A 288,358-nucleotide genomic window follows, 5' to 3' on the forward strand; every position below is an offset into this window, starting at 1 on the left:
TGGCATTATTTCATTCTTTTTTATGGCTGAATGATATTCTATTGTATATATGTAACACATCTTCTTTATCCCTTTGTTGATGGACATTAAGGTTGCTTTCATGTCTTGGCAATTGTAAACAGTGCTGCAATGAACATTGGGATACATGTATCCTTTTGAACCATGGTTTTCTCTGGATATATGCCCAGGACTGGGATTGTTGGATCATATGGTAGCTCTATTTTTAATATTTTAAGGAACCTCCATAATGTTCTCCACAGTGGCTGTACCAGTTTACATTCTCACCAACAGCGTAGGAGGGTTCCATTTTCTCCACACCCTCTCCAGCATTTATTGTTTGTTTGTAGACTTTCTGATGCTGTCCATTCTGACTGGTGTGAACTGATACCTCATTATAGTTTTGATTTGCATTTCTCTAATAATTAGCAGTGTTGAGCATATTTTCACGTGTGTCTTGGCCATCTGTATGTCTTCTTTGGAGAAATGTTTATTTAGGTCCTCTACCCATCTTTTGATTTGTTTGTTTGTTTGTTTTAAGTATTGAGCTCACGTGCTGTTTGTAAATTTTGGATATTAATCCTTTGTCGATCACATCGTTTACAAATACTTTCTTCCATTCTGTGGGTTGTCTTTTCATTTTATTTATGGTTTCCTTTGCTCTGAAAAAGCTTTTGAGTTTAATTAGTTCCCATTTGTTTCTTTTTGTTTTTATTTCCATTACTGTAGGAGATGGCTTGAAAAAGATATTGCTGCAATTTATGTTAGAGTGTTCTGCCTATGTTTTCCTGTAAGAGATACATAGTATCCGGTCTTATATTTAGGTCTTTAATCCATTTTGAGTTTATTTTTGTGTATGGTGTGAGAGAATGTTCTAATTTCACTCTTTTACAGTAGCTGTCCAGTTTTCCCAGCACCAGTCATCGAAGAGACTGTCTTTTTAACATTGTATAGTCTTGACTCCTTTGTCATAGGTTAACTGACCACAGGTGTGTGGGTTTCTCTCTGGGATTTCTAGCCTGTTCCATTGATCTATATTTCTGGTTCTGTGCCCGTACAATACTGTTTTGATTACTGTAGCTTTGTAGTACAGTCTGAAGTCAGGGAGTCTGATTCCACCAGCTCTGTTTTTCTTTCTCAGGATTGCTTTGGCTATTCAGGGTCTTCTGTATCTCCATACAAATTAAAAAAATTTTTTGTTCTAGTTCTGTGAAAATTGCTGTTGGCAATTTGATAGGGATTGCATTGAATCTGTAGATTGTCTTGGGTAGGATAGTCATTTTGACAGTGTTAATTATTCCAATCCAAGAACATGGTATATCTTTCCATCTGTGTCATCTTCAGTTTCTTTCACCAGTGTTTTATAGTTTTTGGAGTACAGGTCTTTTGCCTCCTTAGATAGGTTTATCTCTAGGTATTTTATTCTTTTTGTTTCAGTGGTGAATGGGATTGTTTCCTTAATTTCTCTTTCTGATCTTTTGTTGTTAGTGTATAGAAATGCAAGAGATTTCTGTGTATTAATTATGTATCCTGCAACTTTGCTGACTTCATTGATGAGCTCTATTAGTTCTCTAGTAGCATCTTTAGGATTTTTTATGTATAGTATCATGCCATCTGCAAGCAGTGACAGTTTTATTTCTTTTTCTTCTCTGATTGCTGTGGCTAGGACTTCCAAAACTATGTTGAATGAAAGTGTCGAGAGTGGACATCCTTGTCTTCTTCCTGATCTTAGAGGAAATGCTTTCAGCTTTTCACCATTGAGTATGATGTTGGCTATAGATTTGTCATATATGGCCTTTATTATGTTGAAGTATGTTCCTCTGTTCCCACTTTCTGGAGCATTTTCATCATAAATAGGTGTTGAATTTTGTCAAAAACTTTTTCTGCATCTACTGAGATGATCTACTGAGATGATGGTTTTTATTCTTCAGTTTGTTAATGTGGTGTATCACACTGACTGACTTGCATATACTGAAAAATCCTTGTATCCCTGGGATAAATCCCACTTGATCGTTGTGTATGACTCTTTTAATGCATTGTTGGATTCAGTTTGCTAGTATTTTGTTGAGAATTTTTGCATCTGTATTCATCAGTGATATTGGCCTGTAATTTTCTTTTTTTGTAGTATCTTTGTCTGGTTTTGGTATCAGGGTGTTGGTGGCCTCACAGAATGAGATTAGCAGTGTTTCTTTCTCTGCAATTTTTTGGAAGAGTTTCAGAAGGATAGGTGGTAACTCATCTCTAAATGTTTGATAGAATTCACCTGTGAAGTCATCTTGTCCTGAACTTTTGTTTGGGAGTTTTTTAATCAGTTTCAATTTCAGTACTTGTGATTCGTCTATTCATATTTTCTATTTCTTCCTGATTCAGTTTTTGGAGATTTTATCTAAGAACTTGTCCATTTCTTCTAGGTTCCCATTTTATTGGAATATAGTTTCTAGTAACAGTCTCTTATGATTCTTTGTATTTCTGTGGTGTCTGTTGTAACTTCTCCTCTTTCATTTTTAATTTTATTGATTTGAGCCCTCTCCCTTTTTTTGTTAATGAGTCTGGCTTAAGGTTTATCAATTTTGTTTATCTTTTCAAAGAATCACCTTTTAGTTTCATTGACTTTTTCTATTGTTTTATTCATCACTGTTGCATTTATTTCTGCTCTGATCTTTATGATTTCTTTCCTTCTACTAACTTTGGGTTTTGTTTGTTCTTCTTTCTCTAGTTGCTTTACATGTAAGGTTAGCTTGTTTGAGATTTTTCTTGTTTCCTGAGGTAAGATTCTATTGCTATAAACTTCCCTGTTAGAATTGCCTTTGCTGCATCCCATAGGTTTTGGATTGTTGTGCTTTTGTTTTCATTTGTGTCTAGGTATTTTTTTATTTCCTCTTTGATTCCTTCAGTGACCCATTGGTTGTTCAGTAGCATATTGTTTAGCCTCCACGTGTTTGTGTTTTTTATAGTTTTTTTCTTGTAGTTGATTTCTAATCTCATAGCATTGTGGTCGGAAAAGATGCCTGATATGATTTCAACTTTCTTAAATTTACCAAGGCTTGTTTTGTGGCCCAGCGTGTGATCAATCCTGGGGAATGTTCCATGTGCACTTGAGAAGAAAGTGTATTCTGCTGCTTTTGGATGGAATTGCTCTATAAACACAAATTATATCCACCTGACCTAATGTGTCATTTAAGGCCTGTGTTTCCCTATTGATTTTTTGTCTGGATGATCTGTCCATTGATGCAAGTGGGGTGTTAAAGTCCCCCAGTATTATTGTGTTACTGTCAATCTCTCCTTTCATGGATTTTAGCATTTGCCTTATTTATTGAGGTGCTCCTATGTTGAGTGCATATATATTTAAAATTGTTATATCTTCATCTTGGAGTTGTCCCTTGATTATTATGTACTGTCCTTCTTTGTCTCTTAACAGTCTTTATTTTAAAGTCAATTTTGTCTGATACAAGTATTGCTACTCCAGCTTTCTTTTGATTTCCATTTGCATGGAATATCTTTTTCCATCCCCTCACTTTCAGTCTGTATGTGTCCTTAGATCTGAAGTGCATCCCTTGTAGACAGCATATATATGGGTCTTGTTTTCATATCCATTCAGCCAGTCTATGTCTTTTGGTTGGAGCATTTAATCCATTTACTTTTAAGGTAATTATTGATTTGTATGTTCTTATTGCCATTTTGTTAATTGTTTTGGATTTTTTCTTGTAAGTCTAGTCCCTTCCTCTTTTGTTCTCTTCTCTTGTGATTTGATGACTAGCTTTACTCTTGTGTTTGGATTCTTTATTCTTTTTTTGTGTGTGTGTCTGTTGAAGATTTTTGGTTTGCAGTTACCATGAGGTTTTGATATAGCAGTCTATATATAAACAAGATTGTTTTAAGTTGATGGCCTTTTCATTTGAAATACATTTCCAATATCCTTCATTTGTGCTCTCCTTACAATTGCTAGTTTTGATATCATATTTGTGTGTGGATGATTTACTACCTTTACTGTATATTTGCCTTTACCGGTGATTTCTTCCATTTGTAATTTTCTTGTTTCTAGTTGTGGCCTTTTCCGCCTAGAGAAGTTCCTTTAGCATCTGTTGTAAAGTTGGTCTGGTGGTGCTGAATTCTCTTAGCTTTTGCTTATCTGTAAAGCTTTTGATTTCTCTGTCAAATCTGAATGAGAGTCTTGCCGGGTAGAGTATTCTTGGTTGTAGGTTTTTCCCTTTCATCACTTTAAATATATCATGCCACTCCTTCTGGCCTGTAGAGTTTCTGCTGAAAAAACTAGCTGATAACCTTTTGGGAATTTCCTTGTATGTCATTTCTTGCTTATCCCATGTTGCTTTTAATATTTTTTCTTTGTCTTTAATTTTTTCAATTTGATTACTCTGTGTCTCAGCATGTTCCTCCTTGGGTTTATCCTGCCTGGGACTCTGCACTTCCTGGACTTGAGTCACTGCTTCCTTTCTCATATTAGGGAAGTTTTCAGCTATTATCTCTTCAAATATTTTCTCAGGTCCTTTCTCTCTCTTCTCCTTCTGGGATGCCTATAATGCAAATGTTGTTGCATTTAATGTTGTCCCAGAGGTCTCTTAGACTGTCCTTATTTCTTTTCATTCTTTTTTCTTTATTCTGTTCCAATGCAGTGATTCCCACCATGAAATTTTTAGTTCAGTTATTGTATTCTTCAGTTCTGTGAATTCTGTTTGGTACTTTCTTATATTTTCTTATACTTTCTCTTTGTTGAAATTCTCACTTTGTTCATACGTTGTCCTCCTGACCTTAATGTGCATCTTTATTACCATTATTTTTAACTCCTTATCAGGTAAATCACTTATCTCCATTTCATTAAGGTCTTTTTCTGGGTTTTTATCTTGTTCTTTTGTTTTGAGCATATTCCTGTGTTTTTCATTTCTCTTGACTCTCCATGTTGGTTTCTGTGCATTAGATAAAAGAGCTAGCTCTCAGTCTGGAAGTGGCCTTGTGTAGGAGATGAAACTTACTGTTCAACCCTGCCCTAGCTCTTGCTTTTCTCTCAAACATTTGTGATTGTCCAAGCAGCCATCTTTAATCTTGGTGACTCCCAGTCAGTGAGGGGTGTGCCAAGACCTGTCAGTGTCACAAATGGGGGATCTCAGTCAACCCCAGATGTAGGCTGATAGGAAACCAAACCCACAGGAAGCAGTATTTAAAATATGCAAATATGCCTCTTTCAGGGGGAACACTGGATATGGGCATTTCTGTCTGTTCCCTTTGTACTGAGCCCTAGGGGATAGCCAGTTAAGAACTGTTTATTTTTGGCTACCGTCCCATTGAACCTCTTAACACAAGCCCCACTGGTCACCAGACTCTCAGGGATGTATCATTTGGGTGACAGCCACAAAACCCAGGGTACCAGATGTATGCACAAGCTTCATTATCAGAGACACTGGTTACCTGGGGTGGGACAGAGGGAGACTGCAAAGATGGCACCCACTGGCCTCCCTGGTCACTGGAGAGGATAGCAGTTAGCCCCTAGAGATGTGTTAAGTTAGAAGCCCGACCTTCAGGCTGCAGCTTTTAAGATACGTAGATAGGCCTCTTTCATGGGAAGACTGGGCATTTCAGTCTGTTGCCTCTGTGCTGTGCCTTGGGTGGATAGCTAGTTAAGAACTGTTTTTCCATCTGTTACAGTGCTGTTGCACCCACAAATATAAGCTCTGCTGGCCACCGGAGTCAGGTTATCAAGGGTTTCATCCCCTTGGTGGCAGCTGGTAATGCTAGGGTGCCAGATGTAGGCACAAGCTCCTTTCTGCGAGGTACCTGTGACCTGGAGTGAGACACAAGCAGAGTGTGAAAATGGCATTGGCCAGCCACCCCAGTCTCTGGAGATGACTGTATTTGACCCCTAGATGCCTTAGAAGTCTACCCCTCAGGCCATAGCTTTTAAGGTAAGCAAATAGGCCTCTTTCCCAGAAAACCTGGGCATTTAGTTCTGCTGCCTGGGGTCATAGTCATGATGAATCCATGGGAATAAGTTAAGAACTGTTTCTTAGTTTGTTATAGCCTTGTGGGTCTCATGGACACAAGCCCAATTGCCTTTCAGAGCTAGATATTTTGGGGGCTCATCGCTCAGGTTGAAGTCTTAAAAGTTGTTACACCAGATATGAAGACTAAACCCTTCATTCCTCAGAGAGAAGTTGAGCGTTGTGAGTTCCCTCCTGGTTGTGTGTTACTGAGCTGGGGGTGGGGTTTATGGTGAGATTGTCTCAGCCTCTCCTATCTGTTTTGATGTGGGTTTTTTTTCTCATTTGCCCAATGTGTACAAGTTACTCGGCTAGTGTCTGGATTTCTTTCAGAGGAAGTTGTTCCATATGTAGCTATAGATTTGGTGTGTCTGTAGGAGGAGGGGAGTTCAGGAGCCTCTTATGATGCCATTTTGAACCAAAACTGCAAAAACTTTCTTAACCTTCTCCCTCCCACACCTTATTTTCTCAAATCTTAATCTAAGACTTCATTTCTGTTTTCAAACAGTTGAGTGTCTTGACTCTAAGAAAAACCATTTCTTAATGCCTCTGGTTTTCCCCACTGAACTCTTTGCCCCTGAAAGGTCCAGTAGCTAGGAATGCAGACGGGGACCAATACTGCTGGTTACCTGATACACAGCCTCCTTTATCCCTTTCACACTCCTAGAACCCCGATTGTGTCCTCCATCCTTGCCCTCCAGGAGGAAATGAATCCCTCTCCAGGCCCAGTGGGCTAAGTCATAATTTGTCCAAGACTTAGCCTCTAAGCCACTGGTTTTATATTCTAAATGCACATTGAAACCATGTGGGGAGCTTTAAAAATCCCACCAATCCCACCTGGGACTCCTGGGCACACTCAGGAGCTGTAGTTCGGCTTCTATTACCCTTGTCAAGTATTGTTTTAGGTATAATCATGTGTGATGGTAAACTGGCTGATGGGATATGAGGATGTAAGGCTGGGACACTTCTGGGACTGTTTTACACTTTAAAAAAAAGAAGTCATGATTCAGAGGTGTTCTTTTTCTGTCTTTGGAGGTTGTTGTCTGTATGTGCCCCGAGGTGAAGGAGCGTTGTTTAGTTTAGTAAGGGATATGTGGACATTATCACATTTGATCCTCATACTACCCAATGAGGTACATAATAGCTTGATTTTCATTATATACCCATTTTAGACAAGGAAAGTAAGGTTCACAGAAATTTTAGTACTTTCTCCCTAGTGATAACAAGTAGAGCAGAGCCAGAATGAACCAGATCATCCTGGTTCTGAAGACCATGATTTTCTTGTTATTTCTTACCAGGGGGTGTGCTGGTAAGTGGTCAAAATAGTGCTGCAAAACAAAACAGAATGCTGATTTGTACCACTTACCAGTTTTCGTGGTGTAAATATTCCCACCAGGCCCAATTTTAAGCTGACATTGTGAGCTCACTCAACACTGACTGGGGAAGAGATGTGTTTGATTGGTTCCCGTGAGCCAGTACGAGCCAGCTCCAGCAGAGCACAAGAAGATGGGACAAGTGCTCAAAGGCAGCCTTTTTTTTTTTTTAATTGGGGTATCGTTGTTTTACAATGTTGTATTAGTTTCTACTGTACAGCAAAATGAAGTAGAGTTCCCTGTACTATACAGCAGGTTCTCATTAGTTATCTGTTTTATACATATTAGTGTATATATGTTAATCCCAATCTCCCAATTCATCCCACCTCCCCTTTACCCCCTTGGTATCCATACGTTTGTTCTCTACATCTGGGTCTCTATTTCTGCCTTGCAAACCGGTTCATCTGTACCATTTTTTCTAGATTCCATAAATATGTGTTAATATATATTTGTTTTTCTCTTTCTGACATACTTCACTCTGTATGACAGTCTCTAGGACCATCCACGTCTATACAAATGACCCAATTTCATTCCTCTTTATGGCTGAGTAATATTCCATTGTATATATGTACTACACCTTCTTTATCCATTAGTCTGTCGATGGACATTTAGGTTGTTTCCATGACCTGGCTATTGTAAATGGTGCTGCAATGAACATTGAGGGGCATGTGTCTTTTTGAATTATGGTTTTCTCAGGGTATATGCCCAGTAGTGGGATTGCTGGGTCATATGGTAATTCTATTTTTATTTTTTTAAGGAACCTCCATACTGTTCTCCATAATGGCTGTATCAATTTACATTCCCCCCAAGAGTGCAAGAGGGTTCCCTATTCTCCACATCCTCTCCAGCATTTATTGTCTGTAGATTTTCTGATGATGCCCATCCTAACCGGTGTGAGGTAATACCTCATTGTAGTTTTGATTTGCATTTCTCTAATAATTAGTGATGTTGAACAGCTTTTCATGTGCCTCTTGGCCATCTGTATGTCTTCTTTGGAGAAATGTCTATTTAGGTCTTCCATCCATTTTTGATTCGGCTGTTTGTTTTTTTGATATTGAGCTGCATGAGCTGCTTGTAAATTTTGTGGATTAATCCTTTGTCCATTGATTCATTTGCAAATATTTTCTCCCATTCTGAGGGTTGTCTTTTCATCTCGTTTATGGTTTCCTTTGCTGTGTAAAAGTTTTAAGTTTAATTAGGTCCCATATGTTTATTTTTGTTTTTATTTCCATTACTCTAGTAGGTGGGTCAAAAGAGATCTTGCTGTGATTTATGTCCAAGAGTGTTCTTCCTATGTTTTCCTCTAAGTGTTTTATAGTGTCCAGTCTTACATTTAGGTCTTTAATCCATTTTGAGCTTATTTTTGTGTATGGTGTGCAAGTGTTCTAATTTCATTCTTTTACACGTAGCTGTCCAGTTTTCCCAGCACCACTTATTGAAGAGACTGTCTTTTCTCCATTGTATATCCTTGCCTCCTTTGTCATAGATTAGTTGACCATAGGTGCATGGGTTTATCTCTGGGCTTTCTATCTTGTTCCATTGATCTATATTTCTGTTTTTGTGCCAGTACCATATTGTCTTGATTACTGTAGCTTTGTAGTATAGTCTGAAGTCAGGGAGTCCGATTCGTCCAGCTCCGTTTTTTTTTCTCAAAATTGCTTTGGCTATTTGGAGTCTTTTGTGTCTCCATACAAATTTTAAGGTTATTTTTTCTAGTTCTGTATAAAATGCCATTAGTAGTTTGATAGGGATTGCGTTGAATCTGTAGATTGTTTTGGGTAGTATAGTCATTTTCACAATATTGATTCTTCCAATCCAAGAACATGGTATGTCTCTCCAACTGTTTGTGTCATCTTTGATTTCTTTCATCAGTGTCTTATAGTTTTCTGAGCCCAGGTATTTTACCTCCTTATGTAGGTTTGTTCCTAGGTATTTTATTCTTTTTGTTGCAATGGTGAATGGGAGTGTTTCCTTAATTTCTCTTTCTGATCTTTCCTTGTTAGTGTATAGGAATGCAAGAGATTTCTGTTGCAGGTTGTATCCTGCAACCTTACCAAATTCATTGATTAGCTCTATAGGTTTCTGGTGGCATCTTTAGGATTTTCTATGTATAGTATCATGTCATCTGCAAACAGTGACAGTTTTACTTCTTCTTTTCCAGTTTGGATTCCTTTTATTTCTTTTTCTTCTCTGATTGCTGTGGCTAGGACTTCCAAAACTATGTTGTATAATAGTGGTGAGAGTGGACAGCTTGTCTTGTTCCTGATCTTAGAGGAAACGCTTTCAGTTTTTCACCATTGAGAATGATGTTTGCTGTGGGTTTGTCATATATGGCCTATATTATGTTGAGGTAGGTTCCCTCTATGCCCACTTTCTGGAGAGTTTTCATCATAAATAGATGTTGAATTTTGTCAAAAGCTTTTTCTGCATCCATTGAGATGATCATATGGTTTTAATTCTTCAATTTGTTAATACAGTGTATCGCATTGATTGATTTGTGTATATTGAAGAATCCTTGCATCCCTGGGGTAATTCCCACTTGATTATGGTGTATGATCCTTTTAATGTGTTGTTGGATTCTGTTTGCTAGTATTTTGTGGAGGATTTTTGCATCTATATTCATCAGTGATACTGGTCTGTAATTTTCTTTTTTTTGTAGTATGGTTGTCTGGTTTTGGTATCAGGGTGATGGCTTCATAGAATGAGTTTGGGAATGTTCCTTCCTCTGAAATTTTTTGGAAGAGTTTGAGGAGGATGGGTGTTAGGTCTTCTGTAAATGTTTGATAGAATTCACCTGTGAAGCCATCTGGTCCTGGACTTTTGTTTGTTGGAAGATTTTTAATCACAGTTTCAATTTCATTACTTGTGATTGGTCTGTTCATATTTCCTGTTTCTTCCTGGTTCAGTCTTGGAAGGTTATACCTTTCCAAGAATTTGTCCATTTCTTCCAGGTTGTCCATTTTATTGGCATATAGTTGCTTGTAGCATTCTCTTATGATTCTTTGTATTTCTGTGGTGTCCATTGTAACTTCTTTTTCATTTCTAATTTTATTGGTTTGAGTCCTTTCCCTCCTTGATGAGTCTGGCTAAAGGTTTATCAGTTTTGTTTATCTTCTCAAAAAACCAGCTTTTAGTTTTATTCATCTTTGCTACTGTTTTGTTTCTATTTCATTTATTTCTGCTCTGATCTTTATGATTTCTTTCCTTCTACTAACTTTGGGTTTTCTTTGTTCTTCTTTCTCTAGTTCCTTTAGGTGTAAGGTTAGATTGTTCATTTGAGATTTTTCTTGTTTCTTGAGGTATGATTGTATTGCTATAAACTTTCCTCTTAGAACTGTTTTTGCTGCGTCCCATAGGTTTTGAGTCATTGTGTTTTCATTGTCATTTGTCCTGGTATTTTTTGATTTCCTCTTTGATTTCTTTAGTGATCTCTTGGTTGTTTAGCTTCCATGTGTTTGTGTTTTCTACAGTTTTATTTTCCTGTAATTGATATCTAGTCTCATAGTGTTGTGGTCGGAAAAGATGCTTGATACTATTTCAATTTTCTTAAATTTACTGAGGCTTGATTTGTGACCCAAGATGTGATCTATCCTGGAGAATGTTCTGTGTGCACTTGTCAAACCCAGCCTTTGGTGGTAAGATCCATATTTCTCCCTAGCCTTACTCTCAACACATATATCTCCAGAGCAGATCTCTGTGCTGGAGGTCTGCCTGGTTAGGGAGGATGTTTAGCTCTTCTTCCTAGAAAGCAGATAAGCATGATGAGGGACAAATCAATAGGGGTGAATTCAGAGGTTTCCTAATGCCCCTAGGATGCTAATGGTGCAGACAGTAGTCCGAGAGGACTATTTATCACTCTGCATGATGGTGAGTCAAGAGAGCCTTTATCACTTGTTTTACCTCTTTGTCATCTGAGCTGCTGTGCAGTTTGTACACACTTCCTGAGCCCATCAGCAATGCTGAGCACAGGTGCAGGACTGTGTGGTATAGTGAAAGCAGCAGGGGCCAGGGCATGTGGCCAGTGGAGACATTATGGTGAGCCAGCCCCAGGCCTCCCCCGGTGGACCCAGAGAAGCAGCACAGTTACAGTGTGCTCGCTAAGCCCATTCAGTGTGTGTCATTATGGTCTCCCAGGGTTGAAAGGAGCCTCTCTGAGATGGTCCATTCTGACCTCCTGTCCACCATCTCACCAAAGATTGTAGAGTCCTTGAAGATGTCCAGTGATGGTGAACTCTTTCTTTCCCAAGGAAGCTGATTACACGTTTGAGTACCTTTGTGAAACAAAGTTCACTTTTATGCTAAAACAAATTCTTTAACCCTTGTTGCAGCCTGACATGATCCTAGTTTTAACCCTGGGGGCTCTAAATTACCAGACTCTCTCCATATAGCAAGCATTAGGATGGACTAGGTTATGCCACAATGACAAACAACCACCACAATCTTAGCAGTAATGAAAATATGAGTAATTATTGCTGATCTTGTAAAATGTCCATCAAGGGTTGGTCAAGGGCTTGGCTGGAGGGGAAAGAGAGTCCGTCCCAGCACTGAATGTTCAAGGTTACACACATTATACATCATTCTGCTCTTAACTTGTTGGCTAAAACTCTTCATGTGGTCTCACCTGTCCACAATGGGGCCAAAATGGGGCTCTTACTCAATGTCCAGGAGGCAGAGAGCTGGAAACACTTGAAGAGCAGCCTTAATGATCACCACAGTAGTTGTTGTATACTTGAAGGTAGTTACCATGTCATCCCTCATTTTCTTCTTGGGCTTACACCCAGTTTACCCTCTCATTGCTGTGTTACACACTTTTTCTCCCTTCATCACCCAGTTCACTCTTCTCTGAATATGATCGAGCTTTGTATCTCTGTACTGGTGTCTGCAACTGAGTGCAGTTTTCCAGGCATAGTCTAATCATGGCCAGCTCAGTGGGGATCATCATCCCCCTCATCTGACAGTGGGAACTCTGGGGACTCGGTTGCATTTTTATTTTTTGGTGTAGCCACAGCACCCTGTGGTTGTCTACTGGACCATAAGCTCCAGTGGGGAGTGTGGGGACTGTGACTGTCTTGCTTGTCATAGTGTCCCATAACTTAGCAAAAGGTCTGATAAATCCTAATAAACATTCATTGGATGAATACATACATTGAATTTATTCTCTTTGCCTCTGCCTACTTTTTTGCCCCTGCTATCATCTCCATCTTGCCCTGATATAATCAGTTTTTTCAGACCCAAGTACAAGTTTCATTTATTTCTTAAATTTGTTCCAGGTAGAGCTGAGAAAGTGTATTATCTTTGTAGTCAAAAAGTGGGTGTTTGACCCCCAGCTCTGATGGTGTCATTCAAGAGCACATATTTCTGAAGCACCTGTAATGGCTCAGGTGCCACAGGACCACAAGCCTGCCTTACCATTGAGTGGGTTCATTTGGGTAAACACTATCACATCTCTAGATTAGAGTGCAGGAATCTTTGGGTGTGTTTTTATTTTTGTTTTTTTGCTTTAGTGTTTTCCAGCCACAAAAGCATGCCCGGCATATAGTCCGTGCTTAATAAATATTAGCTTCATGAGTGAATGGATCTCTAAGCTTCACTTTGCTTTTATGTATCAGAATCTCCTGGGAGGGCATGTGTAGTTTGAAAACAAAGTAGCACTTTGTCTCATTATCAGATTGTTGTGATTGGTCATGATGTTTGAAATCTAAAATAAGACTCATGGAAGATGTGAAATTTGTCTGTTACTCTCCAGGAAGCAAGGGTTACCCAAGGTTGCAGAACACTGTTTCAGATTGATACTAATCTATTAATCACCATACTTTGGGTACCATTGTTCATTGAATCCTGCTGGGCCACATTGAAGTAAGACTTTGTCATGTATGTTGTTGAAGCTCAGCTATGTGAAACTGATCTTACAAACCTGATCCACCAGTCTAGTAAACATCAAAGAAGAAAACAAGATTAGACTTTCAAGAGTTGTTTTTTATGAGCCCCGGTAAGGATCAATAACCCTTCTGGTGCTCATGCATTACTGCTTAAATAATTCTGCAATTTTGCCTGTACTTACCTAAATAATTGATATCATCTCTTCATACACCTTGGCCTATGATTCATTTTCTCAATAACTATTGTATCCTTGAAAATCATTTTCTTTGAGAAAATAGAAAGGGAGCTGAGTTGAGGAATATTGCTTTCTCTTTCATTCTTAAGTGCTTGATTATCAGTTGCTAAAAGGGGGCTTATCCTTCTTGTGATCTTGGGCTGATCATGATTTTAGAGAGCCTTTTTCCTTTCCATGTATGGACAATCATGAGAAATATGAAGGCCAACCACGTATAACGTGGATATGTGATTTTGGGGACAAGCGATCTGTGTGAGACTCAGGGGGATTCGGATGGAGAGAGCTAGCAGAGAGGGTGTGTGCGTGTGCCAGGGTGTGAAGTTTGCAGAGATGGACAGGGAGGAAATCTGAGTGATGGAGGTTTTGTGTGTGGTGAGAGTAGTGTGGAGTTGATGTCTACTGGTGGAGGCTGATGAACCATGTCCCTCTGTTCATCTCTACTCTTGAGAGCACAAGCCTGTTAGAACTTCAGAGATCATCCTGGTAATTCCTGACACTGTCAGATCAACTGTGACTACTAGACTAACCCTGGTTTCTAATTTGAAATGTTTCCAAAGAAGATTCCTCTTTCAACCTTTACAACCACTTGAATGTTGGACTGTACTCAGTGCCTGCACAATCTTCACTTTGTCTAGCCCAAATTCTCCCAGCTGTGGCCCGAGCCCTTAGAAGAATGAAACCTCTGTGAGGTAAGAACTGCCTTGGTGGCATGAGAAAAGCAGCTCTGGGTGGTCTTTGAGTGTTACATGAGGACAGGGGTGCTACGGCCCAGGTTCTAGTGAGAACACATAGGACTACGCGCTCTCTGGTTTTACCAGAAACCTTCATAGGTATCTTAATCCAGGAAGAACAGGCTCTGTACGCTACGGTTGGCTTCCAATCCTTAGGCATGCTAGGATGCAGTGGACATCTTGAGCACACGTGTTCTCTTTTCCGAACTGGTCCACAGGCGTGCTGAGGGTCCAGAGGGTACCGGCAGGTATTGGTGTTGAGGCGTGGTTCTTGTGTTATTTGGTCAGAAGTCAGTTGAATGTACCTTCAGATTAAATCCAGCAGAACGAAAGAATTCCTGAAAGGCTTGAGAGAAGAGCCATTTTAGGGGAAAACCATGGGTACTTCTTAGTCTCTTTTTTTAGGGTGAGCAGCACAGTTTCAAGCTTAATGCTGACTCTGCATGTCAATCAGGGCAGCATGGACTCAAAACATCCTAGGAGAAGTTTTTAAAAGAGTCTCCTGAGAAATCTCAGCGGCCAACTAGTTAGCAAAGTACAAAGCCCTCCAACATGGAGCTGGCAGGCATCCCCATAGGTGAGATGGGCAGGATGGAGGACATGGGGGTCCCACTCTGCCCATTTTCTGGGGGGCGTCACATGCAACCTTCCCTTGGTCCTCTGGAATAGCTCACAGTAATCATTGTTACCACTGACTGAGCATTTTCTATGTCCCACCCTGTAGTATGGGTTTCACGTAGAGTATCACATCTAAGCCCTGCAGTAATAGGATGGGCCAGGCAGATGTCATTCTCACTCCCACTTCACAGATGAGCCCTGTGGTCACAGGTTCTTCTGAACTGATTTGCGGATTGGACCGAGCAGGCCAGAGTGCAGCGTGTGGGCCAGAAAATGGGAGGCTGGGGAACTGACCCCCTTTCTCCAAGCACACATGTTAAGAGGCAGAGTTAACACACAGACCTACGCTCTGCCCAGCTCACTCCTGTGACGGCTTACCTCCAAGAACCATGGGCGGCACAGGCAGGGCTGCACTCAGAGGCTGTCTATGCCAGGGCAGTAGCTGACACGGGGTTGGGGTGCGGTGGGGGTGATGCTGGAGATGCAGAAACACAAGGGAAGGACGGCTGCCATTTCCGGGCTCTAAAAGAGCCTATAACGTAGGCAAATCAGGATTTTATGTCATCTTGGTGGTTGGAAAACTGGCTGTATGACCGGCTGGGCTGTAAAAATCAAATGAGAGAGGGAGAGAGAGAGTACAGAACTGACTTATTACACCAGGGAATAAAGAGTGTGGAAGGGGAGGGGGAGGAGAGAAAGCACTGACAAGGGAGTGGAGGTGATGGGGAGAGGGGCAGCTGGGACAGGAAGAAGCCAACGGTGGCATTCAGCTTTGGTTCTAATTCAACACAGGAAGGAAGGGAGACGACAAATCCTCATTTATAGCCGCACTTGGACCCGTTCTGTCCAACCCACACCTCAGTTCAGAGCAACTATGACCACAGGGCTCATTTCCACTGCAAATGTCTCCAGCTGTATCTGAGTCTTATCCCCAGGTGACATAAAATGAGAAGTTGTAGGACACTGAGCCAGGGGCAATCACAGTGGGCTGCCTAGTCATTTTAAGTCAACACAGCCAGATTAAGCCATGAGGATGACCAAATCCGGGAATAAAGAGGACCTAAAGCTTTATGACGTTGGCCTGTGGTGTGGTCAAGGCCAGATCTGTGGCTGGAATATGTTTATGGCAATGTGAACCTAATTAAGATCAACAAATGATAAACGGGGCATTTTTATTTCACTCTTTTCTTTACTGCCAAGTTACATCAGCTCTGTAGCTGGAAACATGCAGCTGCCCGGGTAGGACTTGGGCTATATGCCTCTTTCCTGATGATGCTGTACTACCAGCAGGGTGGATCACAAGGGTGGGTTACCAAAACACAAAGAAGCTCCTCCGGGAGGGGAGAGGAAGCGAACGGAACCCCTCACCCTGCACCCTTACCCTCAAGGCTCAGAGGTTACTGCAGGGGTTCAGACAGGGTTTACAGCATCCAGTCGGGGTTTATGACCCAGACTACCAGACTGTTTCCTCTTCCTTGGGGCGGCCCAAGTCCTGATTACGTCATTCTGACCTGCCCCAGTTCCTTTAAGGGGGTGCATGAGCAGCTCCAGGCCCTTGACATGCAAATCACACGGTTTCACTGCTGGTAAATGGTTCTGCAGACCGGCTGAGTAATACCATCCTGCCCAGCAGGCAGCTTATCTAGTGCTTTCTGCTAAATCCAGTTTACACCCTTTTTTTTTTTTTTTTTTTTTTGTGGTGCGCGGGCCTCTCACTGTTGTGGTCTCTCCCGTTGCGGAGCACAGGCTCCGGACGCGCAGGCTCCGCGGCCATGGCTCACGGGCCCAGCCGCTCCGCGGCATGTGGGATCCTCCCGGACCGGGGCACGAACCCGTGTCCCCTGCATCGGCAGGCGGACTCTCAACCACTGCGCCACCAGGGAAGCCCTACACCCTTTTTATTGTTCTCAATACCTTACAAAAGTGGGAAAAATAAAATTGGCCTTAATAGAGGAATTTCAACAAATTGGGCTAAAACTAGGGACTCAGGCGCCTTGTCCCAATCCTGACCCTACTGCTTTACTTGTGTGACTTTCAGCAGGTTACTTAATCTCTCTTAATACCTCAGTTTCCCCAGTTGTACAATGAAGATGAGAGTACCCACCCCTTGGGGCACTGAATGAGTAAATACATTGAAAGTGTTTGCATCAGGGCTTCATACATAGTAAATGTGCAATGAATGTTAGCCATTAGTAAGTGAAAACCCCTTCTGCAGTCAAAGGATAATCAACACGTCAGAGCAAATGCTTTACGGTTTATTCTCTCAAATACTCAAGGCTGCATGTCTAACTTAGGTTGGCGTGGAATAGTTTGGGAGAGTAGGGACAAATGGGTGTCGGGAAGAGGGAGTAGGGTGATAAGGCCTGAGCATTTCTCAAGATTCCTGTTGCAAGAGGCGAGATGGTCTTGAGGGAGGGACGTGTCAGTGTGACCTCGTTTTGACCTCCGTGGTACCTGCTGAGCTCAGGGAACGGGGCAGCCCCAGCAGACTCAGCACCTGCTGATTAAATGGCCTGTGGCCAGCCCACCTCAGGAAGTGTGGGCCTGTGACCTTGTGATTCTCAGAAGGGATGCGAGGTTTAGGAGAACTGATGAAAGATGTGAAACAGAGCTCTAACCCTGGAGTCGGAGACTGAGCTTTAGGTCAATATCACGTACCTCCTCTCTCTCCTCACATATAAAAGAGCGATGGGGATGAAGCGCTGGAAATCCCATCATTGCAGGCTTTGGCTGTTGGATAATCTGTCTGATAGGTCTGGAGTGATCTTAGAAGAATGGACTGAACCTGAACTGGGGGACCCAGGTAGCAGGCTTGAGAATAGATTGTGACGAGGGAAGCTGCTGAGTCTGGAAGATATTTGGGTCCTCTGCAGGCCTGTGATAATGGATTTTGTAAATGAACTCAGGGGGCCTGCTTTATTCTTTGTGGTTCTTTACACTGTGGAGTAAACCATATCCAGTAGCTCATCAGCCCCACTGCTCTTCAGAGCTGCGAAGTCGCTACAAAGGCCAAAAAAAGTCCTCAAGTCAGAATGAGCCTCCCTTTCCAGAAGTCTGTTGGATCAGAACATCAAAGATTTAGACTCTAGACTGGATCCACTCTTTACCAAGTCTGAAACCTTTGGGTAATCAACTAACTCAGCTTCTCAGAGCCTCTCTTGTTCTCGTGTGTAAGATGTACCATGGTATTCACACCGGAAATAGTGGTAGAATGAGCTGCTCGCCTCACAGGGATACTGGGAAGATCTAGTAAAACTGCGTGGGGGAGAGTATCTATGCACTGCTAAGAGCTAAACATAAAGGGCGGCTCCTAGCTACTCTCTTCATTCGAGAGTCATTTTTCACGTTGGGATGCAACAAAGAATCCCCAACAGAGACCGTCACTTCTGCCCAGATACCCCTTGGCTGCTCTATAATTCCCAGTCCTGCTTGTAGTTAGAGGGAGGCCGTGTTCTGGCCAATCTGGTGTGAGCAGAGGTGATGTGTGTCCCTTCTAGGAGATGTAGTTAAATAGTAAGCACCGCCTCCATCTCTCCCTTCCCTTGCTATGGCAATCTTGGAAGCTGCGTTATCAGAGGGCACAGTTATGAGTTGGAAGAGGGCCGTTGAACTTGCTCTCACTGGATGAGAAATAAGCAATTACTATGTCTAGCTACTAGGAGTTTGAGGGTTACTCTGTGGCAGTGATACTTAGCAGTCATTACCCTGACTCAGAATGAAAGTTGTGGTTAGGAAGAGACAGGCCACGTTCATTTAAGTGCCTTACACAATGTGATGCCAACCTTTGCTCTCAGGACATTGCTTTGAGTCAAGAGTTCTAGCCATTCTGCTCAAAGCTTATTTTAATTACATATCTCCTCTCCTAGTGGGGATGGGACAAATCCTTCTGGACAAGAAAAATCCCTTTTGTTACAAAATGCATTTATTTCAGCCAGATAAAATTCTCCAACTGCATACATGGGTACATATTATAAGGTCCTTCTTTGATACATGTCCTGCTTACAAGAGCCATTTCTAATTATTAAAATGCATACCAAACAAACATCTTTGTCTCTTAAAATATAATTTAAATAAATTGCTAAGGTATAAGCCATAAGTCTGGTCATGGATGCGAGTGGAGTGCGATTCTTCAGTGATGAGTCCAGAGCAATATTGGCACATTGCTCCCATGATGAGATTCCACAGGTCAGCGAGCACCTGAGCTCACCTGCTGATTAACCTGCCGATTATGTGGATAGTTGCTGTTGGGGCATTGAGCTGCCTTCTGTGAAAAACGTTATGTGCAAAGTATGACGTAGGCAACGTGGAGAGGCCTTTCACAGAACGCAAATGCCATTCACGTAACTTAAGGATGAAAGCTTGGTGAAAGCAAGTCTGTTGTTTACACTGCTGGGTATTGCGGCCCCGTCTCACTGGGCACTCAATAAATATCTATTAAATGAAAGTAAGGATAAAAGAATAAGCTGTGGCCGTTGCCTTGGTGCCCATCTGTTGTCAGGAGGGGGCTTTAAGTTATGAGCTTTATGGACACACTTTTTTGTTCAGAGTAAATTGTTCTATTTGGAAGCCATCCCTTTCCTTCTCTTCAAGTTCTTCCTTAGCATTTACAGACTTCTTGCAGAAGTCTGCCAGTATTCGGGGCTCAGTGGCTTACAGAAGAGCCCGGCACTCCATACAAAGTCTAGGTTTGTCCCTTGAAGTAAAACGCCTGATTGATTGGCTCAGAAGTTCTAGGATCTGATTTATTCTTCACACCTTTTCTCCTTTTGGCTCCTGTTAATCTCCCGAACCCCAAGTAGCTATGGAAACTCAGAGGCTGAGCAGTGTATTTCTTCATGAAATCTCATTTCAGTATCAACTGTTTCCAGGACCGTGGCTCCCTCAGGACTTGAAATACTGTAGTTGATCTCTTGACGTTCCGTCCTTCACAGAGTTCTCCACCTGCTCCCTGAAGGTAAGGTTCTTGTTCTAAGGCTGATGCTGAGGAGGTCCCCACAAAGGAAATTCCTGGAAAATCTCTATCCCCTTTTGATTCTCATGCCATCTCTCCCATTCCCCATACGGCTATGGATGCAATTCTGGAGAGACAAAGGAAAAGTTTCTAAACTCATCCTGGTTAATCATAGGAAGATGTCCCTCATCAATTGGAGTTAAAGCTGGTTCTTCCTTTATGAAGTCGGGGTCAAAATTACTGACGTCTTCTCGGGATTTCTGTCAAAAAGGAAACAAGGGAAATTTCAGATTCTATGCACTTGAGGTTTAGTCATCTTCCACGGGACTTAGCCCATTTCAATGAGTTCGGAGGCCTGCCCTGCAGCTCTCTCGGTAGTGTTATTCACAGTTATGACGATCGGTTAAACAGTGCTTTATACTACTTCTGCTGCATTGTGTATTACTAGGGCATTTGGTAACCGTCAAGTCACTAACCCCACAAAAATCTTGCTGAGCAGGCCAGCCTTAGGTTGGGAAACTGAAAAATTAATGTGCTCACCTGACCCAGCCAGCTGGTTCACCCTCCCCATTTCACTGAGGTACCACTTCTCAGCAGGCCTAATGGAGAGGCACATAAACCAACAGAGGTAGAGCAAAGTCACGCTTGCCCCACCTCCTGTCTTACAAAGGTCTAGATGCTTGAAGAGATTTTCTTGAAAGACTTCTTGGAAATGCTGAGTTTAGGGAACAAATGCCTCTCACTTTACTCAATAGTCAGATTCATTCTGCCCTGCTGGCAAAGCTTTCCCTCCTCCCAGAGGGGCTGGCAGGGGGATGTCCATTAAAGGAAGTGGCTTTGTCTCTGTGTCACAACCTAGCAGGCTGTTACAGATGAAGCTAATGACGCTTGGAAATGTGTATTTTACATCTTCATAAACTAACGCTGGAGAAATCATTTTTACCATTGTGAGACCTCCTACTTCTCTTCCTTGAGTCAATGATAGTTTTCTCTCTGCCTTTGAGCACCCCTCGTCCCCCTAACTCTTGAAGTACTGCCAGCCCAGCTTCTCTGCCTTCCCGTTGTGGTTCTCTTGACCCACCCATGAGAAGGAGCTTAGCTCTCAGACCGAGAGCTGGACCACCCTCAGGAACGCCACCCCACTCAGCTGCCTCACTTCCTAGTGAGGTGCTCCCAGTATTTCCTAGTCAAAGAGGACTCGGCCTGTTCTGCCCTGAGCCCTGTGCTGCAGTAGCTGTTACAGACCTGAGCTCTCCAAGCCAGGGAGCCAGGCTTAGGGCTTTGAGGAGCATTCCATGGCCTCTCTACTTTCTTGGGGGCTTGGGAAAGGCACCCTGACTAAGGAGCGTAAGGAAAGCAGCTAGGAACAATGTTGGGGAAACCTGGAAAGCTTCAAGGCCTCTTAGACCCCAGGAAATTTTAAATTAAGAGAGGATGGGGCCAGGGCAAGCAAGAGGTAAAAACTTTTGGAGAAGTAACCCTGGCACACACACACACACACACAGAGATGTTGCCTCAGGGGCAAGGAGCCCAGCCTTCTCCTGGGTGAAGTACCTTGCAGAGCGACAGGCTGAGCTTCCGGTCTGATCATTCCCCAGGGGACCACCGGGCTGCTCAGTGAAACACTGAGACGTTTTAAGAAAGAAGAAGGTCTACTAAGGTGGTCTCGGACAACTTACAATTCTGGGTCTGAAAGGCGGTTCTACTTGGCGATGGTTCAGCTGGGTCCAGTCGATTTCCTTAAAGAAAGGATGTCGCAAGATGGCATGCTCGCCACCCAGACTCGGGCTGCCCAAGCGCATAGTGGGGTTCTTGGTCATGAACTGAGAGGGAGAGAAAGAGAGTCGATCATTCAATCCTAGACAATAAGTATGTCACAAGACGGTAGGCATTCGCTCTGGCAGAAGAGCCGATGGGAGGCTTTCCGGCTGATCTGGCTTAACCGGCTGAATTTTCCCAGCGGCACAGCCACCATGAATCATCCCGTAAAGGCGCAATTTTCCTTTACACATGACGCGCAAATTGCTCATGTGTATTTATGGCCTTCCCCACTTCCATTTCAGACGTGGCACCGAAAATAAAACCGAGGGGCCCGGTTTTCTTTCCTGTAAATACCATGTATATTTTTCTTCCTCTTTAAAGAAAAGAAACGCTTTATAAAATAGTGTGCTTTTCTCTAGCACTGCAGTTGTGGACAGCCGGCATCTTATGAATGGGGCTACTTTTCAGAACAGCTGTGCCATTCTTCTGAGAGACCCAACCAGCCGGCCAGGATTCCCACTCTCTGACAAGACCACAGAGAGAAGAATGAGAGTCATTTTTCTGAAGAGCTGTGTGAAGAAGCCGCAAGGGTGAAAAACTTAAAAGTTCTGTGTTCGGGCTCCAGGAAAAACAAAGTTGGCCGCTTTTATTATGCAACAAAGATATCACAGTTTTGAGTGAAAAGTTTTTTCCTTTGAGATGCTCCCTTCTCTCCTGCCCCTCCATTTTGAAATGTCTCATGACTGGGACTCTTGCCACATAGTCCAAAATTTAAAAGCACTGCCATACATTCAAGGAATGTGTGTATATAAATCCTCTGTATTTATATCAATTGGGCACTTCCTCGCAGCTGAGCTCCTATCAAGATGTTTTGCGCTAACCCTCCTTTCCCAGAGTGGTCAATAAAGGCATTCTGATCGTATCCTGACCAAAGACCCGTATAGGATAATTCCCTTTTCATGGCCAGAATGTCATTTTCAATTTTAAAGACACATAAGCTAATTTCCCATTATCAAAAGAAAATTGCCTTGGATAACAACTTTTTAAACACTTTCAATCAAGTTATCTTTAAATGAATTTATAACAGTCCCCAAGCACCCCTTTCCAAGTCTGATTTATGAACACAAGAGTAATGGTGTGTTCATAGAAATGGCTTTGGAGTGGAATTTACACAGTATTTTGGAAAAAATCTTGAAGGTGCACACAAGAAAGGGTAGGGTTGGGAGGTGAGCAGCCCTGCCATGTCAGGTGTCCAAAGCTGCAAAACCTCGTGGATTGCTTCAGGTGAACGGGATCAGGTGGAGGGAGGAGGCTGCCGAAGTCCCCAAGCAAATCTGACAGGACAGACCTCATAAAGTGCTAAAAACGCTTCCAAGGGGAGCTAGTAAAAACTGAAGACACGGATGGGGTTTAATGGTTTCTCCTCTCTCCTAGAGACAAGGAATGAAAGGCCTGGTGGTGCTGAATTTGGACGTGGAGCTCAACAGTAAAAGCAGCTTTCAGAGCTCCACAGCAGTTAGCACTCTGGGCACGCACGGTGATCAGCGTAGACTTAGGAAATATAGCTCATCAACAACTCCGTTCTGAAAGAGCTAGGAGCTCATGCTGTGTGGGCTCTCCCCAGATAAGTCTGTGCAACTCAGAAAGGCAGGGGAAAATAAATATACAAAAGAAATGAGTAGATTCTCTCCTTAGGAAAGTCAATGGGATACAATCCCTGATGGAATAGCCATGTCTATTCTAAGAGCTAATTAACAAAAAACAAACAATGCTGCAAAAAACTCAAGCTACAAGGACAGCAGAACAGACCCAGATGGCTTGTGGGAAACTCCCAGGCCTGCCAACGGTGCGAGCAGAGGACACCTTGTGAATGTGTGAGTACAACTTGTTCTTCTGGGCAAGAGGAACAGTGTGGGGCTCTTGATGCCAGGGTGGCAGAAGCCCTGGTGTCTGAACAACTTTGCCCATTTTTCCCTGCCCCGGCACGCAAGCCAGCCTCCCAAGGGGCACCGTGGAAAAGCACTGCCCAAGGAACAGGAGACCAAATCGTGGCTGCTCTCCTCTATAAACTTCATCCCTGGGAATGGAGTCAGGCAGAATAGCCCTTTCACTAGCTTATGCTTAGAATTCTGATAAATCCTTTCAAATAACCAAGCAGTTTTGTTTTTGTTTTTTTTTGCGGTACGTGGGCCTCTTACCGTTGTGGCCTCTCCTGTTGCGGAGCACAGGCTCCGGACGCGCAGGCTCAGCGGCCATGGCTCACGGGCCCAGCCGCTCCGCGACATGTGGGATCTTCCCGGACTGGGGCACGAACCCGCGTCCCCTGCATCGGCAGGCGGACTCTCAACCACTGCGCCACCAGGGAAGCCCAGCAGTATTAACTCTGGCTGTATCTAAAGGGCTCAAGATATTCATTCTCCACATGAAAAAATTCAATTTACAAAGGTTTGTAGGTGTCTATGCAAGGCAGTGCACTAGGCCTCATAGGGGGTGGGTACATGGATGACAAGGACAGTGTCTCCCCCCAAGAAGGAGCTGATCAAGAGAAGGGGCCGAGGCAAGCACACTTTATCTGTAACGCAGCTGGACGAAAGGAAGAGAGACACTGCCAAGTGCAGCGGGAGCTTCGGAGAGAGACTGGGAAAATCGCATTGGGGGCTGGTGGTGAGAGGGCAGGCGATGGCCTCCCAGAAGAGATGACAGTTGCTGACATGAGGCAGATACATAGAATTAACAGAGCCAGGAAGGAAGAGGGCAGTCACGCCTGAGAACGCAGTTGGCACAGCGGTAGGCAACCACCGGCCACGTTGGTGAGGGAGCCTATAGGGTGGTAGGGCTGCTGTGAAAGGACGGCCGAGGAACCGTGGGGCAGCCAGTAGAACCCGACGAAAGCGTACGAAGAGGTGAATGACGAGAGCTGCCCTGTGACTGAGGGATGACTCTAGCCACGATGGGATGGAAAAATCCCTCATGGAGGGGTAAGAGATTTGTGGGTAGGGGGCTGACTAGTTAGGAGGCTGAGACGACAGCCGAGAAGACACGACAAGTCTGGAAACTAGATTTTCTGGTTAGTGGAAAGGAAAAGAGGGGCGCAGGTCCTGGGGAGCTTGTGGAAGAAAAATGAGCACATTCCACACTGCCTGGAGCTGGGGGGAAGGGGCAGGAGGACAGCCAGGTCCCAGGGTCCTCTCCGGCTGTTGAGGGACAGAAGAGGATAACAAAAGAGAGACTGATTATTGTTGGGAGTATTAGTGTTAACAGAAGTATAGTAGTAGTAGCGGTAGTAACTTTGGTCAAAGGGATGAAAACAAAAACATCTACCATTTCTCAAGGTCTTGCAGATCTGGGAGGTTGGTGAGCTCAGCTTTGCATCTGAGATGCGCAAACATCCCCCAGGAGCTGACTAGCCCTGTAAGCCTGGGGTGCAGGCCAGGGTGAGAGGTCTGACACCTAGGGCCATCACCGTTTGGTGAGAAAGAGCTGATGCTGGGAGGGCAGAGGTGGAGGGAGAGAGAATAGAACTGAGAGCAGCTCCAGGCCACAGACATTTTATTTGGCCCACATAGAGTGTTTCTAAAATAATTTTAACTACTTGTCAAACATTTAAAAAGTAGCAAATGTCACATCACACACATGAAAGTCAAGTTTTCCAAATTCCCTTGGAAGATGGAATATTCTGGAACATTGGACCTGCACTTCTTCTTGGTGAAAATGACCTGGAGTTGAGCAGTGGCTGCCTCATTAGCTGGGGCGGGTGACCCCCTGTTCCCACCACTCCCCTCGGCCTCATACCTGGCTGGCTCCCCGCATGCCTGAGCCCTGGCTCCGAGCCCTGGCATAGGGTGGAAAGAAGGCCGGGGTGGCAGCAGGAGCTCATGAGAAAGCCAGAGCAGGATGAAGACCACGGAACAGAAACCAGCACAGGGACCATTCCGGGCAGGAGGAGGGGTGATGGGTGGTGCTGAGGGCGTGGAAGGCTGGGCGGGGAGGGTTATAGCTCCTCTGTGACTAACCCCTCCCTCCTACAAAGATGCAGAGGTGGGAAGTTCAGGGAACACTGAACATCGGTCCCAGGCCTGGAATCTTTCACAGTACATGTCGGTGGAGGGGTATGGGGTTGGGGACAGGAGGGGTTCACTGCCCTAGGCCAGGCCCAGGACTCACCTTAAACACGGTGTTCCTGCTGCTGTGATGGTGACGGCACGATCCCGTTGCAGAAAACTTCCTCTGTTTGCTTATGCCCCTACTGGGACCCGAATGCCAAACAAGTTAACAACCGTGGCGTTTACAGCCATCACTCAGCTGTGTCTAAGGTCATACTGAAAGCTTGCCTCACCTCAACTGACCTTCTCCCCGACTGTGGTCCCAATGGGGAAGTCAGCCAAAGAGGAAAATAAAGTGACTCCATGGAAGATTCTGGACACATTTACTAAAGGAAGCAGAATGGCTGCTAGGGTCAATGAAAGCACGTTATAAGCCGCAAAGAGGGAGGAGGCCAGGGTGGAAAATCTGATTCCACCCCGAATGTAAGTCTCCAGCTAACTGGAGAGCAGGGGCAAGAATGTGTGGACTCGTTTCATATTCCCCTTCCTCCTGTGGCCCTCGTGAAAGTGGAATTTCTCTAGAGGATCCAGAAGGAATCAGAAGCACACCTGCCCAGAGAATGAGAAACAACAGTTCCTTCAAGGCCGCAGAGAAGGCATGACCACAGGGGAAAGCAGTCATCCAGGCACCTTCCTGAAGAAACATAAGCAATGCAGGCCAGGTCTGTACAGGAATGTCCTGCCAAGCCTCCTGCCAGCCAGGGACGGATCATAAAAGATATAAGAGCTCCTCTGATAGGGCCCAGAGGGGAACTGGTGAGGCCCTGCAGCTTCACTGCTGTGTCTGGATGCCAGTTCTCCCATTGATGAGCTGTGTGACTTTGGACAAATGTATTAACTTCCCTGGACCTCAGATTCCTCAACTATAAAATGGAGACTTTTCTGTATATCCTAATATGATAATGAGTAAATGAGATAATCAGTGTGAAATACCTGGCACAAGAGCAAGCCTTCAGCCAAAGCTAGTGAGTTTCAGCAAGCATCTTGTTAAACCACTTGGAGGGCCATCCTGTCCGACCTAAAGGCAGGGGCATGGACTGAAAAGCCTCTGAGAGATGAACATCTGAGGTGAGCCTTGGCCCCGAGGCTTATCTGGCTCTGTCTCTCTCTCTCTCATACTTTGCAGCCAGGAAAAGGGACCAAGGTCTGTTTCTACCTTCACAGCCCCAGACTCCAACAGGGGGGTGGTAGTGATGGTCTCAGTGAAAAACAATTTTTCTGACAGCAAAGATTTCTAAAGACAATTGAAAGTAAGAATACAGATGATACGCAGGTTTTAACGTGCAGTTGTATCTGCTTTCACAACAGAAGGGAAGTGCTGAATGCAGGGTGAAGGGTGCAGTGCAACACTTTCCTATAATTCTGAGGTCAGCTATAGCCCTTGTCATGTCTTGTGGGCTCTGCTACACCTGAGGCGGCTTTGGTTTTGAGTTTTCAGATGTTCCAGAGGATAGAGTTCAAACTCACCCCATGTTAACAATGTGTCTAGAGATAACAGGGTCCAAATGTACTCTGAAACCCATTCAAACATAGGCAATGACTACAAGTATATTTCCTTCCAAAATCTGATTTCATAGGAAGAGGACTAGTTATATAAATAGGGCCATTAATCTAATGAGATTTTCTTCCAGGAGAGAGAGAACACTGTATTTTCTACTTAACAGATGGATTTGGCTGTTGGGCAAACAAAAGGACCTTTTCCTTTCATTCAACTTCGGACCAAAGGGCAGAGAGTTAGCAGATAGTGCTGGTAAGCATGCCATAGGACATCCCCATCAGTATTCCAGGGAGATGCTCCTAGTCAGGAAGAAGGAATTTTATGACTCTACAGAGAGTCCTGAGGAGGGAGTGCAGAGAAGGAACACAGGACACAGAACAGAGTATGGTTCACGGCCATGAAGGCCACCCTGGGGTGGATAAAATGCATGCTTGTGTATGTTGCAGCCTCCTGTGTCTCTGTGTTTTGCCACTATCACAGGTAGAGTCTGACCTCGTTATGAAGACTAGTCAGCAACCTTCTCCTCTCATACCCCTTCCTGCCAGCTGCGGTGGTGGGCATACAGCTGGCAACCACCAGTGCCAGCCACATTTCTCCAAAGAAGACATAAAAATAGCCAAGAGGCACATGGAACGATACTCAACACTGCTAATTATTAGAGAAATGCAAATCAAAACTACAATGAGGTATCACCTCGCACCAGTCAGAATGGCCACCATCAGAAAATCTACAAACAATAAATGCTGGAGAGGGTGTGGAGAAGAGGGAACCCTCTTGCACTGTTGGTGGGAATGTAAATTCATACAGCCACTATGGAGAACAGTAGGGAGGTTCCTTAAAAAACTAAAAATAGAGCTACCATATGACCCAATTCCACTACTGGGCATCTACCCTGAGAAAACCATAATTTGAGAAGATACATGCACCCTAATGTTCGTTAAAGCACTGTTCACAATGGCCAGCTCATGGAAGCAACCTAAATACCCATCGACAGAGGAATGGATAAAGAGATGGAATATTACTCAGCCATAAAAAAGAACAAAAGAATGCCATTAGTAGCAACATGGATGGACCTAGAGATTGTCATACTGAGTAAAGTAAGCCAGACAAAGATCATATGCTATTGCTTATATGTGGAATCTAAAAAAATGGTAGAAATGAACTTATCTACAAAACAGAAATCGACTCACAGATGTAAAAAACTAACTTCTGGCTACCAGGGGGGAAAGGGAGGGAGGGATAAATTGGGAGATTGGGATTGTCATATACACACTATTATATATAAAATAGATAACAAATAAGGACCTACTGTATAGCACAGGGAACTCTACTCAGTATTCTGTAATGACCTATATGGGAAAAGAATCTAAAAAAGAGTGGATATATGTATATGTATAACTGATGAACTTTGCTGTACACCTAAAACTAACACAACACTGTAAATCAACTATACTCCAATAAAAATTAAAAAAAAAATAGGGAAACTGAGGAACAGACCCACCTGGAACCTGCCCCAGGCCACACAGTTTGGGAGCAGTAGAGCTGAGATTTGAAGCCAGGCCTATCTAACAGTAAAAGCCTTTGCCCTCAGTCACTATGCTAAACCTCCTTTTGAGGTTTACAAATCTTCTCATTTGGATTGTGGATGAAAGAGCAGTGACAGGTCAGGAGCAATCCTGGGATGATGCCCAGGTAAGAATGCACAGCACTGTGTGTGTTTACCTATGTTGTACTTCCTTTGCTGGCCCACAAGCTGTTCTTCTTTCTCTGACTCTATGGAGGGAGAAGGGATGGAGATGTACACCCAGAGCAGGTGCTAAGAGAAGGGAGAGAAAAGGAATAGGCTTGAACCCAAGGAATCCTTCATTCTGACCACCTGGTTTTATTTCCAACAACTGGGGTCTTTATATTGGAGAAGAAAAGACAGATGCCACTGTTGATAGTTTCAAATAATGGAAGTGCTGTTGGCCAGAAGAGACGGTTCTAAATGGGAGAAATAAGTATGGGGAGTGGAAGTTAAAGGAGTGTATGCAAGGATGTCATAAGGAAAATTAAAACAAAAATTTCTAATACTCAATGCCATTCAGTGAGAGAAGGCGCTTCCCCGGGAGGAGCGGGACTGTCTTATTGGAGACACTGAAAGAACCACCTGAATGACCCATCTGTCGTCAGGTGGGAGGGGAGAGCAATGTCCTCCAGGCTCTGTGCCTACATCAACAGTCTACAGTCTTATCCTTTCTTCTCTATTTGGAATTAGAAAAATTTTGAAGACAACTGTACCTCCCTCAGCTGAAGATGCCATGTTTTCCTTGGGTCTGAAGTGGACTTGCTTTATAAAAATGAAATAAAACATGTTTAAGCTGATCTCCAGAGCTAGTTACTGAAGGAGTGGGCAGGTGAGTATGTAAGTATATTTGAACACACCAATGGATCAATGTCTTACTTGAGCCACATCAGAATATTCTGTGAGATATCTCCAGAGACAGTCTACAGTGCACTTCATTCCCTCCTAATGGAAACAAGTACAAAAATGCCCTGTACTGTTTCTCTTTCTGCACTGGGGCAGGAATAGTGCTAAAATCTGTTGCAGGTTTGTTGGCTATATTTTCCATCCTGTCTCTGATTAGAATCCAGCAGCCTTTACATGGGCATATACTTATTCCTTATCAATGCTCTTAACACTCTGCCTTGCCTGTGTTTTATACTCATTATAGCTTCCCCTGAAACCCAAGCCATCTCAGTAGCTTCACTAAGGTCATGTGATAACACTGGTTAAAAAAAGTTTAAGATCAGAGATGAGTCTCAGAGACAGAAGCCCAAGGTCGGGCCCTTGTGCCAATGCCCGTGTTGTTGGCCAAGAAGGTTTTATTCCTGGCAAACCAGACCCGAGCATCTCTGACTAATGGTGAGGGTTTCACTGCTCTCCAATAACTCCCAAGTGTTGAAGGAAAAGGAAGCTCACCTGATAGCTGTGATCCCCCAAAGTGCAGCTATTGAAAGGAAGCAAGTGCTAAAGAAGGATCCTCCAGAGGCGTACTACACAAGGTCTTTATTTCCTCCCGATGAAACCCAGGCCAACACCCTTCTTTATCCTGGATACACATTATCTTGGGTGTCCAAACCAAACCTAAGCACCACCTGCTAAAAGTTAATGCTCTTTGATCACTGGAAGGGACAAATGAAAGAAAACAAAGTGCACTACTTAGAGTTTTTAAGTGTGTTCCTTAGAGTTTTTCCAACTTAAAACAAAAAGCTCTTCTGACCCGCAGACATCAGTTAGCAAAACCCTACATAGAAAAGATTTCCACGCTCATTTTACAAAACCTGATATCTTTATGCTCCTATCTGAGATATGAAGATTAAAGAGTCATGTGGTATTAATACTTCATTAAAAAAAAAATCCTTCACGCTGCTGGCCACAGATAAAATGTAAGTTTCCTAAGAATAGAGGTCCTAAACAATCTAAAATGGGGGAAGGAAGTTGAGAATAGTAACTTTAATAAAATGATAAAGAATGCCAAAAATGAAGCCTCTAGGAAGATCAGTATTTTTCTGTTTTCTGCCAACACTAGCCTGGCCTATCTGTGAATAACTGGTCCATTTCTGAAGGTGTTAGTTTCAGTAAGAAGCCTGAAGCTCCATTTCCTCATATGGGAACTCCAGTCCCGGCAAAGGGCAGGGGCTGCCAGGCTTCATGTTAACCATCCTCTTTTTAAAGGACCTTTTAGTAACTTACTTTTGGATTTTCCCTGTAACGCTATTTCAAAAATTGGCTCTAACGATGGAGAGCTGGATCCTCTGCATGACCCTGGTCCCAGTTTTCCCTCCACTTCCTCAGCCCCCTCCTGGCTGACCACCTTTGGCTGCTGCCTTGACCATTCCAATCTTTGCCAGGAGGGGAGGAGGAAATGCAGAGGATCAAGCCCAGTGCCGCTCTGGTCAATTGCCTGGTAACAGATGTGAGACACACTCAGGGCTAAAAGAGGATCCCAAATTACTTGTGGTTCCTTCTCTGTACACAGAGGCAGACGAGACTCCTGCAGGCAACGCACAGAGGATGAAATCTGATAGGCGTGATGACAGATAAGCCCACATGCAAACACACAGCTTAATTTCTGTAAAGCTTAGGAGCGAAAGCATGCTATAATCTCCTTCTGAGGCCAAGTTTACAATGCCTCCCGAACTGACAAAGGTGACTCAGGAGAAAGCACCAAACTCCTTTCAGCACTTATTTAACCTGGCCACCTGTGTGAGCCCGGAGAAAAGGGCGTTGACCTCACCCAAGTCAGCACTGGCGCCTTGTGATCTCTCACCGGAGATGATTTAGCACAAAGGAATGCTCACCTCAGAGACAGAGGGCATCACCTTCCTAAGCTCTGGGGACTCACGAGGACTCCCTCAAGTCTTTCTGGAGCTGAAGAGGCCAAAGCTCAGCGCAACTGCAGAACCTCTAAGCAAACCATACATTTTCGTCTGTGTCATGATTATTCACATTTTGGGATAATTCAGTGCCAGTTTAGGAAACTCGGTAACATGGTGGCCAACAGAAAACGTGTATTTATACCAAAACCAAGTAAAAAAAAAAATAACAATTAAAAAATCATCTTTAAGGTCAGCAATCTAGAAAGTCTAGGTCTGTTTTTCACACACGAGTGTGTATCTTTATGTATCTTTCCTGTGCTACCTTCTGTGGGTGTTGCCAGTTTTTACAACCTGTTCTCTGAGGGGGGAGGGGAGGATGGTCTTGCTTTTGGGACATGCATGTGTGAGCAGTTAACACACACACCCCTTCACAGCGAAGATGAGACATGAGAGACAAAAGGGCAAGCAAGAAAAAGTCTTCCGCTGTACATTTTGGGGTGAATACTATGGTTATTTTCAGTTGTCAGGATCACTGGTTAATGACTTGGGAATTTTTTTCAAGTAGAAAACTGGGCTAAAAGCTGTGTGCCCCCCTCGCCTCCTCCCGCGACTCTGTGCTCCGTGGGGAGTGTTCTCACACGCAAGTTCTCAGCTCTCTATCCAAGCTCATGTGAAATTTGGGAGGACTTTTGAGTTTTGGGTGTATGGCTACCCAATCTTGGGGGTGGGGGTAAAGATGATGATGGGAAGGGTGAGGGGAAGGAAAGTAATACTGGGTTAGGAGTTACACTGGGTAAGATGTTGGTGCCCATCCTGTTCAACCCCTCACTCTCCTTGAACGACAGACAAGAACACCCCTCACCCCGAATTCAGAGGACGCACTGACGTTATTATACCATACGAAGCCCCCAGGTCTTGAACATCTATGACTCTCTAGTGTTATATAAATGGGCATCCAAACAGCTTCTACAGACAAGGAATGATAATAATACCTTCTCCTTAAAAAGGTAAGAAGGCATTCAGAAAGCATTTCCTTCTGAAGGGAAGAAACAAAAGGGCAAGTAAACTATCCAGCAGACACCAGTTCCAGGAACAGTGCTGACCTTACGTTCCAAAGAGAGGATCATCAGGAAATCTCAGGAAGCCAAGGAGAGATGACCCACCATGCTGATTCGGTGGTGAGAACGGATGTGCTGGCTCGGGGATCTTGGCTTTCCTGCCTCTCTGGTGGGGAAGGATCGCACACAGAGGCGAGGGCAGCAGCATGGGCAGAGCTCACCAATGGGTGCTTGCTCCTTCTCTGTTTATTTGTTAAAAATCTCTCTTTGGGGTGCACTCAGGTACTCAACTTGGGGGTTGGGGAGTGGGGAGAGGTAAATTAGGAGTTTGGGATTAACAGATACACACTACTGTATATAAAATAGAAAAATAGGGGCTTCCCTGGTGGCGCAGTGGTTGAGAATCTACCTGCTAATGCAGGGGACATGGGTTCGTGCCCTGGTCCGGGAAGATCCCACATGCCGTGGAGCGGCTGGACCCGTGAGCCACAACTACTGAGCCTGTGCGTCTGGAGCCTGTGCTCCGCAACAAGAGAGGCCATGATAGTAAGAGGCCTGCGCACCGCGATGAAGAACCGCGATGAAGAGTGGCTCCCGCTTGCCACAACTAGAGAAAGCCCTCGCACAGAAACGAAGACGCAGCACAGCAAAAATAAATAAATAAATTAATAAACTCCTACCCCCAACATCTTTAAAAATAAAAAATAGAAAAATAACAGGACCTACTGTATAGCACAAGGAATTATAGTCAATATCTTGTAATAACCTATAATGGAAAAGAATCTGAAAAAGAATATATATATATTATATATATATATAATATATATATGTGAATCACTTTGCTGTACACCTGAAACTAACATAACATTGTAAATCAACTACAATTTTAAAAAGGTATAAGAAAAAAAATGCTTAATTGGAAAAAAAGGCTCCTGGGAAAACAGAAATACGACTCTCTCCAAAATAAAAAGCTAACACAGCCTCATGTACAATTAAGTGCTTAATAATCTGATGATGTTGGTGGATTGTTCAAAGGGAGGATGAAGATAATGACACCTCTCAGCGTGCTGTAAAATTACTACTCATAACGTAACAATACTCATAACTACTCCTGTATTGTGCATACCACTTTGAAAATGCTTTCATGGGTGCTACCTCATTTGAAGTGGGTACTGTAGGTGTTAACATCATTGCGTTACAGAGGTACAGACTGGAAGGCAGTGGCAGGAGTAGAATGAGGTCTCGCGATCCTCAGACCAGTGTGTGCTCCTTCCATTCTACTGTGTGAGGTTGGTTCACCTCTCAGCCTCAGCTTCACCTACCAACCAGGGAGTTAGACAAAGTGTGCTTTTTGTTTTGTTTTGTTTCCGGTACGCGGGCCTCTCACTGTTGCGGCCTCTCCCGTTGCAGAGCACAGGCTCCGGACGCGCAGGCTCAGTGGCCATGGCTCACGGGCCCAGCCGCTCCGCGGCATGTGGGATCTTCCTGGACCGGGACACGAACCCGTGTCCCCTGCATCGGCAGGCGGACTCTCAACCACTGCGCCACCAGGGAAGCCCTAGACAAAGTGTTTTTAGAGATCCTCCATCTCTGAAATTCTGTGTTTATGTTTCTAATAGTCACCAAGCTCCATGACAAATGATTACAATCCAAAACAGTACGCACGACTTCCTCACAGTTTTGGGGACTATGTAAGACACTACCCAGTGGAGTCAACATTAGGAACTTTTTTTTTCAGTTGAAATATCCTTGATTTACAATGTTATATCAGTTTCAGGTATACAACATAGTGATTCAAAATTTTTATAGATTATACTCCATTTATAGTTATTATAAAATATTGGCTATATTCCCCATGTTGTATAATATATTCTTGTAGCTTGCTTATTTTATACATAGTAGTTTATACCTCTTAATCCTCTACCCCTTTCTTGCCCCCTTCCCTCTCCCCACTGGTAACCACTAGTTTGTTCTCTATATCTGAGTCTGTTTCTTTTTTGTTATATTCACTAGTTTGTTTTATTTTTTAGATTCCACATATAGGTGATATCATACAATATTTGTCTTTCTCTAACTTATTTCCCTAAGCATGATACCCTCTAGGTTCATAACATTAGGAACTCTTGAAGTCACTAAGCTCCCAGAATCACAGGTGGTCACAAAATCCTTGGCAAAGGCCTGAAGTCTGTATTTTTAAAGAAAGCAGTGTACCTTACCTTGATCTGGAATTACACAACAAAATGAAAGCTTGTTCAGGGTCCTTAAAAACATTTCAACTTACCTACCTCCTAATAGATACTTCCCCAAGCTCTCGGTTTTCTGGCCAAGGACCATTTTCTCCTGAACCTGGCTAGCACTACTCAAAAGTTATTGCAAGCATCAGTTTCTGGGGAAATCACACTGTAAAACCACTGGCCTATTTCACAAGTAAAACTAGCAGATGAGCTGCAGATTGAGATGTTTACACAACCTGAAGTCATTCCTTCCTGACCTCCTCTTCCACTGTCACCCTTTCAATACTGGTGTCCCCAGGCCTTGTCCTCCTTTTACTCTTCACCCTCTCCCCCAGGCCATGCCTTCTCCCCTGTTCTCACTACCATGCTACAGTGGTCACCTCCTACCTCTCTCCTGAGTTCCAGACCTATGTGACCAACTGCAAGGAACACACCACTTTCTGAATGTCTCCCCAACCCCTCAGAGGTCCCATTTCCTAAACTCATCTTTCCCAGCCCCTACCCTGCACCTAACACACCCACGGCGGAACTGGTGACTGGAGTTCGTTGAACACGCAGGCTGCCTCTCCCCTCCGAGGCTTTGCACAAGTTGTTTCCTCTGTCTAGAATACCCTTCTCCCCCTTGTCAACCCTACTGAACCCTTATTTGTTCCTCAGCACCCAGCCTACATGCCGCTTCCTCTGCCTTGTCCTTATGTCATTTCCCTGTCCCTGACCCCAGAGAGAGTTTTGATCATTCCTCCTCGGCAGCCAGCTAAGTATCCGTTTACGTGTCCTCATTCCTACGAGGCTGTGAGCAACAGAAGACACCGTGTCTTTTCAGCTTTGCTTCCCGGCACTTAGCGCAGGCCAAGCCAAGGGAAGGCATCTGACAAGTATTTGCCGAATGGAACTAGACAGGGATCCTAATTCCCTAAAGTATCAGTTTCTCCTTCTACCGTCACAGGCTCAACTCAGGTCAGAAGAGAAAGATTCAAATGCACAATCTTTAAATAACACTGACATTGTTATCACAAACGTTATATCTTACTTTACGGAAAGTTAAAGAGGTGGCAGATCCTTGCTCTGTGGGTATTAAGTACACAGGACCCTGGTAACTTCCTCCAGTGGCTCATGCTTCTAGGACAAGTGGAAATCACATCAGGGAGTAATCTGGGTGCTAACACGTGGTGCTCTAAGGGTACAGGACACTTATTAATGAGACGTAGAAGAAAAATGGGGAAAGGCCAGGTGTAGCTAGCTTAGGACCCTGGACTGGGAGTCAGGAAAAGCTGGATTTCTGATCCCAGGGTTTTTTCCTTACTGTGGTGTAATATACAGAACATAGTATTTACCGTCTTAACCATTTTTAAGTGTACAGTTCAGTGGGATTAAGTCTATTCACATTGTGGTACAACCATCACCACCATCCACCTACAGAACTTCTTTCATCTTCCCAAGCTGAAATTCTACGTCCCTTAAACCCTAGCTCTCCACCCACCCACGCCGCCAGCCCTCGGCACCACCATTCTGCTTCTGTCTCTATGAATGACTATTCTAGGTACCTCCTGTTAGTGGAATCATACATTTGTCCCTTTGTATTTGGCTTATTTCATTAAGCATAATTCATTCAAGGTTCATCCAGGTTATAACGTGCATCAGAATTTCCTTCCTTTGTAAGGCTGACTAACACATTTTGTTTATCCATTCATCTATTGATGGACACTTAGGTTGCTTCCACCTTTTAGATGTTGTGAATAGTGCTATGAACATCGATGTACAAATGTGTTCGAGCCCCTGCTTTCAATTCTTTGGGATATACAAGCAGAAATGGAATTGCTAGGTCATATGGTACTTCTATGTTTAATTTTCTGAGGAACTGCCTGCTAGATTACTTTCCGCAGTGCCTGCATCATTTTATATTCCCATGCGAGTTGCGCAAGGGTTCTAATTTATTTGTTTGTTTTAAGTAATGTGCTGAATGGTCTTTGGTGAGTCACAATTTCTCTGGACCTCAGTTTCCTCATCTATTAAATGAAGGAATGTTAATGGATAATCTCTTAGGTTTCTAGTAGCAATTAAAAAAAAACTGTAATGGTCTAATTGAATCAAGTTGCAATTACAGCCAGAAAGCAGTTTAAATCGTTTCCTAATACAATAAATATAGTCATAATTTTTCAGAGAAAAGGGCAAAGGATCTAAAAATACACCCAGGGCTTCCCTGGTGGCACAGCGGTTAAGAGTCCGCTTGCCAATGCAGGGGACAGGGGTTCGAGCCCTGGTCTAGGAAGATCCCACATGCCACTGAACAACTAAGCCCGTGCGCCACAACTACTGAGCCTGCGCTCTAGAGCCGGTGAGCCTCAACCATCGAAGCCCGCATGCCTAGAGCCCGTGCTCCGCAACAAGAGAAGCCACCGCAATGAGAAGCCCGTGCACCGCAACTAAGACTAGTCCCCGCTCGCCGCAACTAGAGAAAGCCCACGCGCAGCAACGAAGACTCAACGCAGCCAAAAAATAAATTAATTAATTAAAAAATAATAAAAATGCACCCAGCTCTCACTGATGACAGTGGTGGCTGCTTCCTGAGCACCTACTCTGTGCTCAGCACTGTTCCAACTGTCCTCCACGCATTATCTCAGAGCCTGAGGGTACACATGTGGAAACCGAGGAGCGGCAAAATTGTGCCATCTTCCCGAGGTCCCACAGCCAGCAGGTGAAAGAGTCAATATCTGCCCTCGGACAGCGCTGCTCTGGAGGCAGGTTCCTCCCCACCACGCCCTGACCCTTCGCTCCTGGGTGCTTCGCCCCGAGTCTTCAGTGCTCTTCCCTGTTTTCTGTCTTGTCTTTGATCACACTTCTGTTTAGATGTCTCAGTCCTCTGCCAAGAACAGCTGAATTTCCTCAGCTACAGCATTTATTTTTAGGTCTGGAGGCTGAAATGTACAAAACTGTCTCAGAAATCCTCTCGGTGACTGTTTTTTAGTAATTTTCTCTGACACCTTTTCCAGTGTTTTCCAGAAAATCACTTTTAAGGTACACTCCTTGAAGGAGGAAGAAACAGAATGCTTACTATGTTCCTGTGTGGTTTACATATGCATTCACTGCATCTGGGCAGTAACCCTATGACATGGATTTTATTACCTCAATTTTATAAGATTTTATGAGCAAGGACACGGAGATTCAGAGAGGTGTGTTAGCTCATCAAGGTCACTCAGCCAGAATGTAACAGAGCTGGGAGATAAGACCGCCACGGGGTGAAACCCAAGCTCCTTCCTAGGGGGGAGACTCCCGGCAGAACACAGAGAGCCACTTAGGAAAATCAGTGCTCGGCCAGTGACACACCATGACCCGCTACCATGACCCGCTGAGCTGCTAGCATTAGAAAGGGGCCAAAATAAAGGGAAGTGAAGAGGTTCACAGCTTCGCAGAAGAAAGTAGAGGGAACAACTCAGTCCACACTGAAGAGTAGATTCTCTTTAGGCACCAGAGGCTCTGTTTTCTCCCAGAACAAAGATTGTGGAGGGAGGATATTCCTGGATAACATATATTCTAGTTACCAAAAATATTTCTATATACATCAAAGATATAGTTTAAAGTAATTGGGGGAGGGATAAATTAGGAGCTTGGGATTAACATACACACACTACTACATATAAAATAGATAAACAACAAGAACCTACTGGATGGCACAGGGAACTCTACTCAGTACCCTGTAATAACCTATATGGGAAAAGAATCTGAAAAAGAATGAATACATGTATATATATATAACTGAATTACTCCGCTGTACACCTGAAACTAATACAACATTTTAAATCAACTATACTTGAATAAAAGTAAAAAAAAAAAAAAGTAATTGGATTTATCTGGGTAAGAAGAAACCATCTTAATAGTTCCATATGATCTTAACATTGCTTAGTGCCTGTTCTAGGTTTTACAGGGATTGAGTTAAAAGGGATGAAATTTAGGTCCCAGATTTAGTCAGAAAGAATTCTCTTAAGAGGATTCTAAATGCCAGAAAGAGGTTGAGGACTCCTAAAAACTGGAAATAAAAAAATTGAGAGAAGCAGATGTGGGTTAATGTTCAACTCAAACGATGATGTGGTCTCTAAAGACCACCGTAGAGGATTCTCAGGGACAATCATCCCATCAGCCCCAGGACACAGTGATCTGTATACAAAGTGTCCTTAAAATGACACTAATTATATGACTGGAGATTTCTTTTTCTTTTTTTTTTAAGATTTTTTATTTTTTGATGTGGACCATTTTTAAACCATTCAATAAGACTTTACTGAATTTGTTACAATGTTGTTTCTGTTTTATGCTTTGGGTTTTTGGCCATGAGACATGTGGGATCTTAGCTCCCTGAGGAGGGATCAAACACATACCCCCTGCATTGAAGGTGAAGTCTTAACCACTGGACCACCAGGGAAGTCCCTGTGACTGGCAATTTCTAAAGAGAGACAAGTCTTTCACCAGCATGGCTAATTAGTTTTTTTGTCTCAAATCACTGGAAAGGATATGATTTGAGCAAAGTAATTCTTATCCCATAGATACTATCCAGGAGAGAATGGATTGTTCTGAGTTTTCCCTATTTGAAGAATATTCATCTTTATTCCTCCTATGCATTTAGTGGGAAATAAATAATACCTGATTTTCTAATACAGAACTGACCCAAATGATATGTTATTCTCTCATTACATGTTACTTTCTGATTTTCAACATAAAGCATCAGATCCACTTTCTTCCACACTTGAAAATAAGGCTTCCAGCACAATGCCTTAAATGCACGAATGAAAGACTTTTTCAGTGTGATATTCTACACTGCACCTGAATCCTGGGCCTGGCACCTGACTTGCACAAGGATAACATGGAAGCAAATGAGATCTTGCACAACTTTGGAAAACCTCTCTTCTCCTCTCCCAGCACTACGGGAAAGGCCCCTTCATCCTTCGATGTTGCCGACAGAAACACAATCCGTATCGAAACAACCGGGAGTGCTGTTCACATGACCCAACGGCCTTAGGTGTCCCGACTGGATGAAGCGGGAGCATCACTTCACCTACACTGAAGCCACAAGTGCTAGAAATACTTGATAGATGGCAAACAATGCTATCAACTGCTCATGCATCGGCTCCAAAATAACTATTGCGTAAGAGAAAAAAAACAGCCTGAGAAAACCCTGCTTCTTTGATTCTACAGATTAAAACACAGATTTCAGTTAGAGCTGGTAGCTTCCTGGCGGGTGGTATTCAAAAACAAACAAACCAACCTGAAGCCCAAGAAGCACACTCGTCAAGCTGGTTTGCAGTAGTTCAAAAGCTGGCCGAGCGCACCAGACTTACAGATTTCAGGATCCCTGTGGCATCTTCATGCAGCCACGTCGGGTAGACCACTTCATCGTTCAGTATGGCTTCAAAGAGGTCATCTTCGTTCTCTGCTTCGAAGGGCGCGTGGCCACACAGCATCTCGTAGAGCAGCACGCCCATTGCCCACCAATCCACTGCGGGCCCGTAGAGCATCTCCTGGAGGATCTGTGCACAGGGGTAATGTGAGAAGAATTTCGTGCATCTGATGAACAAATGCATCATTAATGACGAAGGAAAATGATGGATTAGGAGATGAAGTAAAACAAGGGAGTTTCCTGCATTGGCATACGTGTTTCATTCCGTCTCTAGAGGGTGGTCTGTTCTCCCTGGGGTCAATTCAGAGGCCTTGTCATCCAGGTGATCAAACATCTATGGCCTGCTTAGGCCAAAGGAATAGTATATGCAGATCCAAACCAGAAAGCGTTTTGGAACTGTATCTGTGGGCTCACTCACTCCTATGGGAAAGATTCAAGAGCTTGTCTTTATTTCTGCTAAATGGGGCTGGGATCAAAGCAACTGAGTAGAGGCAAAGAAAAAAATTAAATAGCTGTGCCTGGAACGTACTTTGTCCTCATTCAGGGCTAAACCCTAAAGCAACTGCAAAGTTTACAAAACTTTTTGACTCACATTTGTATCGGGAGGAACCAAGGACATTTTCAGCCATCATTCACCCAATGAGCCACAAAGGAGTCTGGAGGCGTCAACTTTCAATGCTGCCCACCAGGCTGCAGCACATCAATGCAGCCTGTGTGGCTTTTCTGACGGGGCTGCTAGAGAGCCTGGATTTCCAAAGCTGCTCAAGGAGCAAGCACACTCACCTCTGGAGCAATGTAGTCGGGTGTGCCGCAGAAGGTGGCCGTGGTGACCCCGTTACAGATCCCCTCCTTGCACATTCCAAAGTCTGCCAGTTTACAGTGACCCTCATGGTCCAAAAGTACGTTGTCCAGTTTCAGATCTCTGCAAGAAACAAAAAGCAGCATGTGGTGGGGCAGCCAGGCCCCACGCCATCCACCTGGCTGAGCTGGGTCACGGGATAGGAGATCACGCAGCTGGGAGAGCTTTCTGCACACACCCTTCAAAGGGAACACACTTCCTTGTGTTATCTGGAGAACAAATTTGGATCTGCTCTTGACGTTTGCCTCGTGGTCCCTAGACGATGGTTCCATCTGAATGGGCTAACCACATATCAAAACACAGGTTGCCCATTAGAAACTGAGAACGTGACTTCCAGGCTTCCCACTTACCTTAAGCCCATGAGACATCCACCCACCCGCCCCCTGTTCTCTGGCATCTATCTCTGCCCACTGGACTTCACTCGGTGAACATTCCGGAGCAAGTGGCCACTGTGTGGCACGGACTGTGATAGGCATGAAGAGTACAGACGATCCTTCTTCCTAAGGAACTCACAGTATAATGGGGAGACAAATATTTGCTAGACTGTAAGCTCCATGGAGGAGGGACCAGGTGGGTTTTGTTCACCATTGTGCCTAGCATAGTGCACTCAATAAATATTTGTTCAAAATGTATACATATAGATGTGTGTGTATAGAGATACATGCATACACACACACACACACACACACGGGGGAGGGAGGAGAGGAGCATGAGAAGGGGGTTGGGGAGGGAGACAGAACCAACTGTTGTATAATACAAGCGGCACAAAGGAAGTATGAACTGAGCGCTGTGAGAAACACAAGAAGGAACAATTCATTCCTTCTAGTGGGAGGGGAGAGGGACATTTCCACAGTAGAAACAGACATTGAGCTGGGTCTTAAAACATGAGTCAGCATCTTCCAGACAGGGAAGGGGTGTGAGAAGGTCGCTGTAGGCAGGTGGTCAAGGCTATTACATGGAGCAGACGCAGAGGTGTGAGGTGCAGGTGGGCTCAGGAACCCCACGTGGTGTAGGAAGGATGGAGAGGGGGCTCGCATGGGAACACGGGGGCCATCAAAATGCCAGGGCTAGAAGGCAAAGTTAGGTCCAAACTGTGAAGTATCCTGAATGCCACACTAAGGAATTCTGATATTTAGATACTAGGCGAAAGTGACCCACTGAAGCTCTCTAATTAAGATTTCCAGCTGATGAGAAGAGATCAGCTGGAGGCAGCTGAAGCAGTCCAGGGAAGAGATGACCTGAACGAGGACAGTGACAGATGGAATGAAAACTAGGGGGTCAGTCAGCAGTGCTTTGGTGAAAACACAGTTAGTATTAAGGCTCGATGACCATTTAGAGGGAGATGAGAAGAAGCGGCAAAATTGATGACCCCTGAGTTTCTGTCTTAGATTCAGTGGGTCAGTGGGGACGTGAAGAACCAGGGAAAAGCAAAACAGGGTAAGAAGAGGGTTTGTTCAGGTGTACCCCAGATACACAGAAGCCTCAGATATTATGGTGAGTGCATGACAAAAAGGCACTTACCGTCCCTCGCCCAACCCCTAGGAGCAGCATCCACTTAAGGGAAGTGCGTTTCCAGAAGCAGAACTGTCTGGTAAAAGGCCTCAGTGGAGGCAGGAACATGGGTTGGATGCTAATAAAACTGTCTGCAAGTGAAAGGCAGTGCTCCCCGAACACCCCCTCCCCAACACAGGCTTCTGGCGCCACCTCTGCCATCGCCATGCATATCCGGGCATCATTAAAGACGGAGGTCTGGCACCATGGCAAACTGGGAAAGAGTCCTACACACCGACGCCATTGCCAGCCTCTAAGCTCAGCCTCGGGAGAGGTCCAGAGAAGCAGCTTTGCCTGTGGGGCGACACCTTTCTGCTTTTGGTTTTTGAAGGAATGACGTGCTCAGAGGCAGCCACGCGGACTTATCAGTAAGGAAAAGCTGCCCAGCCAGAAGGCGATGCTAGGTGCCTACCCTTCCCTGGAGGTTTGCAGTCGCCTGCCAGGTGGGAGGCTGCCACGGCCGCGGCCTCCTGGGGCTGTGCTGTTAGGAGTGCTGGCGGCCCCTCACTGGGCATCTTCACGTCCCCAGTGGGCTGTGTCGAGGCACTCATAGCTCTGTTCTCCCATCCCTGCTCTGACAATAAAGGTCTGTTGGGCTGCTTGGCCCAGTGGGAAAGGCTGGTCTCTGTCCAGCCCAGAATCACGCTGTGGCTCAGAGGAAGCAGGTGATGACAGAACTGGCGAGACTGGTTTCCACACTGGGTGCTGTGAGTTGATCCAGCTGGACCATGCAGGTCTTACAGACAGTGGTCACTGGAAGACACCCAGGAATGAAAACCAAGTCCTGTTTTCCAGGAATCCCCGATAAGCGAGGTGAGAGCAGCAGAGCTTTCTCAGACCAGCCTCCTCTCTGTGCTTGCGCTCCAGGCGTCTCCCGGGTGTCAGGCAAAGATGTGCTGGGGACTTGTGCAGCCACCGCAGGAAAGCGAGGCTCCTCTGCCTCTAACCCAAACCCGGCCTCCGTCCTCCAATCAGGCTCCCGCCCCTTTCCCTGAGCAGAATCCCACTTCCCTCACAAGCAATGCTTTCAGTGGGCTGTGGTCTGTGGAAACCATACCCTCCTCCACTGACCCCTAGACACACACACCCAGCGTGAGCAAGATTTGTTTAGCCAGCGTGAAGGCGGAATCCCAAAAGCACAGGTTGGGGGTGAGGATGACACTGGTCACGGCCACTGCCAAGAGCACGGTCTCACGCAGTTGTTCTTCCAGAAGTGGTTTCAGACCCGAGGCCCTATTAGCGCCCGGTTGTCTGGCTCCTCTGGGGACTGATGCAAACATTATAATCTCTAACCTCGGCCAGCCACCTCTAGTCTGTGGCTTCAGGAGAGACCAAGGCCGTGGGGACCCGAGCCTGGGGACTGGCTTTACCAGCACCATGTTCCAGCCCAGCGGTCCAGGCTCGTGTGGTCCTGCTCCCAGAGCGCTCTGACTCTCTCACAGTGCCAAACAGGGTGACTGCATTTCTGAACTCTCCTGAAGGGCTGATAAAGGCTGATACAGTGCCTGATAAGGGCTCGGAAAGGATTTCCTTGGGTAGCAGAAACAAGTGCTAACAGAAACCCACAACGGTCTAAAGAGCTGGCCTGAGATTACACAGGAGAGCTTGTCACTAACGACCCAGGTAAAGGGGTTTGGTTGTTTACTGCTCAGCAGCTGTCACAGGTAGCAGGAATTGCTCGGGGAGAGAAAAGTGCTTTGTCATCAGTTTTCTAAGCTGCCCGTCACGATGCCCTCTGCACACGGCAGTCTTGGAACACAGCCCCGACACTCAGGACACAGACCCGAGCAGCGCTGGGGATGAGCCTCAGCCTGGTCATAGGATGCCCCAGGACACAGAGGCAGGTTATATACCTCAGTCCTGAGTTTGCAGTCTCATTTTAGGTATTCTCAGAACCGGACCAGCCCTGAGGGAAATGCCGTTGCTCGTTTCACACCAGATGCTACCTAATAGGACAAAACTCTCAAATTGGGATGCTAAGGGGGTTCGATTAAGAGCATAACAGAATCCCAGGCTATCAGTTCTGCTCTCAGCCCAGATATCTCCAACCTCCACTGTGGGGTCTGTTCTAATGTCCCCAGCTAGTCAACTCTGTCCCCGGAGCACGCAGCTCGGAGCCCTACGAAAGCACACCTTTCACTGCACTCCAGAAGACTCTGTCTATGCACCTGTCTCCCCCCGTGGCTGGGGCTGAACCTTATTCCTCCTTAGTCTCAGCTCGGGGCTGGCAGAAGATGCTGACCAAAGACATAAGCAGAAGAATGTCAGATGGATAACAGTGAGTCGTGCTGGTCAGTTCAGAGCCTGTTTTATTTTTAGGGGAAGGAAGGAAGTTCCATAAACTTCACTGGGACTTTTGTTCCAAAGTAATTAAACCCATAAAAATCCATGCGCTTTACCCCTTAGAGAGAGATTCCAGGGGAAAAGAAGAGCCCTGAAATATAAGTTCAAATTCTTTGCTTTAGTGAAGCTGGAGGAAAGAAACTGCTTTGAGAGGGGCAATTATAAAGCAGAGAGGACCCAAGCATAATCCTTTCCCCTGGTTTACACGCAGACGGAAGAGGGTTTTCAAACAGATGCAAAGGTTACAGAACCATTTATGGCCACGGTCAGCTTCCGCTCTAAGGGTAAATAGATATCTTCACTTCAACAACAACAACAAAAAAAGCAAAAAAGTCACCCTCTGACTCCCGAATTGAATATGAAATATGCAGAGGTCCGTTTTTGGCTTTGGAGCTCCTCAGCCTCCTCTGCCCACATGTAACTCGGCAGCCAAAGTTAACAAGGCTACACAATGAAGACTACAAGTTCATACAGGGCAGAGGCTCAGATCCTAAACTGCTGAATACACAGTTACGGGCTCATCACGCATTAGCTTATTGAGCGCTTGTATTTAATAGCTATACCTTTGTTATGCAAGCACAGAAGGGTAGAAAGAGTTATTTTACCCTCCCTGATGGTCTGAAAGGTACATTGTTCTTGCTGGGTAATCAGGGTTACTTAAAATGCCCACAGTGGTTTCAGAGAGGATTCTCAAGTGGTTGAAGACAAAGGAAATTCAGAAATTGTATTTATTTTGTTTCCACCATGAGCTATTCTGAGAGTCATAAAACATAATGACAAGAGACTTACTGCTTAGATCACTAGAATCAGTTACTCTTCCAAAAGAAATAAAGGACAGTGAGCTGAGAGCTGGCTCCCTGAACAAGAATGCATCTAAGAGGCTATTCAGTAGCTATTTTTAATGTATTTACAAAAATTTTTATCTTGGAAAACTTCAAACTTATACAAAAGTATAGTGAATAACACAACGACTCCCGCAGTGATCTCACAGCAAAAGCCGCTATCGATGCCCAATCCTGTTTCAGCTGTGCATTTTCTCCCTTGTTGACCCACCTGTTCCAGATCTGGAAGCAAATCCAAAACATGAAATCATCTCATTTATCCATACTTTACTATCTAAATCTAAATGACAACAATTTTTTAATGAAGTACAACTTTGCTATTAGTTTTCCTAAAATATACAGTCAATACACTATTGTAAGTATATTGCTTTTTGTCTGTTTGCTCATTTGGGGGTATGTGTGTGTCCAGAGAACCTGAAAAAACCTTCTGTGGATGACGATGATGATGATAATAACAACAACAATCAGTGTCATTAGCAGCTGACATACATTGAATGTTCACTAAATGCTAAGTGCTTTATCCATATTCTTATTTTACCTTCAAAACAACCCTATGAAGTAGGCTCTACACCAACATCATTTAGTGAGCCAGGGATAGAGTCAGGATTTGAACTCAGCTCTGCTCACCTCCCTCCAAGGCCTGGGCTCCAAACCCACTACAACAGGCACACTCTCTTCCATGCAGTACTATTGTGTCACTGGCTAATCCTCCTAGTAGACTGCTTCCTGAGAGGACTACATCAATTGAGAAACAAGAACCATCTGAAAATCAACAAATATCCTGACCCTGAATTATGCCCAAAGGCCATTTTTGTGCACATTATTAAAGGCATGATCAAAATTCTGGAAAAACACTTTTTTTGCTTTGGTTCTTAGCTTGTGCATGGAGGAGCTGACTGGATTTCACACAATCCTTGAAGGTACAGGAGTAAGGGAATGCATAGCAAATCCCTCTCTAGTTGTCAAATATTGAGAAGGTAACTTGCTGCCCTCTTCTAAGGAAGAGAGGCTGGCATGTGGGCAAGAGTTAAGAGGTGGCATTTGCCAAGGGAGTGAATTTGGATTATGATCTTAGTTTCAAAACAAAACCATTTAGGGCTGGCTTGGGTTTTGAATACGTGGGTTTATATAAACTTGACATGTTTTCAAAGCAAGACGGACTGTATTAAATTGGTAAAAGAATTTTGAAAAGTCACTGAAATAACAAAAGCCTAAAATTTGGTTTTATCACAAGTTAGATATGGTAATGCCATTCATGTCACCTCAGAGAAGACATTCAGACATTCATCCACCCAGCAAAGCTTTGGGTGCCATCTGTGAGCCAGGCAATATGCAAGGGACTCAGAATATTGAAGGGGGCAGGAAATGGCAGGAGCCTGATATACCAGGGTCCAGGGAAGATTTCAGTCTTCAGCCCACGAGTTAAAAGAAACCACTGAAAGGTCTTCCACAGGAGAAGGATAGCATTAATCTGATTTCACAACAAGCCTCCAGCCACAGGAAGGAGAATAGGTCAGAGGGGATGAGAACAAACATGAAGAGACCAGCTGGGAAGCTAATGGAGTATTCAGAAAAGAACTGATGGTGGCCTGGATCAGGGTGGGGCAGTAAGGTAAAGAGAACTCGATCGATGGAGAACTACTAGGGGAAAAAAAGCAATGGGATTTAGTAATGCAAGGACGTAGAAGGTAAAAGGAAAGAAGGTGTGAGCATGTTCTGGCTCAAAGAATTTATTTTGGACATACTGAGGTATTTTTTAGACATCTGAGTGGAGATGTTTAATGGGCAGCTGAATATACATGGCTAGAACTCAGATGAAAGGCCAGGCAAAGGATAGAAATTTGCAAGTCATTAGCTGGGTGTGGATGAGTTCACCTGGGGAGGGAGAATGGAATAAAAAGGAGAGGGCTTGGTACTAAGCTTTGGGAAGTGTATCCTGAGGATAACATCCCTGGTCTTTTTCACACTGAGACCACAAACACTACAGAGAAATGATAGTCAGAGTGGGTAGCATAGCTGAGTGCCGGGAAGCAGGGATCCAACTCTTTTGCTTCCAGTGGATCATATGTGGTCCTGTTAAGATTTAAAAGGATTAGAAAACATTACCCTTTTACATTCAAAACCATCTTATGGATTCTTTCTAGGTTAAACTGTCAACCTCTGCTACATGAAGTGATGATTTGGAGAGTGTAAACGTAAGTCTTATTTTACAAAGATGTTTGTTGCTGTATTGTGCATAACAGCAAATTTTGGAAGCAAGCTAATTTATTTATTAATAGGGGAACAGCTAAATAAATTATGGTATATCCATGACAGAATTTTATGAAAGCTCTTAAAATCGTATGAAGGGCAAAAAATGCAGGGAAATATTTATGACAGAATTTTTGTCTTTTGAAAGTTATTTCTTTGGGGATTATACAAGTACTATTTTCATTACCTAAAATTTGGTCATTCCTGAAAAAATTATGGCGAAAATGACAGGTTCCTAGTCGTCCAATCTTTTCTTCTTAATGCTACACTACCATAAATCAGGAATTAACTTGCTTTTCTCACTTAATGAACTTTTGGACACATTTCTATATCCTGTAGATCTGCCTCATTCTTTGTAATGGTTACAAAAAATTCCATTATAAAGATGTTTCATAATTTAACTAGTCCCCTCTCTATGAACATTTAGATTGTTTCTAATTGTTTGCATCTTCAAACAATGGAGTAATGAACATTATTTGCACTCTTGTAGGAGGGTTAAATTTTTAGAAGTGGAAATGCTGTGTCAAAGGGTATGACTATTTAAAATTTAAATAGATGTTGAGCAACGGCCCTCCAAAAAGCTAGTACCAATTTATACTCCCACCAATAGTGTACGAGAGCATCCGTTTAGCTTCCTTATTCAGGTTAGATGTAATCATCCTTGTATCCTTGCCAATTTGCTAGGGGAAAATGATCTCATTGCTTTAACTTCATTTCCTGATAATTGAGATTAATCTTTAAAATATATATATGGTTAATGGCCATTTGTATTTCTTCTGTTGCCTACTCACAAGTTTTACTATTTTAAAATTTGAGTTATTTTTTAGATTCTTTTTTAGAGGCTCCTTATACATTATGGATAGAAGTAATTTGTTATATGGGTTGCAAATATTATTGTTCAGCTTGTTTTTGTTTTGTTTATGGTAACTTTCATATTTTTATATAGTCAAATCTATCAATCTTTTTATAGCTGCTGGGTTTCACAACTTATTTACAGACTGATACGATTCTAAATAAAAAAGCAGAACACGAAATTGTATTTTCAATATTCTCTTATGTTACAGTTGTTGGAGTGGGGGACAGAGGGAAGAAAGAAAGACAGGAGGGAAAAGGGAGAGGTGGGAAAAGCTAAAAGAAAACGATTACAAGTTTATTTCTAGGTTATATGTTTATGAATGATTTTTCCTTTTTTGTATTTTCTAAATTTTATAGGAATTACGTATTACTTTGATAGCCAGCAAACAGTCATAAAATATGTATTTACATCTTTTGGCTTTAATCCTTTTCTTTGGTCTCTCTACTGTTTAAGGTTGTAATTCCCAAGGAAGATGTGGAGGGAAAGTGATCTACTGGTAGGAATGGAAAGGATTTATTCTGGAACCCGGGCCGTAAGGGAACGTTGAAAAAAATCACCTTACTCGCTTAGGGAATGTGAACATTTGTGGACTCAGAATTCTGACCTGTTGTCATAAGCTCATTTTTTGAGCCACTGAAATTACCAATGCTTGTGGATAGCACTGGTATTTTCCATAGCCCTGCGACATGTCCCTGTAGTCTTAACCAACTTAAGTACGAAAATGAGGCCCTGCTAAAAGAAGCAACGTTCCCAATTATTAAATGAGGTCCCCATGCCATTTGTCCTCATGAAGTGACAATCTATCTGGTGTTTGTGAGGCTGATCTATTGCAACATCAGCTTAAGAACAAATACATGAGGCATGAACATTCATTATTATGAAGGTAAATGCGAAATAACTTAACTTTCCGGTAAATGAAAGTCGGTAAAACAATTTCCAACCCAGGAAGTGTTAGAGGCTCCTTTGTGGCTCTTTTCCCCCTACCTTTTCATACTTCTTCCCAACAGCTATTTGAGATGGGAAATGATCACAAAAATGACTCCGTGGCGAGTCTGGCTATTATACTCCCTTTAAAACGGGGCCAGGGACTCACGAACTAACCCCCCACAGACCAGGTGCTGGGCTCTAACCAGTGCTGGTGTTTGGTGCACTTGATATGCAGGTCGCCTGTTTCCACCTTCACTCCTGTGTACACACAGGACCAACTTAACTTGAGCAAAGGGACTGAAAGATTGCCCCTTGCCTTGTCTTATGGTAGGAAAAATAAGTGCAAAGAAAACATTCGTTGACTCTCTGGACAAATGCAAGAGGCAATGAGTTTGGTTAATGTCCACACTGCAGGTCACACACCTCCTTAGGACCATCCAATGAATGAGCCATCAAACCAGCAGTTGAGCCTTCGATATGTATCTTTTCCTTCCACACCCCCCCACTCCCAGGAGGGCTGAAATTCCCTGGCTGAAGCGGCACAAATTTATTTAGCACTCCTTACAGTACTCTTATTTTATAGTTGCCAAGAAAACCTCTCTCAGCGACACTTCTTGCCAAAACGCTTCCTACGTGATACCTGACAGCATTCGCTGAGAGAGCCGGAGGCAGGGTGGAGGGCTTCAGACAAAGACACCAGGGAGATGACAGCCCCTTGGTGGTCAGGGAACTCCTGGCCATTGGGCCTAGCTCCGACCACACAGAAAAGATGCCAGGCCCAACGGCATACCTGGACTTGATGGTCCAGGGGGCACAAAGTGATCAACATGCTGAATCCCGCTTTAACTCCGCAGGCCCCCCGACTGCAGAGAGCCGAGTGCAGCTGCTCCATGGAAAACTACCTGCCGGGGCAGCGTGGCTTTCCAACCACAGAAATCCAACAAGGAAATGGAGGTTCTCAGCTAGCAAGACCGCAAATAGCATCAGTGAGTCACAGGGATACTGAGAGCCTGCAAGCTGGGGTCACGGTAGGCGGGGAGGAGACCCTCCCTGGCTGGCCGTCTGCAGGGCACGTGCATGAAGATGAAGGATGGAAAGATTTCCAATAAGGAGGAATCAGAGCGTGGCTCCCTCCTAAGCAGAAAGATTTTAATGACAATCAGGGCAGCTGTGGAGGAGGGGGGGCGATGGGCAGGGGCAGACGGATCCAACCAGGTTTATGTCGGACACACAGTGCCAATACCAACAAACGGGTTCACAGAGTGAAACTCTGTTAACGTTACCGGGCACACAGCACTAGGGAAATGCTAGCCATGGTTTCTGGAGACGCTGGAGACAGTGTAAGGGACAATGAGACATCTTAACTTGTCTAGCTGCGGCTGGTTCCCTCTAAGGAAACCCAAGACTCTTCTGACTAATGAGACTAGATCCTGTCACTGGGGCTGGTTCCCTGAAGCCAGTCCACTGCGAAGAAACAGTAATGTCCCTCCTCTGCCAGGGGTACAGCTTGGGGCAAACAAGCAGCAGAAGCTGGTGCAGCCATTTGCTGAAGGAACATGCAGCCTTGCAGACCACGTGAAGGGGGACGTGGGTACTGCTGGGAGGGAGTGAGGAGGAATGTTTTATGACAGGAAGGAGATTTTATAGCCCCAACCCCCCCCAAAAGCAGGCTGTTTTTGGCAAATGGCTAAACACAAATCTTTGCCAGCATTAGTAATACCTTATGCAATAGCAATCTCAGAGGGGAGGGGCTGGAAGAGCAGGGGAGGGGTGGGGAGGGAGGGAGCCCTCGGACGACCTGAACAGGAACTTTTGGCCACAATCAACAGGTCTCATCTGGTTACCTGCTCTCCCTATCCGAGCAGAAACCTGAGCCATCTAAACGGAAGTCTGAAAAAACCCAAGGACATCTATTCAGAACCACTCCCAGGCCCTCAGAATTGAATGTGAAGCTCACATCTTAGTCCTGGATTACAGTCAGTACTGCTTTGTTTTCTAATTATGTTTTGCATAATTGGGAAAAGTCTTGCTTTTCCCAATCAGATTACAAACTCCAAGGGTAGGCCTGGAATATTCCACAGCTCATTCCCAGACTACTGATCACAGGCTGGACTCAGGACAGCAACACACATCTGAGTTCCTTTCCAAGAAGGAACTTTACTGATTTCCTCCTAACGCTGCGCATGTCAGAGAAAATGTGCAAAGCATCACATTTTCCCCTAAGATATCTCCCTTTGGGAGAAGTCATTGCTACTTCCTGAACACCTACCTAGTCTGTTCCCGGTACTTGGTCTTGTAACCAAAGAGCCCAGGTTTTTCAAAACAGACATTTAAGTTGTTCACTTTGAAATATGTGAGTACTTGTCTGCGGAGACACTGTCCAAAGACTCGCCAATTTTATGTAGTAGTATTCTTCTTAATAAAGGTAATCTGTTAAATGCGTAAGAGTCATCATAACTTCCTAAGACCTTAAAAGTCAACAGAATTCACAAATCAGGGGGAAAAGTATTTTTAGCTCATGCATCTTATTTTTACTTTAGAAAGTATCACCAAACTTGTAAGCAGAAGTAGAAGATGAACATACTTTTTGAGAGGAGACTAACATTCTTCTTGCCTAAATGCTGGACTAATCTTGATCCAGTAAATAAAGTCTATTTCAGTTTGGTCACTTTCCCCAGCTCCTCAGTTTCTCTGTTAAAACACTGTTAAGGTCACAAGGTGATTGACCTTAGTCTAAACAGTTACTGACCCCGGATTTCATTCCATAAATAATCCATGCCACAACATTATACATATTCCCATATGTATATTACAGAGGCAATTAAAGACCTTTTGCAAATATAAGGTTTCATGCAGCAATGATAGTGGGGCATATTTTCCATTTCCTAGGGAACCATAGTCCATGCTGATGATCTGGTAACAAATCCAGAGTGATCAATTCTGAGGACAGAGCAAATCTGGACCTGTGGCCAAGAATGACGGATGGGCAAATACGCGATTATGCCCTTATGGAGCAATACAGCCCCCATTTGCCTCTTTCAATTTGCTTCCTTCCCCCTCCCCCGGGCACCCTTAAGGAGGTTATTTGACTGACTTTTGTCTGCCTGTTCCTAGGAAGTGGTGTAGTGTGAGGTTGAGGGACTCTGGAGCCAGGCATCCTGGGTTTGAGTCTTGGCTCAATTCTTTACTAGCTGTGTGATCTTGGGCCATTTACTTAATCACTCTGCGTATATTTCCTTATCATGAACACAGATAACGAGAGTTCCTGCCTCATGGGGAATTATGAGTGTTTCAAATATGAATTGCTTAAAACAGTGCCCACAATGCACTGAAGTGCCATGGAAGCATTAGCTATTATTTCCTCGTCAACAACAACAACAAAGAACCACATGACAGATAACAGCATGGCCGGTTACTTAAGATTTTTATGAGAATCAAAACCAATAGAGAGGATACACGGACTTTATAAATTCTAAGTAACTACGGTAAGCTTTTGAGTTTGAGGCAGGGAGGTCTATTAGGTTATTAAGTGACACATCTGGCTTATAAAGGGCTCTGCGGGGAAGAGAGCAAGAAGCCAAAGCAGCGTGCCACGCAGTGCCCCAGGCTGACGCCAACAACGAGCAAAACGTCTCAAGAACTGGTGCAACCCCATCATCCAACACCTTCGTCTCCTCTGCACGTCTTTGCTGAGACCACTTTCTGAAGCACTAAGATGTAGGAACAAAGATCTCTGTTCAGCCTCAGCAGCCCTGCCCAGCGCAACGAGAAAAGGTGGGCTTACGTTGAACTGCCAGGCAGTTCACTACAGGTGATCCATTCTTTCAATCAGACTAAGCTGGAGGAGGAGAGGGAAGTCACTAAATCCTGTTGTTGGCTATCAATACCATCGCTGTGGCTGGGGACATTTATTTCCATTCTGAAGAACCGACATGGGATCCACATCTCACAATGCAATCAGATAAAATTCCACTGGTACACCCAGTCCTCGTTTTCTACTACCCTCTCCCTGCCTAATTATCTAGGACATAAACCCAGTTATGGAGATGGGCCTCGTACATTCAACGATGTGATAAAACCCAGGTCCTGCAAGGCCACTTTTGGGAGATGTTTTTTCTAATTGTTCACTGTTTAAACAATATGGTGATAAATGAAGGTATGTTTTCAGTGTGTCTAAATCGATTAATATTTTTTAGCACGTGTTTTCACAGATGAGCAGTCAACTCCGGGTACCATTTAAGAATTTCTATCAAGGCCACTGCACTGGTGTTCACCTTCCTTTACCACAGGAAGCCAACAACGGTCACAGGTATTCAAAGGGAGGGGCAGGCAGAGAGCACAAGTTCCAAAATCCTGCCTCGGGCTGCTATTTTATGATTCTCATTTTCCCAACTAAAATGTGATCTCCAAGGCGGTGCCTCCTTGTTTCCATTTTTCTATCTTTGTATTTTTGAGTTCCCTTTGGTGCCTAACACCATGCTTTGCACCTACTGAGCCCCTAATAAATGGCTGATATTCTTTTTTTAAATAAATCTATTTATTTATTTATTTTTGGCTGCGTTGGGTCTTCATTGCTGCGCAAGGGGTTTCTCTAGTTGCGGCGAGCGGGGGCTACACTTCGTTGCGGTGCCCGGTCTTCTCATTGCGGTGGCTTCTCTTGTTGCGGAGCATGGGCTCTAGGCGCGCGGGCTTCAGTAGTTGTGGCACGCGGGCTCAGTAGTTGTGGCTCACGGGCTTGGTTGCTCTGCGGCATGTGGGATCTTCCCAGACCAGGGATTCAACCCGTGTCCCCTGCATCGGCAGGCGGATTCTTAACCACTGCACCACCAGGGAAGTCCCAATGGCTGACATTCTGAAGAGCACGCTCCCTCTGCCATCTGGTGTTGGTTTGGTCCTGAGACCCCAAAGAAGCTGGATTAAGGGAGGACGTGGGGGACTCTTAGGAAGCTGGTTGATTCTGGTTTGTGCTGGAACCCTGGCACCCATCTGGGACCTCCGGAGCAGACATGAAGCTGCCATTGCCTACTGGGGTCCTGTCTTAGAGGTGACCTAGGACCAGTACAGTACCCCAGGAACCTTTGTGGCTCTGAACACACTTTCAAGTCCACCCCGCTCCAGACATGAATCCTTCCTGTCCCATCTAGAACCAAACCAATTCCATCCAAGAGAGAAAGGTAAACTGGCCCTGCTTGGTGACTGCCTGTTCATGTTGGGCTGATAGGTGAGAGCAACCTGTGTTCCTGTAAAAGGAGGATATTAAAAATTCTGTTGCCTTCCTAAACAGGATGTATGTGAATTCAACTGACTACTACAGGACACAGTGAACCTGGGAGTGGATTCTGTCATTAAGACGGTGGCCATGAGCGGAGAGCACAGGCAGTCAGGCCGGCTGGCTGAGTGCTGCTGGGCAGTGGGCAGGCTGGCATCTTGGTGCACCAGAACCTTCTGAGGGACACACATCCTACCCTCTCCTCAGAGGCAGCACAGGGGGTCAGGTGGTCAAGTTGGAATGCAGGTACTATCTGGTGCACTGTCTAGTCAAGGGACAAGGACACTCGTTCCAAGCAAGAAAGCAAGGTTTCTTGCCTCAGCTCTGCCACCTCTCTGGGCCTCAGTTTCCTCATCTGTAAAATGATGGGATGGGACTCAGTGACATCCCCTCTCTACTGCTCACATCCAGTCAATCACTAAGAACCGACAATTTCGCCTCGTGATTATAGTTAGAATTGGATGCCTTCTCTGCACCACACTGCCATGGTCTCTGTTCAGCCCATCTCTTCCCAGGTGGATCACTGCACTGCCTAACTGGTCTCGCTTCCCCTTTTCTCCTCCATTCTCCATGCTCTACCAGTTACTTTTCAGAACTACAATTTTGATCTTGTCCCTTGAACGTCTGAAACTTTAAGAGGCTCCTGTCTGGTTGTAGCATCCGTAATGCTCCACCACTGGGCCTCCGCCGGCCCTGCCTACACTACTTCCTCCCTACACTGTCCTCGCCTGCCTCACATTCCCAGATGAGCACCGTGCTCTCTGGTGGACAAAGGCTCTCTGCGCCTAGAGCAGCGCTACTCAAAGTGTGGTCCGCGGACTGGTACTCACCTGCAAACTGCTACTGGCCCACAAGGACGTAGAAAATGAATGAAGTAGCAATGAGGTAAATAGAAAACTTGAGAATCAGCATGTAGAAACTTTTATAACTCTTCAACAGTAATTTTATGTCTGTTGAATCTAATAAAAATGTGGGTTTCTATTTATGTCTTTTTAAAAGTTCATTTTTCTAGTAATTTACTTTTATTACATTTTATACAAGTATTGGTCCTAAATGGATTGGAAAGGAAGAAAAATCCACTGGTTTACCACTGCAGATAGTTTGAGGAGCTGTGGCTAGCATCTTTCTTCCTTCTTCTCTACTGGGCTTGTCTGACCACTTCAGTCTCACTGAAGCCTCTGTGCCTCAGAAACTTCCTGCGTCCCTTCCTTGGACAAGCATGATGTCTCTCCTCTGTGCTCCAGGGGAATTCGCTGCATACTTCTAATTACAGCATTGATTGCACTGACTGTAATTGTTGTTTTCCCTGCAGGTCTCTCCCATGCTTAATTCAGCCCTCTAACCTCAGAGCAAGGTGCCTGGGCTGAGTGGGCAACTAAGTGCTGATTAAACTGAACAAGCCCTAGTTTTTTACCCTAAACTCTGGTGACATGCCCTTTACCCATACACCCCTTGAGTATAAAATTCTTCTGGCCAGTGTATCTCCCTCAAATACCTAGTTGGTGTTCTGTACATAACGGGTGCTTAGGAAATGAGGAAGAAATAATGGGAGCGCTTTCTGCATTCGGTGGTGACTTCTTCGTGCCACGCAGCCAGTTGTACTCAATACTCTGGCTCTCAATCTCGTCCTAGAGTTAATACAAGAAAGCTGGGCTTGTAGGTTACAACAGCGCATGACTAATGTGTATGCCTGGTGATTAAGCATCCTCACAACAGTGTAGTATTATAACCGGCCAAGACAAATTACCCCTGTACATTTTGCATAAAATTAAAAGGTTAGTCCGGGAAGAAAAGGAATAATAAGATTCCTGAAGTCCTTCATCATTCTGAAAAGCTCATCTGATGTTTTTTGTAAAAGGCATCTCATGGAAAACTCCAAAACCAGAAGGGACAGAATATTACAGAAGAATCGACTTAAAATCTCAGAAAGTCCTTTAAGCCAAAACTAAAGAACACAATTCCGATCATACGGGACCACTTTCTTTTTGAAAGTTGATAAATCCAAAATCGTCACTGGGAGCCAGTGGTTCTCTGCATTTTCCAGAGAAGGCAGTCTGAGAACACATTTCCTGAACCTCAGCCTCTTGGGTTCTACTCCTAGATTTTCCCTTTGAAGCCATGGAAAAATTCTCTCCCCTCCTCTCTGCTTCAGAGACCTTTCTTTTAAAATGGTTATGTAATCGCCCACGTTTTCAGGATGTAGTGTATGAAATTATCCCAAGACTTCATGAGGGCTTCTGAAGCCAGGGCTCCTAGGTTCACTTATGGTTAAGAACCAAACAAGCAAGCCCCAGAGACAGAACAAGTGATTTTTTTTTTTCCCTGTTGGAGAAGGGAGTCTTCCTCACTCAAATTAAAAATAAAGGATCAGCTGATGAAAGAAAAATCACCAACATTTAAGATCTGAAAAAAGTGATTATTTTGAAACAGAACATTCTGACTGACTGATGTAGGTAATGTACAAGCCATGGAGTTCCACCCACTCTGATGAACCCCAGTTTCACTCTGAGTTTTACGGCCGTTCTGAACAATGTGTTATCTGCCTATAGGGCCGGGGTCCCGTTGACACAGAGGTGAACTCGGAATGTTTGGTCTGGGTTACGTGACACATTCCTGGCCAGGAAGGTGGTGCTCTCTCTCCTCCTGTAACTTTCCATCAATGCAAACGAGGTCACAGAGGCCGGGAGGCAGCAGCGACAGGTCTACATGGGAGAGACTCATCAGCCGAGGCGGGGCTCGTGCTTTCTCTTCTGCAAAAAGCGTTCACACCATCCTGCTGGCACACGTCGGGGAGGCCACAGATGAGTCGAGACACCCTCCAAGCCATTGCTCTGGGGATGCCTTTTCTTCCTTGCATGGCTCAGGAGGCAAGAAGCTTCCTCTGCCCTTCCAGGCCCTCAGAGGTCAGGACTCAGGGCCATCAGAGAGGTTCTGCCTGTTCTGGGCTGGGAGTGGCCCCAGCAGCTCCTGACTTCTGGCTGGAGCCGAATGTGACAGGGGTGAGTGGCCTGAGGGCGTGTCCTTTCCTAGGGACAGCGAACATGGCCCGCCCTCTTGGAGCCACCGGGGGACGCTCTGGAGTGGGCATTCCAGAGACATCTATTCACTCTGCCTGTTGCTCACCTGCCCAGTATTGGCTCTCAGGGAGCAGAGCGACAGAATTGATCATTCTAGGTCCTAACCGGATGGAGACTGTTAACTCTCCCATTGGCTGGGGTGGGGAGAAACCCGTGGGATAGGTGAAAAGGGGAAACTCAGGGATACTATTTGCAGGGGCTCCACCTGAATCCTTAAACCGAAGTAAGACGGGAGTTCACTGAGTGGGACTACGTTGTCAGGTAAATTCCAAAGCAGCTAATAAACACAGTCTTCCTCACGTCTCTAACCACTCCTAAGTGTCTCCTTTCTGGGCCCCTCCTCCACCCTCCCTTGAAGGGTAGGCGGCTCCCTGAGGTTCTGTTCTTGGCCCTTGCCTGGGTTTATTTCCAGCACAGCTGCTAGACCATATGGCACCTTTGTGCAAATTAGAGAAAGGCACCCTTTTCTCAAGACGTGTTACCACCATTGCCTAGGAAATTCATAGTCATCACACACATTATCACAGACTCTGACGAAGGGGCATTCCCTGGAGTTGCTCAGCACACGGTCTGGCCAGTTGTGCAGTAGAAGCCCATGGATTCAAATATCACCCTGGACAGATGGCTCCCAAGTTGAAACCTCTACCCTGACACCTCTCTCTGGAGATCCAGAGATGCCTGAGAAGTCAGCCATTAACTGATTTGGGGGCAAAGCTACCAGGGATGTGTCAACCCTTCAAACCCAAAAGGATGAAACTGGACATTACCCACTGCTGTCTTCACTCAGTTAAAACTTATAAAGCAGAAACTAACACACCACTGCAGAGCAATTATACTCCAATAAAGATGTTAAAAAAAAAAAAAAGCTTTAGAGTTCTCTGCGGGAAATCTCGGAGTCATCTTGAATGCCTACTCCTTGGTCTCCATATGCAATTCACCAGGGTCCTCTCAGCTTTCCCCCCACTCCATCTCCCATCCCTCTTCTCTCTCCAACACTGGCACTGGCTTGCTTCAAGTCATGACTAGGTCTTGCCTGACTTACTCCAAGGACTCCTACCTGAACTCCTGGCTTCTGGACTCGCTCCTCTGCACTCTATTTCACACAGCACACTTATTTCCTATTAGTCTCTTTTCTCCAAAGCTTCTGATGGTTTCAACTGACAGGCCAATAAAACCCAAACCTCCTAGCCCACATCCAAAACCTTCCACGTTCTCACCCCAACTTACCTCAACTGCCACCCGCCCCCTGCTCTGGTCCCTCAATCACATTGAGTCCTCATGATTCCCCAGCACAGGACACTTCCTGCCCCCAGGCCTCTGCCCCTACTGTTCCAATTACCTGGAAAGTATTTCCGTATTTTGCTGCTAACTAAAAACCTATGGCTCAAGTGCCATCTCTTCTCCAAAGCCTCTGCATCAGAATTAACAGCTTCCTTTCCTGTGTTCTCATCGCATTCTGTTTTCGTTTCACTTTGACCATTTATGGTACCATGCCTTAAGCTGTCAACTTATGTATGTATTTGGAGCCCCCAGTAGACTAAAGCCTTGAGGGCAAGGACCCTGTTTTATGTATCTTCTGGTTTTCAGAGCCAAACCCAGTACCAAGCAGATGTGCAGGACATACTGAATGAGTAACTGAATGAGTAACTGAATGGTGGAGACGGCTCCTTCATGGTCAAACAAAGGCCACGGAAAGACTTAACGATGGTCTACTCTGAGCCTGCATGTTGCAAACCCCAGCCAAACAAGGGAAAATGAGTGCACCACAGTATGTCAGGCGGGGCGAAGGGTACTTTCCAAACCCAAAGGTCCATTTAAGACAAACATGCATTGATGCCATAACTCACAACCTGCATCAAATGTGATTCCTGGAAACCAAAAGCTCTTGGCAGGGGGCTGAGGCTTGGCACCTTGGAAGAGAGTTGGCAGGGCTTGGGGTTCTTTCTGAAGTTCCCTTCTGCCTCTGCACAGCTCTCCAGACCCTGGACTGACGCAGCCCTACCGCCCATGTTAATAACACATTACAGGAATCTGGGCATGACTCAGAATAATGCTCACCTTGGGAAGGTGAGAACGTGGATGGGAAAGAAGTACCGCCAAATGGGATGCTTACGAATCTAATTAGTAGCACCGTCTTGAGAGCAGAGCAAAAAAACTGACTATACGTTCTGAGTGCAGTAATACCCTCAAGCTCCACTCTTTGAGACACATTTACAGACATGAGAAATCCATCTAAGAAAGACCATTTACAACATAGGGTCTCACGTGTGAGACAAACCCAACCACCTGACCAGCATTTTTTCACCTTTATCCTATGTAATGCCAAACCTCCTCTTATCTGAGATTGGGTTCCCCCATTTGGGTGAAAGAAGTGACCAGGAGCACAAATCTACCAAGACAGAAACTGGGGAGGGGTAGACTGACTTTGCTTTTCTGACACAGTGGAAAATGTGGGTGTCTGCACATACCACTGCCCTTATATTCTGTCCTCACGCAGAAGCCTGACTAGCACAGAAAAAAAAAAGGAAGAGCTTTCAAAGTCAGCTGATCATACGCTTTTCTGGCCATCTAGATTCTTGCTTCCTGGATAGATGTCACTAGGATGGCCTTAATAATATCATTAACCAAGCCATCCTCCATCACTGTGCCTAGAGAGTGGGAAAAAAACCACACCCCTATCAATACCTAGAGAAGAACAAGACTCCAACCTCTGTATTACCTTGATGCTAAGATCTGTGCCCACTCCATCCCCTTTAATGATTTTGCAACAGGGGAGTTTCTTGAAACTAACGACAAAAAAACTTGCCAGTTGCCAGTATCCTCATTTTCATCATATCAGATACCATCAGCATCTTGTGATCTCTGGTTACTTGGAATCAAGGATATACAGTAATTTTCAGTAGGCATTCCCCTTGTCAATAGCTGTGTTAAAGGCTGGGGGAACCAAAGGGAAGGAGCTACTAACAGGGAAATTACGACTTATGCATATTGATTCACCTTCAAAGAAAACAGAGTCTAGGTAATTCCATTTGAAGACACCAGTGCCTTAAAAGAGGCTTTGTGGAAGGCCACTGGCTGCAGGAACTTTCCTACTGCATTAAATGTCTGTTCAGGAGGAGTCACTGTGTGGCCAAAGGGAATAAGAGGCAGTCAGGTTCCTTCTTAGGGGTTGTCTTTTTTCTTTCTTTCTTGGTCTGAGAAAGAGCCCCATGGAGCCATAAGGCAGGTGACTGATAGCCTCTCCCATCCTGCATGAAAGTCTCGGTTAAGGATAGTGTCTGGTTTTCTAGGAGACTCACTCTTGGCACTGAAGAGAAATTTTCTGGGAGAGTGGCAGGGGGTGGGTGATGGCTAAAGAAGAAGGGAAGATGAGCTTTCCAGAAGACAGCCCACTCAAGAAGCCAAGGCGTTCAGACTTGGCTTGGGAGGGTCATCATCGCCCACTCGAAGGAGCCTGCAGTCCAGGGCTGGCATGTATGGTAACACCACGTACCCCCCCGACAACCCCCAGCTGGGGCTGGGAAACTTCCACAGCCCCTCTGATTGGAGGCCCGGGGCCACAGCGTGGTGGAGTTCCTCCTGCTGACTCACGGGAGCTCCACAGAAGTGTGTAGAAATTCCATGATGAAAGATGATCTTTGTGACACTTCTGCCAGTGCTGGGATATTCCATCAGATTTCCTAGAGCAGAGTCTGGCCGCCATCCAAACTCTGGAGGGATGGCTCAGTGTTTCCAAAGTGAGGTGGAAAAGCTCCCTGTGGTTGTAACATTCTAATACATACTGCCCTCGTTTCCTCTGAGGACCCACAAGGGGACCTACTGCAATGGAAGACTGAACCAGGCCTGTGGGCACTGATGTGGAGCTAAAGGACATCTGGGAGTTTTGGAGGAAGTGAATGAGTGGCCAGGGCCCGATGTGGTCTGGCCTTGGGTTCCTTGTTTTTCTTTTTTAAACTGAACTTTAGTTGTACAGACACATGAGTTCTATTTGGTTAGAACTGTGGGACTGTAGTGTCCCCTTTGGTCCCTATTCTGAAGCTATTTGAGTCTGAGACCCCGTTCAGCAACAAAAGAAGTGGACAGAGAGGTAGCTGTCTGTCTCTCTCATCTCCCCTTTCTTTAGCTCTATCGAGTAAAACTAAACATGAAAAATGCACTTATTTCCTTCCATGTCATTTTCAAGAGCAATTACTTTTACTTTTTTATATGCTTACACTAGAATACATGCTTCCTGTAGGCAGGGTCCTGGCCTATCTTGGTCACTATGATATCCTTAGACACAAAGTAGGTCTCAATGAATATCTGCTGCATGAATAAATGACTTAACAGATGCATAAATAAATAGATGAATGTGGACCTGTAAAGTTATGACTACTGACAAATTTATCTCTCATGCAAATATATTAAAGTATCATGCAAAGGACATAACACATGGGACTCAGGGGAAAAGCAATTTTCTTCCATGTGTCTTTCAAATGAAGATAGTGACCAATGCTAAAAAGATACTTTTAAACGGTTAATAACTAAATTTCCAATTCATGGCCTGGGAGAGAATAGTCCATGAAAAGAAAATGCTGGGGGAATTCCTTTCCTACAGAAGAGGGACCCTCTAAACTTCTAAAACATATCCTCTTTTCTTTGGTTCTGCCATCTCACAGAAAAAAAAGAAAAAGTTGTAGAATGTGGACACCTCTTTGTAGGGTGACTGTGCAATGTATTGTCCAAAATGGGCCTCTGAGTAAAAGGGGGGCGCTATTCAGGGGGAATCACAGGAGCAGACTGGGGCTTCCCTGGGAAAACTAAGATACGGGGCTGACCTACCTCTTCACCATGTAAGCTACCCACTCAGAGTTAAAGCAATTTCTTGAAATTCTTCTCTTGAAAGTGCTTGTCCTTTCCTGAATTCTTCTCATCTTAACTCTTTGCTGAGTTGTTATCTTGAGAACTCATTCTTAGGAAGTACAGTATCTTGAGCTTCTCTGGGAAGTTATCAGTTCTAGAGTTAACTCTTTACACAGCAGGTGTGACCCAGGCCACCCTTCCTGGATCACGTATCAAGTGAGATACTATGAAAATGCTCTGCAGAGTAAGCCCTCGATGCTTCCTCTTTCTTTTCATGCAAACAGAACATAAAAATATACCATAGCTGCAGCAAACTGAACAAAGCCCAGCGGCCCCTCAGACAGGCTTCGGAGGGAACGTGCTTTTTAACATACTCACTTCCTTTGGTAGTGCCACAGCACAAAGATTACACTCAGCCTTCCCAGCCATAAAAGCTTCAGTTTTTCCCATTCTTGCTGCCAAAGCTGAAATGCCAAGAAATGCTGGGAACTGTGATTATACACACTTCATATTTTACACTCTGAAACTCCAAGGAATAAGCTGTGGAGAACAGAGTCTTATTTCTTAAATGGCAGCTGAACAGATAGGGCACTCAAGCTTTGCGGAGCGCGGCTGAGTATTTGCATGGGGAGAAACAAACAGAGACCTCACAGATTTTTCCCGTCTGTGTGGACCTTCCTGGCATGTGGGGCAGACGTTGGCTAGCTTTTCTCATTTCTTTCTTTTTTGCTATTTTCTAACTTTCTGAATGACTCATCCAGATTCTTACGGGGAAAAAAAAAAAATCAATGCCACACATATAAGTCAGTCATAAGGAAACTCAGCAACTGCCTCTGACAGGTTTGAACCTGTCTCTTTACAGACAAGAAAACAAAGGCCCAAACTGAATCCTCCTTTTTTTAGAGTAGCAATAAAGCGGCCAGCCTGACGGCATTTAGATCTCAGGTTTGCTTTGTCAAAATTTTCCTCCCAAGCTGTAAGTTAAGTCTTAAGTTAATTTCTCCGCTACAGAGTATTTTTCTGAATTCCAGCATCCAGTGTAGGAATTAGAACAAACACACACTAACCAAAAAAACTGGTCTTCCTTCCTCCCTCCCTCCCTCCCTTCCTTCAAGAATTAACACAAGAGCCCTGGGTACCTCACTCAGGAAGGGCTCATGATGGCAAGAGCTGTTCTTCTAAAGGGTGAATTTCATGACTCACTTATCACCTGCTTTCCTCTATTGCCCCCTCCCATTTCTTTGTCAAAGGAGTGTTAAAATCCTCACTCAGGGCAAACTTGGGAGGGGCCGGCTTCTCACTGCTTGGATTAAACGAAGATTTAACACCCGCTCTTGCTTAATTCACAAGATCTGGAAGGCTTCCACATGTTTACAGAGCATAAGAGCTCACGTCTGATTTTTTTTCCTCCCTTTGCCAGTGCCTGCTCCAGTGCTTTGCAGAGAAAGGGGTTTGAGAAGCTGCTGGTAAATGACCACTGTGCACCAAAGCAAAGCGAGCACCACGCAGGCAGCGTGGACATGAGTGCCGCTGCTCCTTAATCCCGTGATAAACATAACCACTGATGCAGCTGCACGACGTGTAGGGCTGGAAATAAATTTCTCTTTGTAGCTATATAACTGCAATAAACTTTTATAAGCCTGTTGCATGATCTCCACAGACCTGCACAGTTTCTCCAACAAGAGCAGAATTCTTTGCAGGTTTGAATCCTCACCCACAGACCCTGCTTGGAAAAGAGGAGGAGTCTCAAAACTGCTAGCTTTTTTACAGGAGTTTAGAGCTGGTCTTTCAAAAGGCTTAGGAAATCTTCAAGTGTATCCTATAGCACCATTTGTTTTTCGATAGGAAACATAGAGCTTGTGTATATGTAAACCATTTCTGGCAGGACATACAAGAAATGGGTAACTGGTTGCCTTGAGAAAGAGAAATCAGGAAGCTGGACTTAGCTTTCACTGTAATCTTTTTAGAATAGCTCAATATTTCTTTTTTTTATCATATGTATGCATTAACTCATCTAATTAAGTTACATCGACACTGCTCTTTAGTCAATAACTAATACCCTGTTGATACCCATCTTCATATCATTTATCTCTCCCAATGTGTTCCTCTGGACAAGCTCAGTAGCTAGAAATAAAACAGAAATGAAGAGAAGAAAGAAGAAATATTGCTATACCATGTGCCAGAAATGGAGGGATACCAAATGAAAATGAACAAGGAAACCAAAGCTCTGGATGCCAAGCCCTGATAGAGCCATGACAAATGAGAGAAAGAGCCTGAGGATCTTGGCTCTTCATCCTGCACCCCCTGGAAAACATCCCTTCCCTTGCTGACAATTCCCTTTCACTCCCTACTGACTGATTTCTCCTCTTCCTCTGCCCATCCCCCACTCCTTTTGCTTATTTCATTTAAAAATATTGGTTCTCAAAAATCACAAAGGTAACACATTCTCACTACAATCAGTGTGATACAATATGAAGATACCTATCGAAAAATTAATAACTGTCCACCCCATCCCAAACTTGTTTTGTATCTGCTCTCCCACAACTTCTTCCATGCACATATCTATGTACAGTTGGGTTTTGCTACCTTTTTTATTTTTAAGCAAAAAATGGGACTTAAATGAGCATATGAACCATTTAACTTATTTTTCTCACTGATTTATCTATCAGGAAAAAACCACCCAGGTGAATAAATGTAAATCTAACTCATTCACTCTTTCAATAGTTGTATAATATTCTGCAGGGTATACTGTAATTTATTTAACCTTTCCTTATGAAATCTGTCCACCTCTTAAATGGGTTCACTATTCAAGTTTCTTCCCTGGGTCATTTTCTTCTTTATAACTGATAACATGTATGGAGAATTAACTGATACCAGATATGGGGATAAACAAGCAGCATGAATTGAATTCTCAAAATAACCTCATGGGATAAGCAGAACTGTCATCCCCATGTTATAGATTAGGAAACTGAGACTTAGAGGAATTAAAGAGTTTACCCAGTATCACAGAGCTAGTACACTGTGGAGGTAAGTTTCAAATCCAAGTTTGATTCCAAAGCCTTGCTCTTAACTGTAAGTCAATACTGCCTCATTTGCACACTGTTGCCACGCAATCAACCTGGAGCCTATGGCCACTGTCTTCAGCGTTAGCCTGGTATTTACAACTTTGAGATGGGTCAGTTGACTAGGCGTTCCACAGGTACCTCTAACTCGAGGTGTTCAGGTCTTCATCTCCCCCATCCCCACACCTGTGCTCATCCTCTGCCTCATCTTTGCAAAAGGAAACTCTGAAGAGCCTATTTTTTTTTTTCCTTTGCGGTACGTGGGCCTCTCACTGTTGCGGCCTCTCCCGTTGCGGAGCGCAGGCTCTGGACGCGCAGGCTCAGCGGCCATGGCTCACGGGCCCAGCCGCTCCACGGCATGTGGGATCTTCCCGGACTGGGGCACGAACCCGTGTCCCCTGCATCGGCACGCGGACTCTCAACCACTGCGCCACCAGGGAAGCCCTGAAGAGCCTATTCTAAAGTCACATCAACAATCAACTTCCCACCATGCCTGCTGCCCCTATAATCAGCATCAACAAAATTCAGTTAAAGCCCAAGTCTTATTTAAGAGGAATAACGTGAGCTATTAACATCACAACTCACTTTAGTTAACCAATTACTAGTTATGATGCTGCTGATCTTACTAGAGAAGAATGCAACACATCAAACAGATACTGAATCAAGAATGAAAAATTACATGGATGGCTTATGATTGCTCAGAAATCAGTGATTGCAAAAAGATAACCAGAATGAACAATATCACACTAATCACATTTCCTTCTTTGGCAGGTAAACTACGTTGGAAGAACCAGATTGCCTCCAAATATCTAAAAGGCTTTCTTGTAGAAGATTTGTGTTTTTTCAGTTTCCTCCTTATAGGTGGTTCAGAACCAGTGAATGGAAGATACTGAGAGATACTGTTTGGGTCAATACAAAGGTGAAATTTCCAAGTCATTGATGCCTAAAAGTGGAGGGAACAAGTTCCTTTTTGTTTGGAGGTGTTTAAATATAGACAAAATGACCACTCAGCAGGCTATTAGGTATTCATGCTTTGAAAAAGAAGGGTATATAACTGTGAACTCCCTTCCAATCCCAAGGTTCAAAAATCGTGTCAGTGGGACATGGATCAGGGAAGTATCAAGAATGTACCACAGAGATTCTATATGTGAAAAAGCAGGTTTGGAGGGATATTCTGAAGGTTGGAGGAGCAGTGCCAAGGGAGGAAAGAGAAATGAAAGGTCATACAGTCAAACTGCCACCTTCCCATTTTGAGCACCATGCACGCACTTTGGGAACCGGATCCCTCAGTGACGTCATTCTCCAAGGTGTGGGGCAGTTTGCCTGTCAGTTTCACTCCCTTTTCTTTGCAGCTGAACCCAGAAATTCATCAGTGTCTGGGCATTTTGGCCAAATGGTAACAGGGTGCTTGCACCAAGTTATATTTCTTCTTAGGAAGTTTGCTGATAAGTAAAATTTGACATTTGCAAGACAATGGAAAAAATTCCACCTTCAGGCAGACTATTTATCAAAAGGCAAACAGTAATAATACCACGTTCCGCTTAGCTATTTCTCCTGCCAGGCTTAAGTACTGGGATCCAGGAGGAGGATTTGGTCTCAACACAACTGGAAAACATACCCTCCAAGACTAACATACACGGCTCAGTGAGCCAAAAGAATGACAATGCCCTCATCTAATCCACAGCTGTTCTCTCGCGTCAGTCCATGGTGTGTTCAACTCCAGCAGGTACTATTCTCCTCAGGGCTGAAATTATTTCCAGGTAGATTTTGTACTATCAAGTAGTTGCAAAGCACCTTGCTTCACATAATAGGAAATGTTGAAAATTGAATAAACGTATGAATGAACCACTGCGATGGACTGAATGGCTGCATACCTCCCAAATTCATATGTTGAAGCCCTGACCACCCCATATTTGGAGATGGGGCCTCTGGGAAGTAATTCAGGTTAGATACGGTCATGAGGGTGGGTCCCCCATGATGGGATTTGTGCCAGAGACGTTAGAGAGCTTGCTTCTCGTCTCTTCTCCACCAGGCATGTGAAGATACAGCAGGAAGGTGGCTGTCTGCAAACCAGGAAGACAGGCCACACCAGACACCAAAATGGCCAGCATCTTGCTCTTGGACTTCCCAGATTCTACAAGTATAGACATAAATTTCTGTTGTTTAAGTCATCCAGTCTATGGTGATCATTATGGAAGCCTGAGTAGACTAGGATGATGACTCACAGACAAGGAGTGATCACAGCCTGAAGGCCAAGGCTTGACAGAACTTAACTGGTACAGCAGCAGCAAGGTACCTATTTTTGATATAATCACGTTGCAAAACTCGTATTGGGGTATATTCAATATCATATTTGAGATTCCCTTTTGAAAATAATATTTTTAATGATTAAAAAGACAATGTTTGTTCAATGTAGAACATTTGAAAAGCATTAAAAGGGAAATAAAAACCACCTACATTCCCTCAGATACTCAGACAACCACTGTTGATGTGCTGATAAACATCCTCTTGAATTATTTTCTCTACAGAGAATAAAGCTGACAAGGAATGAGGTCTTCTGGGGGGCTTCTTCTGAACCATGACCATCACTGCACTCACAAAGTCACCCTAAAGAACCCCATCCTCTTATACTCACAAGGACATTGCTGAGAAGTGGTTTTGTTTTCAGGATCCTAATATGGATATGCACATCCTATACTATCTATATAGAATCAACACTGGTTGCCTATAGGGGTGATTAGGGATTAACTGAAAGGAGCACAAGGAAACTTTCTGGGATGATGGAAACGTTCTATCTGTTATTTAGAGAATTGATTACATATTGTATACACTCATCAAAACCTATCAAATTGTACACTTAAGATCTACAGGGGTGGGGGTGGCGTGAAGTGGAAAGACAAATACAACCCACTGGGTAACACCAATACTCATCATTAAAACATGTGCTTTGATGCATTTTTCCAAAGAATGTTCAAAAGGTGAACATTACTGAGCATGTACTACATACCAGGCTCTGGGCTAAAGGCCTCACATGCACCACTCAGGTGTGCATTTCTAGGATCTGCATTTTATCAATGAAGAAACTGAGGCTTATAGCGGTTACGTAACTTGCTCAAAATTCCACAGCTCGGAAGTGGCAAGGCAGAACTGGAACCCAGGTCCCTCAAACCCCAGGAAAAAAAGTTATAATAACACGCATGCCTTTTGACTCAGCAGTAATACCTCCAGGAATCCGTTCCAAGAAAAGAATCAAAGACTGATCCAAACAGATGTGTACAAGGATATAATAAATTCACCATTATTAATAAATCAACTTAAAGGTACTATAAATTAAGTAGGTCCATATGGTAGACCACTCTGTATCATGTAATATTAGGTTTAAAAGAGAATGTAAATGACTTTCATGATAGGGGAAAATGGTCATGACAAATTAAGTGAAAAAAAAATCAGGTTAAAAATGTATATACAGTATGACCTCAATTTTGTTTCTTTTTTTTTTAAAGTAAATACATTTTAAAACTCTAAGGAAATATATCTGAAGAAAATGATTATCTTTCAGTGGTAGGGTTATAGGTTATTTAATTTTAAATTTTCAACAGTTACTATATGTTACTTTTGTAATTAGAGAAGAATCAATTTTATTTTAAAAATAAAAAACACGGGGAAAATCATTGCTCTCACTAACGAATGTATACCCGTATACCCAAGACTGTATATACACATCTTTATGAGAAAAATATCTTTGTACAGCCCCTTAATAATTTTAGGGTATTGATGATATTCGATAACTTACACATAACTGTAAAAAAAGTGAAATCACCAGGATTTCTAACATAGTCATATAGGTAAAATATACATGATAGGTTTAAGGAACTTACAAAACAATGTCTGATTTGTAAAAATGATCTTGAAGAAGATTTTACCTTTCCTTTTAGCAGAAAGGCATAAAAAAATGGAACAGATTACTGTTGAAGTCCTCTGAACATAGCAGACAGACCTGATGTAAATCTCAGAGGAATTAGAATCACCTAAAGCAGAAAAGTATACAACTTAAGTTTTCTACAAATTCTATGGATCTAAGTCATCCAGTGTAGAAGGGTCGTGGCAGAGACCACCACTGTTTCTCAAACCCAAGTACCGTACAGCTCCTTTTGAAAGAACATGTGAAGAAACACTGATAGACATGTCTTTTCCTATGAAATATCTTTCACTTGAGAATTACAATTACAAGGAAGAAATTTTTTCTTTATAGTGAGTGAAAGATGTATGTTATCATCAAAATGAAAATCCAAAATTTTTAAATCCGTAAGAATTAAAACGATCATTTGAAAAATACTATTATGGATGCTCAAACATTCTTCTCAGTAGGTCAAATTCTCAAAAGGCATTCATTTATAAAAAAAAAAAAAAAACGACCTTGATTTCTCAGCAAATCATGGGTTTGGACCAGTATAATAGTGGTGATAGATACTGAGTTAAAGAGGCATGGTTCCTGCTCTCACGAGGCAGCCCATACGCAGAGAGGCATAGGCCAGGAAGGATGCTGAGGGAAGGGTATTACAGGACACGGTGCAAGCAGAGAGGGTGGGCATCCAACCCAGACGGAGATGGGGGGCAAGGGGGTCCAGGAGAATTTCCCATTAGAGGTGGCAATCTAAGCAGAGACTGCAGGGATCAGCAGGCATTCCCTTGGCAGAGAGAGGGAGAAGCGTTCCAGGCAAAGGGAAATGCATGTCCCAAGGCCTGGAGGATGGAGGAACTGGCACCTTCCTGGATTCAAACCTGAGGTGGGATGATAGAGTTCCACCACAGGCTGCATGACCTTGAGAGAGTTACTTCCCAGAGCCTCAAGTTTCCTTATCTGTAAAAGAAGGTTGACACCATTTCCTTGGAGAGATGTCATAAGAAGGCAATATTAAATAGGTACAACTCCTTTACAGAGGTGTTTGTCCTCATGAGATAAATGCTCAGCACACATGGCTATTATTCTGTGTGGCAGAATCAGGGAGAGAGCTCGGATCATCTCCTCCGCTCTGCCCCATACCTCTCTGTCCAGCCATCCTTGACCTCGAAGAGCACATGCCCCTCCCACAGTGTCCCTGCCGTTCCTTCCACCCAGAATGCTTTTCCCCCCGTTATTCATAGAGAGCCTGTTTCCTCGCATCCTTAGGTCTCTGCTCATCTGCTCAAAGAGCCCTTACAAGAGAAGCCTTTCTTAATCCTCTGTGTAAACAGTAAAACCATTGTCCTCAAACTTTATCTTCCCTGACATAGCTTTTTCTCCACGGAGTTTATCACCCCGACACTCAACATACTTGTTGCTTGTCTGACTACCTGTGCTAGAATTTAAGCTCCTGGAGGGTGGCGTAGCTTTATTTCCAGAGCTTTGAACAGTGCCTGGCCCACAATGTGTACTCAACACCTAAGTGTGAAAGGAATGAGTAAGTAACCCAAGCTAGAGGGCGAGGCCTTCCTTTATTCTTCTTTTAGTCTCTGAAGGTGTGACATAAAGCTTTGCATTAAGTAGGCATTTGTTTAACTGTACAACTGAATCACTTTTTACAAATGGCAGTGTTCATCTGGTACCTAAAGATCAACGATTATATTTTTAGAGCTTAGCAAATGAATCCAAGATTGTGTTTAATTATAATGAAGCAGTAGATTGCTGGATCAATTTGGTGGGGAATACAGCAAGACTGGTGGTCTGATTTCATTAGCCAGTGGAATCAATTAACACATGTATCAATTAGTCCCAAATAACCACAGCCTTTGTTCATGCAAAGGTCAAACACGGATGATGTATGCCAGGATCAGTATTCTGATCTAATAAGTGAAGTGCAGAAACAAAGTGTTTCAGGGCTGAAATTTCTTTCTGTCATTAATCTGGATCCTTGGAGAAACTGTACCAGGATATTTACTCCAGTGATGGTCCAAAAATGTTCTTGAATCGCCCCTCAAATGAACAAAAGAAAATTTTGCTTCAATACCAGAAAAAGTAAACTCAAAATGAGTTCGACTGTTTCCCCTATACATTAGAGAGGCAGCTGACATTTAAACAAGATGCAACAGTATAGTCTTCAAGTTTTACAATATGTCCCCAGCGCTCCAGGGCTTCCTAAGGCAACTATCTTAAGGACTTATGATAACTACATGGTAACTATATTAACTATACATGATATCAAAATATGGCTAAAATGCAAAGAAAATTATTTGGCTTGAAAGGAAAGCATAATCAGATTTAGTTTACTGTAAAAAGATTGGTCCCCTTTCAGCTTTTGGCTCAGAGGAGGCCAGGGCGCAACTTTCTTCATTCATCCTGAATCCCGGTTCATCTGACACCAGCTGCCTCCACCATGCTGCCTAAGTTCGACCCCAATGAGATCAAAGTCGTATACCTGAGGTGCATTGATGGGGAATTTGGTGCCACACCTGCTCTGGTCCCCAAGATCGGCCCCCTGGGTCTGTCTCCAGAAAAGGTTGGTAATGGGCTTCCCTGGTGGTGCAGTGGTTGAGAATCTGCCTGCTAATGCAGGGGACATGGGTTCGAGCCCGGGCCTGGGAGGATCCCACATGCCGCGGAGCAACTAAGCCCATGAGCCACAACTACTGAGCCTGCGCGTCTGGAGCCTGTGCTCCGCAACAAGAGAGGCCGCGATAGTGAGAGGCCTGCGCACTGCGATGAAGAGTGGCCCCCGCTTGCCACAACTAGAGAAAGCCCTCACACAGAAACGAAGATGCAACACAGCAAAAATAAATTAATTAATTAATAAACTCCTACCCCCAACATCAAAAAAAAAATGTTTGGCATTTAAAACAAAAAACAACAACAACAAAAAAAGATTGGTAATGACGTCACCAAGGCAACTGGTGATTGGAAGGGTCTGAGGATTACAGTGAAACTGACCATTCAGAACAGACAGGCCCAGATTAAGATGGTACCTTCTGCCTCTGCCTCTGGTCATCAAAGCCCTCAAGGAATCACCAAGAGACAGAAAGAAGCAGAAAAACATCAAACAGAGTGGCAGCATCACTTTTGATGAGACTGTCAACATTGCATGACAGATGTGGCATCTATCTTTAGCTAGAGAACTCTTTGGAAGCATTAAAGAGATCCTGGGGACTGCCCATCTGTGGGCTGCAATGTTGACGGCTGCCCCCTCACAACATCATAGATGACATCAACAGTGGTGTGGTGAAATTCCCAGCTACAAGAACTACAAAGAAAAATAATTTAATAAAGGATTATTTGACGATCCCCATGCCTCCAAAAAAGATTGGTCTTCAGAGGGTTGATTTTTACAAGCCACAACTCCAATTTCTGTGAAGAATTCTCTATTTTTGAGGACGCATCACGAGCAAAGTTTCAGCTCAAGCCTATGCTACAGAGAAAGTGCAAATCTGCTGATAGCATGTATGCAAAGAATAATCTCTATCGACGTGGCATGTTTCAAGGAGCTTTCACATTTCCACCTGACTGGAGCTTCATCAACACCCTACAGGAAAGCTATGTCAATGGTACCCCATTGGACAGAAGGGCAAACGGGCTCAGAGTGTTCAGCCACCCACCCACATCCTCAGGACCAGTATGAAGCAGGGCTGGGACTAGCACCTAGGTCCTTCTGAAAACCAGGCCCAGCATTCTTTCAGTTCAAAGAATATATGCTGCCTCTCAAACTTACTTTAAAATAAGTGATGCTTTTCTATTTTTTTTGTAGCATTATATTTTAAATGGAATTTTACTTTGGGGACACGTACTCTAAATGATGCAGTATATCAGTATTTTGTGTAACCACACAGCCAAATTTAGGCGGCTTCCCAATGGGGCCTGATTCCCTAGGGTTCTGTCTTTAGCTCAGTGTTCCATTTAAGACACTGTTGTTGGATGATCTCATCCAGTCCTATGATCTGAACTAACAGCTATGTCCTGATGACTTCCAAATATTTAGTTCCGGCCCCCCTTCACTGGGCTTCAGACTCAAACCCATCTGCCCATTTAGCATTTCCACTGGAATGTGTCTCAAGTACCTGACATCTTATGTTTCTAGTTCTCATCTTCATCTTCTGCTGAGATCTCTTCCAAGGCTCATGGTCTCTCCTAGCTAACGGTACCATCCATCATCTATTCAAACTTCTAACTAAATACCTAGCAATGACCCCAGGTTTCTCATTCATGCCCTGGGTCCACCTAGTCACTAAGCCCTGTCTGTTCTACTTGCTGGTATCTCATAAACGTATGCCTTTCTCCTCAGCCCTACCGTCAATATCTTAGTTCAGAGCCTCCTTATCTTCTTACCCAGAGCACCGTAACAGCCACAAACTGAACCTTCCCCTGCTGCCCACATGCACATGTCCACACACTCCCCCCACCCCTGCCAAATACATGTAAAACATAAATCCACTCACTCATGTCATGCAACTTGCTGAAAATTCTTCAAAGACTCTCCTTTACCTGCTACATAAAGCCAAATCTCCTGGTATGAAATCTGTACCTGACAGTGCAGGTTTTCTATCAAATAACTATTCTCCTTCTTTTTCCTTAATAAGAGAAACTCAATTTTTAGTTAGAACATAGCCATGCAGTAATTTCCTAGCCTTCACTGAAGCTAGGTACAGCCATGTGACCAAGTTCTGGACAATTCCATGGTAAGTATTGTGTGGAAGTTCAGGAAGGATCCTTAAAGAAAGCTGACTCAGCTGGAAGGAGTGCCCTTTGCCCTTCTTACTGCCTGGAACTGGAATACAGAGACGACTTCTGGAGCTGCAGCAACCATCTTAGACCATGAGGTGACCTTGGAGACGGCAGAATAGAAAAGATAGAAATCTGCGTCCCTGAGGACTCCATGGAGCTTTAATGGTAGAGCTGGACACCCTACCTCCAGATTCCTTACAGGGAAGAGAAATACATTTCTGTTTAGTTTAAGCCACTGTCATTTTATATTTCCTGTGACAGGCAATGGTGCCAAATCCTAAGTGATACAGAATTCATACTTCTCAAGAATGTTAAGCCTTGCATAACTTCATTTCTGTCAAGCCCTCTGGCCTTATTCTTCCACCATACTTCAACCTTTAGGCTCTAGTACTACCAAAATTCTAGTAGTTTTCCACTCCACCCACAGATTCACCAGGGACTTTCACACTTCTCAGATTTTGTTCAAGTCTGCGCCCTACCTAAACACCCTACTTAATTTTATTCAGCTTTTAACTTTCCACACTCAGCTCAGGCATCCCCTCCCATAGGAAGTTTGCCTAAATCTCCGTCTTAAGCTAAGTGGCCATGCTCTGTGCTCCCATAATGCCCTGGGCATACTCCAGTTTTGGAGCCCATTTGCTATTATTTACGGGCCATCTCTCCCACCCCACAGAAAGCACCTCAGAGGGCAGACAACACATCTACTCATTTTGTATCTATATCTCCTAACACAAGCGGGAGCTCAGTAATTAATGTTCTGAGCTCAACTGCATTTTCCTCACTGAAATGGAGCGAACAATATCACATGCTTCTGAATGTCTTGCTTAGCCCTTCAGGCCAGCAGTATGTGGAAGATTGAAACAAAATTTTCTAATGGCAATATTTTTTTTCTGGAGATGAAAAAACAAGCTGCAAGTGAGCCATCCTAAGAAAACATCCATTCTGAGAAGCAATTTATTGTTTGGATGTTTCAGACTTGAATTCTTTCATCTGTTAACCGGGAACTCGGCACTAAGTAATCTTGTAGGTCTCACCTGGTTCTGACACTTTATAATTCCATTTTTGAAAACAAACACATAGATTTGGACACAAGAAACTCACTGTGAGTGAATGGCTCCTCCAGGGACTGACAACATGACTAGCCTTACCCAATTTTTAAATAAATTATTTATAAGGAGTGCCTAAAAAATCTCAAAGTCATCAGAGGACAGTGACCACATTAGGATATTGAAACGTCAGTTGTGGGAAGATATGCCTCCTAAATTCCAACCACACTGGACTTCTCTAAAAGCCCTTGAGCTTGCCATGCTCCCTCCTGACACTGGGCACTTGCATTTGCTATTCCTTCTGTCTTGAACGCTCTTTCCTTCACTCTTTACTAGTTACCTCAGCTCATGAGTCACTTCCTTAGGAAAATCTTCCACCTTCCCCTGACCAGATTGAATCACCCGATGAGAGGTTCTCATTCATTGCAATGCATTCCTCTTCTTCACAGCACTGGTCACAGTTGTGATTTTCTATTAGTATGATTATGTGATTGATGTCTTTCTCCCTCACTAGACCATACTCTCCACAAGGGAGCACTTTTGTTTTTGCTTATCACAGTAACCATATCCTTGGCACAGAGTCAATGCTCAATAAATTCTTGTCAAACGTCCCCAAAGGCTGTGCAAGGGAGGAGAATAGGGGCTGATGAGTTTCATTTGGGGGACATGTCAAGCTATTTTAGTAAGCTGGAAATCCTCAGAGCTCCCCAGCACACCTTTGAAAAAAGATCTCAGGAGTTAGGGATTGAAGTCACTTTCTGGTGACGGACGAGCAGGCACTGAATGAGCCCATCATCTGGCAGAACATGCATAACAAGCTAAGAAGAGAGAAGGCAGGAATAGGACTAAAATGTTTGGAGCTCCAGTAATAACCCTGAGTAAGAGCTCACAGCCAAAATCCGAAGTGAAAGTTACTAATGTATTGAAAATCCCACGGCTAGCACTTCCTGAAAAAACAAGGACTATATGAAGATAAAAACACGACAATTTGTGGCTGTCTTTGTAGCACACAGATCAAGAAAGAGTAGACCTACCTCTTGGAGCAGAAAGAATGATGTTATCACATGGCAAAGGGAAAACAGAGCTCCTAAATTTGACTTTCAACTTTATCTAAAAAGACCACCTTTCTCACTAGAGTGAGTAGAATAAATACAAGTATAGAATCGAATTCCACTGTAGATAGGAGTCCAGAATTCCAGGCTCAAATGAAAGACATCTGGGGACTCTGAAACTCTGATAAATACTTAGGAGTAAGAAAGGTCCCCGGAAATGGGAATCAGACAGGTGTTGCCACAATTTTCAAGAGGGGGAAGAGCTAGATATCAGAGAACAATGACTCAAGCATATGATATTCACCATGGACCCAACACATAAGTTGATCTGGAAACAGATGACTTGTGAATTCTTTTTTTTTTTTAATTTTATTTTGATGTGGACCATTTTTAAAGTCTTTATTGAATTTGTTACAATATTGCTTCTGTTTTATGTTTTGGTTTTCTGGCTGTGAGGCACCTGGGATCTTTGCTCCCTGACCAGGGGTCAAACCCTCACCCCCTGCATTGGAAAGCAAAGTCTTAACCACTGGACCACCAGGGAAGTCCTGACCTGTGAATTCTTAAACATGAAAGCAATACTCACAGAGGTGGCCTCTCTCAGCATGGCCTCTCTAAGCAAAATGGTACTCAGCTAACTTCAGATCACACAGGTATGTGGAGTCAGCAAGGAACCTGATGGTCCCTTATGGTATCTTTGAGAAACAAGAGTCAGATGATATAGAGGTTGGTGTATTCATGCAGATACAATGTCTCACAGCTGTGCTCAGAGACTGGCTTGATAGATCTCATCTGGCAGGGAGATTGCTAATCTTTCCAAATTCTGAATTTATGGGGAAAAAAAGTCAAATTAGGTAGTGATTGTTCTCTAATTTGAGGAGAAATCAAAAGTGATTTTCTTTAAAAGTTAATGTACTGTATAAGTATATGAGTACAAAACAATATGTCAGGTCTGGCAGTCAGCCTCTGTGGCCAGTTCCACATCTGGACGATGGGAGGGCAAATTACCATTGATATCCATGCAGCCCGCATGATGAGAACTGCACAGGGCACAAAGCAGTCAGACGCATGAGTTGAAAAGTATATGTTGAAATGTGCTGTGTTCAAGTATAACCTGGGAAGGAGGAATCAAAACTTCAGCTGGGCTCTTCTATAAATTCTTCTTCACTCAACCTATTTTATTTTATTTTTTAAAAAAATTTTTAAATTTTATTTTATTTTTGCGGTACGCGGGCCTCTCACTGTTGTGGCCTCTCCCGTTGCGGAGCACAGGCTCTGGACGCGCAGTCTCAGCGGCCATGGCTCACGGGCCCAGCCGCTCCACGGCATGTGGGATCTTCGAGGCACGAACCCATGTCCCCTGCATTGGCAGGCGGACTCTCAACCACTGCGCCACCAGGGAAGCCCTCAACCTATTTTAGATACATTCCATGCTTTGTCAGAAACAGCAAATCCGACGTGTGCTGGCTGGCTTTGGGAGTTAGGGGTTGACACGTCAAATGATGTCTGAGTTCTCCCCTAACGCAGTTTATGAAACACATAGAGAACGGTGCCCATAATGCTGGCAGGCAGGTAAATGGGATGCGTGCCTCTTTGTTTTCCCCATTTCTGTAGGGCTTGACTCTGGAAAAAAGTCAGTGCCCATGTAAATTATTCATGAGCACTGTCTGGGATTCCAGTCAGCCAATAAGCCCCAGACAAAGGACTGAATAGTCTTGTTTTCCCTTAGCAAAGTGACTGACTGCTTATTTCGCAGCCCTCTCTTTTCTTGGTCTGTGGGCCACAGCAAGGCTCCAGACCTTCCAACCAAAGGCAAAGGGGCAGACTCTTTTCTTGCTGTAACTCCCAAGAGCTGGGCTTCTGCTCCTCCATGGAACGCAAGTGAACACATCTGAGAATCAGGGTCAGAACACAAGCAGAAAAGCGCTTGAATGTAACTGGCCTGTCTCCTCTCACACAAGGCACAGTCCGCTGAGAGAGAGAAGAAAGGCATAAGGCACTACTTTCTAAAGTCCCATTTGATGATGACTTGCAAATGGTACCATCTTTGTAACTTGCTGCAAAAGAAACACCTCCCCCAGAAAAAAACAAAAACATAAAACAGCCAAACAACAACAGCTCTATTTGGAGAGATCAGAGGCATCATTCAGGCATCATTCAACTTTTTAGCTCTGATAAAGGCCATCCCAGGACATGTATGATAAACAAGGCTGTCCTGTGCTCCCACATTTCTCACTGTGCTCTCTGGATCAAATTCACACCCTCTGTGACCCAAATGTACCCTTTGCTCTCTGTGAATTACAAGGACTTGGTTTTCAAAGGCTTATCCTTAAGACTCTGCTCTCAGGCCAGTACCCTGAATGGAATTAAATTATCCCATGAAATAAATCCACAGGATAAAAATAGCTTTGGAATCTATCCTAATTAAATGTGTTCCCTTCAAAGTCAACCATATCAGTTAGAGCCTGAACATGGAATTCAAGTCAAAGAGTGAATTAAATTCTCAGATTTGAACCACAATATCAAGAACTGAAATAAAATTTCTCAAGATGTGGGCTGATAACTGCTTCACCAGAAACCACATCAGGCTACAACGTCCATCCTCTATATTTCAAGACAAATGAAACAGGGAGATGGAGAGGCAGTCTCCATCTGACATCCCACACAGGTCATCTAGTATGTGCCTTGCATCAAGGTAATACAGTGCTTATGAAAAGCCTGAGTATTCAAGAAAATGATTTAGGCCTTACTGCTTTTCCCCACTGCTAGTCTGAATGTTTGTGTCCTCCCTCCCCCACATTATGTTGAAATCCTAACCTCAAAGGGTGATGGTATTAGTAGGTAGGGCCTTTGAGGGGTGCTTAGGTAATGAGGGTGGGGCCCTGATGAATAGGGTTAGTGCCTTATAAAAGGGGTTCCAAAGAGATCCCTGGCCCCTTCCACCACGTGAGGTCACAGTGAGAAGGTACCAGCTAGGAGCCAGGAAGAGGGCCCTCACCAAACATGACCATGCTGGTTCTTTGATCTTGGACTTCTAGTCTCCAGAACTATGAGAAATAAATTTCTGTGGTTTATAAGCCACCTAATCTGTGCTATTTTGTTACAGCAGCCTGAATGGACTAAGACACCCATTCTGTCTCATTTTCACAAATCAAAGTCGCCCTATCACCAAAAGGGGAGTAAGAAACCCACTCTTCACGTGACAGTTTACTTTAAGGTTGTACTCTAAGCCTTCAAGTCTCTCCTGAGGAGACAGTATAGCCCAGTGGTTAAAAACATAATTTGAATTCTGGCTTCACTACCAGTTAATAGTCTGGTTATTAACTCATTTGAAGATTAGTAATTCATCTAAGTAACACAAGTAATATTATTGTTGTATAATACCATTGTTGGGAGGATTAAGGGAGAAATTCAGGTCAAGTACTAGGCCTGTAACAAGTACTCTGTTTAGCTCTTGTTGCCATTGTTAATCTTTTTAAATTTACAACACAAGTTCCTGTCCAATAGGGAAGTGATTACTCTTAAAAATTAAATGTGGGGAAGGCTCTCCCTGGGCTAAACAGAGCAGAGATGGGTAGCTAAAGCAAGGAGAGGAGAACAAATGTGGAACACACAGCCCAGAGTCCGATACCACCACCAGGAAGGACCTAGAACTCCCTCCAGCACCAGAGATCATGTCAGCAACCACCACCAATCATGCGCTGGGCGGAGGGCTGAGACAGGAGAAACGCCCTGCTGGAGCCGCCAGGAGAACATCAAGTCCTGGTTGAGAAAGCTCAAAGCACAGGCCATCCAAAGTGACCTGGGGCCGCCTCAGGACCTAGGAATGAGCGGAGATTCCTTAGGACCTTCAAGGGACGACCCCACTGCTGGCTATCCAGCCTGGCTCCCCGTGCTGTCCCCCCTCTTCTACTTCACAGCGGGGGCTGTGACAGAAGAGCTGTGTCTACTTGAGGTTTCATGTTCTCCAGTGTGAATTCACTAGAAGACATTTCTGCGCAGTGCCTGCTCTACCTTCTTGTTTTCCCACTTCTTTCTGGTACCATTGACCAGTCCTACTGCATTCTTTACTGTCTCACTTCTCTTTTCCTACTTTTTTCTCCCAGGGTACTTAGGAATATTCAGTTTTTAAAGCTCTCTCACACTTTAATAATGATGTTCATGCTGTCACGAGCTCACGAAAGGAAGAGCCTTTAGCAAGCTAATAAACAGTCAGGAAATTCTTTCCTTCAACATTCATGTGCCTAACATGAGACAGAATTTTTCTCAAGGGAAAGAAACAATTGCTTCTCAAGAGGGGGAAAAAAAAGGAGTATGTGTGGCAACTAAGTCATAATGTGATGTAAAGAGCAGGATGACATTTTCAACAGAGGAAAAAAGGGAAATTTAAGAATAAAAATGATCTAACACTCACTATTACATTTTCCACTTTACTCAGCTTTGTGTCTGACTAAAGTTTAATTTGATCTCCCCTGAGCTCTGAGATCTAACAACATCAACCAGATTTCAAGCCCATTTAACGTATGATATATTACGATCAAAAGACTGTGTGTCATGAAATGGAATCAAACAATATTTGGGAGGGGGCTTCAAGTGATAGGTATCATCAAGCAGGAGGACACTGCCATCAGCAGGTCACCTCTTGGCTCCTGGACTGGTAAGCCGCAAGCTCATTGGACTGTGATTCCTAATCACAGCAATTTAGGGCAAGAGGCATCCATGCTCTGCAGTTCAGGCATGGATTCTGAACATGGAACGAATCACTCTCAAGGTTAAAACAGAAAAAAGAGAGCAGCCACGTGTTCAGCCCTTTGCAGGGTTTGGCCTTAGAAAACTCCAGCCGAACAAGTTCTTGAACAGTCTCTTCTGAGACTCTCAAGCCTATTTTACGAATACCACACGGGGGCAGGTTTTAGTTTGCAGGCATTGTTAATCGCTGTGTTATTCATTCATTCTAATGGACACACAAAGCTCGGTGAATTTAATTCCAAAACCATTTCAATTGTTCATCATGAGAAATGGAAGGACAGGTTGAACAGGGGAATGAACCAGGGATGAATCATGAGAGGGGTTACCAGCAACCAAAACTCACCTATAGATGATTCCTTTGTCGTGTAGGAACATAAGCGCCGAAATGATTTCTGCAGCATAGAAACGAGCTCGTGCCTCATCAAAACGACGTGACTTCTGAATATGAAACATCAAGTCGCCCCCGTTCACAAACTCCATCACAAAAAACAGACGATCCTGGGTACAAACACAAAAGAGACAAAAGAGGATCCAACGTGGTGTAGCCATTAGCCTAGAATTCAGTCAGCATCACATGACCCTGGGCTCCGGCGTGGGGAGAAGAGGTTGTTAAATGGAGGTACTCAATGGAACATCCTGACAGCGGGTCAGGGCAAAGCAGGAGGGTCTGGTGGATTAAATCCTTGGGATGGTGGGGATGGGGGCTAGGTGGTGCTAGTAACGTCTGGATCTCCTTTAAGTAATTCCACACAACCTTGAATTTCTGCATTAAATAAAAAGTAGAGAAGGCTTTGGTTCTAGTTTTAGTTCTGCACTTTAAACACTATGTACCCTTGAATTTAACTTTTTTTGGATGTTCAACATTAATAAGGTGAGGATGATGATGTTATCTCTACCAGAATCGTTGAGTTTTATAAACTGGAAGAGAGAAGCATAAATCGAAAAGTGCATGCCTTTTTGTCTGGAACATGTAGGGTTAATCACAGCAAGTAAGGGACATCTGATAGGTCCTCACACCTGGGCGGAGAATGATCACAGAGAAAGGAAAACACTTTTGACAAATCAGCCAGACAACAGTCTAATGACAGCCTCAGAGTTGCCTCAATGTTAGAAATTCTATTTGGCCCCTCAGAAGGTTCCTGAATCAGAAAAGGCAACTTAAAGTCAAGTGAGATGCTGTCTCCATCTGGAAGGAACTCTAACCTAGCAGGTGAAATGGGCTCTTAGAAGTCACTGTTGCAGTCAATGTACTAAGTACTGTGCAAGTGTTATGAATAAAGCGCTATGGAAAGTAACACTGCTTAATGGAAGAAGTGTACAAGTCTCCATTAAAAAGTGATTCTCCAAGATGGACAGCATAAAACGCTTTGCTTCAGGAACCTCTGAGACCAATGGACTTCCTCATTCCCTCTCATTAGCATTTATGGAGTCCCAAGTTAGCCAGTGCTGAATTAGGTGATGGGGACCCAACAGAGAGTAAAAAAAGGCACAAAACAGACACAGTCTCTATCCATAGAGAGTCTAGTGTGGGAGATACACATTACTTTAAAAAAGCCACAGAGTCACATAAACAGGCAAATGTACAAATTCTGGTCAATGCTGTGAAGGAAAAGTGGAGGAAGCAATGATATTGTGTCATCCGCTTGGGGGGTCAGGGGAGGTCTCTCTGAGCAAGTGATGTGGGAGCTGAGACCTTCCAAATGAGTGCAATCAGGGCCAGTGGTCATCCTTTTGGAGGGTGGGAGGGTGGGAGGTCATTTTGTAAGGAAACTGGTATCTTACCAATTCACGAAGGATGTGTATACGCACATAGAAGCCATCCTTATTAGTGGTTTCAGGTGCTGCCAGCTCTGTTTGGCATTGCCATGCATTCACAGCTGAATGGTGGACAGAGATTGTGTCTGCTGTTGTTCATCTCCTGATCCAGCACTGGTTTAATCAGGCCCTTCCCAATCAGAAGACACTACAACTTATGACCTCCTATGCCCAATTTTAAGACAAACCTAATTAGAAGGAAAAAAAAAATCCTCTGGGTCTATGAAACGTCTCTTTCTGCTAATGAGAAGCAAGAATTTAAGAGTGAAGATGGAATGGCAAGACTCACGCACACAAAACCCCAAACCAAACGTCAATAAAACAACTCTTCAGGTTGACCAATATAAGCCAACAGAATACTAGATATATCAAGCCGTCTGACTAAGCTAATGGCCTTCACCGTGAGCGTGACTGACCAGGGGGAGAGGCCGAGTTGGGTGGGACGAGCTTGGATGAGCAATGGGGTTCCCTATTTTCTGTACGGGGAGGGCTCGGGTGGAAGGAGCAGGTTAGCAGTGGGCGGCGCAGAGGGTAAGCATGTGATAGAGACGGGTCTAAGAGCTGCATCCGCATGAGAAATTGTTATGCCGACGCTGTGTTCATTTGGAGGGGCCTCAGGGGGCCCGGATGAACCCCCAGGCGGTAAAGCTGCCTCAATCCATCCCTCAGCAAGAAGGTCCATCTGATACATTTCTGTCATCTGGCCTGTTCACCTTTGCATGGCTGGGACTGGCAGTCACATGAATTCCAACAGCTTGAAATACCTGGTTGCTAGAACTGGGTCAGTAGGTAAGTGGCTACCCCTTAGGCTGCTGGAAGTCAGCGGGGGTTAGCAAGAACGTCTAAGACAGTAGGCATCAAGATGAGGGCATTCCAAGGGAAATTGCATCCATTCCTAGTTCCCTCCTAAAATAATTCTCATAATCTCAAGTCTGAAAAGCCAGACCCTGGGCTAAATTCCAGATCTGGGGAAGGACATAACTGCCTTCCCTCCCCAGTCATGCTTCTCTGTCTCGGCCCCACCACCTGCCCTGGCGGCAGATTTCTCAACTAATGCACGGGTTCCTGGGAGGCGTGCACGCCTGGCACGCAGAGCAAGAGGTCATAAGCTTTAGAACTGCGAAAATATGCGTTATTTTTCACCCAGAGTCTCATTTCTAACTTCCTGTCTGGCACCACCTAGAACAGAGGGTACAGCTCCCAGCCCTCGGGCTACACGCAACTCTTTAAGCAAGCAGGAAGGGAGAACGAGCCAGGAGATACCAGGACACTTTAATGAAAAGTAATAGTCCATCTTACCAAAGACCTACAATAATGTCACAAGGTAGAAAACTAAAAGCATGTTTATCAGCTAGCAAAATGCGTTTGCTGTGAAGAGACCTTCTGTTTACATACAGTTCTGTTCACTCTATTTTAGAATGTCTGCTGCCAAGGCAGTTCAAATTAGGTAGCAATTTCTCCATGATTTCTTTTGTAGAGGCGGAGCTAAATGACAGAAACATCCAGCTTTCAGCAAAGATTCACTCATAGTGGGGGTGAGTGAGAAGCCATCCTCAGCAATGAACTTTCATTAAACCTGTCCTCAGGTGGGGCTTCTAGAAAGTGCACAATAAACAGTAGCGGCTGCTGGTGGTGGCTGTAATGGTGAAGATGTTTTCAGTTAGAAAAAAAAAAAGATCATACCCATGAATGTGCAGAATTATTTCAGTTACAGCCAAAGATGCAGATATGCACAGAAAAGACCAAAAAATACCTATGTATGACAAGTCAGCTTTCAGTTGTGAGATCTTGTATGTCATTTATCTCTTCTTTATACTTTTCAGTATCTCTGAAGGTTTCTTTTTAAAAAAAATTTTTTTATTAAAAAAACTTTTTTTGGCCACACGGTGCAGCTTGTAGGATCTTAGTTCCCCGACCAGAGACTGAACCCGGGCCCTCGGCAGTGAAAGCGTGGAGTCCTAACCATTGGACCTCCAGGAAATTCCATCTGAAGGTTTCTATGATGAGTGTGCATTATTCTTATAATTAGAAACAAAGCAAAGTCACCTATGGCTTCCTCCATATTTCCCTAATTTTCATCTGAAAGATGAGAGATTGGGAAAGTGCAATTTTGAGACTGTCTTAGAGCAGGTACTTAGGCAGTGGGAGGTGGGATTAGGAAAGCAGTTGCAGAAAGAGGGGTCTTCACATCCCTGGCTGCCCATTATTCAGGGCCCCTCATAACGACCCTCTCCCTTCATAGCCATTCTGATGCCTGATATAACCAGGCCATCAGGCTTGTTGGAATCACATCCAAAATGAGACTCGGCAGGCTCTGGTTTGGGTCCCAGGGCTCCACTGAGAGGAGAGGGTCTGAGTTCTGGCACACAGGCTTCATAGAGTCTACTGAGTCCTTCAAAGACTTTTTTTTTTTCTTTTTTAATACTACTCTATTTATTTATTTTTGGCTGCACGTGGCCTCCTCATCGTGGTGGCTTCTCTTGTTGCCGGGCACGGGCTCTAGAGCGCAGGCTCAGTAGTTGCGGCGCACGGGCCTAGTTGCTCCACAGCATGTGGGATCTTCCCGGACCAGGACTCGAACCCGTGACCTAACCACTGCACCACCAGGGAAGTCCCCTCAGAGACCTTTTATGCTTGCTTTAAGGGTCTCAACAAGGAGGAATACACGTTTACTGAGCACACAGTATGCCAGGCCCTGGGTGGGGGCCAAGTATCATAAAATGAACGAGAGCCCAGGCCTGCTCTCAGGAAGCTCTGGTAGCTGGAGCACATCAGCCCAGTGTGCTAAGCACAGTAGAGGGGCACAGGGGGCATCATGCAGAAACAGAGCAGGGACACCGGAGCAGCCTGGAGGCTGGGGTGGGGTTGGGGGAAAGCTTCGAAGAGGAGCCGATTCACCAGCCTTGAAGGATGAGGAAGCACGAGTCAGGATGGAGTGGGATGGAGGGGGCAGGAATCAAGGTGAATGAACAGCTGAAGCGTCAGGTGTGAGGCACGGTGTCGGGAGTGCAAAGGGGGATGTTCCCCAGGTGCTGAGGCTGCTTTTAGGGTCAAGTGCTGGTACAAAAAGCCAAGGCTGGGCTTCCCTGGTGGCGCAGTGGTTGAGAGTCCGCCTGCCGATGCAGGGGGTTCGTGCCCCGGTCCGGGAAGATCCCACATGCCGTGGAGCGGCTAGGCCCGTGAGCCATGGCCGCTGAGCCTGCGCGTCCGGAGCCTGTGCTCCTCAACGGGAGAGGCCACAGCAGTGAGAGGCCCGCGTACACCCCCCCCCCCAAAAAAAAAAAAAAAAGCCAAGGCTAGTTAGGAAGCTTCCCTTCACCCTATCCGCAGGTCACCCACAGCTGAGAACGGGGCGTTGGTCCTATGAATACACACGGTCATTCACTATCGGCCTCTGTCATAATTACAGGCCCAGTGTCTGGGCTAAAGCAGGTGGCAGCTATGCTTTCTAAGGGCTAGGCTTGAAAAAGACTGCCGTAGTGTTGGAGGCTGCCACAAATAATAAACATCGGCTACAAAACCCGATGACTCCAGCTCCTACGGCATTTTACTCCTATGGCGTGAATGCCATCACGCTGGAAACCTTTCACATTGAACAAATGCCCTTTGCAAAGCAGCAATGAAGCAACGAGGCAGAAGATCACCTCCTGCCTACAGCTCCACTATCTGTGCTGCTTAAGACCTAGTCTCACTGATGACTTGACAAACACTAAGTCCTGCTGAAGAAACCCAACTGGGAAGCAACCAGAGGAAGCATCTGCTGGGATCACTGCACGGTGGATTAAGGCTGCCATGAGTCATTTCTGGGGCAGGGAAGAGTTTCCAAATCCCACCTTGGGCAGTGAGGGCAGACGGTTGTTTCTGTATTTAAGCCTGTGTAGATAGCATTCCAGTTTTTCTAAAATCCAATTTCCTAGATGCTGAGCCTGGACACCTGCACGGCATTCCCCGAGGCCTCTGGCTCCTCGATGGGAAATCTTGCCCTGATCTGCACAGTAGAGAATCTAAGGTCCCCCAGGCTGGCTTAACCTCAGTTCTAAAGCCAAGTGGCCCAGCCCTTTGTCTGTCCCTTGCTCCTCTCTTTTGTTCCTGATTCAACTAACCACAAATGCAAGTCTTTAACATGGGGTGAGGAACACCTGGGGGAATAAAAGCAACTCAGAAATCCCTTTGTCCCACTCAGCCCAGCCCAGCCCAGCCCAGCGTGAGTTACAGGAGGCCAAGGAGCTGGTGCCTGGTTAATAATAGAATTCCTGTCATCACATGCCTGGTTCCATTGACCGGCTGCAGCCTGGGCCAAGTCTGCCCTGGCTACTGTCAGTTCAGGGATGTTACTTCCCCAGGCCAAAGGGGATAAAAATACCTTCTGCCCTGAAAGTGGCTGTCAGTATAAGCAGTGTGCATTCCCTAAAGCCCCTCCTAAGGACTCTTTTTTAGGAGGTAAAACTGTTGGACAATTGCATGAGGAAACGTTAGAGAGAAAACACCAGTATAGATAGAAGTGCTATGGTACCTGTGGCAAGGTGACGTCGCCTAAGGAGGGTGAGTGCAGAGTGAGCACGGGCCAGGGATGAGACCCCTTAGGGTCCGTGTGCCAGACACCTTCAGAGGGGTCTGCTCAGCCCATTGAGCCCTTCCTTTCTCAGAGACCTGCCCTGGCACCGTCACATGGGTAAGTGCTGGACATCCTGCACACAGCAAGTTGGACCAAGTTGCTCCCCGCCTCCCGCCCCAGTCCCCTTCCCAGAAAATTGGAACTGAGATAGACAGGTGTTCATGTAGGCTGTGCTGTGTGCAAGAACTGAGGAAACATGAATTAGGGAGCTGAGGCTGCCGCCTCTGTGGTGTCAACACATGAGATGTCTCGGTATATCAGAGCAGTAGAAGCCTGGATGGACAGATGGGGGAGAAGAATGGGGCAAAGATAAGAAAGTGTGAATGGGCCGAGAAGGAAACTACCTGGGTCCCTCACACCCTTCCAGTTTCAGGTCCCCAGAGAGACGTGGCCCTTGTGTGCCCTTGGGTTCCACGAGACACCACTGTACCTCTGATTCTTTATTTTCACTTCTCCCTTTTTGCATGACTCTAGTTAAGTGTTTTTCCATTATTTGCTACCAGGAGAATTGTAACTGAAACATTCACCGATTTTTAAGGGGCATGAGTTTTCCTGATTTATAAATCTAGGGTAATAACACCTCTAGCTACACCGATCGTGTGAGGATTAAACCGAAGCCGAGTGCCTGGCACAGCCCCAGACCCAGACAGGGATCTCAACAAACAGACTCTATTGTTATTATTACATCACACAAAGAGGACCAGAGCTACATCTGGGAGACCTTGTGCCCAGCACTGAAGTCCCTGGTGTAGCCAAGAGAAAGCACAGTGTAGGGGTCAGGAGTCAGGAAGCCCGAGATGCCGAGGCAGCTCCTGCTGTGCGCTCTTTATTTTTTCGCTCTCAAAACTCTCGTCGGCAAAATGGGGATAATCAGGTGATTGAACTCACAGGTGTTCGAGGATGAAATGATTTAAGCTTAGAATTTCAAACAGTTACGTGGTGGATGCGGAGATGGTGCCCCACTAGTGGAGTACTCGGCCTGGCGAGTACACAGGAGCGAAACGGCAGCCGCAACCGCTACAGCAGCAGCTCCCCGACCCTCGGTTCAGGACAGGAATCTCGAGGGATCAGGGAGTCAGGAGGACCCCAGGGCAGCTGCTGGGTTGCAGGAGCTCTTCCTGATACTGCATAGTCATGGCCCTGACCTGAGAAAGTGAACTTACCTTTCTTGGACGTGACTATGTAACAAGGGGTCACGAAACTAGATTTGATAAGCCAAGACACATTGACCAAATAAGTTTTCTCATTTTCCTAATATTAGATAATAATTCATATTCTCTATTTTAAGAGATTTATAATAACCATAATCATTATTGCAAGGCAAATGTGCTCCCCTATGAACTGCAAACACTATGGTAAACGAGACTGTTTATAGTAGCTATTCTCCCCTTCTACAAAGTCGATTTTTTCTTATAAACAGACTGAGAAAGATGTTTCTGTTTAAACCAAGGATCCATGGTCACTGCCACTGACACATGTAAATCTCATTTAAAGATGTATTTACAGTGAGGATGCAGGTTACCTTTTGGAAATAAGACAAAGAATAGAAACAACATTTAAAGTTAATGACTAATTTAGTTACTGCTTTAAGGCAATGTTAAGCTGGGAGCCACATCAATACTTACTTAGCCAAGTTCTAAGAATTGCTTTGGAATTACTTCTAAATGAGTAACACATCAACCCTGTATCAAAAGCTGTGGAGTGCTGTTGACCGGCTGTGGACAAGGAAAAGGAAATCTCCAGTAATAGACAATAGATTTCTCATAAGTGCCTCTGTTTTATAATTCTTCTCTGACAAAGTCATCTAGAGGGTGAATAGGGAGTTCAAACCAACAGGAAACCGTTACTGACGTCAAAGAGGTGACAGCAGAAAAGCACCCCTGTGAGGAAATCTGATTGCACCATGCCTGAACTGGAAACAACTTGAACTTAACCACATTAAGAATGATTACAAAGTCTTCAAGGAAGAAACAAGGAGAGGGAATCGAATGGCTTTTTGTTTGTTTGTTTTGTTTTTAATTTATCATTTCGTGCAGCCCAGAAGATATGCGAAGTTAATTCAATTACCCAGCAACTCTTCTGTCAAGCCCACAGGCATGGTACATCCTATCTGAGCTCAGAAACTAGTCTTTGGGAAGGTGAAATATGTCTCCAATATAACAAGCCCTTAGGAGCTTGCATTTTAAACCTGGAGGGACACACAGTTCTTTCCAAAGACCAAGTGTTCTCCTGGCAAACTGGATACGTTACGGTCCTCTCTTATAATGAAACTCGACAAGGCTCATTGGCATATGTACCAGATGAGGGAAACGAGGCAATCGAACCTGCAGGTCAACATCCTGTGAAACATCTGGGCCAGGATGGTTTTTTTTAAGCATAAATAAGCAGCATACGATCAGGGATATAGCAAAGTTGGGGCACAAGTCCTCCCTTCCTGCTGGAGCCTCCTTTGGCGTCTCCGGTCCACACACATCCTGCCCAGTATCACAGGGCTGGCTGTGCTCACTTTGTGCACTTGGTCGTGTTTTCTCTGGAGGACCCGAAACCTTTTAAGGCAGAGCCCAGATGCCAAATGATGTATCTCTAGTACCACCGCCCCCGGTGCCCGGACTATGGTAAGGTTTAATAAACCCTTGAGGAACTACCATAGCAGGAGACCATTTTTGTTTCCTGATAAAATTTAAACGAGATTAGAAAAGTTGGAACAAACCGCCAAGACTAGTTTTACCCGGCCAGTTTGTGGAAGTCAAGTGCAAAGAAGTGAAGTGTCTCGTCCACAGTTAAAACCGTTCGTGAAAGAGTTCAAGAGAGGCAGGTCTGCTTGACGCCACTCCACTTCCCTTTATTTATAAAGCTCTGGTTTTTCTGTTTATAAAAGTAATTACATGTTCTTCGTTCAAATGTAACTACAAAGTAAATACATGGAAAATTGAGAAAATAAAATCACCTGTAATCCTGACACCCAGAGAGAGAAGTCTAAGTACAAGGAGAAACAAAACTATTTATGGCTTTTAGCATCTGAAGAACTGCCGATTTTAGAGCACCTAAGATATTTACAAAGTAATTTTAACTACATTCGATTTTCCCCTTCTGTCCGAATTATACTTAACACTTTATAGCATGTTTAAAGAACAGAAAAAGAGAAAACAAAAAAACATACCCTTCCTTTTTCACTTACATTACATAATATTTCCTGATGTACTTAGTCATCAAAACCATGATTTTTTTTAACAGTTGCATACTATTCCGCATGCCATTTCTATGAAGTCCTACAATTAGCTGGATTTCTGCTTACGTTAATGAGAATAAGAGACATGGTATTAACAGTCTAGTCACTGTCCTATGATAAAGATCATTTTTATTAGCCTGGAAAAACAGGCATCCCTGAAAGCAGATTATTACGAACTGGACATGGTTTTTAAATTCTGAATGTAGATTCCCAAAGAAGATACCTTAGGTGATTATTCACTTAAAAAAAAAAAGGTTTGGTCACTTAAAGGTATGCAGGATAGGATTCCTTTAAATCATTATTTCACATAGTACATTCTTTTTATAAAGATTTTGGTTTCAGCATCAAATAGGAACAAGTCTATTGAAGATATTTATGGATTTAGTTTGTATAGGGCTACAGAATAAAGAGTAAAATAAAGAGTAAAAATTCCGTTATGCCATTTCACTTTAGATTCTTTTTCATGACAGAGGTTCCTAAACTTCGCAACTTGTTAAAGAAGATTTCATGTCTCCCTTTGATCTGTGGATCAACTAGACATTTCTTCCTCATGGGAGGAGATTCTGGGTTATAGCTTTCTGATTAAACATTTTGCCAATTAGGTAAGTATCAAATCTGGCCAAGAATATTCCACATCTGCCTCAAGATGATGCCTGGCAGTCCACTGGCTGAGAGTCTGTTCCTTCCTCTGCTCTATGGTGCTGCATGCTTGCTGAAGTTTCTGTCTGGAATGTGCCTTCCATGTGCTATTTTGAGTTTGAGACTTCCAGTGTAGCCACAACATCATTCTTCTCTGGCCCTCTGGCTGGGGAATGAGATCCCCTACAATCTCTTCCCAGATCCTTTTTGCAACGTGGGCAAAACATGGATCTCCACTGTCCACTGAGGAAGAAAGATGCAGACTTTCCTGTAAAGGTAGGGAGACCCAAGTAAAAGAGACACAGCTCTAATAAGATGAGGGGCAAAGCGATCAGAAATAGATGAAAAAGTTTACCCAGGGGAGAGGACACTCTGCTACTTTCGTCGAGAAGCTTTAGCTGGTGAAATGAAGTGTGATGGGCCCTTCAAACCCCAAGGATGAGAATGGTGACTAAGGTGGCCACACAAACAACCACATCCCCAATCCAGTGGATAGCTTTGAATCCCTTGGTGAACGGACTTCGTCTCGGCACTTGATGGCTCCTCCTAAGAAACCACTTCCTCCTGATTCTTCTTTTTTCCCCCTACCTTTAACCTCCCTTACTTAGAAATCCCTCTTCAGCCTTCCTCTCTTCTCCTTCTATAAACACCTACTGACATATTTTAAATGACAGTTTCTACTATGCCAAGTGGATACTGACACTAAAATCCACGCCCCATCTGAACAGTGTTTCTGAGCAACATCTTACCGCTGGGTTTTCTGCAAAACAAAAACACAACAAAAAAACCCAAAACATTTATTCCGTTCCCCCAGGCTCCCAGCTGGTCAGAACTCTCGCTACTCCTCTCACTCTTTTACTCTAAAAAGTCCTATCAATTCCACCTCCTATGTGTTTCCTTGACTCCATCCCTGTGGCTGCTGCCTTGGAGTAGGAAGGTTCAGCAGGCCAGTGGTTCAACAGCCTTACCAGGGCTGCCCCCCCAGTCTCCTCTCTCTGCAGACAGCCACCTGCAGCCCTCCCAAAATGCAAAGCTTCGGTTGCTCCCTGCCAGTTCCTTTCACCTCATGATTGAGTCTAAACTCTTCAGCAAAGGATGTCATCTTTCCTCCCCGTATTTCCTCTCCTGCAATCCTGCTACATCAAGTTATTTGGGGGTTCCTGGGCACATCGTACAATTTTAAGCCTCTGTGTCTTTGCACTGCTATTACCTCTGTCTGGGAGGCCCATCCCCCTTCTGTCTCTGTAGGGCTCCTATTCATCCTTAAAACACAGCTCAGACAGCCCCTCCCATGGAAGGCCTTTCCAACCTCCCCAGGGACCAAGCTACGGCTGTCTTCTATCACACAGTGATAAGACTTATCTGTGTTTAGGAAGACCCTTGCCTGAAAGCAACAAAAGGGCAGGTCCACATTTTGTTCTTCCTTATGCCTTCAGTCCCTGGCACATAATGTCCCTGGCTCAGGAAACATTCACTGAATTGAATTAAAAATGCAACGTAGACACAATATTACCATTCGACGTATTAACAGGTAATGTCTCTGGTGGCTAGGATCCACTTTTAATATGTAGAGACCACTCAGTTTTGCAGATAGCCTCTAAGGTATCTGTCTTAAGCTGAAATGGCATTCCCATACATGGGAGCAAAAGAAAGAAAACAGCAAGTCCGCTTTCCCCAAAGCGCACTTGTATTGCTACCAGCCCATTTTTGTACACTGGTTGGGAAATATTTCTTAAAGCTTTATCTCTGCTTGTAAATTCCAGTCATATGTACCACACACAGGATAAGAATCTGACTCACAGAGAGGCACCCCTTTAAGACCAGAGTGGTGACGATGATTTTCATAAAATGTCACTCATTCAATGCTTTGTTGGTAAAGTGGACATATAATCATTAAATGCCAAAACACGAGAAGCTGCACTATTTGTATTGCTTGCTTTCTAACATAACCCATTTTAACTATATGCTCACTGAGCTTATCTTTTGTTCCTTAGATGCCCCAGGCTCTGACACTCAGCGTGTTTATTTATTTATTTATTTTTTATTAGAGTATAATTGCTTTACAATGGTGTGTTAGTTTCTGCTTTATAACAAAGTGAATCAGTTATACATATACATATGTTCCCATATCTCTTCCCTCTTGCATCTCCCTCTCTCCCACCCTCCCTACCCCACCCCTCTAGGTGGTCACAAAGCACCGAGCTGATCTCCCTGTGCTATGTGGCTGCTTCCCACTAGCTATCTACCTTACGTTTGGTAGTGTATATATGTCCATGCCTCTCTCTCGCCCTGTCACAGCTCACTCTTCCCCCTCCCCATATCCTCAAGTCCGTTCTCTAGTAGGTCTGTGTCTTTATTCCTGTCTTACCCCTAGGTTCTTCATGACATTTTTTTTTCTTAAATTCCATATATATGTGTTAGCATACGGTATTTGTCTTTCTCTTTCTGACTTACTTCACTCTGTATGACAGACTCTAGGTCTATCCACCTCATTACAAATAGCTCAATTTTGTTTCTTTTTATGGCTGAGTAATATTCCATTGTATATATGTGCAACATCTTCTTTAACAGGACAGCTGTTAGGAGTCCCCAAACAGGAGCTCTGTCTGTCTACAAACTCAGAAAAAAACAGAGATAATGCTTATGTCTTTACAAAGAAGATCTGTCACATTTTCTTTGGCCTCTGTGAAAAGGCTAGTGATCTAGCCTACTTGATTTCCCATATCTAGGCTGGACCACCAGACACTCATGTAAGGCACTGGTTTTCAGCTGGAGAGATTCTTCCCCCAGGGAGCATCTGGTCATGTCTGGAGACTTTTTTGGTTGTCGTAACTAGGGAAGTGCCGCCGGCACCTGGTGAGCAGAGGCCGGGACGTTGCTAATCCTACAACGCACAGGGCAGCTCCCTCCCCTCCTGTGACAAAGGGTTATCCTGCCCTCAATATTAGTAGTGGGCAAATGATATCACATTGTACAAATACGTGATTTAAATTTTTTTAACTTATTTTTTTAAAACCTTTTTTACTGGAAAGGTTGAACATTTGCCAGTCATTCAATTCCTTAAACTATTGACCTGCTGGTGAAGGTCAAGGTCTTGGAGGTAAAGTTCTGAGCAATGTGGAGGGAACGTCCTGCTACGGATCTGCCCTGAAGCCAAAGTAAGGAGGGGCAAACCGAGTTTCTGAGCAGGCTCTCACTTCTGCAGGTTTGCAGAAGAGGAACCTGAACCAGTCTCTAAGTCCAGTTCTCTACCTTGTTGGTTGTGGCTCACTTATCTTGAACCGCCTTCCACCACTGGTGAGACACACGCTAGTGCAGAAGGTCTGGGCTTGTCGTGGGCACAGGCTAGTTCCCACTTCACAAGCAGACTATGGGTCAGTGCTCCCTGGGGGTGAGGAGAGGAAGGAAAAGGACAAAGGCACTTCCCACGCGGCCACCGCACAGGAGCAGGAAAACACGTATGGGTGGGAGGGGAGCAGTTTTGCAGGAAGGGTTCTCCTCTTTTGTTTTGGTTGGGAATTATACATTATATCATTTTAACGTTGAAAATATCATACACAATGAGAATGGAATTGAGACTCTGGGAGGAGTTCCAAGACTCGCTTTGTGAGACCTAAGCAATACATCATTACAGACCATCCTAAAGAAATGGGTAGGAGTGAGCTCCAAATACAGCCGGCTCTTTTGCTGTGCAAATATACTAAAAGCTGGACGCCTGCACTGAAAGGAAACAGGAACTCCCTGGGTGGTCCCAAAGGGGCTTGCCAGAGCCCGCCAGTGGAGCGGGAAGGTCTGCTGGTGAGACAGCCAAGGTGCTCTCTGACAGTGGAAGGCTGGACGAGGAACCCTGCACAAGTCAGTCTCGACAGCACTGATAGGGGGGTGGGGGCAGGGAATGAGACCAGTCTTTCCAGAGGGATGAAGAACACTGTGCCAGTTACAATGGTGAGCATGGGAAGTAAGCCTGCTCTTCCATGACGCCTCCTGCTTTGGGCCCCAAGCCCAGTGGTGCTACAGAACCCATCGCCGTCCCTGCCCCCAGGAATCTCCATCAGGTCTTCAATTCACTGCACCACACAGGCATCCACATGCAAATGCAACTTCAATACAAGCCCCGCAGACTCTCTTCTAAGCGGACGGCTGCTCTGAGCCTGTCCTAAATGGCAATCCCAGAACTGCTACCATGACCAGCCCGCCGTGGAGGGTCAGCAGCTGACTCTATGTTACGAACAGGCTGCTCAGGCCCCCGAACTCCCCGGGAGGACACCGGTTCCGTGAGGGAAGGGGCCCCTCCTTGCTCCGTCCACTGCTGCATCCTCAGGGCTCACCCGAGCCTTCACCCTGAAGGAACTCTGTGCACATTTGCCAAATGAATGAACACCCTTGATCTTCACCTACTGCTGGACAAGCCTCTGTCACTACAAGTCGGCTAAGCTGATAGTGACTGACGGGGCTGATTCTGTCCTGAGGGGCCCCGGATTGTTCTGGGGCCTAGTGGAGATGGGTGCAGCTGGGTTCTAACCAGTGATGAAGCAATTATGGAAAATGCAAGTATTTCAAAACTAGGAGACATTATGGTCTGTGGTTTTCACCCAGACCAGCTGGGCTTCTAGACTGCACGATTCTGGGTTCAGGGTAAGGGGGACCCACTCCAGCCACCCACAGGTGTCGTGTCAGGCCCTGGCCTCAAGGTCCCAGTTGGTCCTGGCAGAGGCCAACCCAGCTTCCCAGAGAAACACCCGCAGGCCACCCTCAGGTGCTGCTGGTTAGACTGTTAGTTTGATAGTCATTCTGGTTGCCCTTCTGAGGAGAGACTGGCCCGTAGGTAAAATTTTCCCCCAGAGGCCAGTCCTCGCTTTCAGCTACCTTTCCTTTGGTAGCATGGAGTAAACACAGCCATTATACTGTCTATGCCATGCGTGTGACTCTCCTCTTCCCAGCTAGACTGAGGATTAAAAGCACTGCTTCTCCCCCTAGCCCTCCATCAGTGTGATCCCGGACTGGCTGACTTCTCACTCAACTATTTGGTAGAAAGCCCATCCCCTTCTCATGCCTGGAGCCACTCCTGGCACCTCAAGCCCAGTGCTTTAAAACAGGGCCCTGCTGAGGCGGGAGTATCTATAGTTTGGCAGGTTCCCAGGCACAATCAGGGAAAACCATAACCAAAACTCACTGCCACAAAGCCTCGCCAGTCATCGGGAAGCACAAGGGCCGCGTCTGACCCTGGCCACTCTCAGATAAGTCGACGGAAGTGACACACAATTCGTGAACCGCCTTACAACCACGGAGCTGGGGAGTCCAGGCCATCTCTGGGTCATCGGTGTGGATGACAGCTAGTGACGAGGCCAGTTACAGCTGAACAACCTCAAAGGGAAACACATGGCAACCCTTTCAAGCCCTTTGGTCACACCAAGTGTTCTGGCAGTCCTCCCTGAGCAGAGACAGCCAAAGGAACAGCAAGGACTTCGCGTCCTCCTATTTCTCATTCATTTTCCCGGCCCTACTGAGTCACAGATAGTCGGGGAGCCGGGAAGCCTCCGAGGACAGAAGCAAAGGTCCTAAATCAGCCTCCCAGAAATGCAGAGCCCAGAGATGGCCTACGTGCATTCTCTTCCCAGCTGGAACACGATTAATAAGTTGGGAACATGCCCAACTGGGAAACACCATGTTCTGGTTCATTTTCTATTTTGATCTGAGCCAAAGGCAAACTATACCAAATGACCCATAAGCGGCCCATAAGCAGACCAAATGGTGTTTATGGCACTCACTGCTCAGGGAAAGGAGGAAACCCAGTTCCAAACAGGGGCGAGGAAATGGCCTCTCCTTAGGTATTTTATAAAAGGCCACAAAACTGTATGTTGTGAAAAACTGCCTTCACTCCTGCCTGATGACACTCTCCTCAGCTGTACACACTGCAGAGAGAGGATACTTCTCTTTGTGCCATATTAGTAGATTATTAAAACTGGACGACCTGGTTAAGAATCCACAGACTGACTCCTGCTTGCTGTGTGATCTGGGGCAAGTTCTTTAACCTCTCTGGACCTCAGTTTCCAGATCTTTAAAATGAGGATAATAGTATCTCTACCCCCATGGACTGTTTTGAGTATTAAATGAGATATTTCATTCAACAGCTATTTATGGAAATACCGAATTGTACACTTGTCTAGACACTGGTAGTGAATACGAGCACCCAGAATATGCTAGGGTCTCGGTGAACAGTACCTGCTGCTGCTACTTCATCCTTCACCCACCCCTTCTGCAAAGCTGGTGCAGTGAGGTGCCAAGAATCGACCAGCTATGTGACGTGTTAACAGAGGGCTCTTCCCCTTGCCCGGGATGTCGCTGTGATTTAGAGCGTAGCGGGTAAAGCTGTACCAGGGGCCAAGTGGCCCAGCTGCCGCTGCCAGATGCTCCCTGCACACCGGGAAAGGGAATGAGAACTGGAGGGGCTGCAGGGCGGTGGGGTGTGCAGGGCTGACTGCACCTCCCACCCCCACCGGAACGAAGTCCGTGGGGGGTCCCTATTGGGAGGCATTTCTGCCAACAGGTCTGTGACAGAAGGGCACAGGAGGTGCTTATCTGGAAAAAAAAAAAATCCAAGGCAGGGGACCTTCCTCAAGACAAGGGGACTATTAGCTAAGTCAAGATGAGAACTCAGGGCTCTCCTGTTGAAGGCTACAGTGTAGCGACCTCCTGATGAGATTCTGAAAGATGCATTCCAGGGCCACACGACCATCCTGCTGCCTAACTCTTCTGTCTGTCTATCTGTCTGTGCGTCTCTCTCTCACATGTACACCCCTTTGCTAATATTTAATATGACGATGGAGACAATAACCCAGAGAAAAGACTGTTTCCCTGCACCCATGCTGGCAGGCGATTTTCAGACATATTTTAAGTGTGATTTAAGTGCACCAAAATCAGTTTGCACCGGTTGTGTAAGCTGACAGCACTTAGGTCACAAGATTCCTAGCCGCCCTACCCTTCAAAGGCTGGATTTCTGCTTTGTTGACCGACACTGAGTGGCAGCTTCTTAGGGAAAGCAATGCCCCTGCCAGGAGTCCCAGGCGCACTGCTTCGCGGACGACCCCTGCAGGTGACACCCGAGGACACCCCGTCAGTAGGGAGGTGAGAGCACTGGGCTTCTGTCCCTGTAAAAGGAGGTTTTGTGTAATCTGTCCCCCGCCCCTCGCAGGGCAGCAGCTCACAAATGCAAACAAGTTCTCTCCCAAAAACCGGGCTCGTGGACCTGACGCGGCCGGGGTCGTGCCGACGAGAGGCAGCTCTCGGGCACCAAGCACAGTGTGTCTTATGTTTTCCAAATGGAAGCCTTTGCTCTAACAAACTGGGTCTCTGAACAAAGGCTAAAGCATCTGACCAGTGTTTACTCTGCCACTCCCCCTCCTGCTGCTGCTGCCTCTTTGTTCTTCCTGGTCTTGGCCCTCAGCACTCAGCCAGGGCTCCAGGAGAGCCAAGGAGAGCCCCTGGGAGCTGGGGGTGGGGAGACCCGGAGCCTAGGCCATAAATGCCAGCAGGCTCGGCTGCCGGCACAACAGTCACTGATTAAGATGAAAGGCGTGTGAAGTGAATTGAACCTGAAAGAGCGGGGAAGGTGGCCTACACCAGGCCGGCAGCCCAGACCCTGGGCCCTGCTCCTTTCATAAGGCCTCACTCCTCCCACCCTCATCCACAAAGAAACAGAAACACATTGCAGAAACTGACAAACGAGCAAAGAAGAAAAAGATCATCCCTAATTCCACAACCTTCATAACAGTCCCTGGTAGTTTACTGGCATCATCTCCTTTCAGGCTTTTTTTGGAGGAGGGGCCAGGTTTGCCACATTGCAGTCCTGGGTGAAACCTGATATAGATTCACGCCCCTAATCATCATAAATTCTGTACTATTTCCCGGCTTCCCATCTCCGAGTTCCACCATTTACTCTGTTAGATTTAGGGCAAGTAACTTAACTCCTCCTTCACTTTACCACTCGGCAAAATAAGGATAATTAATTGTACCCATCTTCTACGGCTGATGTAAGAATTATATGCAATAAATATTACACGTTAGATGCTTCTGACAGTAACACACGATGATCTAACTACTTAATATTCAATTATTTTTCTACTGGCTGAAAATCTTCATCAAATAGTACATTGTTTAAGTAGACTCTTATTGCTGAAGGCCTAAGTTGTTTCCGATATTTTCCTCTTATAAATAATGCACCGAAAGTTAAACATCTTTATGCATAACATTTATTTTATTCTTTACGTTGTTTTCTTTGGCTAGATTATCAGCAATAAAATCAACAGATCCAAGAGTATATGCATTCTTATAAGTCTGGATCCAGATTCTCAAATTATTCACAAACTATTAGGATTGACAGTGCTTTCAGAAATTTATGAGGACGCCAGTGGAATGATATACATGCAAGTAACAAGCATTATATTGAAAAAATCGGGGCAGTAATTCATGGGCTCATAATTCTATGCAGCAAACGACAAATTATCTAATATTTGAAATTTGCTTATCTTTTTGTTCTGGCCAAGAACAAAAGGAGTTTCAAAATGCCTACTTTGTGGGTGTTTACTGTCACCTCCATGTGGGGGTCTGTGCTGGCCCCTGGGAAGGCACAGGACATCTTTCTGGTGTGGGGAAGGAGGTGGTCATCACAACACCGAGTTGCCGCGCGTGTAGCAACAGCGTGTCTGCATTCTCGCTTTTGGTCCTCACAGCAATCCTGCTTTCATCTCAACCATGAGAACTTGAAGGCTCAAAGGAATTTTAAGGTGGTTGCAAGCCATTCAGACAGAGGAAAACAGAGCTGGAAGAACTTAGGTCTTCCGTTTCCAAAGGGAGAGCTGTTTCCATATCAGCAGGTTGGAGGTGAGTCAGGGCAGACAGGAGGGGCTTTAAGCAGATGCTGAACCAACAACCTCAATGCTGTATAAGACACCAAGTGGACGGAGCCAGGCTGCAGAGTCAGCCTGACCCAGAGACAAACATTGTCTCCACCACTCCCAGCCTAAGGGATCCTCAGCAAGTTGCTCCCTTTCTCCTGGGCCTCAGAGACACGCATTCTGCAGGGCTGGACGGCAAGTGGACTGCCGTCTCTGCCAGCGTCTTCACAGTGAAGTGACACACTGCAGACTAGCATCTCACTTTAGAGGCCAGGGCCTGCCAAACCCAGTTTTTAGCTAAAAGTACTTTTTAGCTAAAAGTAGTCATTTACCTGCTTTAATTTCTCATGGTAACTAACATTTTCTGTTCTTTATAGTTAGTTTTTCAGTAGCAAATGGGGATAGTGACTGAGGATTTCTGACAGATGGACAGATGCAGAGAGCAAATGCTATGCATACGTGGAGTCTGATACCTTGCAAATCCGAGAGAAGGCTTAAACTACAGCAAAATGGAAACTGTATATCTCTCTCTCAGCATGAGAAAAATGCACTTGGTTCTTTTAAGTTGGTTCTTACCACTTTATCATTTAGACTTAGGGCAAGGGAAAATTCCCATTATCCTTTGCTTTGGAAACATCTACTGTAACACACAAATTTTAACCCCAAAGTCAGCTCCTGTCTCTCTGGTGCAGAAATAAAAATCACCTTGCGGTAACGACTGCCACCTTGTGGCCATATATGAAACTGTCACTAGGAAAAATAGATGGCCCATGTTAAAATAAAGGCTTCACCGGCTGAACACTGTGGAAATAACATGTGGACACTAATATTTGGCGATACTGTAGAGTTTATATTTTCCTGGAAAATTTTGCATTGTATATTCTATATTTATTGGTCTCCCAATCTGGTCCAGGTTAAGTTCTTTTCTACTACAACACCCTGTAATTGTTGGTAAGACCTCAGACTGCTTCCATAGAATCACGGGGATTTCCTTCAGTAGGTAAAAGTCCCCTGGAGTTGGGTAGGTGACGCTTCTTTATTTGTTCATTAGAGTAACTTGAAGCAGCCACTGCACAACCATGTCCGTCAACTGTTAATATCATCTAACCCAATGTCATAGAAAACCATCTGCACTTTGGCGCAGCCCTGGAAAGACGACCTGAGCATAGCCCTGTCCGGCTCATGGAATGAGGAGAAGGTGAGCCTGAAGCTCAGGCGGGTAACCAGTACCACCCGTCAGTCTTGCCTTCTTCACAAGGGTGTTCTCAAGCTCAGGGCTGTCACCCCACTCTTCTCTGGGAAAACAGCTGGATGAGGGCGGATGAAGGGCTTCAGGTGGACAGAGCACAGAGCATGGGAAATAGTGTTTTGGGGATACTCTGGGTAGCAGTGGAGAATGGGCAGAACCGGAGCTCTGAAGGAACCATGGACCCGGAGATGGGAAGCAAGAATCGGGCAAGGTGGTAGGGGCGGCATGGACTCCAGGGACTCCAGGGCTCCTGGAGCCACCGAGGACTCTGATGAGGGTGTGGCCTCAAAGAGCCTAGACCACGAGGGGCGGGAAGGAGTGAAGAGGAAACCGAAGCCCAAGAAGCTATTACTTGAACCCCAGCTCCTTCCAACATACTCAGACAGCATGGGAGTGCACGCTGTGCATCCCCTTTCACACACCCTCCTGTCTCCCGACTTGCAGTGTTCCCCGCTCCGTCCATTCCCTGAGCTGCACATGTGTCTTTGCCAACACAAGGGACCCTTAAACACACGTGAACGCTCAGCCTCACTCACCGTCAGAGAAATGCCGGTTAGAACTCCAAAGACACCTTTTTAAAAATCTCTCCAACCATCAAAATGATAAGTAGCATGCCATGACAGGAGGGTGGGGGAAATAAGCCTTCTCACACATGGTTTGGGAGTAGGAATTTAGAAATACAGCCAGCAATTGGTAAGAGCTTGGGCTCAGCAGTCAGACTGAAAACGTCTGCCACTTGGAAGCTAAATTTCTTCCTGCCTCAGTTTGTTCATCTGTAAAATGGGAGTGATGTTAACAGAACTTACTTCATGGGATTACTGTAAGGATTACTGAGATAATACACATAAAGCACTTAGAACAGTGCCTGGTATTCAAATGATAAAGTGTTAGCTATCTTTAACCACGATGGGGAGAGAGGGCCAACGAGATAAAATTATAAATGCATCTACTTCTGACAAAGCAATATCACTTCTAAGAGTGTATCATATAGAAATCATAGCACAAGTACCTAAAGATAAAAGTACAAAGAGACTCACTGCAACTTTGAAATAAAAGTCTAAGTACAGCCTAAATATATAGCAATAGGAAACAAGTTAAATAAATTGCATCATGTTCTTAAAATGGAATAGTATGTAGCCATTAAAAATGAGGCAGCCAGGTATATACAAATATAAGACAATCTCAAGATACATTATTACATTTTTTCAAAAAAATAAGGAGAATGGGGATGCAACTTACAATATGGTGACTACAGTTAATAACATAGTATTGCATATATGAAAGTTGCTAAGAAAGTAGCTCTTAAAGGTTCTCACCACAAGAAAAAAATTCTGTAACTGTGTGATGATGGATGTTAGCTAGACTAATTGTGGTGATCATTTTACCACATATACAAATATCAAATCATTATTTTGTACGCTCAAAACTAATATAATGTTACATGTCAATTATACCTCAATTTTTTTTAAATGTGTAAATTTTGCGAGATGCATTACAGAGATTTACTTCCTTAATAAAACCATTTTGGATTTTTTTTTCCTTAAAAAAAGGATACAGAATGGTGGACAAATACATACTATCATTTGTGCTTTTTAGAAAAATAAATATGGATGCATATATGTGGTGTGTGTGTATACTTTTGGGTGCAAAAAAACTCTCTGAAAGGCTACACTTGAAACCAGTAATAATTGTTCCTTTCAAAGAGAGGGTATGGACACTTGGAGGATGCTTATACTACCCATTGCAAAAAAAAGAAAATAAAATGGTTTTTAATAGTTAAAAAATGCAATCTGATATGTCATTCCTCTGCTTAAATGTCTTCCATTTGTTCTTAGCACTAAAACCCTAGCTCCTTTAACAGCGCCTACAGCGGCCTGGGCTACTTCTGCAGCCTTAGTTCTCACCAGGCCCCTCCTCAACTTCACATTTTATGCTCGTGAGCTTTATTTACACCTCCTCTTCCCGTTTACTAGTAGATCCATGCCTGAGCTGTTTAAACTTTATTCCATATGCGCTTTCATTCTCTTTGCCTGACGAATTCTGACTGGCCCTTCTGGTTCCGGCATAGCTGTGACTTTCCCTAGAAGTGCATCGCAGCATCACTGGACCAGGTGGGACGCCCCCATCCTGCTCCCATCACACCCTTTACACCCCTGATGGTAGCAGAGGCAAGGGACATGTCCTGAATTCTCTTTCAGAATGCCTTTGACAGCAAGAAGATTAAGAAATATCTGTGCCAGACCCTCTTGCTGCCTTCACAGGAGCCCTCTTCCCTCTCCACTGACAACAGGAGCCCAGTTCTGAGCCCAACGCTAAATGGGCTACAGAGTGTCCTGCCCCAGGGGATACGTCAAGGTTGATGTGAGCCAATCATGATAAAGCAGCTTATCTTGACTCGATATTTGCTCTTCCAGCCTCCTTTGCAGCTCAGGGTGAGCCTGTAACTCAGGTCTAGGAAAGATTTTTCTCTCCTTGATAAAAGGAGAGTGGTCCATGAAGCCCTTCTGCCTCTGTCCCCCGAGCTTCCTGCTTCGGATGCTGTCATATGAGGTGTGATGTTTAGGGCTGTGGCAAATACCTTGAGACCCACGGGGAAGAGATGTCTGAGGTCACTGAGCAACTAATCCAACCCTAACATCGCTACTGTCAGACTTCCCAAGAAAAAAGTCTGTACTGATGAACTAAACTCATCCTTCCTGTCTGTTGTATAAACCACTGTCAGTCACATGTTCTGTTAACTGCAACCCAAAGCATTCTTAATTGCGCAACATGATGGGATAGACAGAATCCCACAATCAGTCCACAGGATCAAGCAAAGGGTCCTTGACTGAGGCCAGGAGCAATGCCCTGGGACATTACAAGTCAAGGTGCCCCCTTCAGGCCTATCCTGGTCTGAACTCTTTTCCCCGGGCCAGAACCAGTTCAGCATTTCGCAACAGAGCTGAGGTTAAAGTCACCAAAATAAGCAGTCCCTGAGGTTTACTGTATTCTTAGACTTCTGCAACCTTCACTCTGCTAGAGAAGACTTAGGTATGAAGACGTTTTCAATCTTAGGACACACAACCCTCAAAGTGATCCCTCTCCAGGACAGCATGAAAGGAAGGAAGCAGTTAGCTCATTGGTTCTTGTCATCAGAAGTCACTGGATATTTCAAATGACCCTACCTTAGGAGTCCATCCCCCCAAAGTTTCTAATACTCTATGAAATCTTCAACATCTGTGAGCTCAGCTTTTGAAGAAAGGAGGCCACTGAGGCAGTGAAGGTGGGTCATACTTACAGGGGTCTGAAAGCAGCAAAACAACTGAGTGAGGAAGGGGTGATTGCGGGCCAAAGACAGGATCCTCTTCTCTGTCATGGTGCACTCCACATCGTCATCTTGCAGGATCACGTCCTTCTTTAGCACCTTCACGGCATAGAGGTCTCCTGTTTCTTTTATTCTTGCAAGCATCACCTATGGCAAAGCAGGAGGAGGGAGCGTGAGAACTCATGCAGCTCCTAGGGTGTGGCCTCGTCTGGGGCAGAAGACAGATGGCACGTGGGAAATGGGCATGTGTATACATACACGCACAGGCAAACAACATACATGGAGCAGGCATCCTTTAACCACCCAACCACTTGGCGCCAAGACTCACTTTCCCAAAGCTGCCCTTCCCCAGTACTCGGATGAACTCAAAGTTGCTGATCCCAAGTCGGTTGGAAGAATTAAGCCCAATGCCATTTCCTTCTTTGATGCTCTCCTTTCCTTGTCGTCTTAGGGTTGATCTGGAAAGAAGATTCTGCAAAGGACAGTAGGAATACATCGAGTCAGAAATCACAGTGGAGCATGAAGCATTTATGGATGAAGAAGACCTTACTTGCAGCTTCAACCCTCAATATAACACATGGGGAAAGATCAATACAGCTTGACATGTGATCAGGTTCTGCCACTCAGAACTGCTTCGGCACCAACTCCTGATCTGTGCTTACTGTATTTGGGTCAGAATCATTTAAAATATATCTAAGCCACCGAGTTTCAGTTTGTGCTCAAATGGGAGTATATAGAAAATGTCTCAGTCTGGTCCACCTGCTTTCTTGTGGTGGCTTTCTACAGGGTGGTCAAAGTTCCAAGAGCGCCACCTGGTGTCCATGTCCTGCAAATAGCAGCTTTCACAACTGCTCAGAGAATTGAGCACCACTCCACACCAAGAATGGAGGAAGCAACACTTCTATATATAATATTTTAAATTATAAAAGAGAAACAAAAGTTAATGGAAATATATGAAGGGTAAGACTGACAATACCTATAATCTCATCAGCCCTCCTCAAAAAACAAAAACATACATATACACACGTCTATCTTTACACTTAATTTAAAAAAATACAATAAAATTGTTTCATAACACAAGTTTTAATTTAACATTTTTCCATGCATATTATCCATATCTCTAAATTTCCTTCAAGAACATGAGTTTCAAAAAGCTGTCCAAAAAAAAAAAAAAAACCAAAAACAAACAAACAAAAAAAAGCTGTCCAATATTCCATTTTATGGCTATCTCACAACTGATTCACTAATTCCTGGTATTGGAAATATAGATTATCTCCCAGTTTTCACTAGTATAGCTAACACACAGTGACCATACTTGCACGCAAATCTTCAAATCAGGGTGATTAGGAGTCTAAGCTCTCAAGCAGGCGGCCTGGGTTCAAATCACAGCTCTACAACCTAACCCTGTGGCCATGGACAAGTCACCTACCTCTCTGAGCCTCAGTTTCCTCTTCTAACAAAGGGGATGTTATAGTACCTGCAACATGGGTGTTATGAGAAGCAAATGAATAACTGCACTTAAAGCACTTAGACCAGTGCCTGGCACATTCCATAAACCTAAGCTGTGTTGTCATCTTTATCAACACGATCATCCTCATCAACATCGCCTATTTTCTTAAGATAACTTTCTGCAAAGGGAATTCTTTGGGCCAATGTGTTAATTTTGAAGACTTCTGATACATGGTCAACTTGCCCTCCAGAAAGGTTAACCACCAACACAATGAGAGCTCCCGGTTCACCACAGAGAACCAGAAGTAGGTGTGGCCTCTTTGGGGAGTTCTCTAGCCCCATCCCACTAGTACAAGACTCATCCCAGGGAGGGTGCTACCTAAAGACAAGGTGACGTGCAGGTGTCTACCTTGGGATATTTATAAGACAGGCTACCACCAGATAAGAGACCAAAAGTCTGACATCCTGGAGCATTTGACCTATTTAGCTAAAAAAAAAAGCTTATCTGGGGTAACTTCTAAGCAATGTTTGTAATAAACAGCTGGGCAATATCCTGAAACTACAAGGATTTTTCTTACTCAACCCAGTGAAACAGTGATTGAAGATATAAAATGGATCACCTTTAAAATCCAATTATTTTAATAGTTTCTCCTCTAGATTTCTGATCATAAATTTTTCAGAGATGGAAAAATTTTACCAGCTTGAATCTCACTTCCTCCACTTAAATACTTCCCCTGCCAGAAAACTCTAAATCCAGCGTCTCAATCTTTTGTTTGTTTGTTTGTTTAACCCATTCTTCTCTTTTGATAGACTGAAGATGTCTCTCTTCAATGCTGTACTGTCAGCTAACAGGTAATTTGGGTTTTCTCACTATTAAGTATCAGAACATGAAAGATACTTGGTTCAAGTGACAAGTGGCGCTGCCCATTCCTAGAGGTTGTGCCACATGGCTCAGCTTATTTCCACGGTATTTCAGAAGCCCTGGGCCAGGCCGAAATCCCTAACCTACACTCTTCAGGCACAGCTGTCCCATGCACTGGAAATCCCCCTCACGGTATAGCATCCTGCCTGTCTGTCCACAAGAACGACACACAGACTTGAAGGACTTTGCCAACGCCTTCCTGAAATCAAGAAATGCAATGTCAATCCAAGCCCCTGCTGTACCAGGCAGGGCCCTTCAGTGAAAAGGAAATGGGGTGGTTAGTGATGACACTGTTTGGATAACCAAGAACCTGACAGTGATTGCACTTCCCTTCCTAAGTGCCCAGAGAGATTTGACAGTTAAGTCTAGAATTTTCCTGAACCCGGCGTCAAGCTACACATTTCAGAAGCCTCAGCCATAACCATGGCTCTTGCCCAATTCCCAGCATACCACAGCCAGGAAGGCGGCAATAGGATGTGGGCCTGGGATGTGGCTGAAGCTCTAATGGACAACAGCAGGTGGGGGAGGGTCACTCAGGGCGGTGGCAGGACACAGCCACTGACATGCTCCACCCACTCCCGCCTAGAGGAAGGAACTCCTGTCTGTGGCTGGACTTGAGATAAATTCACGATCCATAAACAAATACTACACAACTGCTGGATTCCAGGCCTGTGGAGAACATCAGCTCTTTAAGTTCAACCCCTTCCGAGAGAAGGAAGCAAAGGCCCATAGTTACTGGTCAACTGCAGTGCCGGGGGCCCCGACAAGAGCAGAACCGAGGACCCTGGATTCCAGGCTTTTCACCAGACCACAATGACAGGAAGCTGTTTAAAAAAAAAAAAAAAAAAAATCCCTTTTCTGCTTCTTGCTATATCTGCACGCTCATTATTTCTTGTTATATAATTGTATACAGAACCTTATTTGTGGAACAAAATGCTCTTTAAAAATGCAATAAATCTGTTTATTGTATTTGCTGAGACTAGGAACTTTGATTATGCCACACACAATACTAGGGCTCGCCACATCTGAACAACTTCTAAATTACAAAATATGAAAATAGCAAAGTCTCACCGAGGTGGGAGAAATACTTCCGGGTTGGAGGCCCATGCCTGCCAGAGTCTTGGCCAGCTCCGCTGCATTCACTCCACAGTTTGGGGCCACGTTCGCCTGACATCGAATGTGTACATTCATTTTACATACTGGATGGAAGAGGAAAAGGGAATCCACGTTCAGAAAGGAGCCACGTCAACATGTGCTGTGAAAGAGAGCTGAGATAACCTGAAAGACCGTGACTGAGGAATTGCACAGGCTGAATAATGATATCTTCTCATCAAATTCAACTGACACTCACAACGATCTCTGAGTGTAAGTAAATCCCTGATTTTTTCTCTATTTCTGTTCTGTGCAGAAGCAGTAAGCCTGGCATACGGAAGAATAATACATTTCAAATTTCTTTTTGTTTTCACTGTGACTTGATGCAAGACATTCACTTAAATCATATTTTAAAAGTCATCACTGATTTCCCAGCATGATTCAATACAGAGATCAAAACATTCATCACGGCAACAGCTCACTCGATTAAATAACAAGGAAACGCGTCAACCGACTTTATGCCATTCCTTGTAACTCTCAATAAAAGGTAGCAATCTAACAGCCACGTGTAGATGGCTGTTCAGACAGGATGGAACTGGTGTTTCTGAGAGAAACGCCTCTAAGTAAAGCTTTCTCTCTGAGCACTGTCTTTGGGTGGCCCTCACAGCACAGAATGCGGCATCCTGTGCAGCAGCTGTATTTCTCAGTGCTTGCAGCCTGTGGCTTCATGGGTGACAGAAAGCAACTTTTTTAAAGGTCAAGGCAAGTGGCAGTTGGAAGAGGAGAGCGAAGCAAGCTAAGCTCCTGGTGCACAGGAAGCTGACTTGGGGTGATGAAAGACCCGAGGTTTAATCAGCACAGAGTTCTGACATGGTTTCTTGACACGGGCCCTGCTGATCGGAGGCAGGGATAAAGCAGTGTAAGATGCGTTGAGGTGTGTCAGCCCATCTTTGGAAGCATACACAGAGCCAGGTTTCGTGGTGCCTGAAGTGATGCAATTGTAGGGTTGCACTCTTTAAGAAAAAGAGCACTTCATCAAGTAGAGAACTTGGAAGGTACCTTGCAAGGGAGGAGCTCCAAGGCTTAAGCTTCATTAGATTCATAGGAAATCCACCTCTCTCAGCAAGGCTGGTACGGAGACATACAAGCCTGCAGTGGCCTTTCTAAAGCTCCACATGACAATAAAAGCAAAAATGATAGGAGCTGGAGCACTGCAGGCATGCTATCCTCAGCACCACCAGGGACAAGTGCAATGCAGATGAATCCCACCCATGGCTCTGCCTGTCAGCAACAACCATACGAAAGCAGAAAGCGACTTTCACGCTAGAAACCCACACCTGGGTGACACCATCCAGCTAACGATCAAGCAGTGCCTGAAACAAAGCTACATGTGAGTTGGCTGCTGTTTTAGTTGAAAAAGAATTATTTCAGGTATCTATGAAGAAAGAATAATTAAATGGTGCTCTGAAGAAATGAAAGAATTTGCCTTTCTTAAAGACAAGTGACTAGCCCCTTCTTGTTAATAGAAGCAGGTCTGGTTAAGTCCAGGCAGCCAGTGGAAGCTGTCCAGTTGTACTGACATGAACTCTGCCTCCCCTGGTGACACAGAATGTGTCTCAGGCTTCAGGCTGAAACTCACATGTATTTCAGCACAGGACAGTGCACCCCACGACAGCCAACACTCAATGAGAGATGACTCCAGGCCAACAGCCCCTCAACTCCTAACAGGACAGGGACCAGCCCCCATATCCTTATCCTCTGCTGAGGCAAAAGCTCCAAACTCAGGCTCCACTGGACACTGTTGTTGAAGTGCATGCCCTCGCACGGCCACCTACGCTCTGATCTCTATCAAGCTCTTTGAGAAGACACAGGGCGGACTGAGTTATGCTTTCTTTCTTTTTTTTTTTTTTTTGCGCGTTACGCAGGCCTCTCACTGTTGTGGCCTCTCCCGTTGCGGAGCACAGGCTCCGGACACGCAGGCTCAGTGGCCATGGCTCACGGGTCCAGCTGCTCCGCGGCATGTGGGATCCTCCCGGACCGGGGCACGAACCCGTGTCCCCTGCATCGGCAGGCGGACTCCCAGCCACTGCGCCACCAGGGAAGCCCTCGGTTATGCTTTTATAACCCAATTCCTGCTTATTTTTGGTGAGGTGATCAAACCAACTCTCCTGCTAGCTCTTACTCACAACTCAACCTTCTCTGCTGGCCACCTCACCTCCTACCATCTTCCCTTTCTGACCAGATCCCATCTTTTCCTCTTTCAAATACCTATGGAAATACACAATGACTAGCCTGTACTCAGTACTAAATAGAGGATAGCCAACGGGTTAGTTAACCAGACAGGACATTTCATTTAGCAAGTGAGTAAACATTCCATGGTTAGGAAATCTGTGGCTCACATGTAGCTCAAGGGACACATACACATAGAGAGAGCCACTAAGATGTTCATTTACAAGGTATCTAAAACCATCCGTCCTAGGTCAGATTCTGAACTGCAGAATTCTGAAAGCTCGCAGCAAGGTGTTCTCACGAGGAAGTGGGTCCCAAGCCCTCGAGAATCTCACTTTTACACTGAAGTCCTTGTCGCATTATCCCCCAGAGCAGGGAGCCACAGTGATCACAGAACGTTGGCACCTTGTAGTTGTGGACGCTGAACTTGTGTGGGATGTTGATTCCGAACCTCTGCTCAGCAATCTGTAGCAAGGAAACAGGAGGACGAGAGCTGAAATTCCATACCCACACCTTTTGTGAAAACTGTAACAGGAGCCCACCAAACGCAAAGTGTTACTATGACACCCGAGATGAGTATAGTATTACTGCTCAGCCACGATGAATTACCCAGGCCTCACCACGCAGACGAAACACATTTTCTAGCGAACAAGACTGGCTGGACAGAAATGTGTGGTATAAATTAACCTGTCCACCAGCTTGGGAGATTAATAGAAACTTAAATATTCATTTCACAATTTACATTCACTTGGCCGTGTTTCTCTCCTGGCCAATTCCTCACACCCATGTCTATTTCTAGAACCTTTTAACTTCAGGAGTCAACACGTCTTTTATAGGCAACATACACTTGCTATCACCACAAGTTCTTCCAGAAATTGCGTCATGAGGATGGGGTGACCCCCAGAGGACAGGGAACCACAGAAGGAATTTATTCCAAAGTGACATTCAACTGGTGATCTTATTCAGCCCTTCCAGCCTCTGCCTGTCTTTGTGTTTTGATATCTGAGTGCAAAGATTCTGCTTTTATCTCACAGACGATCACTTCTCAGGATCAGGTGAAATCTCACATACTGTTCCCAGCAAATAGTTAAATTAGGCATATGCTCTATAGTCTATATCACAGTTGGAAGCAATAACCACAGAGCCACACATAACAAGTCGTGGGGCAATATTACTCCTCTTGAAACGTTTCTGGCCTCTTTCTCATAAAGAAAGTACACATGCCTCTGTGTGTACCCTACAGCCATCCTGGGTGTATACTGTAAAGAACCATCGAGTTCCAGAGTCGGACTCTTCAGTGCATCTGTAAATCCACTGCTAACTGTTGGTAATACTTCAACTGCCTTCTACCTCCAGCATTTAGAATGTACGCCCACCTCAGCTGGATGCAATGCTAATGGCAAGAGTGATGTTCAAGCCTTTATGTATAGATATAGATCCTCCTTGAAATTCCTCGAGAGGCTGGAGGGGGCCGAAGGTCACTTTATTTAGGAAGTGCAATTTACAGTTAACAACATACTTACCATTATCAATTCTATCTTGTAGTATTGATACTATTTTAGGTCTGAGGCCGAGAGAGAAGCTAGCTAGCAGAGGCTGGGTTCTACATTCAAATCCCAGTCATCTGATGCCAAACTCAGGGAAATCTCTCTTCAAATTAGTAGAACGGATCCCTAGAGCTTTTACCCAGCTGATCACTAATGGAGTCATTTCCAGGACAGGTCAAGCTATGCAAGTATAGAAATACAAATGCCATAATATAAAAAGGAGAGAAATTTCAATTCTGATACCACCATTGGCTTCCAGGAGTGTGGAAGGGAATTGGGAATGAGAGGGAGGAAGGAAAAGCAGAGGGAAGAAGGGAGAGAGAGACAGAGGCAGAGAGAGGGGGAGAGAGAGCGAGCAAGAGAGACAGGGAGCGAGAGAGCGAGATAGAGAGAATGTGCTCGCATGAGCTCATGCAGACACTTAATCAGCAAACTGCTATCTCACCTTTGAATCCACTTTGTTAATATTGTTTTGGCAGGTGCAGGCTGTAACAATTAGATGATGGCAGCGCTTGTGGACGACACAGGTGCACACTAGGAAAGTAAATCCAGCATTATACATTTATTGGAGGCACCAGGCCATGGTGGCTTGATTTAGATGGTGGGCCCACATGATGGCAGCCAATGCTCCCGTTCTTCCTATATTCCTCACCACCACCCCAACTCAGGCCTTTGCTCATGCCTGAACTATTCACACTCAGGTCCGGAACTAATGTCATCCTTCCTGGCTTTCCTCCTTCCTGCCCCAACCTCCAGAGGAATCATCTCGCAGTATATGATTCTGGTCACCTCAGGCCCATAATCTAAAGCATTCAATCGTGGCTCACAGTCAGTCAAACTAGAGTTGAAATTTCCCAGATGGGTTTCAGGCTCTCCCAAGCCGACCCCAGGCTCACCTGTCACCTTTCTTCTCTGGGGGCTCTTTGTTCCACTAATAACTAGACTAGGTGCTCTTCCTGGAGCAAGTCTTCACTCTCCCCAACACACTGTCCATGTCCCTCTCAATCCCTGGGGTATCTTCCTTTCCTATCACTTCACTAAACCTTAAATGTATAACAAGACACAACTTTAAAAAATGTCTCTTTTATGAAAATATACTCCCCATGGCTCCCCTTCTAGACTGAAACTCTCTCCCTCCTCTAGTCTCCTACAACCTCTAGCTGGCCTCCCTCATTTCAGATCTTCCACATACAGCCTCTAATGTCCTCAGGATTCCCAGCCAGCATGATGACTTGAACAAAGTAGGCATTCATTAAGTATTTGCAGAATGACCCAATCAATTGCTTGAATAGTTAGAACTTTCTAAATAACATTTTTTTAATTTTCATTCAGACAACTGATAGAGTGCAGAGTCCAGTTTCCATTAAAGGATGAACATGTGCAATGAAGCAATATGAAAATACACATCATTTTTAAGCTCTTTCAAGACATTTCTCTCCTTTTTAAGATGGAAACTTGGATTATTGATTTTAGACCTTTATTCTTTTCTAATATATGCATTTAATACTCTAAATTTTCCTCTGAGCACTGCTTTCACTGCCTCCCACAAATTTTGATAAATTGTATTTTCATTTGATTTAAAATATTTTTTATTTCCTCTTGAGTCTTCTTTGACCCATGTGCTATTTAGAATATGTAGCTTAATCTTCAAATATTTGGAGGTGTTTGAGCTATCTTTTGGTTATTGATTTCTAGTTTAATTCCACTGTGGTCTGAGAAGATACTTTTTATGATTTCTATTCTTTTATATTTGTTATGGTTTGTTTCAATGTCCCAGAATGTGGTCTATGTTGGTAAATGTTCCTAGTAAGCTTGAGAAGAATGTGTGTTCTGCTGCTCTTAGATGGAGAATTCTATAAATGTCAATTTGATCAAGTTGTGATAGTTCTGTTTAGGTCAACTATATTCTTACTGATTTTCTGCCTGCTGGATCAGGCAGAAATGCTGATCAATCAGAATCAGAAACTGCTGAGATAGTAAATAAAATTAAATCCAACTATAATAGTGGATTTGTTTATATCTCCTTGCAGTTCTATCAGTTTTTGCCTTCAGTATTTTGATGCCCTGTTATTAGGCGCATATACGTTAAAGATTTTTATGTCTTCTTGGAAAACTGACTCCTTTTATCATTCCATAATGCCCTCCCTTATCCTTTATAAATTTCCTTGTTCTGAAGACTGCTTTAATCTGTGTGCTTTTTTTAGCATGATTGGTATATCCTTCCAACTAGGCATGTGGTTTTATATCCCTTTGCAAGATGTGAACAAATTAGTGTCCTCATGTCTCCTGACCAGTGTTCTCTCCTGGTCCTTCAACAGGTGGCCCACTGAAAATCAGCTCTTCAAATATCCTGGCACTATGGGCCATGGTAGAAGAAATAAACTAAAAACACAACAGATACGTCACAAATCATGTATTTTTAAACTCAAAAATGTAATCTTGTTTACCAAGAGGTTCTCAAGTTATCTTTGTATGCATGAGATGGACAGAGCATACCCCTGTGCTGGAGAGGTCCAAGCCAAAAAGTGAACTATGTTGAACTAAGTGAACTATGTGAACTGACCTGTCAACTATGCTCTCATTTGAGGCTGAAATTAATAGCAGAAGGTCAATTATTGTTGTCATATCAATTCAGTTTTTCCTAAATTTGAGAACTCAGTAGAATTGTTCATACATATTAAAGTCAAAATTACATCCAAATGTATATCTTATTCCATTCTTCTAAGGGAAATAGTATTTTACTTCCCCTCCTTCAGAAGAGAAGGTGGGATTTCTTTATTTACCTAGTTTACCATAGGTTACCACTCTAGGATAGGTAGTATTATTTTACCAATGATCTGTAGGGTGTAAATTAAGATAATAGGTACCATATGGATAAACCATGAGATGATGCTCAAGTTAATGATGAGGGAGGCCCAAATAAAAGAAAAGTCCAATCCAGCCTGGCTAAACCTCCAGATTAAGGAGCCTTCTTTTCCTCTTTCCTTTTTTATTTCATTCCAATTCTTCCGGAACACTAATCGAGGTTATCTCAGAATTGTGAAAATCAAAATAAATTGAATGGATAATAACTTACAAGACCTTTAACAGCCTAACTTTGAACATTCTCACATTTAACTAAATTCAGAAAATCCAAAAAGCAACTTGGATAATAGCTTCTATTTCCAATGCAGGTAAAGAGAAATCAGCATTGTGCTACTTCTCACTCCTACGGACAAGGGGATTGTAAAACACCAAAAATTTATCTTCAAGACTCAAGGGTCCTGCTCACAAAATCGCATTACCTTTTAGTATGTTCATGATCCTGCAGAGACAAAACTTTAAACAACTACACGTATATAGGTATCCTGGATTCAGAAATAAAAACATCCCCTCTACTTTGTCTACAAAAAGACATGGCTAAAATTTAAACAAAACTAAAGGGTTGTAATTCTACGGGGGTCTCATTTGACCTACAGAGAGTTATTTATCAAAATATTAATGGAATGTATCCTGTTTCCTCTTGGTATAATCACTTTTTAACACAGGAACAAGATTAAACATAGTTTTAAAATGTTTTCTTACCTTGGCATTGATAACCCTGTTTCCCAAATACACCCCTGTTCAAGACAATAGAGAAAAAAGAAACCATTAGTCAAATATTTCAGCAACAATGTTCCTATAATTACAGTACTTAAGGAAAACAAATTTCATCCTCTGGTCCTTTATAAAACACACAATTTCAGAGAAGCAGCAGAAATAATGTCCTTTTTAAGCCCTTTTTTGTTACCACAGGACAAGGAGGAAATTGATGAGTTAGAATGCTCCGAATAACAAACAGGTGAGTTTGGCAGTTCTCATTCTACCCATCGCTGCGGCAATCCCCCAAGTCCTCAGTGAAAATAAACCTCCTCTGTGTGTATGACTGAGCCTCTTCCTGAAGTTTCACTTTACTGCCTTACTGATCATTCTCTCTCACATACACATAAAGACATGCAGAGGGTGAAGTAAACAGATGCAGATATACATATGGATGTAAACAGGTGAGTCCACTCCAGCTGCCTGACCTGAGGCATCTTCCATCTTCCGTGTGCCCACATCACCCAGAGTCCACTGGGGAGCAGAAGTGCGGTCACAATATGCCCATCATACCCACAGCTTCCATCTCTGTCTCTCCCTAATACAGTCTCTGGGTGATGGTGATATGATTCTCATTCTTATTAACAAAAACCACATTTTACTAAGCCAGTAGGATATGCCAGGCCATGAGCCAAGCAGCTGACCTCTACCATCTCATTTAATCCTCATAAAAGCCACGTGAGGTAGCACATATAATAGGATGGCCTAGAGCACAGATCCTGAAGCTGGATGGCCTGGATGTGATTTGGGGCAAGTTGTTAACTACTTTGAGCCACTGTTTCTAAATATATAAAAAGGTATAATAATAACAGTACCTACTTTATAAGGTTATCATGAAGATAAAAAGTGTTGATAATGTAAAATACTTAGAACAGTGCCTGGCACTCTAGTGCATATAAAAGTTTACTATGTAAATAAAATAAAATTATTGTCTCTGTTTTGCAAATGAGGAGACATTGCTGGGTTATATAGCTTGTCTAGGTTCACACATCTAGTTGGTGATGGGATTGAATGACAGAGTCCATGTGCTTAATCATATATGTGTGTGTGTGTGTGTGTGTGTGTGTATGTGTGTGTGTGTGTGTGTGTGTATATATATAAAACACATAACCACTATTTTAAGTGTGTGTGCATGTGTGTGTGTGTGTGTGTGTGTGTGTGTGTGCGTGTGCGTGTGTTTCACAAAGCCAGTTAGGTGGGAGTTAAAGTTTCCTTGGTAGAAAAAAAATTGGTGAAATTATCAAGTAAGTTTCCATTAAGAACGTTAGTTGAGATCACAGGTTGTCACCACAAATGCCTACAGGGGCAGACAGGTCACGTAAAGGAGGGAAGCCAAATGGTGTGACATGAAATAAAAGAGCAACAGACAATTACCCTTCTGGTCAGGCAAATCCAGGGAGAGGTGGGTCTAACTGGAACATGCAAAGAAGAAAAATGGGCTCGAAGTTGCCAGAGATGCTAATTTTTTCATCAAAAAATGGAATAGGAACGTCTTCCTAAAGACTACAGTTTTAGGCTTCATACATATCGACAGCCAGTTTAGGGCCTTTGGTTTAGACAAGACTCTATACTTTTTCTTTCTTTTATATTTTATTTATTTTTTTATTGTGTACAAATTTAATGTCTTATTTCTTTTTAAAATTTATTTTATTGAAGTATAGTTGATTTACAATGTTGCGTTAGTTTCTGGTGCATAGCAAAGTGATTCATTTTATATATATATATATACATATCTATGTATACATATATGTTCTTTTTCAGATTCTTTTCCATTATACGTTATTACAAGATATTGAATATAGTTGCCTGTGTTATACAGTAGGTCCTTGTTGTTCATCTGTTTTATATATAGTAGTATGTATCTGTTAACCCCAAACCCCTAATTTATCCCTGCCCCCTCCTTCTGCCTTTGGTAAGCATAAATTTGTTTTCTATGTCTGTGAGTCTATTTCTGTTTTGTAAATAAGTTCCTTTGTACCATTTTTTTAGATTCCACATGGTATCATATGATATTTGTGAGGAGATGGAAAAAGGTATTCCACGCAAATGGAAATCAAAAGAAAGCTGGAGCAGCAATACTTGTATCAGATAAAATAGACTTTAAAATAAACACTGTTTCAAGAGACAAAGAAGGACACTACATAATGATCAAGGATCAATCCAAGAAGATATAACAATTGTAAATATATATGCACCCAACATAGGAGCACCTTAATACGTAAGGCAAATATTAACAGATGTAAAAGGAGATATCAACAGTAACACAATAATAGTGGGGGACTTTAACACCCCACTTACATCAATGGACAGATCATCCAGACAGAAAATCAATAAGGAAACACTGGCCTTACATGACACATTAGACCAAATGATATTTATTGATATTATCTATAGAGCATTTCACCCAAAAAGCAGCAGAATACACATTCTTTTCAAGTGCACATGGAACATTCTTGATAGCTCACATGCTAGGCCACAAAAAAAGCCTCAGTAAATTTAAGAATAGTGAAATATCAACCATATATTTCAACCACATCACTATAATATTAGAAGTCAACTATAAGAAAAAAAAACCTGCAAAAAACACAAACAGATGGAGGCTAAACAGTATGCTACTAAACAACCAATGGGTCACTGAAGAGATCAAAGAGGAAATAAAAAAAATACCTGGAGACAAATGAAAATGAAAACGTGACAATCCAAAACCTATGGGACATGGGACTTCGCTGGTGGCACAGTGGTTGAGAATCCGCCTGCCAATGCAGGGGACACAGGTTCAATCCCTGCCAGGAAGATCCCACATGCCATGGAACAGCTAAGCCCGTGCGCCACAACTACTGAGCCTGCGCTCTAGAGCCCACGAGCCACAACTACTGAAGCCTGCGTGCCTAGAGCCCATGCTCCACAACAAGAGAAGCCACCACAATGAGAAGCCCGCGCACCGCAACGAAGAGTAGCACCCGCTTGCCGCAACTAAAAGAAAGCCCGTGCACAGCAACGAAGACCCAACACAGCCAAAAATAAATAAATATTAAAAAAAAAACCACAACACCTATGGGACACAGCCAAAGCAGTTCTAAGAAGTAAGTTTATAGTGATACAAGCTTACCTCAGGAAACAAGAAAAATCTCAATAAACAACCTAAACTTACACCTAAAACAACTAGAGAAAGAAGAACAAACAAAACCCAAAGTTAGTAGAAGGAAGGAAATCATAAAGATCAGAACAGAAATAAGTGAAATAGAGACTTAAAAAGCAATAGAAAAGATAAATGAAACTAAAATCTGGTTCTTCAAAAAGATAAAAAAAAATTGATAAACCTTTAGCCAGACTCATCCAGGAAAAATAGAGAGAGGGCCCAAATCAATAAAATCAGAAATGAAAAACGAGAAGTTACCACAGACACCACAGAAATACAAACGATCGTAAGAGATTACTATGAGCAACTATAATGCCAATAAAACGGACAACCTAGAAGAAATGGACAAATTCTTAGAAAGGTACAGTCTCCCAAGATGGAACCAGGAAGAAATAGAAAATATGAACAGACCAATTACCGGTACTGAAATTGAATCAGTAATTTAAAAGCTCTCAACAAACAAAAGTTCAGGATCAGATGGCTTCACAGGTGAATTCTACCAAACATTTAGACAAGAGTTAACACCTACCCTTCTGAAACTATTCCAAAAAATTGCAGAGGAAGAAAGACTTCCAAATTCATTCTGTGAGGCCACCATCACCCTGATACCAAAACTAGACAAAGATATCACAAAAAAAAGAAAATTACAGGCCAATATCACTGATGAACATAGATGCAAAAATCCTCAATAAAATACTAGCAAACGGATTCCAATAGTACTTTAAAAGGTTCATAGACAAGACCATATTCTTGATTAAAAAGGCCAGAAACACAAACTAAGCCTGCATTCTGACTGTTAAAAGGTATAAAATCCAAAGTAATCACAAAACCCCCCACAAAACACTAATTGATCAATACTCAGAAATGAATCTGAATCAAGTGTTTCTGCTTTAAACAAAATGACTAAAATTTGCAACAAAAACAAAGATCTCCTTTTATGCTGCAGATGTGAAAGTGTGTTTCTTCCTCCTGAGAAGGGTGTGTATGTGTGTGTTTTGTGCATGTGAGGGTATTTCTTCCTTCTCTCTGCAAATAAATATGTTTAATGTTGCCTCTGATTGAAGATAACTATTACTTAAATTTATTTTACATTATAGATTTGCCACTTGAGTAACATGTATAGTAAGATATTGCCCCAAACCATCTAGAATTTCTCAACTATTAATTATCTTGATTCTTAAATGCCAGGGATTATAGTATGTGATCACTGAAAGCTATTACCTTTGTCTACATACTATAAGGCTGAAGACTACTGTATGTTTAGTTTACTTGCAACAATTAATTCCATAAGTCATCATGTGATTCATGCCTTCTTAGAGAAATACTGTTGATATTTCTTTCCTCCTTAGGGATAGATCATTTATTAACTGATTAGCCTCTCTCTCTAATTAGTGCTTTTTAACCAGTTCATGATTCATTAGCACTTTTACCAACATGATTGGCAAAAGAAATAACATATAAAACTTAATCTGTAAATTGTGTAATTTTTTTGTTGGGGATTAAAATTTCTAGGTCAACATATTAGAGTAAGAGAAAAAAATCAGATTCTAAAACAATTCTTAATAATCATGCTTTCTCCTGAAATCACACACAACCAGAGGAAGTCTCAGCTCTTGGGAGGAGAGAAGACAGGGGACCTCTTACCAGATAAACTCCCTGCAGTGAGAGCAGTAGGTGGGCTGCCTCAGGTATGTGGCCATGAACTTATGTCCGTTGATCTGGTGGACTCGCCTTCGCATAGCCCTTTGGCGCTTCCTGGTAAAATGTTTGAAGATTCGGTCTCTCTGGAGAGTAGCTATATATTAAAAGAAGGGAAAAAAGAATAATGTGTAATGAACCTACCAGCACCTAATGTATGAGAAAGTTTGGTAGTTCAAATACTCCCCAAATTACTTTTTTCTTTCTTCAAGATGTAAAACACCCCAGAAAATCATCATGCTTTGTTAGACATACGTGAACCCTGGGATTCCCAACTGCCTAGTTATAATCGGCTATCTTGGGCCAGTCTCCCCCGGAACAGAGCGTGGGCTCCCCAGAGTTTCGACGCGCCAGTATGTGACAGCAGCATGGTCTCGCAGTCCCTGTCCAGCTGTCTGGGACCTCAGGTTCACCGACTGGCTGCAGTGACCGGCTGGCAAACAGGGCTCCTCATTACTCCCCTTTCATTCTGCTGTCCTCACAAACTTAGTGAAGGAACTGCCCCCAACACAGTGAGAGCCCTGCCCAAAAGCATCAGTTCCAGCACCACCTCTGTTAACTTGGAAGAGGCAGAAATTAACTGGGAATACACTCAAGAGTTCCCTTTCTAATTTCATATTTTAAAAGTAGTGGCTCCTAATCTGAAGACTCTAAAAACTGTGCACCATTTAAAGATCATAAATGATATCTTCCACCTAACTGTTCTAGAACTTTTCCAATGTATGCAGAGACTTGTGATTATAAAATAAAGATTCCTTCTTCAATAATGCTTTTAAATGAATCACTGCTCCAAAGGAAACTAAAGGAATCATGCAAGAATAATCTGCTAATAAATTTTAAAACCTGGAAGAAATAGAAGATTTCCATGTAAATACATGGTCAAAATTAGTCACATAAACCAAAAAGTCTAATTTTTTAGAAGGAATTGATAAAGTTTTTAAAGGACTACCTCTAATTCTGAAGGATTCATTTTATGTAGACTTTTCCCAGTAGCAATATACTCAAATAACCAGAAACTTCTATACTATCCAGAATTATCTTAAAAAGAAAAACTCACTATGACCAAGTGGGAATTTTCTCAGGAGCATAACAATGGGCATATTATTACAAAATCTATTATAGCTTATTCTATTAATAGGTGAAAGAATAAGTATGACAGTTTCAATAGATGTTTAAAAGGCACTTGATAAAATTTAACTTGTAATCCAATAAAAAATTCTTTCGAAAAGACTAAAAGATTGTCTCTTTAACATGACTAACACACATTTTCACAGGTCAGAAGTATCAAACTGAATGGTAAATGTTAACAAAATTCCTGTGACAGTTAAGAACGAATAAGACTAATTATCACCACTATTATTTAATATTATTCTGAAAGTACTCACCAAAGTTGTTAGAAATGAAACAAAAGATCAAACTATTAGGAAAAGGTGGCAAAGATACCATTATTTGAAGTTGTTTAATGTATGACTAAAAAACTCAGGAGAATTCAGCCTAATCTATTAAAAAAATGAGTTTGGTGTGATGGACAATAATAAATCATTAAAAGTCAAGGTATTTAGTATATCAAAAGAGCCAACTAGAATAAGTTAAAAAATCCCATTCATACAACCAAAAAAACCAAATTATCTAGGAAATAATTTATCAGAAGTGCAAGATTTATATGAAAAAAAGACTATAAAACCAACTGAAGGGTATGAAAAGATAAGTAAAAATGAAGTTCTTAAATTGGAACACTCAATACTACAAAGTTGTCAATTCTATCTAATGTCTAAATTCAACGAAATTTCAATCAACATTCCCAAAGGATGTTTCTAAACTTGACAATTTTTCTCAAGGTTTATTTGGTACTATAAATATTTTAAAACTGTCCCAAAATTTCAATGAGGGAGGACCTGCTCTACATGTTAAAACATATTATAAAATTACGATAATTTAAACAGTGCTCTACCCCCTCAAGAAAAGTCCAAAACTAGAAATCAATTTGGCTGAAAGAGAATATGGTTCAAATCAGTGGGAAAAGATGGATTATTCAATAAGTGGTGTTTAGACAACTAGGTAGCCTTTTGGGAAATATCTTTACCTCACTCCTTACACCCAAATAATCTCAGATAAATGTTGAGGTGGAAATTATAGAAAGAAAGAAAACATGGGAAAAAAATACACTCCTAGGAATGGGATAAGGATAACAAATTTCTACAGCCATAAAAGATCCACAGATTTGCAATCTATGAAATTTAAAGTCCTACTTGTCAACAGACACAAAACAAAGTTAAAACAAACTGGGGAGAAAAGGATTTGCAACATGTGACAAAGTGTTACTATTTATAACATGTATAAATCATTAAGAAAAGAGAATAAACAATCTAGTAAAAAAGGGGCAGAGGAAGTGAACAGGGAATTCATAAAATTATAAATGCAAATAGACAATAAACATGCCAAGATGTCCAATCCTATCCAAGACAGACATATAAGAACTGCAAGGTAAATGACATTTTACCTCTTAAGTCGGCAAATACTTATAAAGGTAGTTAACATGCCTACTCTTACTACAGTGTAGGGAAATCTGCACCTCCAGCCTCTGCTGGTAGGAGCATAAACTGGTCTCTTGTCCTCGCCCCACCATCCTCTGCCTGTATTTACCCTGCTAAGCCTCAGTGTTCCCATCTAAACCAGGTAGTGCCTTCCTCCTAGGTTTTTTCCAAGCACTGAATGAGATAACGCGTTAGAAACGTTTTGCCCAGAGCTAGGCACATGGTCACATTCAACACGTAGCTATTTCAAGAATGATTTCTTTCGGTGACCAATTTGACAAATACTTGTCGAAGTATTTATTTCAGTTTTATTGGGAAATAATTGACCTAACTTCACTGTGTAAGTTCAAGGTGTACAAGCATGACGGTCTGATTTACAAATACTGTGAAATGATTACCACAATAGGTTCAGCTAACATTCACCTTCTCATATAAATACAATAAAAAGAAAGAAGAAAAGGAAATACATATTTTCTCCTTGTGATGAGAACTCTTAGGATTTATTCTCGACTTTCCTATATATCATACATCAATGTTAGCTGTGGTTATCATGTTGTATACATTACATCCCTAGTACTTACTTATCTTATAACCAGAAGTTTATACCTTTTGACCACCTTCCTCCAATTCTTCCTCCCCCTACACCCGGCCTCTGGTAACCACAAATCTGATCTGTTTTTCTGTGAATTGGTTGTTTTGTTTTTCCTGTTTGTTTTTTAGATCATACAGTATTTGTTTTTCTCTGACTTATTTCACTTAGCATAATGCCTTCAAGGTCCATCCATGTTGACGTAAATGGTAAGATATCCTCATTTTTTTATAGCTAATATTCCATTGTGTATATATATCACAACTTCTTTATCCATTCATCCATCGATAGACACAGGTTGTTTCTATATCTTGGCTATTGTAAACAATGCTGCTATGAACATGGGGGTGCAGATATCTTTTCGAGCGAGTGTTTTTGTGACCTTGTCCAAGTGTTATGTGCATTTCCTTTCATGCAACAATTCAACTTCTAGGATTTGTTTTCTATAAAAAAAATCAGAAAGCAGGAATATATGTTATATAGATATTAATCATTATATTCTTTTTAACAGTAAAAATTAGGGTCAATACAAGAAATCTCAAAGAATAAAATGTAGAAATAGTCCAAATAAACGTTGCTAAGATACCAATTCTTCAGAGGCTCTAGCATGGTTAAAATTGTACCTGCTTCAGGTTTTGTTTTGGGGTGTGTGTGTGTAACATCTCTGGCAAGCAGCCCAATTACTATCATTCTCAGGTTTCCCAGCTATCTAAAGAAGATGAAAATATACCTTTGTCCTCAGCGCTACGGGGATAGTGTCATAATCAATATTCCTGAGAGGTTCTTACAATTTTGGATAAGGGTCACATAAGAACAGAAGTCACTGTACTGTACTGCTCTCTTCCACAATACTTCTAGAAGCCATTTAGTAACCACAAAATAAACAGATTTTAATGTTCATTTGTTGACAGATGATGAAGGTTAGCCTAATGATAAGACCCTATACCTGACCTACATTTTCACCAACCTAAGACCCAGCTCAGTACTGGCCAAAGTAAAACTTGTATTGAATTACTAAACACTTATCACATCTAAATGCAAATTAAATTCTCCCTGGGGGTCCAATTACCAATAATTTACTCATTTAATCCCTTAATACTATAAAGATTGGTTAAAAGGTCAGCTCACTTGCAGTTTTAATATTTCATGAATTGGGTCTTTTTTTACCCCCCTCAACAGCTATTACCATTGCAGTAATGTGACCTATCAATTTTCCAGGTGATTTGTTATAGCTGGAAGGACATAGGAAGAAACTGCTTGTAGTTGTTCACCAAGTCAGTCATCCCCTAATGCCTTCGCTCCTGCCTTTCACCCCCCCTGGAATGTTCTTCCTTCCTTTTTTTTTTTTTTTTTGTTTTAAACTAGTTAACTTAGACTTTCCTGTGTGCCTCAGAGCCTAAGGCAAATCCTGAAGCAGAGTGAAATGCTTCTCCCCTCTGTTTCCACAGCAACCTGGGAGCACACCTCCATCTTTTCCCTTATCCCAGAAAACTAGGGGTTATGTCTCTTTCACCTCCTATACCCAGGTGCCTCATAAGACCTCATACATGGTCATTTTAACGAAACTTCACTCTTCCCTTTTCTCTATTCTTTTGCACATGTGCCTCTTTTTGTTTAGAAAGCAAACACACACTCACCCACACCTCAGCATTTGCAAGAAATTTAAGTCATGTAAGTAAACCGGGGCCCCCATGGCTTCATATGGCTTTCCCTATCACCATTCTTTTGCTGGCTGCCCTGACCAGGAAGAAACAACTCTGGGACTTAACTGTGTTCCCCAGAGCACAGACTCAACCCCCATTTGACAATCAGAGTGCAGAGGGAGCTTCCTCATTGTTCACACGGCCTCCTGTTGACTTAGGACTGAGTTAGAAGGGCTAAAAAAGACGATGTAATCCTGTGTACCCTGGGCTTTGAGAAATCTTTCAGATCACGTGTTAGGTGAACACATCAAGCCATCCTAACATGCTCTGCAGCCAAAACTTGCATCACAACCTCTGTTTTGCTCCTGAGGTGCTCAATGCCTCTAAGTAAATAGGAAGCTGGCTCAGTGCCCCAGAGTGGAAACTCACATTCCAGTCTCAGGAGGTGGGCAGGTCTGGAGCCCTGATCTGTCTTATCCAGGAGTTGGTGTTGCCAAGCCCTTCCAACCACAGGGTGGAGAATAATTATGTCAAATGTAACGAAGCTTAACTAGTTTGAAATAAAATTATATTTCATAAAATCTGATTGCCAGCCCACACACTCTTTCAGAACTTCAGGAGGCACAAGTGAGTAGGAGCCACCCCAGGGTAAGCTTCCAGCGCAGAAAGCTGTGCTGGTCTGAAACTTGCGCTGCTGATGTGAGGCTCTGCCAGGGAGGAGTGGCTCTCCGAAGTCTCTGTCATACGGTCTAAACCTGATCTCAAAAATAGTAAATATTTCATCCTTTTTAGTCTTCTGGTCTCCCTACCTGAATTTAAGGCTTTATATACCAGATATAGACATCTGTATTTGAAAGTACTTCTGAAACATTCTGATGTGAGTCAAAACAGCATAGTTCCAAGTTTCCAAATGACTGTAAGCATATTAAATCAGAAAGAGAAATCTACGGCACTTTTTAATTTTTAGAATTACTGATATAAAGCATACAAAGGAAATACCTCTGATGTAGTGTAGAATGCAATTTAAGTTGAACTTGCTCAGCAGCAAAAGCACTTAGTTTACTAAAATCTGTCACTGGTCTTCAAGGGGGCGGTGCAGAGGAGGTCGTGCAGCCTTTATATATGGCAGGCAGGAGAGTGTGGTGGGTGAGCGCTTCGAATCTGGAGCCCAGCTGTGAATCCTGCTTCTTCCCCTTAGAAACTGGGTGACCTTGGGCAACTTGTTTTATCTCCTATGCCTCAGTTTCCTCATTTGTAGAACATGAAGGGCTAGAGAACTCTCCTCAAACGGCCATTTTGAGGACTTGCTGAGATAATAAGTGTAACATAATTAGAAAAATACCTAGCAGGTGGCAACTAAGTGCTACCTATTATACTTGTTGTTAAAACTCCTACTTCAGAGTTCAAGAAATAGAAGGGATTTTTAATCCAATCACCTAATTGCCTAGAAGAAGAATCAATACCTAGGAAACCATTACCTAGAAGTTCAACAACGTGCTCAAGGCTCATCTAGTAGCTAGCTAGCACCAGAACTACCCCCGGAATCCTCCACTCTTGATCTTATCCCAGAACCATACGGTTAACACCATCCTGCACTTTGTCCTTTATTAACATTATTAACATTGGGTCTCCTAGAATCTTCTAGAATCAACTGGGTCTCTCCCCTGGAAAGTAATAAATTTTCTGGTGAGGAAACAGAAACTAACAGGAAGGTTAAGTGAGGTCAGGCAGCCAATGATAGAAGTGGGGACGCCAGACCCTGTTTACTATGTTGAACTACTGAGCAATGCTATCAGATGTCTTTTTTCTTCTTCCTGAGACATTCATTTTCTCATGTGTGCACTTGGGAGGTGATGACTATGGGAAAAACAAACAGGAAAACCTTAGTGTTGACCAAAAGTTACTAGTCAAGAAAGAACCAGAGTGTCCTATGTTGTTAATGTTTCTAAAATACAAAATATCCTTGAAAGGTAATGCAATAAGGTAGTGAGAGAATTTTGCTTAGTATTATCCAACATACTGAATAAGCAACCACATGATCACAGAACTGTGTGATAAAGAATGATGCTTAAGAACTTAAACTTAGATGATTCCTGTCTGAGACAATAGTGATAATAACAGAACAATTAGCACACGTATTAAGCAAATACATAATTTAAATGAGTCTTTACAACAGGTACACACAACCAGTGGGTGACAGCATTTATTGGGTGTTGAGTGAAGAGAGAATCGCAGGAGTTGTGTACCTAGTCGTCTGATTAATTAAGGAAGACTTCATAAATGGGTTGAGATTAGCTGTTGTTTGGAAGAGGAAGGAGAACCTGGTGAAGCAGGATAGGGAGAGGATTCCAGGAATTTATGCCAGCACCAGTCCCAATGGCTGTGACAGTGTTGGTATTAAAAATGGCAAGCAAAAGCCCCCAAATGGCACTGAGCAGAACAGAATCTTCTGTTTTTTGAAAAGAGCTGAATCACATGACTCATAGGTATTCCTAAATTCAGACAGAATGATTCAACTCAACGTAGTATGAGACCTGACTCTACAGGAGCTATACACAGGTGTTTCTCAGGGACTTGGCTTCCTCTGAGGAAGCACAGTCTACAAAAGCATCTACCATCGTGCAAACTCATGGGGATGACTATCACTGGAAAGAGGAGGGAAAAACAATTTGTTACTAGATCGACCCTCTCGCAGAGGACTCATGGCTCATAGCATCATGAAAGCTGAGCCCATTCTCACCCAACCCCACCTAACCCTCCAGTCTCCTCTGTCAGCAGAAAGAGGAGCAGAACAGAGGTCATGGATGCGGCCATCAGAAATGGTACCCAAGTTCCATCAGGAGCCTTGGGAAAGGCCTCTCACCCCACTGTTATAAGAGCCCTGATCTCCCATCGTCCAATCACCTCCTTCTTAATTTCACCCCTTGTATCTACGGGTATTGTCCAAAGTACAAACTCTCTCCTCAGCCCTGAAGAAAGGGACCTTGGCTCCAATAACATCTGGTTCCTCTCACTCCACAATTTCTTCTTAGTCTCCCTCACCAGCTATTCTCTTCCACCCAACGTTTTAAATATGTGTGTGTCCCAATGTTCTTTGTACACCATTCTTCTGGTCTTTAGGGGCACTCATCTCCTCCAAGACTTCAAAAGATCTCTTGACTTCCAACAATTGCCTATGTACTGAGGACTCGCAAATCTGCAGCTGTAGCTCTGGCTTCTAACTACTAAACTTGTTTCTAAGTAGCTTCTCAGTATCTCTTCAAGACATCCCCAAAGTACCTAAAACTTGACATTTGTAGGCTGAACCCTCTTCCCCAACCTCTTGAACCCATGTTTCTTCCTAGATAATAGTACCACTATGCTTGGAGTAATCCAGAAAAAGAAGAAAAAAAACCAAAAAACAGTGCAGAGATGTCTTCAGGTCCTCCTTCTCCATCCACAACAAACTGATCGTCAAGTTCTACTAAGTCTTCTATGATCTGACTGGGTCTCTCCCTCCCATGCTCACTGGGTATAGTTAGTTCATGCCTTTTTCCTCTCATCTGGACTGTGAAATAGTTTCCTAACTAGTCTCCCTGCACAAGTTTGCTCCCCTCTGAAATCCATCCTTCATCCAACCAGTTATGTGCAGGAAATACACATAATTCACAGTGTATGTGAATATCCTGCATGGAAATCAGGCTTACTGTAGTTGTCCTATTTGAACCATAGTAAGGTAGTAGGGCGTATATTTTCCCCAAAGGGTGGTGCTTCCACTGTCCAACATCTGAGAGAAAGTTGGGTCCTCAGACAGCAAAAAGACTTTCAAGTGGGCCTTAGTCAGGTGGGAGACTAGTCTTTCCCCCGGTCCTCAATTTCTGGGGTCTGGACCTGAGGTACCAGGAATGGGGCATCCACAAGGCTCTGCAGAGAAAGACAGTGGTAGGCTAGGAGTAAGTCCAGTAGTAATGGGCTTGGAGGACCAGGATTCCTTTCATTACGAACCCAGAAGATCTTAAACTCCTCCACTAAGTCTGTTTAGTAGATACCAATGTTGACTTCCCTAACCCCACACCCATAGTTCTCAGGAACCCATCAAATCTTCTCCTCCCTTTCATCCTGCCACCTGGGTTCCTTCAAGGATTTCTAAGAGTGGGCAGAACATCCTCAAGGGGCAAGGAAACTGGGATATTTATCTTCCAGCTCCCATCTGACATTGGTTAATGGCTGCTTCAAGGAAAGGGGACATTAATTCTCCAGCATTTCCAGCCCTTCTTTGTGGGCTGAGAGGAAATATGGGCAGGTCATTCATAGCATCTACCATAGAATGAATTCATACTTAGCCTGGTCCTGATTTCTTATTTATATTTTGCTGCCATATATATTTCCTAACAAGCTGCTGTGGAATGACATGGAGTATAACTAGAAAATTCTTACAATAATAATCTTTGACTATCATTGTGCCTACTCTTTTCTGCACAAACAATTTAATGACAGAAATTTCTTCTTGTTCCCTATGACAAATGCAAGGATCCTACAATGACTCACTGTGAAAAATGGGAAGGATTTCTACTCTGTGATTCTACAAATATTTTATTTCCCCCACTGATTTCATCCGTAAATAGACTTCCAGCAGCCACTTCTTCATTCTTCAGTTTTTTAAAATGAAAATTAAACATTGCTTAGTGGATCATTAACCATCAGCTTTCAGGATGAGCAGGAAATATGTTTCTGTTCCATCAAATTTGTATTGGATCCTTGGAGGTATGTCCCTATCATCACTCTGTCATCCTAACTATCTGGAAATTATCTCAAAATGGCATTATCCACAACTCCAAGCTTAAGTTAGATAAAGTATCTTGGTTTTATATGCTTAAAAATTGAAGCATTTTCCAGTTATCTGGCAATTTTTCTTTTACCTGGAGAGAAAATTTAACTGGAGAGAAAATGTCCCACTCATGGTATCTCCTGTCCCTTTGATAACCTTCTGAACTTAAGAGGATAATGAAACCATGATGTGGTTTCACTTATCAGAGCAGAGGCAGCATATAAAAATGTCTTCTTGCTCTTTCATTACAGTTGTTTATAAAGATAATATATGGTCACTAGAGAAAATGCAAATGATACAGAAAATAAAGAAAAATTTTTTTCTTTTAAAAAGTCATCTTCACGGGGCTTCCCTGGTGGCGCAGTGGTTGAGAGTCCGCCTGCCGATGCAGGGGACACAGGTTCGTGCCCCGGTCCAGGAAGATCCCACATGCTGCGGAGCGCCTGGGCCCGTGAGCCATGGCCGCAGAGCCTGCGCGTCCAGAGCCTGTTGCTCCGCAACAGGAGAGGCCACAACGGTGAGAGGACCGCGTACGGCAAAAAAAAAAAAAAAAAAAAAGTCATCTTCAATCTTACTATACAAATAATCACTGAAAATTTTGGTGAACATGCCAAATATATACACTGTATAGACATGCAATCTTATGTAAGTGGTGTCATATTCTTTGTGCTACTTTGCCAACCACTTTCCAATTAAAACGTCTTTCCACATTTTTTTTAAATTTTTTTAAAAATTTTATTTATTTATTTATTTTTAAATTTTTGGTTCTGTTGGGTCTTTGCTGCTGCCCGCGAGCTTTCTCTAGTTGCGGCGAGCGGGGGCTACTCTTCATTGTGGTGCACGGGCTTCTCACTGCGGTGGCTTCTCTTGTTGTGGAGGACGGGCTCTAGGCACGCAAGCTCAGTAGCTGTGGCTCGCAGGCTCTAGAGCGCAGGCTCAGTAGCTGTGGTGCACGGGCTTAGCGGCTCCGCGGCATGCGGGATCTTCCCAGACCAGGGCTCAAACCCATGTCCCCTGCATTGGCAGGCGGATTCTTAGCCACTGCACCACCAGGGAAGCTCCCTTTCCATATATATGTGTATATATATATATATATATATATATATATATTTTTTTTTTTTTTTTTTTTTTTTTTGCTGTACGCGGGCCTCTCACCGTTGTGGCCTCTCCCGTTGCGGAGCACAGGCTCCGTACGCGCAGGCTCTGCGGCCATGGCTCACGGGCCCAGCCGCTCCGCGGCATGTGGGATCTTCCCAGACCGGGGCACGAACCCGTGTCCTCTGCATCGGCAGGCGGACTCTCAACCACTGCGCCACCAGGGAAGCCCCCTTTCCATATATCTTTGAAGAGTATATATTTTTAGAGCAGTTTTAGGTTTACAATAAAATTGAGAGGAGGTACAGAGATTTCCCATATACCCCCTGTACCTGCCCTACACATGTGTAGCCTCCCCCATTATCAATATCATTCACAGGAATAGGTACATTTGTTGCTAAGGATAAACCTACATCGACACAACATAATCACCCGAAGTCCATAGTTTACCTTAGGGCTCACTCTTGGTGCTATATATTCTATGGGTTTGGACAAATGTATAATGACATATACTCATCATTATTACAATATACAGAGTACTTTCACTGCCCTAAAAATCCTCTGTGCTCGGCCTATTCATCTCCTTCTCTTCCTCTCACCTCTGGCAACCACTGATCTTTTTGACAGTCTCCAAAATTTGCCTTTTCCAGAATGTCATAGAGTTGGAATCACACAGTATGTAGTCTTCTCAGATTGGCTTCTTCCACTTACTAATATGCATTTAAGGTTCCTCCGTATCTTTTCATGGATTGATAGTGCATTTCTTTTTAGCACTGAACAATATTTCATTGTCTGGATACACCACAGTTTATTTATCTTTTCAGCTACTCAGGGATATCTTGGTTGTTTCCAAGTTTTGGCAATTATGAATAAAGATGCTATAAACATTCATGTGCAGGTTTTTGTGTGGACATAAATTTTCCCTATCTTTTTAAAAGTTACTATTTCTGCTTTTATAGCAACTAATACTAAAGTTACCACTTAATCATATCTTATAAAATGAATATACAGCACAGCTGACTTAAAAGTAAGCTAATAGCATTAGCACATCCCCCCTATGAAAGTAGGGTTTCTCTATTTGAAATCTGTACTTTTTTTCTCAATCTCATTCTCTAACAGCTTAGAGACTGTCCTCTCCACCGCCAGCCTCCAAGCTCAGGTTAGTCTTCCTTCCTCACAAAAAAGATTCTTACACAAACAACCTGTCCAACCAAAATCTTTTCCAGATAAACATGTGTTTCCTGCTGAGAACTAAAAGAATCCTGCCCTTTAGTGTGGCTGATTCCATTTCCCTTTCAATTTTTGTTTTTTTCCTTTCTACTAGTAGACTTCTGAGGTCCCTTCTAAGCTCTTGAGTTCTGATTTCATGATTTTAGAAAAACTTCACAGGATATTAGCCATGAGGAGTATGATGTCTAATCATTTCCTTTTCCAGCTACATGGCTGGAATGAAAGCAATGCTGCTCCCTCATGTTGCTGATTCAACATGATTTTTAAAACCACTGCACCATTGCTCATTGTAAACAGACTAATTCAAAACCTAACACTGAAGGTAAAACACCTTTATCACACAACTAAATGTGCTCCAACACTGATGCCAGGGCTTTGAATCTCAGCCAGATTTGATAGTTATTTTAAAAAAAGGAGAGAGGGAAAGAGAGAGAGAGAGAGAGAGACAGCTGCTTTAATCAAATGTTATTTATATCATATGGTCACTTCCTGTTAGAGGCTCACAACTTAGAAGCATACATCTGGCTATTAGGTTGGCTTTTTTTGTTGTTTGGGTTTTTTTTGACAATTGCTTTATGCCTTAAATTAAACAGGGACAGATAAAATTTAAAGGCGACAAATTAAACTTTTAAAAATAATGCAAACCAAGGTTTGGTACTGACAGGGACTGAAACCACTGATAAAAGTAGAGTTTGGGATTAGCAATAAATTCCCATCTTAATGATCCAGTGTTGTTATTACTGTGCTACCAGAAAGAACATTCCACTAGTCAAAGACAAATGAATCCTCTTTTCTTAAAATCCATTCAAAGGATTCCTTCTTTATTACCATAAACAACCCACTCTATATCCTTGAATAAGAGTTCATACCTTTCTAGGAAAAGCAGAAATGTATACAAGAATACACCAAATAGCTGGATAAGGTGTGACAAATGCCTCCATCTTCTGAAGGATTTAGTACCAGCTCAACGTATCACATTAACAAAAGTCTGGATATTTTGGGTTTAATTCAGAGCTTTATTATAACCTAGTAAACATAGTCTAAATACACAACAATTCAACAAACTGCTAGGGTTCCGCTGGAAAATGAATAGCAAAAGACCTCTCAACCCTAAAGCTGTCATTCAATGCACAAACCACTTTGAGGGCAAGCAGGTATTCTGTCCCATTTTGGACACTAAAGGGCAGCTCATCTTTTGTTTTAACCTTGGTCCCCATATAGACTCTAAGGACACCCAACCTCTTCCTTCTCTATCATATGTGCATTCAATCCACAGATTTTGAATCTTTATTAAGTGCTGGACACTGCGATGGGAAGTAGCGGTACAATGGTGAACATGGTAGAGTAATGCCTTCAACAACTGAAAGCCTACATTGGAGACAGACTGTAAATGGCTATTACTGTGCATAGTACACATTTCCATGTGAGTGTGGAAGGGGTGGAGCCTTACCAGGACAGGCGGCAATCAGAGGTGGCTTCTTTTTAAGGACAATGAAGTTACGACTTTCAGAACAAGTGAAGGGGAGGTGGAACAGGAAAAATGGGGAAGAATGTTGCAAGAAGAGGAAACAGTACGTACCCACGTCCAGAGTTGAGAGAATACAAGGTTCAAGCAAATTCTGATATTCACCTTCCGACCTGATCACTTTAATACCTCGTAACTGCAGCACCATCATCAAATATTTACTAAATGTCTACTATTTACTAGGGCCCAGAACACCAAGAAGTAGGGCAAGATTACTCCAAGAAGTTTCTCGAATCGTTATGGTGGGATACAGGAAGAAACTACTGCACCTTCCATTTATTTATTTCTCACATTCCTCACTTCAATTCTATGATACTTTGTGTTTATAGCAATCATAGTACTATATATATATATACACACACACACACTATATATATATATATATATATATAATTATATATATAATTTAAGAAAATATACATATATGTGGGGTGTATGCTCAAAAATTGTTCACTGATGTCTACTTGATCAAAGAAGTTTGAAGGCCATTTATCCAGATGGGCTTACATTCCAATTGGAGACACAAGCTATAAAGAGATGAAAAGCACCCAGCAGAGAGGCTAAGTGCTATCTACAGGTTGAAAGGGGAAGGGGAAGAGGGCTGGGGTGGTCAGGAGAGGCTCCATGGCAGAGAAGGCATTTCATTTAGGCCTTGACGGAACAGCAGAACTTAGACCAAGGCACCCTATAAAGGTTAGGGAGGATGATCTATCTGGGAAGACTGACATAAGCCCTAGTATATGGGCACTAGAGAACAATGAGAAAACCAACTTCCCTAATACAAAGGCTTCCCACACAGAAGCAGGACAGATGGTGGGGATTCTGAAGCAGAGACAATGGGAGCAGGACAGGGGCATCTTCATTATCAGGCTAAGAAATTGTACTTTATTTTGCAGGCAGTAGGGACCCTGGAAAAATTGTGTGCCCAGAGGCAGGCTTTCTCTGGAAATGGAAAGCTGGGCTACATGGTCACTGAAGTTCCTTCTAACTCTTTAGAGTCTATGTTCCTAATGAAACTTGCTTTCAAGAATGAGGGGAAGAGAAAGATATTTCAGAAGACTGAGGTAGTTCACCACCAAACACCTTCACTAAATCAACTTTTAAAGGATGTACTTTAAGAAGGAGGATGTACTTTTAAAGGATGTACTTCAAGAAGGAGGATCCTCAAAGGAAGGTCTGAGCTACAGAAGAAAATGGTGAGTAAAACATTACAAACATGTTAGGTGAGTATAAACAATGATGGAATAAGCAAGTAATGTCTAGTTAATAGAGCTTCAAAAGAAAAGTAAAAAGACATCTAAAAATAGCAACCAATTAATTACACATCAGCCAGGGGTAAGGGGACTGGAGTTGAAGCATTTAAACATCCTTATTTGCTCAGTAGAAGGTTAAGGTAGTGGCCAACTTTAGAGTTTGTTACATAGATGTATTAAAATTCCAAGTATGGCCAGTTTTAAAAAAAGAGGTTATATCTTCCAAACCATAAGAGCAGGGAAAATGGACTTGGTGGAGATGGTGGTGGGAAGAACCTCTATCCAAAAAAAAAAAAAAAGAAATTTAACTACTTGTGGTTTATATGACACAAACCTAAAACATGGATAGAAAAAAAAAAAGAAAGCAAAAGAATCAAAGAAGATACAAGGTAAATACTAATCAGAAGAAACAGAGTAGCCATATTATATCATATTAAATACATTGTAAGAGAAATAGTATATGTCGTGCTTCTCTGTGGGAAGCCTTTGTATTAGAGAAGTGACCATATAGTGATAAAAGGTTTGTTTCACCAGGAGGATATAAAATTTTATTTTATATATCTAATAGCACAGATTTACAAGAAAGTATTAAGCAGCATTAACTCATTATATACTATTGCTTACCAAGGAGCTGAGTAGTACAATAGGGTTACATTCCCTTCTCTAGGTGTCCACTCTGAGACCCTCTAATAGAGGAAAGAAAACACGCCAAATGTCAAGCTCAAATATATTCTTGATTCTTTCATTCCTTCAGTTGTTCAAAATCACACTATAGTTGGCATCTTCTTTCCATTCATGGAGATATACTTTCATTTCTCTTGGATAAATACCTAAGATAAGAATTGCTGGGCTTCCCTGGTGGTGCAGTGGTTGAGAGTCCGCCTGCCGACGCAGGGGACACGGGTTCATGCCCTGGTCTGGGAGGATCCCGCATGCTGTGAAGTGGCTGGGCCCGTGAGCCATGGCCGCTGAGCCTGCACGTCCGGAGCCTGTGCTCCGCAACGGGAGAGGCCACAGTGGTGAGAGGCCCGCATACCACAAAAAAAAAAAAAAGAATTGCCGGGTCATAGAGTAGATATATTTCAGTTCTGAAAGACAGTGCCTGCCCATTTTTCAAAGTGGTTGTACCATTTTGCACTCCCACCAATCATTTGAAAAGCTCTAGTGCTCCACGGTCTTAAGCATTTAGTGTGGTTGGTGTTTTACATTTTAGTCATGCTAGTGAGTGGTAACTTATTGTGGTTTTAATTCGCATTTCCCTACTGCCTCAAAACGTTGAGCATGTTTTCATGTGCTTATTGGCCATCCATATTTCTTCTTTTGGGAAAATGTCTGTCCAAATCTTTCACCTATTTTTTTAAAATTGAGTTGTTTGTCTTCCATTTGTACTATGGCTTTCTGATACAGCTGTTTACTTTTGGGGAGAAGTTAGCAACTGTTTTTCCTGTTGAGAAAATTCAATTGCATGGAATTCACCTGAGAACTCTCTGCCCAAGATTGTGTCCAGATTGAAGGCAAAGAAGGCTTCAGAAAGGTTAGGGCTCATGTTTACTTTTTTATACATACATATGGGTGGGGAGGAGAGAAAATCTAGACTTCTGTTTTAAAATTCCATGTATATAGTATTATCCTGACCAGCAAGCAAAGTAAAAAATCACTTTTGCCAAGTTTTTTATACTATCTCTAGCTGAGTAAAATAATCCAGTTAAATTGTAATATTTCTGAATTTTAATAAACTAATCTCAATTACATTGATTCTGCTTCATCACCATTTACAATTCCTAGCATACACACACAGATTTTTTTTTTCTGGCCTCATTAAAATGAGTCTTGTTAATATCTTTGTCAAGTTCTTTACTAACTGAAGTACATTTGATTTTAGCAACTGCCACTGCAACTAGGCAACTTCAGCAGAGTCCAAAGAACACAAATTCCAAGACTGCCCAAGGCTCTGAAAGCATCAGCAATGGGTGTGACTGCTCGCCTTCTTTACGTGGAAGCAGCGTCCCGAGCTATTGTACAGACGTATTTTTTAAAAAATCCTCATATCCATCTTTGATCACAAAGATCAAAAACAGTGGATGAGAGCACGCCCTCTAACTGCAAAGCATTTATAAACCTCTACCATTTGCCCTTGAGAAACAGAGTGTTCACTCAGTTCTATTTGAGCTCTTGCCCAAAGCTTACCAATTGGTTCCTTGACGTGACACAGTAATTCTGATGAAAGAGGCCTAAAAAGAGTCTACTTTTTCTGTTTCTTACTTGTTTTAATGAGAAGATAGGAACCGGTTTCACTTGATCTGTAAGGAATGAAGCTTTTCATGTTTCCCTCTACTCTCCAGATGAACTGGAAACTGAATGTAAAACTGTAGGAGTGCTCTGTAACACTTAAGAGATAAGTCCCTCTTGCTTTAACGTTGCTTCCTTTAAGAACTTTTTTTAAACCTTTGGCCATGAATGTGGAACAGGGGATAAGGGTGGGATGGGAACAATGGCATTCAAAATTCTTTAAACCATCTATGCAAAAAAGGAAAAACTATCGTTACTCAAAGTTTGAGCCACCTCATTCCCTCACCTCCAAAAAAGGGGTATTTTATTTTTTTTATTTTTGGCTCTGTTGGGTCTTCGTGGCTGCATGAGGACTCTTCTCTAATTGCGGCAAGCGCGGGCTACTCTTCATCGAGGTGCGCAGACTTCTCATTGCGGTGGCTTCTCTTGTTGCAGAGCATGGGCTCTAGGCAGGCGGGCTTCATTAGTTGTGGCTCTTGGGCTCAGTAGTTGTGGTTCACGGGCTTAGTTGCTCCGCAGCATGTGGGATCTTCCTGGACCAGGGACTGAACCCGTGTCCCCTGCATTGGCAGGTGGATTCTAAACCACTGCACTTCCAGGGAAGTCCCAAAAGTATTTTAAAGAGACAATTAGAGACAAGTCTACCTAGTAAAAACTTTTTTTTTTAATTTTTAGGCAATGATTGAATCTCAGAAGCAAACCAATGGGGAATATTTTCTGTGATTGACAGACACAGAATTTTTCACGTTCCCAAAATAAGAGTCCCCACTAATGTAAACAAAACATTTTTGGTGTTTAAGAGCCAGGTGAAAGCTCAGTAATTCTCAGCATCTGGTGCTGACCGGTAACAAGGTGGGATTTCGAGGGGAGAGCCATGTTGCTGCTTTTGTGAGCACATATATTTCCCCATTACAAGCTGACTCTAATCCACTTTGTAAACTGCGCTCCTGAAGCAGTAACTCATGAGAGATGAAAGAGTCGAATTTCCTCAAACAAAACTTTCCGCATTTTCTTGTAGCTGTGTGAGAAAATTCCTCTGTGAACACAAGGACAGGGTACTCCAGCTTCACGCTCTAATTGTAGATAAAAGACTCAAAACAGAAACATTTTAAAATAAGCTACAGCCTTCACTTAAAACTGTATAAATAATTTTAACAATAGAAGACTTTCTTCTGCCAGTATTTGTGGCAAACTCTAAAGAAAACAAGAGCCTTCACGGGAGTCCTCTTATACTTCCTTGGGGCAAAACTACCATCTAAGACTATGAAGAAGTTATCCTGGATCAAAGGGTTATTAAGAAGTGACACCTCTGATGAAAACATTCTCAGTGAGGCTGTCTGCCCAGACTTGTGAAAGAGTGAAGAATCGGGCTTCAGCAATGACAGGGTCAGTGTGAACTGAAAACTTTATTCGAGATCACGTGTCTGGAGGCTGTAGCACTGTGTTTTGCATTAATGACTAGGGAAATCATAGTTCTGATCTTTTAAGTGTTTTCACTGAAGGCACTGGCAAATGCATGGCACCATAGGGAACGTGACAGCTTGGTGGTGTGAGCAGGGCACGGGCACGAGGAACAGGTGGTGACATGAGAACACTCCTCCCTAGGGAGAGCCAGACAAAACGGTCCCTGGATGCATTCTGGTCTGCTTTCCACTCACCTGGAACTCAAGTGTGGCTCTCCAAAAAAAGAAGTATATGGTTGTTCTCTTAGATTCAGAAATGCATGACTTTGTTAAGGTGCACAGAGTTGGAGACAAGGAAAACAGACCTTTAAACAGCTGAATTTGCCTGAAACTGCCAAGTACCCAGATCCCCAGCCTTTCCTTGAAGGCCCCCCCAAGGCTGGACCAATATCCCTTTCCAGAGTAACACCTGTGGCCCCTCTACACAGACCTGCTCCAAGCTGGCGTCCTTGCCACTCAGAGCCCTTCCTCCAGCCAGACTCTGCCCAGGTCACTCTCGTCAGCACGAACAGCTGTTCACTCTCCCCAAGCCAATCCTCATCCAAGTGCTTCCTCATCCCAAGGCATCTGGAGACCCCTCTAGCTACCTGCGCTCTCCTCTTCATTATCAGCGCATGGCTCTGATGCTCGTCCATGCACAGCACCCCACCCGGCCTTCCCCATCTCACAAAGTCATTCAATTGCCTGTGCATTTTTCCCTTTTACCTCAAGTAGACCAAAGATTTCTTGGAGGCCAGAGCTAGGTTTTGTATCCTCACAGGATCCATCATAATGAGGTTCTAACACCCATTAGTGGAATCCTTGCAGATTGCACCAACACACAACTGAAAATCATAAAATGCAAGTTAAAGATCCCTTGTTCCCATTTCTGGGTCTCTAGGATTCTGTGGTTCAATGGGACTGCCTGCTTCTCCGAGGCCATCACAATGTGGCAGCTGTGATATAGTGATCTGTAAAAGAGCCTGGCCTCACAGTCACCCGTGAGCTTTAATTTAGGCTCCCACGCTACTTATATATATAAATTTGGGCGACTTCTTCCATTAGACCAAACGTGTAGCATAGCAACTATGTACCAGGCACTCTGTTAAATATGGCTTTAAGTATCGGGTTGGCCAAAAACTTCATTCTGGTTTTTCCGATGGTAGAGGGTATGGAAAAACCTGAATGAACTTTTTGGCCAACCCAGTATGATTAAGACAAAGTGTGTGGGTGTCAGTGTGTGTGTGTACAGTGTGTACACACACACGTAAGACATAGAGCCTCATTAAACTCACACTCTGCTAGAATATTTCTGCTTATTAAGAAGTGGAGATTCCCAGACTCTATTCCAAACTAAATCAGAATATCTGGGGTAGGAACCCAGAATCTGTATTTTAAACTCAGAGAACCAGTGGTCTAGCAGGAAGGACCCGCAAATCAATAGAGAGTTAAAATACAAAAGCAATTGTTGCCTTATTTCTAGGTTGCGTGTCCAGGGTGCTATGAGACAGAGGAGGGGGCCTGGAGAGAGCCCGGGAATCTGAAGCAACGCAGGGGGAGGTGTTGACTGCACTGAATCCAAAGCCCGAGCAGCACTGGGTCAGGGGGAGAAGCAGAAGGAACAGGAAATACCCAAAAGAGTCTGTTTCAGCCATTCCCACCCAGCCAGCTCCTTCTGAAAAACCTTTCAGTGGCTGCCTCCAGGCCTCAGGGCAAAGTCCTCAAAGCAGCACACGTGCTGGTTTATCTGCCTGCACTAAACCCTTAACATTCATCCATCCCTGCCTGGCCCTGGGCTCCAGGCTAGCCCTCCTCTCTCCTGTCCTTACTCTCCCACCCTACCTCCCTGTAAAACAACTTCCTTAAGGACTTGCTTGCCTCATTGACCCTTATTCAAGTCAGGGTTTGACTGTCCCCTTGTAGTGTTTCCAGCCCCACCACCAAAGCTCTTATCACGCAGACTCACATTTACCTGTTCAGACTGTGAACTAGGGGTATGTGGGGGTAGGGAGACGTATCCCTAGTGTTCGCATATCAATAGCCATGAATGAATACATGGGTGAGTGAGTGAATGGATGGAGGAAGAAATGAATGAATGGATAAGTAAACAGAAGTATAAAAGAGTCTGCCACATTCAGGTACCCACAAGTAGTATACTATAGCTGCAACTACAGTGGGTATGAAGGCCTAGTAGGAGATGAAATTTAGAAGGAAGATGAATACCAGACCTGGGCAGGAAGGAGGAACGTGAGCCTGCACAGATCAAGAAAGACACCGAGAGGTTTCAGCGTTATGAGATTCCTGAAATTCGCTCAAGATACGGCCAAGAGAGAACCAAGGTCACAAGGGCTGATATGTGATGATTAAAGAGGAGAATAGGGGCTTCCCTGGTGGCGCAGTGGTTGAGAGTCTGCCTGCTGATGCAGCGGACACGGGTTTGTGCCCCGGTCCGATGCAGGGGACACGGGTTCGTGCCCCAGACCAGCTGGGCCCGTGGGCCATGGCCGCTGAGCCTGCGCATCCGGAGCCTGCGCGTCCGGAGCCTGTGCTCCGCAACGGGAGAGGCCACAACAGTGAGAGGCCACAACAGTGAGAGGCCACAACAGTGAGAGGACCGCTACCGCAAAAAAAAAAAAAAAAAGAGGAGAATACACATAAGAACAATGTATACATTATACAGTTATGTATAAGTGTAAGAATATTTTCTGCAACTCCTAGCTCTGAAACCCATTCAATCCTATATGTTTAGTTTTCATATCTCAGCAGCACCTAAAACGGGTTGCATAATTAGATGATAAAAGATGACAAAAGTACAGAGGTCAGAAAATGCAGCCACTTGTTAGAGCACTTCGGGGAGGAGTCCTGGGAACTCTACTCCCCTTTCAAAACAAACCAGTTATATACCTGGGTCACTCATCAAACCATCCACGAGATAACATCTACCATATACTCATATATCAGTGGTAACCTTTGCTGAGCCTCTGTTTTTAGCTCAGTGGTTTGTGTGCTTACAGCCATAATCCACACCAAAGATTTAAGTAAATAAAATGGATTTCAAACAAGGAGTAGAAACCTTTTAAGCAAGAAGTAGAAACCTTTTTTCTAGATGTTCTGGAGCTGGGGGGTCTCAGATCCCTCACCCAATTCCAACCCAAGGCGCCCCCCGAGCTCCTCTCCTCCAGCCCATGGTGGCAGCAGTGGGAGAGGGCGGGGGGACGGAGAAGCATTACCACTGGCTCTTCACAGCCTCATCCAGGAATTCTAGGCAAACTGCTGCCAGACTCCTGCAGGATTTCTGGGAGTGGATTTCTAAGAAGGGTTAGAGACCCACAGACGGACATATAGGTACATGAGTTTTATTCATTCCTTTGTCCCCATAGCTCACTGTAGGGGTCATGCCATCTTCGAGGAAAACAGAACTTTGCTTTAAGGGCCGAAGACCTTCAACAGCAGCCCAACAGATGGCTGGGACGAGGGGTGAGCCCTCGAGCAAGGCACAGGCTCTCCAGTGATCTAATGCTGGACTCCAGCTGTGGCATGGGCTTAGGGGGAGTTTGCTGGACAGACGGACTGAAGCTGAGCCCTCTAGGCAGACAATCCCCGCCCTCCCTGAGCCCATGTGTCCGCCCACTGGTGAGAATGACTCAGCGGTATTGTTTTTTACACTGACACCCACGTACCTGGGCTACAGAGGCTGCCTCTGGGATAGGCTTCCACACATTTTCCCCACCTGGGTCAGGGAGGAAAAGGTGGGAGCAGCACGTGCCAAACTCCCAGAGCCCTCCTCCCACCCCAACTGGTGCTCAGAGTGGCAGGGGACAGGAGGCAGAGCTGGGCTCCCTGAAAGTCACTCACACGTGTACAAAAGCACGTGATACTCCCTAAGTACGAAGCACAGAAGTACGAAACCCCATCCAATGATTTCAGAACAACGATCCAAACTGGGATCCAGTTAGAATCTGGCTGAAAGAGGCTGCTGGTACTGGCCCGCACTTCGATCCTACCTTGATCAGAACCACCTTGAGGAGAGCTGGTTCTGCTGAGTCTCACGGAAGCTGGGGGTCACACAGCAAGGGTGGGCTCTGGCATGGGGCTGAGAGCCACATGCCCCCAGCTGGCATCCCTGGTAAAAGAGGACAAAATGTGGTAGCCAAAGGCCAGTGCATACGCAGTTAGGTGGCTATCATCCAACCATCTCTCTTTCCTTATTCTACAGAGCCAAGTACACCTACAAAGTATACCTTCATACACATGTAACTGTTCAGTGTACATTCAAAATACTTGTACGTTTGTCTAATTTTAGATTTTTAAAATTTTAACCAGTTCCCCATGTTCCAGATCTTGAAAATGACAACCTATCCCTCTGGGACTGTGCACCTGTGTACCTCAGAGCCCCACACCAGTTCCTCAAATACCACCAGCAAGGGTCAGGAACCCTGGGCAGAGTTCAGAAGGAGTTTAATCCCCCTTCCAAAGCATTGGTTCCTTCTTTAAAAAAAAAAAAAAAAAAAAATCAGTTTTATATACTGTGCATTGGTTCTCAACTGGGTGTGATTTTGCCCCCTGGGGACATTTAGCAATGTCTGGAGATATTTTTGGCTATCACAACTGGAGCGAGGCTGGGGTTGCCACTGGCATCTGGAGTGTACAGGCCAGGGATGCTGCTAAACTTCCTATAACGCACAGAACAGCCCCCATGACAAAGAATTATCCCACCCAAAATGCCAATCATGCCAAGGTTGAGAAACCTTATGGTATTTGAATTCTGTAGATTTCATCTGGGGGGAAAAAGTATTTTGTTGCTTAAAAATAAGTTTGAAAACTTCTCCTCTTGGACACCTGCCCGGACCTGAACTATTCAACAACTATAAAGACTCTTTTGTATTGGGCTTCAAAGTCCTAAGATAGTACAGATTTTCCCATCAGACATTTGCTTTTAAATTCCCATAATAGGTCTTTTGGAGAATCTCTAGCTGCTAAAAGAGTTACGACCTTGTCTTTTTATCTTTAAACACAGGGTGGGAATCCAGGCCAGGTAGCCACCTACTAGGACTTAACACAAGACTCCTACCGAGCCAGTTGAGAATCTCAATAACTTCAACCAGAGAGGGGAAGATGAGATGAACACTGAGGGTCTGTCCTGCTGGGAAGCCACGGGTGTTGGCTTCATAGAGATCAACCCTCCATCAGTCAGGCAGAAAGCCAGAAGTTAAATATATTGCTTCTTTTAGGAAGGAAAAGGAACAATGGCCTCTTCATTTGAAACCACGATGGGAATTTACGAAGCGGCAGAGCTTAATTCTCAGGATGGAAAATGGCCCGGGCTTCAGGGTTAACGTCCTTGCTCTTGTGAGGCAGCCTTCAGGAGGTTTTCAATCTATGCCAGTGAATTCCCTATTTACTAATTCCAATGCAAAACCCAGGGACCAAGGGGCATCTTTTGATGCCAAGCAAAGGGATAATTCTGATTCTGGGGTCAGAGGAATAAGTACAGTTGCCCAACCTGTCACAACGGCTTCCGGCTACTCTGAGGGTCTCTGAGACATCTCTCAGTACCTGAAACCGACACCCCTAGCTTAGGCTAATCCTAAGATTACAAGATACAGAGACAGAATCCACATAACCCATCCCACGTGGCTCTCCTTCTGAGCCCAGCTTCACCTTCTGTCCCCACCCTCTCTCCTGAAGCCATCAGGCCTTCTTCCAGGAGGCACCCTGGCCCCTTGTGCAGCAACCATGACGTGTCACGCTGACTGTGTTTATTCCTCTCCAGACTGTAAGCTTTTTGAAAGCAGAGATGCTGTCAACATTTCCCTTTTTATCACTAGGACACAGGCTAGTGCCTGGCCCGGGACCAACTTAATATTTAATGAATGACTGAAGGAGCTTGACCTGTCAAACATGCAACATGCTTCAAAGTATGACCTCCCCAAACTGGACCGGCGGGCCAAACCCACCCTCACGCCGTACGTGCGGTTCGCAGGGTAAACGTAAGAGCAGAACTCGCTTTGGTAAACACAGCCAAGAAACAGGATAGACCTGTGCAGATGTTAGATCCTTCTCCAGGAAACATTCCATATGGAAAACAATTGTAGGGTGGATAAATTCAATAAACAGCTGCCCTTTGAGGTGGCAAAAGACACACTCTCCCTTTTCAAGTGTAATCAGCGGGTCAGATGACCTTGCCTCTGCCCTCCCAGCAGAGGAGCAACCCCGGCGTGGCTTCCTCATCAGCTCTTAGAAGCATCCACGAAAAAGCCCTCCCACCCAAACCAGCTGCACACACGAACATACTTTCAACCTAGAGGCTTTCATGTAGACGCTCAAGTTTTGTAAGATAAAGATTCAATCACTCTATAGGCTGTTTTCTTTTCTTTTTTTTTTTTGAAGAAAACTGGCTACTGGGACCATTGCTAAGCTGTGGGTCTAGAAGGGCTGGGGTGGACTCCTTATAAAGGAAGATGAATCCGCAATGCACCAAACACTGTCTCAGACCACAAAACATGGCTAACATATATACAACTCGTGTTTACATACTTTTGTAAATGAAACAAAATCCAATTAGAGACTTTACTGAATTTAATTTTGCCATTAAATACATCATTGGTCCCAAAAGACACAGAGTCTAAGTAGCTACACTTATGTGGCGAGCTGGGAAATTTAGCAAAAGCCTTGCTAACCAACAGGGTTAGAAACCACTAAGCCAGCCATTTAGAGCTGCTACACTGCACGAACAGCCCTAGAAACAAGGCTCTTTCAGTTAAAATGATGGTAGACCAGGGAAGGTTACCAAAAAAGGAGACACTAATAGGGATTCTATTTGGTAAAGCAATCTGGGATGCAGACAGTGGGAGGAAGCCCTTTCAAAGAAGTTCACCTTAAGGAAAAGGTCTCACCTCTGGAGAGACTGAAGTTGCAGTCAGTGATCATACAGTCATCTAGAACTAGGTCCCCTTTAATTTTTTAAGTGTAGCAGGAGGTTGGGTGGGACTTTTCCTGTTGTCCTAAAATTTTCACTGAGGACGAAAGGTGCTAGGTACCCCAAATCTAAGTTCTGAGAGCACCCCCCCACCGCAGCAGGGCTTCCTAGAGACAGAACCGGTAACCCCATCACCAGGTCTGCACACTCCCTCAAAGTCAGAACCAGTCTGAGAAAGGAAGGGGACTTCAGCATTAGAGGGGCTGAGAGTCTATTCCCTCCCCAACCTGAAGCAGAGGAAGGGAGGCTGGCTCCAAGACAATCACTCTTGGGGGAGAGGAGGGGAGGAAGAGAGGAGAAGAAGTGGGGAGAGGAAGGACAGAAGGGAATGTTGGATCTCAGGACAAGACTGCACCCTCCTCCCAAAAGGTACAAACTTCCAGTTATAAAATAAACAAGTCATGGGGATGTAACGTGCAACATGGTGACGACAGTTAGTAATACTGTATCGTATATTTAAAAGCTGCTAAGAGAGTAGACCTCAAAAGTTCTCATCACAAGAAAGAAATTTTTTTTTGTAACTATGTATGGTGATGGATGTTAACTAGACTTACCGTGGTGATCATTTCACAATATATACAAGTATCAAATCATTACATTTTACACCTGAAACTAATGTAATGTTATATATCAATTATACCTCAAAAGAAAAAGAGATTTCACCCTCCTCTTCACTCCAAGCAGCCGGGTCACAGTTGTGGGAGGTGAGTCAAGGAGGCCTCAACTGACTGTGAGATGGGAGCTTTTAAAATGAACAGGGGCTTCCCTGGTGGCACAGTGGTTGAGAGTCCGCCTGCCCATGCAGGGCACATGGGTTCGTGGCCCAGTCCGGGAAGATCCCACATGCCGCGGAGCGGCTGGGCTCGTGAGCCATGGCCGCTGAGCCTGCGTGTCCGGAGCCTGTGCTCCGCAACGGGAGAGGCCACAGCAGTGAGAGGCCCACGTACTACAAAAAATTTTTTTAAAAAAATAAATAAATAAAATGAACAGGATTCGGTCTAAAATATTAATGTGAGACTGTTTTAAAACTGAAGGTGAACAACCCAAGAGTCCACTGACAGATGAATGGATAAACAAAATGTGGCATTTACATACAGTGGAATATTATGCAGCCTTAAAAAGGAAGGGAATTCTGATACATGCTGCAACATGGATGAATCTCGAGGACATTATACTAAGTGAAATGAATCAGTCACAAGAGGACAAATACTGTATGATTCCACTCATAAAAGATACCCAGAGTGGTCAAATTCATAGAAACAGGAAGAATGATGGTTGCCAGGGGCTGGGGAGAGGGGGAATGGGATTTATTACTTAATGGGTAGAGTTTTAGTTTCACAAGAGTTCTGTTCAGTTTCGAAAAAATTTCTAGAGATGGACAGTGGTGATGGTTGCGCAGGCAAATGTAATAAATATCACTGAACTGTACAGTTACAATGGTTAAGACGGTAAATTTTTATGTTAAACGGATTTTACTACAATTAAAAATAACTTTAAAAATAGAAGGTATTGACAGATGTTAATTAGGTGCAAATCCTTTCATGATGCATATGTATCTCAGATCACTATGACGTATACTTTAAACACCTTGTAATTTTATTAGGCAACTGTACCTCAATAAAGCTGTCTGCATGCCCCGCCCCCAACATCTGTGAGGGTATAAAGTGAGGCAAAGAGAAGAAAAAAATCTGAAGGTAACAGGAAAGTGACGGAAGTGGCCCCATATGGTGTTAAGGAATCCACTAGCCAAAAGGAAAGAAGACTGCAATAGCATAGTCTAAAGTAAGTGTTGTTAAAATAATTCCTGCAAACATCCCCAGTAAGAATCCTCATTAAACTGATTCTACATCCTCATCTTTCAATGGCTAATCTTCTTCCCTAGCTCTCCTTCTGGTTGGAAATGGAAGTCTGGATGAAACCTCTTCCAAAAACATCACTTCTACTGTGATTACTTAATGTCACAGCTGGAAGGGGATGGGGGCTCTGCAGATGCTTGTTAGAACGGGACATGGTAGGAGCCACTTCTCTCTGCCTCACTTCATACCCTCACAGATGTCGGGGGCGGGGCGCACAGACTGAGGTACACAACAGAGCAGGAACTGCACACTGCTTTTGTTTTTAGTTGGAGAGACAAAATACTTAGGTGGGGGAAATATGTCGGTTCGAGTTTGGGTGTCTAGGAGAAGAGAAGTAGCAAGGACAGAAATGGAGTAGGCAGAGGGGGTTGAGAAGGGAGGAGAATGATGACTCGGGTCTGAGTCTAAGGTGTTTGAAAGATATCACTGAACTAAGGCTCATGGGAAGAACTGAGGCTGCAGGTAATAACTGACAGTCTCCCTGAAGATGAAAGACCCTATAAGGATCTTATAGGTGCTCACTTTTAAGATACAGGAGGAGGAATGGAAGCCCATGAAGGAAGAGGAAAGAAAAGAGATGGGAACGGGATCAGACACCTGGCAGAGGGGGGATGCTTTCTTCCACCATAGCTAACATTTCATATTCAACGGAACATGGGGATAGAAGATGCATGTTTGCTAACTGAAAGAATGAATGAACACCGAGGTGGGGGTTCCCAGCATGTGACTGGATATGGGAGGCTGACACTCAGGTGAGAGGGCTGGACTACAGACACAGATGTCAGGGTGGAGAGCGACAGGCAGAGTGAAATCCCCGGACTAAAACAGATCCCCAGGGATGTGCGTGAGGACACCAGTGTGCTGAACACTGATGCCCGGAGAAGCAAACTGAAGGGGGATGGAGAGAAGTCCAAAGATACAGAGAAGGAAGAGGCAGGGAGATGTCAGTCGACTTCAGAGTCATGGAAGTCGAAAAGTGGAGGGCCCTGAGGTAGAGGGAGTGATGGGCATTGTCAAAGGCAACACAGATGTCCAGTAAGATGAGGCCTGAAAACTGCTGCTGGATTTGGCAATACAGATGCCCCTGGTGACCTCATCAAGGGCTCCTTGAGCAGAATGATAATGAAGGAAGCCAGTGAGCTACAGTAGTGGCTGAGGGAGAAAACAGAAGGCAAAGAAGGGGAGAGAGTGTACACAGGCTATACTCTGAAGACATCTGGATGAAACAGAAGAAACACATTGGAAAGTACCCAAGGAGGTGCTGGATTTTTAGGATGAGAAGGCTTGGCCATGTTTACAGATTGAGGAAAGAAACCAAGAGAGAGGGAAGTGAAGAATTAGAGGTAGGGAAGCCAAATGCTTGAGGAAGCTCAGGTCTTTGGCAAAAACAAGCACAACTGTCCTCTGGGACAGAGGCTAAGGAACAAAGATGGTGGGCACGCAGATAAAGTCGTGAGCAGGATGTAGCTGAGGGAGGTCACGCCTGCTGCAATTTTCTTAACCGCTTAGGAAGCAAGGAGGCACGGGGTAAATGGGGGTCTTGAAGAGGACGAAGGATGAAGGTTATCGTTGAAGGGCATGGGAGAAGGAGCTGAAGGCACTGAGCATCACCAACTCAGAACAGAGGGGAGATTTGTAGTGGTGATTTGAGGCTCCCAAAAGAAGAACAGGAAACAGAACCAAATACAGCAGGAAGGTCAGAGAGGAAGATTGCTGAGAAAGGCTGGTACATTTTGTAATCAGGAGGTGTCTGAACAAGAGAGAATCAGAGACTGGGGTGAAAGTAGGTGGTCAGGAGCAGATACAGAATATTTGTCAAGATAGTTGGCTATAACAGGGGGAAAGAAATAGGATGGTAGCTGACGGTCAGGTGAAGAATTTTTTTTTCCGTCAGCATGACCAAAGGAGAAGCAACCAAAAGCACAAAGTGTAGTCAGACCAGATAAGTGAACAAGCAAGAATATGTTAAAGACGCCAGAGAGGATGAATCTTCCCAGGAAAAGGGTGTAGCCTCTGTGAGAAGAGTGGTTTCCCTGGCAACCGGCAGAAAGGAAGAAAGGAGGTGGCCACACTGAGAGACAGTGAGCACATAAAGATGGAAGTTATTGCTGGATTTTTTTTTTTTTTTTTTTTTTTTGCGGTACACGGGCCTCTCCCTGTTGTGGCCTCTCCCGTTGCGGAGCACAGGCTCCGGACGCGCAGGCTCAGCGGCCATGGCTCACGGGCCCAGTCGCTGCTGGATTTTTTTTAGCAGAGTATTAGAACCAGAATTTGTGTGAAAGGGAAAAAAAAAGAAAAAGCTTGCAAGTGTAAAGGTTTTGGAATTGCTGAAAAAACCCAAGAAGCACACTTGGATTTTTGCTGAGTGCCTGGGTGCTACACCAGGAATTCAGATGCATTCTTTGTCCCAGGAGCAGCACTGCAGAATGATTGCTCAGGTCTGGCACTGGCACAGCAGGCATGAAGGAAGGTTAAAGGTGCAGCGGACTCCTGGCATCACTGAGTTAGCATTGCAGCGGCGACCCCAGCGTCTGGGCTCAAGAGAACACTGAGTGGACCAGGATGGGCTTAGGGATCAGAGAAATCAGTAGGGCCCAGGTTTGGGTCATGTGGATTTGGTGGAAGTAACGTTAAGGATTAAATTACATAAGGCTTGATTGTAGGCACATCATGTTTGAGATCCGATTTGTTGGGGGGGGGGTTAATCTTCCTTCTCTGTATTTAACTTTTTTGAACATATGAATACTTAGCATAACTGTTTTAATATCTGGCCTGCTAATCCTAACATCTGTGTTAGTTCTGGACCAGTTTCAATTGATTAATTGATTTTCCATTACAGGTCATATTTTCTTGCTTCTTTGCATGTCTGGTGATTTTTGATAGGATGCCAAGCATTGTGAATTTTACCTGTTGAGTACTGGATAGTTTTGTCTTCCCATAAATATTCTTGAGCTTTGTTTGGGGACACAGTTAAGTTACTTGGAAATAGTTTGATCCTATCAGATTTTTTTTTTTTTTTTTTTGCGGTATGTGGGCCTCTCACTGCTGTGGCCTCTCCCGTTGCGGAACACAGCCTCCGGACACGCAAGCTCAGTGGCCATGGCTCACGGGCCCAGCCGCTCCGTGGCATGTGGGATCTTCCCAGACCAGGACACGAACCCGCGTTCCCTGCATCGGCAGGAGGACTCTCAACCACTGCGCCACCAGGGAAGCCCTGATCCTATCAGATTTTGATTTTTAGGTGGGCCAGAACAGTGCTAAATCTAGGGTTAGTTATTCCTCACTAGGGAGGCAACGCCCTTCTGTGTACTCAACTCAATGTTCCATGCATCTTGAGATATTCCAGTCCAGCTGGTAGGAACAGGCACTATTCCTGGCCCTTCGTTAGTACCAGGCATAGTTCTCTCTAATGCTTTTGGATGACTCTTTCCCCTGCCTCAGGTATGTCCTTATACTGTTTAGTACTCAGTACTAAAGGGGTCACTTTGCATATTTCTGGGGTTCCTTCTCTGGGCAGCTGTCTCCTCTCGGGTATTCTATCCTATCTCTAGCTGCCTTAGTCTTTGTGGACCCTCAAATCCCCATCTCCTTAACTCACGGAGTCCACTGGGCTCCAACTGAGAGAGGGGATGGGGGAGAATCCAAGAATACGGTGGGGACTGCAGAAGGAGCAACTGAGCCGCGACAGTCCCCACTGTCACCGTCCACGAGCCAGAAATGGTGCTAGAAGCAGGAAGTAAACACCCAGATCTAGACTCTGTTCACCATCACAGGCAGCAGCACTTCCCCAAGACCCCCAGAGCAAAAGAGTCCTTAACATACCTTGATGATACCTGTCAGCCTTCCCAGAAGCAGGAGCCTACCTTCAGCCCTTTGGATACGTATTACCCTCCCTACAGGCACCACGGGGCAGCGTAAAGAAGCCAAGCCAAACCGCCACAAAAATTCCCAGTTTTCTAGCACGTGCTCCTCCTTCATGCGCAACTAAGTTGTAATTTTGCCTCCAAAATACACAAGAGATATATATATATATATATATATATATATATATATTTTTTTTTTTTTTTTTTTTTTTTTTTTTGCGGTACGCGGGCCTCTCACTGTTGTGGCCTCTCCCGTTGCGGAGCACAGGCTCCGGATGCGCAGGCTCAGCGGCCATGGCTCACGGGCCCAGCCGCTCCGCGGCATGTGGGATCTTCCCGGACCGGGGCACGAACGCGTGTCCCCTGCATCGGCAGGCAGACTCTCAACCACTGTGCCACCAGGGAAGCCCCACACAAGAGATATTTTAATTAATAATTAAATACTGGATTTACAATGGATTTTCACTTGAATATAACACCATCCTTAACTTAAGAAGGAACTAGGTAGTGCTTAGGCCCTCAACAAAACAAGCCAGTCCACAAACAAACCCTGCTTATGGACTCAAACAAGAGACACCATCTGGCAATACAAAGACAACCAAGCCTGTAAAATTAAAACCGCAAAAGTCAACACACACTTTAACTGATAAATGAGGAACTAATTTAATAAACTAAAGTAAATATTTGGAAAAAGACCAAAGGCTACGAAAACATCCACATGGAGTGAACCAACTGCAATGTGTGAATAAATAACAACAACAACAAAATAAAACAGCTAGGGCTGCTCCGAGTTGCTGGACAGCACTTAGGTCATCAGGCTGGTGACCAAACCTAACAAAATCCGGGTATGGGGAAAAGGTAGAGGACAAGAGCCAATGCTGCCTGAAAATTTACAATGTGCAACCTGTCACTTAAAATTCAATCCCCTAGGGATAAGAAATTAACAGCAAGCAGCACATGCAATCTGCTTTTAAAACACACCTTTCTGGGACCTAGAAATGTCTTACAAACATTAACTCATTCATCTTAAAATAGCTATGTGAAGAAGGTACTCACTGCACCCATATATCTGCACTGAAGGAACCAGCCAGCCATGGGAGCTGGTTTTCAATATGATCCCAAAGGACAATTCCTGGACCCACTGCTCCTTGGGTCATGCTAGACAGGGGAGTAGACCCTAATGCCTGTCCTGCTGTCCTACCACCATTCCTACCGAGAGACCATGGCAGTTACACCCACACCCACACACACACACACACACACACACACCCCATCAGCCCTCACAAGGAGACACCGTGCAGCAGCAGCCGCACTCCAGGCATTAGCTAGATCCTCAAGGGGTGACTTGGGGAAAGATGTAACATTGGCTTTGGCAGGCAGATTTAGGAAGAGGGGCAACCTATGTTCCTTGGGGTCCAGCAAGCAGGAAACTGGCAAAGCAGTGCCCCCCTCTCAGGGAGTGAATTATTCCTGTACCTTCTCTCACGTCCACGCCTTCATCAATGGCAGCTCCCATCAAAAGCACTTAGACACACAGACTAGAATGTACCTTGCACCCCTTCCAGAACATGAAATACATGATAGGTTCAAATGCTGTCTAGGATTTGAAACAATGACTGCGAAAGGAGGCTTATGTCATCGTATTTTCCCCAGTGCCTTTCAGATGATTCATCACAAAGTACATGGAAATAAACGGGGTACAGATTTCCTTCCCAAATGGGTGCGTACATAATCTGCATCAGGCCATAATACAACACTGTGGGGGTGTGTGTGTGTATAATCTCACATAACCTTCACAACAAACAATCCTGGGGGTAGATACCACCAGCCCTGTACTTTTCATGTAAGGCAACTATTGCTCAAGGTCACACATGGCTGGGAAGTACAGGAAGCAGAACCAGGTCCATCTGATTGAAAGCTGATGCCCTTCTACCACTGACCCCGCATCTCCAGCACAGTAAGAGATTCCCAACAGCAGTTCCCAGGGGATTGTATCTGTGAGGTTCTGTTAAAGAAAGGATTAACACTAACACCAGAAATGAACATTTTGGGGCATTCAGGAAGCTGGAGACATCACTAAAAGTGATCTATTATCTAAAAGTCTGACTTATTTCCTGGATTAAAAAACAAACAAACAAACAAACAAAAAAACAACAAAGAGAGATTTCTTTCCCTACCCTTCCCTGCAAAATTCCCCTGAACAGTGAGACTCTGCCTGACCCAAAACCGGAAGTGGGAGGGCCACTGGGGTCGGTTGGGATGCTGAATGGTGCAAGAGAGGAACTTTCACGATCTTCAGCGAAAGGAAAGTGTTTTCAGTTGACTCCAGCAAAGAAGTGATCCTTCCCTGTAAAAGAAAATTAAGAGTGCCCCAAGGCTACTACACATGGCCAAGAAAAAACAGATTCAGGATTGCAAACTGAGAGGTAGAGCCATGGAGATGTGAAGTCAGAGGGAATTCAGGTAACAGGCAGTGCTGGGAACAGGGATGCCCTGCAGAACCCTGCCCGGCCTGAAGAGTTCAAGGTGAAACACTTCAAAAGCACTGTATTGTGCCACAAACAAAACAAAACCCACCTCTGGGCCAATTTCAGCCCCTAAGCAGTTCATGGTTCCTGGTTAGAGTGAGAGAGAGATGACCAAACAGACATAGCCAGCATATGGTCAATATCCTACATATTAGAAAGAGGGCCCATAAGACTGGACTTAGAGTGAACTTGGATCACTCACAGAGGCAAGACCAAGAACCTGGGAATTAGAGTATCTACTAAGGACATGCAACCCCTGAGACAGAGGCGTGGAGCAAGACATGACTGGACACAGGTACACCTGAGCAGGACTCAGTAAGTTTCTTCTGCATCCTGGCTGAGTGTCCCCACAGGGTCCTGAGGGGCCAGCAGGAGGTATCAGAGTCCTACTGAATCGTCACTTATTAATATGTTTAACAAAATCAATGGTTCCCTCTGAGAGTTAAGTTCAGTCTTTGTCAATGAATCCTTCCTAAAGTTCACTGCTGGAAAGACTCCTCCAGTTATTGTTAGGTACCCCTTTGGGTGGATTCTAAGTAACCATTCGATGAGATGGTGGTACCCAGATATGCAGTCCCTTTTACACAATGGTATCTGAACACTACTGACATATTCAAGAGTTACTACACCCTTCCTAAGAAATAAGTTATTTATTTCACTGAGACACCCATACTCGTCATCTGAGTTTTCATTTCCAAAATCCCCCATCATAGTGAGATTGATAAAGGTAAACTAAATGCTCAAAGCATAAAAATCGTCATCAAGGAACAGACTGACCACTTTTAAACTAGTCCCTTCTCTGACATTCCTACCTGCTTAAAACTATCCTATTCTTACCATGCGAATGGCTGCTGTTCTCATTTTCTGAGTATCAGCTATACTCCACAATACAACTTACACAATTAAAGTCAGGCGCAGGGTCAAAGTGAGACCTTGTAGCTGATGCAGGTCTTGAAATTGATTGACAAGCTGCTCCAATCACAGCTAAGGCCCTGACAAAGTAAATCCAGGTGTCAGGTCCACCACCAAGGAACAAGAGATTAACACTGATGGAGCGATGCCCAGCCTTTGGAAAACTTGATCACATCTTCAAATATTTTTGCAAAAATAACCCTCCTCATGATAGTGCTGAGAAAGTCAGCATAAAGTGAAAGATATCAAGCCTTCAAATCAGTCAGAAAAGTACACGCTGAGTTATTTGATCTGTTCTTGGTTCTAAAAATTAGCATACAGGTGCCGTTGTAACCCAAACACTGATAAATAAGAGATGAAAGAAACTTTCATAATTTTTGTCATCATTTTTAAAGACAGAGCACCCATCCAATCTTTTAAAACATTTATACTATTTTTTAAATCTTGGCTCCTATTGTAACTGGAATCACTTTAAATTGCCTTTTCCTGACCCCAGTTACTTGAAGAGAAGGGGAAACATCTAGAACCTGTCTCAAAGCCAACATTCCCAACCTGATTTTACTATGTTCAATCCTGACTTGAGTCTCAGCATTAGCACCGAGTGTAGACATTAGCAAGGCCCTTTGCCTCTGAGTCTCATTTTCTCCTCCTAAAAGTGAAAAAACTATAATCCAACCATTTTACATCAGAGCATTTTAAAGCCTGTTTAAAAAAAATGAACTTGGAGTTCTGTCAACTCTTAAAAGACTATGCATCAAACTAATACACTCTGCTATGCAGTTTTTTTCTACATATTTTTTTCAACTAGCAAACCTCCCAATCACCAGAATGTTCCAATTATCAAATTAGATATGATTTAAGGTACAACGGGGGCATCCAAACATGGCCAACTATTAGAACCAGCCTAAGTGCTTATTAGGAATCTGTTTCCCTGGCCTCTTCCCCAGAGATTCTGATTCAGTCTGGGGCCTGAAAATCTGTATTTTTCAAAATTCTCAAGTGATTCCACTGATCTAGAATATAGATCCTCTCTTGACATTTCAAACTTTTTGAAGGTCCCATTTTCAGTACTTGGTAATTCCCAATCTAAGGACTCAGGTAATGAAAGTGTCCTCATTCACACGAAAAAAGTATCATCCAAACGCAGTAAGAATTAACCTTCCAAAAGGTATATACTAAGTCCCCTATGTACCCAGACTGACCTTCAACCTATTTACTTTTCCAGATGTTTAGTAGATGTGTCACTAACATTTATTAAAACTTAACAAATGATAGTTCCCACCATGTTCAGAGACAGAAGACTAGCTGAACCTAAAGTTACTGTGTTTTAGATGGGTGAGGCTCACAGATAAGAGTAATTTCTTAACAACCTATAACTAGAATTGAATTACAGCTAATTATATTTAGCAGTGCATGGACTTGTTACATATCCCCAGATAGTACATTTGAACTTTTAATGCTTATTAAGCTGTGTAGGGGATCCTAATGTAGCTTAGAACAATAAGAAACCCTGATGGAATGCACAGAACTTGGGAAAGTCTTCATGATAAATTTAAAAGTTTCTGCTTTAGCAACTTACATTAAATCATTATAAGTGGCTATAAATATGGTGCTCTTCAAGCCCCTAGCCAAAGGGGGAATATTATGTTCAATGAGCCAAATGGCAAGCCAGCATCAAATATAGGTGAACTTCAATTCACTTAATTAACAAAGGTATGTTCCTGAAAAGGGAAGTGACATTAACAGGGTACACACCTTGTGTCAAAATGATGCTGGTACCTCCCCCGGACCCCAAGGCTCAGCCACGATCCTCTCCCTACTGCTCTCACTCACCTACCACGCCCCTGCCTTAGGGCCTTTGTATTTCCTGTCCCCTCTTCCCCTACCACAACCTCATGGTCCCTCCCTTCCTTCAGATCTGCAGCTCAAATACCAACCTGATTTGAACAGAACTGCACACACACAGTCTTCATCTCTGTCCCCTTGCTCTACTCTATTTTCTCCATAGCACTTACCACTTGGCATACAATGTTAATTTGTCTAATTGTTTGCGTCTCCACCTACACACTTTTTGAGTTCTACTATAATAAACTCAGTGTCACTATTAAGCACTTGCCTACACACAGGCATGCATATATACATCACATAATGTTATACACAAATACTCTGTGTGTGTCCAGAGAGAGTTCCCTTGACCCACTGGATCCAAGCGGTGATAATTTGGAAGTATCGTTCAACCCAGTATATTCTGTAACCAAGTAAATTCACAGAGATAGCAACTGACTTTCTCCAAAACAATGTTAGAACTAAGTTGCACTTAGAAAATCGAAGGCAGTCTCTGACATACACAAAGAATGTGTCTTCAACCCTAGATCACTAAGGCCCCCCTCGCCCACTCTCAAGCTCATGCAGGAAGTCAGCTACTGCTGAACAGAAATTTCAGATACCAGGATGAAATCCTAATGCTGAAGACAAGTTTCAGGGGGGAAGGAAAGAAACAGGTCTTCCTGCCTCTTTACCTGCCCACTGACACAGGCGTTACTGGGGAAAACCTAATAAAAGGGATGTCAATGTTACTGGCCTGGCAAACAGAACCTCTGCTGCCTTGTTCGTTTGAAACAAAAAGAGCAGAGAGCTCTGAGGTTGCTGGAAATGAGATTGAAGCATAATGAAACCAGACTCTGGAGCAATTAATTTTTCTATCAGATAATTAAATCATTTGTTTTTCCCAAATCTCAGATCCACTGAGAGAACACTGCATGAGTATAATTTCAACTAAAAAAATATGAAGCTTGAGAAAATGAAGATACCAGCCAGACTCTGTTTTGCAAGAACCTTGATTTTAGAGGAACATGCTGGTTAATAAGTGAGTGTCACATAAGGTGAATCCGCTGATGCTTCCGTCCATAGACTTCTGAGCTATTTTTGCAGTTCAGCTTTTAGTGCTTACAGCTCTGATCACTTGCTCAGAAGTATTGCGACTGCCTTGTTCCACTCAAATCAAGCAAAGGTTTAGCATCAAGCTACCCATAACAGGCACCTCTAAAGTTAGAAACCACCATACGCTTTTGGGTTGTTTGGGCGTCATTTCCTGACCTCCCTACTTTTATGAGAAAAGGCTTATAACAAAAACCGGCTGAAAAAGTACATTGCACAGTCAAAACAATTAGAGAAAAAGGATTACAGTTTCAAAAAATGATCGAATTATTCTGTCGTGTTTATCAGCTAATTGTCACCTAACATCAGTCCCCAACAGAATGTACACAAATGTCTGTCAGTTCCTTCTCTTTAAATGCTCACTAAAATGAAAAGTTCTGGACTTCTGAAAGAAAGATAAAGGGGAAAAATAACCTAGAAATTCTAAAAATAATTTGGGCTCCGGACCCTTTTACAGTCTTAAAAATCAAGGACTCAGTTTTGGTTTCTGTGGGTTCTCTCTACCAATATTTGCCATATTAGAAATTAAAATTGAGACTTTTAAAAATATTTATTCATTTAAAACAAGTCCATTGCATGTTAACAAAAACAATATTTTTATGAAAGATAACTCTATTTTCTAAAGCAAAAAATGTTAAGTGAGAAGAGTGGCATTGTTTTACAATTTTGCAAATCTCTTTGATGTGTGACTTAGAGGCCAGCTGGATTCTTAGACCTGCTTCTGTATTCAATCTGCTGAAACATTGTTTTAGATGAAATATGTGAACAAAATCCAGCCTCGCATGGAAATTAGTGGAAAAGAGAGTGTTTTAATAGTTTCAGGTACTTCTTTGATTCTACATCAAAACTTGACAAGTGGTAGCTTCTTAAAGGTTAGCTGCAATGTAGACTCTAAAAACAATCAATGAACTTTTTATACTGTTGTATTAAATCAATTAGTCTGTCTTCAGCTTTCAATGGATCCTTGACCCATGCATGGTTTTGTAACATTTTGTACTGGTCATTTTGAAAACATGGGTTTACTGAGTTATGCAGATCCTCTTCCAAACGTTGACCTATTTTACAATATTAAAAATCACAGTTGTTAACATCAACAACACACTCATGTGAAAAGTCTTTTTTAAGTATTGCAAGCTGACAAGCTCATATGGTGGATATAAATTTTCCAAAATTCTACCTATGGCTTGCAGGATCCAATTTTATCACTGGCATCATACTCACAGTTGCTTGCCTTGAAGTAACAAGCTCATTTCACTCATTTTTAAGAAAATACCTGATAAAATCCCAAGTCTCCATAACTATAGTTTGTCCATCATTCTTTCAAGTAAATACGGTGCCCCATGGGGGAAAAAAAGTGCCTAGCTCAATCATACAAGTGTTCTTCCTGAGACACGGTAGTATTGCAGTATGTAGCAGAAGTGTCTTGTTCATATTTCCCATTTTGTCACACAGAATATTATAAAGATATATAGTCAAGGGATGAGCTTAAGAACACTAATCGTGTTTAGTGCTTCATCAAAGATATTCTTAAGTGAAACTCTTCCTCCCTGCCGTTGCCACACAACTGCAGAGAGGAAGAATACACTGGCTACACTGACAACTGTACACTTTGGTGGCTTGAGTCATTCTAAGGCACCAGCAGTTTTACCCACCACTTCTTTTGCACCATTGGTGCAGACGTCAACACATTTTAAAAAAAGACAGAACATCTTAGTATTATAAGGAAAATAGTTTTGAACTACAGACCTCTTGAAAATGTCTCTGGAACCTCCAGAGATCTGCAGGACCACATTTTGAGAACCAAATGAAGAATTCTGAACAAAAACACCACTTAAAAGTTTATCATCAGTAGTCAATGCAAGTAAGAGAAGTAGTCAGGATGAAGCTAATGATGGTTGAGGTATAACTAGGCAAATATAGCTATTATATCCTAAGCTGAACTCGTTTATTTGACTTTGAATTTCTTCCAAGTTCTAGTTTAATGCCTGCATTAAGAGAAACTACGGATGATGACGGTAAAACTCATAAAATCTTAAGCTCAGCCTTCTCAGAGCTCTCTGATCCATACCTTGTATTTGAGAAGGTGGAACCTTTCCTAGGTCAATGTCAATCTTTAGGTTTAAGAAGGAGGAATCCAAGGAAAGCCTTGCAAAAAAGACATCATCCCAAAAGATGACAAAACTCTGAGGAGGGTGGGATTATACCACCTAAAGGACAGTCTTTTTTTCCCAAGGTAGAATCAAGATAAAACATGGAAACACCTCCCAGATAGCTAGATGGCTAGAAAGATCCTGCACCTCAGCCTCCCAGTCTGAGCTTGTGTCTGGGCTCTGGCACTCATTATTCAGGAGACCACAGCAAATCAGTGTCCCTGAGCTTGCATACTGAGGATCACATCAGCCTCAGAAGTTTGTTGTGACGAGCAAATGAAATAACATACAGGAGAGTGGGAACATACAGAAGGCATCAGTTACGAGGGTACGAGGCTATCCTGCTACCAGAAGAAAATAAAACAAGGGCTGCTATTGCTACGTGCTCAATTACAGGCCTACCACAGCGTCTGGTCCTCAGAAGGAGTTCAATAAATGAGCCCGCTGTCATGGAAAGAAGGAGCAGGTCAACTATGACATGGGACGATTAGTCTCAATCCTCTAAAAAGATCATTTCTTCATTTTCCAGTGTCCCGTTCCCTCAATACCTTTCTTTCTCTCCTACCCTGTCTCCAACCTGGCAGTCATTTCCAGTGGGAGCCACATAACTGCTTGGACCAGCAAGAGAACGGAAGTAGTCATTCATCCCTCAGGATGAATGTACAGAAAGAATACATTAAAAAAAAAAAACAAACTAGGGGCTTCCCTGGTGGAGCAGTGGTTAAGAATCCGCCTGCCAATGCAGGGGACATGGGTTTGATCCCTGGTCCGGGAAGATCCCACATGCCTTGGAGCAACTAAGACTGTGTGCCACAACTACTGAGCCTGTACTCTAGAGCCCGCGAGCCACAACTACTGAGCCCGCATGCCTAGAGCCCGTGCTCCGCAACAAGATAAGCCACCACAATGAGAAGCCCGCGCACCGCAAGGAAGAGTAGCCCTTGCTCGCCGCGACTAGAGAAAGCCTGCGCGCAGCAACAAAGACCCAATGCAGCCAAAAATAAATAAAATTTAAAAACTAAAAATTAAAAAAAAATCTAAATTAAGAAAAAGTATATCAACAAGCTGTCACCAGGCTTGAAACATGAGAAAGGAATACTAAAAAACAACTGTCATCAGAGATAACATTTTCCCCTTTAAAAATGACACACATTGAGAGTGTCAGATACAGTGAGAAACCGGGGGTTGCAGCCTTCAAGCAGTTAACACGTTTCATCTGCCTTGGTACATGTGGCCATGATGATTTAGCAGAGAACATAATTATGTGTAAACCAGTGGTTTGACACAGGAAATTTGAGTGAAAATGGTTCAAAAAGATCATAATCTTACTCTACATTATAATGCACTGCCTTAGTAGAAAGAATAAGCAGATACCAAAATTCAAGCACTTTCTATATTCTTCCCAGGGGGAAATGTGTTATTAGTTCCAAGTAACATAATAAGAGCCTGAAAGAAGGGGGCGATTCAAAGTTTTAGCGAAGTTTTCTCAACGAGCTTCAAATCCACAAATGACAAGTGCTCTGTCAGGTGGCATTTTTGTTTGTCTTTTAAGAAGTTCCTTTTTCCTCCTAAACTGGTGCAGAATACTTTCAAGTTTCCTTTGGGAACTCTGGGGAAGAAACATGTCCACAAAGAACTTTCATCTTACTATCTTCATAAAGATACTTCTACCATTAATTCTTTTGATTTACTTTATTCTTTTAGGAAACTATCTTAAAATTAAACTTTCTAAGGGCAAAATGTTATGTAATAGTTAATAGGAGATGATTCACTTGTCATTCATTATGAGTGAGAACTTTACAACAGAACGAAGGGAATTATCTTACTCATCTCTTCCTACCTGCAGTTTTTGACTCACAGCTTAGTATTTATTTAGAACCTTTAAAATATTTCTGAAATACTTTAGTCATTTAAATTTTTTAACTCACCTCTTTGTAATACATAAAAATTGGGAATTAAGGATAAAGTATATACAGACAAAAAACACCAGCTTTAATTTATAAATGAGAATAGGTAGCCTGTGTTCAAAGTTAAAGCGTCATTTGGATGTTGCAGAGGCAACCCAGATTCTGTTTTTTTGTTTAGAAAATAGATTTTTTAAATGTGTAATTTTAATTTCTTATTAAAGAGAATCTCAAACACATGCAAAAGCAGACAGAAATTTATAATAAACCTACATGTAACCATCACCCAGCTTCAACAGCCAGCTTGTGGCTAATCTGGTTTTATCTGTACCCTATCTCCCCTCCTCCCACCTCTGGAATATTCTGAAGTAAATCTCAGCTATCATTTCATCAGTAAACATTTCAATATGTATCTCTAATAGATGCTCTATTTTATTTATTTATTATTTATTTTTGCGGTACGCGGGCCTCTCCCTGCTGTGGCCTCTCCCGTTGCGGAGCACAGGCTCCGGACGCGCAGGCTCAGTGGCCATGGCCCACGGGCCCAGCCGCTCCACGGCATGTGGGATCCTTCCGGACCAGGGCACGAACCCACGTCCCCTGCATCGGCAGGCGGACTCTCAACCACTGCGCCACCAGGGAAGCCCAAGACGCTCTATTTTAAACAACCAAAATGCCACAATCACTGCTAAATCAGGTTAATAATTCCTTAATATCATCATGTATACAGTTACTGTTCCCATTTTCCCAGCTGTGTCCTGGGAGTTATTGTTTTGCAATCTGTGTTTGACATGTTCTATATGTTGAAACTGGTTAATATGTTTCTCTTCTGTTATTTTGATTTTCCTTCCTTCTCTTTTTTTTTCTTCCAATTTCTGGTCAAAGGAACCAAGTCTCTTGTCCTATCAAATTTTTCCACAGTTTGGGTTTTGCTGATTGCATCTCCTGCTGTCATTTAAAATGTGCCCCTATCCACTGTATTTCGTCTACAATGGTGGTTAGATGTGGAAGACTGACCAGATTTGGGCTGGATTTTTTGACAAGACTACCCCACAGATGGGGTGGTGTGCTCCCATGAGGAAACACACATTGTCTGGTACTTGCTCTGTGGGCCAATCACTGAAGTATGACGTACCCTGAATCCAGGCAAACTTCACTTATGCAAACTACATTATCATCTTCAAATCTTAGACTGTATTTCTTAATAGCATTACAATGCAGCAACATCTTTTTTGATTTGTTCTCACATGAGGGCACATCACTACTTTAACTTAACTTCTTTGTGTTGCTTCTCTTCCAATTATAACAGTTATGAGGTTAGTTCGATGCATTTTCATCAGTACTTCATCTGTTTTTTTTGTTTTTTTTTTTGCCACTCCACTCTTCCAGGTAAGAACTAGTCCAAAATAGTGACAATTGAACAGGGCCACAGTGACAGCATCTAGAGGTTGCATTAAAAATCCAGGTCTAGGGCTTCCCTGGTGGCGCAGTGGTTGAGAGTCCGCCTGCCGATGCAGGGGACACGGGTTCGTGCCCCTATCCGGGAAGATCCCACATGCCGCGGAGCGGCTGGGCCGGTGAGCCATGGCCGGTGAGCCATGGCCGCTGAGCCTGCACGTCCAGAGCCTGTGCTCCGCAATGGGAGAGGCCGCAATAGTGAGAGGCCCGCGTACCGCAAAAAAAAAAAAAAAAAGAAAGAAAAAAAAAAAATCCAGGTCTATTTCATCGCCTTAATAAATTTCAGCTTGATTACGTGACCAATCCAGTTGTTAGCTCCAGAAAGGCTTAGCCAGAATGAAATAAAGAGGGACATGAGACAGCCCTTTCAAAAGAATAAATCACTTCAACTGTGCCTTGACAGCAGTGCTGAGGGGAACTTGGTATCTGATCAAGAGTGATAACACCTTTCTTTTTTTTTTTTTTTTTTTTGCGGTACGCGGGCCTCTCACTGTTGTGGCCTCTCCCGTTGCGGAGCACAGGCTCCGGACGTGCAGGCTCAGCGGCCATGGCTCACGGGCCCAGCCGCTCCACAGCATGTGGGATCTTCCCGGACCGGGGCACGAACCCGTGCCCCCTGCATCGGCAGGCAGACTCTCAACCACTGCGCCACCAGGGAAGCCCAACACCTTTCTTAAGAGGAACAATGGTGATGGGTTTTTGACCCCGTTGATAATGTTATGCCTTCAGCTCCGTGACAGACTTCCACGAAGCGTTTTTTTGCTCCATCTCAGTTGAATGAAGAGCCCTCACTGTAGGTTTCTAAGCAGGCTCATCTTCTTACCTCAGCATTAAACATAAACCTATACACAGCATCCTTTATCATCAAATTGTGAAGCTACTACTGTTAACACCAATTCAAGTATGACTTTTCCAAAAGACTTTTATGTTCTGTCCTTTCTCCAGACTTCATTATCACCATTTTGATGCCAGTTTCTACCACCTGGCGAAACAGTCCCTGGCCTGCAGTAAGCGCTCAAATATTACTGAACGAGTATATTAACAAAATGGGTGTTCATTAAGTAAACCTTCAGCAGAGTTTGGGTGAGTTTGACAAACTATAATCTGTGATCCAGGTCCTTAATTACCGGTGTTCCAGAGTTCTGCTCTTAGTCATCCTTGGCTTTCTCTCTAAATCTTCTTACCCTTCATCCTTGTGCCTGTCTCCCACTGGCACCCAGAGCTACATCTCAGGCCTCAATCTCTTGCCAAACTCGAGACTCCTATTGCTAGTTCTTCCTAAACATCTCCACTCGGGTTTCCCACAAGCTTCTCAAACTCCACCCATTCAAAGCTGAATTCATCACATTCCATTCCTATGTTTCTGCTCTGGTGAATGACGCCACACCCCTCTGAGCATCATCTGGGTCTCATCCCTATTCATCCCTGACACCCTATGAACTGCCGATTCCTGTTGGTTTCGAGATCTATATATTTCTCATAGCTGTCCCCTCCTCTCCATCCATCCTGCAGATTCCAACTGAACTTGGGCTCTAGTAACCTCTCCCTCAGACAGTTGTCTCTTACTGGCTGTCTACACCCCTGTCTCCTCTTATGATCTGAACAGCCCCCAGCCCCAAGCCCCTTGTACCCACAGCTACCAAGTCAGATTTTGTTTCTCGTTCCTTAAAACCCTTCACTGGCACCCCATCACGTCTACTAGCCTAGAAGTAGTGTGTGACCACGCAATTATCCTCTAACCTGGGACCCTTCTGAGAGTGAAAGGTGACACTGTTAGTAGTTACAGTGGTATAGCAGACAAACTCAAGACTGTCCCGGGCAAACCCACGCATGAGGCCCTCCCAAGTCTCTGCTACACCTCCCACTGCACTCCCTCACCTTCGGCACCCCTCTTGCTACTTTCAGTCTCTGAAACCCGTCACTGTCCTCTCACCCCTATGCCTGTGAACAAACTATCATCCCCTCTTGAACCATCTTCCCCGGCCTGCGACATTTCTATGGATCATTCCAACTTGCTTTAAACATCACCTCCCCTGTGAAACTTCTTCTAAAATCTCCTGGCTGATCCAATCACGTATTCCTGCCAGCCAGCACCATGCCTTGGACTTATTCCTATGCTGGGACCTGGGCCCCTGCACTGCAAACATGGGCTGCATCTGCCTGCCTCCTATGAGCTCCTTCAAGTGTCCGTGTCTTGTTCATCTTTATCTCCCCAGCATCTGTGATGAGATCACAGGTCTGTACCCAGCAGGCATTTCTCATGTCATTTCTCAGTCATGTCTTATATTTAATAAAAACGTTTTTGCCTTAGCTACTAATTCAGCACAATTAATGAAAGATGAAAAGAGGAGACAGGGTGAAATAAGGAGTAGTCAGTAGCTCCTAATGCCAGTCCTGTACATCACAGACCACAGCTCCATTTAAGCAACTGCTTTTTAAAGGAGAGCTTTGGGATTGTAGCATCTGGGCTAATGGCAGAACCCCTATAGGAGGCCATGAAAGGGAAACAGCCATGGCAATAAGCCACCATCATATTAGAAACTGTCCACTAAATTCTCGAAGCTTCTAGTATAAAATAAAGGCGGTGTCGAAATAAAACACACCTGCTGAGTGTACTTGGGGTCCCAGGCAGGGGTGGGGGGAATGACAGGACTGCTGCTGCTATGACAACAGGAACACAGAGATAAGAACCCACTAGTGTACCTTCACAGAGCACTCTACAGTTTGCAAAGCATTTCCCTACGGATTCTACCACCTGACCTTCAAAATAACCCTGTGAGATAGATCAGATGCATGTCGAGGCTCAACCAACACTTCTTTTTTTTTTTAATTTAACTTTTACTTTATATTGGAGTATAGTTGATTTACAATGTTGTGTTAGTTTCTGCTGTACAGCAAAGTGATTCAGTCATACATATCTCCATTCTTTTTCAGATTCTTTTCACATATAGGTTATTACAGAATATTGAGTAGAGTTCCCTGTGCAATACAGTAGGTCCTTTTTATCTATTTTATAGGTAGTGGTGTGTATATGTTAATCTCAACCTCTAATTTATGCCCCTCCCAACCTTTCCCCTTTGGTAACCATAAATTTGTTTTCTAAATCTGTGAATCTGTTTCTGTTTTGTAAATAAGTTCATTTGTATCATTTTTTCAGATTCCACATACAAGTGATATCATATGATATTTATCTTTCTCTAACTTACTTCACTTAGCCTGATAATCTCTAGGTCCATCCATGTTGCTGCATGTGGCATTACTTCATTCTTTCATCAACCAACATTTCTTGAGCTCCGACAATCCCTCTGGGATCCCAGGCCAGTGCCCCCTTCACAGCCTGAGCCACACCAGGCAAGCCTGACCTCATCCTGCTTCTTTATGTAAAACCCTTCAGCATCCCAGATGGAAACTAGAGCTCCAAATGTTCTATCAGTCTACCTGTCGCTTTATGGCCAGGGATGATCTAGGGGGGCTGACAGGTGAGAGGCCAAGCCAGGGACATTCTCACAGTGCCGGGTCCAGGTGCTGCCGTAGCTGAGGCAGGTGTGTGTGGGCTGGGAGGCTCCATTCCCTCCTTGTGTAACACACACAGAGGCAGCCATCACGTTGTCTGCATGTGACAAGGAAGCTGTGCCCTAAGGCAGCAGCAACGTGCGAGCTCAAGCTGAGCCCCGGCCTAGGAGCCAAACTGACAAGGCAAGGCTCCCACAGACAAAGAGAACAGACCTGAGCTTCTAAAATACAGCCCACACCGTGATGCCATAGACCCTGACATTTCAACATTAAAAAAATCTATTTCTCATGGATAAAACAGCTCTTTCAGCATCTTTTAAACTACGCAGGCACACCTAAGAGGGGTAGAGTGCTAAGATAGCGATCACTATCATTTTAGTGTGAATTAGTCCATGAATTCACTGTCTTCCTTATTAGCAAGTGTTCCTGGAGAGAGGAGGTCACTGGGCATCTTACTGGAGTAAGAGACAGTGGAAGGCAGAGAACAGGAAGGACTTAGAGGGGAGGTGGAATTACCAAAGATGAACTCGGCCTGCCTCAACATTTTACGCAGGGTCACCTCCGAAAGGAATATAATTGCAATGACCTGGTAAGAACTCACCCCAAATAACACTTGACATTCCTTTCTTCTTATCACTATAACTAATAAATTAATATTGCGTTGGCCAAAAAGTTCCTTTGTAACACAGAAAACCCGAACAAACTTTTTGGCCAACCCAATACTATGAGAACACTGAGGAGTATTCCAGAGCCCCTGTTCTGATGTTTCTAGCGTAAAATTAAGGAAGATAAAACCTTAATAAAATTTAGTCCTAGAGAGCTGGTGTAACTCTAAAAAAAAGATGTCATGTAACAACAATGGCACCATCAGACCTGGTCTAACAGGCATGGCCTTACTCCACTGGTCCCTTGTCACTCAGTGCAAAAACGTAGTTCAGCACATTCAGAATCTCACTCCTCATTCACACCTCTATTCTCACTGCTGGGCTTGTCTATACCATGGCTGTACCCATGTTCCATGTGCTGTAAGAATGTTCTATCAGCAATGTTCTGTAATATTACATTATATTTTATTTGACTGAGTTACGAGCAGACTCCTTTTTCCCACAAATCCTATATGTTCAAGATACCAAGCCAAACCAAAAGACCTGTGAGCAGGCAGAAGACCCCCAAACTGTAATCTGGACAGTTTTTCATGTTCAAGTATCCCAAGTTTCAGCTAATTTCAAAAGATAAGATGTGACAATTGAGACAACAACTTGAAAAATGTTAACATTAAGACAATTTGCCCACATGAATGAGAAGGGTTGGCTGAGACGAGAGAAAACCACTTCTCAAAACTGTCCTCAATTTGCAAAATGCCAACACCAAACAGACAAACCACGAAGCCACACATTCACAGATCTTTGCAAGGATTTTAGTAACGGTGGAGTAGCTTGTAATGGACTAATCTTCCCACCCAAAACAATTAAGATATTTAGAAATACATTCTGAAACAATTAATTGGAAACACTGGAGGGCCACCAGAAAAGAGACAGAAATTAGAGGGAATTTGATATGCAACTTAAAACTACAAGATATCATTTCATAGCCACCAGCATGTCTAAAATTTAAGAGAATGACCATACCAAGGGTTGGGGAGGATACAGAGTAACTGGAACTCTCATACATTGCTGGTGGGAATATAAGAATACAACCACTTTGGAAAACCATTTGAAAGTTTCTTATAAAGTTAAACATGTATCTACTCTATTATCCAGCAATTCCACTGCTAGGTATTTACCCAAGAAAAATCAAAGTGTAATTTATGTACAAGGATGTTTATGGAAGCATTCTTTATAATAACCCCAAACAGGGAAAACTCCAAAATGTCCATCAAGATGAGAATAAGCAAACAAAATTGTGCTACATTTATGTAATAGAATACCCAGCAGTAAGAAGGAACAGAATACTAATATACACAATGACATGAATGAGTCTCAGAGAAATTATGCTGAGCAAAAGAAATCAGACACAAAGGAGAACCTGCTATGTAGTTCCATTTATATGAACTTCCAGAAGAGACAAAATTAACCTATAGTGAAGAAACAAAGCAAAACACTGCATTCACTGCCTCTGGCAGCAGGGGATTAACTGGGAGAGGACACAGGGAACTTTCAGAGGGATGAAAATGTTCTATGTCTTGGATTGGAGCACTTGTTACACAGTTGTATGCATCTGTCAAAACCAAACTCTTCATTTCTGATCTATTCATTTCTCTGTATATAAATTTTACCTCGATTTTTTAAATATGGGGAATGGGAGATGGAGGTAGCGCAAGGGGAAGAGGAACAGAATACCTTAAAGGACAGAATGAGATAAAGATTATAAGGAAGAAAACGCAATCCTTAAATTTTTAATACACTCCTAGGGCAAACTAAAAGGTTGGTCCAAAGCCAAAAATCTAAAATACAGTTTAATAGACATGAACCAAAAGAGGCAAGAACCTCTTGAACTAAGAACTAAGATGATGATGAATAAAAACAAAACCTCAGTGAGTATGTTAAACAAAACACAAGATTGCCAGAGTGAGCAAATATATTTAATCTGGCAACCCAAACCAACAGACCATTAGACAACAAAATACCAACCAACCTGGTTTATACAGTCAATTTTTAAAGCGTCTTTTACGAAATGCTCTTTTTATATGCTCCATGATATAAATTCCTACTGAGTATGAACTAAGAGTACACAAATACCTGAAACCACCCCAAATTCATTCTTACCTTCAGTGAAACTTCCTGTTAGGGTTATTACAACAAATACTTTCCCTTCTGGCTCCAGATCCACCTAGAAAGAGAGAAAAAAATTGTACGTTATATGCTAATTTTGAAGTATTTTTTTGTGGGCCTCAAATAATTCTTGACAGACTGGCCTCAATGCACACATCACAGCCATAAATCAGATCTATGTTTTTCATTGAACAGTAGAGGGGCAGGAAACAAGTGACAGCACAAGAAACTGTAACGGATGAAAAGCAGATCTAAACGAAACCGTGCAATGTTTTCCCTCTCTCGAATGTTTTCCTCTTCCCTTTTGGCTCTCTGTGATATTGATGAGCAACCATACACGTGGTCACTATTTTTGAGACACCCCTAACTGATGTGCACCATTTGTAAGAACAATATTTTACTAAAGCACGTGGCAAGAGTTTGAAGTAGAGAAATAATGGCAACATAAAGGCAATGAACCAATGTGCCATGGGCAACTGCGTACCTTTAGTTTGAGGAAGTAAGGAGTTTGAATAGAAGAGTGCTGTCTCTGTCTACACCATCTCCACCTGAGTGCAGTTCATCCTCAGGGAGCACCAGGGGAGGCAGTACGTGTGCTGTGCGTTCACTACTCTCGACTGTTCATGGGAACATCAACGTTCCTTCAAGTTCTTATCTACGAGCTGAGAAAACAAGACAGACGTTCTGCCAACGAGGCAGCAGTACGTCTTCTCACTAGAGCCAGTCCTCTGCACACACTCCCGTCTCCCAAAGACCTTCACACAGCATGGCCCCAGGATGGGGCAGGACCCTCCGTATCTGCTCTGACCACACTGGCCCGGGTAGGCAGGCTCTGCCCTCTTCATGCTAACCTTGAACTACCCATGAACACCTCTACGCCACTGATTCTGAGGTTCTTTGGGGCTCCGATACATAAATTTACAATTGTCCTTAAATAAAATCTTGTCAGGTTTAGCCTATCGCTTCAGCTCTGCCTTTGACCTTTTGTCTAAGAGAGGGAGGTTCAGAGAAGCTGAGTATAGATATGGATGGTCTTTTGGGTAGAATCACATGGTACAGCGTCCAAACTAGACCAGGACACGGACTCCAGTCTGACTGCCGCAGCAGCTCTGCACTCTGGGCAAGGTCCTTAACCATGCCCAGCTTCACTGCTCCCATCTCCAAGTCCATAACGTCGTTATTCAGCATTTCCGACGTGGCTTCTGTCAGACACTCGCAAAGAGCCTTAACAGTACTATTTACTGTTTGTATTGTATCTATAGGTGACCAATACCGAAGAAAAGAAATGCACTGACCTTACCCTAGAGCTCACCACCACCTGTTTTTAAGTACTACACCCTGTTTATGCTTTTTCGAAATAAAAGATGCCTGTTTTATACTGACTGGGAGAGCTTCATCTATATAACAGCCAATTCTTATAAACCCTGCTGCCTTTTTCTGCATTCAGTCTGTTATCAGTGTGGTTACCACACCATAACTCACTCCAGTGTTCAAATCAGCTTCTTGCATCACGACTACTAACTTAACAATAGCCCCTTAACTATCTTAACACCACTTGTGAACCTTTATAGAACAGTTCTGAAAATAGAGCTCTCTGGAGAGATGACTAAACAGGATGTCAGTCTCTAATTGTCTCCACTCTCTGCCTCGACTTGTTTCAAGTCAAAAATATTTTATTTTTAAAAGCCACTCCCTCATCTTCAATATAAAAGCCTGGCAGAGCCACATACATGCACACACATTCGATCTCACAACATCAACTGCTGCTGGCAAAGAAGGAGCTACTGCCAGCCTCCCAACTGCCAGGCCACCTCCGAGATCCAGCCCGTAAACTCCCTCCAACACTGCCCGAGGGCCCACAAAACAAAGAAGGCTACGCCACCACATGGGCAGGAGCTGCTCTGACAGACAGCAGGAGACTCCAGCACTCAGAATCAGGAGTTCTCACAGTGCAACAGGTTCGAGCCTCATTTTTGACCCAAGTCACCATCACAGTGGAAAAGTCAGACTCAAACGCCATCTGTAAGCCTAGTCCATCTAAGACCTCTGACCTTAGAACAGGGTTTTACCAACTGCAGGTCGAGACTCACTAGTGAGACATGAAAACCAGGTAGTGGGTTGCACACAACAGGGATTTTCAACTAGAATAAAGTGGAACAGAAAATATGAACAAGCCAAATAGTAAGGAAAAGCACCACGCCATGAAAATTCTGTTTGCGGTTTTATACGCGTGAGAATGGTACACTGGGTTTTGGTGTAAAACGTCTTCCTTAGTGCATCACAGAGAAACAGTTTGAAAATGCGGCCCTCGAGGTTATCTGCTTCACCTATACAGTGCTGATGGCTTGGCATCTATACATGGTGGTGGCCGCTTAGACACCTCCAGTGACAGCCAACTCACTTCCACCACAGCTGGCGTCTTTCATTCCTGTACCCCAGAGAAGATCCTTCTCTAACAGCAGAAATGCAGTGACCAATAGCTTCCATTCATTGACCCTAGTTTTGTCCCCTACTGCTGTAGTGCATACTTTAGCTCTGCAGATTCTGGGAAGAGCACTTCAGCTTGATTGGAGAACCACCCTGCCCTCACATTAGTCCATGGCTCAGCTGAGAGTCTACTGCTGGTTCCAGAGCGGACATGTGACCCAGGCTTGCCAAACTGAGCACTGAATTCCCTCGGCCAAGATGACGGGCCTGGAGCTGGCATATGCCCTACATCTGGCCATCTGAGTAATTGCTCCTCTCAACCCTCAATCACTGGTGCAGGTTTGGGCACAAAATCCAAGTAGGTCCAATCAGGAATCCTGGATCTACAAGGAAGAAGTACGATCTCACTCCTGCTGAACTGTAATCTGGAAGGACATACACTTGGGAGTGTCTGGCACCATTCTTACTACCACACTGGGCTGGAGAATGAAGTCAATAAAGAAGGGAGAGCTAAGAGACAGAAAGAGACCAGGTCTTGATGTCATTTAAAGCCGTAGATCAAGCCCTGCTTGATTCTTCTGGATTTTCAGTTATTTGAGCCCATAACTTCCTTTTGCTTTAGCCAGTTTGAGTAGGGTTTTCTATCACTTTCACCCCAAAAGGCTTATCCAAATTGGCAGCCAAAGAGAATAAGTCATATTTGTAAAGACAATCATCACCTCCCCTCTACACTTTCTAACGCCCAGGCCATCTCCCGCAATCTGTCCCCCTGCCTCTCTCTGGCACTGAAACAGCTCCTGTAACCCTTGTCACATCCCATGGTCAGATCCAAAGATGTGTCCATCTTCCCCTCAGCTGACCCGTCTGCCAGTATCTGATGTTCTTGCCCACTTCCTCCTTCATGAATCTCTCTTTAAACCCTGCTGCTCCTGAGTCCTCTTTTCCTTCCATTGGAAGATTCAGGCTTATGATTTCAAAACCCACCTGACATTCTTTGGGCGTAGAAGTAGAAGAAAAAACAAACATATCAGAACCTCCGAGAGGGTGTAGTCACATTCATTTCCTAAGTCTCAAGCACACACTTTATTCTCAAACCTATATATGCACCTTTTCTGAAAGTCTCCATCTCAGTGTCTCACTAAGACAAGTCCCTTTAATTCAACATGTCCAGAGTCCAAAGTCTTATCATGTACCCCCAAATGACTCCCCCGTTTCCCCAGCAGCCCAGGCTCCTCACTATGTGCATATAATCCTACCAGATCCCACCAAGTGCACTTTCTGAGCCTCTCTTAAACCTTCCCCTTCCTCTCCACTCCTCCTGCCCTGCCTCACCTTGCCCCTTGCAGGGGCCTTCTAGCTGGTTTCCATCTCCAGACTCATAATCCCCCAGCTGCTACCACTGACATTTCAAAAATGAAAATCTGACCATGTGACTTTCTAACTTAAAATCCTTCTATGTGTCCTCTCCCTTCTATAACAGCCAAACTCCTTAGCAGGGCACACAGCCCCATATGCTGTGTCCCTTACCATCCCAAACACACACAACCCATATCTCAGCATCTATAAATTATTTGTAGACTCTTCAGGGAGGCATATTATTTCATTTATAACCTTAGAGATCAACAAAATGCATTATGGGTCAGACAGCATAATGGAGAATGTAGTCAAAATGATGAAAAATATACATTACCTGTCTGAAGCTTATTGCCTAGTGATTTGAGGCATGCAATCTTTATACCTAGAAAATGCTTCTCTTTTTAACCTGTCAAACTCTTACTTGTCTATCGAGAATCAACTCAAAACTCACTTTTTACAGGAAGACCTCCTGAGACCTCTTTTAGACAGGTGGGCAACTCCACACCATTATAGAGACCATTGCTGGAACCCCTTCGTTGTTGTAGCCACTATGCCCTGGTCCCTTAGGACCCTGACTTGCACATAAGAGGACTGAAATGGTTTTGTGAATGAGTAAGTTAACAGACAAGCAAGGATACTCCAAGCAGCTTCATAAAGGACATGGTTTTCTCCTCCTTTACCATTCTGATTGGTTTCCTCCAGATATGCTCCAATTTCTCCACATTCCCATGAAAGAGTGAACATCAGCCCGCAGGTGCATCAGACGCTAACAGGGCAAAGCAACATTATCACCAACTTTGATTTCAACAGTGACAGTGCCCTTTAGTGATGCAGCTACAGACTTCATGAACACTTTGAGAAGCCCCAGTGACCCAGCTTGAGTTTGCCATCAACTAAAACCTTTGCATCTTTTCTACATGCTGTAAGGCTCTGCTTCTCACATCCTGTGCAGTGCTTAGGCCCCAAATCCTAAGAGCTCCATATTTTTTCTGCAGAATTTCAGCTTGTTGCTCTGGGCTCCAAGGCTCACTAGATCCCAGATCCAGTCATTCAGTCACTCTCCTTGTCAGCTTTATGGCCTTCCAAATCAGGGCCTGGGTTACCCTGTCATCATCTAAGGCACTTACAGAATATCCACCATGACAGGGCTGAGGCCAGAGGGCCATGGAGGTCCCACATAGAAATGGATGTACTGTGCATACTTTCTGTAACAGTCATTCAGGGAGAAGTGAATATGCCAAGCCCTCTTTCCTACAGACCACTTCTATTAGTGAGAAGGGCAACTCCTGGGCCCTTGTCAAAACTCAGAAAGCAATGGCCTTTAAAAGTGACATTCTGACACACAAATAGATAAATCATCAAAACTCAGTGTAAACAAATGGTGCTGTAACTGGATGTCCATATACACAATAGTGAACTTCAACTCACACATTGTAACTTATACAAAAATTAACTCAAAATGGATCACAGAATGTGATCACTAAATGTAAAACCTAACACTTTAATACTTCAAGAAAAATACATCAGAGAAAATCTTTGGAACCTTGGATTAGGTAAATATTTCTTAGATATAAAACCAAAAGCACAGGGCTTCCCTGGTGGCGCAGTGGTTGGGAGTCCGCCTGCCGATGCAGGGGACGCGGGTTTGTGCCCCGGTCCGGGAGGATCCCACATGCTGCGGAGCAGCTGGGCCCATGAGCCATGGCCGCCGAGCCTGCGCGTCCGGAGCCTGTGCTCTGCAACGGGATAGGCCACAACAGTGAGAGGCCCGCGTACCGCAAAAAAAAAAAAAAAAAGCACAATCCGTGAAAAAAATGACAAATTGGACTTCATCTAAATTAAAATTTCTGCTCTTTGAAAGACACTGTCAAGAGAATGAGAGACAGGGCACAGATCAGGAGAAAATAGTGTAATTTTTTTCTCACTTGTATCCAAATAAAGACCTTGCAAAACTCTATAAGAAAACAACCCAACTTTTAAAAAATGGGCTTCATCACTTCATTTCACCAAAGAAGACATAATATAAAGATGGCAAATAAGTATATAAAAACAAGTTCAACCTCATTAATCATTAGAGAAATGCAGATTAAAACCACAATGCAATAACAATACATACCTATTATGAGGGCTAACACTAAAAAGTCTGACCATACTAAATGTAAGAATGTGGAGCAGCTGGAATTCCCATATGTTGCTGATGCGACTATAAAATGGAACTAGCACTTTGGAAACGGTTTGACATTTTCTTAAAATGTTACACATACACCTCCCATTTGATCCAGCCATTCAACTCTTAGGTATTTAACCAAGAATAAAGCAAGCATATGTTCAAAAATATGTACGCAAATGCTCAAGGCGCTTTTTAAAGAATATGATATAGCCATACAATGGAATAGTATTCAACAATAAAAAGAATAAACTATTGATGCATGCAACAACATGGAAAAATAGTAAATGAAAGAAGACAAACACAAAAGAGAACATACTGCCTAGAAAAAGAGAGACAACATATAGTTTAACCTGACTGTAAACATATAGTTTCTATCACGGCAGAAAACATCAGTTTTCTGGGGATGGGTAAGGGAACATCTGCCTGGAGATGGGTAAGGGAAATAAGACAGGTGGGAGAGAGGGATTAAAAAGGGGCAGGAGAGCACCAAGACAATTAAATGGAGAAAGAGTACTCTTTTCAACAAATGGTGCTGGGACAACTGGATTCCACATGCAAAAGAATAAAAGCAGACCCCTACCTCACACCATATATAAATATGAACTCAGAATGGATCATAGACCTAAAAGTAAGAGCTAAAACTATAAAACTCTTAGAAGAAAATAGAGGAATAAATTTTCCTGACTTTGGGTTAGGCAACGGTTCCTTAGATATGACATCAAAATTACAAGTGACAAAAAATGATAAATTGGACTGCATCGAAGTTTAAAACTTCTGTGGTATAAAAACAAACAAGTGCCTACCTCTCTCTGCCCAAATGCCCTTTCCAAAGTGCCACTCTCATCAACTTTCCTCCATCCAAGCCTCCAGAGGCTTCTTAGTGCCTTCAGAAGAAAACTCACTCTCCTTTACCTGGCTTTCCAGGGCACTGTGGGCTCCCCACTAATTAACCCAAACCTGTTTTTCAAATTTCCATTCTTTAAACCTACTCTTCTAGTCAGGTCCATCTCCTCACTATGTCACAGCCACACCTGTGCTCGTGCTGCTGTCTCTACTTAGAAAGCCTTTCTCTCTTCACCTATCCACTCATTCCAACATTGACTGAATGACTCCTAGGGTCAGGATCATTGCCAGGTGCTCAGGATTTCCCAGAGAAGCTCCCTGAGGCTGCAGGTGGAAGAAGCAGCTGAGTGTACCTGGCAAAGATGATGTAACTACAGAAGCTGAAGGAAGAAACTTTTGCCAGGAAGATCTCACATGCACATTGATCCCTGCAGTCTCAAAATTCCTTTCTCGATTATTATCTTACTATTTATTGATACCCTTAACAATTAGATAAAATTTCATAGACTTACATCTCATCACTTGCAGTTAAGTCTGTAAGCTCCTTTCCAGTGGGATCTGACACTTTTTTTTTTTTTTTTTTTTTTTTGCGGTACGCAGGCCTCTCACTGTTGTGGCCTCTCCCGTTACGGAGCACAGGCTCCGGACGCGCAGGCTCAGCAGCCATGGCTCATGGGCCCAGCCGCTCTGCGGCATGTGGGATCTTCCCGGAATGGGGCACAAACCCGTGTCGCCTGCAACGGCAGGCAGACTCTCAACCACTGCACCACCAGGGAAGCCCGGATCTGACACTTTTTTATTCCCCGAAGGGCCTAGCAGAGTTCCTTGAACCAAGTAAACACTCAAAAAATATCTGTTGATTTGGTCTAATGAGCTGAATTGGAAGGTCATCTGACCACCTCAATTTCATCACCTATAAAATGGGAATGATAGTATTTTATCCTGTAATAAACACTCTGACAGCACTTTGTAAAATATAAAAGCACTTCAAGATGGCTCCACGGCAAACCAGTAGCATATGGACTACACAGGCCCCCTCCTTAAGGATCATACTCTGCTCACTTGACGAGCCAACTGATCGCCAGCCCCCCTCCTCCACCACACACCCTGAGCCAGTGTTTCCTTTCCTTTGGCATCACTTTGCAGAAGTTAGGCAAGTCACCTATATCCCTGACTCGGTCTTCTTGCCCATGAAATGAGAGGATTGTTAAAAAAACCTTTCTAGCTCTAATATTCCATGATTCTAAACAGGCTTGGATAAAAGCCTGCAGACAGGACTCAACGGAAACACTCATTTAATTAACTGGTAATAATTTACAACCATTTCCCTTCACAGAAGGCATTAGAATTGATCACAGGCAGGAAACTTCTGGCTACTTAATTTTCATCTCAGTCTGGGATAAGCAAAAGGCCCTAGCATATTAAAAGAAAAAAACCCAATCCTTTATTGGGCAAAGGTAGAAGGTTCACCTAAACTCTATGGGCCTTGGGCCAGACATCTGTGATATTCAGATTCTTGGCTAGGTGGATCATTTCTATAACTTTTCTAGGTCTTACTCTAGGGATAAGTAACTAAAGAACTTAAAAACACGATAAAGCATTTCATAATTCTCTTCCAGCTAAAACCATGAGACTTGAAAATGAGAGTTCAAATTCTTAAAGGAAAAAACATTTCTTTACGGAATTGTACCAATAACCAACAAGGAGACATGTAGCTATGTTCTTTAGTAACAGAAATAATAGTCACTGTGTCTTGAATTCATCAATGTGCAGGAGCCCTGCCAGGTAGGTGCCTGACCTACCTTATTTCTCACCTTCACCCCCTGCAAGGTATCACCACCACCATTACAGATGGGAAAATGAAGGCTCCATGAGGTTACGGAATTCACCAGCAGAGAAGGCCAAGCCAAGATACAGACTCAGGGAAGACCCCGCCCCAGTTCCACACCAGCCTCCCTGTAGGCTGCTGTGCCTGCACCTGCCTGCAGGTTTGCCTGATGCCTTCTGTTCCACCCAAACCAGCCTGCCCAAGCCTTGGCATGTTAGGTCACTCGCATCACCCGTCTCCCTGGGAACCTGGGCTAGACTTGTGCCCTCGGCACCTGAGGGTGCTCCCGGCCAAATGCCGAGCCTCGGTGTTCCAGCCTTGCTTCCTCACTGCCAAGGCCAGTGGGAGTGGCATCAGCCTGATGGTGTCGCCTGATGGCTCTTCACAAGGGCATGTGGCAAGTCTGTGCTGGGGCTAGCAGAATGCAGCGGGCAGCTCAGGTTCCACTAGTCAGCTGCCTGGAGGACTTGAGTCAGGGTCATGTGCTGCAGACACACAGTGCATCGCTTCGCCGTGGGAAGGAGTTTAAAGGAAAAGGGGGTGAATGAGGCAAACCCTATGTCCCTGCTGATTTTCTGTTTTTGCAACCAGACAAGGTTTAGGTGTTAAAAGCACACTAAAAAGCACCACAGATTAAAAACGATCAGAAAAAGAAGATGGCAAAAACTGAACAGAAAGGTGAGACTTATCAAATACGACTATAGTTTAAAGCGAAGGAAAATACTATCTTTAGTCAGTGATTAAATCCTCATCTTTCTAAGTCTGGACCCTCCATGTGGTCGAAGAGGATGGTGGGGAAAGAGCCCTCGGCTGTGACCACAGCTCTGGTGGCAGGTCATCTGGCTTCTGCACCTAGACAATAAAGGTGGACAACTAGGCTTTTAAGTCCTTTTCATATCTAAGATTCTACGACTCCAAGCCACAAACAGGTTCTGAACTCCACAGAGGACGTAAAGACTACAGAAGAGTATGCCTCTCAAATGCATAAAGCCTCATGGTAACTCTTCCCCACCCCCAGCTAAACATACCCAATCACTGCATATTTAAACTTAGAGTTATTTCAATTCAGAGCCCATTACCCCTATGTCCTAGTGTAAATAGTGTAACTCCTGGCAAAAGGGGAATTCTTTTGTATTAAAATTAGTTTTTCAAAGTGTCCCTGACCAAAATGAAAAACCAGGAATAAATAGTCCAGATTGGATATCTCTGAGGACTAAAATACTTTTTCTTTGCCAAGGAGAAGGCTAAGGATAGATAGATAGAAATGGTCTATTGTACAAGTGCTGTGTGTGTGTCTCTCAATCTTTGACTCCAATATCCAAGGGATTGAAAATGTCAATTAGATGATGGGATGCCTTAGGCTCTTCAAAACACTCCACTACAATTCCTCCCTCTTTACCTCCTAGGGAGTTCAATTCTGTGCTGGGAGGCCTACCTGACACCTCCTTTGTGAAGGAGGACAGAGGTTCTGAAGGGATCTTCCCAGCCCAGGAGATCCAGAGCTGCTGGTACTCCTGATGGACCAAAAAGGGTGGGCTGAGCTCTTCTGGAGTCAAATGCCCACCCTTGAAACCAGCAGGGGACTCTCAGAACAGCACCCCCCAGAGCTAAGAGGGTACTTGCTTTCTCCTCCAATAAGGTGTCTGCCCCGCAAGGACCTCATGCCAGAGCAGACCCTAAACTGAGAGAGGAACCATGGTAATTGTGTTCCCTACATCAAAGAACACTTTAAAAGGGCACATTCACCATGATCTCAATCCTTCTCTTTTCTGTTCCATAGACCCTTCCGGAAGAGAACGTAACTCTGTCCTTGCCAGGATAAGGTATTAAATGAAAGGGACAGGTGGCCTTTGGACTGTGGCTGGAGGTGAGGATTGCCATCCTTGCCCACCCTCCTGCTCAGTGGTCTCACAGCCCCCTTCCTTCTTCACAGCTTCTCTGGGTTGCCTGGGGAGAGCTCTCGGCACTCCCAGTGAGCCTCCCCGAGGTGAAGCTCCCACAAGGATGGAGACATATTAGGAGGTGGAGAGTCTAAGTTTTGCTACAGAAGATTTCAGGTTTTTTTTAAAAAAAGATATAAACAAATCCAGAATTATTCTACATTGTAATGGAGGAAGAAAGCAAAACCAAAGCAAGGAGTAAGTCAAACTATACAGCATACTTAAGCATTTAAGAGGTTTGTTTGTTTGTTTGTTGTTGTTTTTACTATGGCATTCTTTTCAGCATTGACTTGAGGTCTTTTTGTTTCCCAAGCGGCATGGGCATGAGGGATTAGTTCCCCCACCAGGGATCGAACCCACTCCCCCTGCAGTGGAAGAACAGAGTCTTAACCACTAGACAGCCGGGGAAGTCTCTCAAGATGTTTTATAGATGTGTCTACTTAATTTCTACTTAATTTCTCATTGCTCAGACTCTTGGTCACCTTTAGATAACTGTGAATCTGAAGGAACATTAGAAAATACATCAAGCCCAAGGTCTCTCCCAAGGGTTATCTGGTGAAACTTTCACTCCTTTTGGCCTCCCAGAGGGAAGGGAAGAGGAAAGCTTTGCCAAAATGGACATGGGTGCCCTACCTAGAAATACAGGTAGCAGTTTTCCAGGTGGGCCAGGGAAGGGGAGACAGAGCGGAAGTATGTGCAAATGCACTGAGGACTATTAGGATTGCATATGGTGGAATGCAGGCTGTGTAAATGAGATGGGTCAGAAACTAGGCTGGAGAGGAAAAGCTATCAGGTCAACAGTGGCCTCCTGGCACCCTGGAAGGCTAGCTCTTATCCCAGGGCAATGGGGAGCCGCTGAGGGGCTTCAATCTGCAAAGTTTCAGGATTATACCAATATGATAGAGCCCTACAGACAGGGTGTTGGGATTATAAGGGGAGAGAAGCTCGTGGTGGAGATACATATTCAAAGGCTATTCTGTTGGTCTTAGTAAAGGTTGCAGGTGACCTGAGCTAAGCCAGCAGCAGAGCGGATGGAGAGGGGGAGGCAGACGGGGGAAGACAGGGGAGGGAGCAGCAGCTGTACTTTGTAATCAGAGGTGGGGTAGAAGGTAAAAGAGAAGTGGTCACAGAGAGTCACCAGGCCAATGACAATCTTGGTGGCATTAAATGAGACAGAGACTTGTAATGGACAGCTACTTGTAAAAAAATGAAATTAGAACATTCTCTAATACCATACACAAAAATAAACTCAAAATGGACTAAAGACCTAAATGTAAGACCAGATACTCTAAAATTCCTAGAGGAAAACATAGGCAGAACACTCTTTGACATAAATCACAGCAATATTTCTTTGGATCCGCCTCCTAGAGTAATGGAAATAAAAGCAAAAATAAACAAATGGGACCTAATTAAACTTAAAAGCTTTTGCACAGCAAAGGAAACCATAAATAAAACAAAAAGACAACCTACAGAATGGGAGAAAGTATTTGCAAATGATGCTACAATTAAGAGCTTAATTTCCAAAATACACAAACAGCTCAATATCAAAAAAACTAAACAACCCAATCAAAAAATGGGCAGAAGACCTAAATAGACATTTCTCCAAAGAAGACATACAGTTGACAACAGGCACATGAAAAGATGCTCAGCATTGCTAATTATTAGAGAAATGCAAATCAAAACTACAATGACGTATCACTTCACACTGGCCAAAATGGCCATCATCAAAATGTCTACAAATAATAAATACTGGAGAGGGTGTAGAGAAAAAGGAAACCTCCTGCACTGTTGGTGGGAATGTAAACTGGTGCAGGCACTATGGATGTTCTTTAAAAAACTAAAAGTAGAGTTACCATATGATCCAGCAATCCCACTCCTGGGCATATATCTGGAGAAAACAATAATTGGAAAAGATACATGCACCCCAATGTTCACAGCAGCACGTTAACAATAGCCAAGACATGGAAGCAATGTAAATGTCCACTGACAAATGAATGGATAAAGAAAATGTGGTGTGTGTGTATGTATGTAAACACACACACACACACACACACACTGGAATATTATTTGGCCATAAAAAAGAATGAAATAATGCCATTTATAGCAACATGGATGGACCTAGAGATTATCAAACTAAGTGAAGTGAGTCAGACAAAGACGAATATCATATGTTATCACATATGTGGAATCTAGAAAAAGATACAAATGAACTTCTTTACAAAACAGAAATGGACTCACATACACAGAAAACAAACTTATGGTTACCAAAGGGGAAAGGGGGGAGGAATAAATTAGGAGTTTGGGATTAACATATGCACATTACTATATATAAAATAGATAAACAACAAGGACCTACTATACAGCACAGGGAACTATATTCAATATCTTTTAATAACCTATAATAGAAAAGAGTAAATATGTATATATATACATATATTTATATATTTATAACTGAATAACTTTGCTGTACACTTGAAACTCACACAACATTTTAAGTCAACTATACTTCAGTTAAAAAAAGAAATAGAGCAGAAGCAAGAAGAACTACAGTCCTGCAGCCTGTGGAAGAAAAATCACATTCACAGAAAGAGAGACAAGATGAAAAGGCAGAGGGCTATGTACCAGAGAAAGGAACAAGATAAAACCCCAGAAAAACAACTAAATGAACTGGAGATAGGCAACCTTCCAGAAAAAGAATTCATAATAATGATAGTGAAGATGATCCAGGACCTCGGAAAAAGAATGGAGGCAAAGATCGAGAAGATGCAAGAAATGTTTAACAAAGACCTAGAAGAAATAAAGAACAAACAGAGATGAACAATACAATAACTGAAATGAAAAATACACTAGAAGGAATCAATAGCAGAATAACTGACGCAGAAGAACGCATAAGTGACCTGGAAGACAGAATGGTGGAATTCACTGCTGCAGAACAGAATAAAGAAAAAAGAATGAAAAGAAATGAAGCCAGCCTAAGAGACCTCTGGGACAACATTAAACGCAACAACATTTGCATTATATGGGTCTCAGAAGGAGAAGAGAGAGAGAAAGGACCAGAGAAAATATTTGAAGAGATTATAGTTGAAAACTTCCTTAACATGGGAAAGGAAATAGCCACCCAAGTCCAGGAAGCGCAGCAAGTCCCATACAGGATAAATCCAAGGAGAAACACGCCGAGACACATAGTAATAAAATTGGCAAAAATTAAAGACAAAGAAAAATTATTGAGAGCAGCAAGGGAAAAATGACAAATAACATACAAGGGAACTCCCATAAGGTTAACAGCTGATTTCTCAGCAGAAACTCTACAAGCCAGAAGGGAGTGGCATGATATACTTAAAGTGATGAAAGGGAAGAAACTACAACCAAGGTTACTCTACCTGGCAAGGATCTCATTCAGATTTGATGGAGAAATCAAAAGCTTTACAGACAAGCAAAAGCTAATAGAATTCATCACCACCAAAGCAGCTCTACAACAAATGTTAAAGGAACTTCTCTAAGTGGGAAACACAAGAGAAGGAAAGGAACTACAAACCCAAAACAATTAAGAAAATGGTGATAGGAACCTACATATTGATAATTACCTTAAACATGAATGGATTAAATGCTCCAACCAAAAGACACAGACTTGCTGAATGGATACAAAAACAAGACCCATCTATATGCTGTCTACAAGAGACGCACTTCAGACCTAGGGACACATACAGACTGAAAGTGAGGAGATGGAAAAAGATATTCCATGCAAATGGAAATCAAAAGAAAGCTGGAGTAGCAATACTCATATCAGATAAAATAGACTTTAAAATAATGTTACAAGAGACAAGGAAGGACACTACATAATGATCAAGGGATCAATCCAAGAAGAAGATATAACAATTATAAATATATATGCACCCAACATAGGAGCACCTCAATACATAAGGCAACTGCTAACAGCTATAAAAGAGGAAATCGACAGTAACACAATAATACTGGGGGACTTTAACACCTAACTTACACCAGAGGAAAGATCATTCAAAATGAAAATAAATAAGGAAACAGAAGCTTTAAATGACACAATAGGCCAGATAGATTTAATTGATATTTATAAGACATTCCATCCAAAAACAGCAGATTACACTTTCTTCTCAAGTGCTCACAGAACATTCTGCAGGATAGATCACATCTTGGGTCACAAATCAACCCTCAGTAAATTTTTAAAAATTGAAATCATATCAAGCATCTTTTCTGACCACAATGCTATGAGATTACAAATCAATTACAGGGGAAAAAACCGTAAAAAACACAAACACATGGAAGCTAAACAATACGTTACTAAATAACCAAGAGATCACTGAAGAAATCAAAGAGGAAATCAAAAAATACCTAGAGACAAATGACAAAGAAAACACGATGCTCCAATACCTATGGGATGCAGCAAAAGCAGTTCTAAGACGGAAGTTTATAGCTATACAAGCCTACCTCGAGAAACAAGAAAAATCTCAAATAAATAATCTAACCTTACACCTAAAGGAACTAGAGAAAGAAGAACAAGCAAAACCCAAAGTTAGCAGAAGGAAAGAAATCATAAAGATCAGAGCAGAAATAAATGAAATAGAAATAAAGAAAACAATAGCAAAGATGAATAAAACTAAAAGCTGATCCTTTGAGAAGATAAACAACATTGATAAACCATTAGCCAGACTCATCAAGAAAAAGAGGGAGAGGACTCAAATCAGTAAAATTAGAAATGAAAAAGGAGAAGTTACAACAGACACTGCAGAAATACAAAGCATCCTAAGAGACTACTACAAGCAACTCTAGCCAATAAAATGGACAACCTCAAAGAAATGGACAAATTCTTAGAAAGGTATAACCTTCCAAGACTGAACCAGGAAGAAATAGAAAATATGAACAGACCAATCACAAGTAATGAAATTGAAACTGTGATTAAAAATCTTCCAACAAACAAAAGTCCAGGACCAGATGGCTTCACAGGTGAATTCTATCAAACATTTAGAGAACAGCTAACACCCATACTTCTCAAACTCTTCCAAAAAATGACAGAGGAAGGAACACTCCCAAACTCATTCTATGAGGTCACCATCACCCTGATAATAAAACCAGACAAAGATACTACAAAAAAAGAAAATTACAGACCAACATCACTGATGAATATAGATGCAAAAATCCTCAACAAAATACGAGCAAACAGAATCCAACAACACATTAAAAGGATCATACACCACAATCAAGTGGGATTTATCCCAGGGATGCAAGGATTCTTCAATATACGCAAATCAATCAATGTGATACACTATATTAACAAATTGAAGAATAAAAACCATATGATCATCTCAATAGATGGAGAAAAAGCTTTTGACAAAATTCAACACCCATTTATGATAAAAACTCTCCAGAACGTGGGTATAGAGGGAACCTATCTCAACATAATAAAGGCCATATATGACAAACCCACAGCAAACATCATTCTCAATGGTGAAAACCTGAAAGCATTTCCTCTAAGATCAGGAACGAGACATGGATGTCCACTCTCACCACTATCATTCAACATAGTTTTGGAAGTCCTAGCCATGGCAAGCAGAGAAGGAAAAGAAATAAAAGGAATACAAATTGGAAAAGAAGTAAAACTGTCACTGTTTGCAAATGACATGATACTATACATAGAGAATCCTAAAAATGCTACCAGAAAACTATAGAGCTAATCAATGAATTTGGTAAAGTTGCAGGATACAAAATTAATGCACAGAAATCTCTTGCATTCCTACACGTTAATGATGAAAAATCTGAAAGAGAAATTATGGAAACACTCCCATTTACCAGTGCAACAAAAAGAATAAAATAACTAGGACTAAACCTATCTAGGGAGACAAAAGACCTGTATGCAGAAAACTATAAGACACTGATGAAAGAAATTAAAGATGATGCCAACAGATGGAGAGATACACCATGTGCTCAGATTGGAAGAATCAATACTGTGAAAATGACTATACTACCCAAAGCAATCTACAGATTCAATGCAATCCCTATCAAATTACCAATGGCATTTTTTACAGAACTAGAACAAAAAATCTTAAAATTTGTATGGAAACACAAAAGACCCTGAATAGCCAAAGCAATCTTGAGGGAAAAAAGCGGAGCTGGAGGAATCAGACTCCCTGACTTCAGACTGTACTACAAAGCTCCAGTCATCAAGACAATATGGTAGTGGCACAAAAACAGAAATATAGATCAATGGAACAGAGTCAATGGAACAGAAAGCCCAGAGATAAACCCACACACCTATGGTCAGCTAATCTATGACAAAGGAGGCAAGAATATGCAATGGAGAAAAGACAGTCTCTTCAATAAGTGGTGCTGGGAAAACTGGACAGCTACATGTAAAAGAATGAAATTAGAACACTCCCTAACACCATACACAAAAATAAATTCAAAATGGATTAGAGACCTAAATGAAAGACTGGACACCATAAAACATTTAGAGGAAAACATAGGAAGAACACTCTTTGACATAAATCACAGCAAGATATTATTTGATCCACCTCCTAGCGTAATGGAAATAAAAACAAAAATAAACAAATGGGACCTAATGAAACTTCAAAGCTTTTGCACAGCAAAGGAAACCATAAACAAGATGAAAAGACAATCCTCAGAATGGGAGAAAATACTTGCAAATGAATCAACGGACAAAGGATTAATCTCCAAAATATTTAAACAGCTCATGCAGCTCAATATTAAAAAAACAAAGAATCCAATCAAAAAATGGGCAGAAGACCTAAATAGACATTTCTCCAAAGAAGACATACAGGTGGCCACAAAGCAAACGAAAAGCTGCTCAACATCACTAATTATTAGAGAAATGCCAATCAAAACTACAATGAGGTACCACCACACACCAGTTAAAATGGGCATCATCAGAAAATCTACAAACAACAATTGCTGGGTGTGGAGAAAAGGGGAACCCTCTTGCACTGTTGGTGGGAATGTAAATTGATACAGCCACAATGGAGAACAGTATGGAGGTTCCTTAAAAAACTAAAAATAGAGTTACCATATGACCCAAGAATCCCACTACTGGGCATATACCCAGAGAAAACCATAATTCAAAAAGACACATGTGGGCTTCCCTGGTGGCGCAGTGGTTGAGAGTCCACCTGCTGATGCAGGGGACATGGGTTCGTGCCCCGGTCCGGGAAGATCCCACATGCCGCGGAGCGGCTGGGCCCATGAGCCATGGCCGCTGAGCCCGTGCGTCCGGAGCCTGTGCTCCGCAACGGGAGAGGCCACAACAGCGAGAGGCCCGCGTACAGAAAAAACAAAAACAAAAACAAAATAATAAAAAAAAAGACACATGCACCCCAATGTTCATTGCAGCACTATTTACAATAGCCAGCTCATGGAAGCAACCTAAATGCCCATCGACAGATGAATGGATAAAGAAGATGTGGTACGTATATACAATGGAATATTACTCAGCCATAAAAAGGAACGAAACTGGGTTGCTTGTTGAGACGTGGATGGATCTAGCAACTGTCATACACAGTGAAGTAAGTAAGAAAGAGAAAAACAAATATTGTATATTAACGCATATCTGTGGAACCTAGAAAAATGGTACAGATGAACTGGTTTGCAGGGCAGAAACTGAGACACAGATGTAGGGAACAAATGTATGGACACCAAGGGGGGAAAGCGGCGGGGTGGTGGTGGTGGTGGTGTGATGAATTGGGCGATTGGGTTTGACATGTATACACTGATGTGTATAAAATTGATCACTAATAAGACCCTGCTCTATAAAAAAAAAATTTAATTTAATTTAAAAAAGAAGCAATCGCTGGGCTAGGGCAGAGCTTCACCTGAGTTGAGGCCCGAAGGCAAGTTTCAATAAGCAGGAAGAGACCCTGTGAGTCAGGAGCACATCATGAGCAGAGATAGATCCACTATCAGAACACAAACTAAACCAGCGTGAATGAAGAAGTGTCCATTCAGAGGAGCAAGAGAGAAGGTTAGAGGCAAAACTGAAGAAAGAGCTGCACTTAGAGAATTTTAACCTTATTAAAGATGAGACACTAGAGGTTTTTGATTATGTAAATTGATGGACGGTAACATGTAAAGGGGCATTTTATCTACTAGACCAATGAATGAGAGAGAGTATGGTCTAGAAATATGAAAGGTTTCATAAGGATGGAATCAGTGGAAATTAAAATCATATGAAAAGAAAAAGCAGTAGGAAAGTCAAAGGAATATTGAATCTGAGGCCCAGGTGACCTAGGATCAGAGGTCAGCAAACTATGGCCCACAGGCCAATTTCAGGCCACTGCCTGTTTTTGTTAAGTAATGCTTTACTGAAACACAGAGACACCCATTTTTATTTACATATTGTCTATGGCTGCTGTTATGCTACAAGGGCAGAGACGAGTGGTTGTGACTAAGACCTTATGACCCACGAAGACAAAAATATTTACTGGCTGCCTCTGTACAGAAAAAGTCTGCCAACCTCTGTTGCCATTAATCAAGCAGGGAACTCAGGGGGAAGGAACATGTTTTAGAAGGAAGGAAATGAGTTCAAATTTGGACACAAAGGAACCCAAATAGAAACAACTGGCAAGAAGATAAAACTAAAGACAAACTGTGGAGTGAAGATCAGGCTGGAGCTCTCATTCAGGGATCTTTCTCAAAAGGTGATCACTAAGAGTCTGAAATTCTTCAAGAAAGAGCACAGGAAAGGGAGAAATAATAAGAACCAGAGATGCAATCCGAGGGGTGGGGGGAATCCGCCCAAGTGTGGTATCATGGGACATGGGAGGAAGCAGCTTCAGAAAAGAAGAGACATGCTACAGAGGTGTAGGAAGATAAAGACTTTAATGGGATCCCCAGGCTTGGGAACCGGGAGGTAACAGCTGGCCTTCCTCCATGATACCCACCCGCTCCTTAGCAGCTCTGTTGGAATGGTCCTCCTCATACTTAGCCAAAGTCCATCCATATTGCTATACCCTCTACCTGCAAGTTTAATTCCCCCTCTAAAATTTACCCTGCCAAGAGAAGGGGGGTGGGGAAAAGGAGAGCAAACAGCACAGAAGCAAGAAGGAATATGTAGTTTAGTTAAATAGTTGAATTAAGCTGGAAGGTAAAGCTAGAAATGCAAGTTGTACCTTGGATGCCAAGTTAAGAGTTTAAATTTAAGAAAAATTAGACTAACAATAGTAGAGGAGGCCAGGCTGGGAGACAAGGTAGAGGGGGTGACCGGACTGGGGGAAGAGGACACAGTTAAGAGTTTATTCCAATGGTACAGGTCGGTGGTTGGGGGGAGACAGGAAGGAAACATTATAGGAGCTCAGTACGGCTTGGGGGCTAAGGGCCAGGGAGGCTGAAAAACCAAGGGCTCCAGGATCTGGAAGCCTGGAAGACTTACCCTGGAAGAAGTAAGAGAATTTAGAAGGTCAGTTGGTTTAGGTTGACTCTAATTTTTAAATATATTGATTTTTTGAGGAGACATTGAGGTAGTAATGCTTGGCAAAAAGATAGATGGGGCCTGTAGCTTGAAACAAAGGGCTAGACAGAGTGGTAGGTGCCATCCATAGACTAAGGACAACTGAACTGCAAGACAGTGGCCCCAAGGACAGAGGATGGAGTTCAAAGAGCAGAGTCGGGCTTCCCTGGTGGCGCAGTGGTTGAGAGTCCGCCCGCCGATGCAGGGGACACGGGTTCGTGCCCCGGTCTGGGAAGATCCCACATGCCGCGGAGCAGCTGGGCCCGTGAACCATGGCCGCTGAGCCTGCGCGTCCGGAGCCTGTGCTCCGCAACGGGAGAGGCCACAACGGTGAGAGGCCCATGTACCCAAAAAAAAAAAAAAAAAAAGAGCAGAGTCAAGGGGGAAAGCCATGTTTAGAGAAAAGGAGAAAGCAGAGCCAGCAAAGGAGAAAGAAGAGGGTGCACAGGGTACAGGCACTCCATCTACCTTGGGTACCCTGAGCGATTTCACACACTTTTTTTCCATTTATCGTCACAGCCACCTTCCGAATAAGGCAAAGTAAAGTACAACTGTGCCCACTGTGCTGCACGGTCACCCAGGGGTAAATGACTTAATAAAATGGCAGGTTGAAATAAACTGGCAGGTTGAACTAGAGTTGGATTTTAGGTCCTCAAGTACCATTCCCACCACCCTGTGAAGGGAATCCTAATACATGTATGGCTCTCAATAAACTCGATTAATATTTACCACACAGGAAGTTTTCCTAAAGTTCACCTGTCCCATTCTCTCACTTCTTACTAAATTAACTTTGCCTACTCTTAGAAACTAGTTCACAACCACAGCTGAAAGCCAACTAGGGCTTCAGCCAGGGGACAGGCTGACAGCAGACCAGTTTCTGAACATCACTTAGAAGTAAAACCGGAACTGCTTTCAGATGTAACTGATTGGCAGGACTCTAGGCAGGATGTTCAACCAAAGGGTGAGCTGAGGCTACTGTAGGGCCTGGAAAAGAGCAGAGAGGCCTGAGACAGGATGTCCACCACCCACCTCCCACCTCCCATCTAAACCAGAGGTACTTCAACTAGGACTCTTTGGAGGCTTTTTGCTAAAATGAAAAACCCAACCCATATTCTTTTCTCAGTCATGTCACTTGACTTTAACCTAAACACGTCCCTGGGCCCTAGGCTCTGCCTTCTCCTAAAGCAGCAGACAAGGCCCCACCAGCCTTTGCTTTTTCATGAGTTGTTTTCTAATATTCATTCCTATTTCTTTCACCTAGCCATACTTTCAAGTTCTTAAAAATGCTTCATTAGCACAGGGGCTTTTTTGAGGACAGTAAAACTGTTCCGTATGACGCTGTAATGACAGATACAGGACACTAAGCATTCGCCAAAACCCGTAGAACTTTACAGCACAGTGAACCTGAATGGATGCAATTAAAAAAATAAAAAGCATTCAACGAGTCAAAAGATCCCTGGATGGAATGCAACTGCAACATGAGAATCAAGTGTACTCAAAACTATGTTAACCTCACTGAAGGGAGAGAGGGAAAAGGTGCTGACCTAGTAACTTGGGAAATGAGTGAGGACTCGAGACTAAAGCAAAAGGAACTTCACGTAAGCACTGAACTCTAGCTGGAAAAGCTGAGGGGTGGGCGTGGGGTGGAACCAGTAAACCCTTCTGAAGCCACTACACACATATATAAAGGGATGGCAGATGGTGGGAAGCAGTTCTCACTGTTGGAATCTGCAGACAAGCAAGGGAGAAAGGCTAGAACGATCCATGTAGTCGTGTATTGGGGTTGAAGACATCAGTGCAAACTCACGTCTGGCTTAACACAGATACATACATACATAGAGAGAAATACTTATATATATGTGTATATATAAGGCTTGGTATAAATACATCTCTCCTTGCTCTGTCAGCTGAGAGGACCTAGAAGCAGTGACACTCTAGTAGCAACAAGGACACCCAATGCCCAGAACGTGGTTTCTAATAACATTTTGCAATAAAAGGAACAGCACTCCTTGGGGAAATGGTTGATTCTACGGCTGGGGTGATAAATATACAAAATGAGCCTGGAGCGTCTGTAGTGCCAGGAAGAATAAGGAAGTGCTCAAAAAAAACCCCAAAACAGGGCTTCCCTGGTGGCACAGTGGTTGAGAGTCCGCCTGCCGATGCAGGGGACACGGGTTCGTGCCTGGGTCTGGGAGGATCCCGCATGCCGCGGAGTGGCTGGGCCCGTGAGCCGTGGCCGCTGAGCCTGCACGTCCAGAGCCTGTGCTCCGCGACGGGAGAGGCCACAACAGTGAGAGGCCCGCGTACGGCAAAAAAAAACCAAAAAAAAAAAACCCCACAATGATGGGGATATGTCACCAAGGGACGCAGGAGCCTACTGAAAGAGCTTCCAAAGGCCGAAGCTGGCACAGTTTGAGCAACCGAATAATGGAGTGTTGGATTATAACCTAAGGTATGAAATAAATATCCACAGTTCCACACTGACCTAAATGAAGTGTTGAATAAATAAGTAAATGGTGTGTGTGGGGGGGAAATCTCGTGAGCAGAACATCTAATAATGTACGTATATACTTATCCCCCATCCACCAGCCCAGGAGGTAGAGGCTACCTCTCCAACCTTAAGTGTGGGCTGTGCATAGTGACTTCCTTCCAAAAAGTACAGGACGGAAAGGGGGGAAAGAGCAACCCCATGGGAAAAACGTGACAAACGTGAGCTCATCCACGCAATCAAGGTTTCCATCAACAGTTTTTTGCTCGTATGTGTGTATGGAATGTGTACTGATGTAATTGATGTGATGTAATGACACGCAACGCTTTACTCTGGTCTTCCCCACCACAACCCCACCACATCTCAGTCTAACTACAAGGGAAACATCGGACAAACCCAAACTGAAGGATATCCTACAAAATATCTGACTAGGGCTCCTCAAGCTTTTAAGCTCACCAAAAACAAGGAAAATCTGAGAAACTGTGACAGTCTCAAGGAGCTTAGGGAGACATGACAACTAAATATAATGCAGTATCCTGGATGGGATCCCAACACAGAAAAGGGACATTAGGTAAAAATTAAGAAATGTGAACAAACTATGGAGTTTAGTTAGTAGAAATGTATCATTACTGGTTCATCAGCTGGGATAAAAGTACGACGCTAATGTAAGGTATTAAGAGAGGAAACTGGGTGTGAGGGGTGTGGGAAGTCTCTGTACTATCTTCACAATTTTGCTGTAAATCTGGAACTATTCTAAAATAAAACGTCTATTTAAGAAAAGTCCCTTTTAAATAAAGACTGCCTCCATGGAGACCTGAATCCAGGTGACCCTTAGAGAAATCTAAATCTGAATTAGTAACAATACTACAGGTGATAAATGTGAGTTTTTCACTAAATGGATGAAAAGCCAGCCAGAGGCAGCAGTGCAGAAGGAGCCCTGACCTTTTTAGGTTGTGTACGTAGCTTTGCCACATCAAAGCTAAGTTGGCCCTGTTTCCCACTTTCCCCTTCTGGTGCGGGTTAGCCCATCCCAGGCAGAGCCAGTTTTCATACTGCAACCTTTAGTGCTGCACCACGTTCCTGGAGAAGGCCCTCAGTGAGAACCCAAGACTTTTCTTTTAAGAAGTACTCCCATTGATTCCCTTTTCCCAGATTGTTTTCAGACAAGCTGTTGGTGAAGCGTCTTCCATTAAACTCAAAGTAGAAGAAGAGAGAGCAAGAGAAAGAGACAAAGAGAGTCAGAGAGAGACAGAGACAGAGAGACAAAGGGGCAGGGGAAGGAGAGAAATCAGCTATAAACTGCTTCCAACCAGCATCTAACATGAGTGTTTTTTTTGGAGCTAACGCTGTGTAATGCAAATGATGTCATGCCCATTACACTATCTGATTTCACAAAGAGTTGCAGAAAATCTGAACAGGAACTCCTCATCCTCCAAAAAAAAAAAAAAAGGATAAAGACTTGGGAGGTTTTTAAGACACCCCCGCTTTTCATTTTTCTCCCCAGTACTAAAGGAGTAAAAGCGCAAGAACTTGTCCCAGGCCCCCTGAGCCAGACTCCCCTGATGTACTTAGTAAAGCTGCAGGCCCCAAGCCCAGGCCCAGTAAACCAGCACCCCATGTAACTAACCCCTCAGGTGACTGACTCTGATGCACACTAACGCTTGGCAACCCACTTTATTAGTTCTTCCTCCCCTGTTCTCACCGCTCCATCCCTTCTCTGCTCATCCTACAATCTAAGAAACTATATAGTTTGCTTTCATATAGTAAGGTTCTCAAGCAATATAAATTTCTGCTTGTATGTCATATTACCTATGCACCAGTTGTTTAAAAACAAGTCTATAATTTTTTACTGAGAACTTTGTTTCTCACCCTCTTATCCAAGTTTTTATTTTCAATCCACTTTGGTTAGTTGCTATTAATAATTCGACTTTTCTGGAGAAATTACTCCTATAGCTAATATATTAAAGAGTTAAAACATAAAAGCCAAATGCCCAAGAACGGTGACTGCAATCACATTTATCAATATGTACTATATTCCACAAAACAGTTTACCGGAAGTTACATAATAAAATTGCAAAATATAAACAGGTAAAAAAATCAGAATGGGGAAAATGAAATAGGAGGTCAAGGCTGGGGCTAAGTTTAAAAGTAAACAGTTTAAGTTTTATTAAAGTTGATCTAAAAATTTCAGTCCGAATTTCTGAAGCAAAGCAAAAAGGGAACCAAGATCATAACCATGATTCACATTAACCACAATGAAACCACACCAATTTCTGAGGAGGAACAGAACTCCCAAGGCCTTTAGGTCTAAAGAAATGTCTAATGTAAGACCACATCCAAGTGTGGTCCCTAGACCAGCAGCATCAGTACCACCTGGGAATTTCTTAGAATGACAAATAGTTAAGCACCCTGCTCACCTTAACCTGTCAATCAGGAACTCTGGGGCTGGGCCCAGCAATCTGTGTTTTAACAAGCCCTCCAGGGGATACTGATGCAGGCTAAAGCTTAAGAACCACTGTTTTAGTGCATCTTCATATAGGATGTACTGAAAGTGGTTACAGACCTGCCCAGAAATATCCCAACAGTAACTCAATGGTGCATTTTGCACAGCAAATTCTAGCAGCATTCTTCTAAAGCTGATTTACAAGACCCAAACCGTGTGGCCAAGTACACAGCCTGGGTGTCAAAAGGAAGCATAGGCTGAAGTATGTTTCCAGGGTCTGGCACATATTAGACTCCTACACATTTTTCTGAATAAATGAATAATGAATCAATGCATGCATGCATTGTTAAATATCCTTCAAACAATTCCCCATAAGTACCAATTGGATGCCTATATATATAATTTCGAAGGCTGCAAAAATGTCTAATGAATTTATTTGCAGGGGGCAAATCACCATTTATTTATAAGCAAACATCTTTCTATTCTAAATTTTTGTAAAGATTTCAAGAATGTTCAGACCTCCACAGCACACTCCCCTTGTTGGCTCCACTCGGGAGGTAATTGGTACCAGCCCTAGTTTTACAGATGGAAAATACCTACAAGAGAGTTACAGGAGTTGCCAAAGGGCACATCAGCATTAAGTCCTCTGACCTCTGGCCTAGTTGTTCCTCCTCTGTTACTTCATAAACATCCATCTGTCTGCTGAGCAGAGACTCCATAAAGTCAGCTCTGCCTCTAAGGGCTTTCCTTACAAATCGGTCTGGAGGAGTCTCCTCATCTCCGGCATCAGGCCAAGGACCATCAGCAGGAAGTCTTCCCGATCAGGACACACACCGGGCTCAAAGGCAAGATCACCTTGGAGGCACGGTTTCTCTTTTTTTTTTTTCTTTTCATAACAAAAGGCGAAATGTGGGCTCTGTCAGGAACCTCCAGCAGATGCTGGAACTAGAAGGCGCTGGCATGCCCACAGGAGGGTTAGGCTGGGTTAAAGCACTGCCCCTCAGGAGGCCAGGTTGGGTCATAGACCCCTCTGACTCTCTCCCCAGAAAACCCCAATTTGCATCCTATTCCTGAGGCCCATGGAAACCTGAAGGCTCCTCCAAGGAGCCTGGGTTTAGAGCCTGTAGTCTATCTGAGTAACACATTATTTGGCAGTTGTTACAAGAAAGTCACAAGCAGGACACAAATCTCCCCTGGGCTCTCGTTCCTTGTAGAATGATTCCAGGCCACAGAATTTCCAACAGGGGTCAGAGTTAGCACCTATTCATCCAGTTAGTCATTCAGCAAGCATTTTTTGAGCACCTACTGTGTGCCAGGCACCAAGGTGGATGCTGAAAACAGGGAAATCGTGGGAGGAGAGCAGCACCAAGGGCAGCTCAGGTGTGCAGTGCCTCTTGCATGTAACCTCACCCACCATGACCTCACTCACTGTGACCTCAGTGGCAGTTACATCAGGGTTGATCTCTGATACACATGCATGTACACACATTGCAATACCAGAGTCGCACCGTCTCGTATTTGTTTTTCTGGGTGCGTGTCCTCTGAGGACGTTGAGTCAGATGTGGACGTTTAGACTGGGGAAGGGGCAGATGTCACTCTGAGTACTAGCTGACTCTACCGCTTCCCTGTGGCTGTAATGCACGCTTCCTTCAGTTCCTGTCTCACCTCTATCCCCACTGTTCTTTGACATACTTTCCTAGCTCTAGGCCCCCAATCTGCCAAAGTAGGAGAGAGTCATGTTTATGGCCCTTGGGTTACCAGTTCCAGAAGCAGTGAAGGAGTGGAGCAATGGAATATGTAGGCAAGTGGATATATTCAGGAAAACAGAATTCCCTACTCAAAGTATTTATCTCAGAAATTTCCCTTTTTGTCCAGGTTACTACTGCTACCTTAGAGAAGGGAACACCACAGCAGCAATGAGCCACCTCCCTAGACAGAGAGGTACTCTCTGAATACTCAGTGAATTTTAGGCTAAATTTCCAAGGTCCCATGTTCATCACCATTACGCTAAGAGCCCAGGAGCCCTGAATGCCTCAAAGTCTTTGGCAATTCGGGCAAGTATAAATGTTTGCATAAACATGGAACACAGAGATGTTGAAGGATCAATAAATGTATAAGAAGGGTCCACATTAGTTACAGTCTGGGTACAAGCTTCCTTGCCTGATGAATACCATTCATATCCCCAAAGCAATTAAAAATAAAGTTGACATGACTAACATCCATGTCCTTATATCTAGGAAACCCATGAATTCTGAGGCCATCGTCTCCAAAATGCCAGGGGTCAGGCTAGGTTCACCCAAAGTGGTCACCAGCCACCCTGCAACTTCCACTGACTTTTTTAAGGATGCCAGGTGAACAAGTGAATTACAAATTATCTTCCCCCTAAATTGGAATCTGGCTCCTCTCCTGTTTTGCTTACTACTTATTATCTTTGCTCAAGGAAATAAAGAAATAAAAAAGGATACATGGCCATGGAAACAATTTTTCCAAAGCAGTAATTTGTCTAGTAATTTTGCATAAAATGTCTTCCGAGTTTTATGAGTCTTTCCTTACTGAAAAAAAAAGGGGGGGCAAACAAGGCCAAACGTTAGCAATATGCTAATTCTTTCCATCTCAGTAAATGCGAACAACAGAAACAAAACCCTAGTAACCTAAAACTTCACGCACCTTCCAAAGGTTTGCCATTTGTACCTCCTACACATTATGGAAGGCCCAGGCCTTATTTGCAAACAACTTTGCAATCACTGTCTCACCTCCTGACAGTCTGGGAGGCAACATACCATCATGCCCTTCTACCGATTGGGAAATGGAGGCAAAAGGTAAGCAGAAGCTGTAGAACAAGGCTTCATAATTCCCAACGTTCAGTCCCTCTACTTAATCCTTTTCTTCTTTCCCTTCATTTTCCGTCATTAACACCCCTTCCTTTACCGTCACTGCCTGAAATGGCCTTTCTTCTGAACTCCTGCAGAACTGCTGCCCAAACCATGTATCTATCTGTCCACTAGTCACGTCATGCCTTGCTGTTTACTTCCTGCATAATTATCTAACTTTTCCTGTGTTTACGTCTTGTTTCTTCAACTACATTCAGATCTCTTCGGATTCAAGAAGCAAGTCTTATGCATCCTTTGTCCTCACACCACCCAGCACATGGTAGGAGACGAGAAACTACATGCTAATGTGATTTGCTTCTATTTTTTCTCATCTTAGAAGACATACCTGCAGTTTAAAAAATCAAATACAGAAATATATAAAGTTGAAAATGAAACTTTAGGTGAAATTGCATTGAAGGGTATATAATTCAGCATCAATCTACTGCCTTTCTTAGCACGAGAAAACAAATTTACTTTAGAGCTTTCAGTTCTTTCTGTTACTCAGTGAAATATATGGGTTATATATTCCTTTCTACCATCTCTGCAGAAAGTAACAAACTAAAAATTGACTTTTAATGGATTACCCAGAACTACCAAACTAAACTGAATAGCAAACAATATCTTTGAAAAGTATAAAGTATTATCATAAATTATATTCATTGTCTAAGCGTTCTTATTTTCCTCCTTAAAGAGACACAAACCCAGACTTTTTCCCTCACTTTAAATAAATGACGACAGAATCCCAACAGGTGCCTTCAGAGATGCTGAGGGGAGATGCCCCTGCATCTAGGAAGACTGTTCAAAACATTCAGGACACATACCTACCTACTGTGTTCTTAACCATCCAAATACAGTTTTTTATTCAACACATTCTCTTGTAATTCAGAGTGAATCCTACAAGTTTGTGCAAGTGGAATCAAAGTCCTTTTTCTATAGTTTTCCTTGCGGGCCACCCTCCACTGCCAGGCCACTTCTGCCACCCACTCACATGACCACACACTGAAACTGCTCTGGGATCTACGCCACCCTACAGCCTCCTGGCTCCTCCCTCTACACCTGTTCTTTGACTACACAGAGCCCTCCAAGGCCATGAACTGTTCCCTCCCAACCTGTGAGGCCCCCTCCTGGTCGCATTTCCTTCCCATTTCTTGCTAGTACCTTCACGGCCTCACACCCTGCTTTTCTACCACCTCTGATTGGCAACACCCCACCCTGGACCAATCTCCTCATCTGCTGCCTCTGCTCCTGCACACACAGGCTGGGGAGCCACATACACTGGGGCCACTGGGCATTCAGAGTTTCTAACCCCAAGCCTCAGCATCTCTTCACCTTTCTTCCACTCTTCTTTGGTCAGCTCACCTCCCATTTTCTCCAGTGACTGGATTATTCCAAATAATCTCCATTCTCTTCAAACGCCCAAACCCACTCTACCTTGACGGCTACTTCTTCAAATACTTAGGGTGGCCTGGGTTAGCTATCTCAACTCCAAACCTCTCAAAAGGCTCCCCCTCCCAGCTTCTATGACAAGCACAGATGCCGCCTGCAGAGCCCTTCTTTGCAGTCTTTTCTAGGAATGTCTTCTTTCATCCATCCTTCCACTTCTGTCTGCTATTCCCTAGGACTCTGTCCTCCGTCCACTGCCTTCTTCGTTCTGTGCTCTCCTTGAGCATCAAACTACTCATATTTGTTCTAACTACCACCTCTATATGGATGACTCCTAGGTTCCTGTCTCTAGCCATCCATCCTCCCAGTGCTTCAGATTCACATTCAATTGGCTGGTAGACACTTTAAAATCAATACGTCATCTTGATCCCCACACCAATTCTTTCTCCTACATTCCCCAGATCCATAACACCACCAGAACTGGAGGAGTCATCCTGGTTTCCTCCATCTCATTCATTTCCCACAGCCAATTGATCAAAGTCATATAAACTTCACATCATGGGAACTTCTCACACCTATCTTCCCTCCAGCCCTAACTTCCATTGCTTACTTGGATGGCTGATCCTCTCTCATCTGGCCGACCATGATAGCTTCCTGCCATTCAGCCTCAGGTCTCTGATCCACCAAGCTGCCATGGCAACCCATCCAAAAGGCAGATCTGACCATTTACACCCCTAGTTAAAATTCAATGGCTCCCCAGCTAGAGCATATCTCTAAGCCTTCACATAATAGACCTGGCTCTTCATGGTCTAGCCCCCAGCTACACCACTCCCCTTGCAGCCCTTGACCCTCACCCTATGCTTTTTTTTTTTTAAGAAGTGGGGGCCACTCTTCATCGCGGTGCACGTGCCTCCCACTTTTGTGGCCTCCCTCGTTGCGGAGCACAGGCTCTAGACACGCAGGCTCAGTAACTGGCTCACGGGCCTAGTTGCTCCGCGGCACGTGGGATCCTCCCAGGCCAGGGCTCGAACCCGTGTCCCCTGCACTGGCAGGCAGATTCTCAACCACTGTGCCACCAGGGAAGCCCTCACTCTGTGCTTTATGCTCAATTGAAAGGCTTGCACTTACCAACATACACAGGATGTTTAGTGCGTTAACACTCATGCTGTTCCCTTAGCCTACAAACAGTGGCCCTCTCTCCTGCCCATTCATCATATGACTAAGTCCTACTCATCATTCAAGACTCCGTTCAGGTGACTTCTCCACAAAGACTCACATGGGGTAAGGAGCTGTTTTCTGTCATCTCCCAGCTCGCTGTCAGGGCACTCATCATCTGATACTGACATTGCCTACGCTCATGTCCACATTCCCTTCTACACGATATGTATCTCCAAGGCTGGGACCCATCGTTCCACCTCTGGGAATTAGCCCAGTATCGGGTGCAATCCACAGGACACACATCTTCAGTAATGCTGGCCCAAGCAGCCCAGGCATTAAGGAAAAGGGAACTTCATTTCCTTCTGTGATGATTGCTGCATAGTGTTCATGGGAGGAACACTTGATTATTCCACCTCCTCTGTGTCAGAGTCACATGAATCCTGACTTTTGTAAGTCTGTGATAATGTTTGTGATCACTCAAAACTGGGTAGTCTGTCCTCAAAAAGTCTCTGGAGGATAAGGTGGATTTTTTATTTCTCTTAGGCTGGATTGAAATCAGTGAACAATGATATTCCTCAAAACAGCGAAAAGTTCAAATAATCAAGGGCTTTTTAAAAAAAAATGAACTTCCTTTGAATTTCCTAGTTTTCTCATTTCCCTTGGCCTCTTTGTTTTCCTTTAAATAATACAGTGATTTGCCTTAAAAGGAATAGATCCTTTTGAGCACATTCAATTTTATTTTCTGATTAATTCCCTAATAGTAGGACAGATTCTGAGACTGTCTAATTTCACTGAGAGCCCCTTCTCCTTATAGTTTTATAACACTAAGTGAACACATGTGGTAAAACTCAAAGAAAATGACCAAACTTAATCATAAAAATGATCAAGAAATATGGCATGTTTATTAATTTTCAAAGGTCTTTCTGAAAATGAGTCAACTTGACTTAATTTTGTATTCCACACATGAAAATGTCCTTCTCTTGCCTGTGAAGTAAGCATTATTATTCCCATTTTACAGGTTATAAAATTAAGGCTTGGAAATTTAAATAACTTGTCCAAGCAGTGACCATGGGTTTCCATCCCCCATCTGTCTGCTGCAAAGCCCACATTTGTAACACTAGGCTATACTGCCTCTTTTCAAAAGGGGACATAAAGGGTATAAAATTGAGCCCCATTGTGATGAAGGGAGACAGAGTTGAAAGTTTTAGGAAAAAAACATGAACAAAGTCCACAAATAATTAACTGCCGGAAATTCTAATGTTTCACTGGGAAGTAAAAGTTCATTGGTAAAATAAACTTGTAACGTTGGTCAGGAACCCACTTTGCCTATACTATAACCACTGTGATTATTATCTAGGACAAATACCCTTCGCCCTTCACTCTCTTACAAACTTTTCCACACTTACATGCCCTCTATTCTCTCCCTCAATAAGGAGGCACCCTAAGAAGACGAAGGTACAGGAAGGTCAAAGTAGAATTCGGTGCCCTTTACCCTCAAGCTCACGTCCCTCCTCTCAAAAAATGTTAAGCGGAAGAATGTCCCCAAGCACTGTTTTAAACAGGGTGGGGAAACAAGCTGCTAATATGAAACCACAGCTCTCTGTAATCCAAAAATTACCCCACCTGCTGCAGCCTCTGCACTGGGTGTCAGAAGCCATCCAGATGAGAGTCACCTATGGTCTCCTGGGGTCTTTAATCACGAATGACTCAGACCATACTTCCCTGTGCACGGCAGTCATGCGTGAATCTGTGTGTGTGAGATGAACTGTACAGGTCTGTCACTTTTATTCCTTCTGAACGATCATTCCAGTCCCTCCCATCCCTCTACAGTACTGGCATCCAAGGTATTCAGTGTAAAAAGTTGCTGCTCCACAGTGAAATATTCTAGCGAGTTCCCTGGCACTACAAGATAGCTAGAGCTTCCTAGCATGGTTCCAGCTGAACTAAGCCTATGCTTACTTCTTAAATTCCTCAGGCCACCAGAATCCAAGTGGATAAGGCAAATATGGAAGAAAACAAAAGAAAGTAGAAGATCTTGCTTTCATTTTGCTTTTAATTTTTAAGTGTTTTTATATTATACAACAATACAGATCATTTGTTTCCCTTTCATCCAACACACACACACACACACACACACACACACACACACACACACACACACACACACACTCTCACAGAGATGGCATTCTTTAAGAAATGTAAATATTTAGTTTCAGGATGTATTTTAGCCTGTGAGTTTTTCTGATAATGTGAAGCAAAGAAAAATAATTCCATTTATTCAACCCACATTCTTCATTTTCCCCTTTGAGTTGTATAAGAAAACATTTCCAGACAGAAAATATAACATTCGGTGTCTGAATATCGTTGTCTCTGAAGATAAAGACAAGTTCAAATGATAAGGAGACATAATGCTATATATACTATATAAAATGACACAGCAATTATATGGTGTACCCAGTAACAATTCTTATTTCATAGCTCTGTAAAACTCCCTCTGTGGTTAGGTGGTTTTGAGATTATCCATCAAGACTTTCACATTCAAAAGCAGTGTGTCTAACAGAACTTTCTGCAATGAAGGAAATGTTTTATATCTGAGATGCCCAACATGGTAGCCACTAGTCATATGTGGCTACCGAGAACTTGAAGTGTGGCTCACATGATTGAAGATCTGAATTTTTAAATTTTAATTCAATTGAAACTTCAGCAGCCACAGGTGGCTAGTGGCCACTGTATTGGGCAGCAGAGTTCTAAAATGTCCTAAGCTTTTCAGTGTTCGGCTGTCATCTTTTTAAAATAGAAAATTAGGAAACAATCAGCCGCTGAAGTAGGTCAGTCTATTTTCCATCTCTAAAGAAGTTCTGTCTCACAGTATACATGTTCTCTATCTCTGTATCGATGGAAAGTAGTTCCACCGTGGTGTAACACTACTCAGAAAACTTTACACCTGTGGTATCTTTCATCAGGGAAGTTCTCATGCAAATAGAAAGCGTTAATATTACCATAGGTTTTAAAATATTAACGTTTTCTCCGGAAAAAAATTAAGCCAATAACGTGACACATTTTATTCTTCACAGGAATAATTTTCAGGCTCTGACACTAGTGAGGTGACAGTCTCACTCCAGGGCTGTCATCTAGGACAAGGAACTCCAAGGAAGGTATATGAGCGTGTCTACTTCTGTTGTGGCTGCCCAGCCATGGCTTGAAGTGCTGAAACCCAGTCCTGCCCCAGAACACTGTAGTCCACACAAACCAGAAAAACAAGGTCATCGGGAGGTTTGCTCGAATTCAGTCATTCATCTAACAAACATTTCAGAAGTCCCTATGACATGTCAAGCATCGAGCTAGGTACAAAAAATATAAAGTTGAATGATACATAGTGTCTGCCCTTCAGGATTTATGTTGGTAGGAAAGACCATAAATAGACCGTGATCCCACCTGGTAAGCGCATGATGAGTACAGAGAATAACAGGATTCTGTGGAAGATGACCTAACCTATCATCAGAGAGTCAGGCAGGGAAGGCTTCCCGGAGGAGGTGGCAACTGAGGGGAGTCCTCAGAAGAAGGAGGTAGTAAGGCAAAAGCAGGGAAGGGAGCATTCCAAGTAGTGTGGATAATAAAGGTGAGAAAGAGCCTAAACGGCATGGCATGCGCAGGGAACGGAGCAGGTATTTTTGCTCATGAATAGAGCCGGAGTCAGGGAGTGGGGAGAAATAAGCTAAAAGGCCACCAAGGGCCATGAGACACCAGGGATACCATGTTAAGGAGCTTGGTCTTTGATTTACACGTAACGGGAGTCACCAGAGGGCTTCAACCAGGGGAGAGGTCCTGTTAAACAGAGAGAGGCCACCTGGTAGCAGACTGGACTTGCAGGAACAAAAAGAAAGCAGGAGACTGTGGCCTCATCTTGGGGAGCAATAATGAGGACCTGCATGGAGGCAGTGGTAGTGAGAATCAAGAGAAGAGGAAACTCAGAAATTTCCAGGACTAGGAAATAAATGGTAATTAGAAATCAGCCACACTGGGAGACTGGTTGGATATAGGAGCTAAAGAAAGCAGGTATTAAGGATGACTCGATGGATGAGGGTAACTAAGAGAGAATACCACCAGTAGAAGCAAACATGTATTGCCCTCTTATTCTGAGCCAGGCACCGTATGGATATATTAGGGTCTACTTCCTAAGAACCTTCTGAGATAGGTACTATTTCTATCCCCATTTTAAAAAGGAAGACTCTGAGTTTTGGGAATTAAATGACACGTTCAAGATCAAATATCAATGAGTGTCACAATCCAGATCTGTCTGATTCCAAAGCACCAACCTTCACCACCATGCAATATAGTCTCTGAAGATGGGAGAAAGGGGAGACTTCGGAGGAAAGGTGGTGCGTTCAGCCCCCACGCAATTAAGGAGCTTTTCAGATATACATGTGATGACCAGCAGATGCTGCACACCAGGCTGCAGTGTAAGGCAGAGAACTGGGGGGTCACGGCACATAGATGGTGATGAAAACTCAGTGAGTGGATGAAGCCCTGAAGCCAGAGTATGTGAGAAGAGACGAGCATTACTCCAGAACTGAACTTCAACAGCAAGGGCTGAGTAAAGGAGGGCAATTGCACAAAGGAGATAGAAGATAGAAAAGCAGCAGGAAAACCAGAGGCATGGACCATCCCTTCTGGAAGCCAAGGACTCTTAAGGAGAAGGGAGTGGATAAGCTGCATCAGACACAACAAGGATGTCCAGAGCAACAAGGACTACAGCATGTCCACTGAATTTGACAAATATATATTAGTAAGTACAAGAAGTACAAACATAGGAAATGCTGAGAGCATTGCATAGCCAAAGGGAAAGAGAGCGTCAAGATGCAAAGGTTGAAAATTAGAGAGGAAGGCATAATGACTAATAGAGGACGGCCTAGGAGCAAGCAGGAGGGGATGGGAGAAGCCTAGAGGGAAGCAGATGAGGTGACTACACATATGTTTGCAGGCACCAGGACAGGAAATCGGTGGAGATCATTCTAGGAAGTCCCAAGTTTCTTAACGAACTCAGATGCAGTCACTTGAATGAGGGGGTGGAGAGGCCTTCTGGAGAACCAACTGCTTGGAGTAAGTGTTCAGTAGAAGGGGGTTGAAATGGACAGCATCAACCTGCCCAGGTGCAAGTCTTCCCTGCATGACTTGGCGGCCCAGGTACGGGACCTCCACCTTCTCCCAGGTGGAGAAGGCAGTCCTGGCTTTGGCCTGGGCCTGGGTTGCTACCAGACAAGGATGGCAGAAGCACAGACAGACCATAGAATTGGGGGACTGACCAGTTTTCAGATGACCCACCACGGCCCTCCTCACCACTGGTTGCCTACTGAACTCCCCAGTAGGTTCTACCCAAAGTAACAAAGAACTAAAGATACCTTTATTTCCCCCCAAAGATGTCCCAAGGCAACACTTAATAAATTATCAAAGTATAGGTCTTTTGACTCTTACTATGTAAGCTTCTAAACTGAGACAAAAATCAACTGACACTCAAAACATGTCAGTGGCAAAGCCAGAAATAGCCTGTAAAGAGTCTTCTGGCTCTCAAATTTCACAGAATTTGACACAGAAGAATCTCAATTCTTAAAATGATGCTAGAATTATCATCAGCAAAGTCCCAAGGTCAGTGTGAGGGGAATAGCAGGGATCACAAGCAATCCAGATTCTGAAGCAACACAAGGATAAAACGTGTACAAATTTCCCTCCTTGACAAAAATGGTATAATACATTCCCTTAGACATAGACAATGAGGTACATGATTCCAACTCCTCCCCCCCACCCCAAACAACCACTGCACTAGAGCTAGCAGCCTACAAAATAATGGAAATGTCAGGTCACCCTCCTGCTCTGTGGCCCCGCCCCCTCCACTTCCTCTTTCACCCTGAATGAGTTGTCATCTTTCCATGAAAGAATGCCAAGCGTTCAGTCAGTCTGACTGGCAGTTCCTGCTCTTCAGGTTCTCTGGATACTTCAAAAGGGTGGTGATGTGTTACCAGAAAAACTACCCTCTTTGGCAGGCTGTTTTCAGGCTTCCACCCATGGTGAGTCACCTGCCAGTTTCTATTATGTATAAGGAGATTTATGATTAAATCATTTGAGTGTCATGAGCCTGAGGTTGCCTCTCTTGCAAGTGACACTTCTGAATTCAGACTGAATTATACAGGTGGTTTTGGTGGACATCTTCCAGATTCCAGGTCAGCTAGAATGTGGAAGTAGCAACAAATAAAATCATGACAGAGCAATACTAACAACACTGGCCCTGAGTAGCAACATTCCAAGCAATGAATTCAGAAGCCACCCATGAAGCAAATGATAAGTCAAAGCAATAGTAGTCAAGAGATTTCAATCTTGAACACGAGACTACCAAATCTTCCTTTAAAATTATTTAGTGTATGTTTTTAGTAAAAAGGTAAGAATATAAATTTTGGTCCAATTACTTAAATACTTATTTGATAATCATCTTTTAAAAAAAATTCTCCATTTGACCCAAGGGATACATTAAAACGTATGTAAGAAAATGAATTTTCTGGTACAACCACTATGGGGAACAGTACGGAGGCTCCTTAAAAAAATAAAAATAGAGCTACCATATGATCCAGCAATCCCATTCCTGGGCATATATCCAGAGAAAACCATAATTTGAAATGATACATGCACCTCAATGTTCATAGCAGCACTATTTACAATAGCTAAGACATGGAAGCAACCTAAATGTCCATTGACAGAGGAATGGATAAAGAAGATGTGGTACATATATAGGATGGAATATTACTCAGCCATGAAAAAGTATGAAATAATGCCATTTGTAACAACATGGACAGACCTAGAGATTATCATACTAAGTGTAATCAGAGAAGACAAATATCATATGATATCACTTATGTGTGGAATCTAAAAAGATGATACAAATAAACTTATTTACAAAACAGAAACAGACTCACAGATGTAGAAAACAAACTTATGGTTAACAAAGGGGAAAGCTGGGAGGGAGGGATAAATCAGGAGCTTGGGATTAACATACACACACTACTATATATAAAGTAGATAACCAACAAGGACCTACCGTATAGCACGGAGAACTCTACTCAGTATTCTGTAATAACCTATATGGGAAAAGAATCTGAAAAGGAATGGATATATGTACATGTATAACTGAACCACTTTGCTGTACACCTAAAACTAACATAACATTGTAAATCTACTATACCCCAATATAAAATAAAAATTAAATTAAAAAAATGAATTTTCCAATGTATCCTATCCAAAGTTTTATTACCAACACTGTTCCACATGAATTTGTATTAGATACTATCGGAGATCAAATCATCCCTTCCCTCAAGGAACTAACAGTTTTTAAAAGGGCATAAAGACCAAAACAAGAATAGCCATCAGATAACACCAGTGAAAGAGGCCCTGAAAAAGCTTTTAAATATGAGGAAAACAAAGATGTCAAAATAAGTCCAAAAGGTGAATGTTATTGGTATACAATGCAATGACAAAGAAGGATTTGTACAGAAAAGCAATAGCCTTAGCAGAAAAGAACTTAAGATGAACCCACTCCTAGTGCAGAGTATGGGTAAAATCAGGTAAGACACTGTATAACATGCTGGCACTGAGGTCTCCTCCAGGGACTTTGTTGCAAAGGGGAAAAAGGTTATTTTCATAAAGCACTTATATATCACTGAAATTATCAACCCAATCCATTGGTCACCTCTAATGTTCTAAGTTTCTCAAAGCAGGGAACACATTCAAACATTTAATTCATTTATTCAAGCACTCATTTATTAGAGATATTTGAGTGCCTAGTAAAGTACCAAGAGGAACAAATCAGACATGGGACCTGTTCTCAGAGTTCATAGTCTATTGAGGAAGGCAGAAATAAAACAAATAATCCCAGAATGACCGTGTAGTTATAACCATGATTAAATGAGAAGAAAAAGTACAGAAAAACCTAAACTATTTGGGGGGACTCATAGAAGGCCTCCTGGTGAAGTGGAATTCAAATGGAGAATTAACCAGGTGATGGGGAGAGAGTTCCAGGAAATGGACACAGCTCGTGCACAGGTTCTAAAAATTCATCTTTGTATCTCCAAAGCCTCAACACACAGTAGGTGCTCAATAAATGCTTATGGAATAAACTTCAAGTTCTTATTACATTCAGAAAATCTTTCATAAGAAAACAATCCCTAGATATACGAGGGGAAATAAAAAGGAAGACCTACTGGCACAGAGAGGTGTTATTTGTAAAAAAAAAAAAAAAAAAAAAATTAGAAATAGCAATAAGTCAGCAAATTATGTAAAGCAGTGACTGAAATATTATGCAGCAACATACAAAGAGTAATTATACAATTAAGTGGGAAAAGGTAACAAATGAGTGATGAGTATATTTTGATTAGAAATATGAAAAAATGTGAAAACTAAGAATAATATAGGTCCTTATGTATGAACTGACAAAATTAAACAATCAACTATCAGCCATCCCACTTATGTTCCATACATAAAACTGCAAGTGCAAGTTCCTTCAATTTTGGAGGAATTCTTCCAGTCCATTTTCAGACAAAGCCCATTCCCACCAACTCCATTCATTCCGGGCTGCCAAAGAATTGCAATGTTACTTCAATAACATCTTTTATTTCTGTAAGGCCTTATATTTCCATAAAGTGTTTTCCCATACATTAAATTTTGGCTATCATTATTTGCTTCTTCCATGTGATTTTTATTATTTAATAGGTCACTATAATGTGCTCTACAAACCAGGACGGAGGAGGTGTCTCCTGACCTCCCACATGGGACTCCAAAGGACTTATTTTTTTACCACTGACTTTTTAATTATATTCTTTTTATATTTCTTCTAATATTATTATCTAGAAAAAATATAAGTATATGTAAACTATAGTCGCACTTCAAAAATTTGAAAAATTGAGGAAAAACATCATTCAAACCTTAATGTCCTAACAAACAGTGCAATGGATTTGTTAAATGTATCTCTAGCTATTTTTTATACATATCTTTAATCATTTTTTCTGATTATAAAATTAGACACGCTCACTAGAAAAATATATAATTTGGAAAATAAAAGTCCTCTGTAACTCCACTCCACTTCTCTACCCAAGAAAACCATTGCTAAGAGTTTGATACATAATCTTCCAGATTTTTTCCCCCTTTGTCTATACAGGTCCATAATCCCTTACCTGCAATCCTGATATTCAAAATGCTCCAAAACATGAAAAACTTTTATAATGTTTATTGTCAAAAATCTGACCTCAACAAATATAAGGCAATTTGCCATCTTCATTTATCCCACTTAGTGTGAATATTCATGTTTCACTGCAGAAGCATTAATGCTTTTTTTTTTTTTTTTTTGCGGTACACGGGCCTCTCACTGTTGTGGCCTCTCCCGTTGCGGAGCACATGCTCCGGACGCGCAGGCTCAGCGGCCATGGCTCACGGGCCCAGCCGCTCCGCGGCATGTGGGATCTTCCCGGACCGGGGCACGAACCCACGTCCCCTGCATCGGCAGGCGGACTCTCAATCACTGCACCACCAGGGAAGCCCAAGCATTAATGCTTTTGATTACAGGGTGCCATCCAGCCCCTAGGGGAAATATTATTTAACAGAGGACACACGGCCCCGTGTAAAACTGAAAAATCCTGAATTCAGGAACACATCTGGCCCCAACAGTTCAAATAAAAGATGTCAACTTACACTAATGTAGATATTGCAGAATTCAGAGCCAGAAAAGCCCATAGAGATAACAGTCTGATTCCTCTGTTGAAAGATAATCTCAGTGGAGACAGCCGTGATGGTTTCCTTGAGTTCACACCGCTATTTAGCAACCAAGCTGGGACAGTCACCCCAGGGTCCTTCCTACCACAGTCAGGGCTGCTGCTCTAAGACTCTGCACTTCACAGTTGACTGTGAAAAGTGTGAAAGCAGCCTCCTCTGCGAGGGAGCATCAATTGTTCCCAGGGTTAGCCCAAGGCGTCAGTGTAAAAGTCTCTTCACCTGCCCTGGTGAGTAGCAGCCATCCAAATTTAACAGCATGCATTTTTATAGTTTTACAGCTAAACAGAAGGAGATATGGGAAGCCACCTCTTCGTTAAATTCATTACTAAGAATTCAAGTTGAAAGCTCAAATTGGTGTCACTTTTTCCTCAATACAAACCACAGCATGCCAAGAGCATGTCATTTTCTTTACTAATCTTGATTTGTCTTTTGGGCCCCAGAGAGCTACACCTGTACCAGAGAAGAGGGCGTCGACACTATTCTACCAACTGGAAAACCACCAACACCGTGTGGGCCTCCCCCAGAATCTCCCCACCTCTCACTGTGCCTCCAGACACCGCATAGTTCCCTCGCATATGTCCCTCCCAGCAAGCAAGTATGCTTTCGTTTATGTAGAGCAAATCTTAAATGTATACACGCACCCAAATCCTGAAATTCAGGAGACAGAAAGGCAGAGCAGGAGGAAAGACAGACTAAAGCTACCGAATGCCAGCCTGCCTTTCCCTGTCCTCTTCCCCAACAGGCCCCCAACCATGACCACACGCAGTTCCCACTCCGCACGCCCACATGCCCAAAGCAGGAAGTGCAGTGTGGCAGAATGCAACCCTGCAGGACCTTAGCTAGAAGCACCACCTGTGAGAATGAAGATTTAGAAACACATTCTTCCAGAATCCTGGGGCCCTTCAGAGGAACCCTCATCCCATAAAGACAAGGGAAATAAAGGCCAGTGATGCAGCCCTCACTCAACACTCAAGGTTGCAACTCAACATTGCAACTCAATGTTGAGACAGCCCAATCATTTATTTCGGGGAATCAGTAGCTACCTTAAAGTTTTCTAATAGGGTATCATTTCATGCAGCTTCTGCAATGTTTTAAATGAGCACTGCTTAAGCTGTGTAAATTGACTGCAAGATTAGAAACACATGTAGCGTACTTCTCACCCTGGGATCCTAACACGCAAAGCAAAGCGGTGCTTCATCAAAGGTGTGGGGTGAAGAAAAGGCAGCACCAGTACTTATTTCCTCGGCCGAGGCTGCATGAGGCAGACTGGGCTCTTCCAGGGAGAGTCGAAAAAATAACCTACAATCCCTCAACAGATATGTTTGCCACACCTGATTCTAAAGGACTGGTCTTTGAGCACCGTAAGATCGAAGTCAGCAAGGGTGTTTTGGAGTAACCTGAAGGTCTAAGCTAACAGACACAGTCGATACCTCTGCCTCCACAAAGGAGAACTGACTGTATTCCCTTCCCTCCCTCCCCAGGTTGCTGGGGCAAGTGTAGTTATAAAGCGCTTTGAGCTCCCCGATACAGACAGACACGGGGGATAGGAGACATTCTGATAGTGTCTAAGAGGCGTGGGACTCTGATGAAGAGGTGAGGACAGAGACTCTGCTGCAGTTTCTAGGCTCAGTTTCGGAAACGATTCCGAGGGGCAACGAGATGTTCTTACTCTCCAGAGGAGTATGGAGCCAGCAGCCAAGGCATAAACACTAACCAGATAAAAGTAATCTTTATTTTGTGTACAAGTCCATAGATCTAAATATCTGTCAATTCTCTTCTGTTTTTATACTGTTTGTATACAACACCAACCAGGCAAATGCATGTGTTGGTGTTCTTCTAGGGCCCAGTAGCTGACAAGCAGCCTTTGGACAGGTTACTGTCTCAACCTCAGCCCTGACTGGAGAGGGAGGGGGATGGTGGTACGGGGCGGGGGGGTGGGGGGGAGTGCGGGGGATGGGGGGAGAAAAAGAATACAAAAAGGGTGACCGTGAAAGCAAGAGACATCATAACAATACAAATGTTGGTTATCTTCCCAGCTCTACATTCCTACAACGCATAGACCTTTTGGGGGTCATTTATAACATATTATATTGTCAATAGCTCTCTGTATGGTTACCTTATTCATCTTTGCATGCCAAGCACAGTCCTGGCATGTCATTGACACTTGCTAAATACCGTACAGTATTTCTAACACCACCATGAACATAAGGATGAACATACAGACAGCAACCAGAATTTCTAAAGTGACAAGCACTGCTCCCCATTCCCCACCAGAAGAGTCAACAAGGTTTCAGCTGGCACTCTGTGCCCTCTGTGGCAACAGCTGTGCCCTCCAGCACTGGAGAACTGGGTTTGAACCCAGACTCTTCCTATGCCTTTTACTATGTGTCTCTAGGAAAGTTACTTAACCTCTAGTAGCCTCCATTTCCACATCTGCAAAATGGGCATAATATCTACCTCAACAGAACTGATGAGAGATTAAATAAGGTAACAAATATTGGGCTGGCAAAAAAGTTAGTTTGGGTTTTTCCATAACATCTTGTGGAAAAACCTGAACAAACTTTTTGGCCAACACAATATTAAGGACTGGTACATAGTAGATGATCAATAACCATGACAGTAGAGGGAGGAGCAATATGAGATAGCAGGAAGGTCACCGGATGTAGAGTCAGAAGACCTGTCATCAAGCCCCAGCTACACCCCTTAAGTTACAGGCCGTGTAACCTCCTACGTCCCCTCAGCTGAAATGGAAAATGATGATATACCTGCCTTAGAGAATAACTGTGAGGGTCAAAGTAGGAAACGCATATGAAAAGAAACAGGGAAAACACTGTGAAACCTGTAAAGGGCTAAGCAAACCACTGCCACTTACAAGTCTCAAGGGCAGACTTGTAAGAGTATAAACTGTTACCCACCATCATTTTAGCAAATTCTCAGAATGATTCCATTTAATGCTTCCAAAGGCTGCCTCTGCGCCACTCCGTCAGTCTACTGGTGGGTTGGACAACCAATACTAACTGGTCACCTACTGTGTGCCAAGCGTGTGTTGGGAGCGGAGGATGCTGATGGACCCTGGCTCATGAAGCTTACAACCTAGGAGGAGATAACTAATCAACTGTCAATAACTGTGTGCAAAGTGCTACAAGGCAGAAGTGCCAACTGCTAGGGAAGTATAAAGTGGGGGTGGGAGACTAACCGAGCCTGGAGGATTCATAGGAAAAATGATATTAATCAAGGGCTAATTGGCTTTTGGTGACTGTGACAGGGGAGAAAGAAGAGAAAAAGCTCAGCCACGCAAGTTATGTACTAAGGCTGGTATACAAGGCAGCTCGGCAGAGCTTACTAAAATTAAGAACACAGTAACAAAGGCCCTTTCTCTTGTATTGGCCCCAGTAAAAACTAGAGAAGCTTCCCTCCGTCTTAACACAATCAAAGTCGAAAAGTGGCTGACCAAGCCTGCACGCCAGAGGCAGAGTTTTGTTTCCCTCCATCTGTCAGCAAACCTCGTCCTACCTCCTGCCTCTCCAGAGGCCACACATGGTTCAAAAGGCCTCATGTGTCGATCCACCCAGCCTTTCCTTCTATTGATTCAAAATCCACTCTCTGGCCACGCACCTCTGGAGCATTCTAACGCAGGGTGAGCCCAGACAACTCGCGCTGAACAAAGGAGCAGGCGGTCCTCTCCATGGCACCCTGCTCTCACTGTGACACCCTCCCCCGAAAACACCGCACTGTACTGTCTGCCATTTAGGAAGATGTGAAAATAGACCAGTGCAGACAAAACTGGAAGGCTGGCCAGTAAATAAACTGGTCTAAGATCATATCAGAAAGAGGAATGGAAAGGAACCGGGGAGTTCCTCTGTGGGTTTCGACAGCTTTCTCGGCACCTGGATGAACCAGCTTTGGAAAGCTTAGTGAGATGCTCTCCTCCCCAAGCCTGTTAACTCCCCTCTTCATCCCACTGCCCCAGCCAAGCTCAGTAAAGTGCATTTCATCCCATTCCCTGAAGAACCCGGGTCCTCTCTTCCTTTCTATTTGGGTAAAGATGGTTGCATCCTCCCTCACCCTGAGGACACTTCACTGACTGAGTGAAGTTAACACACGTGGCGTAAAATGTTTTAATATCTAACACGACAGATCTGCCAATATAAATTACTAAGGAGATTCATTACTAGTTATATTAGGCTCCTGGTGTGTAAAACAGAAGCATTATTAACCAAATTCTGATGAAAATGGACTGAGCACTTCTCTTCAAGGGACATACATTAGGTGTCTTTCCTCCCATGACCCCTAGTTAACATTGACCACCACTCAGGGGTAATTAAATCTAAGCTGAGAGTACAAACCTCCACAAAATTGGGATTTGGGAATAAATTACAAATGTTCCAACTGCATTAGGGCCAGAGACACCACTGTTAAGCCCAGCAAGCAAGAGGTACAAGGTGGCTGCCAACCACCTGCATGTGGGCACCAAGGCCTGGGCCAGCGAGCAGGTGATAGTGGAGGAGCACATGGAAGGACCTGTGCTAACACTTTCCATACAGTCTTGGAGATCATCAGAAAATTACCATTGGTATAAGGACATCGCTTTACACTGCAACACCCCATCCCCATGACTCCAAGGAAAACAGTGAAATAAAAAGCAATTGCATTTTTTTAAGTAACTAAATTTCCTCCAAACTTGGCACAAACCAAACCACCTTAAATAAGCAGCATTGTGACAGCTTCTCCTGGATTTTCTCCCAAATACCTTCACAGTTTTTGGAATACCTATCATTGGTTCCTCTCCCTACCAGTCCCCACCTCGTACCATCAACTTCAAAGGAACTCAAAGAAACAATGCAATCATTAGTGAACAGACTGTAAAGCAAGGGACAGCAAACAAGTCCAAGTAAATATATGGCACAATTCCTAAGCCACCTCTAAACTTAAAAATGACGGGAGAACTTCATTAGCTAATCATGGAATGAAGAGGTGAATGAGGAAAACCGTAATGCTTAGGAAAAGGAACTCATTTAAATGTTCATTCCTATAATGGCTGCCTGGTTGAAGTCTCGGACAGAATGGTTCACAAAACACAGGCAGAAAGATGTGAAATGTTTGCTCATGCTTGCTTTGCTCATGAAGTTTTATTCCTTTAGAATTCTGCATTAAGGTCATGTTAGACACAAAATAAAATCTGTGATCCCTAGAAGTATTTAGGTGTCTGTTTCCCCTATGAGGTAAGCTCCCTGAGGGCAGAGAATCTATCCTTTTATTTCTGCATGATCCATGTCTAACAGAACCCCAGACACATAATAATTGCTTGAAGAAAGTGTTGAACCTATTGGCAAAGTAAGAGTTAATCTTAAAATATTTCAAAAGAGGAAAAAAAGGCCATTGGCATAGGCTACAGCCATAAGCACTGGGAAATTCCCGACTACCTCCAGTGACTGCTTGTAGACTGCAGCCAACACTGTCTGCACCATGCTTGTGCTGGTAAGTTCCATCATGTCTTTACCTAGTAATTCACTGTTCTATTAAGAGAGCATAAAATTAAAGGTAGAAGAAATGTATAGTGCAGCAAGCACAGGGTTTGAGGGGAGGTAAATTCCAGAGAAAGCCCATCAAATTTGTGCTGTGTGATCATCTGATACTTCACTCACCCCACTGCTAAGACAGGCACCAAGCTGAGGACCTGTCCTCTGCTACAGAAGCATATGCAGTGCATGGGGCATGTTCTCCCCATCCAGGCCCTATGAACTCTTAAGCTCTTGATAATGCCACAATATCAGAATTAAGAGACATATACCTTTAAAAGGTAAATACACAGGAGTTCATCTACAGGTCTTACATCTTGCTTCTAATCATCACCTGAAGCAGGTGAAATGCCACCTAGTGACTCTATACAGGGGTTCACACTCTAGTTCCATCACTTACCTGGGCAAGTATCTTAACGTCTCTGGGCCTCAGTGCCCTCATAAGGAATGGCTCATAAGAAAATCTATATATCTCAGCGGTATTCTGAGGATTGGATAAGTCAATGTGTGTGAAGCAGTCAGCCTGACACCTAATTAACCTTTATTGAGTACCTACTATTACTATGCATGACCCCACCCTCACCCGACTCCATTTATCACTTCTCTGCTCCCTCTGGACGCTGCACAGCAGAACTCTAAGATAGAGGAAACAAGCTGAGACTCATGGTGGAGGATCATTTATCCTCTTCAATATGCACCTCCATCAAATTACTATTTGAGGCTCTGTCAATCTGGTCTCCAGATACAAATACTAAAAGTTTTGGTCTACGGATGGGGAAAGGATACAAATGACCTACTACTCCTATGTAGTGGTCAATGTTAACTAGAGGCCGTGGGAGGTAAGACACCTAACGTAGGCCCCTCTCTTTTAATGAGAGGTCTTAGTCTGGAATAATTAAATATTAAATGGAGACTCTTAGAAAAGACTTGGTAGCACCCTACTCATGGTAGCCTCAAAGGGACTACAGATGACAGAAGACTCTAGAGAGAGACTGTCCTCCATAAATGTGCTCCCTAGAGAAGGGTTTGAGAAAGGAGGGTATCTATATGTGAGTATCTTAGGATCTGCTACCCTAAAAATAGGGGAAAGAGGACAACGATTTGTGAGGAAATATACTAGAAAAGGGAACTGCGGGAGGGTGAGTGTGCAGCCTAGTATTGTGACAGGAACAGAAAGAGCCCTTTGCAGGCCTGAGAAGGTCATTCTCTCAAAGTGGAAACCAAAAAACTATCACGTGAAGTAGGAGACTTGGTAAGCAATTCGAGCCTGGCTTCAATCACTCAACTGGGAGTTCAAGGTGGTCACTGGAACTTAAAAAAAAAGAGAAAAGAAAACTTTGGTCCTAGATGAACTCTAAGATCCCTTTAGCTGGAAGGAACCAGCAGTCTGAACCTGGTGAAAACAGAAGGTCACATAGCCCAACCATGGGAGGAGCTTTCAGAGTCACACCCAAGCAAAGACCAGCAGGGCCAGTACTTTCATCAGAGCAGACCAGCAGGTGTCCACTCCACCTAGCTGATCCACAAGCAAACCTGCTGATTATAGGCCCTGATGCTGCTCCGGCTGTACCTACAGCTGTTTGACTGCCCCCGAGCTGGCTCTGCCGGCCTGAAAAGAACAGATCTGGTCCCACGGCAGCCATCCAGCACTCTCCATGGGCTCTTCTTCTCTCAAGTAAGTTACTTCCAAACATTAAGCACTTCATTTAACAACTCACCAAAAAAAAAAAAAAAAGATTAAATTGGTCACTCATTCCAGTTGGCAGTGTGCCACACCTGTCACACAGCAGCTTATTTTCCTGAGAACCCCTGGCACACAACAGACCCGCCTGCCTCTGCGTGCATCACAAGACACTTCTGCTCTGATGTGGCTGAAAAATGCCAGGCACCGTCTCACTCAACTCCTGACCCACTTCCCACTGGCCCAGCAGAGCTAAGTCTCTCATATTTATTTCCTTTTCTTCTTACACCTCCAGTGTCATGAAGCTGCAACCCTGGCAGTGGATGTGGATAACATCAGAATTCTCAGAGCCGGGGGAGCTTTCAGAGATCACCCGGTTCCATCAACAGCGTGAACCAACGCTACAGCTCTTCTTTCTCAAGCCCACAAGAAGCCATGTCCCTCAAATGACAACCTTCATGATGTTCCTAAGATAAACGGGCATCATTTCAGGACGACGAGGAGAGATTACTAAAGGCAGGAAGTCACCATCCAAAAGAGCCACTATTACAAAACACAGGCCTGGTGTAGCATAAAGAGGACGTGATTCTGGGGGTAGAAGACTGACACTGAAGACTGTAAGACCTAAGAATCGCCTAAGAACTCACCTAAGAATCCTGGACCCGAGAGAAAGCCAAGGGGTAAGGCTGTGCTTGTCCACAGAAGACGGAATCTGGAAAAAACCTGTTCTAAATAATCCAGACCAATTTCCTGGTGCCAAAGATAATTCCACCCATCTCAGCCTAACAAAGTTATGAACAAGATTCTTTTTAAACATCTTCAGACTCATATAATTTTTTAACCAATGTTTACACTTTCACAGTGTGCCATGTGCTGTTACATAATGAACATTACTCAAAATACTGCTTGATTACAAAAAAAAAAAAAAAAGGCCAGGTCTTACTCTTGCACATTAGATAGATGTTCTGTGTTTAAGATAAAAGTCTAAAGAAATCTGTCGCTCTGCCTTTGTATTGTCGAGTCCTTGTTCTAACACAGCTCCAGAATGAATGAAAATTTAAGACCTTTTCCTTATAAAGCCTAGTCCCTTCATAGTTTTAGAAGAGGAGTCAACCAGTCTGAACACAGGTGTCTTCTCTATCTAGCCTAGTGTCTTCTTTTTCAATGAGCTGGTCACTATTTCTCTGAAGAGCCACTCTTTTGGAACATCTCTCACTTGGGTTATAGTCATTTGAGATTCAGTAATTTCTTAATCAGAGTTACAGTGAACCTTCCTCCAGACAGTACACTAGCCTCCAAGCCATTCCTTTGACTTACCAACGCAAATAACTACTCGATCACAGTGGCAACTGCTCTGCCATCAACACCAACCAGGCATAACGTGAAGTCCAGTTAACAGCCAACTATTCCAGGCCACCCTGTAAGCACTCAGAAAAAAAGGAAAGCAAGTGACTCAATCAGAACAATATCTGTTGATCCACTGAGAAACTGAAAGGAACAAAACTGCCTTAGCCAGAGGTAAGTCTTAACTTGGCTCACTTAACGGTGATGTCCTTGGCTGTCTTAACAGTGATGCTACACACTTCTCGGACCTTAAACAGCAACTTCTACGTGGTGTTGTCAAATGTTAGCAGCTAGCGGTACACACTAAACGGCCTTTCTGCATGCTAGTCTTCAACGGATCATTTAGGACATCTAATGATCAGTTCTTATGTGGGAATCAGTAAAGCTGGTTTTAAGACTCCACGGTGGACCAGAACGCACTGGAAAATTTGCAGTGAGGGATGGAAAGATCTGTGACATTTTCAGCGAGGGCTAAAACACCTCCGCCCTGTGGGTTCTGCCGTACAGCCACAACAATGACACTGGCAAAGGGCAGAGTTCCTGTGGAAACACTTACGGTGCGATTCTTCTGGTGGAAAAACAAAGGCTTCACACCAATAGTAGGCAGTGACGAAGCCCAGTGGAACGGGGGTCTGGGGCAGATAATTCCGGGCCCAAACCAGATAATCATTAACTTCACATATGTGGAGATAAAAATCTGTAGTTAACTACAGGACAAAGCCCACAGATATGACATATTCTGGTATTTTGAGATCTTTGAGCAGCTGCTTATTGACGAACTCATAATCCAGGGCATGTCTCCCAGGTTTTTCTGCAGTTGGGAAAGGACAAAGCGCCATCATTTACATTTACAGAAGTTAGAGTGATCCTATTATATGCTAATAAATGAGTTAGCTCCACCTCCATCACCCTTCTGCTTGAATTTAATTATTCGTTTAGCCTTTAAAAGGGCACTCCCTTCAACTGCAAATGAGTTTGGCACTGGTGTTCAGAACAGAGTTGGACATCTAGCCTACACACTGCCCCCGCCACGAGCCAGCCCAGTTCCACAACACAGGCAGGCCACCATGCTTCGACCTCACAGGCCCATCCCACACCGGCCTCAACTGTCACACTGACTTGTCTCACCTCCAGGGTAAAGAGGAGAACCCTTTCTCACCCCTCACTCAAGGTGTCCAATTCAACCATTTATTCAGCACCTACCAGGGCCAGGCACTGGGAATCAACAGGGGCCAAGACAGTCCCCTTTCCCTCATGAAGCAAGTTCCTGCCAATGGTCTGAACCAGACAGAGTTTGCTTTTGATTTTTTAATTTTTTAAATGAACTTAGCACTTAAAAATTTTTTTAATTTATTTTTTAATTGAAGTATACTTGATTTACAATGTTGTGTTAGTTTCAGGTGTACAGCAAAGTGATTCAGATATATATACATATTACATATATATTATATTTTTTTTTCAGATTCTTTTCCCATACAGATTATTACAAAATATTGAGTATGGTTCCCTGTGCTATATAGCAGGTCCATGTTGTTTATCTATTTTCTATATAGTAGACACAGTTTGCTTTTAAAAGGCACTGAAAAAAAAATGATTAAAAAAAAAAAGGCACTGAAGTGTTGTTAGCCCTGTGTAAAATGACCCACATGGGTAAAATTCTATGGAAAAAATACAAATCCCTAAGGGAGACAAGGCACAGGAGTTTGTGCCACCTTAAATCTGGTGAATACTGACTTTCCCTGAAGACTGAACTTGGATACCTCCTCCTCCACGAAGTCCTCCCTGAAGCAGGCTCACCATCCCCTATGTCCTGCACACACTTCTATTCCAAAGGTACCCTCTGATGAAATAGTGGGCTCGTGCCGTCTCCCTCACTACAGGTGAGCTCCTTGAGCTGTGCACCCGTAGCACCTGATGTGCCTCTGGCTGTAGCAGGTGCTCTGGGAATGCCCTGTGTGTTGTTATGTGCATGTGCGTGCCCAGGCCTGTTTGTGAGTGTGTGTGTCACATGGCAAGTGACATATTTTTGCTATGTAACCTTCATCCCTCCTATCTTCTCCAGTGTTATGCAACAAGTCCTCTGCACAAATTACAAAGGAATACCTGCTCTCCTCCCCCAGTATGTACTGAAAACAAAGTGAATTAGACATGAGTAGCAGCAAGAAAACCTAATTATCTCATTTGTACCTAGATCATGAGCTAGGAGACAAGGAGAGGTGGCAAAAGGACTGGGGGAGGGAGACAAGGGCCAGACTACTGGGAATCTTCCCAAGGAGCCTGAACTTTATAGGAGATGGGAAGCCTTTAAAAGATTTCTAGCAGGAGAGAGGCTAAGGTCGAGTTTTTAGACAGCTGATCCGGGTAGCTCTGTGGAGGATGGATTTGAGGGAGTAGATTCATGGCGACCCGTTCCAAGGCTATTGGAATAATCTATCTACGTGATAAGGGCCTGAACAAGTGTGGTGCTGATGGAAAAGAGAAACTGACTCAAGAATATTTAGCAAGCCAAGTCAGCAGGACTTGGCAGTTGGTGAAAATGGGAAAAGAGGTGAAAGGAGAGAGAAAACTCCACAATGATGCATAGGTACCTGAACAATGGTGAGATGAGTTCTGACTGGGAAAGTGGGTGGAGGAGCAGGTAGGGATAAAGGTGGGGTATTTAGTTGTGGACACCGTTGACTTGGAAATGCCTGAAGGATGCCCAAGTAGGTCTTTCCAGCAAGCCTATTAGACACAAGGCCTTGGACCTGTTCTTGGACATTCTAAGCCACAGTCTCCTCGGGTAGGAAGTGCAGGAACCATGGCACTGCTCATCTCTCACGACTGTTGTATAGACTGAAGGAGACAGAGTATAAACCCCTTTGCCCTGAGCCTACCCCAATCCTAGAAGCTGTAATCAAGCCCAGGGACAAAGATGGGAGACAGAGCTTTGGAAATTCTTGGCATATGTGCAATATGGTTAAGACCAGGAGAGCAGATTAGACCATCTGGAGTGAGAAAGACAACAATATAAGGACAAAACTCCAGGAAACACCAATATTAAAGGAGATTAAGGGATAATGAAAGGGGTACAGTAAGAAACAAACAAAATTCCCAGAAGGTGCTGGAGAAACACAGAAGCAGGGAAGCAAAGAGAAGGTAGCAGTCAACAAGACAAGTAAGTACCATGATTACACGGCCATTCCTGGGCTTTGCAGGAGCGGTATTCACACAGTGATGCAGGCAGAAGTCAGCCTGCATTGGGAAGAAGAATGAATGGGCTAGGGAGGACAGATGCAGACAGCTCTTTGGGGAGGTGGCCGAGATGGGAAGGGGAGACACTGAGCCTCACCTCAAAAGGGAGACTAGGGCTTCCCTGGTGGCGCAATGGTTAAGAATCCGCCTGCCAATGCAGGGGACGTAGGTGCGAGCCCTGGTCTGGGAAGATCCCACATGCCGCAGAGCAACTAAGCCCGTGTGCCACAACTTCTGAGCCTGTGCTCTAGAGCCCGCGAGCCACAACTACTGAGCCCACGTGCCAGAACTACTGAAGCCCACGCACCTAGAGACCCTGCTCCGCAACAAGAAGCCACTGCAATGAGAAGCCCACACACTGCAACAAAGAGTAGACCCCCGTCACCGCAACTAGAGAAAGCCCGCGCGCAGCAACAAAGACCCAATGCAGCCAAAAATAAATAAATAAAATAAATAAATTTATTTAAAAAAATAAAGGGAAACAAGCAAGGCAAAGAGAGGCCTGGGTGGTTTGTTCTATGGGGTTTGGGGATGCTGAGTGCTTAAGAGATCTGGGTCATTTCTAAAGGAAAGGTGCCGGGAGGAAGGGAGAGGATGAAGGTACAGGAAATGAAACACCTGACCCAGGGTGGATACAGAGGGAGCCCAAACAGCAGGTATAGGACTGGGCCTCTTCCCAAAACTGCCTGCAGGAGATGCCACAGGCGGGAGCAGGAAGTTCACACCTGTGCACTTCAGTTTTCTTAGAACATTAGGGCCCTTGACTACAGAGAAGAATCTGGGTGCTAGGAAACAAACTTAAATTCTCCCTGATTATAACTCTGACTCTAACCTGAGCTCTTCCAACCAATGACCCAAGCAGGAGACAAGTAAGGAGCAAGGGTCCTGAGAAGAGTAAGGAGAGGGGGAGTTGGGGGGAGGGGCTTGGGGAGAGTGCTGAGAATTCATTATTTTTCTTCCAATTCTCTCAGTCAGTCTCTTCTTTTTAATGTAAGCTTCACTGAAGCCAAACTGTCACTAGGTAATTTGACTTCAAAATACTAATGGAACTGATATTAATGGAAAGACTCATTTAATATCTTGACAGGAACAATTTTTCAGAATCATTATTTTTCCTGTTTTAAAACAAAATTCTACATGCAGAAGCCCAATAGGACCAAATTACAGCAGGAGGAGTAGATGATGGGCCATCAGATATTCCGTTCAGAGAGAAAAATGCACACTGGATTCCTAATGAGGCAACTTCAGGGGTCACTCATTTATTTTGCTGTAACAGAATTTTTTTTTTTTAAAAAAAGTAAGCTTAAATGGCAACTATTCCTTCAAGGTCACAGTTAAACCATGATCTAGTTTACGCCCCTTGCTGGTGCCCTGTTCTTACCAAGGGCAGGCTGCCATTAATATGGTCCTTACATCTGGTATACCAGAAGATGGTTTGAGTCAGTTTTTCCTCCTTTGAAAACCATCTTTTATCACCCAAACAAAAGTTAACGTTTTATTTGGGGAACCTGGGATTCAGCTCGTCTTTTCACACACCTTTTACACTTCTTAAAATAATCAAGGGAATAAAAATCACACTGGCATATTCATTCTCTCTAAACGATTCCTGAGGCTGCTCTTAACCTCACACACACCAAGTATGAATGTCTATATCTGAAATAGGAATTTTTTTAAAGAGAAGATCTCTTAGCAAAAGTGAATGACAGTGTTTGAATCCTGAGGAAGACTCAAGACAGGAGAACAAGGAGGGGTTTCTTCATTCTACAAATGTTTCCTGAATCTCTACCACGTGCAGGGCACTTTGCCAGGGACCAGGGAGCCGCTGAGGGTCTCTAGTGCTCACACAGAGAGTGGTAAAACTGGGCTGAAAGGAGGTCAGCGGATGAAGTCAGGGCAACACCCATGAACAAATTCTCATTCGCCCCCAGATATCTGCAACAGCAGCGCCCCAGCAAATCAATATGACCACAACCCAGGTACAGGAAGTACATGACAAGAAGGCAGGGAGGCCCAGCAGGGAGACTCAAAAACAATGTATTCTCCGCAGAGCCAAAGAGCTAACCAAGGCTTCTGAACAGCCAAAACCAAGGCCGCGCTGAACATTACTATAAACACTGTTGGCCCTTACTATGGAGCAGATGAAACTTTTGTTCTGAAAAATTAAATATTTTCATATCAGAAAACCTCTAACTTAAAATCACCTGTGAAAGATCTAGGACCCCCAAACAAGTATCAAGTCGACAGATAAAACTAGAGGGAATCGATATAGGGGGAACTCGTCATATTTTCTTTAAACCAAATTAAAATTATTGGCATCTTTGATTCACCCAGAAATCCACAAGTTCAAACTATGCACTTTTAAAATTGTAGTTTTCCTCCTTGAAAGGATGAAAGAACAATTCACATCCAATGCATTACATGTTCAAACTTAAATCAAGGAAACGTCTTTTAATGCCTATTTAAAGAGGCTATTTACCATCTTTCTCAACTGCAGCAATAAACATGCTCACTTCAGCTCTCGAAAGGGGGCTCCATCAGACTTTCGCAACTAAAATGTTGCAACTTTACTTCTTTGTGATTACTCACCCTAACTCAGAACCTTCTCTCTATCCAATATCGGATAAGCAAACCAACAGACTCAAACTCAAGGTTTTCCATAAACTAACTTGGGCCAACATTGCAACTATAGTAATTCCAGCTTCATTTCCCCAGATTCCTTGCAAGATCTTTCAGAATGAACATTTGTACAGCATTTACCCCAAACCCAGGATAAGGAAACCATCTCCTCTTCCACCAGTAACCATCCGCTGATTTACACTCCAGAATCTTAAATAAAAAGCAAACACGGCAAGAAGGCTGGACTCAAAAATCCCTTCTAAAATTCTAAATATTCTAAAGTCTAAATTCCTTAAAATTAAAAACTCCAAAATTCTAGGTAAATAAATATCAGACTGTTTTCAGAGTTAATTTCAGAAAAGGCTGGGCTCATGACTTCATATGTAAGTACTGGGGTAGAGTGGTGATGGTGGTGGTAGTAATTGTGACATTGATGATTCTTCTGTAGCGGTATGTGTTATGCACCGTGCTAGATGGTTTACATAAGTCTTCACTGTATTGTCACATAACCCTGTGAGGTAGGTACTACGTTATGATGAAAAAGCTGGGGCTAGCAGAGGTTAAATGACCTCTACAATACGAGGCAAAACAAATAGCTGAACCCCAATCTGGCTGACACCCAACCATCACACTATGATGCGCTGCTAATTACGGTAGTTGTCCAATAAATATTCCTCAAAGCCGGTATTTGTGTGCTATGACTCTGTCATTGTAGATTCTGCATCTTAATATGCACAATCTTAATATGCATCTTATATGGCTTAGGCAAATGCTAATGTGTCTTTTTACATTGAACACAGACCAAATGGATATTGAAGGGACAGTCAGAAATTCCGGAGATCAGGGAGATGCCAAAATAGGCATGATCCAAAATTATTCAAAATAGACACAATTATCCAGAATTAATTCACAAAATTATAGTCAATAAGGTAAATGAGCTTTCAGTAGTCAACAAGAATCAACTGTATCCACTTATTCATAATTTTTGAGGTTTTATTTCCTTTATCATTACTGGCACCATGATTATTAATTCTCATCCATACATTTATACTGATAGTTTCCTAAAAAAATAAAATAAAAACACCTGGGACCCTATCAATTGTATCACTGCAGTACAATTATCCTATCCCTCTAAGTATTAAAATTTTCCATTAATACTTATGACTCCATAGAAAATAAATATATCATTCAAAAATTCAAGAATCTTGAATAAACTTTAGTGTCTTCGTTTCCTTTCCCCTACTCTTTTTTTTTTTTGGAAAATATGGCACTGAAAGAGGTAGAGAGCAAGCAGACGCTATTCCCAGGAAATGTTTACATCGTCACCTTCATTGTCTAAAGTGCAACCATCCGAACGTCTTTCCTTGGCCAATATTATTTTCAGAAGACCCCTGTCAAAATATCAATTTCCTTGGGAGATTAAAAGCAGCCAAAGCTACCGTTTCTTGAGGGCCTATTTTGTGCTGAGCATGTTTAATGTATTAAATCTAATCTTCACACCAATCCTAAGAGTTATCTAACTTTAGCACCATTTTCCAGAAGGGGCAATAGAGCTGAAGGGACTGGTTCATCGTGGCAGACCTGGGGTTAACATACTGCACTTGCTAATATGAAGTCTATCCTCTTTCTAATACCTTCTGCCTGTTCCTCCACACGTCAAGCCTGTTGCCACCTTTGGGGCTTTGCCTTAGCTGTCCCCTCTGCCTGGGATGCTCTCTCTAATCTTCACATGACTGGTTGCTTCTTGCCACTTGGGTCTCAGCCAAAATGTCACCTTCTCTTGAGTCCTCTATCCATTCTAGGTAAAGCAGTCACCTTGTCACACTCCATCACATCACCCTGTTTTAATTCTCCACTTAGCACCTAACCATGATTTGTTATTTTTTTGTGTTTTGTTTGTTTGCTTATCATCTGTCTCTTCATGAGAGGGTAGAAGCCCCGTGAGAGCCGAAATTCTGGATGTTGTGTTCTCTGCCCCATCTGTAACACCTAGAATGGAGTCGGGCACACAGTAGGTGCTCAATAAAGATCTATGAATGATTGAATGGCTTTCCTGCTGCCTCCATCACACATTAAAGTAGCATCAGGAAAGAATCTTGAAGTCCAGAGAGCTAAATTCAAGTTTCACCTTCAACTAGCTAGGGGGCTGCGCTCTGGGTGCCCTCCATTCAGCTCAATTTCTACCACCATCAGGTTGTTTTCCAAGGTCTCAGCAAGGTGAGCTGGAATTCAGGACAGAATCAGAAAATCTTATTGGGTCAGAGGGACCCAGGCCATAAGAGACCAGGGGTCACAGGGCAAGAGGAACAGGCAAGCATCACTGATTTCATCATTTTGCCTTGGACTAACACAGTGGTTCATCGTAAGGCCCAGTACAGCTCAAGAAGAGGGTAAAAGTTTTAAGTATACAGATAAATCCTATCTCTTTTTACAGGGGAAAACTTTATATTAACAAAAGACATCAAGCCAAGGTCACTCAAACTGTCCTAGTTTTTTTTTTTTTTTTTTAACTTTTCATCTATTGCAAACCTCAAAGAAACCCCTTCAACAGTAGAGACTTCTGAAAATACCTATATAACACAACCAAATAGGTCCTAAAATGGGTCATTATCTAGTATATTTCACCAGGAGCCAGCCACTTTACATCTTTTTTCTCTAAAATTTACAGCTTCTCTTTTCTACTAGTTAACTGTCTCCTATAATTAGCTGAAGTGAAAATGTCCTCTAATTGCAGGGGAAAATATCAGTACAATGCCCTAGGAATTAGGAATTAATAAAAACCTTATTTTTTGACACTTTTCATTGGAATTTCTTAAGCTGAGGCCGTGTGTCCACAGTCAGGCTTCAGGGGACCACTAACCTGATGACTCTTTTCCCAGCATGCTGGCAATATGCACATATGTGCATTTTTCTAGAAACAGGGTCCATAGCTTTTAACATCACTAAAAGGGTCCAGGGTTCAAAAACAGTTTCAGAAGCACTGCTTCTGCTAAAAATTTGTTCTGAACTCTTCTGTACTGTGATGGAACAAGAGTAATAAAAAATAAAGCACTTAAGAGGTCCACAGCTCACAAATTAATAAATGCATTTTGTTTAGGAAATTCTGCTAATATGGCTCTTTCAAAAATAATTTCAGAGCCTAGAACAAAACTGAGTATCAGCAGAACAATGTCCAGAAGACATTTCAGAAGGGAGCAGAATTTGTATCGTCCAATGGAACCATGACCAGAACCACATAACTCTGATACTGGAAGGGGCCACAGAACACTGGCTGCCCAGATGCCAGCATCACACATCACAGGCAAGAACACCAATGCCCAGTGTGAGGACAGAGGCACATCAAATGTAAGTGCTACGAGAGAGAAGCAGAAATAGCGACAAGCACGTACAAGAGATATACATGACTTGCAAATAAAAATTCAGCTTTGTGGTTTTGGTTTAAGCAATTGGAGAACAGGCACTAGGTCTAGAGTATGCTCACACTGGCCCCATGTGACTTATTTCATTAAAGTAATTACAAGGAGCTCATGTTGGCCATGGTTCTATCCTACAGCAAATTTCTTAATTTTTTTTATGGCAGCACAAACTAAACACCTTTGGTTAACTTTTAAGCATTTCTTTCCCTGTAAGGTCAAAGTTGTGCAAGGGTGAAACTTATGAAAAAATCAAAGGAACTTTCCAGAAGGCAACACATAATAAAAGCACAGTTTAGTCTTTCTACTAAAACATCCTACGTGCTCTGACAATCACTGTTCTAATTTACAGGTGCTACAGAAACACACTAACGTAATTCTTGATAAATCTCTCTGGATAGTACCACAGTTCTCAACAAAAATTTCCCAACTCATAAAATTCTTCAGTATAGCACTTAAACACTACAATAGCCAATACGCTTGGGCCCATTCCTCCATCTAATTAAAATGTCTGTCCTGGGCTTCCCTGGTGGCGCAGTGGTTGAGAGTCCGCCTGCCGATGCAGGAGACACAGGTTCGTGCCCCGGTCCGGGAGGATCCCACATGCCACAGAGCAGCTGGGCCCGTGAGCCATGGCCGCTGAGCCTGCGCGTCCGGAGCCTGTGCTCCGCAACGGGAGAGGTCACAACAGTGAGAGGCCCGCGTACCGCAAAAAAAAAAAAAAAAAAAAAAAAAAAAGTCTAAGTCTGTCCTACAAGTGATTTATAGTATTTGTCATCACCTAGGGTGGATAGATAGACTGGTGGCTACAGACATTTCATGACAACAAAGCATTAATTACCATGCTAGTGAGAATGGCTTCTAGCAAAAGCTCAAATGGTGGGATTCTCAGTCGCTCTCTGATGCGAGAAAACAGGGACATAACTTACCATCCCATAGAACAAGGAGCCCATTAGTGTAAATCAAGAAATATAGGCTTCCCTGGTGGCGCAGTAGTTAAGAATCCGTCTGCCAGTGCAGGGGACACGGGTCCTAGCCCTGGTCGAGGAGAATCCCACACGCCACGGAGCAACTAAGCCCGTGCACCACAGCTACTGAGCCTGCGCTCTAGAGCCACGAGCCACAACTACTGAAGCCCACGTGCCTAGAGCCTGTGCTCCGCAACAAGAGAAGCCACCGCAATGAGAAGCCCGCGCACCGCAACGAAGAGTAGCCCCTGCTCGCCACAACTAGAGAAAGCCCGTGAGCAGCAATGAAGACCCAACGCAGCCAAAAATAAATAAATGAATAAATAAATTTTTAAAAAAAGAAATATAACTGCATGGCTTGACATGAGGACCCACTGTAATTCCTTAAGGCTGATTCTAAACCAAGGAAATAACATCAACATCACTACCAATGCTGAAAGTCATTTAGACATGAGTTAAATCCTCTCCAAGCCGGAGCAATTTAGATTTGGACCAACTGAATTCTTAGGAGTTACTAACTTTGAGAAGATATAAGTCATGTTGACTGCTTAAAACCAAACCAGTTACTCCTAAAGCAAAGAACTGATGTAACTGCCTAACAAATGGAGGCAGAAGCTTTAGAGATGGAAGGGTCCTTAGAGAGATTCTAGTGCAGCCCCCTCTTGATAGAAACTAGGGAGCCGAGACCCTGATACACAGAGGCTTGCCTGCAGTCACAGTTGACAGATGGCAAAGCCACACCTTGAACCCAGCTCTCCTGACTCTCACAGAACAGTACCTATATATTGCTGGAAGCTGTACAATGAAATACAAAGAGTTTCTTTAATTGGGTAGTTAATACTATACTAATTTACAGTTAAAGTTCCCATAAACTTCCCATATATTTACTAATAAGCCAGCTTCCACTAAAATTTTAGAACACAAATATATATATATACATAAATATCTAACTTAATGTATTTACAAATTAATACATATCTAAATAAATTGAAATAAGTACATCTTCATATCTATGTAGATGTTAAGTGTGTCTGTCTGTCACACATCACATGAGCTAAGGCAACAGTAAAGCTTTGGCTGGAGCTTTGGTTTCCACATTCTGAAAACAAAGGACTGAGCTATAGTAGGTTCAAACACTCAAAAATTTCTCAGGACCAAGCGGGTAATGAGTCAAGGGGACTGAGTATTAGGGGGTGGTGGGGTCTGCAGCAAACTAGAGCACCACAGAACTAAATGCCCTCAGACTGAATGTTAAACATCACTGCCAAATGAATACATCTGTAGCCCGTCCACGGGCCTAAGAGCTGTCAGGCTTTTTGTTGCTGTTCTGAACTAGACTCTCCCGCTTCAACATCAGTGATTCTTTTCTGATCTGTAAAAAGCTTGGGGCATTTGATGGTTCAAAAAGGGTGCTACTGTTTTCTGTCTTCGGGAATTAAATGTTCTTTTGGGTCATCTGTTCATAGATATTGAAACTTAGTTCCCTCCAAACTTTCGGACAATGGAAAGATTTCTGTGGGTCAGGAACGTTTAACTTTCAAAAGGGATCTGTGATGTCTCTCTGGGAAAGCATTATTAGGTCAGACGTTCCCTTCTTTTGAGGGATGATTTTTCACGGTCCTTTAACTGAAGCAGGCCTGTGGCCATGCTATCTATGCTGGAGCCTTAAAAATCAACTGTTTTTCCTCCAGGAAAATGTTTCTGGTCTCCCCAAAGCAGGCACTCACCAGCATCTTAGTCCTTACTTCTATTCTGTCATTTCCTGGTTGTTGTCCCCCCTACCTCTCCAATCTCTCTCCCCCTTGGAACTACGAGGCCTGTGAAGAAAAGGGCCATGTCTGTCTTGCCCACTTGCCTCTCCAGGGTACAGCACAGTGCCTGGTACATAGGACACGCTCAGTGGCGCATGAAAGCTCACCTAAGGCTTGGCATTTCATAGAGAAACATGTAATAGTCTGTTAGAGTAGCTACCCCAGGAGCAGAGGGGATGAATCTCAGTCAATCACCCACACTCCTCTGACCAATATCATACACTTCCATGAGAACCCAATCCATTCATATATCCATCCTTTCAGGATACAGGGGGAGTGGGCAGTGGAAATCTTAGGATGCTGAGGGAACACGAAGGAGGAGGGGGAGAACCAAACCCAGACTTGGAATGTCAGGGAAAGTTTCCTGGGTAAAGTGAGGTCTATGGTGAGACCTGAAGCACAAGTAGGAATTAGCATGGTCGCTCTTGAGGAACTGAAAGCTGCTCATTGTGGCTGGAGCATGGAGTGTGGGATGGGGTGAGGTAAGCAATAAGGCTGAAGAGGAAATTGGGGTCCAGATCATGCAGAACATTCTATAGCATTTTGAAGAGTTGTGTTTTATCTAAGGGCAGTGGGGCACCACTGAAGGGTTTTAAGTAAAGGAATGACTATCAGCTCGGCAACTGAGAAAGATCATTTTGGATACAGCAATGATGAAGGTGGAAAGAAGGTGGTCAGGAAATGACTTTCAGGCCTCATTTTTATCATATTCTAATAAAATGGAGCCAGCAGCCAACACAAATGCAGTCCCAGATGTAGCCAACTGTTTTACAAAATAGAAGGAAGACCACAGAAAATCCAAGGCACTTCTCTGATTCTACATAAATGCTACCCCTCTCATTAAAAAGTACTGCACTTCTACTATCACAGCTAGTCATCATTCTAAACATTTGCTAGATACCAAAACTGCACTAAGAGTTATGTAAGATAAAATGATTCACTCTGCCCACCAACCTCATTAGCTCTCCAGCGTTTGCACAACCGAATTTAACATGTCGGGCTCACAAACTACCCAGTGAACAAAGTTATACCATATTAACAGGTTTAGAAATCACGGTCTTGTAAAATAAGCAAAAGCAAAGAATTCTCCAAACAGTTTTCCATCCATTATCATATTCAAAGGACACAAGAATCTGGTCCAGTCTTTCAAGTGCAAGTTGGTATGTAATTAATTGATTTTTTTTTTTACAAGGGACACTGTGATCATTGTAATAACTGGTCAATCCCGAATTACTTTCATTTTGTTTTTAGACAGATGAATAGGGACTTCCCTGGTGGAGCAGTGGTTAAGAATCCGCCTGCCAGTGCAGGGAACACAGGTTCGAGCCCTGGTCCGGGAAGATCCCACATGCCACGGAGCAACTAAGCCCATGCGCCACAACTACTGAGCCTGTGCTCTAGAGCCCACGAGCCACAACTACTGAGCCCACTTGCCACAGCTACTGAAGCCCACACGCCTAGAGCCTGTGCTCCACAACAAGAGAAGCCACCACAATGAGAAGCCTGTGCACCGCAACCAAGAGTAGCCCCTGCTAGCCACAACTAGAGAGAGCCCGCAGGTAGCAACGAAGACCCAGTGCAGCCAAAAATAAATAATTTTTTAAAAAAAGATGAATAAAATGTTTAAGTCAAGATCCTTCCAAAGTGCTTATACTTTACTTGCTCCAAAATCACATTTCAACAGAGATTTAGTGCCTACTATATACCAGACACTGCTCAAGATGTTGGACTTAGGACAGTGAATAAGAGAGGTGGGGTCCCTGCTCTCAAGGTGTTTATACCCTAAAGGAGGAAGGTAAAATAAGAAAATAAATTAACAAAATGATCTCAGAGAGGGATGAGTGCAATGAAGGGTGACAGATAATAATGTGGTCTGGAAGGTGTTCTCTGAGGGGGGAACATCTGAGCCACAACTTAACCATGATGAGAAACAGCCAGCCCCACTGCAGCAAAATTCTTACCATGAAACTGAAGACACAATATACCCAACACAATTCACGTACACTGGGATAAACCTCCCTAGAGATGCTAAAATATGTTTCTTCCCTAAACGCTCCTCACCAAACTGGCTCCGAAAAAAATCATTGTGAGAACAAATAACTGTACCACAAAGTACAAAAGAGAATGAACCGCTAGATAACGAATCTAGAAGATTCAATCTGATGCTATAAATTCATGTACCTGGATCCAGGAATCAAGAGCAAAGATAATGAACGATTGCCAAGTGGTAACCTGGAGGCTTCCCCTGACAAGACTACTAAACAGGTAACCAAGACTACTAAATAGGTAACCTCACTGAGTTGAGAGAAAGCAGCCCTCCACTGCTGCAGGGAACAGAATGTCTTCAGGAGGGTTGAACCAGGAAAACAGCCTGGGATACTGCCAAGCAGGTCCTTCCTTCCTGAGGGGATGCCAAGGCCTTTCCATGACGCAGCCTCCAGCCCCTCCTGCCTCCTGCCATGTCCCTATGCTCTGCACTAAGTATTAAGTGCTGGTCCCCATTTGGAAAGTCAGTGAATACAGAGCAAATCTGTGAAAGGAGAAGATAAGGTTTTAACTTAGACAAACTTTCGGGTTTTAGAAGTTCAAGAAATTATGCAAAACAAACCGGTTCTAGAAGAAACAGAAAAAAAGCTGACAGTGATAATTTAGAAAATGAGACTGTGTCCAAAAGTCAGAAACTGTATTTAATGAGTTTGGTGTTTTTTAACGCTCCTACTCTGATAATATTTTTTGCACTAAAGAGGCAACATGGTTTTCAAGAGTCAGCCTTGGCTCAAATCTAATTCAGGCACTTATTTACCTAACATCTTCTTTGGTAAAATAAGGATAATAAATCCTCAACGTTTTTTCTCTACAGCTTTATTGAGTATAACTGTCACGCAACAACGTGCACACACTTAACGGTGAACTACCTGATGTGCTTAGACGTTAAGTATATAACTGTGAAACCATCAGCACAATCAAAATAATGAATATATTCATCTCGCTCAGAAGTTTCCTTGTGCCTCCTCTGTAATCCATCCCTCCATCACCTTCATTCTCCGGTTCCCAGGCAACCACTGATCTGCTTCCTGTCACTACAAACTAGTTTACATTTTCCATAATTTTGCATAAATGAAATCATATAGTATGTACTCTTTTGTGTCTGGCTTCTTTCAGTATGTAAATCACATATTTTAAGATTCATCCATACTGTTACGTGTACCAATAGTTCATCACTTTTTATTACTGGGTAGTATGCCATTGAATAGATACAGAATTTGTTTAAATATTCACCTGTTGGGGACTTCCCTGGTGGCGCAGCGGTTAAGAATCCGCCTGCCAGTGTAGGGAACACTGCACTCCTGCCAATGCAGGAGACACGGGTTCGACCCCTGGTCCGGGAAGATCCCACATGCCGCGCAGCAACCAAGCCCGTGCGCCACAACTACTGAGCCTGCGCTCTAGAGCCCCTGAGCCACAACTACTGAAGCCCGCGTGCCTAGAGCCTGTGCCCCGCAACAAGAGAAGCTACCTCAATGAGAAGCAAGCACACCTCAACGAAGAGTAGCCCCTGCTCGCCGCAACTAGAGAAAGCCCACACACAGCAACGAAGACCCAACGCAGGCAAAAATAAATAAATAAAATAAATAAATTTAAATATTCACCTGTTGACTGACATTTTCCAGTTTGGGGGCTATTACAAATAAAGCAGCTGTGAATGTTCATGTACAAGTCTCTGTAAAATGGTTTCATTTCTCTTGGTAAGTACTTAAGGGTAGCTAGGTCCCATGGTAAGTATATGTCTAACACTTTAAGAAACTGTTAAAGTGTTTTCTAACGTGACTATTATTTTGTATACTGCACAGTAGTATATGAGAGTTCCAGTTGCTCCACTTCCTCACCAACTCTTGGTATGATCAGTCTCTTTAATTTTAGCCTTTCCCATGGGTTTTGGTTTTAATTTACGTTTCCTTGACTAATCTTTTAATGTGCTATTTTCCATGAAGGGTGCCTATTCAAATCTTTGTCCCATTTTTAAATTGAATATTTTTCTCATTGCATTTTAAGAGTTTTTATATATTCCCGTTAAAAGTCTCTTGTCTGATTTACATGTTGCAAATAATTTCTCCCAGTCAGTGGCTTGTGTTTTCTTTTTCTTAAGTATCTTCTGAAAAGCAATAGTTAATTTTAATAGTCTGATTTGATTTTTTTTTTATAGTACTTGCTTTTTTGTGTCCTGTCTAAAAAATGTTTGCTTAACCCAAGGGCACTAAGATCTTTCTTCTATGTTTTCTTATAAAAATTTTATAGCTAAAATCCTTTTTTTAGGTCCATGATCCATTTTAAGTTAATTTTTGTGTATGACATGAGGTAAAGGTCAATGCTCAAGTTTCTGCACATAACTATTCAATTGTTCACGCACCTCTTGTTGAAAAAAATTATCATTTCCCCATTGAATTGCCTTGACATCTTTGTCAATAAAGAAAGTCAATTTATCATATATGTGTGAACCTATTTCTAGACTCTCTTCTACTCCGCTGATCTATATGACTCTCTTTACTCCGATACCACACTATCTTAATTATGGTAATGTTATAGTTATCTTGAAATCAGATAGTTTAAGTCCTCCAACTCATCCTTTTTCAAAATTATTCTTAGATGAGTCTGGGTCCTTCACATGTTCATATAAACTTTAGAATCAGTCTGTTAATTTCTACAACAAAGCTTGACGGTATTTTAACTAGGATTGCATTAAATCTATTGAACAAGTTGGGAAGAACTGTTAAGAATTGAGGTCTTAACAATATTGAATCTTCCCATTTATGAACACAGTATCTCTCTCCATTTATTTAGATCTTTAACTTATTTCAGTGATGGTTTGTCATTTTCAGTGAACAAGCCTTGCATGTTTATTCAGATTTATCCAATTTCATATTTTGATGCTCTTTTAAATGGTATTTTTCTATTTCAGTTTTCGATTGTCCACTGATAATATATAGAAACAACTGATTTTGGTAGATTGGTTTGGATCCTGCAACCTAGCTAAACCTAGCTTGTTGGTTCTAGAAGCCCTTTTGTAGGTGTCTTAGAATTTTCTACAATTTTACTTCTTCCTTTGCATGTACTTTATTTTTTTAATTGCCTATTGCACTGACTGGGACCTCCAATACACTGTTGAACAGAAGTGGTAAGAGTAGCTATCCTTGTCACTCCTGATCTTAGCGGAATATCATTCTGTTTTTCACCATTAACATGTTACCTGTAGGTTTTTCACAATTGTCCTTCACCACATTGAAAAAGTTCTCTTCTATTACTAATTTGTTGAGAGTTTTTATCATGAATGGGTATTGAATTTTGTCAAATACTCTTTATCTATTGAGATGATCATATGAATCTCCTTTTTTATTCTGTTAATATGAAGAGTTGCACTGATTGACTATAAATGTTTAATCAACCTTGCAGTCCTGGTTATAACCCCATTTGATCATTTGCTATATTGCTGGGTTTGATTTGCTAAAATTTAAGAGTTTTTATATCTATATTCACGAGGGGCACTGGTCTGTAGTTTTATTTATTTGTAATGTTTTCATCAAGTTTTGGTATAAAGGTAATGTTGGCCTCATGAAATGAGCCGGGATGTGTTTCCTTCTCTTCTGTTTTCTGAAATAGTTTGTGTAGTTGGCAATATTTCTTCCTTAAATGTATAATAGAACTCACCAGTAAAGCCTTCTGGGACCTTGAGTTTGCACTGTGGAAGGTTTTTAACTACAAACTCAATTGCCTTAATAGACATAATGCTATTCAAGTTATTTGAATGAGTTTGGGTCATTTGTATCTTTCAAAGAATTTGTTCCTTTCATCTAATTGTGGAATTTCCTGGCATAAAGTTATTCATAATATATATTTTTAAATGTCCATAGGATCTATAGTGATGTTCTCTCATTCCTAACATTGGTAATTTGTGTGTTTTTATTCTTGATCATTTGAGGTTTATCAATTTTATTACGTTCTTTTTTTCCCAAAGAACAGCTTTTTGTTTCATTGATTTTTCTCTGCTGTTTCTATTTTCTGCTTCAACTAACCTCTGCTATCTTTACATTTCCTTCTTTTTGCTTACTTAGGATTCAATTTGCTCTTCTTTTCTAGTTTCAGGTGGAAACTCAGGTCTTTGAGATCTTTTCTAATTTAAGTTTTTAATGCTGTGAATTTCCGTTTAAGAATTTCTTTAGTTGTTACATTATATCCCACTACCTCCTTGGATATAATGTAAATTAAATGAAATAGTATAGTTAGGAAAGAAACAGTTGATTGCCTAATCCATGGCAGGCACTGTGCTTGATACTAGGAATATACTGCACAGAAGAGATCTAACCCTTTCTCTCATCAAGCTTAGAAGGTAATACAGACGAAATTGGTTCAAAATCAACGCCAATGATTATCTTCTTAATACTCAGAAAGCATGTTAAGCAAAAAAGCATAACAACTTTGTTTTAGTCTAATCATAAAGGTGTCTTCTGTTTTTGTCTCTTCTCATGATCTAGCAAAAACTAAGCTTTTAGTATTTTTTAGAGTTTAGCAATTTGTAATTTCAACTGCAACAAATAAATTTACTGTAAATTACTCCATTTGTAACTTCCTGAATAAACTACACATTTCAATTTAATGTGCTAAAGATAAATAAGTACTTCTGTCATTCTAAATTTCAAAACCACCTTTAGACCTATAAAGGATCATTCAGAAAACAAGCATTCCATATATTTCCAAATATTTTCTTAAAATTCTTTTCTTAACAAAAAATTTTAAAAGAAAGGAAACACACTACCCATTCTACCCTATCATCACAGTTTCAAAATACCCAGAACTTTTAAAACCTGCCTCCTAATTGAATGAGTGTCTGACAAATCACCAGTTCCAAGGTCATTTAAAGGCTGACCTATCCTACCAAACACTCATACTTTCCGGAACCCCACATTAAACATCTAAATAGAATGAATTCAGACAATTATAGATATAGAAATTTAATTGACATTTAAATCTATTCAGCCAGTGGGACAATAGGCAGCTCTAAATACCCCCACCTTGTCAGGTAACCTGAATCTTTCTACACTTAAGCTTCTCCAGCCCTTATCTTGCGGTCTTCATTTAGGCTACAGGTTCTCAAACTTCACTGCACATTGCAATCACGTGGAGAGCTGAAAAGTACTGATGCTGGGGTCCACAGCCATAATAGATTCCTGTCTAGAGTCTTTAAAAGTGGGGATTTTGAAAAGCTCCCCAGGTGATTCAAATGTGCAGACTAGAGGTAAAATGAACCAGTCTAGGATCTTTTGGGGAAAACAGGCTTCTAATGGCCATTGGTCAGTCTGCACCACCATATTTCAGAACCTAGTTCTTTTAGAGCTTTGCCCAACCTAACTCCTAATCAGACACTAATTTAATAATTCCATTCAGATTCCTAGACTCACCTCTATTTCCTGTCCAGAAAGTCACAGGATAAAAAGTCAATCTCTACTTTGGCCATTCCTCTCTAATCCACTTCTAAATGCCACAAAGTAAATTCAGCTGAAGGGAAAGTAACTCAATATAATTTGATGATATGGTTAAACAGTCGTTATGGTTTTTTCTCCTATTTAAGAGACTACTCCACAAGCTGCTGTAAGTTTACAAAGTATATGATAAAATAATCAATTCCTCAAAGTGTAAAATAAATATCTAAATGAATCTTCCTTATTATCCATCTGATTCCCCCACTTGTTAATTTCAAACAGGTTTTCAATACTGAGTCACCATTCTGGGCTCAAAACTGACATTCTCCAGAATTTAAATCATTAAACTCCCGAGACTCTTCAAAGGGCTTACTCCATTTTGCCAGGCCAGACCACTTCATTATAATTATCATTTCATCACATAAGAGTGGGAAGGATAACACCTGCATCACAAAAACAGTATGAAGATTAAGAAGCAAACGCATTTTAGCACTGTGTAGAGTGCTCTAGACATTTCAATTTATTTGCAGCAGAAATTTTGCCTCATGGGAACTATGTGAAAAAGCACAGGCAAGTAGGAAGTTGCGGGTTAACTACTTGTCAATATACAGAAGCCCCAGCAGGTGAGGAGAGGGGAGGGGGGCGGTTCACAAACTGCTGAAGAGCCCTCTAAACTCTCAGTACCAATAACAACAGAAACACATACTGCAGGACTCACACCTCTCAGGCTGAAACTGAACTGAAGTTACAAACACACGTAAACCTCATCTCCTTGGAAAACTGCTAAACGAAACTTGGCCAACTGAAGACCCAGGCACTCCAATCCCTGCCAATGCAGGTTATGTACCTCTGGGATGTAATGGATGTGCATGCTGAAACACGTGTGCACATCTGAGCTGCTGAACCAACACGTATCCATAAACATTATGAATAATACCTGCGAGAATGTATCACCTTCTCCTAAAAACCGCTTAAAGAACTTGACCCAAATCAAGTCACTTTCCAATCTATCACAACTTCTTTGCCTTTCCTGCGTATTACCCTCAAGCTGAGAGTTGGGGCGCCTTACCCAAAGTGTGGGCGGAGGGGGGTGACCGCCCCTACCCCGACTTCCCGTTAGCCCAAGCTGCCATCCCGAAAGGGGACCGTGTCGAGGATAGCTTTCTAGAGACCCACCTGTGCCCTAGCGCACCACCAGTGCCGTGGCCACCTGGGCGAGAACCAAAGCGAGGGCCGCAGTGGAGGGAATTCCCTGCGCTTGGGAAGATGGGAAAGCGCGCCCCGGGCAAGTTTTGTAAAATGAAGGGGGGAGAAGGTGCTGAGTGGACACAAAGGGGAGGGTTCAAGGTACTCACCCAGCCCTCAAAGGTGTCCGAGGCGCCGGCCGTGCGCAGCAGCTCCTGGAACTGCAGGGTGCAGTTGGCCACAAAGTGGTCGTAGCCCAGGGGCGTCTCGTGGAAGACAGCCAGCTCGAGGTGGCCACCGTCGGTGACGTTGGCGCAGAATTCCTCGTTGTACGTTGGTTTGTTGGTCTTCTGCTTGGTGCTCGTCTGGCCCACGCGTACCTGGTCCACGCTCACCGTCAGGTAGGGGTCCAGCAGCTGATAGCCCTTCTTGAAGAGCGAGTGGCGCAGGGACCAGCGGGTGGGCTGCAGCCCCACGGCCTCGCCAATGCGGACCCTCAAGTAGCCATTGAACTTCATGGTGCTGGACGACATGCCGGGGCCGCTGTCCCAATCCAGGGACCGCGCGGTCTCGCAGCGGGAAAGCGGGGAGACCTCGTTCAGGCCAGCCCTCGCGGCGGCCGCAGGAGTGGAGGCAGCTCCCGGGAAAAGCAAATCGCAAGCCCCCCTCGACCAGCCATTCTGCGTCCCCCGCCGGACCTTCCCTCCCCTCCTTCCCTCCCTCTCTCCCTCCCTCGCGAGGTGGAAAGGAGGGGAGCCGGGCGCCAAGCCCTCAGAGGGCCGGGGTCGCCCGACCGTCCCTCTCGAGCGCGCGGCACCTCCCGGGGGCTCGCGCGGGACTCGCCCCTTCTCCAGGGCCGGGAAGCACCTCTCCCCGGAGAGCCGGAGCGACCCGTCCGGTTAGCTCGAGCCTCAAGCGCCTCCTGCCCCCGCCTCCTCCCGCTTCTGCTCCTGCCCCCGCCTCCTCCCGCTTCTGCTCCTGCCCCCGCCTCCGCGGGCTCACGCTCTCCCCCACTCGGTGAGCTTCAAACCAGGAAGCAGCTGCCGCCCCATCCCGGGCAGGAGCCTCGCGCCGGCGGGCTCCAAGTTCACGGCAACCCTGCGCGGGGCTGGCGCGCCCTCCGAAGTCCGGGGGCGCGGCGCGCGGCCGGCGCCCGACCCTGCGTTCGGTCAGTAGCGGGGCGCAAACGGCCTGGGTAGCGCGGCGCAGGCCGGTTCGCACCGCTCTGCTCGCGCTCCCTGCAGCGGGGTCTGGCGGGGAGCTCTGGGCTGGAAGCTACCCCAGGTGCAGGCCAAAAAGGGAAGGGCTTGCGGCCCAGCCTGAGCGAACACCTGAGGCGTGGGAGACAGACCCGGGGGGCGCCGGAAGGCGGGAAAGAGGAGGAGCAGGGAACCCACGCGGCCGGGAGTCGCCCGCGCCCCCCAGTCCCCCCTAGGAGGTGGGATGGCGACCCAACGTGGCCATCTGGGAGAGGCCCTGGCCGGAGGCGGGTGCGTGACGGGAGGTTCCTTTACCTAATCTTTACAGGGATGGCTCATCCCGAGTTCAGCTTGGGCCCATCCTGTTTGTGTACCTTTCCTGCGGAGAGTAATTACACGGTTGTTGTGTGTGTGCGTGTGTGTGTGTGTGTTTTTAATAGAGCAGTAGTGATGATGGAAATCCTGTCCGCCTCCTTCCTCGGAGAGGTGTGTCTTGTTGCACAAAGAGCAGGAAGGTTCAGTTCTGAAGACAGACATGGCCGGGACGTAATAAATCTCTTCCTCTGCGGGGTGATTCCCGGTCCACCCGGCCCTGCATGACAAGAACAGTAGATGTTCACACACAGAGTCCCTGGCACATGTGCTTGATCGCCTCTTCTAGGAACACTCGGGGCTGTTGCTCTCTTTATGAGTCAGAGGGGGCAGCCTTCAGTTTTTTCTCCACTCAGGGCTCCTGCAGTTTTTGTCCCCTGGGAGCTCCTTACTCCCTGAGGGCCAGGTCAACCAATTTGTCTCCCATAAAGCCTAGGCCATTCTTAAGATACTTAATTACATTCTCTCTGGCGACTCAGCCTCCTGCTAGCGGGTCAGTCTTTCTAGCCCCCCTACCCACAGTGCCCTATTGGGGGCTTTCTAGCCTAGGTTCTCAACATTTCACTGAGGCACACTATGGAATGAAAACAAATAAGAACAATGGGTCGGTGGGGGAGGGCCTGTCTTAGAAAACAGCAAAATGTCCTTAGAAGAATGGCAAGGATGCAGCACATCGTCCTAATGACCCCTTAGCTTTAGATGGGCCTCGTAAAGCAAGCTCTCAAACATCCAGGGAGTTCCTGCGTGGCCCTGGTGCTCCAGGAGAAAAGGTCAAGGGGACCATTTGCGTCAACTTGGTCATCCTCTCCTCCAAAGAGTGGGACTCTAGCTTTAAGAACCACTAAAGGATTTGCTGCTGTTGGGCTATGATACTAAAAGAAGACTGTCCCAGATCGTGGCCAGCTATACAGCTGCCCTACGGTTGTGCGATGAGAGACACAAGATACTCCATTTTTGCCCTATCAGTCAGTGCCAGGCATAGGTGAGCAGTGGTGACAGAGCAGTGAGCAGGATAGCCATGGTGCCTGCTCTCCTGGGGCTCACAGTCCCACAAGGGAGGAAAAACAACGAAGGGAGGGTGCAGTGGAGGAACAGGCCAAGGTGCCATGGGATAATGTAACCTGCGGGTCAGGGGTAGTCAGAGAAGGGTCACCTAAAAACATTGACAGCAGAAGGATCTGTTTATTCAGGGTTCCTGAGAAAAGGGACAGTTTGACCTGTTTGGGGAACAGGGAGGATTCCATGTGGCTGGAGGGGCAAGTGACTGAAATGAGCCTGAAAAGGTGGGTCAGGGTCCGAGACTGACCAGAAGTGGTAGGTTTTTGGACATTAGCTGTAAACAGCTGGAAACCTCCTGAAGGCTGTTCAGCAGGGCCAGGACAGGATGAGATTTGGTTTGAAATCCTCTCTGGGGCTGTGTGAAGAATGGACTGGAAGGGGCAAGCACAGGTGTGGGGAGACCAGAGAGGAGGCTGCTGCTGAACTCCAGACGGGAGAAGACGGTGATCAGGACTCAGGTGGTGTGACGGCGATGAGGATAAGGAGGTGGGATTGACAGGTCTCGGGGATGGGTGGAAGGGAGGGAATGAGGAAGAGGAAAGTATCAAGGGGGAACTTGCAGGAAATCAGCCTGAGCAACTGCGTGGATTACAGAGCCATTAGTAATTAGGAAACACTAGGAGAGGAGCCGCAGGTTTGTGGGAGGGTTCGGAGGGGGTGGAGTTCAATTCAAAACATGTCAGGTTTGATACACCTTGGATACGTTTAGGTGTAAATCCAAAGTGGGCAATCGGGGCTATGTGGTTGCGAAGGTCAGAGGTGGAGTCTGAAGTAAAGGCATAAATGTAGGCGCCGTTAGTATAGAGATCGCAATCAAAGCTGGAATAGTGGATGAGATCTCTGTTCCAGGAAAAGATAGGAAGAGAACATAGCTTGAGCAAAGAAGGGGCTTATGATGCGGCCTTCCAGAAACCCCAACATCTATAGGTGGAGGGGCAGGCAAGGGAGTTGAGAAGTGGCAGGCGGGAGTGAGAGAAAACGCAGGAGGATGTGGTGTTAAGTTATTGTGGAAACTAACCCCAAAGTTCTCCAGCAGGAAGGAAAGGTCAGCTAGGTCAGAGGATGCTAAGGGATTAAATAAACAAGACTGAAGAAGCCCTGTGGAGTTGACAATGGACAGGTCCTGAGTAATCTTTGAGCCGATTCAGTAGAAGGGTAGACATGAAAGCCTATTTGGAGTAGGTTGAGGTGAAAAATAAGAAGTGGAGAGAGTGAGCTTAGACACTCTTTCAAGACGTTTGGCTGGAGTGAGGAGGAGAGAGAGAGCTGAAGATCAGGATGCAATCACCAGACGGAGGGCTTTTTAGTAACGGGAACAATGCAGGAAAGGAGAGAGTTCGCACTGTTCTGAGACTGCAGGAGGGAATGCCATCTGAGGCACATGTGAAAAAATGGGCCTTAGTTTAAGAAACATCTATGCCTGTGGCTCTTAGCCTGCTGTCTAAAATTGTCTGCCTATAGCCAGGGAAGACGGTCTACAGCAGCCCCAGCTTCCTGGATTTCTAGTTTAACAGCCCCAGCAGAACAAGGATTTCCTCTACTAGTATCCTTAAATCAATCTTGAGGAAGACTCTGTCTCCAGCCTATGTCATGTGTCATTAGGTGGCTCCTGGGGTACACTAGACAGGTAGAAGACAGCACATAGCACGAAGTCCCTGTAGGGGAGGACTAGCTGCCCATACAGACCTCGCCTACATGACAGCTGTTATCCAGAGCTGGTCATGACGTTTAAGGAAGGCAGGGGAGCAAGAAGTTCCCTCTCTCTACACATCCCACCCTGCTTACTAGTGGCTTGTACATAATACAGTGTAGCAACTTGCATATCTGTATAGATTACTTTGAAATATGTATTATAGGTTCTTTTATAGACTAGAGGTTTGTTTCTTTTTTTCTTCCTATATCACTATTACTTGCTTCTTGTCTTAGTCACATTATAACTTCGGACTTCTCTATATACAATTCCTAGTACATTGTCTAAATGCTTTTTGATTGATTGCTTGATTGACTAAATCACTGCCACTTTTCTAATTTCTTAAGGAACATTTCACACAACCCCCATTCCACTTTAAAATAGAATTAGAGAATTTAGAGAATAATGCAGCCAGGTCAAAAACTACCCCATGTTACGATAATACGACACAGCCTTTGGAGGGCAGTTTGATACCATACATCAAAATCTTCAAAGTAAGGAGTCACTTCCTTGCCTGAAGAGGTCCAGTAATAGTGAAATGGCTGAGTAAATTATAGAATAACAACTCAATGGAATATCACATCGTTATTAGAATGACATATGATAACATAGAAAAAAGATAGTAAATAGCATTTTAAAAATCTAACGTAAGAAATATAAATATGCTATGAAGTACATAAAATATGCATGCCAAAGGATTAAGATTGGAGTTTAACACAGATAAACAAACACGGTTCTTAGAATGCCGGACTTACAAATGAATACTAAATGTACTTATCTACAAGGGCTCTGAAGATTACATAATTCAATATAAAATATGTGATACATGGGCAAGCACAAGGTACATTTCAGCTGTTACCTCAGCCGCCACATTGCCATTGATTAAGTATCCACCAGCATTGTAACAAGGCACTTGACAAACATTTCATTTGAGTCTCATGACAACCGTAGAAGTAAGTGTTATTATCTCTATTTTACACATAGGAAAAGTGAGGGCCAGAATGGTTAAGTGAATTGGGTCACATAGTTAATACGTGAAAGAGCTAAGATTTGGTCCATTTTTCAAAACAGGCACACCTAACCCCCATCCCAGGTGGTTTTAATGCATAGTAGGAATGAAAACTATTATACACACTGAGTACAAAGAGGAAGAAGATGGAGATTCTCAGCAGTCAGGAGAGAGTGCCACACAGAACAGGGGTTATAGCAGTGCTGTCCCTTATGCGTTTCTGAATATGCAAAGGCACGTATGTATAATGGTATATGTATAAAGGTACATAGAAAGTGGCAAAGGTGGGCCTCAATGTCCTTATACATGTTCCAAAAAGAACAGAGAAAGGTAAGCTATTTCACAGATGTTGTACCGTTTCTCAGAATGCAAGGAAGACACGAGTGTCACATTGAAAAGGACATGTTGTATTAGGCAGAATGAATGAAAGAAGACCCAAACCTAGACACATCACTGTGAGGCTTCTGAAACCAGATAAAAGGAGAATCTTCAATGACTTGGAGGAAGAAACAGAGGCAAAGTCGGAAGGTAGGGTGGGGTGGGAGGAGTCTGGGATGAGATCAGAGTAACAGGTCTTCAGAGAGCCAAAGGGTCCTGACACAACAGTCTGTGAGTCAGTGGATGAACAGCTCATAATGAGAGAGGGAACGAGGGAAAAGAAGGCTGAGGGGCAAAGTCCTAGAGAGCCGATGGGGTAGACCGGCTGAGCTCCCCACCCGTCCTCAAAAGAAGGGCCTTCCAGGGACTGAGATCAGAACAGAGGAGCAAACATAAAAGTAATACCCTCATAAAAAGCAGTCAAGTTGCCTAGACATAGCCTGGTGATCAGGAGCAATGACTCCGTAAGTCATTTCTGCCATTGTTTTCTAACAGGAAACTCCAGTGAAGTTAAATATTTTCTGAGTATGAACAGAACAAACACAAATCTCTCCCATGGCTGATTTACTTTTTTACATAACTCACCTACTTGAATCTACCCATGTTAGAATATTTTCATTTTAAATCCCTTGCATCACCTAAGTGCCTTTCTTATTAGTACTATGGAATCCTGGAAAACGTTACAAACATTCTGTTAAGAAACAGTCCTCAGTCTGGGGCTTCCCTGGTGGCACAGTGGTTGAGAGTTCGCCTGACGATGCAGGGGACACGGGTTCATGCCCCAATCCGCGAAGAACGCACATGCCACGCAGCGGCTGGGCCCGTGAGCCATGGCCGCTGAGCCTGTGCGTCTGGAGCCTGTGCTCCACAACGGGAGAGGCCACAACAGTGAGAGGCCCGCGTACCGCAAAAAAAAAAAAAAAAAAAAAAAAAAAGTTCTCCGTCTGAATTAAAGTTTGGTAGATTTTTTAAAAAGACATACCTCATATACCATAAGAGATAAATAGTTTAGGGGAGCCAAGACGAATCTGCATTTAGTGACCTCCAACATTTCTTCGTCTCCACTTCTATAATCACAACTTACAGAGGCATGTCACCAAATGAGGCAAAAATATCTTTTGAAACTAAAATAATTCAAAATTCCTTAATTCTGAATGCAGAACTTACTGTAACTCTTCATTTTAGTATGTTTAGTATGTTTAGTATGTTTATACATGTTAAGTATGTTTCGAAATATCTTAATATTTCTAAAAAACACTAGTGATAGAAGCAAGCAAATATGGTTTAAAATAGTAATAATTTTCTCTAAACCTATTATTAATGTAGTTAATGGTCCAGTTGTTCCGTTAACTTTTATCATTTGGTTCTAGTCCATTAACAAGCTAAGTGGTTATGAAGTAGCAACCAAGTTATTAGATTTTAAGGGTTGTGTAAGAAACCTGTGAGAGGAAAATGATTATTTTGTCCTAATGGCATCTTTCTTTCGCCCTTTGCTGGATTTTCTCTATGTCTCGTTGATGGCATTCTTGGGTTTACTCAGTGGCCATCTAATCCGTAATTCCATTCTGGTCATTGGGCATCAAACTCAGACTTTTCAAAGTCCTCTGGAATTGCCTTTAGGTCATTTGTAACCCCCTCCACGTGTTCTTTCAGCCTTGGAATTGAATAGTAGATAGTGATAAATTTAGTACATAAAATGGCTTTTGTCAATTCAAGTAATCTTAATAGGAAGATCACCTGGGCCTTCTTGGCTATGCTTTTTCTTAGTTGTACAAAGGGAGAGGGGAGGAGCTTCACTTTAAATAGAATATTTTGCCAGAATGTAACAGTTACTGTTTACTATAGTAACCATTACAGATGTTCACAATATACTGTCAGTGAAAAAAGCAGGCTATCAAACTGTAATTCAGCGGGATCCTATTTGGTGTAAAGTGTGCATGTGTATGTTGTGTGTGTGTGTGTATGTGTAAATTTGGAAGGGTAGACCCCTAAGTGTGAACAATGGCTATCACAGGTCATAGATTACAGAGCAGAGTCTGGCTAGCGTAGAGGTTGAAAACAGGGACTCTGGAGCCAGATTGTCTCCACCCAAATCCTATCCCCTATAGCTGTGTGACTTTAGGCTCTACCTCTCCTTACTATGCCTTAGTTTTTCATCCATAAAGTGGGTTGATGTGTGTTCTATAGAGCTGTTTGTAAAGCCCTTGAAACAGTGCCAGGCACATAGTAAGCAACTTTATAAATGTTTATTATTGTGGGTGGCTTTTTCTTCTTTCCATTTGTCTGTATTTTGTGATTTTTCTATTTTTTTCTGTAATGAAGATTTCAGCAATTTAAGTTTATTTAGCTAATATTAAAAAACTGCACACCAAATCACAGATAGGTGGACTTTAACCCTTTCAAATTGTAATCATTTCCTGTCATCTTTCTGGTGAAACTTGAACGTCTTCTTGTTCTTGGAAATGAAAAAGCAGTTTGTCCCCTCTTCCCAAGAGCTTATAGTTAGTTCATAATAAGGAGGTATAAAAAAAGCTTTTCCGTCCTTGAAATCTTGGTAATGAAGTATGAAATTTTCACGTCAACCCCAATCATCTTTCTCAGGCAAGGAGAAAAATTTAACTTTCTACAAAACCAATACATATTTCCATATTAAAATCCCCCAAATCCCTTCCCGTCTTCCCTTCATAGAACTCTGACTCAAGGCATTTGTTTAGAATACAGAAAGTTAGCAATTGTAGATACTAGAAGAGCAAAGTAGGTAAATACTTTGTAGTAAAGCAATGTACTGTTTGTTTTCTAATAATTTAATGCAGTCCCACGATACAGGCAACATAATTTTAGCTCTAGAAGCCAACAAGTGACAGAAGGGCAATTCAGACTTTCTGGCCATGATTTTGGGGATGGAGTAGGGAGTTGGATGGCCAAGGAACTGGCATTTTTGACGAAGTTTGGCAGGCTTAGCTGATTCTTTTATACTTAATTTCAAGAAGCCCGGGCATGAGAGACAATAGCATTCAAAGATTTAGGTTTGCATCCTCTAAAATCACTAGATGACCTTAAAGAAGTCACATGATTGCACAGAATTAAATGAAAAACCAACTTTAATAAAACACGTGGCAAAGTCCTATAGTATTATTTAAATGTTATCAGTTCTTCCTCACCGTGCTGCTCACTTTCCCTTCCCCCACCTCATTCTTACTGCTTCACACTACGCCATGTGTTCCCCCCTCTCTGCTGAGGAATTTGTGCTCAAGACCAGGGGCTCAACTCCACCACCCTCAGAGACTCTTCAAATCAGAGGGAGAATTTTTGACACATTGTCTTAGTTCAAATATAGTCACTCATATTGAGATTCTAAATATGGAGGAAAACTTGAAAAAATAACACCAGTAACAAGACAAACAAATACGGAGAAAATAAGCTCATGGGCTAAATGGGCATGGAAACACAAAAACCACTTATAGTACTAAGATGAAACTTGGGCTCAATACAGGAGAAAGGAAACCAACAAAGGAATTTTACACATTTCCCTGACTTACTCATTTTTTTGAGAGTTTGAACAACTGAAATCAGGAAACACCTGTGCTTGTTAACATTAGTTAGGAAATGACTTTAAAAAACTTGGACTCAGCTTGAGATAACTGATGGCAGGCAGTGATATCATTCCAGAGTCTATATTTCCATGTAAATGCACAAGCTACTTCTGTTAGTTTGGGTCCATTTTTGTAATAGCAATCGAAGACTCAATGCATTACATTTATGGGGTAATTGTTTTCTTGTTTTAAAATTACCTGGCACTTTGCCACATGTTCGTTTTCTTTGTTCCCATTTATAAGTATTCGACGAATATGATAACCACCCAGAAATACAGCTGTCATTACTTTGAGTTGAAAATAAACGTATGGAAAGAACGTTTTAAGATGAAAGACTGAAAGACAAAAATATAGCGTTGTAATAAGAAGATGGGTTGGAAAATAAAGATACAAACGCAAAAAGGTTTGGTCCTTTGATCTGGAAGGCATGCCTGAGAACTCTAGACCAAAACTATTTTTTTTTTTTTTTTTTGTGGTACGCGGGCCTCTCACTGTTGTGGCCTCTCCCATTGCGGAGCACAGGCTCCGGATGCATGTGGGATCTTCCCGGACCAGGGCATGAACCCGTGTCCCCTGCATCGGCAGGCAGACTCTCAACCACCGTGCCACCAGGGAAGCCCTAGACCAAAACTATTTTACAGATGAGGAGCCAGAACCAGAAGTTGGCCATTTCTCATGTTGTTTATTGCACATTCCCCGGGTCTTCAGAAAGTGAGGCCAGAGCTCCCCAGAGCCGGTTCTAGTCTCAAGTAAACTACTGACTCAGTATGCCTTATCTCTAATCGATTTATACAAAGAGCAGTATCATTTATATTGCTTGGATATGTTTTGTTAAACAATAAAGTAAAACACATAAATTATGGTACAGTCGATGATTTATTTCAGTTTCTTAGAAATTCAGGGTCAGGAAAATTTGTTTCTAGCATTTTCCTTTGACATGCCAGTTAAATTATAACCAGTGAGACATGTTATTTTTGTTGTTTTTAAGAAAACTACAAATAGAATTTTTTGCCAGTGAACAAGGTTTGCGTAGATCATTTTATTATCTCATAATTTTATCACACTTTTTAAAATAGAAGGATATTAGAATACACTTAGTTCTACCCACATTTTGTTTTAAAGTCTTGAAAAATGTCTTTTCAATGTTTGATAAACACTGTAATGAGTCTCACAGATATTAATGTTAATTATTGATCATTGTCATTTAGAAATATTAATTATAATAATTTAAATGAACTTCAACAAACTAACAATTATTGAGGTAAGATTAAGAATACATAATAATCATCAGGAACAGTGCCCTGACACAGAAATGAAACAAAGATTTTTAAATGAAAAAAAGAAAAGTGATGTTTTGTTATAGTACTTTATTGAGGTGTATCAGGTTGGTCAAAAAGGGCCTTCGGTTTTTAAGTAAAAATAAAAGACACATTTTTCATTTTCACCAAGAACTTTATTGAACAACATATTCACCCTTTTGTTCCACTACCTTCTACCATTTTCCAGGCAACTTCACATTTCCATCTTCCCAAATCTTTTTATTTTTTTGAGCAAAAAACTGTTCCAGGCGCCCTTTACAGTCTTCCAGGGAATTGAAATTTTTTCCATTAAGAGAATTTTGTAAAGACCTAAACAAATGGAAATCCAAAGGTGCAATGTCTGGTGAATATGGTGGATAAATCAGAACTTCCCAGCCAAGCTGTAACAGCTTTTGCCTGGTCATCAAAGAATCATGTGGTCTTGCGTTATCCTGATGGAAGATTATGGATAATCTTCCATTGACTAATTCTGGACACTTTTCATCAAGGGCTGCTTTCAGTTGGTCTAATTGGGAGCAGTACTTGTTGGAATTAATCATTTGGTTTTCCGGAAGGAGCTCATAATAGCGGACTCCCTTCCAATCCCACCATACACACGACATCACTTCTTTGGATGAAGACCGGCCTTTGGTGTGGTTGGTGGTGTTTCATTTCATTTGCCCCACGATCTCTTCCGTTCCGCATTATTTTACAGTATCCACTTTTCATCGCCCGTCACAGTTTGTTTTAAAAACAGAACACTTGGGCTTCCCTGGTGGTGCAGTGGTTGAGGATCCGCCTGCCAATGCAGGGGACACGGGTTCGAGCCCTGGTCCGGGAGGATCCCACATGCCACGGAGCAACTGGGCCCATGCGCCACAACTACTGAACCTGCACTCTGGAGCCTGCGAGCCACAACTACTGAAGCGCACACGCCTAGAGCCCGAGCTCCGCAACAAGAGAAGCCACTGCAATGAGGGGCCTGCGCACCACAATGAAGAGCGGCCCCCGCTCACGCAACTAGACAAAGCCACACGCAGCAACGAAGACCCAACGCAGCCAAAAATAAATAAATTAATTTATTTTAAAAAAAAAAAGCAGAACACTTTCATTACCTTTAAGTAGAGAACTGCATGCGGAAATATGGTCAAGAAATTTTTTTTCACTTAACTTATGTGGAACCCAAACATCAAAGCAATTGACATAACCAAGGTGGTGCAGATGATTTTCAGCACTTGATTTGGGTATTTTGAGTACGTTGGCTATCTCCCACGTAGTATAATGTTGACTGTTCTCAATCAATTAATGTCTCGATTTGATCGCTATCAACTTCAACTGGTCTACCCGACCATGGAGCATCGCCCAGCGAGAAATCTCCAGCATGAAATTTCGCAAACTTTTGACACATTTGATCAGTCACAGCGCCTTCTCCATACACTGCACAAATCTTTTTTTTGCATTTCAGTTGTGTTTTCACCTTTCTTGAAATAATAAAGCATAATATGCCGAAAATGTTGCTTTTTTTCTTCCATCTTCAATATTAAAATGGCTACACAAAAATTCACCAATTTTGATAAGCCTTTTTTTTAAATGCACACTGGTATGACAGCTGTCACCTACAGTCTAACAAAATTGTTTTGAATGAAGTTAAAGACAACTAAGTGCTACTAGAGACATCTTATGGAAAAAACTGAATGAACCTTTTGACCAACCCAATACATATCATACCAAATCATACAGAAGAGGACATCCACTTCTGGCTGTACAGAGTGACTGGTACTGGACTGGCCCTCCACTGAAACCAATTATAAATATCTGAGGTAACTGATTTCAGGCACTTGGCAATAAACACTGTAGGACTGTGATACTCGGGAGAAGGGAAACACACAGAGAGCCCCACATCTTCTTCAGCTCTCTGCCTGGGGTCACCAACTGGACCATAAGGAAGTGGAATCCAAGGGGATATGGATGTCCTGCTGAGCTGAAGAGGTGCAGATAGAGTTGAGGATATCCGTGGTCTCTGGAATTTGTAAGGCAGGATATCATAAAGGAAGAAGCTGTGCAGAGGAGGGTGACAAAGAAGACTTCATGAGTGTTCCCTGACAGCCTGTGTGCAGGACGAGATTTCATGAGGCCTAAGACAGAATGGCTCCACAAGTAAGAGAGCTGGGCCAAGATATCACAGGCTGTGCAGTGCTGGAAACATGAGAATTTTGGCCCAGACACAGTGGAGAGGCCTTATTAAGCACCTGATGCATTCAACTGAAACCCCAAAGAGGCCATACCTTAGGAGTAAGTACCATGACCCAGAGAAAGGACCATGCCCCAGGACTAAGGATCAATCTGAAATAGAACTGTCCTAACAAATAATAAAACAAAGCCTAACAAGATCAAAAAGATTTGCCAGTAATTTAAAAGCCTGATAGAAGAAACGTCAACACCCTTCAAAGGAAGGTAAAATAATCCAGACTCTCTATAACTCCCTTATAACAGTATTCAAGAATAATATTTAAAATATTAGACATGTGAAGAAGCAGGAAAATGTGACTGATAATCAAGAAAAGGAACAGTCAATAGAAGCAGAATCCAAGAGAACACAAATATTGGAATTAGCAGATGAGTTCTTTAAAACAGCTATAAATATATTTATGGGTGAACAGGAAAAGATGAATATATTGAGTAAACAGATGGGGAGTATCAGCAAAGAAATAAAACATATGGATATATTAGAAATAAAAAGAACATATCTGAAATTACATATATATATATATATATATATATATATATGTGTGTAATTTGAGTCCTAGTAGAAGAGAAGAAAGAGAATGGAGTAGAATAAAATTTGAAGAAACAGTGGTTGAGGACTCTTCTAATTGGGTGGAAAACATCAGCCTACAAATTGTGTAATCAACAAAATCCAACCACAATAAATCCAAAAAACCACGCCTAGGTATGTCATAGTCAAAAGGCTGAAAACCAAAGATAGAGTAGAGAAAAGTCAGTTACATACAGGGAAGCAATGCTGTGAGTGAGAGTTGACTTCTCACTAGAAACAATGGAGGCCAGAAGAAGCGGAATGTCATCATTAAAATGCTAAAAAGAAGTGGCCAACCCAGAATTATATGTGCAGTAATAATATCTTTGAAAAATGAAAACAGAAAAAACATTTTAAGATAAATGCATGCTGGGAGAATTCATTGTGAACTATAAGAAATAGTCATAGAAAAGTTTTTGAGGATGACGGGAAATGATAGCAAGGGGGAAACCTGCAGTAGAGGAAGGAAGCACCAGAATACAGGAACTCTGCAGGAAGAAGAGCAGAGGAAATGGCAAATAGGCATGTAAATATGAAGGACTGTCTTTTTTTCTCCTTCTCATAATTTATTTAAATGACAGTTAAAAGACAAATATATTGTAGGGGTTTTAACTCATGTAGTAGTAAATATATATAACAACAATAACAAAAAGGATAGAGTTGATATTATATTATTGTGAAGTTCTTATATTTTACGTGAGGTGGTACAATATTAACTCCAAGTAGAATGATGAAGATGGGTTATCCAACAGAGTAATCACTAACCACAAGTGACTAAATTTAAACTTGAATTAATTAAAATGAAATATAGTTTAAAATTCAGTTTCTCAGTTCTATTAGCCACATTTCAAGGTCTTAATAGCCACATATTAAGCTCTTATATTGGAAAAGCACATGGAATATTTGTATCACTGAAGGGAGTTTAGTTGGAGAATGTGAGAAACCACTGGGGAAAAAAAATACAGATGTATAACTTAAAACCAATAGAGAAATTGAATTAAAATAGAGTACTAATCATCTTAGATCTGCTGTCATGCAAACTCAGTAGATGCGGAAATGTTCATTTTCTTCACTATTGTATGCAACACCAGGCTCAGCGCCAGGCATACAGAAGAAGCTTTACAATTATTTGTTAAATAAATAAGGTCTTCCAACTCTTAAAGATTAAATAAAATAGAGGACTAAAAATGTTTTATTAACCAAAACAAAGACATAAAAGGAGAAAATGAGGGGGAAATAAATGGGACTATAGAAAACAACTAGCAAGATAAAAGACTTAAATCCAACCATATCAATAACTACATTAAGTGTAAATGAACTGAACAATCCAATGAAAAGAAAGAGATTACAAGGATGAATAAAGAGCAAGATTCAACTACATGCAGTTTACACAAGATGCATTTTAAAGACCCAGCGAAGTTGAAAGTAAAAAGAGGTGAAAAGACAGGCCAAACAAATCTAAGAAAGCTGGTGTTGATATCATCATACAAGATAAACTTCAAGTCAAGGAAAATGATCAGAGTTGAAGTAATATTTCTTAATGATAAATGATCATTTCATCATGAAGACGTAAAAATTCTAAATAGCTATGGGACTAAAAATAGGTTTAAGTAGGGCTTCCCTGGTGGCGCAGTGGTTGAGAGTCCGCCTGCCGATGCAGGGGACATGGGTTCGTGCCCCGGTCCGGGAGGATCCCACATGCCGCGGAGCGGCTGGGCCCGTGAGCCATGGCCGCTGAGCCTGCGCGTCCGGAGCCTGTGCCCCGCAACGGGAGAGGCCACAACAGTGAGAGGCCCACGTACCTCAAAAAAAAAAAAAAAAAAAAAAAAAAAGATTTAAGTACAAGAAGTAAAAATGAGAATTTAAAGGACAAATATACAAATCCATAATCATAGTTGAAGATTTTAACACCCTTCTCTGTAACTGATACAAGAACTAAACAAACAAACAAAAAAGAATAAGGATTAAATGATTTGAGCAATATTATCAGCCAACTTGATTTAACTGACATTTATCAGATATCTCACTTAGTATCTACAGAATACACATTGTTTTCAAATGCATATTAGTATCTGCAGAATACACATTATTTTCAAATGCATATGGAATAGTCACTTTATTAGTCAAAGTTCTTCAGAGAAACAGAACCAATAGGATAGACAGGTAGGTAGATAAATGATAGATAGATGATAGATAGATAGATAGGTAGATAGATGATAGATACATGTAGATAGATAGATAGATAGATAGACGATAGATAGGAATTTAGTATAAGGTATTGGTTCATGCGATTATGGAGGCTGAGAAGTCCTATGATCTGCTGTCTGTGAGCTGGTGACCCAGGGAAACCAGTGGTGTCCTTCAATGACCTGAGAGCCAGAGACCAGTGGTATAGGTTCCCGTCCAAGTCTGAATGCCTGAGAACCAGGAGCACCAAGGGCAGGAGAAGATCAATGTCCCAGCTCAAGTGATCAGGCAGACAGGGAATTCAACTTTCCTTTTTGTTCTATTCAGGCCTTCAACGGACTGGCTGAGGTCCACCCACACTGGGGAGGGCCATCTGCTTTATTCAGTTCATCAATGCAAATGCTAATCTCTCCCAGAAACACCCTCACAGACACACCCACACAACATAATTCTAGATAACTTATAAGTCAAAAGAGAAATCACAGGGAATTTAGAAAATACTTTCACCTGACTTATAATAAAAACAAAAAATGTCAAAATTTGTGGGATACAGCTAAAGCAATGCTTAGAGGGTAATTTAAACATTTATATTTTCATAGGAGAAAATAAGGTTTTAAAAGCTGGGGGGAGGGGGCGGGGGGAAGAGCCAATTAAACCCAAAATGAGTAGCAGAAAGGAAATACTTGAGAGCAGAAATGAATAAAATAGAAAACAGAGAAAATGAGCAAAGTCAAAATTTGGTTCTTTGAAAGATTAATAACATTTTTAATCCCCTAGCAATACTTATCAAGGAAAAAAAATACCCCACACAAATTACCAATATAAGGAATGAAAAGGGGACCTCACCACAGAACATATAGATATTAATAGAATAATAGGGAATATTATGCTTAACATTGTGCCAATAAATTCAACAACGTAAATGAATTGGAAAAATTTCTTGAAACAACACATCACATAAAAACTGACACAAGAAGAAACTGACACAAGAGAAAAGCAGAATAGCCCTATATCTGTTAAAGAAATAAAACAGTCAAAACTCTGGTAATAGAAACCAGATCAGTGGTTGCCTATGGAGAATGGTGCCTGTTAGAGGTCTTGAGAGAACTCTCTGGAATGATGGAAAAGTTCTATACGGCAAATTTTTGTGCTCATTACAAGGATCATTGACACACTCATAATTGTAATTTGGTAATTGTATTCTTGAGTACATTTCACTGTAAGTACATTTCACCTCAAAAATAAATAGATTGCATCCCCCAGACTAGAACATAAACATACAAAACTTGAAACATTCTGAAATTTTAAACATAAATTTTTTTAAATAATTGAAATTGAAAGTTCCATGAGGTATGTTAGATAGTATAACGCCAAAATGATCCTATAGCCTTAGCTGAAAAATGTTGCTTTCTTTTCCTTCTGAATTAAAGTTGTAGAGCTCAAAACCAACAGTATTTCTTTCTGCAATGAAAATAACAGGGCTAATCCTGACTTCCAGAGTCAGTTTGTGACCCTTTTTCAGGGTAATCTTTCTGGAACCACAAAGAGGGTATCAGCTCTAGTTCTGCTCCTTTGCCCTCCAGTATATACCTGCTTTACAGCACCTGTATACTGTATTCTGATTGTCTAAAAATAGTTATTCTCTCCTACCCTATACTGTGAATTCTTTGAAGATAAGATTGTGCTTTTATCTCATTTCCCCAATGCCTGGCATGATTTCAGGCTTAGTAGGTACTCAATAAATACTGATTGAGCAAATAGTTTAATGATATTCATATGGAGGTTCTTTGAGCCAGAATACACCGTTGGTCTTGAAAAAAGTATTTAAACATTTTCCCTTTAAATAGGATTCCCTTCCTGTTACACATTATCTAAGGAAACACATTCCATAAGAGTATTCCAGTACCCCGAGGAAAAATAAAACATCCAACGAAACAAAAATATTAGATAGGAGATATTGAATGAAATGCTCAAAAATGCTCCAGTTCAAGATTAAATGAAAAGATAAACTATGAGATAAAATGAAATGGGGAAATGAGGCCAGGGACCTATAGTACACAGTCTTCAGATTATAAAAGGAAGAAAAACTTACATATGGGAAGAAGATCTTTCTAAATCACTTTCTGAAAGGTCAGGTAGTATTTAAACTGTGTGAAAAAAATGTTATTTATCCTTTGAAACACTTATTTTAAAATAACCTTTCTAATAATGGATAATACATATGCCTACATTGTGTTACACCAAATCACAATATAGTTCGTTAACTTCTGTAGCCATATTGTGGGCTGCAGTGCTCTAGTTTGATTTCAGGTTAAGTGGGGCGTGCTCAAATATATGTGAACTCTTAGGGATAAGATGTGTGGTGTACTATTATACACAATGAATAATGTTTAGCAAGAGATCCTGTAAAACTTAAGAAGTCTCTAAATTAGGATCAGGAAGATGGAAGGAAAGTAACTTAGCAGTTAGAGATCTGTGATCAAAAGAAAGAAGGCTCTCCATTTATGGAGAACTGAGCAAGGCTTTGCTTGTCTCAAGAAAAGGTGTCACGGGAGATGAGCAATTAGGATTATACCTGAAAGGCAAAGGGTTACAGGCTTTCTGCAAAGTTTGGGGCTGGGAATGCTCTGGTCTGAGGCAGAGGAGATGGGAGGTTTGGGTAACAAACTGCCCTTTTACTCAGAGATATTTACATAGTGAAACAGGTCCTCGTGACAATGTTTTACAGCTGTTAGTATCCTCAATTAAAATAATCAAAAATGTATTTCCTGTCAAGCTTTTTGTATAATATAGTATATAAGAGGTCATGAGCTAGAGGCAAACTGCCCGGCTCCTCTTCTCATCCCGGGTGGAATTACTAAACCTCTCAGTGCCTTAGTCTTCTCATCTCTAAAATGGGAATGCTAACACTCGATGGCACCTGTCTCAAAGGGTCTTTCAAGGATTAAGTGAGTTAATGCATGTAAAATGCTTACAACAGTGTCTGACACATAGTATGTGCTCAAGAAACATTACTATATTTTACTACTACGGAACGGATCATCAACTCCCTTCCTCTGAAGGAAGTGAGTACACAGAGTGGCTAGCAGAGGGAAACAGAAGTCGGAACACACGCACGTTCCTCACACGCACCGGAAACGCTAACAACAGCCTCACTCAAACGTTATGGGACCTAACACCCTTAAATGATCGCATGAGTAGTTTTCACAAGCAAAGGTTTGTAGCTGTAAACCTCAGACAGAGTTCTAAGTAAAATAAATTTTTAAAAACCTAAAATTGAAGGTAATAGCCATATAAACAAAACCAGGCCTAAACCCCCAAATCAGATGAAAACTTATTCTCTCTTCACCACCTTTTGCTGCATGATCTTTGGAAGCAGGAAAAATCTGTTCCTTCTCCACTCTCATGGAATACCTGAGGAGGACCTTGTCCTGCCCTGGAGAGTGCAAAGTCTAGTGGAGATGGTTCACACAATTTCCACACAACATATGTGCTCTGACTGAGGTTTGTGCCCAGTGCCGTGGTGGTCGATGGAAGGGACTCACTCCCGCTGGGGTGAGCTGGGAAGACAACTGACCTGGGTTATAAACAGTAAGCGAAAGTGAGCTACATAGACCAGGTCTTCATTCATTCGTTCAAAACATATTTACTGAGGACCTACTATGTGTTAAGAACTGTGTTGGATGGTGGAGATAGGACAGAGAGTAAGAGATGTGTTTATTACAGTCTGCAGGGTAGACTAACAGACAATTACCATATAGTGTGATAAGGGCCGTGGTAAGCAGGGGAGCTCATCCTATCGGGAGAAGCAGTGGGGAAGGTTCCCTTCCCAGAGGCGGTGACATCTAAGCTAGGAATTATGCAGGAGACAGACAGGGGTGGACAGAAAAGAATTGCAGAGGGGACAGTGTGTACAGAGGTGGTAGGCTGGAGAAAGTCCAGCAGATCTGATATGCTGACAGGTGTGTCTAAGGACAGAGTACAGAGTTTGAGACAGAGGAGACAGAGCCAGAGAGGTAGGAAGGGCCCAGGGCCTTATGTTCACATTAAGGAGTTTAGATCTGTCTTGAGAGAGATGAGAGGCTATCGAGGGTTTCCAGCAGGATCCAAACATGGTGGTAACCACATTATACAAGGATCAGTGGCTATAATGTGAAAAAAAAAAAAAAAAAAAAAAAGGGTTCAGAGGGACCAAGACTAGGAGAAGGTTAACAGCCATCATCTAGGGCTTCCCTGGTGGCGCAGTGGTTAAGAATCCGCCTGCCAATGCAGGGGACCCGGGTTCGAGCCCTGGCCCAGGAAGATCCCACATGCCACGGAGCAGCTAAGCCCATGCACCACAACTACTAAGCCTGAGCTCTAGAGCCCGCAAGCCACAAGTACTGAGCCCACGTGCCACAACTACTGAAGCCACGATAATGAGAAGCCCGGGCACTGCAACGAAGAGTAGCCCCCGCCCACCACAACTAGAGAAAGCCTGCACACAGCAACGAAGACCCAACACAGCCATAAATAAATACATACATACAATCATCATCTAAATGAGAGATGATCCAACCCATGTCCATAGTAGTGGCAGAGTGAACGTTAAGGATGGGTGGATAAAAGCAAGGGAGGGTGGAGCCTGACTCTCAGATCTCTGCGTGGGCAACTCCACGGATGAAGGTGGCATTGCCCCACAGAGGGAATGCTGGTCTGGAGTTGGGCAGGGTGAGTTCCATTTCAGATGAGTTAAGTATAACAGTGCCTGAAGACATCTAAATGGAAGAAGTGGATACATGGGCTGAAGATACAGACTAAGAAACATCAACACCAAAAGGTAACCAGAGTCCTGGGTGCAGGAGAGACTGCTCAGGGGGAGCTGTGGGAGGAGAGGACAAGGGGCCCCTGGCAGAGCTCTAGAGTGACTGGGTGCACAGTGGGAGGGAAGGCTGGAAATAGGGGAACAGGAGACTATTGGTGTAGCAGGAGCCATGGGATATTCTGTCTGGGGATTAAACTTGAGTAACATCTTCCATTAGTTGGTTAACAATGAGAGTCGTGAAGCTAGATCCTGGGATTGATCCCTAAGAAAGCCATTTTTATTATTTTCTAGAGTTAAAGCTAGCATTTCAGATAACATGTAAATGAATTTGCATCCTATCTGTAAGTAAATGCTTCCAGTAATAAGGACCTCCAAATGAGAGAATATGGCTACACTAATACAAATTCATCAACACTGTTAGAAAATGAGGAGCACAGTGCTCCAAAGGGGAGGCGAAAGTTAAATTATCTCATTTGACTCAGGAGTCCCACACCCAAATCTCTAAGTCTAAGAGGCATTGCTTTTATGTCATACAGTAAGGAACATTTTCTTTCTGCAAGGAAAGTTTCAGATGGAACTGTGGGATTATGTTCTGGGTTGTTTAATAAATTATAATACTGGAAATTTTTATGTGAAAAATAAAATGTTTCTGCCCTCATTGAAACAAGAATGTGACAATTTTAACTAATGCATATCACTTTCTTCCGCGCAGCCTAGCATTGGAATTTCATGTGCTTTTCATATTTGAAATGCACAGCGCCACCTAATGGTCACAAACCATATCTGAAAGAGGAAGAAAAAAAGAACAGAACTAAAATAATAATAATGATAAAAGGAAACTCAAATAAATTTCAAGTTTCAAAGTTGTTTAGTCAACTGGCATTGCAAACAACAATTTTATCTTTTCCCTAATATTGTCATGTGAGTTACACATGATCATATTGCAGAGATAACTATAGATCACATTTTAAATGTAAATCACAAAAAACCTGAAACCATAAATTATACACATTTTTTAAAAATCACAAAATCACTAGAAACACCTTGGATGAAATAATATGTTCAACTATGATGATTCTTTTTTTCTTTTAAAGAGGTAAATTAGGGGTATCAGTAGAAGGACTTTATCTTGATTTCTACAAGGCTAATGTGGGACCAGTCTTCTGCATGGAAACTGATTATTCTAAGTACTCTCCCTGCAGCCCCTCAAGACTGGGGACATTTGCGGACTACTGAATGAATCTTGGACTCCAGGGAAAGAAAGTAAAGATGGCATCTATTGGTTCTGTCTTGGGAAGCTGTAGCATGTGGCACGACCCTTCTCCAGCCCAGCTCTGGAGTCAAAGGAATTTTCCATTGTTCATACATGCCATCCAGCTCTGGGGGCATAAACAGGAGAAGAGATGGGAGGAGCACGGCTGTGTACCATCTTAGTCAGGCTTGCTACTCCAAGAACAATGCCTCCCAGACTGAGACTTGGGTGTGGGGCTCCCGAGTCAAATGAGTCACCTTCCCTTCCAGCTTACTGGTCTCTTCAAGGCTACCTCTCTTTGGTCTCAGCCTTTCTGAGGTGGTTTGAACCATATGCTATAGAAATTGATAATTTCCCATAAGATTTGTTTTAAAATATCCTGCTCTAATTGAGGAGGGATTTCAAAAATAAAGTATGCTGTTTCACTCTTCCCTCATCACATAGAATATTCAAAATGGCAAAAATTCCACTAAAATGTTATGATGTGGAAAACTGATTTTTCCTGTGTAGTCTTTCCCACCTGCCTTTAAGTTCTTTGGGGAATGAAGATCACACATTCCTTTACATACAATTGCAAATGTTTCTTGAATTAACTTCCAGGCTTACCAGAATGCAAGGGGGATTTCATAATGCAAAAGCCACAAAAAAGAAGCAAAGGATCTAAACAAAAAAGTTAAAACATAAGTTACATGTGGAAGGTTTGTTACTTTATATGGAGATCATTAGAAATGATGATTTGCACAAACTGGCATCAATACTAAGCAATCAGTTTCTTTGCTTGCTTCTTGGACTCAGATAAGATCCTAAAATGTGTTGGAAAGGGAGAAGAGGGAAGAGATGTGATAGGAATGACCTGAGGATAAATTTTAGACTTGTGGGCTGGATGCCATGGAGACAGCATATCACTTACCAGGCTTTACCATGCGCCGGGCACTGGATTAGGCATCTTGTGTGCATTACTCCATATAAGCCTCACCACCATCCTTGAAGATAGATGTTAATATTCCATTTTGAAGAGCAGGAAAAAAAAAAGTCTTTTGAAGCTTAGGCTGGTTACCTGGGGTCCCACAGCCGGTAGAAGGCAGAGAATTTAGGTGTATTCATAGCTAAGTGGCTCTGTCCACTGGCTGGTCCAGGGACTGGCAACAGCAGTTTCATCTTGTGCTTCTCCCAGGGGAGATGTTTTTTAAAATCTCTTCCAATAATTCTGTTTAGCACAATGGTCTGAGAACCACTTTCCTGGACCTGGAGAAAGGTTTTTAGAGATATGCCGTAGGGATCTCTTTGATCTTTCTCCTGATTTCTTTTGAATTTTTAATTAATTAATTAATTTTTGGCTGCGTTGGGTCTTCGCTGCTGCACGCAGGCTTTATCTAGTTATGGTGAGCAGGGGCTACTCTTCATTGCGGTGCGCAGGCTTCTTATTGCGGTGGCTTCTCTTGCTGTGGAGCACGGGCTCTAGGTGCACGGGCTTCAGTAGTTGTAGCACGTGGGCTCAGTAGTTGTGGTGCATGGGCCTAGTTGCTCTGTGGCATGTGGGATCTTCCCAGACCAGGGCTCGAACCTGTGTCCCCTGCATTGGCAGGCAGATTCTTAACCACTGTGCCACCAGGGAAGTCCTCTTTTGAATTTTTTAAACTATAAAATTCTTTTTTGTTTCCTCTGTTTATAAAAGCAAGCCATGCTCATTGAATAACTTTCCAGAAGATACATACAAGAATTAAAAAGAAAAGGAAAAGTTACTAGCAGCCTGACCACCCAGAGATAAACAGTGACTTTTCCGGGTGCATCTCTTTCCAGGCCCTTTTCCGAGTATGTATACACCCACACATATTTTAACAGCACTAGCATTAAAACGCGTAATATTCAATGATTGTTTTCAGTTTTCAGTGTACTGTGGAGACTGCTCCATGACAATAAACAGATCTGCAATAACACATTGAAGCTCATGCTACAGTCCATCAAATAAATCTACCACCTAGTCAACAAGTCAACATTGAGTCAAATCCAGTCCGCATTTTTCTTAGTGACTTGGATGAAGGGGTATGTTGATCAAATATCTGGATGACACAAAGCTGGCAGAGATGGCTAATGCACTGGATTTACAGAATCAGAATGTAAATCATCTTCATTAATGGAAATTATGGCTCTAAATTGATATAAAACTTAATAACAAATGTAAAACTTCAAGTCTGTTTAGTAACTGTCTGACCAAACCCCATATTTGGGGGAGTGGGGAGAATACTGACTCTAAGAAGGGGTGAAGATAGGGCCGGCAAATCGACCATTCACCTCAGTCAGGTATCAACAAACAAAGTGTACCAAGATTAGTGGTGCAACACGAGAGATGCGAATTATATTCAATAAATGGCTACCCAGGAGCAGGTAAAAAGTAAATCTCAATACAAACATATCATTGCCTCAGAAGGGCTCAGTCACCCACTCTGTGGATAGGCAGGTTCTGCGGTAGTTTCCCATGTTAGATTGTCCTGGGAGAAATCCCAATGTTCAGATCGTGGGTGCTGCCCAAGAGGTTAAATTTTCAGAGCTTGCAAGGAGAAGGCTGAGTGCTCTAAGTTTGCAGACAGAGACTAGGACCTAGCAAGACTCTTTCTTATCACTTAGCACATTTTAAAAATTGAGCTAAATAAAACTCTTGGAGGAGACTGATCGCCCACAGATCACTTCTAAGAGAGAGCTCTGATCTTAGCGAACTTACTTGCCAAAAAAAGGTTTCAACTTCAGATGTTTGGAGAACAAAGTGATTTGGTCTCCAAGATGAGTGTTTGTACAAGCTGGGCAAGGGGAACTCTGCCATTTCAACGTGGGGTTGAGATGTCATCCCAGTTGGATGTAAGGACAGCCAGAGGTAGGCTGTGTGAACCTACAGGGAAGGGCCCAATGGGGGTGTTCCCCCTGCTTCTGGAAGGAAGACCTGGGACCAGTGCTACACAAGCCTGTTCTTTATTGCTGTCATCGTCCCTTCCCAGCCTGCAAGGCTTTTGGACTCCGGGGTCCTGTGTCTCCTATGGTGATTTGAGACGAGGTAAAAAGGGCCTACGGGTAGCCAGATGCTTCCGCTTTGAGCCCTAGCTGCAGGCCCTGTAAGAAGGCGAGAGGTCTATCAGTCCACAGTGCTGTGGTCAATCAGGCATTTCAGGGCTTTGCCCTAACAGATTCCTTTTGCCAATTTGGGAGGTTAATAAAGATGAGCTTACGTTTGATTAATTCTGCAACTTTCACTGTTCAATCATCTGTGACAAAGTACACAGGGTTCCTTACACATATACACTATTCCCACAGATGTCTTTTTAAAAAGATTGAGTTATCACATGGTTTTGTGAGTAGATGCGGAAGACCCTTTGTTAGTGGTATTTTAATGAGAAATTTCTCCTTATTGATTGGACCACAGTTAAGTCTACCACATTTTCCCTAAAGGCAGTCATTTACTCTTCTCTTAATTTACTAGGTGGTCTACCTAAAATGTATGTCACTTCCCTGTTTGATAAATTGTAAGTTCTAGAACTCTTGGGTCAATGTTCTACAGAAAGGGAGCTACAGGCATAGCTATTCCACCATTGATCATTATTAAACTCTTTGTCAATCTCATGGAGCCATCTAACAAGAAAAACCTGAGTGTTTGCTGCTTTTATCTATTTTCCATAACTTTTGACTCTGAAGGCTGAAATCAGTTGTAGGCTGAGATAGACAAGCTCAATAATGAGTCCCCAGGTCCAATCCCACCCTCACCTGAAAGGCTTATAAGGAACCTGCACTTAATACCATTGTGTTTCAAGGTCAGGAATAACAGTCCATCAATAGATCAGACACAGTGTTTACTCCAATTACAAGAAAGAGAAAGATGGGCTTTCTCTGGTACGCCAATGCCATGGTCATAGTATCAAGGACCAGAAAGGCATTAATAGTCAGCTGACCCCATATTTTATTATCACAAAGAAAAGCCAGTTGTTCTAAATCTAAAACCATCAACTTCCTAGTTTTACATCTATATTTTTAAACATATGTAGACCCTTCTCAATATAAAAGCTAGATGTTCTATGAGTGACTTACTGAGATTTGCTTGTGGATAAAATGGGTGTTTGGTTATGAGATAAATTTTTCAAGCTAAAATCATTGAGGCTGTACTTTGTGTATCAACGTGTTAGAGCAAATGCCAAATTATTTCTTCAGGAGAATCAGGGCACCAACAGATGGTCCTTTCTTAGTTCACCTCCAAGTGGAGGTGCAGTGGCCTTCTGTCCACCATATGTCCTTGTTAGGTACCTCAAATTTAATAAGAAGTTGTCAATCCCTCCCTAGCTTGCTTGATTATTAAAACATATGGCCATGAGTTTAACTGGCAATGTAGAAGCTCTGTAATCTAGGAACTTACTGCGATGTTTAATCTTGGAACTCACAACTGCTCCTTAACTATGGAAAACTTTGGGAAATGAATGATATTTATGGAAGATTACCTGAAGGATAGCAGTGCACCCATTCTTTTAGATCAGTCGTTTTCAAACTTCTTTTTTAACAATAGAATTCTTGTTCAAACCATGTCTTTCTTAGAAGCCCAGGGTCAGAGAATGGGATGCGAGGAAGGGATGGGGATCTTAATCCCACCACTGGTGGTCCCCCCAGAACGTAGCTTGAGAACCGTCCAAAGACAGCGGGGCAGAGAAGCACACACAGACTGGATGGGGGGCCTCCCTAGAATGGCTTCACTGAATTGTGCTTTGACCAAGCACCATTATATCTCACTCTGGCAGATGGTGTAAGGAACAGTGCTAGGAAATGAATGCAATATTTACTGCAAGGTTTTTGTCAAAGACATTGTTTACCTGGTTTCACAACATCTTCTCTGGGAGAACCCCAAGGAGAAAATGTTTCCTAGTCTTTACACCAGAAATCACTTAATAGTCTTCTGAGCTGATGCTTTGTTTCCTCCCATGGATGCAGTGTTGATCCTTCCCCCTTGAAGCTGGCCACTGGAAAGCTTAAGAAGCAAGCCTGTAGACCACCCTTAGCAAGCCACACAATCTCATGGCAGGTGCTTCAGGAACCAACTTCTCACTCAGCTCCACCTTGTTTTACAAAATGTATTCCCTTTGCCTTCATTCTTTTGCTTTGAAGTATTTTTTGTATGTCGCTTTACTGCATATTTTAAAGCCACCTCAATCCTTTTAAAAACATTATGTAAGTAAGAAAATTCTTATTAAGAAACCAACTCAAGAAAAGGAAGGAGATCAGGACGATGAGAGTCTAAACCCAAAGAGGACCAAATCAGGAAACTAAGCAAGTATGTTCTGGAAATAAAACTCTTGATGCAAACATGATAGCCATCTTCAGAGTTCTTAAAGGGCAAGGAGTAAGTTTATTCTGTATTCCTCTAGAGAAGGAACATAGAATACATTATGGTCATTACCCAAAAAGCTGTCAAATCTTAGAACTGGACAAGGAAAGGACCTCACAAATTGCTGAGTTCTTTGTCACAAGAAGTGTTCAAGTGGAGCTCAAATGACCCCCTTGTTGGGAGGTTACAAAGGTGTGGTGGACACCCTTTTAGTTCTCAGCCAGACCACACCCCCTCCTTTGGAAGAGTCCCTTCAACTTTTACTGAAGAGATGGATGTGGGCAGCCCTGTGTCTGTCTTGGGACCTTTCCCCATTCCGGCCACAACAGATTGGACCAGGGCTGGACCCGTGACCCAAGCTGGAGCCTCCCTTGAACTAAAGAATATAACTGCCAGAGTCGGGAGGAGCTGAAAGGCGACCCAGCACTGGTGTCCACGTCAGAGCTGTGGCAACCTGAAGCATGCAAAGTCCAAGATTTGGAGAAGCAAACTTGCTCCAGAAGGTGGCCTACAGAACTACAGGGAGAAGCAGCGGCAAGAAACAGTGCAGAGAGGAGAGAAGCCTGATGACTTTCTCCTCCTATGAGAGCCAGATATACTTCCCTCAGTTCCTTGCTTCTGTGACGTTCCTCATATCTGAACAATAGCTACCTGTTGCTGAAGCTCTTCCTTGCATTGCAGAAATCCTTGACTATCTAATCAAAGAAAATCCCCAGATGGATTATGAGGCTGGAGTAGATCAGTGGCCCCCAAAGCTGGGTGATCATCACACTGCTCTGAGTAAGCTTCCTGGGTGCCAGCCCCTGGAGACTGTGACTTAGTGGCAAGAATCAGACTCTGAGAAATGTGTATTTTTAAACACCATCCCCACTCCCAATGATTTTGCTACTTGGCCAGATGGGGAACCACTGGATCAAGTATCATGCAGGGCCTTGGTCCCTTTAAGATTCTCAGACTTTGGTTTAGAAGTTGACACAATGCAGCTGTCCTCACAGTATCCCTCCTACAGAAAGAGAACTAAAATTTTAAACACAACCACTTCAAATTCACATTTCAGAGACAAAGGTCAGGGGCCCCTGCAGTCCTCCAAGGGTAATACAACCTCCAGATTGAATATTAACAAGGCATATTGATCAGCACAAACGTCAAGTACAGGTTCCCAGGTTCTCGGCCAAGGTTTTTAAACATTTGTATCAGTGACCTAGATAGTGGAATTAAAAGTATGTTTATTCAGTTTGTTGATGCTATCAAGCAGGAAAGAGCATTAAGCACATCTGTCTTGGGCACTTCAGTTTTCCTAAGATGAGCCCTCCCTCTTCACATTATGGGTGTTAGAACATAGGGCTGATAACTGTTTTTTCTTTTTCCTTTTTTGATTTGAATTTTATTTCATTTTTTTATACAGCAGGTTCTTATTATTTTATTTTATATTTTATACATATTAGCAGATATATGTCAATCCCAATCTTCCAATTCACCCACCACCACTGCTCCGCCCCCAGCTTTCCCCCCTTGGTGTCCATGTTTGTTTTCTACATCTGTGTCTCTATTTCTGCCTTGCAAACTGGTTCATCTGTACCATTTTTCTAGATTCCGCATATATGCATTAATATACAATATTTGTTTTTCTCTCTCTGACTTACTTCACTCTGTATGACAGTCTCTAGGTCCACCCATGTCTCTACAAATGACCCAATTTCATTCCTTTTTGTGGCTGAGTAATAGTCCATTGTATATATGTACCACAACTTCTTTATCCATTCGTCTGTCAATGGACATTTAGGTTTCTTCCATGACCTGGCCATTGTAAATAGTGCTGCAATGAACATTGGGGGGCATGTGACTTTTTGAATTATGGTTTTCTCTGGGTATATGCCCAGTAGTGGGATTGCTGTGTCATATGATAATTCTATTTTTCATTTTATAAGGAACGTTCATACTGTTCTCTACAGTGGCTGTATCAATTTACCTTCCCACCAACAGTGCAAGAGGGTTCCTTTCTCTCCACACCCTCTCCAGCATTTGTTGTTTGTAGATTTTATGATGATGCCCATTCTAACTGGTGTGAGGTGATACCTCATTGTAGTTTTGATTTGCATTTCTCTAATAATTAGTGATGTTGAGCAGTTTTCATGTGCCTCTTGGCCATCTGTATGTCTTCTTTGGAGAAATGTCTATTTAGATCTTCTGCCCATTTTTTGATTGGGTTGTTTGTTTTTTTAATATTGAGCTGCATGAGCTGTTTATATATTTTGGAGATTAATCCTTTGTCCGTTGATTTATTTGCAAATATTTTCTCCCATCTGAGAGTTATCTTTTTGTCTTGTTTATAGTTTCCTTTGCTGTGCAAAAGTTTTTGTTTCATTGGGTCCCATTTGTGTATTTTTGTTTTTATTTCCATTACTCTAGGAGGTGGGTCATAAAAGATCTTGCTGTGATTTATGTCAAAGAGGGCTCTTCCTATGGTTTCCTCTAAAAGTTTTATAGTGTCTGGTCTTACATTTAGTTCTTTAATCCATTTTGAGTTTATTTTTGTGTGTGGTGTTAGGGAATGTTCTAATTTCATTCTTTTACATGTAGCTGTCCAGTTTTCCCAGCACCACTTATTGAAGAGACTGTCTTTTCTCCATTGTATATCCTTGCCTCCTTTGTCATAGATTAGTTGACCATAGGTGCGTGGGTTTATCTCTGGGCTTCCTATCCTGTACCATTGATCTATTTTTCTGTTTTTGTGCCAGTACCATATTGTCTTGATTACTGTAGCTTTGTAGTATAGTCCGAAGTCAGGGAGTCTGATTCCTTCAGCTCCATTTTTTTCCTTCAAGATTGCTTTGGCTATTTGGGTCTTTTGTGTCTCCATACAAATTTTAAGATTTTTTGTTCTAGTTCTGTAAAAAATGCCATTGGTAATTTGATAAGGATTGCATTGAATCTGTAGATTGCTTTGGGTAGTATTGTCATTTTCACAATATTGATTCTTCCAATCCAAGAACATGGTATCTCTCTCCATCTGTTTGTGTCATCTTTGATTTCTTTCATCAGTGTCTTATAGTTTTCTGAGTACAGGTCTTTTACCTCCTTAGGTAGGTTTTTTCCTAGGTATTTTATTCTTTTTGTTGCATTGGTGAATGCGATTTTGTCCTTAATTTCTTTTTCTGATCTTTCGTTGTTAGTGTATAGGAATGCAAGAGTTTTATGTGCATTAATTTTGTATCCTGCAACTTTACCAGATTCATTGATTAGCTCTAGTAGTTTTCTGGTGGGATCTTTAGGATTCTGTATGTATAGTATCATGTCATCTGCAAACAGTGACAGTTTTACTTCTTTTCAAGTTTGGATTCCTTTTATTTCTTTTTCTTCTCTGATTGCCATGGCCAGGACTTCCAAAACTATGTTGAATAATAGTGGTGAGAGTGGACATCCTTGTCTTGTTTCTGATCTTAAAGGAAATGCTTTCAGTTTTTAACCATTGAGAATGATGTTTGCTATGGGCTTGTCATATATGGCCTATATTATGTTGAGGTAGGCTCCCTCTGTGCCCACTTTCCAGAGAGTTTTTATCATAAATGGGTGTTGAATCTTGTCAAAAGACAAGCTGATAACTTTTTGAAAATTTTTAAATGTTTAACCATTCACTCCCGATACAGAGTGAAGGATTCCTACATTTCAAATAGATATTGTCACTGTGGGAAAGGGAAAGCCAGTGTGTATATCACATTCCTCAGTGGGGTCATCCCCAAACCAATGAGTTTCACTCCCACAGGGACAGGGAAAGGGCAGGGGAGGGTGGCCTTTAGTCTCAACAGACAAGCTGGTTCCCTAGACACTGCTCTGTAGGTGTCCCCTCCCTCTTGCCATCCTCACCCTGGTATATGGCCCTCTCACCTCTCACACTGCATTAACCCAGTTCAGTTTTGATTTAACTCTTTCTTATTTCCAGTGACAAAGCTTTTCCTTCCCCTCTATCTCAATTCTGTCACCCAACTTGTCCTCCTGATATTTTGGGTCTCTCTAGTACCAACTCACCAAGCACAACTCCTACAACCAAACGCTATGCACATAGTTCAAGTCCAATCCAATCCCTGCTGATTTTTCCAGTCTTTTAACCTGGGCATCCCATAGCCAATGCCTGTGCCACCTAAGACCTATTGTCACCTATCTCAGTCACATTGTTCATTTTATACTGCCCCCTGCAGCTCTCAACTCACCCAATTCTGCTCACAAGTGGCCTCCACTGTTTTTCAGTAAGTTGATGACCCAAAACTCCAACACACTGCAGCAAGGAGTGCAAAGAACTCCTGTCTGTCTTTTCTGCCCCCAGTGCTTACAGTACTCGTTCACCGAAGTTACTCTGCATCTTCCACTAGGGGGTACCACCCCATAATTTTTGAAACAGGAAGTCTGCTGAACACAGTTCTTAATGAAAAATGAAGTCCAGGCACAGTGGATATTTTTCAAACTTTTCTGAACACATGCTGTAATTTATGAAGCAATTTAATTTGATTCCTTTTAAATAAAAGCTGCCCCATGGGCAGAGTAATAGGCAACAATCCTGAGCAGTATAAACTTATATAAGCGAACACCAATTAAAAACCCTTGGCTCTATTACGGTAAGATAAATAGTCATGAACTAAATGAAATAAATGCAAAAACTGAGTACAGCCAGACAAGTGAAGTTATTTTTACTTTAGCAAGAGAAATAGACATGCTGAACAAAAGTTGGCTTCAAAACGAAAGCTTTTGTTAAACAAAAATAAGGCAACTCAGATGTTCTGGGACTTTGCATAAATGGAACAGAATTCTCTTATCTTTGGGGTATAAAAGACCTGCTACACTAGAAGTCGGTTCAAGTCTTTTGGGTTCTTTTAAGAAGAAGTATGTCTAGACATTACACTGCGGTGACTGAAAATGAAGGATGCTGGAATTTAGCACTAGACTCTCAGCTACCACTTACCTCTATAAGAACTTGGCTAGCCTCCATTTCCTTAGCCTAAATCTTAGTTCTGCATCAGTTTCATGGTTATAATATTACCTACCACCTAGGTTTGCGGTGTGAATTAGATGAGATACTGCACATAAAGTGCCTACAGAGTGACTGGCCCACAGTAGGTACTCAGTAAATGCTGACTATTTTTTTTTTTTTTTAATGCTGACTATTTATTCAATGAGTCAGTGCAAGGAAGACCTCTTGGGATGACTAGAAACAGATATCTTTGCATTGAAAGAGATATTTACTATCATTTTGGCAAACACACTCATACAGATAAGCAATCAGGAAACCAGAGAAGTTAAGCAATTTGACAAAGGTCACCCAGCTATTTCTTGATGAACTTTTGAGTAGAACTTGGACTTCCTTAACGTCAGGCAACTTTCTTTCCCCTATCTTATATTGCTTCTCCTAGTATCTGATAGTTTATTAGCGCAGACTAAATATATTCTGTGGTTTACAACTGGTTTTGTTGGCAACATTTTGGTGACTGTAGCCAAGTAAACAATGTTGTGGCAGTGTCAAAGACTCTAGAGATATGTATCTTTAACAGGTTTGACTTTTAAGCCCCTTTCCCACTTTTAGAAATTTATCCTAAGGAAATAATATAAAATGAAAGGTTATAGGCAAAAAGATGTCTACTACTATATTCTTTGGAATACTGAAAAACTGGAAATAATCCACATGCCCAACAATAGGAGAGTGGTTAAATATGGCAAAACCATGAATTTTGGAACCATTTAAAAATTATGAAGACCACAAAGCAACAGAGAAAATATTTACTTTATTCTTCATCTCATTCCATAAGGAGGTAATTTAACACACAGAATGATAATGTATTTTTTATAATTAAAATCTATTAAAATTAAATGGATAAAACCCACAATATAAAATGGAAAAATAAAACGATTTGAGGAGTACTGGGATTGGGAATGACTTTTCCTTTCACTTTGAGTTCTCTTTATAATAAACAGACACAAAAAAGAATTGTTTAGAATGAACTAACTTCTTTTTTGGGACTGGGAAGAGTTCACAAGAGTCACGTGTCCTTTAATGCATCATAACACATAACCAAATGCAAGACACGAGGTCAGAGCCCTCGTTATACACTGAACTCTGGAGGACACAGCAATACATACCAGTCCCTGGCCTCTCAGAACTTGCAAGCTGGTAGAGAAGACATGACGTATACATGCATCCCGGCACTGCTTCACCTCCAAAATCTTTTTTTTTGTTTGTTTTGCAGTACGCGGGCCTCTCACTGTTGTGGCCTCTCCCATTGCGGAGCACAGGCTCCGGAAGCGCAGGCTCAGCGGCCATGGCTCATGGGCCCAGCCGCTCCGCGGCATATGGGATCCTCCCGGACTGGGGCACGAACCCGTGTCCCATGCATCGGCAGGCGGACTCTCAACCACTGCGCCACCAGGGAAGCCCCTCCAAAATCTTTAACATCCCATCTCATACCAGGGCTTTTCCCCTCCCAGCTTTCATGCCACCTGCTCGTTAATTAACATCATTAGGACTGCCAGTCTGCTGGTCCCTATGCTCTCTTTTGGTCCCCCAGCTTTGTTTCATTTTTCTTTGCTATTCTCTTAAATACTAAGGCCTATCACTTAAGCCACCCGCTCCACAATAACTGCAATACCTTAAGCCTTTATTTCCAATTCACCTGCACTGAAAGCCCCCATGTGCTGGACGTGTTCACTTGCCTTCTCCCAGCCTGGGTTGCATGACTCCTCTAGACGAAGCCACTCAACATCACTTCATATATCCCAGGCCAGTTCCCTCTTCCCCTCCTCATAGACTTCCTTAGGCTCATGCTTTCCCTTCCCCGCCCCCCAATGCCTTTTACTGCACAGAAAGAAATTCTTATGTGGGAACTTTCTCCCCTTGAGCCAAGACCAAAGCCCTGTTGCATTCTGCATCCATCCTTACTCCCTGTTTCAGAGGTGAGCTGACCCTGCACCTGCTCTCTGGACCCGGAGCCTCCTGCCTGCTCCTGCCTTTGGACCATCCATGAGCTTGTCGCCCCTCTCTTCAACCTTGCCGGAACTGTTATCTTTTCCCCTCAGAATAAATCCTTGCTGCCATCTATAAAGAAGCCTTTCCCTTGGGATACATACTCTTCTAAATGATTGCCACTTGCCTTTCTCCTGCCCCTCCCCCATACTTCTAAAAGGCGTTGTCCTGCCTGGGCTGCCTCCACATCCTCTTTCCCTCACCTGAGACAGCCTGACTCCTCCCACCCCACCACCCAAATTGTTCCCACAGAAGTTAAACCTTTTCATTTCTTGTCTCACTAGAACCCTCAGCTGTGTTTCACCCTGTAGACCATTCCTTGTCTTGAAATATTCTCTTCATTTGGCTTTTGGGACACTCTGGTGTGACCCTAGTTATCAGAATGAATAAATGAATGTCATCCAGGGAGGGGAGAGCTGGCAAGTCTCTCAGCTCAACAGGAGGGCTCACACTTCCGGGGAGTAGTGGCAGGACAATTGTTAGACTTAAAATCCACTAGGTTAAGTTTGGGGAACCAAATTCCTTCCTAGGGACTAGTTCTGTGGACTCTATGTCAAGCCAACTGATGACTCAATGATATAGGAGTGGATGGAACCCACCAAAATGATACAGAGAACTGTTTCTTCTTTTATCTTCTTGAAAGAAAGGTGTAGTGGAGACTGGATCACACCATAGGAAGTTGTGGACAATGTTGGGATTTCCTCTCTTGGGATATGATTAAAAGTGCGGGAAGTGGAATTCGAGTCACCTGGGTCTCCCTCAGTATTCTCTAATAGCTAAAGCTTGCAATCTGCATTCATTCCATTCAACAAGATAGAATGAATTTTCTGTTATTAAAACAATATTACTTTTTAATTTTAGTATCATTCTTGTAAAGTATAATTTGGTACTTGAGTATATGCTGTGTATTGTCTATTTTGATTCATCTTATTCCTGAGTAATATGTCCCCTATCAGACTGCAAGTGCCTTGAGATCAAGGGTCCTTTTTAGTCTAATTGTCTTCTGTCTTCTACCTTGCTTAGCTTAGGGCTAACACTTGAAAGATGCTTAAAAAAAAAAAATCCCTGTTGTTTAATTTAGCAAGTATTTTAACTTTCCAGATTTCAATGGGTTTGAATAACTCCTGAATGCAATATATTATTCTAAGTGCAGAAGTGTAATATAGCAAATATTTAAGTTATTTGCATTTTAGGAGCGGGAAGAGAGGCAGAAACACCTCAATACCTAAGGAGGATTTAGCACAAAGTTGAAATGGCCCGACACCCTCTTTTGTATATTGTACCAACCTAGATATAAAAGCCAGAATCGCAAGCAATGTTCAGAGCTATTTTGGGTTTCCTTTGCAGTAAGTCCTATAAAACCTTGTAGTTCACCTCCTTAGGCCCAAAGTCCTAACATCCTTGATTGTGGATAGCAGCTAGGTCTTTTGGGACCTTGGGTCGGACTTTTTTCCAGTCAGGCAAATAATCTGAAAAGAAAAAGAAATCACATGTAGTCCAGTGCAATTTTCTCCTTGTGTGGTTTCTCCACCAGCTAGAGAGATATTTAAAGGCTCTGAACCTCCTGCCATCTTTAGTTCTCTTTTTTAAGTGTCATTTTTAGAGAACTTTCCACTTTTCTTAGTTATACAGCCAGATTGGGACACCTAGCCGGAAAATCATTTTCCCTTAAAGAAAAAAATTCTAGAATTTGAATGCAGGCACGGCATTCCAAACCGATTTACCATAGTGCAGTCTCTTGGGCATTACAACTTGTGGCTGCAACTTGACTGAAAGGGGGCCCCTAAGTTAACCTACAAAGACAAGAGGGTCCAGAGACACTTTTTTCCACTTTCAGATAAAAGAGGATTAATTACCTGAAATCTTCAAGGCTCCAGGACGCACGGTGCAATCCCTCAGTGGAACTTTGTGCTGGAGGCTGCAGCTCCTACGATTTCGGGCAAGACTGGCCCAGGCACTCTAGTCACTTGGAAGGCGGAAGGGAAGGAAGTACCTGAGCAAGGTATGAGCCACTCAGAGGCATCCTGGGGCCGCCATTCACCTCGGGGAGGAGGAGCTAGAGTCCGGACCCACCCGGATCCAGAGGAAAAGCGAGCTCTGGGCCCGCCAGGTGAGGGAAGGAACGCCCGCCCGCTCACCTCCGAAGAGGCGGGGCGCGGCTCTCGATTACCCGCAGGGGCGGTGCTGGCCGATCACCTGGGCCGAGGCGGAACTGAAGGGTCCGGTCACTGCCCGGAGAACCTGTAACTAAGACTCACCTGTGCGGGGGTCGGAGGCGGGGCTGGGGCCAGAACTCACCTGAGCCGGTGGAAACCTGCCCTGGGGGTAGCCCCGGGTTCGCCCAGTGAGGAGAGGGAGGCGCCCCCGGCCGGCCCCATCCGAGCTCCCCTCCGTGGGTCCGCGCGGCCGCCATGACCTGGAGCGCCACCGCCCGGGGCGCCCACCAGCCCGACAACACCGCGTTCACTCAGCAGCGCCTCCCCGCCTGGCAGCCGCTGCTGTCAGCCAGCATCACGCTGCCGCTCTTCTTCTGCGCCGGCCTGGCCTTCATCGGCCTGGGCCTGGGCCTCTACTACTCCTCCAACGGCATCAAGGAGCTCGAGTACGACTACACCGGCGACCCGGGCACCGGCAACTGCTCGGTGTGCGCCGCCGCCGGCCAGGGCCGCGCGCCGCCGCCCCGCTGCTCGTGCGCCTGGTACTTCTCGCTGCCCGAGTTCTTCCAGGGCCCCGTGTACCTCTACTACGAGCTGACCAACTTCTACCAGAACAACCGGCGCTACGGCGTGTCCCGCGACGACGCGCAGCTGAGCGGGCTGCAGAGCGCGCTGCACCACCCGGTCAACGACTGCTACCCCTACCAGTACAGCGCGGCTGGCCTGCCCATCGCGCCTTGCGGCGCCATCGCCAACAGCCTCTTCAACGACTCGTTCTCGCTGTGGCACCAGCGCCTGCCGGGCGGGCCCTACGTCGAGGTGCCGCTCGACCGCACCGGCATCGCCTGGTGGACCGACTACCACGTCAAGTTCCGCAACCCGCCGCTGGTGAACGGCAGCCTGGCGTTGGCCTTCCTGGGCACCGCGCCCCCGCCCAGCTGGCACCGGCCGGTCTACGAGCTCAGCCCAGACCCGAACAACACCGGCTTCATCAACCAGGACTTCGTGGTATGGATGCGCACGGCGGCGCTGCCCACGTTCCGCAAGCTGTACGCGCGCATCCGCCAGGGCAACTACTCGGCCGGGTTGCCGCGGGGCACCTACCGCGTCAACATCACCTACAACTACCCGGTGCGCGTCTTCGGCGGCCACAAGCTCATCAACTTCAGCAGCATCTCTTGGATGGGCGGCAAGAATCCGTTCCTGGGCATCGCCTACTTGGTGGTCGGCTCCCTCTGCATCCTCACGGGATTTGTCATGCTGGTCGTCTACATTCGCTACCAGGACCAGAACGACGACGACGAGGACGACGAGTAATTTCTGCTTTCAGAGTACTCTTTCTGCTTCTTGCCACAACGCTCTTGCAAGCTTCTTTTGGTTTCTCCCTCCCGACTGTCACCCAGTTCCAACTTCGCCTCACTTTGCCTCCAGTTGTGGATGAGGGGACCAGAGAGAGAGAGGAATTACACCCGATCGGGGGCTTCCAGACTCTTCTGGGGTGTTTGAACTGCTAGAGTGAGACATCCCTGCACATTTTCCCCATCTCCTTCACGAGTTGACACGTGAGGTTCTTTGAGAGAGGAAGGGACGGCTAGACTCCTCTCATTCAACCCCCATCTGGTGAAGAGATGTTAAATAACTCATTCCAGATCTAGCAGCTGCTCATTGCCTCCTGACGCTGACTCTAGAGTTTTAACCGCTACAGTACAGTGGTTTTCTTTTTTCTTTTTTGGGGGGTGGGAGTGTAGAGAGGGAAGCCCATAAATAACCAGCAGAGACATGGAGGGGTGGGGGAGAACATATTGATTAAAAATGTAGGTAGTTTAGGAGGCCCCATCCCCAGAAATTCTGATACAATAAGGCTGCGGTGAGACCCTGGAAGCTGCGGTTTTAACAAACCCATCTGGAGATTCCTCCTGTATTCCCTCAAGTTTGGGAATCAGTGCCCTGAACCAGGGAGCAAGTAGGATAACTGCCTGTTTCCCTATTTCCTCAGGTGTCTGAAGCTGGGCCTGACGCAATCACTGCGTCCAGTTTTCCAGGGGGTCATTTGTTCCCAGGGGCAGTGACAAGCAGGTTTGGTCTAGCACTCCTTCTTGAACACAGGAAGCTCTCTACAATGTGCAGAATAAGTGAAAACAACTAGCTGGCATACAGATTTGCAGAGCAGGGTTTGTATTAATTCATTTGATATTTGAGTGTAAGAAATTAAAAGGTTTTTTGAGGGGGCAGGGTGGCCAGGTACTGTGTAGAAACTGGAAAATGCCAGGTCAGTTTGTATAGTTCAGAGGGAATGTTTTAACCTTAGAATCAGATAGCTGGAGGGGATCTTAGAGGGAAAGTGATTTCCCTAAAGTCATATCTGTGTCTCCTGACTCTGGACTCAGTCATCTTTGTCATCTAAATGACTTTTTATGCTTAGAGAGAAAGGGCTACGTTCATACCTTTTCCCTTGGGTTTAAGAAAAAAAAATTTTAATCTATGTTCTCAGATGAACCATGTTTGTTTTTAGTAATATGTTTAAATGAATGCTAAGGAATATAGTCTTATGTAAACTAGAATCTTAAGAATTATTTGAACCTTTGAGATAATGTTAAACTCTGACTGCTCTAAAATCATTCTAATATATGTAAAATTATTCTAAGAAAATAGAATTTAAAAAACCCCTTTTATGGCAAAAGAACTTTAAAAAAGTGAGATCATCTTAACCAGTTTATTTGCCAAAAGCAGTTATTTGGTGTTCTGTCAGAATTCTCAGTGCCTGTTCTCTATTACGGCTACTTTCCAGTTACTACAATTTTTGCTCATGCCTATAAGGCAGTGCAATACCTTGAGGTATTTTTCTTAAGTAGTCAAAGCAATATTGAATTGTATTAAATAATTTACATTAATTTTATTTTACTCTTCTAGTCCTTTGAAAACTAATAGCCGATAGACATGCATGTTCATTGACATCTGTCTCAGATCTTCTGGAACAGTCGTGATTTTAGAGATTCTGTCTCAGTATTTACATAAACCAAAAAATGTTTTATAATCCCAGTGTGCTGGCTTCCCAACTCCTGAACATAGCACAGCTTTACTGTCAGATTGTGTATTGTGATTTTAGGCTATGAATATATGATCAGATATATAGAGAGTAATTTTTATTTATTATGAGTGTTTGATCGAGCAGCTCACTAGCCTAGCCCTTCTTTATGATGGATAAGAGAATTTACTACATTTTTTTACTACTTAGTTGAGAACAACCATGTATATTGCCATCACTTTTACAATAATCATTGTATTGCTATAAAAGTTTAAATGGGACTACAAAATTTAAGGTATTCTGATTAAATCAATGAATATGGTTCCAAGCCCTATTTATTCTCCAGGTTTTGAAAGAGAATAAAGGTTATGTTTGTGTTGCCTTTTTTATCGCACTTGCTTAATTCTTTTGAACTATGATCTTAAAGGCACAGACGTTAAAAAAGGTACCAACTAGCAACCACTTTGCTCATTTGCTATTAGCAGATTTATAATGCAGAAAGAAAATCATCTTTCATAATAAAGCTCACAGTGAACTCAATCTTTCAGTGTTAACTTCCCAGTGCAGAATCTGAGCTTATATCAACATCAACATGTAGTACAAATCAGATGATCTTCAACTATTGTTTGAATTTGGTAAAATTTGGTCAATTTTTAAAATATTTTATTTTATTTTATTTATTTATTTTTGCCTGCATTGGGTCTTTGTTGCTGTGCGTGGGCTCTCTCTAGTTGCAGTGAGCGGAGGCTACTCTTAGTTGCAGTGTGCAGGCTTCTAATTGCGGTGGCTTCTCTTGTGGAGCACAGGCTCTAGGAGCACAGGCTTCAGTAGTTGTGGCTGGCGGGCTCTAGAGCACAGGCTCAGTAGTTGTGGCACACGGGCTTAGTTGCTCCGCGGCATGTGGGATCTTCCCGGACCAGGGCTCGAACCCGTGTCCCCTGCATTGGCAGGCAGATTCTTAACCACTGCACCACCAGGGAAGCCCTGTGGTCAATTTTTAATAATATTTAGTACTAAAAGTTACTAAAGAATGTGATTGCAGTAATCTTACTTCTCCATTTCTGCATTTTACTCAAATTCTAAATTGCAATTATTTGTTGGGTATTTTGGACTACAACGCCTCAGAAATTTTAAAAACAAAACATTCTCCTGTACTGTAGCATTTTGTTTGGTATCTCAGCATTTTAGCTGGACTTGAATTCTCATGTTGTCCAGTAAAGGCTTCCTAGCTAGAGCTGTGTCATCTGGAATGAGACAGAAAAGAGTGAACCTCAACAATTGGACTGGAAATGTGCTTTGATCTACCTTGTAAACCACAAACAAAAGAGAAACTAATTAATGTGGTTGGCAGGAACTCCCAAAACAGAATAATATAACAAGAAAGATTTTCCAAGGATCTCCAGAATCAAATCAACTAAACAATTCACAGACTATACAGTTGTTACAAATCAGAGACAGAATAATAGTCTGAGATTTCCTTTAGTAACAACATCACTTCACACTATATAACCACAACCCCTTCTGCCTTGTGGTGTCTGTGCTCTCTTCCTGTCATTGGGGATCTCAACAATCTTGACTAAGATCTCAAAGAGTTATTGGTAGAGCTGCAGTGTAATCAATTCCTTATATGCCCCTGGGTATAAGTCATCAGTCACGGTAATAATACTAAATTCCCCCTTCCTTTATTTTCATTGGGCATTTCTTTGCATTCTAGTTTTTTTTTTTTTTTCCTACAGATAAAACATAGCTGACTGATTTCGACGACAAAATTAAAATTTTTTTTAACTTCAGTTCTTTTCCCCCAGGAGAATTTCTCGTAATTTCCCTCCAACAAAAGCAGAGTCATTTATAAAGTGTCATTGAGAGAGTCTTAGTGAATCTGACCGAAACACATTAAGGTCCCTGAGAGATCTTATCTGAAAGTAGCATCTTGTGTAAAGAATTTGCAAAAATCGCAAACACCATTGACTCTATGTATACCACCATCCCCCATGATTTATCTGATAAGACTAACTACATGTATTCAGGGAAAAATACTTCCCCACTGGTTTGCCACCTGGCATTATGATTCTCACCTTTAGCGGTAATGGTGTAAATTAGTTCACCACAGCAAGGTGGCATTCCTTTATTCATGCACTTGACTGAGCAGCTCACCATAGGACAAAGGAAGATCCTGAGGCAGTGAAACCCAACATAGACTGGGGGTGTGGAGGGAGAGGAGAGAGGAAATAAAAAAGAAAGGCGAAGTTTGGAGCGAGAAGCAGTTTTCTGGGCCAGCAAGTTGTCCAGAAGGGGGAGACTTGGCCACAAAGGGAGCCCACTGCAGAGGGCAGAGCTCTCCAGCGGACTCATTGATGATAAGGCCTTTGAGAAATTTACTAAGTGGATGGTAGCTCACCTTCTGAACCTCTCAGCTTGTCTTTTTGATCAATTTCAGTATGATTTATCTTCTTCCTTAGAAGCAAAAGGTATTACTGTCAAGAACCTCCTCTAATAGCCTTGCTCTCCACATTGGAGCTCTTAACTAAATTCCCATTAAAGTGGCTGAAACCTAACATTACTGATGAAAACTGTAAGTGATGTGTCATTAATAATGATACTTTGTTCTTCTAAAAGGCCTTTGTTCTGAAAGTCCAAGGTGCTTAACACTATGTGGTCTCATTAATCTTAGCCATCAAAATGCATGAGCTTTTAGAAAGTCATCAAGACTAATGAGGGAGAAATAGATTCCCTTCTATTTTGCTCAGTTTTGTTTGGAACTCGACAAAAGTAGGCAGTCTTCTACAACAAAAGCACAACCTCTGGATGTGGCCGTGATATCATTTCAATGATTTGAATCACTTGAGTATTCTCAAAGGAAGACTTGATTAAATCTTGTTATGATTTTAATAAGTAAAAGACATATCCCATTTTTGTTAAAGAATCCAAAATGAGAGCTGCATCACTTCCTATTCATAGCAAATGACAGAATGGAAAACACTTTTTACCCTTCCCTTTTTGTTTTTACCTACAGGGCTTTAGGGGTGAAGACTTACCTTGTTACATCAAGATAGTTTGCAAATAACCGAATGATGGTATCTTTCATACCATTAGGGGGCAAATTAGCTCATTTATTCACTTTCATGAATCTTTAAAAACACTGACCATCATATATATAAATGGCATAATCTCTATCTCCAACCTTAACTTCTCTCCAAACTCACACGTCCAGCTGCCTCTGGGACACACTTAAATGTCCTACAAATAACATAAGCTCCACGTGGTCAGCAGGAAACCCATTGACCTTTCCTCCAAGCTCATTCTTCCAAGAATAGTCCCAGGTGCTGAAAATGACTCATCTGTCCCACTCAAGCATCCAAGCCCCAAACCCGAACTACCTCCTTAACTCCTCCCTCTGTTTCTTCCCGCATCCAACTGGTTATCAGATCTTGTTGCTTCCAGATCCCAAATGCACTTTCAATCAGGTCTCTCTTTGTCACTGCCCTGGCCCAGGACTTTGTTATTTTCCATCTGGAAGTTGGAGGAGCCTGCTAATTGGGCTCCAGTTTATTTTCCACATCCCAGCCACGAGGAGCTAGCCAATACACAAACCTCATCACGTGACCCTCAACTTCAGCTCTCTCATGTCTACACACAGCCTACAGGAGGAAGCCTAAATTCCTCAGCAGGGCCTTCAAGACCTCCATGGTTGGCCTCGCACTGAATCTTCATCCCTTCTTTCTCCAAGGCTCCAGCAAATTTCAGCTATATCGAATGATTTGAAGAGGCCTGAACCCAGCATCCATTGTGTCTTTGCCCGTGCTGGTCTTGCACGTCCACCTGACCACCGGAATCTCCCCAGTCATCCTCAAGACCATGCTCAGCGTTTGGGTCTCCGTCCTCTGTGAAGTCCTCCACAAGCCCTCCTTGCCTCCTCCAGTGTGTCCTCAGCCTCGTCTTCCCTTTGTGCTTATTCCTCTCTCACAGCCCTTGATGTGCTGCCTGGAAATTCCTTATTTGGTTATCTACCTCCATATTCAAACTGTTAGTTCTTTGAGCACTGAGGATTTCTTTTTTCTCATTTATCTTTATTATTGCCAGTGTCAAGCTGAGTGACCAGCATGTGGTGGGTCCTCAAACATTTGTTGAATGATTATTAGGAAACCAACGATTCCATGACTTAACTACCACTGAACAGCTTATTTCTTACAATATAGTCGAATGCACAGGAAATCATTGAGGAAACCAAGGAGGTGTGGAGATGACACCCTACACTTTTGAAAATCTTACAATAAGGAGTGCTGTGAATGCACACATATTTTTGACAGCATGAAAAGACTAAGAGTTCCCATTTGGATAACTTAAAAGTGCAGTCGGGTTTTCCTCCATAAACTAATTTGCAGAAATGAATAACAGATGGGTTACACTAGTTCACTGATAGTGGGGACAGTTACTTTATACTCAAAGGTAATCAGTATCTTTCCTATTGAACTGCAGTAAGTTAATGGAATGTTTATATTTTTGTGGTGCTTTTTATAGAGAATTTTTTTACTTACTGTAGTATTCTATGATAAGATGTAAATGAGCATTGCTTTCCTCCGCCAGATAATTACCCCAGAATCCATTTAAGTGAAAATAGCATTTGTAGAGAAATATCCAGAAAGAAAAGCAAAAATAAATGGAATACTTGTTGTCCCATTTGCCAGCTGGTGTTTGGTTTATAACATTTGGCATATCTTGATATCTACATAATAGTAGTTTTAAAACCATAAATAATATTTTACAGAGGTCACACCATAGTTATTTAAGTTCAGGGGTTTATTTCCCAGAGCACTAAGTAGCTATGAATGAATTATGTTTAGTCTGATCTGCCACAGAAGGGCCATAAACCTCCAAGTCACAGCAAACCGTGGAATATTACTTCAATACGTCAGGAAAATTGTACATGTAAAAGAATAATGCATGATAAGGGAAAGGTATTTTTATTTTTCTAAAGTAATATATGTTACCGGGCAGGAGCTATAAAATTTTGTTATGTTAAGCTTTCCTCTGATTCTGGAAAACAAGTTAAGGAACAGCTTTGCCTGGTCAGCCCTAAGCTGGCAAAGCAGGCTGTGGAAACAGGGAAGGCCTAGGAAGGAGAGTTTGGCTTTTAATCAGGAACAGTTTTTCCTTCTGAGTATGCTGCACCTCAAAAAGATGAAAGCAAGGAAAAGCTGCAAGAAAGCAAGAGATGGTTTTGCAAACTTCTCTTTACTATCATCATCCTTCGCCCAGGCAAACGTTTTGGATTCCCAAGCAAGTGTTTTTGTAGATACCCAGAAGTGAGTGTAGAGACAGTTTTTAGCACTAAGGCCCAATTTACTTTTAAAATTAAATCTAGTTAAAATGCTGAAATGAAATTGTTAAGCATTTACCAGACAACATGCTATGTAATTTCCTTGGTTTTCTCCTTTAGCTTTTGTAACAACCCTAATATTATCCCCATGTGCATATGCAGAAACAGAGGTTTGGAAAAATAAAGAAACTGTTCCAAGGTGACATGGTTGGCAAGAGACAGCCAGGAGGTCAGTGTGACTGCAGAAGCTCTCAGCTATTCAAAGCCGATAGTGTCACCTTCCAGGCAATGTTCTCGGTGCCTTATCTATGTTACCCCATTGTAATCCTCACAACAATCCTGTGAATTGGTGCTACTATGATGTGCATGTCACAGATGAGGAAGTTGAAGCTAAGAGGTAAAGTAACTAGCCTAAAAGGCAGCACAGATAGTAATGAAGAGCCAGGATTCAAACCAGCTTGTCAGACTGAGGATCCACACGAAGGCACTCAGCTTCTCATCCTCTCTGAATATTAAGAGTAATCTCATGAAGGAACAAACATAGACAAGACACCCCTGAAGAAAAGGAACAGGGGTTGTGGGAGTGAGGAGGTGGAAGGGGAATCTCGCTTGACCTACCAGAAATGAAGTCTTACTCCAAAGCTTCAGTCATTTAGACAACAGGGTGATTTTGGTCCAGGGAAGACAACTAGACAAATGGCACAGAATAGAGAAGGAATCATAGCATGAACTACCATATGACCCAGCAATCCCACTACTGGGCATATACCCAGAGAAAACCATAATTCAAAAAGAGTCATGTACCAAAATGTTCATTGCAGCTCTATTTACAATAGCCCAGAGATGGAAACAGCCTAAGTGTCCATCATAGGATGAATGGATAAAGAAGATGTGGCACATATATACAATGGAATATTACTCAGCCATAAAAAGAAACGAAATTGAGCTATTTGTAATGAGGTGGATGGACCTAGAGTCTGTCATACAGAGTGAAGTAAGTCAGAAACAGAAAGACAAATACCGTATACTAACACATATATATGGAATTTAAGAAAAAAAATGTCATGAAGAACCTAGGGGTAAGACAGGAATAAAGACGCAGACCTACTAGAGAATGGACTTGAGGATATGGGGAGGAGGAAGGGTAAGCTGTGACAAAGGGAGAGAGTGGCATGGACATATATACACTACCAAACGTAAGGTAGATAGCTAGTGGGAAGCAGCTGCATAGCACAGGGAGATCAGCTAGGTGCTTTGTGACCACCTGGAGGGGTGGGATAGGGAGGGTGGGAGGGAGACGAAAGAGGGAAGAGATATGGGAACATATGTATATGTATAACTGATTCACTTTGTTATAAAGCAGAAACTAACACACCATTGTAAACCAATTATACTCCAATAAAGATGTAAAAAAAGAAAAGCCCAGAAGTGATTACAATTTAGGAGAGTGGTTGCTTCTGAGAAAAGAGGAGGCGGATGGAAAGAAGCAGGGACGGGCAAACAGGGGCACCAAAGGTACTGGTAACATTCTATTTCTTAAACTGGGAGGTAGATACACAGGTGTCCATTTTGCTATCATCCCTTAACTAGGCATATAGTATAGTATTAGAAAAAGTAATAGCCCAGAGAATGCACCCTGTCCTCATGAAAGACTATGGAGGGTTCTCATGCTACACCTCCACGAGGCCCTTAGAGTCCACTCCTTTCTGTGGTGTTTCCGGTGTTTCTACAGACTCACGCAATGCATACGATTAGAAGTCGTTCTAAAGCATTTGTTACCTCGTTAAGGAACTTGGAAAATTTTTTAATTTAACATTTTCTTTAAGTTGAATGATAAAAATGTCATTAGATTGACTACTGCCCAAAGCACTCCATTCTAATTGAATTCAAAGGCACAGAGCATGCCTGCTAGTCAGTCCCCTGGGAATTCTGGTGGCTTGAACAATCCCAGTTTGTCCAAATACAGCATGAAGGAAGCAAAGCTCTAGGCGGGGATGGTACAAGGAGGCAATTTTTAGATTCGAAGATGCTCCTACAGGACCAAAGCCTCCACATCTCCCCCTCATTGTCCTTCATCAGAGCAGAAAACAGGAAGAAATGCAATCTAAGTGCCGATATCTTGGGAAGGGAATGAGTCGCATTTTAACCACATTCCCTCCAATTTGTTGCCAAAGGCGAACTCAAGCAGCCAAGTGGTGGGGCTTGGTCCCAGATCCTTTGCGTGTCACGGGGCCGTGCATTTTTCCTGCATCACACACGCCTGGGCTGAGGGAGTACATGCCACAGAACTGGGAAGAGGAGCCTTCAAGTCTGCCACCTGGGCCCCTGAAGACAACTCGTCGTGGCCTTGCTGACCTTGCCAAGGACTGTCACCGGAGGCTGGCTCAAGAGACACGGAACGCGGTGTACGGTTTCTCAGGTTGAGGCTCGTCCAACCTGAAACGGGAATCCCTCTTCTAAAGATGTGCGCTACTGCCCTCCGCTGGACGGAGACAGAATCACCAGCATTTAACTACCTCTGGGCCTAATGCAGGTGGGAAGGAAAAAAATCTTTTATGTGATTGTGTAATGCTCACGTGGAATACTAGTTTCCAAAAGTAAGGTTCCTGAGAGTAAATAAAAGATGAATGCTTATAAGTTGCATAATAATTCTGTGAGTTTTAATACGTTCCAATTAATCTATCAAAAAAGAAACTGGAGTGTTTATTTTTAATTTGTATTCAAATAACATAGAATATTTCCTTCAAATATAATTCTAGTGGTTACTACCAATTTAAGGTTTTTTCCTGCTAAAACGATTGTGTTTATTTTAGAGCTATGTAAAAGATTCTTCACACTATTGTTGGAAAAGTATATGTAATCTACTTCGTTGTATCTTAGGCACCAAAATGAAAAAGACTGCTACTATTCTTCTTTTCACCAAATAACTTTGCCAAATAAGCATGAACATGTCGGGTTTTATTTGAAATTTTTATTCTTATTTATTTGAAATTACACATTAGGTTTTTTACAATGAGAGGCTAATAAATATTGGCAAGGACCTTTCCCAGGAACTATACGAAGTTGCCTCACAGTCTTCATAGACTGACAGATAAACCGTCTCCATGGCCACTTCTTTTTAAAAAGAAAGCCTATAGAGTCTCTCTAGAAGTAAAATAAGCATGCTTACTTAGGATCCCGTGAACTGCTTACACTGAGACGTCAATTCAGGGGTGGATAATTTAAAACTTTGCATTCCTCTCTGAGGTTGATGTTGAACCTCAGAAATAAAAAGAGAATTTTTTGTAAAATAGTTCTAAGTTTTGTATACATGAATCTTGTACCACGCTTTGAGACTGAGTCATACCATATTTCTTCCATTCTAAGATATACCTCCCCCCCCACCCCACCCCCCATGTTTTAACATCTCTACAGTCAGGATGTGTCTCAATTTCCTGGCTTCTCACTATCCATGGCTTCTTACAGTTGCTGTCACTTAGACTCACTGTCAGCCAGGCCACAGTCATGATGTAGTTATTGTGTTGCACTGTCATAGTATTTTGGGGCAAAACACTGCATTATGTATAGACATTGAAGAATCTGTCTCTAGAGGGATTTGGAAGAGTTGGACTCTGGATATGAAGAAATTTTAGGAGAAACTTAGCCAACTTATTTTACATATACTTTCCTTTTTATGTCTGCACAAGTGGGACACATAATAAATCTATCCAAATAAGTATAAAAGAACCCCTTGAAAAAGGATAAAATACAAAATTTAAACATAAGGAACTATTAGGTCCTCCTTTAATAGGCAGTATTTTTTTTGTAGTGGTACATAAAAGAATGGGACATGTTATGATTGATGGCATCTTAAATTCAATGAATTATACGGCATAATAACAGGGCAGTGGAAAGAATACTTCTGAATTCAAAACCAGATGACATAAGAAGGCATTAACTGAAAAGGCATATTCACTCAATTTCCACTGCCTGGACCATCGATCAGTTTTGAAAAGGAAATGGAATTTAAAAAATCCTCTCACTCCTCTGATGCATCCAGATATTAAAAGAATAAAACAATGTGCCAGATACCAGCATGGACCATCCCCTCAGCC

At 43.0% G+C, this 288,358-nt stretch overlaps 2 protein-coding genes and 1 pseudogene across 4 annotated transcripts; 2 read left to right on the forward strand and 1 right to left on the reverse strand.

Annotated features, from left to right (window-relative positions):
- Positions 1-18,731: 18,731 nt before the first annotated feature.
- PRKCH (protein kinase C eta) lies at positions 18,732-240,685 on the reverse strand. 2 transcript variants are annotated; one of them, XM_079914274.1, is made up of 14 exons: positions 239,922-240,681; positions 170,303-170,366; positions 120,977-121,127; positions 116,140-116,174; positions 113,021-113,109; positions 111,364-111,493; positions 108,779-108,906; positions 105,665-105,808; positions 105,310-105,483; positions 81,935-82,089; positions 40,961-41,099; positions 40,119-40,307; positions 21,455-21,598; positions 18,732-20,035 (listed from the first exon to the last, which is right to left on the reverse strand). In XM_079914274.1, exons 1-14 carry the CDS (start codon positions 240,282-240,284, stop codon positions 19,889-19,891), a joined length of 2,052 nt encoding a protein of 683 aa, XP_079770400.1. In that variant the 5' UTR covers positions 240,285-240,681; the 3' UTR covers positions 18,732-19,888. The 2 variants fall into 2 exon arrangements, 1 of the variants encoding a protein (XP_079770400.1); XR_013827258.1 differs by lacking the exon at positions 18,732-20,035 and having other exon boundaries at positions 21,471-21,598; positions 40,119-40,344; positions 239,922-240,685.
- LOC307181841 (large ribosomal subunit protein uL11-like) lies at positions 72,310-73,379 on the forward strand (annotated as a pseudogene). Its single transcript has 2 exons — positions 72,310-72,531; positions 72,895-73,379. The product of its transcript is annotated as a large ribosomal subunit protein uL11-like (transcript).
- A 35,492-nt stretch (positions 240,686-276,177) lies between the features above and the next one.
- On the forward strand, positions 276,178-277,239 carry TMEM30B (transmembrane protein 30B; the record flags this gene model as incomplete). Its single annotated transcript, XM_079913815.1, has 1 exon — positions 276,178-277,239. The coding sequence occupies one exon, from the start codon at positions 276,178-276,180 to the stop codon at positions 277,237-277,239; it is 1,062 nt and encodes a 353-aa protein (XP_079769941.1).
- Positions 277,240-288,358: the final 11,119 nt, after the last annotated feature.

Source organism: Stenella coeruleoalba (assembly GCF_951394435.1).
Source record: "Stenella coeruleoalba genome assembly, chromosome: 2".
Taxonomy (NCBI): Eukaryota; Metazoa; Chordata; class Mammalia; order Artiodactyla; family Delphinidae; genus Stenella; species Stenella coeruleoalba.

What these genes read in the sequence shown, in the direction of transcription:
- PRKCH (XM_079914274.1), bottom strand. Translation starts at nt 240,284, where the DNA reads ATGTCGTCCAGCACCATGAAGTTCAATGGCTACTTGAGGGTCCGCATT. An exon ending in CACTGCAGGGAGTTTATCTG is followed by an intron (nt 116,175 to 120,976) that starts GTAAGAGGTCCC and finishes TGTCTTGAACAG; the next exon opens with GGGTGTATTTGGGAAACAGG. An exon ending in CCGACTACATTGCTCCAGAG is followed by an intron (nt 40,308 to 40,960) that starts GTGAGTGTGCTT and finishes CCCTGTGCACAG; the next exon opens with ATCCTCCAGGAGATGCTCTA.